Genomic DNA, 286743 nt, shown 5'->3' with positions numbered 1-286743 from the left:
GCTCAAGGGAAGAACCTGCTCAGATTAGCCGTTGGTTATTGTTTTGTTATCTGTCTACCCTGAATCCACTTTGTGTCGGATGAGGCCATCATCACCAAATGCATCCATAAACACCACCACTGATACTTATCATTTGAGCAGAGTTACAGGAAATAAAGACCAGACTGGCGGGGAGAACACCTCCGCAGGCAGGCACACCTGAAGCAAAGTTCTGGGCTCCAGTTCCTACTTAAACCTACCGCTAGCTGATTAAAGTTGCTTCCCTTGACTCAGACCCTGACTGCTGGCCCCAGGCAGGAGGAAAAAGCTGGGGGTTTGGGGCACCCTTGCTTCGTGTTGCTGTTCTGTGCGCAGCTGCCCTCCAGCCGCCGCTTAGCCGAAGAACAAGTCTCTGAATGAAACGCAAGTTCTAGACTATGCTGGTGGGGTCTAGGTCCGGGTCGGGGTTCGGGCGAGCGGGCCGTGGGGCAGCGGAGTTCCCGCAGCGGCCCTAGTCCTGGCCCCAGCATGGAGCAAGAGCTCCACCGTGCGCAGAGGCCGGAGCGCAGGACACCGGCCAGGTGCAGCTCCCGGCTGGCACGTTTATGCCTTTTTGACCTTTTCTTCTTCTTTTTTTCCCCCCAACTTTATTATTATTATTATTATCATTATCATTATTATTATTAATTTTACTATTAATAAATAAAAAAGCAAACCAAGAAAAACACACTGTTTCAAAAGGCATCTTCTCACTCAACTCCCAAGGAAGGATATCTTTATTATTGCAGAGCTAGAGAACCCACTGCTTGATATTGCCAGAATTACAGCCTGCTGCACTGCATTTGTCAGAGCCTGCAGTAATTCTGCGTGGGCTTGGTTATTTACTTTTGCCCCATGTTTGAACGCTGAGGAGGAACACAGGCTCTCACTAATGACCCTTTTCTGTTTCTCCTGAAAGGACAAGGTCACAGATTTGTCATTGTTTTGGTTTGAGGGCTGCAATAATTCAACAGCTGGAGTTTGCCTCTTGCCAAAGCATTCCAAACACAATAAACCACAAAGCCATATTTTGTGCTCACTCAAATATGCTTACTCAGTGTCCAATCCCATCCTTTTGATAGATGTCCATGCTCGGTGTCAAGCATGGCCAGGTCAACGCTCACCCAGGGCAGCCTCAGAGCATTGCAGGAGTGTGTTTCACATCCACAAAGCTTAGCCAGGAGCTGGGGCAAATGCTCGAGCTGAAGCCCAAGCAGTCATGCATGTGCGATGCTGGGGTATTGCTCCCACTGATAGCTGTGATGGGGCAGCATCTGAGGCCGCTGCTCCTGCTGGGATGGGGACAGCTCCAGGCATACCCCAGGGATGATGTGTGTGGGCTAAGGGCTGGCAAACCTCACGTCCCAGACTGGTGAGTTCGAACACAGGGCCATGCACATATGAAGGAGGACCTCCGGGGCTGAACTGTTCTCCACTCCCTGTGGTTCCTGTCTGGCTTTGCTGTCCTGTAAAAGGCAAATCTGCCCCAGCTGGTACATCAATCCTAGGTCAAGCTATGAGGTTATTTCTTCCTATTCTCTGGCCCATCGGTGTCCTTACTGCAGTTGTTTGCAGGGAGAGGAGCACACTGAGTTCCTCAGTGACCTTCACAGGTATTTGTGTCTGTGGATGCCCTTCCCCAGTGAGGTCTGGTGGTCAGACACGCCTGCAGCCCCTGGCAAGGCAGAGGTGGGTGTCAGGCCAAATCCCTAACAAAAATCCCATCATGAAGCCTCCCGTTTTCCTCTCCCCAGAGATGTCTCTGGCTCATTTATGCCAAACCATTCCAGGAAAGTGCTAAATCCTGCGGGTCTGAGCTCAAGGAGGGGAAGTCCAGGTCTTTTGATGCCACCTTGTGGAAACCTCGTTATCCTACCATCGCCCGTGTCTGAGGACAAGGCTGCGTGCAGCAGGCTGGAGTGTTGATGGCAGGGGAATATTTTGGGATGAGGCTGGGTGCAGCTGACCTCATTTAGGCTCAGGCATGCACAGAAAAGCTGCTCTGGAGGCAAGAGGCTCACCCCAGCAGAGCAGCCAAGTGAGGGAGCACAGGATGGCCCACTGGCAGTTGGCATTAGTTATGTTGTCATCACAGCAGTAGTGAGAGGTGACATGAGGCTCCTGAGCCTTGTGTCAGATCAAATGATACACTCAGGAAAATCCAGATCAGCTGTCGCGCATGTAAGTGCATGCTTTGGCTTGTGCTCCTTGTACTCCTCGATCCTCCTGTGGCAAGTGGCATGGCAAGAAAAGCAGCTGCTCTGAAAAGGATGGAATGACCTGGAGTGAGCCTTGAACAAGCCTTAGGCACACAAATCCAGAACTGCAGTGAAAACCTTTGTAAGCTCAGGAGCCAGACAGCGAGGTCCAAATCCCTGCCCACGCTGCTTGGAAAAGAAAGTCCCCCATGTTCTCACTGCTGCCATGCCTGCTCTGGCCTGGGCTGAGCAGCAGCCTGCTGGCCAAACCCTATCCCACGGAGAAGGGTAACCGGGTAATTCACTGTGGAATCGTGTCACCAGGAGTGTCCGTGGCATTTTAATATCTGAACAGCATCAAGGTTCTCATTAAATGCAAGCACAGGTGCTTTCAATCCATAAAATCCAGCCCTCACAAAAAGAGGAGGAGCTGCGTGTACCCCCATCCATTGCAGCCCTGAGAGTTTCAAATACATTCTTTCCAGAAAAGCGTCCTTGCCAGCAGGCTACAAACTGTAGGATGTGGATTTACTGGGGGGTACGAGGGGAACATCTCCCCTGCTGTTCAATCTGGACAACAGCAAAGCTGAGAATTTTCCTCTGCTGCAGTTTGCCAGGTTCCTGCTTTACTGTCTCCAGTACGCAAAGAATTTGGCTAACCTGCCAGATAAGTCAATGCCTGAGTGGCGCTTCTCCGAAAGGCAGGCAGATCTTTTCCCAGCCATCACACAGCATCAGACATCCCCCACATCACAAAATTTGCACAACCCATGCCTTAAATCCTTCTGAATATCTTGATTTAATATTGCCTGATGACATGCCACTCAGTATTTCAGCTCATATCAGTATCTTCTGATAGCAAGTACAAGCATCTTATGTAATTTTTAATTTGTAAAGTATGGGCAATGAAAACTATCTTTAAAGTCTGAAAATAAATAGGAAGGCGATGTATTTTTGTGTGTTTTTCTGTATTTAACTTCATCTTCCCCTTATGTGGACATGGTCTGGTTTACAGTTTAGAAACCACAATAACTTTAAGAACAGCAAAGGCTGTAAATTAAATTACCGTAAATCAAATACAGTCAGTAGGACCTGGCTGATTTATGCCCAAGTTATATTTCGGGATATTGGCTCTTCCAAGGTGCTCTCTCAAACTCATATTGCCACCTGGGGTACTTTGGAGGAGTAAAACCCACACAGGAGGTCAGAAGCAAAATAGTGCTTGTTTTCCAGACGCAGACCTGGAAACCCAGCAGCATGATTGCTGCTTTGGGAGGGGAGTCCCAGGGGTGCTACTCTACCATTTGCATGGTTGAAAAAGGGATTTATTGAGAGGATGAGGAAAAATCTGCTAAATTCTGTCCTGTACCATGAACCTGCAACATGTTGGGTAACAACAAGTGTGAAATCCCACAGAAAGAAGACTTTACCAATGCCAAGCCAAAAGCTGTGAAAATATGACCCTCTGAAAAGTTAGGCTAGGGTTTCTTTTTCAGCAGTGCTCAGTCTGTAGCTTGGTATAAATGTTATCACTTGAACATCCCTTGTTTGTGCCATTTGAATAGGTATGACATACTTTCATGTTTTCCTTTCCTTTGAAAACCTTCAGGATTGAGACATAAATTGTATTTTCACATGAAATTCAGCTCCTCTGCTCAAGAGACCACATAGATGGGCAGTAATATAATATTCCTTCCCAGGTCTGACAGAAATGGATTCGTAAATTTAAACATCTGGCTCTACTGCAAAGTAGGTCAGAGCTCATCTGTCACAGAAGGATTCATCAGAGATAGGGGGAATTGTATTTTCTCCCTCCTGTCTCATTTGTGTAGCAGCAAAATAAGAGCAGCCATTCCCTCCATCAGTGCTGGGAGGTGGCGGCTGTTCTCCAAGGAGAGAGATTGCAGTGGAATTAAAGTGCGACTGGTCCCTTTCCTGTGTGTCCTGTACAGCTCTCTTTTAGGTGACACTCCTCAGATTGGTCTGTGATGCCACACCAGTCCAACCTGCTGCCTAAATATTAGCACAGGCCAACAGGAAGAAAAGAACATGGCATAGTCTGCATATCAACTGGTGCTGTGGCTGCTTCTGGGTGTTCTCAAATAGGTTGCAGGCAAAGATATCACCCCATCAGGTATGACCATGGCCTACTCTGTGCTGACCAGCTCTGGGACTCCTCTGTCTTTAACTTGAGCATCATTCCAGTCTGGGAAAAAAGGCTTTAAAATAAATTTTATAACTACAGAGAATGACAAGGGAACAGTTTCTTGAATCAGCATCTACTGGGAAGTCTCTCTGGCAGCCTACTCTGGAGGGCAAAGCCCCCAGATCTGGGTGTAAGCTCCGCAGCTCCTCAGTGTGGTCCCTGGCATCTGGTCAGCACTGCAGCATCAGCCCATTACCTCGAGCCCCATCAGCATGTGCCCTTCCTCACGCTGTCAGCAGAGTCTCCCTCACTCCCAGGTTCAGCCCTTGGCACCAGCGTGGGGTCTCCTGCCCAGAAAGCTGCAGAGGAATGTTTTGGGCTGTGTCATGGGATGTCTCAGCCCAACTGCATTGCCCACCTCAGTCAGCTTCCAGCTGCTGGTCCTGCCCTCACATTTGTACCCATGCCCCATGCTGGGAACAGGCCCCAGCAACCCTTCAGGCACGTCCCAGCCTAAGGGAATACCCAAAGCACATACTCCAGCCCGTAGACAGCACAGCAGGGCCGCTGTTGTCTCCCAGGCCTGCCAAAACCCCCAGCAATTAAGATCTTTTCCCTGCAGTCAGCAAAGGACTCTGTGGTTCTCAGCGCCGGCAGCCGGGAGCTGACTCAGGGGTAGGTGAGTGCATCAGGCTGAGCCCTTCGAGGCAGGGGTCTGCTTATGAAACAGCAGTGACCGTGACGCTGGCAGCTGCTTCCCTCTGGAAACAGCCTGGCCGGGGAGGGCTAACCTCTGTCTCCTTCTGGGAAAGCTGGTGTCATCCCCGCACGCAAGGACGCTCCCAGGATAAGGCTCATCCAGCTTTGCATCCCTGTGCTGGAGCTGGTGTTGAGCACAGCAGGGTGGCAGGGAGGGTGGCGCTGGTTTGGACTCAGAGCAGAGCCTGGGACAGCAGTTTGGCTCTGATTTACTGTGGAGTTGCAGAAAATTGGCAGCAATCAGTTCAGGTCTCAGCTTTCTAACGAGAGTTATTCAGGTAAAACCAGGACAATGGGTTGTGAATGATCCTGGGGCCTGAGTAAACAGCTACTGATGGAAGAAGAAATGGGGGAATGTTGAAAGGTGCAGGGAAAGCTTCAGCCGTGAGATTGAATGGGCCGATAAGGAGTAATAAATCCCCCCCTTTCTCTTTACAATTAAGAGGGGTCAAAAGGAAAGTAGGGAGTGGAGCCTGTATTTAAACACCCATCCATCCCACAAAAGGGATGGGCTACCAGGCCTGCTTCCAGCTCCTCTTAGATATTTCAGTTGTGTTTTTTGGAGGAGGCTGGCACTGCCGCTGTGCTCCCTGCCAAACCAGAGCCCTGCTGTGCCTGCAGGAAGAAACAGTCCCTGTCCCATCCCTTCCTCAGCCTCTGCAAACACGGCTGGCACAGGGCTCCGGGAATTGCTGTCTTCAGTTTATTTCCAATTGGCGAAACAGCTTGGGAGGAGAAGGGCTGGCTCTGTGGAGCAGTGGAAATCTCACCCTCAGCCCTGCCCTGGCTTGCTCTCCCTAGTGCAGGAAAGAGCAGGCAGGACGTGAAACGGCCGTGAGGCATCTGCAGGCATGTGTGGGTCTCAGGGATGGAAAACAGCTATGGAGGGGGCTGAAGTGGAGGGGTATGGAGACAGGGAAGGCTGCTGTCTCCTCCTGCAACAGTGCCAGCTCTCCTGGAAAGCTTTCTTTAACAGAATTTCACATGAGCAGTAAAAAGCAACAGAGGGGACCCGGCATCCTCGCTATGGCCAGGACCACAGCTGCTACTGGGTCTGTGGGTGCACAGAGGCACCAGGGCACAGGCGGGCACCAGCTCCAGGAGCATAGTGGTACTTGGGGACAGACCTCACCTCAGCTTGTACATCAGCTCATGGACCACCCAGGACACTGTTAGCTTTCTACAGAAAAGTCAAATTCATTTCAGCCTTAGAGAGGTTCAGCCCTTTTCAGAGTGGGGTGAGCTGTGTCCATGGAGCTGAAGTGTGGGGATGCCCTTCTGGGGGCTGTACCCCACAGGAAAGGGCTGGAAATCAGAGGAGGAAGAGACAAGCCCCAAAACCATAAGAAGATACCTGAGATACACCCCTGTGCCCATATGGCCATACATTTTCAGCCGTCAGCTGCTATGAATGATGGTAATCAATGCTTTCCTACTCAGGTATAGGGGCAGGCAAGGCACCCCCTGATATACATGTATGGAGATGCTTGTACAAGGGAGGAAAAAGGGGTGGCAGAAAAACTGGTGAATCAGACAAACGAGCCTTTTTTGCCATGAGGAAGGACAGGGAATGATGCCTGCGACACTGCAGATGTCCCACACTGTAAGTTATTTCCTGGGGGAGGCTGCTCTCCATTTCTGAATACAAATGACCCAAATTTCTCCACAGTAAGACGTGAATGAAATTTTCCCCATGATTTTCCAACACTCACTTTCATCCCAAGCAGTGATCAAGCTACAAAATATCAGCCCTGCCTGTGGAATAAAAAATCTGGAAAAAACACACATGCAAAACACTAGTTTTATTGCCAAGTTTTCAAGCAGGAAGGACATGACTTGGTGCCTACAAAGTGAAACATGCACATTTCTTCTGCTGAATCAAATTCAGACTAGGTTGGGAGCCCCAGTCCTTGTGGTCAGATCCATTGAGGAGCACCCTGCCCTCAGAAGCCCTCGGATGGGGATCCCCATCCATGTGCATGGTCCAAGAGCAGCTGCCATCTGCTTGAGGATGTGACCTGGTGTTGGGTCCAATTCCAGGAGCTGATGTCTGAAGCACCCGCACAGCAGCTCTCGTGAAGCCTTGCAGACAGCTGGACCTTGGCCTCAAACTGACAAAAATTTAGTTTGTTTTGGTTCTTTTCAGCAAACTGAAGTTGTTTTTCATCTTCCACCCCCCCTGAAACCTAAAGGATCCTGACAGTTTAGGCTGTTGCGTCAGTTGACTTTTTAATCCAAAAATAATAAGATTTTTTATGCAAAATCCTCAGCCTGCTCTGTTTTAACTCTCCCTGGAGCCCTGTAACTCTGTGTGTGCAGGGATGCCTTTGTATCCTTTGGCACACTTTTGCATATGGAAAGAAGAAAGAGCTTTTTCCCTACCTGAATGCTCTCTCCCGCTATTTAACCTCTTTGAAGTTGAGCAATTAAAAAAAAACATATCCAGGCACAGAAATCCCAACCAGCCTTTTTAAAGTCCTAAATGCCAATTTCTCTGGATCCTTACTGGATATGTGGAAGGCTGTTCCAGACTATTGAGTTGCTCTCAGGAATGAGTGTTTCTTCACATAAATACCTATGGACCACAGAACAGGTCTGTCCCATCTGCAGAGTATGAGCCTCTCCTTGCCTGGGGCTCCCTGGCTCCTGATGCAGACACAGGGTTGCACTATGCCTGTGGCCTTATGGCTCTTGGCACCTCACCAGTGAAAAGGCTCTGTAGGATGGGAAGATGAACACAGATGAACGCCAAAGGAATAAAATAAATAAAAATCTGTGCCCTTGCACTGGAATAAATAATTTAACAAGGGAAGCTGGGACAGTTCTTGCAGCTAATGCAGGCACGTGCCTGTGCTTACCTGAAATTCAGCAGCTGTGGTGGGGGATGTGAGATGTGTACGGGTACAAGAAAATGCCCAGAGACACCACAGCTCTTTAATGTGTGATATCACAGCGCCTTTTTTCATGCTGCCTCATTTTTCCTCCCAGTTAGACACAAAAGGGAGCAAAAGCTAGGGGTGGGGAGGAGGATTATTGTAGCCCTGGTGGCAGCAGGTGAGAGCAAAGCCTCATCCACTACTCCGCCCAAATGCATTCTTAAGCAGGGCAATGCTAGACCTCAGTCACATATGTACTCTTAGACTGTAGGCCCATGAAGCACCCTAATGGCCCTGTCCATCTGCTCCATGGGTATGTGTCTTAGCTGGGGCCCCAGAAAAGCTGGAGAAACATTTCTGGATGAGTGTGTAGAAGAAGATGCAGAGAGACATTCAGGCACAACATATGTGGGAGGGTGATGAGCATGGAAGGAACAGATCTAGACTTGGGTGTATTTATCCTAAAAAGCATCAAAAAGAAAACTTAAGTTTTAGTAGGCTGAGGTACTGAATGGCCATGCCTGATTTGCAAGATGCCACAAAGCACAGCTACCCTGGCAACCAGGTCAGGTGGAGACATGGGAAAAGCAGCTCCCAAGGCTGCTAGAGATCCTTCACATGACCTTGAGTACATCTTGTTTGTCCCTTTTAGTTCCTCAGAGGTGGGCTAACTCCTTTTCCCTGGCCTTCTTTACCCTTCTACTAGCTCTTCTATTAAAGGAGCTGACGCATTCATATAGCAGCTATGCTCTTAAATAGGGCACTAATAGCGAACACTCTGCTCATCCCTGGCAAGCAGTTAAGATGTCCAGGTGAGAAAGAGAGCAGGCAGGAAGGCATGCTAGAGCACCCAGGCCTTCTCCTCTCCTGGACAAGCTCAGTTTCTTCAGGTGATGGTCCAGCAGCTGGTCCCAGCCCAGCTACATGAGAGTGCCTGCCTAGTCCAAACACAGACCTCTGCCCAGCTACAACCAGGAGGCACCTTGGGAAAGTATAAAAACAAACAGTGAGAATAAACATCCGGATGAGGGCTGAGGAGGGAAACCAAAACACTGAGAGAAGCCAGGAATAATAAGAACCAAAAACAAATAGAAAAGAGCTAACGGGAGCAGCAGATCTAAAAATAAAATGAAAGAACAACAGCAGGGTGGAGGGACTGAGATATTTCAGGGGACTGGCAAAGCGTGTAGGGCTTTCAGGGCTCAGTTTTACAGCCGTGGGGCTCAGCTCTGCGGCAGAAGCAGCCTCTCACTGCCTTCCAGATGTTGGGGAAGATGGAGAGAGTAGGCTTGGACTCCCAGGAGCTGTCTGGATAGCAGCAACGACAGCAGCCTGCTGCCCACCCCTGCCACATCTCCCCTTAGCGGCAAGCATTTTTGCTATGGAGGAGCAGGATGCAGATGTCCCAGGAGCAGATGCCCCATCCAAACCTTTCTCAGGTCCCATGAGAGGTTGCTCATTCCTCCAATCCACCAGTGAGCTGGCCCATAGGGCTTGACAAGGCTGGGACTATGTCTGCCCAACCCAAGTCCTGGGTGAAGAACACATGTCTCCTGTACACCCCAAATTAGTGGTGTCCTAGCTAGATCTGAACCCTGGTTATCCTGGGAACTGCCCCAGGATGGCTCTGCAATGCAGAGCTGTTAACTTGCTCTAACATCTATATCCACAGATGAAACCACTGAAAATCAAACCCCTGAAACATTCTTTGTTGCTTCAGATTCCCTCAAGCACTTCAGCTCCTCAGGCCTGGATCATACGAAATCAACAGGAGAAAACGAATAATTTCTTTCCCTCTGCCCAAGGAATTAACTTGGCTTGCAGCAGGAAGGTTGTACTGGATGGACTCTGCACCTGGCTGGCAATGTGGGGTGCACAAACCCTCTGTAGGGAGGCCCTTTTGGAGATGGGCCATTCAGAGATGAGTTTAAAACTTCACCTGGAAAACCACAGCAGAGCTGCTACCTGCCTCCACTTTCTCCAAGCTGACCATAGGGCTCCTGTGCATAAGCACCTTCGCTCCAAGGAGGACTCAGACCTCTTTAGGACAGAGTCCCTGCATGGGACATCGAGACATTTGTTTTTTCTTTGGGGTTTCCCCATCTTTCGTCTGTTGTTCAGACTGGGAAGCTGTCCCCATCACCTTTCTCTGTCACCTATGCTCCCCTCACCCTGGCACTGGTGATACAGCATTTCCATTGTGGGGCTCAAGGAGATGCAGGGAGTCTGGGAGCATGCTGGAATAAAAGAATACACTTGGGCCATCTCTTGTCCTTTGACTCAAAGCAATTCACCTCTCCTGAAAACAAGATGAACTGTGTTGTGGTGCTTCTACCACCAGGCCCACCACGCCAGACCTCCCCTCTCATGGAAGCCGTCCAGCCTCACCAGGGCTGTAAGTCCATGGCCACCTAATTAAAACCAATGGTGAATTGTAAAGGTGGGGAAAAATAAAACAATAAAACCAAACAAAACCAGTCTGGACGGAGAGCCAAGGAGGCCACGTGCCAGGAAAACGAACCACTTGCCGGTTTGGCACAGAGTGAATGCTTGGCCTGTTGAGATGACATGCTGGTGTGGGGCGTGCTGAAGAGGCACTTACCATTTCAGGGGGAAAACAGAGGTAGGGAAGGGGCCAGGGATGAGGACCAGACAGAGCCTGAATGATGATTGAATCCCAAACACACATTTAAGCATGAAGATGGGTGTGGGGGAGGATCAAGACACGTCCCTGCCAGGGACTTGGCTGGTATTTGTCAGCACAGTGTCATATATGACAATACTGCAGCTGCTACAGACAGGCTTCCACCAAAACCAGAGCTGGAGATATACAGAGCAAGGGACAGTGCTCACCAAGCCCATTGAAAGCACAGAGCAACAGGAAAGGGCTGGGGAGCACACTGTGAAAGGGCACGGTATATGATGCACCACACTTTGGAGTCAGAGGTTCAAAAGATGGTGAAGGTCCCAAACCCCTTTGGCCTGTGCAGGAGTGAGACACCCAAATCAACCCTGGGTGCTAAAACAGGGGTACAGGGCAGCCAGATGCACAGGTACTCCCCATGTACACTGCACCCTGGCAGGGCAGCAGCCCATGGGCCCTCACAGAGAAGGTAGGGGGGCTGTGCATGACTTTCCCCACTTCCCACCTCTGGCAGTGCATGCTAGCAGAAGGCACAGGCTGTTTTCCCGGATCTGGTCTCTCCTTGGCTCTTTTCCCTGGCTCCCCAGGGCACAGCACAGCAGACAGCAACATGCCCACCTCTCCATGGGCTGGTTTCTTATGACCCAGCGTAAGGAGCCTGTGAAAGGAGCAGCTGTGGCCAAGTTTCCCCTTGTTTTTACTTTCCTGGTTTCGTTTTGTTTGGGTCCAAGTGGTGGGTTTTGAATCCAGTCTTTCCCTTCTGAGGCTCTCTCCACCACTAGTCCCAGCAGTGCTGTAAGAAAATGTTAAGTCACAGGCAGCCAGCACCTCCCTGGCTCTGAAAGCTGCACCCGACAGGATCCTGGCTGGACCTTGGGATGGACTTGCAGAAGACTAGTGGAAATGCACCGCTACTTTGAGTCTCTGCTGGGTTGTTCAATGTGTGAGTCTGAGCTTTCAGCATGGGCTTTTTCCTCCCAGAAGTCCCCCTTTTCTGCCCGCGCACTTCTGGATGTGTGGCCACACCAAGGCTGGACCCGCTGAGCTTTTCCAACAGTTTTCTCATAAAAAAAAAACATCAAGTTCCTCCACTGGCCCCTGTGCACCCCAACCCTGTCATACACTGACATAGCTGCACCCTCCACCCTGCAACCTGCTCAGGATCAGGCTCTTTGCAGCTCTCATTCCCAAAAGTGCTGCAGCCCTCATTCCCAAAAGCATGTCCGTGAGACACTAATGCACTTCAGACACTAGCCTTCACAGGCAGAAGACTGAAAGGCAAACACAAGCTCCCTGCTCTCTCCCCACTGCAGCCAGATTTGCCGGGGCTGCATCCCGTCCCTTCCTCTCCTCTGGGCATTGCCTGCCCAGCTGCACAGCATCCCCGCAAGCTGACAGGATGAGTGACGGCTAAACAGAGCTTTTCCATGGAAACATTTGTTCAGCAAAGAATTGCAGATTTTCATGGTGAGTATCTGGTTTCCTCCAAACCTTTTTGTTATTGTTTCTGAAAGCTGCCCGGCCGGTCTGGATCTGACTTTCAGGAGCATTTTTACCCCTAACACTTTTCAGCAGCTTGGTTCTCCCCGCTCCTTTTTCTTTTCTTTATTTTTTTATTTTTTTTTTCCCTCTCCCACTTCTTTAGGTTTCCGTCCTTTCTTAAAAAAACACAAATGGAGGTGATGGTGTCTCTTTTGGGCTTATCTACAGGGCACAAACTCTCCTCCCTGAGAGATTAATGGTAATGATGGGTGACCCAGGAAGGAATACTTGGCTTTTTGTGCTGATAAAAGCTCGAATGGGGGAGGTGGGACTAGGCAATCTCCTCTGGGCTACGCCTTCTAAAGGACACACAGAAGGAAGCAAGAGACTGTCTGGAAGGGGTAAGAGAAGACGCTTGCAGAGTGCTTGTGTCCACACGGAGTGATGTGAGAGTGCGAGGACGTCGCCCAGCCCTATGGGCCTATCTCACTCCATCCCTTTGACCCGAAGCTGCCTTTCTCCCTCTGGCTTCTTCGTGTTTCTCCAAGCAATTCTGCTCTGACCCTTAGGCAGACACGGGTTGCTCCCAGGAGTGTCCCCGGCAACTGCTCAGGAGCCAGCGGGGTCCCCAGCACAAGGCGGAGGTGACAGCAGGTGGCACTGCAGCCCCAGAAACGAGCCGAGAACTGCTGCCCAGCAAGGACGCCCTCCCACCCACATCCACCCTCCCACCCACATCTACATCCACACTCCCACTCATATCCACTTCCACACACACTCCCACGCCCAGTCCAGGGCTCAGGAAAAGCAGACCCCTCCACTGTGGGGTTCATCCCCTGCTATGGGACCCCTCCAGCTCCCATGATTTCATGCACTATGAAGAAGAAAAACTTGGGATATTATTCCTAACCCATGCCAGAGCAGGGTGTCTGGGGGAAATCCTGTGCTTAGTGAGGGTTTGATGCAGGGATAAATCCTGGAGCAGAGAAGCCCCCTCCTCACTCTGGGGGCAGGTATGACTTACTGCTTGCTATTTGGGGTAAAAGAGGCTAAACATGCCTGTTGGTTGTGAAAAGGGAAAGCAGGAAGAGGCAAGCATTCCAAGGTAGCCCAGACAAAGTGCAACCACCAGCTGCTGCATACTGGGGGGAGTTAGGGAAGAACCTCAGTTGCTGTGAAACTGTGAATGTGAACACAGAATTAAAAAACAAAACTAAACGTACACCAACATCCTTCCATGAACTATACTGATTTATGCCAGTAAATTCATACCAATCCCTCCGGTTGTGCTAAGAATATAACCAGGGATGTGCCATAGCCTCTATTCCCATCCTATAACCACTCTGAGTTCAGGCTTTATTTTTAGCCCAGCTTCCTCGGGGCTCAGTCTGATCTGATCTCTCTGGAGAGATTTATTCCTGCTAAATGCCACCCCTCCTGTTAGAAACTCCCATTCTCCCAGTGCTGCTGAAGGGGTTGACCTTGTTGAGCAAATTTGAAAGATAATCTGGTGAAATTTGGAGCAAAACTGAAGGCCGAATAAAAGAGCATCCCAGGATGAGGTAGACAAGTGGCACTCAGACATCAGAGTAGCTGGTTGGTGGCCCAGAGGATGTCAGAATTGTTGCAGGAGGAAGGAAAAGATGGCAATTTTCTTTCTTCCTTTGATTTGGCTGGTAGAGTGTTGCCAAGCTCTTTGTGACTTGCTTTCAAGCAGCTTGCTGTGAGTGTTCAGTGTTGGTTAGCCGTGTTTGGTCCCATGATGTTGTTTCTGGCCAGCTGTTGGTTGAGCTCATGTCTTGTAATTAGTGGGTGGGCTTGAGGAGACCACTGCGGCTTCTGATATCCCAGGGAAAGGGAGAAAATAAGCAGGATTAAGGCATTTTAGAAAATTACAGGCATTTTCATTTCATGTAAGCTTTGCCAGGAACACCAAGCCCTGGAGAAGGATGGCTACAGCAGGATGCATTGCCCATGAGCAGGACTAAAGGACTTTGTTTCTCATCATAGTCACCCAAATAACTCTCTGTGTGTGCCTCTGTGTGTGTGCACAAATACAGCGTTGTCTGCCCAGCGGTCCACAGGCCAGCGGTGGCTGTGGGAACATGGTACCTCTGCAAGATGAAAGGGATATATTCCATCTGCAAATACAGTTTTACACAGATTTCTTTTTCACAACAGGATTGCTGTAACTGGAGGACTTGGGGGATGCAGAGGGATGTTAAAACAGGGGAGCACTGGCTCTTGCTCATTTTTAACGAGGTTGATCTGTTGAGGTGACAACACTGTGTGTCCAGACCAGCCCACCCGGGCTGTCAGACCCCACCTGAGCTAATCCCCTTCTTGCTCACATGGTTTTTCCTGCAGAAGAAAGAGACTGAAAACCAACCACAAAATCCCCAGGAAAAGGCCAATTTTGAAGCTGCAACAACTGAGGAAGAGCCGTAGGAGAATACACAGTATTTTTCACTAGTGTCTCTATTTGTCCCTGGTTTAAGGGTCTGTCAGGGGGTTGAGACCCTAGCTCCCCAGCCTGTCCCATCCAATACCCCAGGGGACATTTCCACTATACACATTCAACTCAGCAGCACCTAAAACTGATGAACAGTCAGTACTTGGCACTAAATGCGCAAAATAAATGCTGTTTCAGGTGGGCATCCATGCTCCTGCTGCTGTTGCTGGGTGCCAGATCTGACCACCCCGTTCCCATCTCAGAGGAAGAAGATTCTACCTCCAGCATCACCAAGCAATCCCTTGCTGCTATGTTTCCAAAATAACAAGTTTTTTCTGCACAGGATTTGATGACAAGTTTTGTCTTGAGAGAAGGACCGATCTGACATTCAGAGCAGAAAGGATCTATCAGCCAGGCACTAATGCACATGCCCCAAAATATGCCTTTTTGACTTACAATAGACACAAAATAACAATGTCTACTTTATAACTGCAAACACATATCTAATCCTGACTTATCAGGCAAGTTGTTCTACACAATGGCTTTATCAAGTGCATTTATCTCTCTATATACATGTATATGTACATGATATGTTTATGTATTCTGTCTCCCATTCAGAGTAGGTATTAATCATACGCTGTTCCACCCAAACAATACTAGAAGTGGCCTATGTCTCTCTGGTGATGACTGCTTCCACCATCACCCATGTGACTCTTGTTTGCAGGCTTGTTGCACCAGAGCTGCCAACTGCAAGCCCCTGGGCCCTAAAAGGATTTTTTGCTAAAAAAGAGCCAGCTTTGGGCAAAAGCCCATTGGTTTTCTACAGGGCTTCAGGCAGCAATCATCACCCCATGGGGACATCGCACCCTGAAGACAGTGCCCTTCGCAGACACCCCTGCTGTGCTGCATGCATCCAGCACAGGAGCAGTGCGCTCCTTCAAACCAACCAAGGACTTCTCTCTCTCTGCCTTCTTCTTATTTAGCAAAATAACCCTGCGATTATTTTTCCACATGAAAGTGTCTGCTGTTCAGGTGGACAATCTGACTCCAGCTGAGCCGCCTGGAATCCCTGTGGTTTTGATTTTCAGTGGAGAACAATCTTATCAGCCCAGATTGTACACAGAGATAGGGAGCCTTCGGGTAGGGTTGCATAAGCACAGATTGCCTCAGCTGGGATGGGGAAGGCTCTGCTCACTGTATTTATTTGTTTTCCCCACCATGGGTTTCAGGTTCTCCTGGTGACCACCATTTCAGCTCTCTTTCCCCACTCATTGTTTGAGCAGCCGAGCCTTCCTCATGGATCACTGGGCAGGAGGTTCAATTTAAATCTGGCCTCAGCCCTTGGCTACTTGCATATTGCCTTGAGAGGTTTCTTGCATATAGGGGATTTTCCCCCCTCCCATTATGGTTATTCTCTGGGCAAGGATGGGATGGCGCCCAATTTGGGATGGATGTGATTCCCCCCTCCCTTGGCACACCCATTTTGGCCTCTTCCTCTCCTGTCAGCTCCTCTTTCAAATCTGCCAACTGCGTGGGCACCTTGTCTCCAATTGCAAAGTCAGGATATATGGTTTCCACAGAGGCCATCAGCAAATAGCGACTACGTAACCCTGGCAGAAGAGGAGGAAGAGGACAAAGAGGCATTCTGAGCAAAGCCAAGCACCAGAACATCACCCAGAGGAGCACCGAGGGGTGCAGACTCAGAGACTTGGGCATCTGAGAACAGCACATGCTGCAGCAGGTGTTGGCATGGGGGTCCCATGCTTCTCTCCCAGGACAATCCCCTCACATGCCACCCAAGGGCACAGAGTGGCAGGGACTGAATGCACCCATGAGACCTCCATGCTGATGCTCTGAGATGTCACTGGAACCTGGCAGGAAAAGCCACCATACAAGTCAGAGTGTGTCTTTTGGAAAATGTTTTATGTTTGGAGTTAACCCTGCAGTGGCATGGGAGCTACCTCGTGCATGTTGAACTCCTTTTGCTGTGGGAAAATCTTGGTCTTGGTCCAGTTCACAGTTTTTGCTCTTTCTGTCTCTTTTCCTCCTGGTGTTGAGAATTTTAAGAAATCTCCCTTGTACTGATGCCTTCAGATCATGTAACATCATCTATTTTCTTTCTCTAGGACAGATTATTAAATTTAACACATCCATAAACCAGAAGTGACCACTGTGATGAGCTGGTTGGACATCCCGTGTGCCATTAGCCCAGATCAAGACTACTAAACATCTTCCAGAAAGTCATCACAATGTGGGGCATTGATTCTCCTCTCTCTAAAACGTACACTCCCCTTTTAGGCTTGAATTAGGCTATGAGTGGGTGCAGGATACTGGGGTGACCAGCTGCTGACCATCCTCACCATGAATATCATGCCTGGTGTCATGGGCTTTGGCCACACCACCATCCCCACCAGCCCAGTACCAAGGTCCCACAGGCTGGTGGCAGTTGAGCAGGCCAGGTTCTGCCTGGAGGTGTGGAGCTCAGAGGTGGGGTCTTGAGTGAGCAGCCTACAGCTCCCCATCACCATGCCCTTGCTTTGCCTTTGCCCTCCTGGCAGTTGTTGAACCTCATCCAAGTTGCCCTTCAGACCTGGAGGCCTCAGAGGCAGGTCCTGCACACAAAGGTAATAGATGGAGCTGCTACAGCCCAAGGTGGCAATAGCTTCTTGACCAACATGTTGCACTGGGTATGTCTGTCCATTTCAGTAGGCACTGTGTCACCTGGGGACAGCATACTTCCAGCATCCCCGCATGCTTTGCCTGTGATTTTCCTGCCAAGAAACAATACAGCCTCCCTGCCAAGCACCTCCTGAGCCTTCGGGGATATTCCTCCTGATGCTGCCTCAAGCTTCAGCATCTCCGCCTCCCACAGGGGCAGCAGCAATGTGTGTCCCAGCAATATAAAACCACCATGTGCTTTTCTTCCCCATCACCCAGCAGACTCCAGGCACCATGGGGAGCAGGGCATCCGTGTTTCAGCTCCACTGCAAAGGGCATGTGGCGCAAACCACCAATGGTCCTGTGTGCCAAAGGTTGGAAGCCACCATACCAGTGGCAGAAGTGTCCCCTGCAGCTGAGCACTGCTGAGCCCACACACCATTCCTGGCTCCTGCTCACTTCACTTCTGCTCCAGCACAGGAGTGACACAGGCAAAGCCCTGCTGAGGCAGGCAGAAGGCAGCCTCTGGCTACAGAGAACCGAGCAACCCATGGCCAAGTGGTTGGGCAAGTTCTGTGGTTTCTTCATGCAGGCACCTCTGCCCAGCCCCAGAGGGCTCCCAGCTGGTGCTCACTCCCTCTTGCACACTTTGTCTCCCTGCTTCCGAGCCGGCTATGGGAGATTAGGCATATGAAGGTCTTGATTCCCTAAATACGTCTCTGATTTGTTTTAGCCTGACGCAGCCTTTCTCTTGGATGAAACACACACCAAGGCTATGCCCATCCACAGCCTTGGTGCTGCCACAGAATCCCTCCCATGCCCACACAGATGGCAGTACGGGTAGCTGTGACACCCAACCCCCCATACAAGGGCAGCAGGAGTGGCAGAGGGAGAGGCATCCCTTGGGACTCAGGAGAAGCATCCTGATGGCTTGCAGATGTGATTTCATTTTTCAGTTGTTTCTAATTTGCTTGGGTAGTTGGGTTGGTTTTTTTTTTAATTCTAGAAAAGAGACAATTTCTTCAGGGAGTGTTAGCCACAAGCTTCATCTGGCATTGTGTTTTAGTCAATTGGTTTTGTCTTGTATTATTAGGAATATTGTATTACATAATGATAAGCTGCATTGACTTATTATGGGGACTATAAAGGGAGGCAGCCCTGGGCACGTGGAGCACCAGCCACCAATGCAGAGCAGCCACCCCTCCTGCTTCATCATCTGCCTTTACTCTGACCTTCAGCAGGCCTGTCATCTTCCTGGGTCTCAGTTTCCCCTCATGTAAAACACTTCAGATATTAGCCGAAAAGCTTTTCCATCCTTAAATCAGAAAAAAAAAAAAAAAAAAGAAAAGATGAGTTTTTCCCTTTTCTTCCATCCTAAGAAACAGATGTGAGGATCTTCTACACCTTTTCTATCACTGCTGAAAGCCACCAGAGTCTGAGCAGGTTTGAGACTGTAGCAAAGCAACCCTGATCCTAGAACTAGGCTATGGAAGAGAAGCTTCCCTGCCCATAGAGAGGCAGGGATAGGAAGCTGCTGCTCTGCCCATGGAGGCATTTTTCAAAAGCACTGGACAAGTGAAAACAGGAAAATGTAATTGAACCAAATCTGTCTCTTTAACCTGATTATTGGGATTGAGATTATATACTTGAGAAAAAGTTCAGCCTCTGCTTAAAATCTGGAGAGGTGGGAGCAAATGCTAGAAACCATGAGTGACAAATCCAGCTGAAAAGAAAGACAGGGTGGCAGGGGATGGGGTTCAGTTTGGTGCCCTCTTTCCAGACAGCTTCTGACTGCTGTTGGGGTAAAAGGTGATAATCTCTGGGGAGCCTGGTAATTTGCTCTCTCCATCTGAAAATTAAAGCAAATTTCCATAATTAGAATTGTGTCCAGGTCCAGTTGGGAAAGGTGACGGTGTCTTAGGTTGCTTTGTACACTTGAGAAGAACCAAAGCTCCTGTAGACCCAGTCTCTGACATATCTGCTCTTCCCACAGAGCAGCCGGTGCCCCCAGAAAACCTGGAGCTTCGGCCCCAGCAGGAATAGCAAAATCCACCTTTGAAGATGGATGGATGCAGCCAGGCTGGCCAAGTACTGCTTTGGCTGTACCTTTATTGCTCCTGCTGCTGCTAATGGCATGCACGCGTGTCGGGCAGGTTAAAGCACCTCCCTCTGAAGGTGGCGTAGGCAAGCACCCGGCCTCCGGCAGCATCACCCTACAGTGGGTACTTCCTCGGATGCAAAACCACCAACAAAGAAGCGTACTGGCTGGGCAGACAGGGAAGTTTTCCATCTGTGCCTGTGTAGTGTCTGTGATCTGCTCTCCAGAGAAAAGTAGGAGTAACCAGGAAGCTCAGAGGTGAAGAGTTATCTCAGGCATATGCTGTTTTCTTTACAGATCTGCAGAGTCCGAAGCACTTCAGTAACAGTTAAACAATTGTTAAATAGCACTTTATCTTCAAGTTGGATAACAGCACAAGCAGCTGCTGGCTGCCTAGTGACAGGCAGCTCGATAAAACCATCCACCCAGGAGGGAGTCTGGAAGCCTTGGCCCAGTCCTGCCTGTATCTCACACCCTGCCTCATTCCAGCTGCTGACATTTTCAAACCTGTGTGCTCAAAATGAAGCCCCAGTGTCTGGCTGAGCAGGCCCGAATTGCAAAGACGCAGAGCACAAAGGTCCCCTAACCACATCGCAGCTCCAGGCTCCTGCCATTGCAGCTGGGGATGCACAGGCTTTAGGGAGCCAGGCCTGGAAATGCTGTGTTTAAATCCATCGGCTGAGCAAGCATCAGCTCCTCACTGCAGGCCTCTGTGGAGGATTTGCAAGCACGTGGTCCAGGATGGTGGGGGCTGAAATCAGGATCATTCTTGCCCCTCTGCGGGGCTGGGGAGGCAGCAGGGAAGGGGAGCTGGGCAGGGGCTGAGTAGGCATGCGGACCATGCATGGCATGACGCTGGCTCAGCGTGACCAGGGAAATAAAATGGGGTGTGGGGGGGAAGAGGGCCTGGCTTTCTCTCTGGGTGTTTGGTTTTATACACTGCATTTCCTGGTTGGGGAATCTAAGCATAACCCCCACTCCAGGCTGCCCCCAGCATGGAGGGAGGCTGAGAGAAGCATGCTGCCCCTCTGCCTCCGCAGGAGGAAGAGGCTCTTATGGTAGAGGTGACCTTTCTAAATCCCTGCTTTGGACAGACATTTCCAATAAGTGCTGAAGAAAAGCCTGCCAGTTCCAGCTTTCTCAGCCTGCTCTCCATTTTCCTTCCATCCTCTCCAGGCTGAATTTAATCTGAGAAGGTTCCTTTGAGCTTTTGTGTGTTGCTGGGGGAGATGTGGGCGCACAAGGGATCGCATTACAACTTTCATTTCCTGAAATGTTTGAGGGAACATCCAGGGTTTTATCCACACATCAGGCAAAGTTGAGAGCTCGGATTTCAGGTCTTGTCACTCAGCTGTCACCAAACAAATGAGCCTCTCAGAACTGGAGATGGAGAGAGCTACCTGCTATTCATGACCCCAAAAGCAGGTGATCACTCATGGGAAAAGCAGGTAGAATTAATCATTCCGCTGTTCTCCATTTCCTCCACTTTTTTTGCTGACCTGGACACAGTGTGAAATCTGTCCTGGGGGGTGAACAGGAGCGGGGGGGGGGGGGGGGGAGATTAACTCCTTCCTGCCAGTGGAAATACAAAGCAGAGCTGGGTGAGAAACAGCCCCTGGCTGCCTCCCCAGGCTGGCTTTGCTGTGAAAAGCTTGCTGCGAGGTCAAGCCTAATAGAGGAGAGCTCAGCAACCTGCGCCTGGCTCAGCTCCAGGGCCTCCCTGCTCCCACCTGCCTGCCCCGGCCCTTTCCCCTGCAGGAGGGTCATTTCGAGGGGGTGGCCCTCGGCACACTCCATTCCTCCTTGCCACCATCCGCCTGTTGGCAACCTCATCCTTCTCCCTGTGAAGTAAATAGAGGGTCGGGGTATGGAAAGGGCTGTACTGAGCGGTCCTGCTCTGCAGCCGTCGGGCCTGGCAGCAGTCCCGACCCGCAGTTCTGTGATGAGTACGGGGAGGGTTTGGGCAAGGGCAGCTTCCCACTCCAAAAGTCAGCCCTGCCGTTGCCTGGGCGCAGAAAGCGCGTCTGTGCTCTTTGCTTTGGAAATAACCCTGATTTGCAAGTCCCTGCTTGGCTTCCTCGCTGCTCAGGGCTGGAACCCCGGGCAGTATTTATCCCTCCTCTTCACCGAGTGACTTGGGGAAACAAATAAAAACCAAAACAAACCCAAAAAACTCAGAACAAACAAACAAAAAAAATTCAAAAAAACCCACACCAAAAAACAGAGCTAAAGCTTATCCATCCTCAGGACCCAGGGCCAGCAGCTGCTCCCCTTAAAAACCTTCCCTCTGTTCCCTGGGTAGGTGCCCCTTTATGTCCTAGGGGCTGGGAGCGGCTGCGCGGCTTCGTGGCAGATCACGGAGGGGCTGGTTGAGGCCCCCACTAAAGGCGACGAGGGTCCTCGCAGGGCCAGGTCCACGGACCGTGCCGTCCCTGGGGTCCCTGCAGGGCGTGCAGCGGAGTCTGCCCCAGGCGGCCTCCAGGTCTGGGTTGCCGGGGTTGGTGTGGGCTCCGTGCTCCTACTCCAGAACGTCGGGATTTGTCCCGGCTCCACCCGCGGTCGCTAATGGACACAGACACGCAGATGGGCATCCACCAGCGTGGCTTGTGCGCCCAAGCGCGGGACTTGCGCCCTCCGCCCTGATCCCACAGAGCCACGTTGGATCCTGCCCAGAAGGGCTGGGGGTCCCCCACCGTCCCAGCCGTGCCCCCCCCCCCCCGAAAGGATCGTGGGCGCAGTAAACCCTGCAGGAGCTGGGCAACCCGATGGGGCAGCCGGGGCCAGGCCGGAGGGGGCAGCCGGAGCCGAGGAGGGGGGTGGAGGAAACGGATCCGCAGCCCCGTCCAGGAGCCGGGGAGCGGGATCCGCGGAGGGCCTTGGAGCGTGTCCGTGCGCCCGGGCCTGAGCGGGAGGGACGCGGAGCACTCCGGCCTGGCAGGACCCTCCTGCAGAGGGTGACATTTCTCCATGGCCCAAGACCCCGAGAACAAACACGGGAACGACTTAAATAAACACGCACTTAATGATGCAAAACGCTAACAGGGGGGGACCGGCACCAGCTGCCCGGCCGCACCGAGGCCCCGATGGGGCGGGCGACGGGAAGGAGCAGCTCCCTCCCGGCCGTGCAACCCCCAGCAAGCGGCTCTGCGGGTGCCCCATCCCCCCTCGGTTAGGAAGGCACCGGTTGCCCCCTCAGCCCAGAAGCGCCGGCCGAAGTGGAGGGTAAGGGTAGGCAGAGGGACAGGGGCTCGCCCCGCAAAGAAAAGCGCAGCCTGGGTGTTCTGCCATCAGCGTTGTTTAATTTAAACTGTTTAGGTACAATAGAAAATAAACCTGAAAGCACATGCGATTTTTGGTAACAAATACTCGTCATCCGCGGGCTCTCTGCAAGCCAGAGGGGAAAGCAGAGAACGGGGCCGGGGGGAGCGGGCAACGGGGACCTGCTGGGGCGGCCCGAGAAGCACCCGTCAGGGGGGAAGCAGCCGCCAGTTCTTCTTATTATTAATACCCTAATTTTAGCCACATCGATGCATTTCACCACGGATTAGAAGGAAGCCGGGGGTGACGGGAGCTCGCTCGCTGCCTGCCTCGCCCGGCCGCGTTAAGACATAGGCACTTGGTAAAACTCTAATACTGCAGCTTTTGTCTTTTTTTTTTTTTTAATTTAAACTACATAGAAATCTTTCCGGTAAGGCTAAATATGAAAAATGTAAACGTAACTCCCCTCCATCCTTCCGCCACAACGCCGGGCTCAGAGCAAGAGTCGCTCCCTCTGTCCCCGGCCCAGCTCAGCACCCGCCTCGCAGGGACACGCAGCGGGGATGCGGCGGCCGCCCTGGCCCCTCCGCCCCCGCGGGGCTGGGATTTGTTTGGGTGGAATCGGATCCAGCTGGGGTTGGGTTTGTTTTTTCCTCTTCCCCCCCCCCCTCTTTTTTTGTAATTCCCGTTGGGACCAGCTGGGCTGAACTCGAAGGGCTGAGGGTTTCAGCCGCTCCCTCCGTTGGCTACACGGAAAAAAAAAAATAAAAAAAAAAAATCATGGTGATGATAGTGGGAGACACTGGGAGGGAACCGGACCAGGAGCCGACGTGGGGTTGTGTGAAAAGAGCCGAGAGTCCCGTCAAGAAGCAGCGGGTGAGCTGTAAACCCGGGTGCTGTCCTCTATGTACAACCCAGAACCTCTGTCCCCGAGCGGAACCGCCACTCCCGACCCTCTGCCAGCCCGCCGCGGGCCTTTAGGATCCCAGATCCACCAGGCTGGACGTGAGGGGTCCCAGCAGCGAGTCCTGGAGCTGGTGGCCTTGGAGGCTGTGAGGGGTCTGGGATGCGGCCAAGCCGCCCAGGGAGTAGCCGGAGCTCCTGGCGTGGCTGAGGTTCCCCTGCAAGAGCAGGACCGAGTTCTGATCCGGGCTTTGGGGAGGAGAAAACTCTTCCTCGGAGCTGGACATGAGGGGTTTGCTCCCATCCAGAGGCGAGAGTTGGTTCGGCTTGTTGGTGGCCGCGTTGTTGTTTTCCGTGTTCTCCCTGCAGAAAGGAAAAAAAAAAAAAAAACCACAAATGGGACGTTATGGCAGGCGAGGGGCGCCGGGTATGGGCTCTGGGCTCATGCCCCCAGAAAATCCTTTGCGTTCTATTTCATCGTGACAGCAGATGCCTCTCTCCGGAAAGAAAACAAAAATGTAAAAGAGCCTAATATAAAGGACCACCTCAATTTCTTTTTACCCTCCTAGAAATAGGTGTGCACCGCACAGCTCGGTAATTTGAGTGAGGAGGAAAAGTTGCCCGGAGGGGGGGGCGGAATTCTTTCTCTTTTTAACTCAAAATGAAAGCGCGGCCCGGGGACGAGCAGGGTGAGGGATTTTTTTCTACGAGGCTCGGCGTGGAGGTTGCTGGAGGAGACAAAAAGCGGGGCGCTGCCCTCCGTGGTTGTCAGCTTCGCCGGGCCGAGCCGCCGCTTCACAAGGAGGCCACCCCGGGCGGCGCCGCCGGGGGTGCCAGGGGTGGTCTCGATACGGAGAGGCGACTCGGGCCGGCCAGTGTGTACCCATCCCGGTCACCCTCCGGTTCCTTTCCTCTCCATCCTGGGACTTCTTTCTCCTCCTCCGGGCTTCGGAGTTACCGTGCCCGATTCCCAGCAATACCCGACCGCTTCCTCGGAGGCTCCGGGACTGCATCATTCCCGGTTTACTCCGGGCGGCAGGCAAGCAAACAAAGACGGCGGAGCGGCCTGGAGAGGCCGGTGAGGGACTTGCTGCTCCGGGCAGGTGGGAAACTCGGTCCGGTGGATCTCGGGTGGAAAATCCACTTGGGTTTCCGCGAAAGGGCAAAACGCAGGGCGCTTGGGGGGGGGCGGGTGTAGAAATGGATTTGGGGGAGTGAATTATTTTCGTTCGGGGGAGCGGGGAGAAAAGGGGGGGAGGAAGGGGATGCGGGGGGTGGGGGTGACACGTACCTTTCCTTTGCCTCCGCCGCTCGGTCCCGCTGCCTCCGGTTCTTGAACCAGTTGCTGACCTGGGTGGTGGTGAGACCGGTGGCTTCTGCCAACTCCCGCTTCTCCCGGGGGGACGGGTAGGGGTTGTGGGCGTACCATTCCCGCAGCACGCCCCGGGATTTCTCCTTGAAGCAGTAGCTGGTTTCCTCGCCGTCCCAGATGGTGCGGGGCAAAGGGAATTTTCGGCGGACGCGGTATTTGCCGACGGCGCCCAAGGGTCTGCCCCGCAATTTCTCGGCTTCCACGTAGTGAGCCTTCAGCCAGAGCTGCTGGAGCTTGGGGTGGTTGTGTGGCGAGAACTGGTGGCTCTCCAGGATCTTGTAGAGCTCGCGGAAGTTGCCGCGGTGAAAGGCCACCACCGCCTTGGCCTTCAGGACGCTCTCGTTCTTGTGCAGGTGGTCGCAGGCCGGCAGCGACCAGAGGAACCGGCCCAGTCTCTCCAGGTTCCCCCCTTGCTGCAGCACCTCGCAGACGCAGGCGACCTGCTCCTGCGTGAAGCCAAAGGACGGCAGCATCGACATGGCCGGTCACGGCGGCGGCAAGAGAAGGAGGAGGTGGCTGCAGGCACCCCGCGGGAGCTCGGCTGCGGAGGGGCGGGGGGAAGCCGCCCGCCGGACCCGGTCCCTGTCCTGGTCGCGGCCCCAGAGCTGGGAGGCAAGGCGACAGCCCGGTCTGGCGGGCGAGCGGGGATGCTCGTCGCGGCGCCGGGGGGACTTTGTCCCGGCTCCGCCGCAGCCGCGCTTAAAGCGCCCGAGCCCCCGCGCCGCGCTGATTGGGCGCCCGCGGCTCGGCCCCCGCCGTGGCGGGCCTGGCCCGACCCGGCCCGGCCCAGCCCAGCCCGGCCCCCCCCCCAAGCCTAGCCCGACCCGGCCCGGCGGGCAGAGCCTCGGCACGGGCGGGCGGGGCCTGGCGACGGGAACCCGGCCCCGGCAGCCGCGGCTGCGCGGGTGCGGCCCCGGCCCCGGCCCTGTAGGCGGAGCGGGGGGAGTCCGGCTGCCCGCGCCCCCGGGCGCACCTCGGGGAAGCCGCTGCCGGCGGATTTTGCGCTTCTTTCCCCAACTTTTCTTTATCCACCCCCCACCCCCCCACCCCCAACTCCTGCTCTCCCCAGCCCGCTCCCGTCCCCTTCCAAGCCGTCCCGTATTTGATTACCCTAATGCTGGGTTGAATAAATGATGCTTTAGTAAGAAGCTGGGTGATGCGCGGGGCCCCTGCGCCCCCTCCGCCGCCCGGGCGGCCCTTCTGGCTCCGCTCGGCCCTGGGGGAACTCGGGGGGGGCCCGCGGAGTCTCCCCTCCCGGAAGCATCCCAGTGCTGCACGGGCCGGCGGCGCTTTAATTAGCCTAATCCTCATTTGCACACCTCGCTCAAAAGCAATTATATAAAAAAAATTAGAAAACAATTAGGCTCCCTAAACAAAGATAATCCATTGTCAGTAGCAGGGATGGGCTGGGAATTGAGGACAATGAGGGTAGATAAGAGCAGGGGAGCGGTGCGAAGGGGGTGTCTTTATGGCTGGATTTATCTTTGATTAGATAAGACGAAACCCGTATTTCAAGCAAGCTCCAGAACGTTTTTGATTCGAGAACGAGTTTGCTGCGGGAGCTCTAATAACCATCTCGGGGCTCTTTAAAACCTGTTTGTCTTCGCTAAAGACATGCGGATTTATTTGACTTTAAATGCTAAATCTTAAGTACAGCCTATCCGTGGCAGAGGCGGAGAAGGGCTCTTGCTGCCCTCTCCCTGCCCGCAGCCTCTGCCAGCGGTACGATACGGGAAAGGCCGGTCGCGATATTTTTCTAAATCCGGATTATTGTGGTTTTTTTTTCGCACGTACTTCGTGGAGCGGGACTGTTTAAAATAAGCCTCTGCCACCCAGTCTGTCCAGTGACTTTACTATGCTCGCTGGAGTCAGGGCGCTTCTATATCCCATATCCGTGTGTCTGGTAATTTTCCCTTACCGTTTTATTTTAGTACTTATGATGTTGCAGATGAAGTCTTAAAGAGCTGCAATGTCCTCCCAGAAGGAATGTCTGCTTGGAACAGATCCTTATTGACAAGGCAGCTGTGTGGGGACCGGAACGGAGCCTTAAACCCGGCTCTAGAATCAACTAATACCCTAAAGTCTGGAGCAAGTGCGCAGAATTATAACGCCTGGGCTCGCAGCCCCCGTCCTGGAGGAGCAGCGCCCTACTCAGTCAGAGAGATGGGCTCCCCAGTCGTCCTTTTTGTTCGCATTAATTTGTAATTTTTATATCATTTATTTCTAATAAGGCGCTCAGCGAAAAGCACGGACCTGAGCGTTTATACTGTCAGGACGATGAGGAGAGAAATACAGATCGGGGCTGTGGAAGCTCCTTGTCATTTACTGAGAGCTGGTTTCTCTTGCTCTCACATTTCCACTCTTTATTTTTTACTTCCCCCCCCTCCCCACCCCCAAAAGGCCGACCAAACCAAACACCGCTCTTGGACTAAGCAAATTATCCCGGTGCGTCCAGCAGTGGAGCGGACAGGAATGGGCGAGGGCTGAGCTTCCCCGCGATTTCTGAGTGAGACTTTATTTTTCCGTATCACCAAAAATTGACACAAGGAGCGGACAGACTCGCCGGGATCTACCTGGGAGTCACACACAGCAGGCGGGACCCGGTCAGCATCAATGTTAATTATTGCGGAGGGGTTGGTTTTCATCAAGAAAAGATAAATTTGAAACCTTTCACTAAAAAGCACGGAAAGAGGTACATGAATTCCCAAAGCACCCATCCCATTTAGCCATTGAAAATCACCCAGAAAGAAAATAGTTTCGAGCCACTCCGAAGACAGAAATAAAAAGAAATAATAAATAAGCGAATGCAAATACAGAAATAACAGCAACACCCCATCGGCGCGGAGCCGCCGCGGCCCCTCGCTCGTTGTTTTCGAGGAAGGGAGGGAATAAGGAGCAGTTTGACGGGATCACCACCGTCCCCCGACACCGGTGTCTTTGCACCGCCGACTCGTTTCCCCCGAAGGAGCTGGGGCCTGGCACCTACGTGTCCGCGGAGAGGAGGCGGCTGGCCACGGGGCCCCCCTCCCGTTGCCTCGCTTTCAGGGGCACCCATCGGCTCGGTTTGTGCGGGAAATTTCATTTATTCGCTTATTTATTCGATGCAGTGTTACAGAGCGCGGAGCGGGGATGAGGACGGGTCCCGTGCAGCGCTCAGCGAGTTTTCCTTGATTTAGCCAGAAATGTAAAACAAAGCAGAAAAAATAACCCGAACACGACTCCCATACCCCCCCCCTCCCCCCCCCCACCACCTCAGGCCTTAGAAATAAAGCTCTTCCCCAACCAAAATTTTTTTTTTTTTTCTCTAAGTGTGAGGGTCTGGAGGAAACAAACAGCGCAACAAAATCAAATCAGAGACATTTTTATTTTCCGGAGCCCCGTCTCACGGGGATGATAACGGGGGCTGGAGCCGGCGGGGCAGTAACACAACGCTGTCGCTTTCCGAACCTTTCGAAGGCGAAATCCAAAACCGGCCCATTAAGTCAATGAGGTTTGTGTTGTAGAGGGCTCCTTTCCCATCCACTTGCTGTTCTGAAAAATAGATCGCATTTCGTTATCTGGAGTGAGGATCTGCAACGTGATACCGGATCCGCGCCGCCTTCCCCACCGAATGCGCGGGGGAGACAGCCAGCGCCCCGGCTTCTCCCGAACAATAAAGGATTTGTGTTTTCTTTCTCTCCTTCTGCTCTCCCCCCCCCCCCCCCCCCCTTTATTATTCTATTTTTTAATGAGGAAGGACAAACCCCTCTCCATATGCACCACTCTTCTCTCACAGGAGCCTTTGGCCCTACGCGCCTGCAAACCGGTGTGCGACCTTTAATGACTCGAGAGTAAATTGCCCTCCAGGCACCTGTAAAAACAAACCCAAGGTGGGGACGGGGACAACGGGACCGTGTCCTTGCCCCGGCCCCCAGTGCCTGCGCCCCGGGTACTCGATTCCTAGGGTCCCACCCCGAGAGGGCCAGACCGGGCCGGGGCTGCAGAAGGAAAGACCGGCCGGGCCGGGCCGAGCCCAGATGGGCCGGAGGACAGTCGGGGAAGTTTAAGGCCTTCCCGGCGTGGTCCCGGGGAGGGCGATCCCCAGGGCACAAAGGGCTCTTTCTTTGCGCACTTACCGGGACATTTTTCAGAGGATTAGAGGTGATTACGCTTTGGTTTGGGGGTTTTGTTTTTATTTTTATTTTCTCTCCGAGATAAGTCTTTCTGTCCCTGTGTCGTCGTCGTCCCCCGTCCCCCCCCTTATTTCCTCCTGCTTATGCCGTGGGACACCCCTCCCCGTCTTCCCCCTTTTCCTGCTCCCCAGTGTACCCTCTGGATGCTGATTCTTTTAAGCTATGAAGAATTTCCTTTTGGGAGGTGAAACCCTCCAGCTCCTCCTGTTCAGAGGAAAGTGCTAGTGATGGTAATACAGGGTGACACTAAATAAACAGTTAGAGCAGAGCTGGAAAGATGGAGTTAATTATCCAGTGAGCTACATTTAAACCGAGACCAGGAGGGGCTGATTTGTTTTGGCGCAGGGAACTGGGAAGGAGACGAGCCACCGAGGTCTCCTTGCTTCTCCTTAGAGGCTCCTTAATTTGTCCTTGCAGTCGCCAGCCCAGGGACCAGCTGCCCATGGCCCGGTGGCAGAGCCCGGCAGTGGGCCGAGGTCCCGACGGCCTCCCGCCCGGTGCCCGCCACCCGGGAGGGGGCCGGTGCGAGCCGTGCATTGGAGCGGGCGAGCTCAAGGGGTCTGGAGGGAGGGGTTTCCCCACGTTTGTTTGCTTTTTCTTCCCCAGAAGTTAGATAAATTACCGTCTCTGCGGCTCTCCAGTGCCTGTGCTCCTCAGGTAAGTCTGCATATGAGCAGCAGCCCCGCGATGTGCTTTTGTGTTTAAATTTTTCCCTCCTTTCTTCCTTTTCTCCTTTTCTTTTCTTTTCTTTTTTTTTTTTTTCCCAAGAAGTCTGATATTAATAATCCCCGTATGCCCCTCTTTCCGGGTCATTACGGTACTGCTGGTCTCTAATCAATCCTAATGCGATGGCAATTGGAGTCTCTGATGAATGCATCTCAGGTTTCTTGTAATGGCTCTACCACATTTTCCTGGACCTCCTTCTTTAACCTGAGATGCCAGGGGGACGTCTCCGTTCTCAGCTGCTGATTACTTCAAGATGTTTGGGCTGGTGTGGGGAGAGAGGGAGCGAGGGAGGCAGTCTGCCCCTGAATAATCTGGAACTGAATTGGATGAGCCGTTTCCTAAATCAAAGGACAACGGCAGGGTTTAACTCCTTTTCTGCACGGAAGCCCTCCGGCTTGCCTTCCAGCCGGCACCGACTACACTGCATCTCCCCCGTGGGTTCCTGTCCGTGTCCGTGACACTACCCGCGGGTACCCACACATCTCCGGGGTGCGCAGCTCCCTCCGTCAGCTGCGGACCCCCCATACAAAGGGGGACCCCCCATCTCCATCCTCTCACACATCCCAAGAATCCCCGTGCTGCCTGTCGGCTCCGCACCCCGCACACAGGGAGCTTTGCCCCACGCCGTGGGTGGGAGCTCCAAGCCTGAGATGGGGGAGGAAGCCTTCCGCGGGCGCGCAGGGACCGGCGCAGCAACGCGTTATTACCAAAGCTATTCGCATTTTCGCGGCATTGTTTTCCTCCCATTTCTCAGCATAATGGCATTTGCCGTAACCCGAGACAATGATAATTGCAATTTCTGCCCGTTTTTATTTTATTTTCTATTTTTTTTTTAATAAGCTAATGCAGCTCAAGCTGGGCGCTGGCTGCAGCGGCATCGATCGCAGCCTCCCCGGAGCACCGGAGGGAGGTTCCACCGAGGCGCGGCTCCTCCGTGGGGGAAAAACACTCCCCGGGTGCCCCTCTGCGGCGGAATATGCTCCAGTGCAACAGCTTCGGCTGCGCTCCTATAAAACGGGGGTGTGCTGGAAGGGGGGTTAAGTGTTTAAACGAATGATTCAGTTTCTCCGCGCTTGGATGCAATGTAAAAATTAAATCCCAGCAGAAAAGCAGTGAGAGTTGAAAACGGCCCCGTCTGCCGCCGTCTCCGGCCCTGTGTGGGGCGGTAGGAGCGCGGCCGCGGGTGGATGTCCGTGCAGCGCGGGTGGGTTCTCGCTGTTCCAACCCAGCGGCGCCGCACGGCCACGGGTGAGCCACTCGCTAAAGCGAAACAAACTGCGGACGTTGCCTGCCCTCCGCGCCCGCGGCGGCACCGCGCACCCACGCGTGGACAAACTCGTGGAAGCCTGCGCGGTGATTTTAGGGGCAGAAGGGGGGAGCCGGGGGCACGGCAGCCCCCTCTGCACCCACGGGGTGCGCGCACGGCGACACCCGCCCGTCCCACCCGCGGCAGGGACACCCCCTGTCCTCACACGGGCTTTCCCCGCGTGGCCGGGGCTGGAAGCCGGGTGCACAGGAGCGGCGTTTTCCTTAGGTGATGCTGGGGCAGGAGGGCTCAGACACTGGGAAAACCGGGAAAACAAACCCCAAAAAACCCAAACCCAACCAAACCAAACCCCCCCCCCCCAAACCCCACAAAAAAAACCCAACACCAAAAACAGAACAAAACAAAAAAAAAAGGAAAAAAAAAGGGGGAGGGGGGAAGAGAGAAAAAGGGTGCGCACAAGGTGTTGCAGTGATTTTCTTGCTAAAAGCTGGAAAAAAAGTTAAATTGAGGAGGGGGTTGCGAAAGCTTTTTTTGGAAGGGGGTTGCCAGGCTTCCCCCTCAGCTCCTGGCACTGTCCAGGCCAGGAAGGGCCCCCCACAGTCGAAGGGGGTAGTCTGGGGCAGCCTCCAGGGGGACAGAGGGAACCCCATCACACACACACACACCCCCCCAAACCTAGGCCTCACCACCTTGTCCCTGCAGCTGCAGTGTGATTCAGGGTGCAAAGCCGCCCCTTTTGGGTACAGCTCTGTGCCATCTTCCAGACCAAATCCATGTCCCATACCCAGGTGATGAACAAGGCACTGCCTGGTGGGGTGGCAGCGGGGCGCAGGGCAGAATTTACATACAGGGCTCAATTTGCCTCTGTGCTTTGCATTTGGGCACTGAATGAATATTTTCATTGCCGGGAGAGCTGCCGGCTTTGATTGGGCAAAGGGAAGAGGCACTGTCAACCCCTTGCGTGGGAGCAAGTGTGATTTTGGGAGGGCGGCTGGGCCCTGTGGCTGGGCAGCCTCTGGGGATAAGGGGTCAGGGGATGAGGGTTGGGGGCCCATCCTGCACCCGCCGTCTTGGTGGGTTTCTGAGCGAGCTGCGGGAAAGGGACCTTTCACCCCTCATTAGTGATGCCATTAGTGGGTTGGCAGAGCAGAGCTGAGGTCATGTTACATATGGCACACAGTCTGTTCAGCGCCGGCAACGCCAGCTTTGAAATTTTAGAGAGGGGAAAGGTCACCTTGCGTAAGCCGAGGTCTGGGGGTCCTCCGCTCTGTCTGCGCCCTGGGTGGGTCTCCATATGCCTCCGTCGTCGCCAGCCTCGCTCAGTCTGGCCTTGAGAGGTGCTCAGCCTATCTTCTGCCTCCTGAGTTTGCAGGGAATCATCTAAATGAAGGAATACTTCACGCTGCCTTTCCTTTCCCCTTACAGAAAGTCTTCCCCAGCACTGTTGGGTTATTTTTTTTTCCTCTTTTTCCCAGCCTAAACCCCTCTCTAACGACTGATAATTTTTTCAAACAATATATAACACAGCTTTCTAGGAGAAAATGAGTTGTCTCTGTTTATCAGCAGATCTGCCCAGACGGGTAAGTTTACCCTTCTCAGACCTGGATATATGATTTCATAGACCTTCAAAAGCGTAGTGCTTCCATGGTGATTAAAACTTCTCACTCCTGAAAATTGCTGAGCTATTTCAGGTTTCATGCCACTGGATCTTAGAAAAGCACATTTGTACAGTTGTATTTCTTTCTTCTGAACAGTCAAAAAAAAAGAACAAACCCAGTATATTTTGTGTTTGGAAATGCACAACATGTTACGTTAAATTAGTTCCTGGTGCAATTCACTACTCTGAATTTCAGTAGGATCCTGCTGGGGCTTCATCGGGAATGGTTCCAGAGGTGGTGACTGTGGGGAAGAACTCAGCATTTTCCCACTTATGACAGCTGACTGTGTAAGTTGTGCCCCCTCTCAGCCCTGCTGCAGAACCCTATTTTGCAAGCTTTATGTTTTAAATACACAGGGCCTGATACTTAAGCTCTTAAAGCAACTTGGACGGGGGTTTCTGGCATGCAGCTGTTGCAGAAGGATCTTCAAAAGGACATTTGCTTCTACGTAGGTCATAACTAAAAAGGCTCTAAATGAAATAGATGCTTATCTTGAGAATCCGGAGAAGCTGGAGCTGAACCAAAACACGGTGCAGATCCAGGATACACCTTTCCGCCTGCTGCAGTAGGGTATCTGAACAACCACATTAAAGGGAGCTCGTTCTGATTTCCTACTAACAGGGCTCCTTGCATGGATGTTAATTTTTAAATAGGAATAGTCTTTGGCTGCTTGAAAGAGAGGGCTTGGGAGCAGAGGTATGAGACAGCTTATTTTCAGAAATGGAGATGCTGAGATCTGCCTATGGCTTTTGACACAAACAATGTTTTTTTTTCTAGCATGGGGCTAAACTGCAGTCTTAGTTATTGAGTGCAAATCTGTTGATTTAAATGGAGTTCATTGCAAGTGGGAGTGGGATTTAGCCATAATTTTCTGCTGCTGTCTGATCACTGTAGTCTGAAGAAAGCAACATATGTATAATGGTAGCTGAGATGCAGGAGGGGTGGAAGCTTTCTACCAATGAGAACCACATTAAATAATTAATTCCCAATTGCCTTTCTACATTAGTGCTTTCAGCTAAAAAAAGCTGATCGGCTTTGTAAAGCCCCAGGCAATGAAACATTTGGTGCATTGTCAGTCAGAAAGTGGAGGTAATAGATACCCAGGGTGGCTGAAAAGTATTACTCTCCATCCTGTCATTTACATATTCCAGCTGTGAAGCCTCATTCCTCATCCCCTCTTTTGCCTTATTTTAGTTTGACAGGACATCTCTTCTGAGGTGGCTGCTGAGGAAGCCAAAAGTGTATTTATTTTACCAAAATGAGAGGAACTTAATGTTTGAGTCAAAAATGGAGTACATCTCTTTCATCAGCAGACCAAACCTGATGGGTTAATAAGCAAAAGGCTGAATTTCTCCCTCCTTTCCCATTTTCCCCCTTACCCCATCTGCTGGTCCCCCAAGCTCAGCCTGTCATCTCAGGTCAGGTTGGGATCTTCAGGACTCGTATATCATTCACAATAAAGATCTTGCCGTGAGAAATGAGTTAACAAGCCTTTTGATGTGCAAGTCATCAGAGACTGCTCTGCTCACCTTCTGAGATAAATATACGTGTGCATGTGTGTATAAAGCTGAAGAAGAAAAGGAAGCGTTGGAATAAATTGCCTGGGGAGGTAGGAGATTCTCTGTTAAAAACAGGTCTAGACAAACATCTGTCAGAAAATACTGCCATCTATTTGATCTTGTCTTCCAGCTGGGGAAAAGACTGAATGGTCTTTTGGTGGTGCAAAGTCCTTTCCAGCCCTGAGAGACCATAAATATATACATAAATAAACGTGCATGTGTGTAGGTGATTGTCTATCTGTGTATGTGTATATATATGAATATTCGCACATTTTTGGTGACAAGCTCTTGGCCTCCATTATAATTTGTGGCAGTGAATCTTGTAGGCTAATTGCGCATAGGTTTGCTGTCTCTCGGTTTCATTAAATTTGAGTTTCAGAGTTCCATTTAATGTCCTTTGTGCCTCAAATGTATCAGATCACAATGTCTCATCTACCAGCTGTATTTTTCTCCCCTCCCCTTTCCTTCAGCTCTTTTAATTCCAAGTGAAGTTCCTTCAGTTTTATGAGCTTTTTCATGATTCCATTTACCCCCACAGCACATCTGTGAACCCACTTGGGGATACACTTCTTGAGGTAAGGTTGTGAGAGTAGAAGCTTATCTTTATTATTAGACAAAATAGATGGGTGCCTGGAGAAGCTGTTTGGATGACCAATAAGACAGCATGAAAGATTTGTTTAGGGTTTTTTTAATCACTATTTTTGCATATGATCACTTCCCTAAGCACCCCTGTGCTTTAAAGACAACATGGTCACATTTGATGGTGGCACCTCTATAACTTCGCTCCAAGCATGCAAACCTCAGCAGGACCCCTGGTTCTGCAGCCTGCATTTGAGGAGTGTGCTGGCAGCTTGCTTATGTTTATGCACGGAGGACAGGCAGTTACCAAGGGACTTGTGGTCCTTTACACAGGAGCCAATATCAAATATTTCTATTAAAGTTCATTTGAAAGCAAGTTTTATCCCTGTGACACATAGGGGCTACCCTAAAGACAGGGTCCTGGGTGACTCAGCATTGGAGATCATAGAACCATAGAATCATAGAATAGTTAGGGTTGGAATGGACCTTAAGATCATCTAGTTCCAACCCTCCTGCCATGGGCAGGGACACCTCACACTAAACCATGACACCTAAGGCTTCGTCCAACCTGGATAGAGGAGAAGCTGTTCCATGTTAGAAAGCTTATATGCCAGGTAAGGGAGAAAGGGTTTTGCAGGGCTGGTAAAGAGGAAACTGTGTAGTAATTCCTCTGTTGTTAGCCCCAGAGCACACTTGTGCCATGCAACGCTGTGATTCCCTGTGACACTGACACCTCCCAGAAGCTGCATCCCTGAACCATGTAGAGTGGAAGCACAAGGTGCAGCAATGAGTTGCAGGGATCAACATCAAACTTCGTAGCACAAAATGAACCCTGAATTTCTGAAGCCAAATGCTGGGATGAGCCAGACTGCAAGCTCTCTGTGGTCTATGCTTTTAGTCCTCCTTACCAGTAGGTGACTTCTCTTGCCAGTCCATCTTGTCCTTCCAAAAGAACTCTGTCCCCCATAGAAAAAGCATGAGTACAAAGTATAGCAACTGCATGCACTAGCAGAAATCACCAGCTACTGCAGCATATATCAGTACAGAAGACTGTACTCTGTGATGACCATGGAGGGGACACCCCACTACTTCTGCCAAGACCAAAACAAGGCAGCAGCTTCCAGGCTGGGGGCAGACAGGGGCAGTAATCCCTGACACTGCATGAGCACAAGCCGACAGAGCTCATGAGTTTGTCCTTGGGCAAGGTTTGAAGAGCAGCTGTGAGTTAAGCTCACCTTTTGGATGTACCCTCCTGGCAGATGTTGAGTTGTGCTCTTCTGCATGTTCATTCAAAGAATGCAAGCAGCAGGGAGAAGAAGATGACTTATGAGCTCCTTGGGCAGCATGGTGTACAAAACCAGCGGGGCTATTCCACATTGTACTACATCTCAGCTCATAGTGGGATGCAAAACAGGTTTTAACATCGGGAAAAGCAACTCTTTTCAGCCCAGCCTCTGGCAGAACTTGGTTGGGCAGCTGAGTAAAGGCAAAGGTGAGAGAGGGGATTGAGACTGTCCTCTGTGAACACATCCAAGAGGAAAGGGCTATTTAGGGGGAAGGACAAAACAGGCACAGGACAGACAAGCACAGGCTGGTTGTGAGCACACACAAGCTGGATGTCAGAGTAAGGTCTCCAGTCATCCATATGTGGCACTCTGCAGCAAAGGGTGATAGAAATTGCACTGCTTTTACAAAGGACCCCGGTATACATATGAAAGGGCTGAGACAGGGTATTCCCCTGCTATAACCCTAGTATTAAAGCATCACTTTTCATAAGGTTTGCCTGCACAGGGTCAGGCAAACATGACACCAAATGCGGAACTTCCTGGCCAGCAGGTCCTTATTTGCTGTTCCAGAAGTGGCACATTTTCATGCACCGGAGGCATCAGCCATGTCAGATAGTCATTTCAGGGGAAAGCTGGTGGAGGAAGGGGGAGTTGTCTTCCCCACATTTTGTTTTCTGCATTCCTTTTGCTGGCAAACCATTACCATTGTGGCTGAGGTGGTTTGTCTGATGCTTCTTGGGTTTGTACTGCAGCCAACGCTTCTGATTCTGTCTGGCCACATACTGTATTTGGCTGGTTGTCTCTCTTTAAAAATTCCTTTTTTGTTTCATTTCTTTTTCTTTGTGGCATTTTAATATCTCACAACAAACACCTCTACAAAGAGATTAAAGGTCTAAAACTGAACGGCTATTTCATAGACAAGCTTTAATGCAGGTAACAAATAAGAACCCCTTGTAAAAGAGAATTGGGGGAGAATATCTTGAGTGTGGGTAACACTTTTAAAACATTTCTTCCACAATACAAACGATTCCTGAGCAAGAGTACATGCAAAACAGCAGGAATTATTTAGATAATTAAAGATTTAAAACAATTTAAGGAAAAGCTAGGAGAAAGTGAAGCTGTATCGACCTCAAATGGTTTCTACAGTGATGAAAGAAAGTTCATATACATTTGGATGGGGAGTGGATGCAGTTCAATTATGGGAAGGAAAGAGAGGAGCCACAAATCCTTTATGCTATTTATTTGTTCAGCCCGCTGGTAGAAAAAACATTGGAAATGTAGTTGGGGCTGTCTGGAACTGGCTCTGCACTGCAGACCTGGCCTCTTTATTGAGCTTAGTGAAAGCACTCCAGAGCCTTGCTTGGCCCTGGGAGGAGCTGGATGTTCAGCTTTGCACAGCCAACAGACTTGTGTAAGAAGCAGTGATCCCTTGGCAGGGAGATCAGGAGTAGGTTTGTCTTATTGTGGACTTTAGTAAATACAGTTTATCTCCAACCCCTTCCTTCTGGTGACTCAGGTAGATCTTTTCCCTCCCTCTCCTTACAGGATTTTTTTTTGGGGGGCACAGTTCCCAAGTTCTCCTATTCTCTTTTGAAACTTTCCAGCTGGTAAGTCTGGGGAGCTTCTCACCCTAACCCTAACCCTAACCCTAACCCTTTTCCTCCTGCATCCATCCTTTCCTGCCTGGCTTAGAGAGGGGGATACCTTAGCAGGTGCCGGAAGCCTGCAAGGGCAGGTCGGGAGTGACTGCAGCTCAAAGCCCTTCCCAAGGGCTGGTTTTGGCAAGTGCCAGCTTGGCCCAAGGGCACAAGAACTCTTTGCCCCAAGGGAAGAGCATAGTCCTAGCTGCATGAAGACAGCTCTCCATGGAGAGCTGTCTCCTGTGCTGCAGGATGGGCTGAGGCTGTGGTTATGCCGAAAGTTGCTCAGTTACAAGGTCTCAGGAAAGCAGGGAAATGAAAGGCAGGGGGATAGGAGCACGCATTTGGAGTAGCTAATAAATGCACAGATTGATTAGGAAGTCAGAGGCAGGCATTTGAGCCCTGGTCTCCTCTCCTCTCCTTTTTGTGGTGCTGACCCCTCTTGCCATGACTGTGATGTAGGAAGCCACTGGAGTCCACTATAGGAAAAGTAAATATTGTTGTTTCAAATAAGAAAATGGTTTTATTCTATAGCAGAACCGAGGATGTTTTCTCTTTGAGAGGCCACACTGAGCTCAGAGAGGGAGATTGTAGCCCACACAGCTGCCAATGAAGCTGCTCTTTCTGATAGCCGCAAGTCCTGCTGCCAGGCACATCACCTTAAACCCACAGGGGATGTGTGTGGGGCTGGTGCAAACATGTCTGTTGGCTTCAGAGACTGCCCATCACCTCCTTCCTGCAAGCAGGTCCTTTGCTAGGGTTTGGCCTCAGTTTTGGGCAAGGTGTCCAGGGCAGGATAAAGTCACATTGATGGGAGCTATGCAGGACACATTGCAACTAGGAGCAGGCATAGGAGCCAGTGATGCTGGGGAAAGGAAGGGTACAGCCTCTGCTCTTTCCTACTGAAGCTGTGTGACCCTTCTTTGTATAATTGCTCTATCTCTGATGGCACCATGGTGATTTACAGCACTAATGCTTTGATCCAGAACATGTTGGACCATGGGACATGGATTAAAATGTGAGAGATGACTGTAAAGCACAAGTTTCCGTTCATGGTCAGCTATTTTGTGAAGACATGAGTGCAACCAGGTGTGAAGATCTTTCAGGAGGTCTGAACAGATTTGTTAGAAAGTGAATGTGAGCACAGCAGAATAAGTGCTATTAATAGGATTTACACAGATTAGTGAAATAATCTGTGCATTTCAGATTGGATTTCATATTATGGAAAAGAAAATTAAGCCACATGCCATGCAGACCTTTCAGGCAGTGATTTGTGAGTGTCGTCTATTTGCCAGCAGAAGTGACTGCTCAGACAAGTTATGGCAGCTCCATTAGTGAGTCAGTGACACCCACTGTGAACCCAGGCAGGGATAGTGTCTTGTGGGGTGCAGAGCTGTGCTGGCTGATTCAGGAGACAACAGAGGGAGCAGCATCACAGTCATTGCTTATGCAATGGCTCTTAAAATGCACTACTGGGTGGAAAACTGTCCAGGCTTGGCTGTATCACCACTGGTGCAAAGTGGTCCTCCCAGATCAGCTAAAATGAATAGGGAAGAGAGATGTGAAGAAGAAAGGCTCAAAACTAATGCTTCTTCTCTAGACATGGCCTGGAGAGGAGCAGAACTCAGTAAATGTTATTGAAGTGGGAAAGAAAAGGCCTCTTTAAAAGGGAAAGGGCAGAGTGTTATTGCTGTGCCCTGCTCGTGCTCCTCCTGGTGCCCTTGTACAGGAGGTGGGAGGTAGGCAGGAACAGAGAGGTAAGAGGCATTAGCACAGCTTATGGAAGGACCAAGCACCCAGGCTAATTTTGAGATGTCATCTGTCTAAGGGGTAAGTTTAATAGTAGCGATTTATTATGTATGTTACATATATATCACATGTCACACATTTAATACATTATATTAAATATATTATATATTATATGCAATTTATATATATTATATATAGTGTGGGTATGTGTGTGTGTATATATATATACACACACATAAAATACCTGCTCTATCAGTAGGGCCTAGCCTCAGTATTTCAGCTGTGCCATCCCACCTAGATGAATCTCAGCATGGATGAGAATTTCAGTACCTCTCACCACAGGGAAGGAAGTGCTGTTACTCCCATTGTATTGATGGGGAGATGGAAATCCAGGACTTCTGGTTCCCAGTGGTTCATATCTGCTAATCTTGGAAGTTATTGTTCAAGTTGCCTCTGAGTCAGGCTTGAAAAATAAAGGATAACCAACCTTTCTCCTTGTGCTCCCTCTTACTTTGTAAAAATACAATCTTTTGGAACATTTCAAACCCCATTATAGAATCATAGAATGGTTAGAGTTTGAAGGGACCTTAAGGATCATGTAGTTCCAAACTCCTGCCATAGGCAGAGACACCTTCCACTAGACCATGTTCCCTGTCCAACCTGGCCTTGAACACTGCTAGGGATGGGGCAGCCACAGCTTCTCTGGGCAACCTGTGCCGGTGCCCACCGCCCTCACAGGGAAGAGCTTCTTCCTAGTATAGGATCTAAACCTACCCTCTGTCAGTTTAAAGCGATTTCCCCTTGTCCTATCCCTACATGCCCTTGTTAAAAGCCTCTCTCCAGACATCTTGTTGGTCCCCTTTAGATATCGAAAGGCTGTTCAAAGGTCTCCCTTGAGCCTTCTCCAGGCTAAACAAGCCCAACTCTCTCAGCCTGTCTTCATAGGCGGGGTGTTCCAGTGGAAAAATACCATTACCCTTTCAAATTACTGTTTTAGGCCAAAGCTTTAAAAGTCATAATGAGCTGAGCAGCCCAGATTTTTCTTCTTGCAGCATCTTGTTATGTTGTGCAAATAAAAATCTCAAAGTTGATTTGGTTTGCCTTGGAGAACAAGCACTTGGGAATTTTCTCGGATCAGGGTTGAAGTTGGCAGCTAATGGCACATGAAGGAGGTTTCTCTCCCTATTAGCCTGCCTCCTTTCCCGCAGCCCTTGAGGTTCATCTTGTCTTTGCCATCGGTGATAACTCAGGCAACAACCATTTGTTACAACAGGAGCCATTTGCTTATGATAATTATGGCTACACTGAAATGCAGGTTTGCAGGCAGATGGGTATTTGCGTGTGGTGTTGAGCTGGGGCTTTGAGTAACCTGGCATGGGACTGCATGTGCTGCCAGTCTCAGTGGCAGCTGCCAGGCACAGTGTGCTCTGGAAATCCTGCCTGAGTTATACAGGGATGAATTTGCTTGAATTCCTTAAAAACAAAACTGGTCTTACAAGGGCTGATTTTAATAAATGCATTTGTATGCTATTTTGGGGGGTTTGTTTCGAAGCCAGTGAAATGTTCCCTTAAGTTATACAGAGGTTTCTTAAAAAAATAGCTACTACCTTTACTAATTAGACTCCAATAACCTAGTAAATTAACCCAGAAGGGATTTACACACATAACACCCCTACGCAGGGAACAACATTAGCTTCTTGAAGGCTATTGCAGCCTTTCTTCTCCTCTTGCCCTTCTCCTCCTCTTGCCTATAAATGTAATAATGTTCCAGTTTAATTTTAAGTTTATGGAAATTTGGATCCAAAGGCAGCTTTGACAGATATCCTCCTGAATTTTTAGACTGTTTATTAATTTTATTTATGAACTGCTACCTTTTTGATACTTTGGTTTATTCTCTTGAAGTGTCTTGTTGCACACAGTGCTGTCAGACCCAAAGGTTCAGAGACCGTGAGACAACACCAGCTTTGAGATAAAATGCTTATATTCCATTAGATAAAGATGGTATACCCATATTTATACGTATTCTGGTTTGCAGACCTTCAGCACCTCCATATTAATTTCTGTTTTTCAAATACAGGAACTTAAGAATGAAGTTGAGCAGGAAGCTGTGGCTATACCCCCCATCCCTCACCTACTTCCCCTCTCTCACCAACTACCAAGTATCGCAAAGCTCATAAATTGTGAAAGCTGGCAAATCAGAACATTACTTGAATTTAAGACTGAGACTTGGGGCCACGAGATTTTAATCTTGCATTACCTGGAATATATCATTACTGACTGACTTGCTGGGATTTGGTTTCTACCAGCTATAAAGTGGGATTCTCAAATTATGTCATGACAGCCTAGTTGCCTTTGATAATATGATATGCCATTTGGAAAGGGGAGAACCATTAGATGTGACACAACTTGGCATCCATCAGCCTTTTGATGCTGTTCCATGCCCTGATGAACTGAGGAAATGTGATCTGGGCAAAGCCCCAGTAGGATGGGTGGGAAATTGTTCCGAAACAGTGATTATCTTGTGGTTCCAGCTCAAAATACCATGATATCTTCATCAAGGGCTTCTACTCAGCATGACAGTACTTTTTATTGCTGGACAGTATTTTCAGGAATAGCTCGGATGTTGGAAGAAGGTGTGCTTCTGAAATGCAGAAAATACACCAAGATAAGGAAAACTAGAAGACAAGCTGGTGATTCTGCCTGAGTTTTACAGGGTGGAGACTTGGGTCCTGAAACACAGGCTGTCCTGTCTGTAATGGAAGTAGAGCTTGCAAGGCAGGAGCACTTCTTTCGCTGGACTTGGCTTCGGTAAAACCTAAGCAGGAGTGCTGTTTAGTTTTGGGTGGCTCTAGTATAGCCTTCCAGGCTTTGAGTCTCTGTTAGCAGCTGCTTATTTCACAGGGATATTAATTTATTATGGCTTTTAAAAAGACACTAAGATTTGAGAACAGTTAAGAAATTAACAAAAATAGGCTCTACACTGTACTTTAATCTGAGGGGTTAGTCCTCCACCCCATCATCAAATGACTTCCTTGCTCTTTGTGAGCATTGTTCACCTGAAGAAATCTTGCTTTTGTAACCCGAATTATAAAGACTCAGATTTTTGAAGGGGTCAGAAGGGGTTTACTGAGACTGCAGCTCTGATGCTGTGTGTAGGGAGTGCCAAATGTCCGCCTGGCACCTCTGTACCATGCCAGTAAATTGTCAGTGTTTCCCTGGCTGAGCCTGGGGAGGGCTGTCTGGCACGGCCCGATCTTTGTCCTGAGACCAGGCATCCTGCAGCACTGCTGGCTGGTGCAAGGCAGCCATGCCCAGTATGGGCACTGGGTCCCGTGCTGCAGGAAGCACTTCCAGGCAAGCTGGTCTCTTCTTGATAAAGCGGTACCTGGCAATAGGTTGCTGTCAGCACCCGCTTCCAGGTACTGTTGGTTTTGGAAGTCCTGTGTTCCACCTTGCAGGGGTGCAGAAACAGCACAAACAATGTTTAGAAGCTCTTGGGAGAACGTTATTCCATTTCTGGGCAAAAGAAGGAGAAGGGCTATTGCAGCCTTCAGGAAGCGAATATCATTCCCTACATAGGGGTGTTACGTGTGTAAATCCCTCCACATGCAGATAATATCACACCCTTAGAGTGTGCAGCTTTCTTACTGATACTGCTCAAGCAGGTTTCTCCTCTAAGTGTGGCACTGATAGGGCAGTTAACCCCTGCTGCCCTTCTGCCACAAGCTCTGAGCAAGGGCACACCATGCTCTTGCACTTCAGCAGCAGGCCAGGAATCTGCACCTGTCTGGGGGTCTTCACCGTCGGCCTGGTTCACTCGCTGAGTTTTGGGACCTGGTTCTATTTAGGCTACGTGGAGACATAGCAGCCTTCCAGTATCTGAAGGGGGCCTATAAGAATGCTGGAGAGGGACTCTTCATCGGGGACTGTAGAGATAGGATAATGGGTTCAAACTTAAACAGGAGAAGTTCAGGTTAGATATAAGGAAGAAGTTTTTTACTGTGAGGGTGGTGATGCACTGGAACAGGCTGCCCAAGGAAGTTGTGAATGCTCCATCCCTGGCAGCATTCAAGGCCAGGCAGGATGGAGTCTTGGGTGACATGGCCTACTGTGTGGTGTCCCTGCCCGTGGGAGGGAGGTTGGAACTAGATGATCTTAAGGTCCTTTCCAACCCTAACTATTCTGTGATTCTATATGTTGCCTGCAAGAGGAAGCAGAGGTTGTCTCTTCTGCAGCTCTATAGTGAGCCTTGAAAGAAAGAATTTTTTTTTTTTTCAACCTTAATCTGGTCAGTGCTTGCTTCCACCTGCATGCATACAGCACGCCAGACAATGCTTTTTAACACAGCCTATATATTTGTGTGGCATTGCAGATGTGCTCGGGCTGGTAATAGAAAGTGTTGCCTTTCAGAACTGCCTTCTGATAAATCTACATGCCCTCATTTGCTCAGGCAGCAGTATATAGCAAAATCCCCAGCATCTTCCTAGGACATGGGTAGGCTCTTAGTTTGTCATTTGTTCTTGATTTGTTATTTTAAGACACCACTGGCTTAGGACATGCCAAGAGTATATGCACAGCTCAGGCTCTGGACTAACCCATCCTCACTTCCTGTGAATGTATCTCTGTCAGCTCCTTGTACTTTGTGGGAGGTGGATTGAACCTTTCTTGAATTGCCTTGATCTGGAAGTGTGTGGCTTTAGAGGCCTTCAGGGTCCATGTGGGCATCACCCTCATGGGGTGATTCAGGCAGGAATGGTTTCTTTGAAGCCTGAGTGTTTGCTGGCTCAGTGTTCCTGGTCCAGGGCCAGTCTAGTTATTGACAGGGGTTAGCTAGACGCTTAAGTGGCTATTGGTCCGCATCAGGTGGCTGTAGACCTAGTAAATAACTGAAAGAAGCAAACTCGGCTTTGGCATAAGCAACAAGTCCTCCTGCTGCTGCCAGAGGGCATTGCATCCGAGCCGGATTTGGCTCCTGGTGAGGCGGAGTGAGCGAGTGGGCAAAGCAACAGGGGGAGTCAGAGACCTGGCTTTGTCCTCTGCCTCTGCCACCACTGCCAGCACCCCCCTTCCGGGCAAACCACCTCTTCTCCCTGCGCTCTTCTCCCCTCCCAGCTCGGGTTCCTTTTATTTCTGTGTACTGTAAGCTCCTCAGGGGATGGCCTGCATTTTACAGCTGCAAGCAGTATAAGGGATACCACTAACACTGAAATAATTGGCTGTCAGCTTGCAGAGTAGAAAAGAAAATGGTGCGGTGTAACATTCTGGAGTCCTTTTGGGTAATAAAAGATCTATTGCAAAGCACTTTGGCTGCAACAACAAAGCTTATTGATTAGCCCGAAGTATTCCAAATTGGGTCTTTCTGCCCGAGAAGTAGCAGGATGAAGAATTAAAGTACTTACACAAGAGAATATTATACATGAGTTATTGAGTAACTATCAGCTCTGCTCAAGAGCTGCTCAGTTCCTCTGGACTGCTTGCAACTTCTGAACATTTTATCTTTTTCCTTCAGCATTTGCAGGCGTGTGCCAGCTCTGTAGCATATAAACTAGGTGCTATTTTTATTGAATCTGGCTTTAATGTAGATTTTTCACACGTGTGTTGGCTTTTTATTGTTGGTCTCATTCCTGAACTTTCTGGCACTTCTAAGTGCAAAGTCAGTTATGCACACATTGTTTGGCAGATGAACTCCTATTTCTGGGAATCATTTTCCTTCTAAAATGTACTTTTACATTAAAAATGTGATCTGTATCCATAACCGAGATATAATGGCCTAAGACTCCAGCCGAAAGATTTCTGCAGCCAGAGATCACCACAACAGGGGATGTAGCCCTGCAAGAAGACCTCTGCTTTCCAAGCTGTGAGTATTTCTGTTAAGATCGTGTTTTACTGACTCAACCTCTGCCTCTTGGAGCTGAAAAATTCCCTTCTGATCTGGCACTGGGAAAATCCAGCCAGAAACAGACAATAAAAACTTCAGTCTCCCAACACTGTCTCCCTTCCCAGCTCATCTCCCTGCTAGATCAGTCTCACTGAGCCTCTCTACTACCAGCTTTATCCCAGCTACTGCTGTGGCAGCCCCTGCTCCTCTCTCCAGTATCCCCAGACCCTGTGTGGAAGGCAGGGGGGTGGCGAGCTGGCTGACCACTCTTCCAAAGATGCTGTTCCCTTTTTCGCCATCTGCACACAAGCCATCAGAGAAGAAGTAACCGTGGCTGTGTGTGGTTTTCTCGCCCAGGGTGACCTGGAACACATCTGCAAAGCTCTCCAAAGTAGCAGGAATGTGCTCCGTTAGGACATGATTCATCCTGCATACCGCATGGGTGGCTGCTCAGGGAGAATTTTGACATTTGCATACACTGAGACTTTCCACTTCTCGGTTGCCCTCAAACCCCTGCACTTTGTCTGGTGGAGCACACAGGGCTGCACAGGAACCCCCATCCTGGAGGGGATCTCTTCCAGCTGGAGCTGACCCAGCAGGGGCAGTTCTCCCCCTGGCTGCATCATGGGGCAGAAATGAGAGAAGCAGCTGCTTATAGACAGATTGAAGGATGGCTTTAGATCTTCAGCCCCTGCTCCAAGCAAAGCCAGGACAGAGCTGCCATTCAGAGGTTGACTGGGAATTTGGTATCTGCAGGGCAAGAAAATATCAGTCCTACTGCTGGGGCAAAACCAAAGCGTTGCAAAGGGAAGCGCTATGAACAGGACTGAGTCATGAGTGCTGCTTCTGGGAAGGAAAAGGAGTTGGGCAACGAGGCAACTGTCTCTCTCTACCCTAGGGCTGCTCCTGCTTAACTGGATTTACCTTGGCAGCTGCAGAGTGCGAGCTGGGTCAACCCCAGGCAAGAGGTGAGCGATGTTCCCAGGGCTGGGGGCTGCTTCCTGCACTTTGCCACCCAGACTGCTGTCAGCAGTGCTGCATGGAGGCACTGGAATGTGGCTGCGTTAAGTGGGAAAGATGGAGGAATGGTGAATAATGGTATGGAAAGGTAATGTGATTAAAAATATAATTGGCATATACAACTGGATCTGACTATTTTAAAAAATTGATCTCAGAGACCTGATCTTGCTTATAACCTAAATACAATTTAAGGGGTGAAAGGGTGGCATGTGCAGGCTGTTAAGTATCTCTACTGTAAATGTACAGCACATATGTACAGGTTCATGTGCTTGAACTTATTGTTACTCATTTTGGCACCAAAACAGTAACTAGGCAATCCTAGTACTTGGAGCACAGATCTGAAGTAATGTAGTAATGTGTTTAAATCCTTTAATATTGAGGGAACATAAAACTTCAGGCTGTTCTCAAAAGGCTCTCAAAACCAAGTCTGATACCAAATGCAATGTTTTAAAGAAATTTTTCAAACAACACAAATCCAGGAGATAGGAATTTATCTACCCCAGAAGAAACCCTGATATAGAAAGTATCCCAATGCCATGGAAGCCATGAGTAAATATTGACTCGTCCTAACTAGCAGGTGGAAACATATTTCAATAGTATCTATCTAATTATGGTATAAATTTGGTTTAGGACACAGATTTAACAGCTAGGTTTGATACAAAATATAAGATTCTTGTTTTTTAATTTAGTATTTTAGAAGCAAAGTTAGGCTTTGCCAAAAGCCACTCAACAGAAAATCTCATTCCAGCTTAAGTAGGCTTTTGACCAACTTCCTGGTGAGCAGATATTTCTAGTGGCCTTCACATTCACGATGAGTTGTTAACAACCACCTCTACCTCAGACTGATTTTCTAATACCCAATTCAAAACCCCCACATTGTAGGCAAACAGAAATATTTACACAAGGTGTGTATAAATATAAAGTTTATTCAGTATAGTGTTTAGAAAAATAAGTTCACATCATCTCAGAATACAAATAAAACACTTAATTGTCCAGGCACAAACCCCTATTACAGTACAACAAACATACATACTTTAGATCTCTTTGGTTGGGTAATTAAGCACAGATATGTTTGATGACACACTCTGGGGTGGCATCACCTAAAAGCAGTAAAGTCTTCTGATTATTCCCTCCTCTAATGCGTACATTCCGCTTAAATTTTGTATTTGTTGTAAGGCACAATAAACCCATATCACAAAAATAACTGGTTAGTTCTGGACAAACAGTACATGCAGCAGAAGAACAAACATCCTCTGAATGTGAATCCTGAAAGTCAGAAGATTCACCCTTCCTTGAGTTCAGAAATTTAAGAAGCTACTTTTAAACTATATGAAACATACAAGTAAGGTATAAAATATCCTTCAAGACAATAACTGCTAGGAGATACAGGAAGACTTAGGTCTCCTTGCTTGCAAAATGCCATTACCTTTGCTTCTAGAGTTATAAAATTACTATTCTTTATGAGATGCTTCTCGATCACAAGCACTCATGCCCTGAAGTCCTGCACACATATTTCATATGAAAATGGAGGGATGCACCTTGCTGATTGTTCATCTGCCCTTGCTAAGATGCACAGGCACTGGTTCCTGTGCACACTGGCCAAATTCTGCCCTGCTTTATTTAACTTAAAACAGTTATTGAGGTGAATTTGCAGGATCTGAAGTTAAGAATTTGTCCATTATTGTCATTAATCTGGGACTGACACTAATAACAATAAAGATGGTTCCAGCCTTATTTTTGGGTGAAGTAGCTTTCTGAATGCATCTTCCTGAATCCACAGGTAGAGTAAAGCAGTAAATGAAAGAGGTATATTGCTTTGATAGACCACGATCATTCAGTTATAACCGAGTGTCAGCTCTGTGCACTGGTTCATACTGCCACCATATACTGGGTCAAATCAATCCCTGATCCAACCCCAGTGAAATGAACGGACCATATTCTCAGCTGGTGTGAAAGAACATTAAAGTCAAAGGAACTGTGCTAGTATAGCGAGCTGAGCACTTAGCCAATAGCTGTCTGTGATTTATGTGGCTGAAATGTCCTTTTAGGTAAGACCACAGGAATAACGCTGCAAATAGTCCAGAAAGAGCGCCTAATTTATTTCTGGCTCCCTGCAAAACTCTGGGTGAAACAAAGGCAGCTTTAATTAGTAGTAAAGAGCAAAGGGTTTTCTAACACCATGTTTTGTAGCATTTGCTTAAACTTTCAGCATTTTTTTCAAAGCTGAATCTGGGACCAGAGAAGTAGTAGAAATTGGCAATGTTTCCTGTAAGATTTCCAGTGGACTTACAAATTGCAAACATATATAAAGCTGAAATGATTCTTTATTCTCGTTTGTAACAGAGAGGGAGGGAGTTAAGGGAAGAGAAGGAACACATATGCCAGATAGACATACCTTCCATTTAAACAACAGAATGTGTTAATAAGGACTGTCTGCGGAGCTTGGACACTCACTGCCATTTATGTGTGTGGGTGATGAGCATCCATACCCCCTAAACACCACGTAAAATCCTCAGTTTGGGGATCAGTGGAGCAATGCCTTATTTACAGCAGCCAAAGATCCAGCCCCAGATGCTTTTAGAGGCTTTGTGTACTGTCTATTTGGAGCAGTTAGCCTGCTTGCTTGAGGGCCACATAATAAAAACTGACCCTTATTTTACAGTAGGAGTAAAACTACTATTTAAATATCTATTTTAAAAACACTGTACCGTGCAATGAGTCTTTATAGTGTGCATATGTACCTGCAGAAAACATGAGGTTATAACTACCTTAATCTGGAGGGAATGACACTTATTTTCATTGGGAGAAAGAAAAAGTAAAACTTAATAATAAGTTACTTGGTATCTGGAAGACTAGAATAGAATAATCTTACTTTGCCTCAAACCACAGCTTTTATGTACATCCTCCACTCCCACTGAAGAGTGGGAAGTCTCCTATTAGAAGTACCAAACACTCCAAAATGTGCATCACTGTAACAACATACACAGTTTTCAAGTCAACTGTGCTGCAAAGCCATGGAATTCAGAGACTCAGTAACACAACAAATGCAAAGGAGGAAAAAAAAAAAATAAAAGTAACAGGTACTGGCAGAACACCACAGTCGTTTCAGTTATGTGACCAGATCACATTAACAACTGATTGCTCTGAAATACTCTCTAGCTTGCCTCCAAATATAGTCTGAGCTTCACAGACCAAACATTAAGCCAGAAACAAGCCCTTCAGAGCCATGCATATGCTCTCCATTAACATGACAATGATACATGGTCCTTCCAATTTTCCAAACAGTTGTACAAATTCACGCAAAGCAGCTACTGTTATTGTCATCATCATCACCTTAGTTTTATGTGTGCAGAAGAGGTGGGAAGCAGATTGCTCATGCTGGAACCCAGCAAACAGATAAACAAGCAGAGCAGAGAGGAGAACTCTGGCCTATCTGGGTCCCTGCTCACGTGGAGATCCCCTGAATGTCAAGGGAAGTAGTGCCAGGGGAAAATACAGCTCCACGTTCTGCTTGTGATAATCTCCACTTTAAAGCACTTGCCTTAAACACTCTTTTTGCTTGGGAGCAGGTGGGGACAGCCAACTGCTAATGGGCTGTTTCTGTTTGCAGAGCATCAGTGACTCAGTACAGCTGCACAGTGCACCCCTTGAACACTTGCTATTCCCTTTCCCTGTACTTTTCCCTGCAGCCCTTGGTTCTGGCTTGCAGCATGGACTCCAGTGCTTACCAACAGAGCTCAGACTCAAGGTTCCACAGAATACCTTGCACGCTGCATTCAATATAGTGCAAAACAATAGTGAGGATACCTATGCCATGCTCATGGTGCACAGAAAAAAAACATTCCTCGAAGGCTTTCCACAGAACCAGTTAACAACCAAGACAGAAACAGACTGGGATGTGCTACCTATTCTTTTTCCTTGCAGTTTTTTTTTTTTGTCCTTTACAGTGATCTTGTTTTGTCCTGAGCCTGATTCAGAACCCACAGAAGCTTATGAAAACATTTTCCATTGCCTTCCAAAAACTTCAGGCCCCTGACAAAGATGAATACATGCTTTAGTTACCGTATATATTCACATTAGAATAAAAATTAATAAAACAAACCCACAAAGATTAACAGCATGTCATTTTCATACATCTGCATTCTTATTATTATTTTAAAGCTTAAGGATTGCTTTTCCATGCTACAAAAACTCCTCTGGAGGAAAGGTAAGATCTGTTCGACCTGCCCACAGCCTGCCTGCTTCTGTGTCCCCAGCGAAGCACAAAGATGTGAAAGGAGAGGAGACCCATCACCAGCCAAGCTGAGACCACGGCTGCTCCCACGAGCCCTTTGAGCAGCTGCAGTTCCCACCATCAACCCCCACGCTGCTTCTTCTGGAAGATTACATGAATGCTCACTTGAGTGCACTCCTGGATGGAGGCCTCCTTGCCTGAAGAGCAGCTGAAGCCCTCCCACATGGGCTTTTTTGGCCAATGGGTCCATGTAGACATGGGGTTCCCTTCCCTGGCCTACCCATCCAATGTTTCCTGCTCAGCTGCCTGAGGCTGGAGCCAAAACCTCTCCCTTGGCAGGATGGCTCTGCCCACGGTGCCTCTCTGGACTCCTCCTGCCCTGTTGACGTGGTGCAGAAGGACCTATCTTTGGCTCTCTGCACTGCTAGCAAATGTCACCCACGATGACTGAAAGACTTAAAACTCTTCTTACTCATGCAAGCAGGGGCACTGAAGTCAGCGGGTCTACTTGCAGAAGTAAGGCATCATGATTTGGCCCTGAGGACGGATATTTGCAAGTCAGTGTTTTTATTCCTCCTGCCACTGTGCTTTAGTAACAAAGATAAGGCCACTAGGAAGAAAGGCACATGGAATTCTGTAAAAAATACACAAAAAAGTTCAACTAATTTGCAAATGACTAACAAAACAAACAAAAAACCCCTGAACACAAAGACAGAGGGGATAGAGACAGGGGCCTCCTGGGTTTGTGAGACTGGGAGTTCATTTTCTAGTGTCAGTGTGATTAACATTTTACTTTTACAGTCTATTGCTTGAAAAACTACAAAAAGTAAAACCTTGTCAGAAATAACTATGCTTACTTCCTGCTCAAACAATAAAAATAAATTAAACAGCCAGAAAACATTTACCTTTTCAATGCATTGTGTCTAAATTGAAAGGGAACATAAACCATAAATAAAATCCACTGTACTAATTTTAAAAAAAGTCTCCTTTATAAGAACTGAAACAATATTTACATTCATACTGGAAAGAAGGCTTCTGAGTTGCATAATTAGAGTTTCAAATGCTGTTTTTTCTGGTGCACTGACGAAACTCTAGCTGTAGCACTTACAAACCTGTAAATGTTTGATGCAAGATTTTTGGTTTGAACGCAAGTCTGCTAGGAAAAAGCAAACACACCAGTAACAATATTATTGATGATTTTGTTTCACTTCTTAACCTCAAACAACATAAATGCCGGTAAGGTATCGTCTTAGAGTTCCTTAGAAATTTCTCAATGCCCATGAACTAGAAGTAAACAGCAAAAATGACTGCATTATTTCTACCTTTTTGGAGCGAGATTTGTGTTTTCTATCTAATGTCAGGAGTGTATACTTACTGTTGAGAGTATGTTGTACTATGGAGAGTTTAGTTAAATTATCACGGTAGTATCTTGTAGTCAAACCTGTACCCATTCATTCAGTACTTTCTCTGGCATTTTCTTTCTCCATTAATCTGCTTAAAAGAGAACACTGCATGCAAACCAAGTGCAGCAACCTAATTCCATCACTGGAGATTCCTCTGTACATTGATGCAGATCACTTAAGTGTTCCTCTGTTTTCTTTAAATGAAAAAAACCCAACCACCAAACAACAACAACAACAACAAAAAAAAAAAACAACAAAAAAGAACCCCACCTGGTGTTCGTTAGGGCCTCAACAGGAGACTTATCCATTAAAGACAGAAAGCAGGGGAAAAATGTTACAAGTCTTGCATATCTTCATCCATCTGAACTGTCTGCAGTTTGGCAAGTTCTTTTTTGTCCGTTTCCAGTTCTTCACAAACTGTGTCAACGATGTTACTCATAACATATTTGGATTTTGAATCCAGCATCATTAAATTGCCAGTTGACTTACTCTCAGCATTAGGTAAGAAATTCTCTTTGACATCAGGTACGGCTTGCAGAACTAACCTGTGCTCTCTGACAAAATCTTGATGTGCAGAGGGGTGGCTGACACGGTCTCCACTTGTAGAAACTATTTCTCCAATCGTGGGCTGTGCTGTAGAAATGGACAACAAATCTTGACTGGTAATGAGGGAACAGTTCTGAAGGGTTGCATAGTTAGTGTTGCTGATAGATATCACTGTAGAGGTATTGGTCACGGGTGATGACATGGACTGGCTCTCCGAGATACCAGAGTTCAGTTCTGCAGCATTTAAAAGAGTAGGTGGTGTGAGGGAAAAATTATGTGAAGGTGTTACATTCACTAATGAGGAGGCCAGGGACTGGAGTCCCCCGCTGGATATATTTTCAGAAGACATGTTTACATTTAGTTGCGTGCTCTGACTGACTGGCATCAACTGAGAAAACACAAGGCTTCTTTCCAGTCCTTCTTGCTTGACAGAGCCTACTGCCTGGCCTGAATTGGGAACTGTATAAACGACTGCGCTTGGAGTGAGGGGACTGAAGAAAACTTTTCCTTGCTGCACTGTTGAAGATTCAGTCGTAAAAGTTCCCCCATCAGATGTGCTGGGACTTACTGAAACATTACCTAGAAGAAGGGAAGCAAAAGAAAGGAAAACACAGATTATAGTTTGCAGACAGTTGTGAAGACATTTTGTTAAGACATTCTGGTCTTTTTTTATGCTTGCAGGACATACATACGCTATTATACCATGCAGCACAGAATCGTGTTTTTTGTAAAAGGTGAGAGAAAATCTGGTACAAATAAATAAAAACTGTTAATAGAAACTGATTCTAGAAAGAAATTAAAAAAAAAAAAAAGAGAAAGGGTTCTGGTATATTAGCTATCTTTCAGGCTCTCATTAAGGGGCAAACAGTCCTCAGCCATGTGACTAAAATGAACGTGCTTTGGCCTTCACTAGTTGCCACCACTCAATTTCTATCTAAAAATAGAAGCATGAAAGGCTATTAAAGATAGTTCAGTGACAGACTACAGCTTGTGTGTGGGAACTTGAGGCACATCATGTGAAATCCACTATTGCTGGGCAGAACCTACCTGAGCCAACCTGTAGGGAAAACAACAAAACCCAGTGACTTCTATCCAGCTAACGAGGCAGTCCATCAAGCACTTGGAGGTATTGCCTTTCATCTCACTTTACCACTTATTTCTAAAAGCCTAACCCTACCACATCCATCACACTGTGTAAAAATCACAGAGCAACTGCCTACCCTTTTTGAAAGCCACAGCACTGCCTGTGTGATGCTCTAGCTAGCCAAAGCAAGAAGAGGTGGCCAGAGATGACCCGAAGTTGGTTTTACTGGACATGCCACCTAAGTTGCCATTATAATAATTCCAAAAAATAAGATACACTGGCTCTTGGCACTGGGTCGCAGTTCAAACATCTCCCCCTCACAAAAGCAGTTTAATCATAATTTTAAGAAGCTACAGTTGAAGACACCTGAAGTTTTTAGAACAGTACTGAAGATAAATTTCTTCCCTGGGAAATATTTTAGCTCCCTATTAATTTATGGTAATCAATGATGACATTTTGGAAGATATGACTTGTGTAAACCAGAGTAGAAGTGAGGCAATTTGAAGTTATCTGGTGATACCATTTATTGTACACTTAAAATACCCTGCAGCACGCTGCAGTTGGACTAAAAGCCAGCTATCTGTCCATCTCATATTAAGAAAACCAAAAAGAAATCAAAGCAGCAAATATGGGTCTTGACTCTTCTCTGCACTAGACTAGATGCATGGTGGATCATTCTCCAGTGGGTATTGGTTATTTTTAACAGTGGGGAAAATATTCAGAGAGGCTCTTACTATGAATCTTATAACTTTCAAACACAATAGCTCCCCAGTATTTAAGGGGCAGAACTTACTTTCTCACCTTTGCTGGCTGTCAGTTTATGCCTTGGAGCATGTGGATTAAATGGGTTTTCAGACTAAATGTCTTCTTTTTTCCATCTTGGTTAACTATGTACCAGTAACTTCCAGTGACCATGTGTGTCACATTGTAGGATCTAATAATTGTGCATCCATTTAAAATGTGTTTGTATACCTTTAGTGTTCCTTCCCATATCACAGCAAGAATCACTGGCTCTCTATACACATTTAATTCAAATAAGCTAATGTGAGCACAGTTTCATTTTCATTACAGTACTCACAGCTCCTGAAAGTAGAGAGATTCATAGAAGTTTAATCATTTTCATAACCAAAGATATTGTGGCTAATGAGTAATAAAGCTGTTTGGTTGTGCTTTATAACCTGCTTCAAAACAAGGATCCGAGAACAAGGCTTGTGCTCCCTGGGATTCTTCCTGGCTGGCTACAAGTTTCAGTCTATGATATGTTAAGACAAACTCTAAAGCAAACTTGGGGAGGAGCCTGCACACTTGGCACATGAACCTGCGATGACTTATTTCCCTTGGACTGAATGCAGTTCTATCCAAATACCCTCACATTTCGTATCTAAGAGCTATTGCTTATTTCTATTGTTTCCCTGCAGTTTAATCTTTCTTAATTAGAGGACAGAAAATGTACCAACATAACTGTTTGGTCATATTGTGTCTACAGTCATTGAAAATTTGCTTTTATGAAATACTTTGGTTAAAAGAAAAAACAAAAAAACACAACAAAAACAAAACAACAAACCAAACCAAAAAGCCAAAACAACCACCAGAAGAACAATGATGGTAACAATTTCCAGCTGCTGCAATTTTCATTCTTGTGAGCCTTCTCATTAAAAGAAATCAGTGGCAAATGGGAAATATTTTGAATTACTGAAATGTGTAAAATTTACAGATATTTGTGAAGACCAGTATCACAGACTTCTGAGAACAGCACGAGATGAAAGGGGTGTAAATTACCAGATCTCCTTCTCTGCTCTTCCAAGAGGAGCTCAGCCTCATGTCACAGTCTGCTCTGAGCATAACCCACTATAAAGGAAGCCAAAAGGTATCTTTTGATGTACTGTGTGTAGCCATGGTTGAGATTCAATCCTAGTACCTTGGAGGAAGTGTACCACAGCTTCTAAAATGCTAAGTGTGCCTGATTCCAACTTGTTCTCATACCTTTTACTGTAAGAGACAAAACTTTTACCTTGTGAAGCTGCCACAGAAACAGGAGGCAGCTGCAGAGAAGAAAAACCAATGCTTCCGTTCAGCAGCTGGCCATTTGTTCCTGAATTGGGGATCTGGACAATGCCATACTGGTTTATTTGGACAGGAGCAGTAAAAGTAACAACAGAGCCTCCATCTTCTGAAGCAGCAGTTTGTACGCTTTCCCTTTTCACCTCTGAGCTTGGTATCAATCCTGGGAATGAGACTGGGATGTTGCTGGGGCTGAAGGTGGCTGCTGTGGCATTGGGGACTGAAGCTTGAAGGAGTTTGAAGTCCTTAACATCCTCTGATGAAGATGACAGTATATCAGTAATGGATACCCCGTTGCTCACGACACTTGATGTGGTTTTTGGCGAATTTAAGGTAACAGTCTGTGAAGCCCCCACGCTGAGTCCGTTGAGAATGACACCATTGGGTCCCTGAAGAAAAGAGCTACCATTGAGAAAGACAGGAGAGGTACTGGCAGGCACGAGGTTTCCATTCAACAAGACACCAGATGAGCTCAAGGCTATTTTAGTGTTTCCAAGCTGCTGCATGTAGACGGGCTCCATGTGGCCAGGAAGGCTGAGGCTGGTAACGCCATCAGATGAGCTGGAGAGTGGATGGGGAGATAAATCCTCCTGCCCCTTACTGGATTCATCTTCTGTGCTAGGGTTGCCATCTGACTCACTATGGGAAAAGATGGAGAGATGACATTGCATTACCACGGCGTGCCAGCAAGCTCTGCAGCAAGGAGGACTCCTTGCTTTGATACAGTTTGTGAGAGTTTTCCCAAAGAGGTTTTTTTTTGTTTTGTTTTGCCTTTGCAAGGCACTTTCAAATGAGTTTCAAGTCAAGGGGAAGGTTTCTTAGGAAAGGGCAAACCAAACTTTCGCTTAAGAGAAACTTTACAGCCTGGGTTAAATCTAACCCTAAATCTCTCCCTCCCTCCCTCCCCCCATCCGATCCGGGCAACCGAAGGGGGCTGCCTCGGGCCTCCCTCCACCGGCCCCGCGTGCCCACACGTGTGAGAAGGGCCGCAGCCATTTGGTAAATCCCCGGGAGGTGAGAGAAAGCAGGCCGGGAAGCGCCGCCCGACCCCCAGACCCCGCCACCCCAGACCGGCCGCCTCGAGCTGAGCAGGGGGCTGGTGGGCGGCCTTTACGCCGTGCCCCGCGGGCCGCCCCGGCCCCGCCAAGCCCCTCCGCCCGGAGCTGCGCCGGGTTGATGTTTTCTGACTGGCCCTCCCTCCACTGCATTTTTCGGTCGCTCCCTCCCCCTCGGGGCTCGGCCTTTGAAGTGTCCCGCGGAGAGGGGGCCGCGGCGGCACAATCGCGCCCTTGGTTGAGAAATGCCTTGGGGCCCTGCGCCGCTTTTCCCCCTCCTTTCCTCCCTTCTCCCTTCCTCCCCCCTCCCTTCCCGTCCCTACCCCGGGAGGAAGGAGGGGGGCGGGAGCGGGGAGGTCACCTCCACCTGCCTGCCTCCCGGCGCCGAGCCCCCGCCGCGGCCCCTCCGGCAGCGGGGAGGGACACACGGGGGGGAGCGCGGATCCCTGGGCGCGGGCGGAGCGGGGCCGGGTAGGGGAGGCTCTCCCGCCCCACGAGGAGCGAACGGCTGCGGGGCTGGAGAGAGAGGCCTGCGGCGAGCCGAGCTCGGCAGAGCCACAGCTGAGGCCCGGCGCGCCCGGCCCCGCTCCCCCGCTGAAACCCGAGCCCGGCCCGCTCCCGAGTCAGGTTTCAAAACAGAGCGAGCGGCGGGACCCCGCGCGTCCTGCGCCCGCGTCAATGATTAACTCTGTCAGGCGCGACAATTAAATAAAAACAAGGAGTGGGGGGACACAAACACTCCCCCCTTCAGTCCCTTCCCCGGAGCCAGAGCGCGCCGCCGGTGTCCGCGGGCTCCCGGGCCGGGGGGAAGGAATGAGCAGCGGGGCCATGAAGAGGGCGGCGGGGCCGGGAAGTTTCCCCGCGCTGTCTCGGCGCGGCTCGCGTGCCTGCGTGCCCGGGCCGGGTGGGTGTGTGGGAGCGAGGGAGCGGGGAGGAGGAAGGAGGGGAGGACGAGGCGCACTGAAGGTAAGCGCCATGTTTGCAAGGGAAGAAAGAGCCGGGAGAGGGAAGGCAGGCGGGAGAGGGGGCGGGGAGGAAAGTTTGCCCTCACCTTTTGGACTGGGTCTCGGAAGGGTTGCGGTCCCGCTGCCTGCGGTTCTTGAACCAGTTGCTGACCTGGGTGAGGGACAGCCCAGTGATCTTGGCCAGGTTGCGCTTCTCGGCCGGCGAGGGGTACCGGTTCTGCTTGTAGAGCTCCTTCAGCGCGTTGCGGGACTTCTCCTTGAAGCAGTAGACGGTCTCCTCGCCGTCCCAAATCGTCCTAGGCAGAGGGTATTTCCTCCGCAGCCTGTACTTGTCCACCGCCCCCAGGGGTCTGCCCCGGGCTCGCTCCGCCTCGGTGTAGCGAGCCTTGTACCAGAGCTCCTGAAGGAGCGGGTGGTTGGAGGAGTCGAAGTTGTGGCTCTCCAGGATGCTGTAGAGCTCGGCGTAGATGCCCTGGTGGAAAGCCACCAGCGCCCGGGCTTTCATTAGGCTCTCGTTGCCACGTAGCAGATCGCTCGGGGGCAAAGACCATAAGAACCTGGCCAGGCGGTCCAGGTTCCCACCTTGCTGCAGTGCTTCACAGACGCAGGCGACGTGGTCCGGGGAGAAAGCCAGGGGGGTCTGCGAGGAGGAGGAAGAAGAAGAAGAAGAAGAGGGAGAGGAGGCAGCGTGGTGATTCCTGGCCAGGAGTTCCGTATGGAGCAGTACCTGGTCTGCGGTTCCCTCCTCCGCGGCGGCGGCTGAGCCCGTGTGCTCCATAGGGAACGGGGCCGCGGCGGGAGGGGGCGGCGGCGGCGGTGCCGAGTTGAGGGCTCCAGCCGCGGCCCCATCGGGGGACACCTTGCTGGCTTCAGAGAGGATTTCCATCACATTTTCCTGCTTGATCTCCACCGCGCTCGTGATCTCGTCCGTGGGGGAGGCAGAAGACATACTTCGGTTTGGTTTTTTTTCTTTCTCTTTTTTTTTTTTTCTTCCCCCCGTCCCCTTCTCCCCCCTTCCTATCTCTCTGTAAAGTCCACTCCTCCTCCTGCTCTCGGCCGGCTCTAGCCGATCAGGTTTCCTCCCGGCCACGCAGTAACCATTAAAGATAGCTGCTATAGCAAAGTAGTATAAACAGGCTCCTCTCCGCAGCTCCCCCCAACGTGACTCCCAGCCCCGCTGCAATACTATATGGCACCGCAGCCTGCTGGCCCGGCCGCGCCCGCCCATTGGCTGCGCCGCGCCGGGGGGGCGGGGGTTCTCGCGTCTCCAGGGCAACCGTCAATCAAACGGCCCCGCTCCGCTCCTCTGCCCCCTCCCCACCTCCACCTGGAGAGCGGAGTCCCGCTGCAGGGACGCCCCGCGGGCGAAGGGAGGCGGGCGGTGGCCATAGGTCCCCTCACCTGAGCCGCCCAGCCTCGTGTGTGGAGAGTCCAAACTCGCAGGGGCAAGGCGGTGGTTACCCGGGGTGAGGGACGGCACCTCGGCCTCCTGTTGATTATTCATTATGGGGGAGGGCCCCCCCCCCGGTTACAGCCGGAGCTCTCGGGACAGAACAGACCGCTCCTCCTCCCCAACGCCAGGCAGGTGCTGCCCGGTGCAGCTCGTACCTGCTTGGCCCAGCCACCCCGGGCCGCCGGCTGGCTCTGCCTGGCGGTGGTCGTGGCCGGGAGGGGTGCGGAGCGGGGCGGGGCGGGCCGAGCACCACGGCAGGCGGAACGAGCGGGGCGGCGGGCTGTGCCGGCGGGCCCCTTTGGCAGAGGCACGGCGCGGCGGAAGGCGGAAGGCCCGGATGGAGGCAGCGGGAGGGGAGCCGGGGGGGAGGCAGAGGGAGGTGGCTGCAGCCATGGCCATGGATATGGATGACCTGGGCTGCCCGCGGTGCAAGACCACCAAGTACCGCAACCCCTCCTTGAAGCTAATGGTGAACGTCTGCGGACACACGCTGTGAGTGGGGCCGCCGTCCAGTCCTGGGGGGACCGGAGGGAAACGGCCGTGGTGAGGGAAGAGGGGAAAGGCTTCCCGGCCTGGGCACGGGGGTGGTGCCGGGCGGCGGGACCTGGGGGAGCGGCCACTCCCCGGGCCGGTCTGGGGGTGGCGGTGACCCCAGCCCAACGGGGCGATTGTGCGGCGGCCCGGGCCCCCGGTTGCTTCTCCATGGGGGAGCGCCGTGGCCAGCGGCTGGTCTTCGGGCCGGGGGCCGGATCGCGATGTGGGTGGGTCTAAAGCGTTGTTTTCGGCTGCATCTCTAGTGAAATGCCAGGGAGGAGGGCAACACATACTACTCGGCTCCTGTCCCGAAGGCGTGTGGGGTTCGGCCTATGAAATGGGAAACGTAGAGAAAAATATTTTTCTCATCAACGTAAAAATTTCTTGTTTGTATCTAATACAGTGTTTGGGTAATTAAGGAGGAAGAAAAAATAAGGTTTTTGTTTGTTCGTTTTTCTGGCATGTGAATTCTCCTGATGAGTTATGCTTTGTCTGAAGGTTTGATGCTGGTTTAAATGTTTGGAAAATCCCCCTGTAAACCTGTGCTGATGGTGCTGTTTACTCATTCGGTTTGTTTTTGTTTTTGTTTTTTGTTTTTTTTTTTTTCAATGAGAGTCATAACTTTCATTTCTCTTTCCCCCAAAATGAACACTTAGATAATTCCCACCACAGGCTGTAGCTGATGTAAGTCACAAATAGTTTGAACTCTCACTTTCACATCTGGACATTTTTCTTAGTTGGTGTGGAAGTTTTAAAGGATCTACTCTTGTTTCTAGATACGTGCAGTAGAAGACTCCTACTGCAGTAGCTGTTTATATTTTTAAACTGCACATGAATTACACACAAAAGATGCACCCTGAAAACTTTATTGAAGTTGACATAAGTGTTGCAAGTGAACTGGATTGCAGCAAAGGATTTATGCAGTTTTCTTAGAAAAAAGCATTAGTTTTCATTTGGTCATGTTCTCTACAGCCACACAAGCGCTTCTGCTTCCATGAGTGAAGATGTGTGGGAGAGTCCGGATGGTTTCTTGGTAGTGGTGGTGTAGGAGAGGGCAGCGTCAGGAGAGCTCCTTTGGTGACAGTGATGCTGGCTGCATGGAAGAGCAGCTTCAGCTGGAGTTCAGAAGCTTTTAGACAAGGCTGTGCAGCTTTAAAATGATGCCTTTATCTTGTATTCCAGTGAAGATCAAAGGGGTAGTGGTCTTGATGATCTTCTGCTTTCAAGCTCCTCTAGAGCCACTTCCAGCAGAGGACAGCATGTGTTAGTTTGCTCTCCTGCTTTGGTTCTAAGTGTTTGTTTGTTTTTTTTTTTTTTCATAGCTGAGCTTTACTTGAGAAAATTAGTCATGTTTTGTGCTGTACTGGGTCCAACTGCTGACACAATATTTGGGGTTGATATCTTTGTCTTGGTTTCCTTGTGTCTTCTCAGCTGCACGAAGACTGTCTCTTCTTGCCCCAGCTCTTGTTGTTTTAACTCCTGTGTTTGGCAAGTGTTTTATCCAACACCAAATTGAGTCTGGATCTATGTAGCCCTGGGTTGAGGCAGCTAGTGTCTCTGCAGGGTGCTTGCTGGGAAACAGCTACCAGATTGACAGGCCCACCCAGATTGACCTTACCTGGACACAGCAAGGTCTTCTTAGTCCCTCCTTTACCTTCCCAGCAAAGGGTGTCTGTGCAGCTGAGCATCACTGCTTTATGGCAGACGTGTATGGGTAAAGCTGAAGTCACTGTGTAAGTAGGATCACTGAATTTCTTTGGTTTTGTTGTGAATTCCATCTTGATGCAGTTCTAGTGGGTCACTTTTACTCTGTAATATCCTTGCAATACCTCCTTTAAGGTTGTGTTTTTATTATTGCTTCCGTATGATTTTACAGGCCCTTCATGCTGGAAGTAATTTATTTGTAGTGGTCAGTAAATTCTCGTAATAAATAATCTGGAAGGTGGAAGCTCAGATGAGGCACCTGTGAATGAAGTATGAGGGGAAAAGTGGAGGTAATTGACATTTGTTCTTTCATAAATTCACTGTGTTTCAGGTGTAAGGAAGGAATATTTAACTAGTTCTCAAAACAAAAGAGCTAACATAAGTTTCTGATGGAGATTTACCCTTCCTAGGCAACCTATTTGAGTAATTTGCTGTTCTTGCCATTAAAAATCCTAATTTCTAATCTAAATTTATTTTCCTAATTTAAGCATTTAGGAATTCTAACGTGTTTTATACACCTTGTAAACTCTTTATTACATGTTTTCTGCAGGAATGTGTCACATGTTTTGGGGGCTTTCTCTTTGGTGTTTTCAACACTTAAGAAATCCTGTTCTTTCAGTCTCTTGAGTGATTTTTATTTCTTTCTTTTTTTTTACATTTGTGGGCTGTTCTCATTGGTTTTCTTGAGTTTTTTCCACTTGGTTTGCGTTTTTCTGGAGCACTGGAACTGGACAGAGTGCTCTGAATCATGAGTACAAGAGGCAGAATCAAAATTATTTAATATGCTTTTCATATGATATCTGCATTTCATACGTCTCAATAGGACAATGAGTCTTTAAGGATTTTTTGATTTTTTTTTTTTCCTGTGTGATATGCGACTTATGTTTAGCATAAACACCGGATTCTTTAGCACTTTGCTGCTCAGTATATTTCTGGGCAGAACAGTGTTTATGTTTGTCTTCACTGTGCTGTTACACGGCTGATTATTCTTACTGTTCTGCTCTGTCAAGCTACATACTGCTTCAGGTGACTTTTGCACTTGCTTCAAATCACTTTGGATTCTAAGTCCTTCCATCCAAGCGGTTGTAACTGTTCCAGATTATTCTCTGCTAACTGAAGAAAAAGACTTATCTGTGCTGATATTTTCCAATGGATAATTTGTGGACAAGATGTTTTCCGAGAGATTTTTGAAGTTATTGCTTGTGGCTATAAGAAATCAAACTGAGGAAGAGCAAAATACGGAGTTGCTTGCAGTAAATGGCCTCCCCTTTCCCCGCACCCCTCCCCCAAGTTACTTTTTATAATAGTGGGGAATTCTAAAAGGTTATAGCCATGTGGATGGCCGTGCTACCTATTTTCTCTCTTGACTGAAAAAAGAGCTAAGTTTTCTCAAGGTTTGGGTTTCTACTCATCTCTCAGTACTTCAGTATGTACTGTATTCGTTTAGATTACATGACTATCAATTTAAGACTGTCAAGAGTCCAGTTAAACCAAAACTATATTGCCTCTAGTTGCCCTTTTGCTACTTACATGGTTACTGCATCATTGGAAGAAATTATATTCTTTTGATATGATTTATGTGTGGGATCTTATCTGCTTCGTTATCTGAAATATGCAGGAGATAAGTTGTTTGTCTGGTTATTTGTTTCAGCATCTTCCCAGGGACTGATGGTATCCCTGACTGGTCTGTGTTTCACTGTGTATTTGGTTCCTTTCTTCTGTGCAGGTGCTTTTGCCCTTCTTCACGCTGTTGGAACTTAATGCAGAGAGGAGAAATGATCTTTGATAACTGCCTTAGTCAGTTTTCAAAGGGTAAATATTATGTCTATCAGATTTGAAAAACTTGAAGTACTCTCTCTTTACTGTAACACCTGAATATAGTCCATCAGTTTATGGAAGCTTCTTGTCTGCAGAAGCATATTGCCTTTATCATGCTTTCTGTTTAAAGCTTGCTGATAAACATGTATGGGAAATTTCAGAGCCTTGACTTTGTTGTCTTGGGAGTTCTTGCTCCTTTTGCTGTCATGTGAGTTACATTAGCCAGTTAATCCGTTTTAGTGAATGAAGATCAATGCAGAAAATGCCACAAGTGCTTTGGCATCATCTATTTAGGGATTTTCCTTCCCACTGAACAGTGAGTTAATGCACTCCTACTTTAACTGCTCTTTCACTGCAGATGTTGTGAAGGAATATTTTCATGTTACCTTTGATATTGCCTGCCAGTAGTTTCATTACTGGTGCTTTGACCTTTCTTATTTTGTGAACTGTGCTGTATGCTTAGTAAAGGGACTTTCAGTGATTTGATTTGCACTTGTGCAAAATCTCTTGAATTTCAAAATCATTAAGGAGCCTATACTTAGCTATGATGATTTGTCAGTAAGCTTCACATCTTTCGCTGGGGTTTCAGATAGCTTGTGGTTTACCGTTAATTTTCTTTATTTTGTGGTTCTCTGTTTTGCCCATCTGAGGAATTGTGAGAGTTACCTTTTTATGCCTTTTGTCAGCCAAGTTGTTTCCACTTTCATGTTCTTAGCCAGTTCCCCTTTGGTTAGAATTAAACTAGAAGAGCCTTCCTTTTATTGTGTTTTTTTTTCTCTTATTTTTTTTTCTTTTTCTTTCCTTCTCATCTCCTACATAAACAAAGTTAATTTCAAAGCATTTGAGAACTTGTTGGGCAACGTATGTCCTGTTTGTTCCTTCTTTTTTGCCGGGTGTCTGCAGTGAAGGTTCCTCTTGCTACAAAGTCCTATGCTTTGGAGGTTTGGAAGTTAATTCTTCTTTTCTTCTGCACTTTAATTGAAGTCTCTCTCATCTGGGGTATGTCCTGTGTGTTACAGAGAGCCTGTGCTGGCCTCATCTTGCTGTGACCTCAGTCCTGCCAACACATTCATTCTGGAGCTCAGCACCACATATGCAGATAGCACTTCTCCTACCTTGTCCTTTGCGTATCTTCCTGTGTCAGTGTGCTTGACCCTAGGTTAGAAGAGCTCGCAGTGGCTTTCTCCTAATGCTGCATGTTTGCCATGTTCAGTTCCTCTGTGGTCAATGGGGCTCTGGAATGTGTTCATGTCCGCTTGTGGAGGAGCAGGGGTCAGTGCACTGATAAGCACAGCAGTGCTGCAGTGAAGATAAGCGGTAGGCAGATAAGTGTGAGGGGATGAAATTGGATGTTGGGTCTCAGTTGTAAACATCCTTCAGGTTGGGCTTCCATTGCAGTGTGTTCTGAGAGAACCATGCCAAGCCTTACAATTACGGGATTTTTTTTTTTTTTTTTAATTCTTTTTTCCCCAGGGCTTTCTTCTTAGTATTTTGTTTTCCTTGGTTGTTGCTTCCTGACCGGTATCTCCAAAAGCGTAATACCATGTGTTTTTGGCATTGGATTAATGTTGAATAAGCCTTTTCCACTATAAATCTTCTCTGTCAGTGGAAGGGAGGATGATAAATTAGCAGTTCAAAGTTGTTCTAGGATGGGACTTAGTTTGGAAATGTTCAGTTCAAAAATAACGAATGCCTTTTTAAGTTTATTTTCTCAAGTATAACTGAGGTTCAAGGCATCGGATACTTGGCTTTAAAGATGCTTTTGTGCAGGGGAAAGTGTGTCTAATCATGGAGCAATGCCTGATAAAAGTTCTGCAGAACATTAGTTTCTAAGGTGCGCTGATGGCTTTGCCTTCTTTTAAAAGTTCACTCTCAGGAATTATATTCAGAAGTCCTTGTACATGCATGACGGTTTTTGATTATTCATACAATTCCTAATGTCTTTTCTGAGCATACGGATGCTGGATGCGTGCTTGCCAATGAAGTTGTAATCCACCTGGCTTCATTTGAGACCGTGAATTATCTCTTACTCTGCCTGCTTGGGTTTCATGGCCTGTGTTGAGTTTTAGGAAGCAGGTTAAGCATATCCCACTGATTTACTTACATAAAGAGGAAAGGAAATGCATCCATTGAAAACTGCATTAAAAGAATGTTAAGGTTGTTACTGCAAACAGGATTGGATAAAGAAATTTACTGTTGGTTGTAAACTTAGACCATATGGTCTCCACCAATCAGACACAGAAGTCTGAGGTGAAAAAGGTAGTTAACTGGGGTTGCTGGTTCAGCTTTGTTGTCCCCCTGCCTGCTGTGGGGAGGAGAAAGGAAATGGGTACATAAAGCTTTTTCTTAGGAGCCAGTCCTGCTGCTCCAGCTACCTGTAGAGAGAGGAAACATGAATGTCTGCAGACCAGCAAAAGAAAATAAACTCTTTCCTCACTAGTGTCATGCTAGCTGTTGTGTTGCCTCTGGAAAGTGTCTTTCCCAGGCTTGATATTTCTGGGAGACACAACATGGGTACCAGAGCAGCCTCCCCAAAAAACTGACAGGCTTGTCACACTGCCAGTGTAATTTGTTCGTGTGCTGCTGCAGTCTTAGATTGTAGTTAATGAACTTGCTCTATAACTATCTTGTTTGATGTCTTTTTCCTGTCCGCAAGAGACTTATGGAAAGGTGTCAAGGCTCCTCATTAAGATGTCATTTGCGCCTTCCTTTTCCCAGAGGGAGATGTGTTTGTTTCTTGCCTAATTTGTTAATAAGGCTTCAAAATGAAGACAACATAAAAATGCTTACTATCTCTAGGCCCAGCTTTGTGTTGCTCAGGGGAGGCATCAGTTCACTGAGTTGTGTTGTGGGGATTCTGTAATCTGCCTTGCACCCTGTTATATATATTCCAAGGATTCATTAGGGGGTAATTGACTCCTCTGAGAAATCTTAATTGTGGTGCTAACCGCTGCTAAAATGAAGGAATGGAGGTTTCATTATTTGCTTATTTATTTTAGTGTTAGGTGCGTTTGGAGTTTTGCGGCTGTCAAGTTCCCCAGGAGCTGGAAGTAGGCACATCCCCGGTGGATATGGGGGAGTGGGGACTCATGCCAGTGCATGGAGCTGGAGTTGGAAAAAAGTTTGGAATCTTGTTTAATCTCCTTCCAAGTGAAAGGATCACTTGGCTTCCTACTGCATTCTTCTCTGCAGTGTGGTTCAAGAAAATGCCTTTCTTCTGAGATGGGGGGAAGCCCTGGAGATTGTGGAAAGTAAAATAAAACTGTGTTTTAGCAAAGTAAGTTTGAGTGAAGTATTCCAACTAGAGGTAGGCAGTGAGGATCTGTCAGACCTGTAACTTTTAACTTGAGCATGTGGGAATTAGGTGCTTAAATATGTATTTGAAATTTATCTGGCAAGCTTTTTTCTTAAGAAAATATCTTAAACGGAAGATATACAAGGACAGTGATAGTGTATTTAAGGCTGTCATTTACAATGTAAAGATTGGCTGTGATGTATATGATTTTTAATCATATTTTGTTAATACAAAAGTGGGGTGTGGGCTCATGAGTACAAACAGTATGAGTAGTGAACCACAGAAATGTGGATGCAGGAGTTGTGAACAGGCACAAGGGAAAGAGCTGCCAGGCCCTGGTATTAAGTGGACTCATGCAGGAGCTAACTCATGGTACTTACTGGACTCATGCAGTTTGCTAACCTGGCAGAAAATGAGAAGCTTTTTTTTGTAAGTTAATGTGATGGTGTTTGTACAGGACTAGCGAGTTGAAGTGGCTTGTGAATAGTTAAGCACCAGAGATGGTGCAAGGTAATCTGTAGGAGCATGCATCCACAAGTAAGGTAAGGGTTGAAGGAAGACACGATGTTAATTTGGCTTGCACCATTTTGTGAAGCTGCATGCTTAAAAAGCTGGCTTCTCTGTGAGAGCAAGTGCTCTATTTTGTCTTTTGGCTTGGTTTTTTGCTGCTTTTGCAATATCACATCTCAGATTCCTAGGTGGTAGATCCTTACTTGCATGAAAAGTATAAGTAATCTTGGTAGACTAAAGCAGATTTGGATTACATACAGCTAGGAACTTTGTGTGGTAGTAAATGTTGCTACTTTGCTTTGGCAAGATAAGTAATGAAAAATAGGTAACTAATTCCAAGTGATTTACATCTCTGAGAGAATTCTCTTTGTTTCTTCTCTGTGAGTTGGGAGACACATCCGGGAAGTTTTTTACTCTTTTGTCAGATGTACCAGTTAGGTTAACTGGTGCTTGTGATGAAGCAAAATTACTTTTTGAAAAGTGGAATAATGTATTCCTTCAGAAAGAAAACTTTTCCCTGACTTCTTGGGGAATAAAAATCTAGGGCATCTTTCTTTGTCTTCTTGTTATTTTGTTCTTTGTCTGTTTTTATTAATTTGGATTAGATGCTCTTAGGGCTCTGTTCCATCCCATTACTCTTCCAGAGTCTCTCCAAGTTAGTCGTGGGAGGTGATTAAACTATTGCTGAAATACCCAAGAGGTTATTTCCTCTGCCATCCAGTTTTGACAGTGAATATTTACTTTAAAATTTGGCTCTGAATCATGATCTTAATGCTTCTGATGAAGTGGTGTTAATGCCTCAGTTATTATTATTCTTTTGTTTTAAAACTGACGTGTTTAGAAAATCTTCTTCTCTTTTCTCAAGATATCAGTTGTCATGTCTGCTTAGTAATACTTCTTGTCTGCTCAGCAAAGCTTGCAGAGTTCAACTCTTCATTCCTGACAAGTACTTTTTGGAACTTGAAGTTGTGGTTCTGCTCTGAGATGTAACCTTGGCAAAAGGAAAGCTATTGTTTATACCCTGGGATCTCCAGTCAGTCAATTGAAAAGTAAATTCTTTTTCTTTGATTCTGAAAATTCAGTCTGGCTAAATGTGCAGCCTGGGATCCTGAAAATAGCTATGGGGTTTGGGTGCCCAGCTTGAGGAGTCTGGAAACATGCCCGACCCTTTTTGTTGGGTAAATGCTTACCAAAGTAAGGTTGAATATGGTAGAAGTCCAGCATGGGAATGGTCCAACATAGGTGTGGTAAATCTCTATGCCTAAAATAAGTGGTTCTCAAAAAGAACGCAAACATGATAACCTTTTAAACAATTTGGTACTAGGTGGGTTTTTCTTTCTTCTTATAATTGCATCTACTGCGTTAACAATTCAAGCCAATATTGAATTCCTTTGTGAGGAAGAAGGATGTTTGTCTTGCTTCTGTGTTGTGGCTGCATTAGCTGCCAAATGTTAGTAAGTGATATGCTGAGGTTTAATATTTATGAAATTAGGTAAATTTATTCTAGTCATTTAAAAAAGGCCATCTCAGTAATTGTAAATTCACAGCAGAGCAGATCTGCAAGTGCCCTGTTAGAATACTCAGAAGTTCTGTTTATGTGTATGCTCTTTGGGGCACTGGTTGCTTTTTCCTCAGGATGTCTGAAGGTGAAGTTTGGAGAAAAGCTAGGTCAGCATTTTGGAAACTGAACTGTGTACTCCAGTGTTCAGATCTGGTTAGGAAATTAAGAAATAAAAAAAACTTCTTCCCTGATAGGGACATGCTATGGGACAGGCAGTGTACTGAGCTTGATTGGTGGATGCTTAAGTTTTATGTTGCTGGTTCCCTCTGCTTTTGTCTCATGCATGACAAAATTAGACTTTAAATGTTGTCGCTAAAAATACTGTAAAACTATGTTCTAAGTTCTTCTTCCTTTGGATATAACACATATGAGGGAGAGAATGTATTAGGAATTGCAGATTTTTTCATGTGGAACGCAGGTAAGTTGAGAAGTGAGAACAGGATGCCTCTGCCACAGGTGAACAATGAGCAAGTCATCTGGTCTGATCTGGATTTTTGGCTCCAAATTGGAAAACACATAGAGAATGATTTTTGCTGTTCCCACAGCCCTGCCACAGTGATGAGCATTACGGTTAAATTATGTCTATGTATGTGCAGAATTCTGGACTTACTGTGGGCCCAGCAACTTCCTAAACATTATAAAGGAAGGTAAGTGGTTCTGCTGAGAGTTAGGAAATAGTGTGATGAGGCACAGTGGGGAGAAGGTTCTCTCTCTCTCCCCTCCCCCCCCCCCCCTTTTTTTTTTTAATGAAGCAATGTTGAGGTAGAAGTTCCCCAGCCCTAAGAATGTTCTGCTCCCTAGTTTTTATTAATTCTGAGCAATGTGGCCAGGTTGTCAGTCTCACTGCCAGGGTGGCAAAGAAAGACTGCTGTTCCTAGACAGCAAAAGGCAAGGGAGTGGTTCAGCTAATGTTGACGCCTTTAGGCTGCTGAGCCAGAATGGGAAGTGTTAGGTCGAATTGGGCAGGAAAGTTTGGCACTGGGGTTACCGGTATCACAAGAGTTGCTGGCAGAGCTGGGGTGAATAAGGCAGACCTCTGGTGCCAGGCAAGTACAGGCAGACAGATGTTAAACACCTTTGTCATCCTTACGTGCAATGGGTTGTGTTTTCTGTAAAGAAAAAAGGTATTTTCGTGGGAATTAGAAGCTGCACAGTCTGCAGGTGTAACTAATGACTAGGTAATCTTCAGTGTGAGTATATGAATAGCCTTGTGTAAATAGAAGAGTTCAGAGTCTTCTGGGATTAGCTTTCTGCAGGTTTGAAAAGACTGAAAAATAGTCCTTACACACACTGGACAGCATCAGGAACTGTTGGTGGCAGTTGTATAGTTGATAAGCCTGTGACTGATGTGCTGTGAACTGGAGATGGGAAGCTATCTTTAAATCCCCAAGATCCCTTTGTTCCAGGAAAAAAACAGAAAAGTTACCTTTCATTTTGAATATGGCTGTATTCTGTAAAGTGAGAGAGGGAGGTTAACAGGACTGAGGGCAATGCCAAAATGATGTGATGTTGCTGTGAATGTCATCAGCTGAGCAGGCCTGGAGGAATTTAGGAGCTGAAGAGATACAATATAGTCTTGGAGCTTAGTCTAGAATTGCTGTATTTGAACCTTTTTGTTTTCAGACTTTTAACTGGCCTAAATTTTTGCTAAACAGATCCTTGATTTCTATTCTATCTGCCTGGTTTTGGGGAAAGGTAATACAGGACAGAACAGCAGATTGGCTGTCTCTACATGGGCAGTATCTGGATGTATGAGCAGAACAGTCCCTTGGAGATTTTTTCCTAGGGATGAGCTTAGGGAACTCGAATTGCATGGGTCTGGGTGGGAACCTTTGTTGCCAGTTTGACAGATCTTGGAAAGGAGCCTTCTCTTTTGGAAGGAGTGTGTGACTGGGAAACATCTTGTGGCTCTTGGGAAACTCTAAAATGCTGTGGTGCAGTTGAAAAAGGAGGTTGACTCCTGGTCTTATTATGTGGCAATAAGTGAAGCAGCAAAGATCATGAGGGGGACTTGCCTAGAGAAAGGGGTATGGGGGTATGACTACATGAGGAATAGTGATGACTGGGCTGGAGAAGGATTTAGGACTGACAAAAAACTGGAGCTAAGGAACCATAGAGGAAGATGTGAGGTTCTAGGAGGATGAATGCCTGGGGAGCCGATGGCTGTGGGAAAATTGGAGGTAAGGATAGTGCGCATCTCTATGTGTGTGTGTGTGTGCTTGCATGTGTAGTGAAGGGGGTGTACGTGTCTAAATGGAAATCAGCTGAGCAGGGAGTCTGTGCCTGGATCCAAAAGTCTTGCTCAGGGAAGAAGGAGGGATGCAGAAGGGGTTGGCACTCCGATATCTTCCCTTTCCTCACTGGGCTGGAGCAGCATCCAGGATATTTGAGGCACTTTACAGAGCCCTGGGGTGCAGTTGGCCAAGCTCCTGAAGCGAAGCATTTCACAAGGGCTCCTCCTGCACCCATCGGATTTCCCTGCAGGAGCACAGGGTATGCGCAACCACTCCTGCATTCCCCAGGAGCTGTGCTTTGAGCAGAGGAAATCCTATACAGCACTAATGCTCTAAAATAACTCAAATCACTAAAATCACTAAATCACTCTCAAATCAGCAATGTGAAATTTGGACATCCGTCAGGGTGGCTTAATTTCCTTGTCTGATAATGTGGGGATAATACTACCTCATGATGTTTTGAGAAGGTCAGTTAGTTAATGCTGACTATGCATGCCAAAGACAGCGGGGGGGGGGGGGGGAGTAAACATGTTGAAGCAGGGTTTGAACAGGGAACAGGGCAGAATAAACAACATGTGAGGATAATCTGGCATTGTCTGCATGTTTGTTAGCTGAGTGCTGCCTATGCAAGAACTACATCTTGGTTCCTGGCAGGACATGCGCATTAATTGTAAGGAAAATGTGTAATGCCCAGTCAATATGTTGTGCAGGCATGTTAGAGGAATAGTGTGATATTAAGACCTCTACCCCACTGCCTGACTTAGTTTACATAAGGTAATAGCTCTTGAGGGGAGTGGGTAGGGAGTAACAGCTGGATTGCATAAGCCTTTTTTCCAAAGGAAACTGAGCTAACTTAATGTGAATACATAATAACTTTATATTGTAGTGCATGACCACAAGAGGGATCAGGCCACTTGAATTTTCACTTTTACGTTTTTGAGTCTGCATTCCTTCATGTAGCTTGGTTATGGGTGTTTTACATAGAGAGATTTTAATTGTCTGATCTGATGATTATAATACTAGAAATCTAGTTGAATAGTGGGCTTGTGCCTAGTTTGTTTTTTGTCCCAGGTCTTTTTCTTGTTTTCAGTCTGCAGTAAAAATAAGGCTGTGTTACTGCATGTCTTAGGTAGTTTTACATTTCTACTTGCAGAAGAAGTTATGTCTTGCTTTTGCTAGCTAAGACTTAATTTCCAATACACTTATGTTTTTTACTTGAGTTTTTAAAAAACATGACTGTGCCACTGAGTTCAGAACCCTCACAGAGTCTGTATTTTATATGAGCTTGATCATTCAAACCTGATTTATAGGTTTCTACCAGTTCCGCTCTTCTTGAACAGTAGTTGTGTAATTGGCAGATGTATACAAGACAAATGCTGGTCTGGAAGTAAATCATGATCTTAAGGTCCTTTCCAACCCATTCTATGATTCATTGAATATAACGGACCACAGTCACTTTCTCTTACACCTGATTGGTCCAACATTTTATTTTAAAATCCATAAAGTTTTTAGGGATAGGAGAAAGATGCGAAGTTGCCTGAAGGAGAATTACCTCAACTTACTTCATTCTACTCTGTGTCCTTCCCTCACAAATATAGAAGCAGCTATATCATTGAAAATTTAATGAAGCTTTCATCAGTATAATGCTGTACCTCTACATTCCCTGAAATGTATTCATATTTAATGAGCTTCTAGTTCTAATTTCAGGTAACAGGAACAACTGAATATAACCATAAATCTGACTTGTTTGTGAACAACATGTCCCATGTCATTTACAATTTGTAGTCATTGATGACCAGTGTGGTAAAGTATGGGGAGAGTTGTACATCTGAGCATCAAGCAGCTGCTATTTAAGCTGGCTTTTGACTGTATTTGGTAGTTTGCTAAAAATGTTTTGTCCTGGACCTTTATTTTTTGCCCATAAAAATCAGCTTCAGAAAACAGCAGTAATGACTTTAAAGCAATGAGGTTGGTGTGCAAGGGTCATAATTGAGGGTTTAGTGTTCTTGTTGGTGTTTGTTTTGTTTGTGTATTTTTTTTTTTTTTTTTTTTTTAATTCTTAGCAAGCCTAAGGTTAGTTCGTTAGTTAAAAGGTATAATAGCGGGAAAATACTTTGAATGCGTGAGAGAGCTGGTAATACTGAACAAAACATAGAACTGTGTATAATTGATTACAGAAGATGGAAATAGCCTAGGGATAACTGTGAAAATATCCTACTGTATTGTGGACAGTTTCAAAGTGAAGTTTTCTGCAAAGCATTGAATGATGTTGCACTGCTAGTCTTGGTTGGAAGGATCATCAAGACTTGTTTTGCTCTTGCTTACTGAGAGTGAATCATAATGCTGAAAAGATGGTATTCTTTACCAAATTTTATGCAATAACAACACCTATGAGTACATAATTACGTTTTCAATTAGAATAAGAAAACATTAACACTGAAATGTTGTTCTGATCATGTGAAAATACTTTATTGTACTATCTACATTATTTAATTTATGGTCCTTTTATCATTTCTCATAATCATAACTGACATTTATCCATTAATATTTAATTGGTGTTTTGGAGTTTAATTGCAGAAAAGGGCCATATATAATGTGGTGCTGTTGAATATAGGAACATAAAATTTAATAACCAGAAACATTCTCTGCAATTCATAGTATTGCCTTTGTGATAATACAAAAGGCAGTGTAGAGAATGGTATTCACTCCACCCCTTTCTTGGCATGCAATTTTCTATATCATCTGTTAAGAAGTCTTTGAGAAAGAAATAATACGGTACCAAGAGAAAGCTGTGCTTGCATGGCATGTTTTAGTATCCTGACTGCTTTTGACTGATCTTATTTTCTTGCATTAATTTCCTCAGAGTTTTTCACTAGCAGGGCTAATCAGGATGTTTTCCCACATGTTTGTTTAATCCAACTTTTAATGCACATTTTAGCAGCCTCACAAATGGAGTGCTGAGTGTATTGCATGAGTATTCTTACCCTTCCAGGTATGTGTAGCAGTCCCAGAATTTTATTCAATCTTTAACAAGACTTAACACTTGACCTTCATGGTCTCCTCCAAGAGCAGATCAAGAGGAGTTGTTGGACTGGCAACTTTCTGGAGCCGGTGTCCTGGGTGCTGCTAATGCACAGTCCTCCAAGTGCCACCAGCACAGGCTTGTGGGGGGGGGGGGTGTCTCTGAGGGGTGTCCTGCACAGTCAATGTGGTGGTAGACATGGAGTTTGTGGTAACGTAGTCACTTTTCATATTTGGCTTGGACTTTATACAAGAGAAGCTGAAGGTGGTTGAGATGAGGGAGAGGTGTGGGGTTTTGTTTTTTTTTTTCTGCTGCTTTAAATAGTACCAGTTCAAAGGTCTTAAATGGCTATCCCTCATAGTCTCTGAGTGACATGAGATCTTTTACTTGCCAGTCTTAATCATTGACCTCTTTTGGCTAGGTCAGCTTTTGAGTAGGGATTGTAATAAATGTACCAGTCCAACTTCTTTTTGCAATGGTAGAGTTTTTTGTTTTTTTTTTTTTTGTGCAAGTTTGGGGGGACTGCTTTAATAAAACAGCCATTTATTTTCCTTTCCTAACTTCTGCAGACTTTTTTTTTCAGATTTTTCTTAAAGATAATTTGAGTATTTTACCTAGAATCTCTTGAGGTATGTATAAATTGCGCATGAAAGCTACGTTCCGAGCATTGTTTCCAAGTTCAGTACCCAGAAGTTAGAAAACGCTAAAAGAAAGATTCCTTGTTCAGTCTTAGCTTGGTTCCTCTGTATATGTGGTAGCATACTATTATTGATGTAGAATGCTGTTTTTTTGTCTTACAGGATCTGTTTTGCACCATAGTCAGATATTTTAATCACTTATTTTAAAATCAAGTTATTTTCTGGCCATATCGAGTATATGTAGTGATCTTTTTCTTTTTGTATAGTACTTTGTGTTTCTGAATATAAAATCTTTTATGCCTTTGTATTTCTCCTGTGATGTAAAAACATTTCTACCTCCATCTTACTGATGAGAAAAATAATTAGGATTTTACAGGGATCTCTAAATTTTCAAGGGTGTTATAAGGGGGGTGTTAGAGCTTCTTTCACATCTGTCCCTCATCTTCAAACACACAACCTGCTTCCACAGCAAACAAAAATAGCTTTTTGAGAGCCTCATAAGGAAAAATGTTAAACTTAGACCGTGCCAATCCTATGAATAGTTGCTGGGTGTTCCAGAAAAGGGTATTTGTGTTAGTTAATGTAGTCATATTTCAGCTTTGCTCTGCAGTATAGTTTTGGAGTTGTTTTAGAAGTTTTATTTTGTATTAGAACATTGAACTCATAGATGACTGGTGAATTGTGCAACCTAGTGTTTGGTCAGGTAATACACTAGATCATCTCGGTGCTACTGAGCAAGAATGAAATGCAAGTTTTGGTCCTGGGGTAAAGGAAACTGGGTATGAAAAGAAACAGAATTTCAAAAGGAGTGGGTTTATTAGGGGCATGTTGTGTGGTTGTGTGGGGCTTTTTGTGTGTTTTTTTTTTTTTCCCTTTGCGTTTCTTACCCCCTTGATTAATTTTTCTGTTATTTTATCACAGGCATATCAGCACATCTGAGGGGCAGCAAGCAGGTACAGGGACAAGATGGGGATGCACAGCAGCAAGGCCTGTTTTGCCACCAGAGAAAACCTGTTGTGCACCTGCCCCTCTGTATGTGTCTTGTGTGGGTCCTTTGTGTGTTTGCTGAGACACTTTGGCAGCCGTGTGCCTTCATATATGTACATTTTGATTATGCATTTTAAAGCTTAATTCTGAACAGAAGACTTAGACTTTACCAAGCATCTGTGATACTACCCTTTCAGTGGTGGTGTTACTGCTTGCACTCAAACTGTTACAGCTCTTCCTGCGTTCTGCGTGTAGTACATCATGAGCTTTGCTATTGGCCTTCTTAGTGTAAGGTATTGTTATGCTTTGTACATGAAGACGTCAGACTCACTGGTCATGTCTTATGTATAAAGGGGTTGGGAAGAAAAGATAAGCAGTGGTCTTGTTAGAAATGTAATGACTGGCTGCATGTTTGTGTTGGCTACCACTTGAGTCTCTGTGGTCACTTCAGCTAATTGAGGTCCAGATGTTCCCTCTATCACTTCCTTGTGTTCCTACCCTCTTTTTAGGTACTACATGGTGAACCAGTTCACAGAGGTGATCCATTTTAGAGTTTTAGACTGGTTGTCAGCTGAATTACTCCTTGTACTGCTCCTGGGCGCATGTGGTGTTATACAGGTACTAGGACTTGAATATGGGGTGGGGAACTGTGACAGCAGAGATTTAAAAGTAGGATAAACTACTGTAGGACTAGACTCTACCTTGTAGTTGCAGCAGCCATATATGATACCAGTAAAAAAGAAACCAAAACCAAACAAACCCACCAAGAAAGAAAAAAAATCTCTGCATTAGGTACTTGTATGTGTTGATAGCTTTGGTGCTGTGCCAGGAGAGCACTGTCTTGGTAGCATTCCTGCAGCATGAAGTTGCCACGTAGGTGTGTGGCAGCCATGCAAAGAAACCTTTGATCTCTGGTGATCCCATGCAGTTTCCCTAAGACATACTGTGGGAGTTAAGGTGTTTATTTTAGTTGACAGCCTGAGCAAGCTGAGGCTCTGTTTTTCTTTTGCACATGCTGCATGGGTTCTGTGGATTTGAGTAACTGCAAGGAACTGTCTCCTTGTGTTATGTAAAGTTTATATGCCTGAAAATAAAAGGATCACTTGCGGTTTACTGGAGATGTTGCAATCTGAAAAGAGCTGTGCTGGGGAGAATACAACTTTCTCCTTGAAGTAGGGAATGTTTTCAGACCTCTTCTCATTCGGATATTTTCATAGTCCTTTCAAAACTTGGGCTTGTGGTCTTCTAGCATTGTCACAAGCGGGAATGAAGGCTGGTACAAGGTATAGCTCAGGAGAACAGTCACTGCACAGTATGGTACTTGGTAAGAGTGTTTTTCATTTTGCTTGTTTTTCTTCTCTATGTCAGTTAAAGTGAAGATAATACAAAGCAAAATCTGGTCATGGGAATGGCAATGAAGCAGGTTTAAAATTTAATGCATCACAACTCATTATCAAGTTGCTTTTTTCTCCTTTTTTTGAGCAGTGTTTACATTGATAATAGGCAGAGGACCTTTCATGAGTCCCAATTCATAGTTCTGTGCAAGGAAAAGTGCTTGAATTAGCTATAGTCTTAAAAGCAAATAAATTTGAACAAGGGAGGTGAAGATATAATGGGAACAAGAAAAGCACAATTTCCTCTTGACTTAGTTCATACAGAGTGCTTGCTCAGTTTTATGCATTATTTTTTCAGTGGAGCTGCAGGATGGGATGGGGAGTAATACTGATGTTAAAGCTTTGTGGAGCATGGGTTTAAGTGTTCGTTGTTCCTTGGCTTGGGAAGCCATCCCAGAACTTTGGTCTGCAGTGTGTGCAGGTGGAGAGCAGGACAAGGAAAAGTCATGCTCACATTAGCTCCTGAAAGTACTTTGTGTCCCCAGAGTGCGAAGTTTGGGGTCTTTTCAAAGGGTAACAGATGCTGTGCAGGTGACTCAGCCTTTTGTGCTGAGGGCCAGGTGTTTGACTTATTTTCAAGCTGGCATGCTAGGGCAGGCTGGCATTCATCACGTTCGTAAACACTTCTCAAAGTTGAGGAAGGCTTTTGTCTTGTAACCGGTTTTCTTTAATGCTCTGGGAGTGACTGGCTTGACACATTTTCCCCAGGTGGTATCAACAGCCTATGAAATACAGAGGAAGCATTTCTACTATGTGACCTTTACAGCAGGGAGATCTTCAGGAAGGACAGCCAAGAGTGAGTGTCTCTGTATTTTTGGCACTTTGCCCAAATGTGTTCACTTTTGACTCCAGGGAATTAAAGGCTCCATGTCTTGCACCAGTTCTTTAGGCAGTGCAGTTCCTGTCTGCGTTAACTACTGTGTGTGAATTTGATGGTTGACAAGTCATTCTGCAGAACAGCAGGAAGGTTTTTTTCCAGTGGTGGAAAGATTGTCACTGGTGTTGCTGAGTGGAACAGAGCAGGGCTGAGTCTGTTGTGCTGAGTTTTATGTCAAGTTTAGGCTCTTGCTTTTCTGAAAGAATGCTCAAGTTTCCCTTCATTACTCCTTTATAGTCTTTGTTTTTGAACAAAGATTCAAGAGTATTTGCCTGCAGGAAAGAACAGGTGAAAAGTAGTTCTGATTAGTTTTCCCACAATATTTGATGTAAATACAGCCTCGCTGTGGGGCTGCTTACAGAGCATAATGTTGGGCAGTCCTAGATATACACACTTTGGTGCTAGGGAAGGCAGAAACTCCAGTTATGGGAATTATCCAGTGCATGTAATAAGTGCAGGTTTCTCAGGTGTCTGGATCTGTCTTTTGATTTTATTTTCTTTTGTGTAGTGATTTTTTGTTTGCTTTCAGTAGGCCGTTGTCTTGAGGGGCCTGGTCTTGCAGACAGTAATGAACAGTTTTTGTTCACTGGTGATACCTGGAGGACTGTTCAAATAAGTGCATGGAGCTGAATCCAAGACCTCCTTGAAGCCCACCAAAAACTGAGGCTTCCCTCCTTCCTTGAGACCTGTGTTCCCAGAGGGCCATGAAGCTGGTTTGCCTCTCCAATAGTAGCTGCCTGAAGGATAAGGGTAGATATTTTTTCACAGTATAAAATGACCTGAACATTTTCCATTTTCACATTTTGATGTTGTGTCTAAGAATAGCTAAGCGACAGTTTCCAGCTTATACATACATTTTTTAACTTACCTGTGATGAAGTATTGAGCTTTTACATGCCTTTTAAATGGCTATGTTGGGGGTGGGAAAAGTGACTTGTATATTGTCAAAACCAAAGAACTTATTTTGGCATGGCCATGTAATAGAGCATTTAGCTTCACTTGAATCTGGTTTTGCTAAAAGCTGCAGAGCAGAAATCCCATGGGTTTGATTTTCACTGTCAGCTGCTTTCTGTGTAGGTGGGAGCATGATGCAGGTGATGGTGACAGTTTGAACCGCATGACTTTGTGCCCAGAGTGACAATTGCTGCCTAGCTAATAGAACCAAAACATACTATTATTTTACTAGTGCATTCCCATCTTTATGCGATTAAACCACATTATATTTAAGCTGCCTCTGCTATGCACATGCCCACAGTTTTAACACTTTATCATTTAAAGCTGATGAGAATTTAACTGGGACACTTAATTCCATGTATATGGTCTGGGTAGCAGTTGAGTGTGATTGTATCTGTGTGGTTGGGAGCAGCTGCCCTGAGAAGTGAGTGTGTGAGTAAGTATTGTCAAGGTCTCCAGCAACAGATAAGGGGGAATGACCAGCAAAGAAACACACCTTTGTGTGGGAGAGTCCTTCTTCCATGGGAGCACTTTCAGATAAAAGGTGAAAATTTATCATCTTGGTATTCAGTTGCATTAAAATTACATAAGGGTTGGTCAGCAAGGAAGTTTCTTCAGTGTTTAATAATGCTGAAGTGTTTAGTAATGCTGATATCTGCAGTTCTTAAAGAAAACCCAGTTGCCTTGGTTCCATTGTGTGAAAGTTTTGCAGCCAAGTATTTGGCAGTTCTGGAAACTATAATATAAATTGCTATTAAAGGTGATATTTTGGGGTGAAGTATTTTTTTGAGTAAGCATATACATCTTTAAACCCTCTGAGTCATGTATTCTATTTTTTAATACAGAACAGTTTTGAAGATTCAGCATGCCATTATGGTGGTGATACGGCACAAAGCACAAGGTGAGACGTAGAGGCCTCCTGAAAGGAGGGAAAAGAAGGGAGAATCTTATGTACTTCCCTAGGATCACTAAAACGACACACATTTATTTATAATGACCTTGTCGACCCTTGTTGGCAAGGTAAATGAGGTAGGGTGATGCTTCCAGTTTTGGGGCTGGCTTCTGCTCTGCACTGGGTTGACTGAGGAAAGGTGCTATGGTAGGACAGCAGGTAATCGTTATGCTTCACCAGTACAGACAGAGGCATGTTTCTTTTTATGCTGGGTTCAGTCGTCTTGGGAATGTGGCCTCATCTTTGTGATTTTTCACAACTGACTGTAGCATGTTTTTAACTGAGGAATTTTGTTAGACTGGTTAACATTGTACATTGTATTCCAGTCGTGCTGCAGTGAGTGTCACCAAACTTGTTTTACAGGGTTTCCAGGGAAAACACCCAGTGTGGTGTTTTCTGCCCTTGGTATGCTGATAGGCTTTAAAAGCAAAAGGCTGCAGCTGCTTTTCAAATAGTTCTGCTGAGCAATGGCACCATCAGTCATGAAGTACAGCCTGTGCTGGTAACTGAATTATTTTCAGGGTTTAATTATTGGGTGCATGATAGCTACAGTAGCCAGGGTGCAGTCTTCAATATGTACAAATAATCTTTTGATCCCTTTTTGAGTAGTAAGCTTGGCTTATGTCCTTTGTGGAAGTAGGTGAGATGAGCACTTCTCTGTAGCATCATAATGTTTGTTGGAGAAAATGGTGAACAGTAGAACATTTTATATTTCCATCCAAAATGTTGCATATGGGTTTAGGGGGTTGAAGCAATTGGGATTTCCCTTAAGATAAAAGTTGCAAAGTTAAGGAAGTGGCTTAAGGTCATGGGAATCTGCAAGCTTTAGAGAACTTACTAAAATTGTATTGTAAATAACAGGCACATGGATTTAAATGAACTACCCTGCTAATCAGAGGTATTGGTTATGGTTGAAGGACTAGTTTTATCCATAAAGGGGGAAACAAACCCTTACATGGGAAAAGTTGTCTGTGTAAGCATTTTACAGAGCAGTCATGGCCCTCAGTAGACAAGTAGCTACCTACCCAGATGTGTGCCACCGCACTCAGCTTGTGCTTTCAAATGTGAAAAATTAAGATTTCGCACAACTGTTCTGAAAACTAGTCCCTAAACACTGGTGGAAGGACCCTTGTTTGCCTAGGTTATCCCTGTTGGATACCAAGGATGATTTGTGTATTAAGCTTGTGGGAGTAAACCAAATTATTCATAATAATACATAATGCCATAAAATGGTGAGAGTAGATAATTCACAGCATTGGATCTTCTTAGAGATTAATTTTTGAGTAGAAGAATTTTATATTTTGTGCATATACAGTTTGCTTTGTCTTAGAATCTTAAAGTGGTCAGTATTAAGTGGATACCTCCAAAGTATAAGCAATTGGAAGGGTTATTGCTTTCTGAAAAACGGATCCTTTGCATTTTGGGTTTCTTTACTTGGTCTCCCAATCTCTGGTCATTATGGAACCTGCTAGTAGCTGTTGCTTTCTTGAAGGGTCTGCAGAATCAAAAATTCATGTGTAAAATAGATATATTGATTTTTTTTTCTGTTGTTTTTAGTGAGTGGTGGATGAAGAAATCCTTTTCACTATTGTGTATGAGCTGCTTATTTGAATGAGGCTAGGAGCATATAGAAAGCATAAAGTTCTATTCAAAGGCTTTCAATCTTCTTAGAATTTTGTGCTCAAGGGTATACTCTCCTGATTTGTGTTGACTACTTTAGTGGCACTAGATAGTATCAAGTGCTTACTGTGTGTGATTTATACAGATAAGGAAAATACTATTCACTGTTTTGTAGACCAGGAACAATGTTCTTTGCACATGGCTTTAATACAGCTGTTACGAGCATAAATAAATGCTGCTTTTGAATAACGCTTACAGATCCCATGTAATTGTGGAGCTGTGTGGTGCTTATGGGAGAACCTGCAGCATTATTGAATGCTGCTCAGCTGATGTTTGGATAAAACTGATAAGCTCAAATATTGTCTGGAACTGATCATCTGACTCTTGGGGCAGATTTCCATTTCCTTACTTGTTTTCAATGTCTCTTTATTTAATCAGGGTAGTTCCACTGATGGGCCATGGTGCCTATTATAAGCATAAGGTTGTAGCTATGGATAATGGTATTTTTTTAAAAGACTTTATTTATTTATTTATTTAATATTTCAGTTAACATTATGCAGAAATAAGAATGGACAAAAGTATTATTTAAAATGAGTAAGTTAGACCAGTCCTACAGAGGGTGGCAAGTGGGGTTTATGCTGGAACAGGCACTGAGAAATACTTCCAAGCTATTTCTGCACACAAATAATGAGCCACATGCAAATGCCAAACAAATCCATGCTCCGAGTTTGGTGTTTATGCATGGGAGGAACTCCACATAACAAAGAACAGATTTGTGGATGTTTATCTGACTTCAAATGGTTTGACAACGATATGATTGTGATCAGTTTATGGATGTTAGGAAGACAGCTGTGTGTCATCCTGTCCCTATCCTCTGCAGTCTCTTGTCCTGGTGTCCTCATTCACTGCTGAGTAAATACACTGGGGTGTTCTGTTTTATGTGGTCTGTTGCATAGCTGGTATTGATATAAATACAAACAAGAATATAATGTATTTTACTAAATACAGTAATCTTTTCTACTTTTGTCTTTTTGATCCATTAATCCTTGATGATTAATACATGCCGTCTTGCTTCTTGCTCCCACATTATGCAGCTGATTCTCCTCCTTTTCTCTCCTATTATCAAATATTGAAAGAACGAATATGCATCACAAACTTTCATCATGATAAAGTTGCTTGAAATATGCTGCAACTTAGAACAATTTGTGTTACGTTTTTGGTATGGTGAGTTATGTATTTGTTTACTTAGTCCTGTTTGATAACTTGTTAGCTCCTCCTAACTTCACTGAAGTAGGCCTGGGTTTTTATCCCCTGCAATCTGTAGGAAATGGCTTAGATGCCAGCGTAGCTAATGAATGTCTGACACATCCTCCTTATTTTTGTTTAAAACCTTCCTCTAAAAGTAGGTACATTGAATGTGACCTTAAAATTTAACTTCAGAAAGTTTTTGTGGTGTTCACCAACTGATTTAATGTACGAAAATAGCAATTGCCATTTATTTTTAAGCTTGAGGAAATAGCTTTTTTTTTTAATAGTGAAATTTACAATGCAAAAATATGTTCCCTACCACGCTCTAAGTAGGTCAGGATCTCTACCACCCTTTGAAAGGAAATTGCAACCTGACCTGCTCAATGGCCAGTGTGGAATGGCAGAGGAGGTTTGGTGTGGTTTTTCTCTTTTTTGAATAAATCAAAATGTATTTGTTTTTGAGATCGTTCCACTGGCCACATGTTGTAGGGTATTTCAAGACATCTCTGAAATATTTATCATGCTGTGTCCCACTACAAATGTAATCTTAAGGTCTCCACTGTTTATGAAGCACAGTCTATATTTTATCTCCTGCTGAGAAAAGATGTGATAATGGTTGTTTAGGGATTATGTGAAAATGAAGTGAGGAATGACCCTTAAAAACTGGTAGGAAGTAGGAGATTCCCAAATGAGACTAGGGAGGTGGAGAAGCTGTTTAAATTGCTACTGTTGGGATTTTTTAATGAATATCTCCTTTGCACTTACACATGTGAAAATTAAGATTGGCGAGATAAAGAAGCTTTTCAATAAAATGCAGTAAAAGTCTGTTGGGTTACAGAAACTAAAACTAAAGCTGTAACTCTAATGACTTGCCTTTGTTAGTGCTGCAGTTTAAGAAAGTGCAGCCACAGAGTGTAATAAAGGTCATTAGGGGCTCTGGGAAGTGATGTGATGCAAACCAGCTTTAGGAACAAGGCTAGCGCAGACGCTCCTAAATAAGCAATCCTTTGCAAGGGGAGAGATGCCTTATTTCATTTGGGTTCATTCTTTACATCTCCTTGAAGTTCTTAAATTTAAAAACCAAGCAGGTTTGTCAAAACCTTAGTGCTGGGTTGCAGAGCTCTCTGTGGCTTGTGGCACATTCAGGGAGAAATGTTCTGCAGATTTCTCTGGACAGTGTAACACGTGGCTCCGTAGAAATGCAGGGAATGACCCTGGGGGTCCCTTGCACCTCTGTTTTTGTGTGTGATTACACTGAAGTGAACTTATTTAGCAAGCCCTGAGTGGTTTGTTAGATTATATATACATACATATATATAATTTTTGTGTATACAATTTTTGTCATATGTATCTTGTGTGTGAAAGATAAGAGATTTTTCAAAAATAGAAATGCACAAACCTGTCACTCTTTCAAGCAGGTTTTTTTTTTGTGGATTTTTTTTAATTAATTTATTTTTTTTAATGCTAATGTTTCTTTTTAGCAGATATTTACCCAGGCTTATTTCTTTAAGGATTAAGTCTGTATTTTGATGAAAGAGGGCAATAAAATATTACTGTGGGTTTTTTTTTTTTTATTTCTTCTGATGAGATTTTCTGCAACTTAATGTTAAGAATGATTTAGATTCTGCTCTGTCAGGTATTTAAGGACTACATAGAGATCATTCTTCTCTGACATCCAGCTATTCAAATTGTAATAGTAAAGGCAACAGAGATTTATCAAGTCATTCTAAATGATGCTTTAGGCAGGAAATAAATTGAAATTCTAGTAGGGAATTGAGATACGATGTAAAATTACCTACACTAGTCTAGGAAACTGGCCTGCTCTCAACAACAAAAATACTACCGACTCCTTAGTATTCAAAGGCTACTGGTGCTTTTGGTCTGTCCCGCTGAAAAGGCAACAGTCTTAAGAAGCAGTTTGTTCCCTAAGGCTGTATTGGACTAGTGAAGAGCCAGGAACTGTGATTTGTTGAGTCATGACCACCACCTTTTGCTGCACAAAAGATCATACTGGTGACCTAAGGCATGGTGTAATACAAGGTATACAGAAGTACTCATCAGCTAATATGTACTTGCTACCAGAAGATTTTTTTTTTTTCCATGCTACTAGAATATATATCCATATTAAATTATGTCTACTGTCAGAAATAAGACAAGCTGAGAATGCTTGCTCTCTCTAGTTCTGAAAAATACGTGTTATCCTGTCTGCTATCCCACCTGTTCTCGTATTGCTTGTAACTGTGCTTTGATTCATCTTTCTAGATGTGTTTATCAAGCAGCTTTTAGGGTACCCTGAAATAACAATGGACACTAAGGCTTGTGTTCTCTCTTCTGTTACTTTTGGATAAAGCTAAAATAGCTGGCTATGCTATAAAAGCTTTGGAGGAGGGAAGAGGAGGACAAATTTTAATAAACAGTACTGGGTGCTGTTGAATTCAGACTTGGGAACAGCTTTTTATGCCCTCCCATCCAGTGGCTATCCCTCATAATTTAGTTCTGGGGTCTTATTCAGGCTGAAAGGACCTTTCTGGGGTGCCGTGTCCATGCTGGGCATCTTCACAGGTGGATTTACTGTGGTTATTTCCAGTGACACTGGTGAGGAGCCTTCTTTGAGGAGAAGTATTTCTCTTAGAGTTGAGTTGTCTGGCCTCACGTGTTTTTACACAGTTGGTAAGGAGTGTGCTGAATGCTGGGGGGGGGGATCTTCTATTGCCAGAGTTTTTGATGATGTGATCTTACAGCAGGTGAAGCTGTTCACAGATTGCCTGAAGTGATGCCTTCCTCTTCCCTTGCTTTGCAGCCGGGCTGTGCTGGTGCTCATGTCACACATTTGCAGTTAGGGTGTTTCCCTTTGTCAAAGCGATCTCAGTGTCAATACATGGGTGGAAGCTCCTGAATGGGAGTATTTTTGGTGGGATGCCCTAACCTGTCTGAAGTCTGCAGGAAGTTCAGGTGCTCAGGTTGTTGGGACCTGAAGTTCACTTGAGGGTTCTCCTTTGATTCCGCTTTGAGAGCAGATCAGCAAAGTGGTGTAGGTCTGTAGTGGTTTTTACAAAAGTGCCTGCCTGTGCTGCTGGGCAATAAACTGTATTGACTGGTACTAAACATAGTCCTTGTTCCCTGTTCTTTTCATGCTTTAGCTTTCCAAATGGTTGAGTTCTAAATATGTCTGGTTTTTAGGACTTTCATGATAGTGGTGTGATGTGCTTGCTTTGCCTGAGATTTTATATATGACAACATCCCACTTCAGCTTTCTCAATCTGGTTGCTCATTCCTGCCTTCACTTTGCCTGTTTCTATGTGCTGGTACAGGTATTTGTGAACTATACTCTCTCCATTTGGTGAACCAAATGGGAGAGTTCATCTTGCTGAAAAAAACCTCAGCAAATAACCATGTGGCTGCACAAATGTTTTTCTGGCCTGTGGGAGAAGACAGCAGGAGAACAACAGTGTAGGGCGGTATGAAGGCAGATGATTGATAGCAGCTTCTTTGGTACTGGTGCTTGCTTAATATGTAGAAACACAGTTTTGATGTTCCAAGGCTCCATATATAAACTCAAAAGTTGTCAGGACTTCTGTGGCTCATCAAAATGGGAGTTGGTCAAACCATTGAGTTTGGTCTTTGATTTCTGACAAATTACATAAAAAGAAACAGTTGATTTTACTGTATCATAACAACATTTGTGCAGGAGCTCCCACATAGCAGTTTGCCAGATTGATTTTTCAGTCTTTTCAAACCAAGAAAGTTTAGTGGTAGAGGACAGTTCTTTGTTGCATGTTGCTTTTTGAGCACTGACAGTATTTTCAGAGCTATTCGGAACATGGACAATGCAGTTACTGCTCCAACGGGCTGTTTCTTTTCAGTTGTTTTTAATTGTGTATATACACACCCACACTGTCCCTCTGTATTTGAATAGCTTAAGGAAACTGGACTGTGTACTTTTTATACTTTGAGTGAAATACAAGCCCCTGCTCTTGGCAGAAATCTGGCTTGGTTCCTCCTAAAAGCTGGGAGAGATGAGCCAACGTATAAACGTCATTCAACAGGTATGCTTGCAAGAGATCGGTAAAGGTTTTCATTTTGAGAGAGTGTTTTAAACGCTTGCATGTTTCCCCTTGAGAGTCCAAATCACTGCTGTTTTTATGGAAAACCTCGGTCATATACCTTGTTCTCTTACAGATGTGTACTTTTTGAGGTCAGACATGAAATATGGGAGTGTCTTGATGACAAGCCGTCAGTATTGTGATCAGGATATCCCATCATGCCACCTTTTAATTCCCCAACCTTCCCCCCCCCTTTTACTGTATAGCTGCATTTCCTTGTCGTGCTTCCCCATGCTGTTGTTGCGCTCTAAAATGCATTGAAAGTACAGAACAGAAGATTTTACTTGTTTCGGATCAAGTAAAAAATTTGTTGGGACTGTTTGGGTCCCCAAAGCGTTTATTTTCAGTTGTCTGTGTTTTAGTTTCTTTCCAGCATGATTTCTGGTGTATGCAGGTGTTTCATAAGACTGATGAAGTGAATGCTCAAAATATTTGAGCTAGCAAGACCTGTCGGCTCTGGGGGCAGTTCAACCCACACTGTGGTATAGGACTTTCTCAGGAGTCCTACATAGATATGGATATGAAAGGGGAAGGGAGCAACATGTCTTGTATGAACTTTGGTTAAACTTGTTAACAGTAAGTGTGTTTGTCTTGTGAGACAATGAGCAATGTTGAGCTGGATCATGTCTAAAAAATCACAGTTTCTGCATTTGGGGCAGACATGGAAAGTTTCGAAATGTGTTGTAAGTTTGGGTGTGCTGTGGGCAGCTGCTAATCCTGGTAGCAACACGATTTGATGTTTGTTGAGAACCCTGAAAGCTTGCAAAGGTTCTTATTCAAAGAAACTAAAGCATAATAAAAAGGTTATTGACATAGTTGAATTATTATTTAGTGCATATGTTTGCCCAGTAGACTGTAATGGATTTGAAGAGGTTGTTCTAGTACATTGGGTGAATTCCTGGCCGATTTTATGCCTACTCGTTGTGAAAGCACTTATTTCTCAAGGCCACACAGCTGCTATTGAAGTGTCAAGAAGTGGCCTGTCAAGTATTGGCCTGTTGTTTGACCAAGTTGACATAATTGTGCTGTAAGACATGTTTTTTTTATGATTGTGTGCTTAATTGGCTAGGCAGTAGTATTTCATAAAGAATCACTTTAATTTAAATACCTATGGAAATATTTTCTCTATAATACTATCCAGACTTAATACCATAAAAGGTTCTTTACTTCTTTTTTCTAGGAAAAAAGGTAAAGGCTCATCTGTGCTGGATAAATGTGAGTTAAGTTTCAGCTTGCTGCAAACTCTCTTGTCAGGTCCAAGCCACTTGAAATGGTTTAGTAGTGGAGATGTTGAAACACAATGGGTGGTGGAAATGTTTCTGTTTATTAGTAATTGACTCAGTATGGCCTTTTTTTGTTTAAAATGTCAGTCATTCAAAGCTGTAGTTCAACCAGTACCTGGTCTGCTTTTTTTTTTTCTGGTGAGTACAGTTGAGATGAACTGTTCTGTGTACTGTAGTATGTATATGGGTGGAAAATAGGGTTAATTGTGACTGAGTGTCTATGAAATTTTTGAGATGTCTGGGCTCATTTAACTTACTCCTTTCTGCAATATGGAGCAGAACTCGTCTGATAGAACAGAAAGAAAAGTGTGTGCATGCATCCTTTTTTCCAAAAGACATTGAAAAAAAGGCATGTGATGCTGAGAACTGACACGATACTGAGTACTGGCAGATACCGAAGTCTTTTTTGTTGTTGTTGTTTCGCTTGTTGCTTAAAGGTGCGGTTAAAATCAGCTTTCTGGAGTCTCAATACTAAATTACATGTTAGCAAAGTAGTCTCTGAGATTTTGTCTTGCAGTGTATGTCGCAGTGGACTGAACAGAGGGGAGCCACAGACAACTGGAGATAGCTTATAAATAGTGTTTAAACCCCCAAAATTCTCATCTGTTGATTGAGTTGTGATTTCTGCCCGAAACCCAAGATGTGTCTTACTGACATAACAATCTGTAATCTCTACATGGCGCGTGGGCTGCTTGTGAGAAATTTACTAGTTAAAGACTGACCTAGCGTTTTTTTTTTTTTTGCCAAATAAGATTTTGAAGTTGTCTCCTTACAAAGTGTGAACAGCAAAATCACCATTGCTAGAAGTTCAAAGAATCTGAACAGAGGAAGAGGGAAAGAGTAGCTGGTGTCTTCTCCCAGCTCCCTCTTGTATTTGGCAGGCAGTGACAAGATGGCCCAAAACCCATAGGCAGCTGCTTCTGCAAGTACTTGAATAAAGATTTCTGAATTTCTGAGGTTTGAAAAGGAAAAAGGCATATTTTTGTTCCTAACTCTCTTCTCATCTGGGAGCTACTGAACTCTTAAACTCCTTTAATCCAAGGCTCTTGGAAGCATTTGGTGTCATCGCAGCCACACTTATTTCTCTTTCCTCAGCTTTTGATCCTTAACCTGTAACATGGGGAAAATTACTTTTGCTCAGTGGCTTTGGTTTTTGGATCACTGATATCATCGCAGTTACAGACTCTAGGAAGTACCTGCCTATTAGGCCATGCCTATTACTTCATCAGCCTAGAAAATAAACCTGCAATGGCCAACTGCATATAGTAGACGAACCCTTGGCTATGTAGCAGAAACCACTGTGGGTTATGAGGACTTGCTAAATGAACTGAAGGTTGCGAAATAAACAGGTTTGACAGCTGCTTGCTCCAAATTGGGCTGTTCTTGTCTCAGTTCAAGAATCTCTGTACAAGAACACAAAGTTGTCTAGCCCAAGCTAAGCAAAAAGCCTTTGTTTCTAGAAGCATCTTTGATTTAAAAATCTAGATTTCTTTCTGTAAGCTCTCTCACGTGTGTTTTTCTATTGGTTCTTAATGTTCCCTTGTCATAAATCAAGAGTCATTCAATTTCTGCAAGCAAATTTCTTTCTGATATTAGAATGGAGGAACAAGTGAAAACACATCTTTTTTTTGTGCTGATTCTTTCCTTTCCATTTGTTCGTGGTTCAGGTCTTGGCTATATGGTGAAGGCTGCATTATTGGTTTTTAATCTAAACTGATTTTTCTGTAGAGAGGATCATTTGTTTTATGTTTTACTCTAAATAACACTAATCTTGGCTATGGAAGCTAAAGAGAGGCTTGGAGATTCTAAATATTTGATATCGTTTAATACTTACATCTACTAAAAATAGCCTTTGTAAAGAAAGGTAGTAGCTCATTCTGTAATGTACCTAGTCAACAGCAAAGCCATAAAGATTTTTTTTTTCTGAAATAATTAATGGTTGTGTATTGGAAGTCCTGCAAATTTCTGTTACGCTCAGCAAAATCTAAAATTTTAAAAGAAAGAATATCTTTTACTCCTGCTTGTGAAAATAACTCTTTCTTCCGTTTTGTTTGCTCTCTTGCCAGCCAAGCTAGAAAAGTAAGCAGTGCTAACGTAGGCCCCCTCAGGAAGCTCTTGGGAGAACTAGCTACACAGGATTTGGAGAAGGCTGAGGTTCTGAATGACTTCTTTACCTCGGTCTTCACTGGCAAAGGCTCTGACCAAACCACCCAAGTCTTGGAAGGCAGATGCAGGGACTGTGAGAATGAAGACTTTGTGGGCCCCCTGTAGGAGCGGATCTGGTTCGAGACCATCTTAAAAATCTGAACGTGCACAAGTCCATGGGTCCTGATGAAATCCATCTGCAGGACCTAAAGGAGCTGGCAAATGAAGTTGCGAAGCCACTGTCCATCATATTTGATAAATCATGGCAGTCAGGTGAAGTTCCTGACTACTGGAAAAAGGGAACTATAACCCCCATTTTCAAGAAGGGGAAAATGGATGACCCGGGGAATTACAGACCAGTCAGTCTCACCTCTGTGCCTGGCAAAATCCTGGAGCAGATTCTCCTGGAAGGCATGCTAAGGCACATGAAAATCAACAAGGTGCTTGGAGACAGCCAGCATGGCTTCACTAAGGGGAAATCCTGCCTGACCAATTTGGTGGCCTTCTATGATGGGGCTACAGAACTGATGGACAGGGGTAGAGCAGTTGATGTCATCTACCTGGACTTGTGCAAAGCGTTCGACACTGTCCCACATGACATCCTTGTCTCTAAATTGGAGAGACATCAATTTGATGGATGGACCACTCGGTGGATAAAGAACTGGCTGGATGGCTGCACACAAAGAGTTGTGGTCAATGGCTCAATGTCCAACTGGAGACCAGTAACGAGTGGCGTCCCTCAGGGATCGGTGTTGGGACCGGTCTTGTTTAACATCTTTGTCACTGACATGGACAGTGGGATTGAGTGCGCCCTCAGCAAGTTTGCCGATGACACCAAGCTGTGTGGTTTGTTTGATACGCTGGAGGGAAGGAATGCCATCCAGAGGGACCTTGACACGTTTGTGAGGTGGGCTGCTGTCAGCCTCATGAAGTTTAACCATGCCAAGTGCAAAGTCCTACACCTGGGTGGGAGCAATCCCAGGCACAGCTACAGGTTGGGCAGAGAAGAGATTCAGAGCAGCCCTTCAGAGAAGGACTTGGGGGTGTTGGTCAATGAGAAAATGAACATGAGCCAGCTTCAGTGTGCGCTTGCAGCCCAGAAAGCCAACCATATCCTGGGCTGCATCCAAAGGAGCGTGACCAGCAGGTCGAAGGAGGTGATCCTGGCCCTCTACTCTGCTCTCGTGAGACCTCACCTGGAGTATTGTGTGCAGTTCTGGTGTCCTCAACATAAAAAGGACATGGAACTGTTGGAACAAGTCCAGAGGAGGGCCACGAGGATGATCAGGGGACTGGAGCACCTCCTGTATGAAGATAGGCTGAGAAAGTTGGGGCTGTTCAGCCTGGAGAAGAGAAGGCTGTGTGGAGACCTCATAGCAGCCTTCCGGTGTCTGAAGGGGGCGTATAGGCGTGCTGGGGAGGGACTCTTCATTGGAGACTGTAGTGAATAGGACAAGGGGTAATGGGTTAAAACTTAAACAGGGGAAGTTTAAATTGGTTATAAGAAGGAAATTCCTTCCTATTAGGGTGGTGAAGCACTGGAACAGGCTGCCCAAGGAAGTTGTGAATTCTCCATCCCTGGCAGTGTTCAAGACCAGGTTGCATGAGGCCTTGGGTGAGATGGTTTAGTGTGAGGTGTCCCTGCCCATGGCAGGGGGGTTGGAACTAGATGATCTTTAAGGTCCTTTCCAACCCTAACTATTCTATGATTCTGTGATTCTGTGCTAATGTTTTGGGCCATTTTAAACCAGTCAGTGTTCAGGAGGCTTGATTCCTTATCTGAAATCACACCTCTACAACGTCTATGTGCCCATGTGTAGGGAATGCAGGGCACGTATCTTGTACCCTTTGAAGACACTATCCAAAACAAACACTCAGTTCCAGTAAGTGTAATTTAGTTGTTAAATATCTAACAGTTTTCTGGAGAGGAACCTCTGCTTGTTTTCTGCAGTGTACCAAAAACATTTTTAGTCCGATCCTTATCCTGAAGTCCTTGAACACTGACAAGAGGACACGTAGTGCTATTTGTGCACTACAAACCATCTAGATGCTTTCAAAAATGTGGTGTCATTTTAGACTGCTTAGAGACCGAGCCATTTGTTTTAATATTTCATGGGGATGAAAGAGAAGAACAAGAGAGCTTAAACCAGTGTCCATGGAAATGAAAATGAGCATGCTCATGTTTATTATCCTGATGTGCTAGACCAGGAGACTTTATTGTTCCTTGAGGTGTTGTGATTGCTTTTGTTGGTGATGTTGCTTATAGTCTTCCCCTGCTGGCCATGCATATGTAACTCCCTGAGCATTTTCTATTAATAGCTGCATCCAGATGACTCTGCTCCTTCCTCCTCAGGGGAGGACTCATCACACTTCTCCCCTGTTCCAATATAGGTCTCTCATGGGGTCACAACTCCTGCCAGCAAACCTGCTCCAGTGCAGGCTTCCCACAGGGTCCCAGCCTTCTTTGGGCGTCCCTCTGCTCCTGCATGGGGTCTTCTCCATGCTGCAGGTGGAGATCTGCTCCACCATGGACCTCCATGGTGGACACGAGGAGGTGGGGGGATATACTGCCTCACCATGGGCTGTGGGGAAACCTCTGCTCCAGTGGCTGGAGTGCTTCCTCCCCTTCTTCACTGATCTTGATGTCTGCTGGACTGTTTCTCTCGTTTATTCCTGTTACTCTTGCCTGGCTGCTGTGGCTCTCTTGTAGTAACTTTTCCCCCTTCTTAAATACATTATCCCAGAAACACTATAATTGTCACTAGTAGGCTCAGCCTGGGCCAGTGGTCGGTCTGTCTTGGAGCTTGTTGGCACTGACTCCATCTGACATGGGGAAGACTTCTGGCAGCTGCTAACAAAAGCCACCCATGTAGCCACCCTGCTCCCAAAACCTTTCCGTGCAAACCCAATACATCAGGGTAAAAACTTAAATCCAAAAGATAATGAAAGATTTTAGTGAATGTGTGAAACATAACGCAGATCACAGAGGCCGTACAACCTCAGTGTGAAGAGGAGAATTGACAGTATTGTACCCTGAGTGCTTGCTTAGACTTCATGTAACGCTGTATACTCAGTATTGAATAATAGTGAACAATATATGTGCCTGTTTTTTAAGTATGAACATTTGTCATCATTGGTTTCTATGTGCAGCATATATGCATATGCATTTAATATATATATGCATATAAACATTGCTGATTTACGGCTTCCAATTTAAGAAAACATCATGTTTGCAAGGGAATTAAGCAGGTGGTTTGGTGCAGTGCTTATCTGGGGAAAGCTGTATGTGATGTATTGTCCAGTAAAAGTTGCACTGAATGATGTCCTGCTTCCATAGTCACTGTCCTTACACTAAGGCGAATGAGAAGGGTTAGACTTGCAAAAAAATGGAAGAATCCCCTGAATTGATGGGGTTTATGCATGATGTGGGAGCTGTCAGCAGTAGTGTTGGGGTGTCCCCCACTGCTGCCTGGGATGTCTTGGCTGTTGCATGGGTTGGATGTCTTTGGGTAAGTCATCTAAATTGCTTAAAAAAGGGGGGGAGGAAGTTATTCTGTACTTTTAAATTTTACAGTGTGAGGTGTTTTTTGGTTTGGTTTTTTTTAGTCATATTTTGAAATCTTTATTTCAAGACATGAAACAATTTATTAAACCCATCTTTATTGAAATCTGCCTTCCTAGTGTTTGCATCTGCTCTGACTTCAGTGGTCTGTAGCACTTGTTTCAGAAGGATTCAGGAGATGTGTTTTTTCCTTTCTCAAGAATTGGGTGGAAGTGTGTGGCCAAACGCATTTGCCGTCACTGGGAAAGCAGCTGCAGTTTGTTGAGGTGAGGATGACAGACTTGCTAAGAAGTAAGCTTGGGATCTGTGTGTGTTAAATCTATCTGGAGATACAGAGGAGGCAGGATTTGGAGAAAGTCCAGGTCTGCCCTTGATTTGTCCCATATAACCCTTTGAATTCAGAAGGAATTACCAACGAATAAATATGAGGGTGGGTGTGAATGAGTGAGAATGGGATCACCAGACACACGGTTCCCATTGTGAGGAGTTAACTCATCTTTTTTCTTTTTTTTTTTTTTGCTTTTATTCATGGAAAGCTGTTTTCCAGCCTTAGAAACACTGGCTCCAATTTGGGAAGACACTGAAGCACTTGTACAAAGTGCTAAGTGCTCTTCCAAGGAGGGGTTTTTCTTTCCATGGTCAAGTGTTGTGTAAACTTGAAATGTCTCTGATATAGGGGAGGGGAGCAGGGAAGTGGTTTCATAACGTCTGCACATGGAGACCCTGTATTGTTGGTCCTTAGGCAACACAATGATAAAAAAAATCCCCAAACAACCAAAAACCCCAATACAGACACCTGCACTAGGATCTACCTGCCAAGTTCTGTAGGTTTGCACTCCCTTTTTTTTCCCTCCCTGTGCTTTGGCTGCTGTGTTCAGAGAGACACATAAACAGCACAAGCTGCCAAAATGGAGACCATGAAACTGTCCTTATGTGCTGCTGTTGCATGCACAGACGTGTTAGGGGAGGAAGGAGAAAACCCTTTCCCTGCCTTGCCTTCTCTCTTGTATTTAGTGCTGCTTCTCCCATAACAGTGAGCTAAATGATTTGCATAAAGCTTGTATCTTGAGCTGTTGTTCAGTAACTTCTGAATTTCAGGCCTAGTGTGCTAAAAGGTTTGAGCTTTTCTTTCCTAGATAAATCGCATTTAAATGTTCTTAGTTTTCTAACTAAAGGAATTCTGGAGCAGAAAAACATCAAAATAACTTCAAGGTTTGCTCTTTAGCGTTGGCAGCTGCTGTGCGTTTTGAAACTGTAGTTCTACTTGTATTAACAAAAAAAAAGCTCTTTTATTTTTTAATTGTAAGATACAATTGTGTTTTGCACTTTCTAATCTTGAAAACAGAAGCTGGGTAAAACTGGTTGATCCTAGCCAGCTCTGCCTCCGTAAGTACTGGAACCAGTTTAGTTGGAGGTAGGTCAGCAGAGTGAAAGTTTTGGTTAACATCCTTTGCAACCATATCAGTATTGTTTCTCTGAACTTGTTTAGCTTTTGTGCTGGGTTGGTGGACGTATCGTATAGCTCAGCCCTTAATGTACAACTACTTTGGCTTCAATATAGCAAAGCTATAAATAGGGAGTCTCTTGCCTCCCCTGCAGTCGGAAATGACTGCAGCAGGTGTTGTCCTCTGCTAGAAATTTACACTTTGTTAGTACCTAAGTACTTTCTTTTCAAAAAGTGAACTTTCTTGTTTTGTGTTCTTCCTTTATTAAATGCCAGTTTGGCTGGTCAGCATACATCTTGTTAAAATCTGAAATCTTCATTAAGAGAAAAGAAACAAAAGCAGAAAGGTATTTTTGGTTTATTTCTGTGCAGCCTTTGTGTAAAGTATACTTTATGTGTAATTTTAAAAAGTGGTAACAGAAGGCACAGGAGAGCTGCATAATGCTCGTCGCTGGTTAAAATGGTATTTGAATTCTTCTAGCTGTGTTAAGCTGGAGTTTATCTTAGGTTTGTTACAGCAGTTCCTGTGTGGTGCTACTGGTAGATTCTTGACAGGCTGTGGCAATACTTGTATTGCTGCTTTTGCTAAATAGTACCTTGCACTGTGAATGTCATAAAAACAATAAATGGGGCTTTTTGTGCAGCAAGGTAGTACGCGGAGTAAATAAGGATATTGTGATCTGGTCCACGTGAAATGAATCTGATGGTGTCACTATACAAGCTTGCCCTTGACACAAACCCCATCATTGTGTTTGGATTAATTTTTGGTCTCAGCAAAGAGGCAGAGTTGTTTGGGGCAAGGAGAATAAATGCATTTGCACTGCTGAGATTGTTTTCTTTCAGCCAGTTTGGAGCTCCCTTGCCTCCTTGCCACTGTTGGGTGCTGGAGAAATAGTGAAATCAAGGAGAGAAGCACTGGCACTAATCCTTATAGTGTGTATGTAAACAACACGTAAAGGGAACGATCCTGTGTTTTGGTTACTGTTTAACATGCATCTGCCTTTATACCCCTTCCTTTCTCCCGCAGATGTGAGAGCTGTGTGGAACTGCTGTTTGTGAGAGGGGCTGGGAATTGCCATGAGTGTGATACCCTTCTGCGAAAAAGTAACTTCAGGGTACAGCTCTTTGAGGATCCTGCTATTGACAAGGAAGTGGAAATTAGGAAGAAAGTGCTGAAAATGTGAGTATCACCAGTTAAAAGAACAGAAGGCGGATGTATTGCATGAATCACCATTTAAAAAAATTAACTTACTTCTAGAAGAAAAGATGAGATAATTTATTTTTTGAAGTGACGACCCATGAAACTGAATCCATTTAATTAATATAGAGGAATTTCAGAGAATCTGATTTTATGCAACAACTGAATTCTCAGTGTAGCCTTGAGGGATTCCTGTGTAGCATTAGAGAATGTTGGGTGTTTCTGTGTGGCCTTCTTTGGTGAAGACTTGCCTCCTAAATGGAGGTGATTAGATATTGCTTTCCCCTTGAGGAGATGAACATGGGAGTGGGGCAAGAAATAGGCCCTTGATTGGTTTAATTCCTGGGAATATGTTCTCAGAGTTGATGGCCAGTTCCCTTCAAAACAAAATTGACAAGAGAAGCTATGTTCACATTGTTTTCTACTTCACACAGCAACTGCTAGTAATGAAATGCTTCCTTAGGAGCCTTGTGTTACTACTCTGTCATGCAGATTTGAGAGCTCTTGGAGTTGAGACAAATGAGGTGAAAAATTGCATCTCATGTTCTGTGGCTAAAAAATGATGTTTTATAAGTAAAATAAGTAAGCCAGTTGATGTTTTGGTGGAAGAGGGTCTGCAGCCTAACAAACCTGGGGAGACTTGTGTCTGCAAAAATGTACGTACAGATAAATTGTAAGCTTGGCAGCATTTATCTAAGGCTTAGCACAATACTTAATGAATTGTAAGATGCAGGAAACTAAAGACCAGTCAGTCTCACCTCTGTGCCTGGCAAGATCATGGAGCAGATTCTCCTGGAAGCCATGCTAGGGCACATGAAAAACAATGAGGTGGCTGGTGACAGCCTGACCAAGGTTGCCGATGACACCAAGCTATGTGGTATGGTTGATACGCTGAAGGGAAGGAATGCCATCCAGAGGGACCTTGGCAAGCTTGAGAGGTGGGCCGATGCCAACCTTATGCAGTTTAACCAAGCCAAGTGCAAGGTCCTACGCCTGAGTCAGGTCAATCCCAAGTGCACCTGCAGGTTGAGTGGAGAAGAGACTCAAAGCAGCCCTGCAGAGAAGGACTTGGGGGTGTTGGTCGATGAGAAAATGAGCATGAGCTGGCTTCAGCGTGCGCTCGCAGCCCAGAAAGCCAACCGTATCCTGGGCTGCATCCAAAGGAGCGTGACCAGCAGGTCGAAGGAGGTGATCCTGGCCCTCTACTCTGCTCTCGTGAGACCTCACCTGGAGTATTGTGTGCAGTTCTGGTGTCCTCAACATCAGAAGGACATGGAACTGTTGGAACAAGTCCAGAGGAGGGCCACGAGGATGATCAGGGGACTGGAGCACCTCCTGTATGAAGATAGGCTGAGAAAGTTGGGGCTGTTCAGCCTGGAGAAGAGAAGGCTGCGTGGAGACCTCATAGCAGCCTTCCAGTATCTGAAGGGGGCCTGCAGGGATGCTGAAGAAGACTCTTCATTAGGGACTATAGTGATAGGAGAAGGGGTAGTGGGTTTAAACTTAAACAGGGGAAGTTCAGGTTAGATATAAGGAATTTCGTTCCTGTTAGGGTGGTGAGGCACTGGCACAGGTTACCCAGAGAAGCTGTCGCTGCCCCATCCTTGGCAGTGTTCAAGACCAGGTTGGATGGGGCTTTGAGCAGCCTGGTCCAGTGGAAGGTGTCCCTGCCCATGGCAGGGGGGAGTGGAACTGGATGATCTTTAAGGTCCTTTCCAACCCAAACCATTCTATGATTCTGCAATTCTGTATGATACTGCCAAGATGTGGGGAAATTTTGTCGTTGACTACCAACATGGTGATGGGAAAAGTAGTAATAGTTTTCGTGTTTGATAAAGTCTACTGAAGTTAAAAGTCAAGCTGGGATGAAGTCAACTTAGTTGACTAATTATGAAATATAGTTAGAACAGAAAGTATTATAAAATGCTTGGTTCACTTGGATTTGACAGATTACTTTTTAGTAGGCAGAAAAAATGTCCCCAGTTTGGAATTTGGGCAGAGTACTCGGGTTTAGATTTTTATACTCCTGGTGTAATGTGTCTTGCTCCACAGACCAGGCAGAATCTCAGCTTTATGTTTTCTTGGGAAGAAAGCCCAAAGTCTTGACTTTGAGAGGCTGTTCACATTCTAGCCAGTTGTCCCTTCATCTTACTAATTTTTCCATCTATCAAATATTGGATAAATGAGTTCTGGAATGTTCTATTGATACACAATGAGTGTGTTGCATTTTCAGTTTGCTGCTGACATGCTTTCTGTTGTTGGTGCAAAGCCAAGCTCCTTTTTCTAATACTTATAGAAAAGCTTTTCTTGTGGGTGTTACTGTTGCCTCTGGCATTCTTAACAGGTTTCTTGTGTTAAAGGGCTGACTTGGAACTAGGGTATTCTAGTCCCTGTTCTTCTGTTTACATGTAACCCTGGAAAAGGAGTTGTCAATTAGGAGGCAACAATAGCACCTGTTTATGCCAGGCTGGGTCCTTTCCTTTGAAAGAAATGCTTCTGTCTCCTCTTAAGGATTCTATTTGTTGGTCAGTTGTGGGAGCAGCAAAGCACATTGTTGATAAAAATAGGCCAATACTTAATAGGCTTGCATGAAGAGCCTTACTGAATTGAAATCACATTTTTGTGTGTTTCTATAAATAACTTGTTTCTCTTCTCTCAAAGATACAATAAAAGAGAGGATGACTTTCCCAGTCTAAGTGAATATAATGATTTCCTAGAAGAAATAGAAGAAATTGGTAAGTCTTAATGCTTGCATTTTTGATGTGCTGTGCTCATGAGACCATAGCTTTTTACCTTCTGACTCAGCTACCTATGAGAATGTCCAAGTTGAATTTCTGTAATAGGATTTATCATAGTATCAGATGTTTATCTAATTACCTTTTTCTGTACATTTTTAATCATATTTTCTGAACTGTAGGACATTAAGTAAAATATTTTAATCTGCCAGGGAAAAAAAAACATGTTTTGAAGAGGAATCGGTGCTTTATATCTGGAAAGGAAAGGCTTGCAGGGCACTGTCTGTGCTGTGCTGGGAAAGATTAAACAGAGAAGAGGAATTGAAATTTTCATTATATGCCTCCATTAGCTTTATCTACCATGACAGAAGCCATATGGTGTCTTTCATCGTTTTTGCTTCTGCAAGTACAGTAGTTGAAGCTGCTTTGAAGCTGATGACCTTACATACCACTGTGGTAGCATTTTATGTTGCTATGCAGAAAGAGAAGGTTTAGGAACAGACATTGATTTCTTTCTCTTTGGATTAGTTGAAGCAGAACTTTGCCCTCTGGGGAAAGGACTATGTTATCAACAGAGTTTATTTTCTTCTTAGTTCGGGTGATGTGATCTATGGTGGAGTGATGGATTTTGCTTAGAAAAACAAGGATGTGTTCAAAGGAGTGACTCCTAAATGGTTTGTTTCTTGTTTTTATGAGCTTCTGAGGCTTCTCCTTTTTTGTGTCCTGGAGGAAGAAGAGGTGGCTTAGAACATGCAGAAGGAGCAGTGAATGTAGTTTGAAGGAAAATGTGGAGATGCCACTCCCTTTCAGTTTCTCAGAGGAGCCCTTGCTCCTCTTTGCACTGTGTTGTTTTGTAGAAATGTATCCAATACACTTACTCCTGTGAGTAATATGTTGTTTTTGTTGGCCTCGGAAAGATGAGGCTGGAGAGCTAAATTGTGTGGCTGGGAAGCACCAGGCGCACTCTTATGGCTCCAACTATCTGGAGGAGATGATGTGGGTGTAGTTCTGTTTGCATATTTTTTTGGATGGTGTGGGGTAAGGAGGAAATGAGTAGAAAGAATGGATGCATCTTAGCCAGAATATCCTGGAAGAATCTCTGTGCTCATAAAAAGGAAAACTGCTTCTTATTTATGTAGTATTAAGTACAGGTTTCCCACTTACTGCTGTTGCAGGGGTTTTTAGCATCTGCAACAAGGGAGTTGAAGTTTTACTTGAAATTACCTTAACCGCATCTATTTGTGCAAAATATTACTGTTCTCCAGCTCTTGGGATTAGGTTGTTAAATTTCAAATGGTTCAAGAGCCAGCATTGGTAAGTTGATTTAGAAGCAGCAGAAATCATGGCTGGTCTTTGTAACCTTGTGACGAAAAGTGAATTTGTCAATAATTGTGCTGGCCCTGCAAATGCACAGTGAAGCAGCTCAGCAGATAAGATTTAGGTATTGGAGTTAGTTGCCTGAAAGGGATGCCTAAAATACTAAGAGGAGCGTTAAGTCTGACTGCCTCCTAGTTTCCTCATGTAGCAGCCGGGGTAATGAGAGGAAAGAAGGGGTGCAGTCAGGAGGCTCTTAATTTCCACTGTCAAAGGGGTCATTTATGCTGTACTAACTTCAGGCAGATGCGGAAGCTGGAGGACAGGTGAGATTCAAGAACACTACCTAGGGTAAGAATTCAAGCCTTGTTCTCCTTTCCTTGGTCACAAACCTTGTTGCACACATCGTGTTCTCCCCAAGCCCTTCCCTGCTTGTGCGCATGGACAGAGGTCTCCACTTGACAGTTGTAACACTATTACTGTGTTATTAGAGTTCTTCCAGTGGCTTTGCTGTGCATGTTGCATATGGTATGACTGAACGATGTGTTAAAGTTGCCTTTGCATTGTTACTTCACATTTTACTGCTGAGAGTAGTTATTTATGTTTTTTGAATATATGAATTCCCTGTTTGCATGTGAAAAATTAGGCTGGAAGATGGGAAAGAAAGGGTATAGTCATGCAGTGCAAAGTTTTGTCTTGTGGGACCAATGTACAGCAGGTTGGCTGGTGGCAGTTGTTGAAGCTACCAGGTAAGGAAGCTGGGGAGCCAGAGAGCTGCACTTCCCCTTTCTCCCCTTTCCCCAGACTTTCAGCTTTTCTGTAGGAGGGGTGAGGTGCAGCTTTACCTTGTTTTCTCTTTACTGGCAAGCTTCGTTTAGTAAGTTGTTATGGGGGTTTATATGAAGTAGTTGCTTGGCAGAGACAAAATGTAAACTCCTGTATAAGTACACATGATCCTAGCACAGTTCTGATAGTTCTACCAAATGTTACAGGTAGGTCAGATCCAGCATTTGCAGTAATTGCACTGTCTTACTCCATTGATGTGATATATGACCTCACTTGAAACACATTTTCCCCCTTCATATCAGGCATGTTATACCTACAGACTTTTTCTAATTAAAGAAAAGAGTTGGGTGGTAGAGCGGAAGTGTGTGTGTGTGTGTGTGTGTGAAGGTCAAGCAAACATTAGGGTAGTCACCTCTTAAGATTTCTATTATAAAAAACACATTTTTGAAGTGGTTTAGAATGTAGCCACTAAATAATGCTTTGGGCTAAAATGTGTTATACAAGGCTTTAAATAGAAACCACATTTTAAAGCAGGTTTTCCCCAGAAACTAAAATCAGTTGGACAATTTGAGAACATTGTAAACACAGTTTGTTGTCATTAACATTAGGAAGAAAAATAAAATGAAAGGGTTAAAACCTGCCTTTGGGAAAGGTGTAAGTCGGGTTTATGCCCATATGATGAGAGGGGTAAGATTAAACCTTAGAGTGTTGTTACAAGTTATAATCTCTGGACATAATGTAACTTCTGTTCACTCTTTCTACAAGGAAAGAGTTTCTTTCACTCTCTATTTCTTCCCCAAAGTATCTTCATAGCCAGTTTTTCAAAACCTTTCCGTGTAAGCTCTCCAGAGCAGAACTCACCTCTGAGCATGTGTGTAGACACTGCCTGGCACCATTCTCCTGATACCTGAATGAGGCCTCTAGGCATTACCGCAAAACAATTGTTAGTGGTAATTATTGGTTTTTAAAAACATTCAGTGCATTTGACTTGGAAGGAGGCTGCTGTATTTGTGCCCTTTGGATTCCTGTATCTCATTACTCCTCTACGACTATGCAATACCAGCTGCCTAGTGACTTGTCTTGCTTGGAACATTTATCTCACAAGCGATCCTTGGGTAGGAATAATTTCGGTATCTATAATCACTTGTGGGTTTTGTTTATTGTTTTGTGATTTTGTTTATTTCCTCTGTGTGTGCACATGAGGGTGGTATTGCTGGTCCTGACAATGAGAATAACCCAGCTTGGAAGGTGAGCGACCTGATCAGAGGTAGATTTCAGTCGTCTCACCTGTACAATGATTTTGGTATCACACTGCTCCAGTCAAAATGATCTTTCTTAGACTAGTGTGGCTGAGTGATCTCATTTATTACTATGCTAAGGTATTTTTCTGGAATATTACCCAATAAAAGAAAACTGAGGATAAACAAAAGTAATTATTAATGCCTAACTAGATTTTTCTGGCTTAGCTATGGGTTTTCTTTTGTTTCTGATAATTATTTTGTTATAATCGCAGAAATGTTAGTTGGAAAGGACCTGTTAGAATCTATTTCCTCTTTTCTCCTCCTCACCCCTCTCCTACTTCTCTTAAAAGTGCAGGGACCATGCATCCAAGTCACCAACCAAAGGTGCCACAATAGCTCGGGGATTCCCAGGCAGGCTGAGGGTGAGAGCTGGCGATTTATGGTGATCATAATTAAGGAGCTGTTTGTAGTAAGGTGGGAGGAATATCATTTATAATAAACTGATACTACTAATTTTCAACTTTTCAGCTGGCTTATACCAGCAATGCTGATCAAATAGATCTGCATTGTAGCAGAGTAATCATCTGCTATCTTGCCAGAGAGGGTATGTTCCGACTCTTTGAATAATAATGTTACCATGTAAAAAATATTTGTTGTCTCTTAAGGACCTAGGAGAAGTCTCAGAAAATTTGCAGTGTCTCAGACTAAACTAGGGAGATTTTGGTGGACTGAAAGTCCTGCAGTGGAGTGACATTCATTTGTAGTGCTCTGGCTCCAGACAAATTACTGTGCGTGCCATATAATTAATATTTTTGTCTGATTTTCTTTTTTCTAACTAGATTTTTTTCCATTTGTTGTAGAATTGCATAATGAATGTTGCTGTTTTAAAAAAGCACTGAAAGCCTCCCTGTAGAGGCTGAATTTTAGTAGCAGTGAATTTTACCTAAAAAGAATGAAATGTTTCAGAAAAACACAATAGTCTTCCTGTTACACTTCAACAGCTATCTCAAGGCAAGTCATTTTATAGACCAACCAATGTGAGATGGATAAGTAGATAAATAATTGTTACATACAAACCAGCTTCTGTTTCTTTTCCCTGAAGGGTTTTAGGCCACTTCCATCCGCTTATGCTATATTTCAACATGGACAGAGTAAGTCTGGCTTCTCTTTGAAACCTTTTCAAACTAGCCATCTGCTTTGCCAGTCATATTTAGATCTATACCAATATTTTGTCAGGATAGGTGTAGCATATGAGTTAGGGGTTTTTAACTCTTTATGGTTCTTCTAGTTTCAGAATTTGTTTTGTTGTGTTTTTTATTTTTAATATAATTCCTCCAAATGTTCCCTTTTTAAATTTCTGGCAGAACTGGCAGGTGCACCCCCCCTGACAAAAGCCTTGGCAAAGATGTGAGAAAAGCCTGTGAAGACTTTCTGCCACAGCTGCACAACAAAAGCCCATAAAAGTTTCCCACCACAGGCATTTTTATTGTAGGATGGAAGATGCTATTTTCAGTTATTAAAGGACAGCTGTTGATACTGATGCTGATACAGCGGTTTAAGGTCTTACTTAACAGTGTTGCAACAAAACGTGGCTCTTCAGTATTTGAAGTCTGAAATGTGGATGACTTGGTGTTGAGGAACAGATGCTGATGACCAAAGTAACGTTCCTCTTCAACGACCATGAATCAATATTCAGTGGGAGAAATTTACTCTGGCCTTTGAGGGTGCTGGAGGTATGAATCTTTCTAATTGCTGGTCTCCTACGGTATCCTCAAGTGACAGAGTAGAGTAAGATGAGTAGAGCAGAATCAGCATGGTATAAGCAGATGCAACTGTTCAGAGGGTTTTACCTGTAGTTTGGTTCCAGCCACAGGATGAAAACAGAAGGGGAAATAAAACTGTCTTTCACCTTGCTGCTAGTAGAGCAGTGGGCGTTTAAGGTGGCTACTGAAGATTTCTCAAACATTGATGCAAAAATGTATCTCTTACGTGGAAATGTTACTTCATATCAAGTAGCAAAATAAACCCGCTTCTGTAAGTAGCTCTAAATAAAGGCGGGATTGGCAGCACATGTTTAAAACTTTCCTGCTTTCCCTACTATGTCTTTTAAATCTTACCGCTTTTGTTTTGCAAACCTAAGTTTTGACTAGTTGAACCTATTAAAGGTAACTGAGAAGAAGAAAAACCTTGAATGTTTCAAGTAGCAATAGTTGCAAAACCTGGATAGATCCAGCTTACTGCTGGATTATTTAAAAAAAATATACTGAAGATGTTCCGGACCCTGAAGAGGCATTTGGCATCTCCTCATGCTGCTCCCCTTGCACCTGAAGGTGGCATCTGGGCATCCTGCTAGCACAGCATTTCGCAGATGCTATTTCTTTCTTGTGTCGTCACTGAAGAGTTTAGAGAGCTGGTGTGTGGATTTAAGGAAGTGCTGACATTCCCATGCAGCTGCTGTCATTGCAGAGCGCTGGTCTGATTGTATGCCAGCATCTTCACATGACAATTCTTCTGTGCCATAATGCCTAAATATTAAGCTGCTTGTCATCTAGTAACTGTAAGATGGAAATTTGGAGGTCAGTTTGGAAAATAATATGCCTTTTGGGGGGGGGGGGGGAACCCAACCAAAATCAAAACAAAAAAAACCACCAAACCCTCCCAAACAAACAAACAACAAAAACCCCTAAAGCATTTGAAATGGATAAGTAGTTTCCAGAAACCAAGGAGTTGAACTTTGAATGGCTTGTTTGGGTTACTGCAGTGCCCAGAGATTCCACTTGAGATGAGATCGAGACTGTGCGCATAGGTGCTGCATATGCCTACAGTACAGAGATACAGCAGTTGATGTGTAGGAATAAGGAAGCTTTATATCTCTACTCCTGATTCTTATTGGTGGGAGACCTCCAGTAGAGAGGGCCAGTTATCTGCCCCAGAACAGTTGCGAAGCTGGAAATTGAACTCTGGCACCCTTTCAAATTCTTAAACGGCAAAACCAGTCTCCATCTCAAATCTTCCTCCTGAAGTGCTGAAGTGAGGGTGATGTGGTGGAGGAGTTCAGCTGGTTTAGGAGCCAGGCTCAATTAAAATACAGCTTTTGGGGTTGATTTTTTTTTTTTTTTTTTTTTTTTCTTTTTTGCTTAAGGTTAGGAATTTCTTCAGCTGTGTCTTGCCTTGCCCTTTTAGTTCAGTTCAAGGAAGGACTGAGTACATTTGGTAAGAGTGAGACAACATGGTGGTTCAGTACTCCTGAAAAGAGAGTATTCCTATTCCCATCTGTACGCTTTTAGTACTTCCCTTGTACCACCTCTGGCACTTGCCTGACCCATTTGTTGAGCCAGTTCAGGTTACTGGAGGGTGTCTGTTGACACTGCAAAGCATCCAGGGTGTCCTGGAGTCAGACCAGGTGAAAGAGTGAGGCTTATGCCTGGGAAGAGGGACATAAGAGCAGGGCTGCCCCTTTTGAACAGTACAGCTGGATTTGAGAACTGAGCTGCATCCCACAACTTCAGCAAAATGTCCCTATCCTGTTTTCTCTGCCCACCTCCATTTGCTCCCTGCTTTGATTTCTTGCTGTTCTCTTTGCTGTTGTTAACTGATTTACTAGGCTATTCATGGTTTAATTTACCTAGAACCCTTCTAAAAGTTCATTTTTGCTGAGTGGAGAGGATGAAGGAAGTGATGTAATCTTTACCAAACTGAGATATGTGCTGTCCTGATGTGTAACCACAGACTTCATGCTTCCTTCCATTTCTTTCTGGCAGCCATATTTATACAAATGATTTGGCAGTAGTGCATGTGCCCAGGGTTCATTTGGGCCTAGTTGCCTGAAAACCTAGGAGGAAGGAACTGAACCATAATCTCGCAAATCCCATGCTAGTTTTCACTAGAACCTCTTTCTCTTCCTCAGGGTTTGACTTAACGATGCCATATTGATTGCACTTTCTTGCAAAAGGGTATTTATCAATGGCTGGGCAAATCTCTCTGCTGCTCTTGTAGATTTACTGTAGCCATGTGACAAATCCTCTTCAAGGCCTTGAGTGCTGTATGTTTGCAGTCTTGACAGCTTTAAGGTCATGGGCATGAGCCCAGCATCCACTCTGAATGGTGATCACCAGCAACTTCCCAGTGATAATGGCTTTCAGTTGGAATTCACTTGACCCACAATTGAACCAGTGACCTAGGGGTGAAGGCTCAGGCATTGTATCAAATTACTAATCATCCAAACCGTCTACATCTTTCAAGCTGTTGATGATAGAAACTGTTCAATTTCTTGAGTTATCTTCTGTGCAATGTGTAGATAATTGGGAATGTTGTGCTAAACTGTGGAGCTTGCTGGCTGACCCTGCTTGCTCATAATTTTACGTGAGATACAGTCTATCAGTATGAAGGGATATCAAAAGAATGTCATTTTACCTATGCATCTGGATGCATCTGCAGATTCTGCATAATAAAAGTAATTCTAAGTTATTGAGTAATATGAAATTTTTTTGTGTATCTGAGAATTTGAACGGTCTCTAGTCTTTGTACATTAGATAATCTTATGAAATAGAGTGACTTAATTTCTAACCTTGTCTTAATATGTGTATGTTTAGTCTAATTTTACATGATTACTGTTCTTAGTTGTAATGCTACTTGGAAAGGTTAATGTTTTACAGATACTATGAACAATAATATTATTCATGTGTATCATTATCAGTATCACAAAATAGGATGTAAGACTCAAATTGTCATCTACAGATGTATAAACCTAAAGGAGCTTGGCTAACTGAGGTTGCGTTTAGCAGGTTATGTCTTTATTTGCAGGGCATATTTAAATAAATTCTGTTGTTGCAATGTTTGTACCTGGTACTAGAAGGGATAGAGAACATAAGAGTACTATTTCTTTGTCATGGTCATGCATGCTGACCTAATGCTTTTGCTTTCTGTCTTTCTAATATTTATGTAGTATATAACTTGACCAACAATGTGGATTTGGAGAACACCAAAAGGAAAATGGAACTGTACCAGAAGGATAACAAAGAAGTCATTCAGAAAAATAAGATAAAACTGGTTAGTTAACTTCTCCTCTGCCCTACAACTTTTATTCATTAGTTACAGAATTAAAGGATTTTCGAAGTGAAGTACTTTCTGTAATGTCTCAAAAACAAGTCAAAGCTGAAGGCGCTGTGCAGATTTCACTTTGTATTTAAAAACTGTAATATGCTGATGTTCTGTGCTACTGATATTTAGTGCTGTGTAAAGAGACTACATTGATAGTTGAAATGTAGTCACGCTTTATTTTGTGAAGGGCTTGAAAAGAAGGGCAGGGAGTAAAATCTGCATGTAATACATCAGCACGGCATGAGTGCTGGCAGTGTCATTGGACAATATCCAGGAGAGACAAAGTTCGTTCCTGTACCAGGACAATCAGTCCTTTCTCATCTGAAGGAAAAAAGGAATCCAGATGCAGACATTATGACGCTCCCAGGAGAGAACTGTAAAATTGAGGGAAAGCACGGATCTGGTTTATGCAAAATTTAAAATGAAGGATGTTGAAACAAACATTAAAAGTTTTGTTCAAGAGCTGATAACAATAACATCAAGAGAATTATATATATGATCTGTATGCAAAACATACAGTTCTTTGAAGATCCGTTCGTTAAAATACAGTTTAGGTACCATTTTGTTCTTTAACAATAAACTTGTGTTTCTATAAGAAAATTTAATCTGTTAAATATTTTTTCAGTGTAAAAACACACATTGTTATCAGTTCTTGAAGGAAAATGTCTGCCCAGAGTGTGACATAACAAGGTTTTATGTTTGTATTACAGTTGCACTCAGGACTTGCTTTCAAATCAGTAGGGGAGAAATCCTCAATTCCCTGAAGTCTGTGGCAAAACTAGTGGTTTCTTTAGCGCTAGGATTTCACAGGAGGAGATTGGAATCTGAAAAATGTTTGTTTGAACCTCTTCCTTTTAAAGGCAAGGAAATTTCCCTTGGGGTCCATCTCTGATCTGTTATCCTGTCTCTGACACTGTGCAATATCCTATGCTTCAGAGCTTGAAGAGACCTGCCAAATCTTTGGCTACATGTCTTACTTTACAATGTAGGTGCAACCTCTTAGGGTCACAGTGAGAATAGTGTGCTTTGCCTACAGCCCACTTTCTGTTCACTTACGTGACTTGCAGACAGCCTGTGCGCTAGCTGTGTGATCATATCAAGCAGCACAGTAATACTCTACCCACCCAAGCCCTCTGGGTCTTCTGTTTTCTGTCCTTTGGGGTCTCTCTGTGGCTACAGGCTGTCTGGTGGAAGCTGGGCAAGCCTGTGTGAATGCAGACTTACTGGAGATCCGGGGACATTTCTTTTTTATTTCTTTTTCAACATTTGAAACATTCAACATTTCTTTTTCAACAATTGAAACTTAATAATAGACTTGATACAGTTGGCTATTACAAAAACTGCATGATCTTGGCCATAAATTTACCCCTCTCCCAAGAGCTGCTCTTTTTGGCAAGTTTTGGGATGTCTTTACTCCATAAATGGTAAAAGGTGTCCTAATTTCTTGCCTGAACTTCTTATAGCAAGTCACTGTCCATTCATTCTTGGACTCACATAAATTTTCCTGTCCACTGTAATAGCTTGCTTCTGAGGAATATAAATACTCTTTGTTCATGTTGGTGTTTTTGTTACCCTTTGCCTGTTTTAGTTTGAATTTGTGTTTGGCAAGTGGAAGGGACCAGAACTGAAAGCAGTATTGTAGCTAAGATCTTAACAGCCTCTTGCAAAAGAACAGCTTTCCCATCTTTACTGGAAATATGTTGACATGATCCCAAGACTCGTAGCACTCTTACAGGAGGTTAAAAATCAGTAGTGGTCAAGTAGTGCATCAGGGTTTTTCCTCATTGGTTTTGAACTGATGAATTAATGTCTCCAAAAATCTATGGCCTTGTAAATTATTTTGATCTTACTTCTGCTACTTCTTTCCCCATGAGTATGTCATTGTTTCTTAAAAATCAAAATATGAAGTTACTGAACCAGCCACCTCAGGATTTAAGTGACTGCTTGTTCTTCTGTCAGCTCTGTAGCCAGTTCCTAATACCCTTGCTACTTGTGTACTAACTCGTCTGTTAGATCTGTAGATTTAATGCAGAACCATGTGGAGAAAAATTTTAAACAGATAGGTTTGGATGAAAAAGTGAAGAACTTGTGGAGGAGGGGTTCTTGTTATAAATTGATTTTTATATATGATTGTTGTGGTTTAACCCCACTTGATAAATAAGTACCATGCAGCCACATGCTCACCCACTTCTTCCCCTCTCCTGGGGTTGGATGGGGAGGCAAATCAAAAGAATGTAAACCCCATAGATTGAAATAAGAAGAGTTTAATAACTAAAATAAAGTATAATATACTACTACTAATAATGATAAGGAAAATAACAAGGGGAGAGAATATAAAACTAAAAGGAGAAAGGAAAAAAACCCCAATCCAGCAGTGGTGCACAATATGATTACCGCCAGCCTGACCCGAGTAGTGATCTGCCGTCCTGGGTGACTCCCCCCAGTTTATATACTGGGCATGCCGTGCTGTGGTATGGAATACCCCTTTGACTGGTTTGCGTGGGGTGTCCTTTCTCTACTCCTTCCTTGCTTCTTGTGCTTCTCCTCACTGGCAGGGCATAAGAGACTGAAAAGTCCTTGATCATCAGGGTAAGCATCACTTAGCAACAGCTAAAACATTGGTGTGTTATCAGCACTGTTTGCATACTAAAGCCAAAACACAGCACTGCACCAGCTACTAGGAAGAAAATTAACTCTGTCCCAGCCAAAACCAGGACAATTATAAATTCTGCTTATCTACATGTATAGAGTCTTGCGCTCTGAGTGGACTACAGTTTTCCCAAATGTGCCTTCTTCCTTCAATATCTGCTGTTCTCCAGTCATGAGACATATGCTTGTTACTTCCTGCTTTGTCACTAGATGTTTAATTGCACTTGCTGCTTTGTTCAGTCTTGAAATAGTTTTGTCTGAACTCTGTGATGAGTGTTTTTCTTGACTGTCCTTTCTTGAATGTGGTGAAACATTATTATGTTTTCTATTTACTTCTTGCACTTGTCATCTTGAGTTTACTTCAGGCTTCGCCATGTTGGTCTTTTTCCTTAGATGTTGGGACTGTGTCTAGGTTATCTTCAATGTTGACACAACCATCACTGCCCATTGAACTTCTCTCCATTCTGTTTTACTGTTTTGTTTGGTCTTTCTTTCCAGAAGGAATTTGATCTGACATGCGATAGTTCTTCCTTTCCTGTAGTCTGATCTGATTTAGGTTTCTACATCAGTTTACTTATTTCTGACTATAACTTTTTTTGGTCTGGTTCTTCAGACTATGTCTTTGAGCACTTTCCTACCAGCTTTCTTCTGTTTCAGTGCAAATTCCAGGCAGTCTTTAGATGTAAATGTGGAAGAGGCTTGGAATGTCTTCAAGACCCTAAGCTCTTCAATTCTGTTGACTGAACTAACTAAATCCTGTAATTCTCAGAAATAACCTCAGTCAGCAACTTGGGGATTTTCTTGTTTGCTTGTTTCCTTTCATTAAATGCAAAGAGAATCCAGTTTCAGGTGGTCACTTGTTGGTGACCAGCTCTTTTCCAGCGTCACTTCTATAGTTAGTTATAGTTATAAAATGAAAGCACCTTTTGCTGGCTTGGTGGCAGGTGGTGAGGTCTGACAGCTCTTGCATCCAGGAGTAACTGGGCCTCACTGGGACCCATTGGCTTGATCTGCCTGGTGAAAGGGTGCTTTTCAGCATATTCTGGCCTCTATCAGTTAACTATACTTTATGTTACAATTTTGTAAGAACAGGTGTTACCAAGCTCTTGGCTGAAATGATGTTTTGCTGAAATGGCTCCTATCAATAAATCATCTTTTTAAGTTGTATGCAGGTTTAATTATCTCTGCATTTTTACTGAATCTCCTTTTGCTTTAGTATTTTTTTTGTGGGGAAGATTTGGACAATGTTGACTGTATATTTTGTCCTATACCTCTTACAACCAAACTGACATTCTTTTGATTTCCTCTTCCATATAAATGGTTTAATCCTTTCATTTTCCTATCTCGGAACCCCCTTCTTTTTTTCTTTCTTTTCCTTCACTGGGATTTTCAAATACAGATTATTAAGAAGGTTAAATAAAGCTTCTCAAGAAATAAATCCTGAAGCAAAAACTAGTCACTTTGTCCTAGTAATCTCTTATTTTTCATCTTGTGTCACATGACTATAATCCAGATGATAGGAAAAATTCCTTGTTTTCTGGGAATGTGACATTTTTAAAGTTTGCGCTTAAATATGTTATAGCTTTTAAGCTTTTCTGTTAATATTCACAGCTTTGTAATTGCTCATTTTCCTCCTACACTGCTGATAAGCACACAGTGTTGTTTGCACAGAAGGTGCATCTGGTGGGAGGGATGGCAATCAGGTATTGTGGGGTTACATTTTCAGTCACCCAACTTGCATCACATGAGAAGTAGGATGTGTGGAAGCAGAGAGGGGTTCGTTCTAGAGTGAATGTATCACAAAGGCCCGTTGTCATCCTCTGATATATAAAGAACCAAGACACAGATGATTACATCTAACTGCAGAGAGCAGCAAGGGTAACTTTGCGTTGGACGGTAAGAGGAGGTGGAAGTATTATCCACAATCATCTAATTTATATTTCAGACGCGGGAGCAGGAAGAGTTGGAAGAAGCGTTAGAGGCAGAGCGACAGGAAAGTGAGCGAAGGCGACTGCTCATACAGAAAGAAGAACAAATACAGCAGATCCTGAAAAGGAAGAATAAGCAGGCACTCTTGGATGATCTGGTGAGTAACAAAACCAGAGGCTTTGAATGCTCAGTAGCAGAGCAAATAGCAATTACATTGACATTAATCTCCACTATGGTTAAGTCTGCGGCATTAACACACCTGCTTCTTTGTTTCCCTGTCTTGCATGTTTTGTGCTACTGTTCTCTCACTTATTATTCATTTCAATATTGCAAACAATTCTGGTTTTGTTAAGCTAAGGACTAGAGGAAGCGTGCTTCTGGGATTCATAGACTTAATTGGGCTCATTGTCCAGAATGTCTAGTTCTGGTTAGAAATTAATTCTAGGAGAACTTCTTGGCTGTTTCAATGCAAAATTTATCCTAGATAATATTCTAGCAAAGAAAAATGAAGACTTTCTTTTGGTATTTGAAGAAGGCTATTTTCCTGCTTCTACATGTTTTGATTTTTGTGGGTGGTGTCTTTTTTCTGGGGGGGGGGGGTGTGTTCTTTTTCCAAGTGAGTTCCACTGAAACCTCTTTTTCTGTTGCTAATTCACTTGTGAAGGTGTATTTCAGAAACAGCTTTCATGTGTCCAGCCACTCTAGCAGTTTGTATATTAGTTGACATTTGACTGCATATCAGAAGAAAAGCTGGTATAGAAGTCTAGATTTCTATTTAATCCATTGATAATATGAAAGTCATAGACTTTGACTGTGATCAAGGATGACTTGCATTAGCATAGCTGATATGGTGACTACTCCAAGTTGAACCTGATAGCTGAGGTGTGAGGTTCTGTCACGTCTGAGGCCATGGAACTGCCTGCTTCGTTTGCTTTCAGCTGATGACAATTGCATCTGCTTTGGCGCATGGCTGGTCATGCAGTTTGTGAGGGCGCTAAGGGAGATACTAAGTTGGTACATGTGTGCAGCTATGTCAATGTGAATTTTTCGTATTTCAGTTTATCTCACATTTATATAGTGTTAATTCCTGTTTTGTGTTCTCAGTTCATATTCAAGATACAGATGCTTTTCTATTTTCCCTGGAAAAGTAGAGTTCATCTTTGAACCAGTGCAGGAGGTGCTGACATGAAGAGAGAGCATCAATCTGCAATTTAGGTGTTTCAGGGCCTCCTGAAGAGCTGCCTTTTTCTAAACCAAGAGTCCTGGCAACCTGTCATTGGTTTTGCTGAAAGGAGCTGGTGTTTATTTATTTATTTTTTTTTTGGTAGACAAAAGCAGGGATGAGCAGAAAGATTCTTTGAAGATCCTTCGAGTCTGTAACTTTGCATCCAACAGTCTCTTTTCACTTTAAAGCTGAACATGCTTATAGTCCATGCTATTACAAATAATTTGAGTAGTGGATCAATGAATAAAAACTCCACTATGAGCTTGAATTCAGTAGCTCAGAATGGGGGTTTTGAACTGGTTTTTGACTTATTTCAATCCTGTTCTCAAATACATTCCTAACTTACTACTGGAGACCAGTGGTGGTGTTGGTTTTTTTTTCTTTTGTTATTTACTTTACACAGCAGTTGGTTTTACTGGAAACCTACTTCTCCAGATGGCTTGTGGAAAGAATGGTTATAAGTAATCCCTAAAACGTAACCAAAATAGGTTGTTTGGTAGTTTTAACTGTGATTGCACATGTATTGCTATCAAAGCATGGCTTAATATTCACAAAAAAGCAGAAAGGTGATTTTTAAAGGCTGAGGAAGGAAGCCAGGTATTTTTCAGTTGTTTCTGTTTATCAAGGGGCACTGTCAACTTAAATTTGACCTGAGACTTGTTTTGTAGTATTAAAGGTTCATAAAGCCAACACTGAAGTGTTTGTATAATGACTTACAAAGTTTCAGGAAAAACAGCATTTGTTAGACAAATAAACATTTCTTATGGTCTCTGAATCACTCTAATGCTGTGCTGCAAATCTGAAGCTAATCATAAGTAAAACTTTATTGAGAAATGCAGCTAAACCCAAGCATAAGTAGTAGCAGTGTAAAGAATTACAGTTAAAAAGAGTAAAAAATCTTGTATCTATGGTCAGTACCGTGCTAAACCAGCAAGGATTAGGTTCTTTTGATTTGATGAGGTGAGTAGCTCTGGAGAGGACACCTTCAGCACCGGAGCATGGGGAAATTGCAGCGTCCAGCAGTCTTGATTCTGAATGGTCAGAGCCACCAAGGGAGCCCCAAGCCCTTGTCAGGAGCTGGCAGCACTGCTGACTGAGCAGTAGACTCATAGCTGGCAGTGCCAGGAGTGGTGACCACCACCCCTAAGCAGACAAAACACTGTCCTGGGAGCATGGTGAACAGAGCAGGCAGTCAGGGCATGGCACAGCAGTTTGCATGGCTAGAGTGAGCAGGAAGGGCCCGGTAGCCTGTCAGGCTTCAAAGGTGAACTCAGCCAGCAGTCATTGAGACGGTGCTCTAGGATGGCATCGTCTCGGCAGAACGCAAAGAAAACAAAGTCCTCTGTGCTGGCCAGAAAGGACGTGGTGACCCAAACAGAGGTCCCTCAAAACTTCTGAAGATAGGGACCAGGTTAGAAAAGCTAAGGCCCAGTTGGAATTAAACTTGGCTAGGGATATTAAGGATAACAGGAAGGGTTTCTACAGGTACATAGCAAATAAAAAACAGACTAGGGAGAATGTAGGCCCCCTCAGGAAGCTATCGGGAGAACTGGGTACCCTGTATTTGGAGAAGGCAGAGGTTCTTAAAGACTTCTTTGCGTCAGTCTTCACTGGCAAATGCTCTGACTGCACCACCCAAGGCAGACACAGGGACTGTGAGAATGAAGACCTTGGGCCCACTGCAGGAGAGGATCTGGTTCAAGACCATCTTAAAAATCTGAACGTGCACAAGTCCATGGGACCTGATGAAATCCGTCTGCGGGTCCTGAAGGAGCTGGCAAATGAAATTGCGAAGCCGCTGTCCATCATATTTGAGAAATCATGGCAGTCAGGTGAAGTTCCCGACGACTGGAAAAAGGGAAATATAACCCCCATTTTCAAGAAGGGGAAAATGGATGACCCAGGGAATTACAGACCAGTCAGTCTCACCCCTGTGCCTGGCAAAATCCTGGAGCAGATTCTCCTGGAAGGCATGCTAAGGCACATGAAAAACAACATGGTGCTTGGTGACAGCCAGCATGGCTTCACTAAGGGGAAATCCTGCCTGACCAATTTGGTGGCCTTCTATGATGGGGCTACAGAACTGATGGACAGGGGTAGGGCAGTTGATGTCATCTACCTGGACTTGTGCAAAGCGTTCGACACTGTCCCACACGACATCCTTGTCTCTAAATTGGAGAGACATCAATTTGATGGATGGACCACTCGGTGGATAAAGAACTGGCTGGATGGCTGCACACAAAGAGTTGTGGTCAATGGCTCAATGTCCAACTGGAGACCAGTAACAAGTGGTGTCCCTCAGGGATCGGTGTTGGGACCGGTCTTGTTCAACATCTTTGTCGCTGACATGGACAGTGGGATTGAGTGTGCCCTCAGCAAGTTTGCCGATGACACCAAGCTGTGTGGTTTGTTTGATACCCTGGAGGGAAGGAATGCCATCCAGAGGGACCTTGACACGCTTGTGAGGTGGGCTGATGCCAACCTCATGAAGTTTAACCATGCCAAGTGCAAAGTCCTACACCTGGGTGGGAGCAATCCCAGGCACAGCTACAGGTTGGGCAGAGAAGAGATTCAGAGCAGCCCTGCGGAGAAGGACTTGGGGGTGTTGGTCGATGAGAAAATGAACATGAGCCAGCTTCAGTGTGCGCTTGCAGCCCAGAAAGCCAACCGTATCCTGGGCTGCATCCAAAGGAGCGTGACCAGCAGGTCGAAGGAGGTGATTCTGCCCCTCTACTCTGCTCTCATGAGACCTCACCTGGAGTATTGTGTGCAGTTCTGGTGTCCTCAACATCAAAAGGACATGGAACTGTTGGAACAATTCCAGAGAAGGGCCACGAGAATGATCAGGGGACTGGAGCACCTCCCGTATGAAGACAAGCTGAGAAAGTTGGGGCTGTTCAGCCTGGAGAAGAGAAGGCTGTGTGGAGACCTCATAGCAGCCTTCCGGTGTCTGAAGGGGGCGTATAGGCGTGCTGGGGAGGCACTGTTCATTAGAGACTGTAGTGACAGGACAAGTGGTAACGGGTTAGAACTTAAACAGGGGAAGTTTAGATTGGATATAAGGAAGAAATTCTTTCCTGTTAGGGTGGTGAGGCACTGGAATGGGTTGCCCAAGGAAGTTTGAATGCTCCTTCCCTGGCGGTTTTCAAGGCCAGGTTGGACAGAACCTTCGGTGTCATGATTCATTGTGAGGTGTCCCTGCCCATGCCAGGGAGCTTGTAACTAGGTGATCTTAAGGTTGTTTCCATCCGTAACTATTCTGTGATTCCATCCAGGTGTCTGTAGTGAGGGCCAGAGCCTGTCAGTGGTGTTGGATGGTAGCTGTGCAAGGTGTGACCACGTTGGTGATTTGCTCTGCATGGTGGTATAGCTACAGGAAGAGGTGAAATGGCTGAGGAGCATAAGGGATTCTGAGGGGGAGATTGGTGGAGCTGTACTCTACCATCCCTGAGAGAAGCAACCCAGCCACCCAAAACGAAAGAAATTAAGGATCCCTTACGTTTGCAGTTGGAAGCATTTACTCCTCAGAGTAGATGGCGTATTACCCTCCAGCTTATGTCACCTTCCCAAGTACCCCCCTATAAGATTCGAGACCCTGCTACTTTCCTGAGAGTTGAGAAAGTGAGGAAGATGATGAAGTAGATAAGTGATCATGCAGGCTAGAAGAGTCACCACATCATATCACAACCAACTCTAGTAGGAAAAAAAGAAGAGTGGTTGCGTTTGGTGACTCCATCCTAAGGGGAGAAGAGGGCCTGATAAATGGACCTGACCAGACTCACAGAGGAATCTCCTGTCTCCCTGGGTAGGGTAAAGGTCTTCACCAGAAGATTCTCGCATCTTGCTAGAAATGAGCCAGGGTAGAATGTCAGTGTTGGAGGCCAGATCCACATGGCAACTTAAGTGCATCTGTGACAATGCCTGCAGCAACAAACAGGAGGAGCTGGAAGCCGTGGTGCAGCAGGGAATTCATGACATAATTGCCATCACAGAAATGTGGTGGAATGATTCGTATGATTGGAATACTGCAGTGGATGGTTTCAGGCTCTTCAGAAGGGATAGGCAAGGAAAAACAGGTGGTGGGGTTGCACTGTTTATCAGGGAGTGCATTGACTACCTTGACCTCGGTGTTGTGAGTGAGAAGGCTGAATGTGTTTTCCAAGAAGAGAATTTCACTTTCAGTCATTAAATCCTAATGAGTGAGGAGATTTACAGTTTCTCATATGTGTTATTTATAGTATTATCGTATTGTGTAAAGGTCTTAGTATTTTATAAAAGTGTCTGACAATATCATCCTGTCTTCAAAAATCTTAAAATTTAGATAGTCCAGAGGCAGGGAAAAGGACACAGAAACATTTGGTATTTAAAATGCTGTGCAGCAGGCTCTGGTTCTTAACCAGCCTGTGGAGAGCAGTGGCTTGTGCAGAAAGGATGGACCTTGGGCCAAGGCTTCATGAGCCTGTCCTCAGTGGGGAGCAGGGAGGGGGAGGCCAGTGTCACTTGCTGGAGACCTGAGCAAGGCATTGCTGATGGCTTGGGCTCTGCAGGCTACTGGAAGAGCAATCAGGTGCTTTGCCTAGGCTGTTAGTTGGTTTGTCTCCTAGTAATAAATTAGGCAGATATTATACTACCTTCACTGTAAGTGACTTCTTTTACAATAAACCCTCTCACTTTAGAAGCAAATCTTGTTGTAATTTAGACTTGTAGTCTCGAATGCAATTTTACATATTATTGGGAGAGTTGTGTATGTATTTTGTTTTGGGTGGTTGTGTGTTTTTTAACCTTCCACTTGGTTAATCAGGGCTGAGCAAAATATTAAAGCACTTCCTTTATTTACTGTATAAACTCTCTCACCTGTGTACAGAGGATTATGGATCTGCTCTTAGATATCTTCTGTGTTGTGGGACTTGCACTCTCCTCTTCAAGAGCCCTTACTTCCCAGGCACGACCAAAATGGCGTTGATGCTCATGGCAAACAGTCAGGTTTTTCTTGGGCTGGGGTATATCTTGGAGTCAAGTGATAAGTAAGGTGCTTTAAAGATATAAAGTGTCTACTTTTAGCAGAACCTCAGAAGTTTTGAGAGAAATCTTTCAGATTTTTTTTTGCATATAACTAGCTTTGTTCATACTGTTAGTTTATTTTCCCGTATAAAGAATTGCTAGTTTGGATAAATTCTTAAAGGATTGGACCTTTCATGTGTGTTAATAGTTAACAGAAGGGTTATCTGCGTATTTGAAAGGACAAACAATGACGTATGTGGTGGCGTGTTGGCATGGTGCAGGTTTCCCACAGTTGTGTAATCTGTTTACTGGTCATTGTGTGAACTCTTTAGTTGGTAGAAAATTTCCTTTAGTTATTGTACTGGAAGTGCAGTGAACATTTAAGGAATATGAGAGGGCAGAATGAACCAGAGAAGGCTTCACACTTCACTTCTCTCCCAGGATATTAAAACTGATGATTAAAAGAATCCAGCATCCTTAAACTCTGGTGACAGCTAGCAGCACATGCTTCTGCATGGTGATTAGACATGTACAACACTTTGAGGCTGAAGACTGTAAACTAGTGCATTTGTGGTCCAAATTTTCTCTAGTTATAAGAAAATTAGATATCTCATTACTACAGTTTAAGCTTTTAACCTCTTCCTTCTTCATCTCCCAGTTAATCACAGAAATGTGAGTAGGATCCTGTGCCATATTGTTGTATTTGTGACTCTGGACCATATCTTGTCATATGAGATTTTTTTGCTTTTAGCACTTGCAATTTAGCCATAAGACAAAGGGAATGTCACAAAAATTTGAGAGGAAAAGAGGGCTGGAGAGTTATGTGAAAAGTCAGTGTGCAACATGACCATTTTCCATGATCACTTAAGATTTCTGTAGGCTACTGTCAACACCAAGGCATCCTGCAGCATTAAAAACTTCCATCTTCTTACCCTGAAATGAGTAAATGACAATCACAGCCCAGTTTATTAAAGCTTGTTTTATTTTATGAGAAACAAATATTGTTGATAGTTTAATATTAGCTTGGTTCCATGAAATAGAAGTCTATGTGACATTTGAGGCCTTAGGAATAAAGTACTGCTCTAGAGCAGTCCAGGAAGAATCCATCTGAACTTCTTCCCTTTTCTCAACTCTAGGGTGATTCTAGCTAGCAAGTCTCAGGCCTTTCAGGGTGTGTGTGTATAATTGCATGAATTCATTAGAAAATTATTTGGCAGGTAGTCTTCTGATTCTCTCAAGAGCGCAGTTGCATGCATATATGTATGTTCATAATCTGTTCTGAGAGCTTAAGTAGTTCACTTGCTTAACTATTCATTTTACTACTTTATATATATATATATATATATATATATGTAAAAATTGGCTGGCTTCCCTAAAAATAAGTTGGTGAAGGAGAAATAAATATGCTGTTGCTTGCACTTTACAATAGTGCCATTGTGCAAAGCAGAGCAAGGATCGTTTCCAAACGGCCTCAGGTGAAATCTAGTGGGAAACAATTTCAAACTGGTCTGAGTTCATTGGTGTAAAGAATGTGTCTTAGATAAACATCTGATCCGAGTTATAATACTTGGTATTATTCCTTCTCTGATTAAGTTCTAATTTTTTAAATTTTATTTTAATAAATATACTTACATTGGCCAGTTGAAATAAGGAGCCTGTTATATTGTCTTTAATGTGGATTCTATAAAAATGGTTGTTTGCAGGTTACACTTTATTTATGGGGTTTCTGCAGCTTTTTCTTATTACTGAAAATGATTGTTTTCTGTAAACTGTTACTCATAGAGAGGATACTTTGCATTATGCTGCTCTGCTGGTGATGGCCTTTCAGGCACAGCTTTCAGTTTTGAAAAATATGCAGTGTTAATTAAGAGTTTTGGGGTTTAGCATTCAAAATTTGTTCCTCATGTTTACAGGAGAAGTCCAATCTTCCTGCTTCATTGCTTTTAGCTCAGCATAAGGACAGATCTACTCAGCTAGAAATGCAAGTGGAAAAACCCAACCAGGTCAGACCAGTCACGTTTTCCACTGGGATCAAAATGGTAAGTCTTGCTTGTTTGTGTGTTTATTTATTTTTAAATGCTTTTCAAAAGACTGAGGATTTCCTTATATGAAATTTAGAGGTTCCTTAAACCTAAGTTGCATATTATATGAAAGACTCTTCTCTTTCAATTAAGTATGTAATTATGAATTAATTGAAAAATTTAATCATTCTGCTATTTAGAATATATGAAATCTTTTCATTGCATAGTTACCAAAAAGCAAGCTTTATCTCTATCCCTGCAAGCTAAAATTTTGGAAGTTCCAGGACAGGCTGCACTTTATTGAGATTTACTTTAAGCACTGGAATAATCTGTGTGATGAGACAAGCAACTTAAAAAATAATGCCAAATGGTTAAGGATGCTGTTTTCATTGTTATTAGATTCCAGGAATCGACAAGTATTTGTTAGTCCTGTGGTGGCAGCTAAAGATTTGTCAGCATTCCTGTTCTTTATCATGACATGGTACAAGTACACTTCAGCCTGGCTGTGGAAATGTAAAGTTTGGGGGTAATGGGGGATGTGAGTGTGAATTACTGGTCTCTTTTGCACTTCACTGGTTTGCTGTTTTGTTTTAAATCTCTGCGGTTTTTTTAGACTTTGTATTCTAGAATTGTAGTGGTAAATGATGTCTTGAAAATAACCAACAATATTCACCTTCCTCAACAAACCAAAAAGTCAGCAAAGCAAAAGCCCTTGCATCAAATTAGCCTTCCATCAGTTAATCAATTTATTTTGTCACAGATGTCTGTGCTGGGTTCATTATCCCCAAAAGAGTTCACAATGTAAAAGTGCTTGCAGCTTTCCCCCCATTCCCTCCTCTACCCCCCCCAGTAGTTCCAGGTTTTGCAAAGTTGTACAGATTATTTTCTTGTTTTCCTGTAGTAAAAAACTGTATCTTCGTCCTTTTGCTTTTAAAATGTGAGAGTCTGGGGGATTTTCTGTTCATGTAGAAAAGCTAGTGGGCAGAAAGGTTTGTTGTTCTGTTTAAAACAATTCTAACTGAATGCCTGTACTTTTTCTTGCTGTTTAAATATATTGTCAGAATTTCTTAAAGCTGTTGGCCTTTCTTCTGGGAAGAAGAAGATTAGCATATACTATATGATGAGGATAATAGAAGTACTTTCTAATGCATCTGCAAATGGATGTTAAATGCAGTATGCGTTAACAGTAATTTCAGATCTGTAGCCCTAAATAAACTTCATCCAGGAATGGTGAAAGACTTGGATAAGGAGATTTCTAGATCATGACATTTAATTTTTAAAGTTTGGAATAATAGGGGATATTCCAGGTAACTGATTGTTACTTTATCAGCGTTCAGAAAGTGTGAGTAGATGCCTAATTTAATTTAAGTCCCAGACTAACAAAAAAACCCCCACCCTGACTGACCTCAGTCCTAGATTAAAAAAAGAACTAATAATAAAAAAGAGTAAGTACAGTTAACAATAAAGTTAAGTATAGGTATGTTTGATGTTAGTTATTACTGTTGATGGAAAATGGATTACATCAAGCAGACTTTACACTGATAAAATCACAGGTTTTGAGAAAGATGACCATTTCCATATTTTCTTCATAGAGTGCTTGATTTAGTTATTACATGACATTGTTTTTTAGAATTACATAGAAATTATGTTACACAATAATAACAATATTGAGATTCTACAAAATAAATTAAGTGGCTAACTTGTAATTTCTGAAGTAGTTGTTTGTTGCCACAGCATGGGAATATTTCTGTGGGTGTTCTGCTAGGATGCAGTTCAGTGTTTTGAAGCAGATGTGGAATTTCTGTGGATGACACATAAGTTGGCAGTTTACAGGGCTGCTCTGACAAGTTGGCCTCATTTGAATGAAATGTGTTTTAATATGACTAAATGCAAATTATAAATAGAAGAGTAAATAACAGGCTCTGTGAAGAGGATTTGGAAGTTTAGCTAAGCAACTTAACCAGTTCTGTCCTTAGCCACAGCATGTGAATGTGGGGGCCTTGGGTATGTGAATAGTGCAGCAATAAAATAGGACTTTTCCTTTTGGATGCAGTATTGGGAAGACTGATGGACTAGAGAGTTCTGCTGACTGTATTTTTGAATACAAAAATCAGAATGCAAAGAGGAGCTACAAAAATCCGTTCAAAGGCAGAAAGATATGCTTTGTACTGTGTTCGCCCTCTTGTTTAAGCGAAAGTTAAGATCATAGAATCATAGAATGAGTCATATCATACTGTAAATTGAGTCAATCAATTTCCGTAAATACCTCCTTAACACAGAACATACCAAATCAATTGTAATTACAGTGCAACAGTAACTGTAGCAAGAAATCAGTAACCTTAATTGAACACGTAGGATCAAGGATACTGAAGGAACAAATAAGACCTAAAGTTCACAATATTCCACTGGTTAATTAGCTGCGCTGTCCAAATTGACTGTGGAATTCAGTGAAATGTCTGATATTTTCAGGTTTAGGACTGGGATGTTCCTTGGAACGTTACTGTAGTCAAATGCAAATTGCTTGACTCAGAAGAGTTTGTTTTGTAAAAAGCACTACTGCTTCCTGTATGTGATTTGCTGTGGTTGATGATCCCTGGCAGTGTATTCCAGTGACAGTATAAAGTGAGTTCCCACCTGGGCACGTTATGACACGCTTATTTTCTGGCTCAAGTGTTTTTCTAAAATCTTGAGATGCTCAGTCCATTTCTTTTGCATAGGTGTACACTTGAAATGTGTAGAGCTGTTGCTGCACTGCCCTTCAAGGAAACAACTCTCTATAGTTGCTTTAGCTTCGTTCCTGTCTAAGCCATGGGGAGTACCAAAAACTTCTTTAAAAATACAGTTCTAATTAATGCTCAGTTTGGCTTGAGTTCTGCAAATTAACTATAGTTCCTGTGAAAAGTCTGCTTTGTGCTCACTGTTAACAGTTTTGACAGCACGTGTTTAATGAATCACTCTGTATGTTCTTCCTCTGTACCTCTGTACTTTTATTTTTTCCTAATAGTTTGGCCACTGACCTTTTCTGAGAAGTATTTTCCTTAATTTTGTTTCAAAAGAAGGGAATCCAGATAGAGCCAGCTGAGATGCTGGCTAACCCAAAGCTTGTGTTTACACAAAGGCTATAAAAATATGCCAGTTGTGTCAATCCATGGGGTTTTTTTCTCAGCCTGAACATGAGTGTTTTTCTTGGGATGGTTTTGGTCAAAGATGTTCTTCAGCCTGACTGATAATCAGACATGCTTCTCAGTTTCTGAGCTGAGGCATGCCCATTCTAGTCTCCTGGGGAATGCTCAAGGAAGTTTGCTCATTTAAGGTGTCATAATAGCGTTGTGCAGTTCCTATGCTTGCACGGTGAGGAGGCAGTGTCTTTCACTTGTAAGCTAAGCAAGAGCATCCCCTATAGCACAAGACAGACAATTAGCTCATGGGAATAGGGTGTCCTTCACTTTTCCCTTTAGTTTGGGTTTTTTTGTTTGTTCATTTTTCCTTTCAAGTGGAAGCTGTTTTTCCTTCACAGTTTGCTTTATTAACTTGTGAATTCTATTTCAGTAAGTTGTAACTTTTGTGCATGAAGTGTGCCTTCCTAATCAATTTGATTTGCCTCTGTAAGTGGTGGGAGAAAGTGTTTCAGAGTTTTCTGTTTATTGTGCTCATCTTAATGAGAACTATGCTTTGAGCATATCTGAATGTTTAAAACAATTACGAAAGCTAATCTCAAATCAGTGTAAAGCTACAAAGGAAACTGCAGCAATAGTTGCTGCAGTTGTGCGAACAGTTGTTGCAGTAGTGCTAAAAATACTATTTTCTGTCAATGCTTGTACCTTAGATTTTAGTAGCTTTCAAAAAGAGCAAACCTTGTTGGAGATGCATGATATTTCTAGTATTTCTAGGGCTTATCAGGGTGTACAAACCAAATCTAAGGTCTGGCAATAGAACTCTTCTGGTTCTTGGTGAATGGAGTGACCATTTCAGATTGTGAGGCAGCTTTAATGTGAAGGTAATTTTAATGTCTAAAAGAGGTGCTCATATACATTGCAAACGAATGGCAGTTTGCAAATGTAACAGTAATTAATTTCATTACAGTAATTTAGGATTTTTAATGTTTCTGGTATTTACAGGACTGTTGGAGCCTTTTGCTGCTTGTAGATCTTCACATCACCAGTGCGGTTAAGAAAAACTTACAAGTGTTGATGTATTTAACTTTAATTCATTGAACTGGGAACATGCAAACCTTTGAGACTGTGGCCCAGCTATTTACATGTTTTTTACAAACATGAATGCCTTAGCTGGGCTCAGCTGCATGCTCTCTTCAGCATGTTTCAAGCTGCATGCCCTGTCCCTTTCCTGTTCCTTCCAGTTTTATGTTTCTTGCTCCTTCCCCCAGCCTCCCAGGAGTCTTAGCCTCTAGTGATGGTATTCTTGAAGTAATTTCATGTAGTTAAAAACTTAATTATGTCTAATTGGATTGCCTGAATATGCGGGAAAACAACATAGGTGTCCTCTGGCTGCCACCACTTGGGAGAGCTTGCCTTTCACATTTTTACCCAAATACCTCTAAACTAATATAATGCATCACTGACTGCTCAATTTCTGTCACATTTTCTGTTTCCTTAATTAAGAGTAGTGGGAGTATTAATAGAAATACTAGTGCTTTGTGTTGTACGTGCTTCATCATTACCAAGATGGTTGCCACCGCTCTGAATTTGCAGTTTAAATAGATGTGTCAGGGAGGGAGGGGAACCAGATGCCTGGAGGTGATGTACTTGCCCAGGATTAGACAGTAGAGCAGCAGCGGAAGGAGGAATAGGATCCAGCCCTACTAAATTCCTAACCTTGTGTCTCTTCCGCTGAGACGGGCTCCATCTCCTGTCAACAGGACCCCTGAATGGCAGCAAATTAAGAGTGAAATATCTGCTTCAGCTTCTACTTCCCTGTCCAGATCACAGCAGTGGTGTTTACATTTAACTTTTTGTGTGTCTGAATATTACCAGGGTTTTATTCCAGTTATTGTAGTTTTCAGGCTATTAGTGAGTGAATGCTGGGGAGCAATGTGCAGTCTGAAGCAGTTGAAGCTTGCAGGAGGGAGCAGTCGAATCAATATTTCAGAGGAATGGATCTGTGTCAGACACAGGATGTCTGCGACACCTCAGGAATGCACACTGCCACTAAGCTGAGCATAACAAGTGGTAGGGAATAGATTTCATGCAGTGTTACACTTGCAGTGTTATTCTAATGGGAAATAATATTCTTATGTTATGTGGAGCTATTTCTTTTAAAACACTGACCTCATCAGCTCAGGTCAAATTAACTATTCTTCATTACTGCCTTTTCCTGCAATATTGCTTGCTGTGCAAACAACTGCTCAGCGGCTGCTCCTGTTCTTCAGTCTGTTTCTTTTATAGCTTGTGGGGCAATTACCCAAAATCCTGTTCCAAATGCAAAATAGTCTGTCAAAATAAGTTTTTAATCAGTTATACTCCTTCAGAGTTGCTTAGACATATGCCAGGTACCCTGAGGTAAGTGAAGTGCGTATCACACTGTGGTTTAGCCTGTAACTATTCTGCAGCTCCCGAGAGTGCTTTGCCACCCTTTCTGCATGTCAAGGAACTGTTTCAGCCTTGCAGCCTTGCTTTGCCAGTTCTTACTGCACTTGTCATCAGTAACAATATCTTGTTTTTTAACAATAAGAGTTCCATTGACCTGCTGAGAAGGACACCTGTTTCTGAAAAAAAAAACAGGGAAAAGAAATGGTGGCTGCTGGATCTCCAGCACCTTTGACAATAAATGTATATGGAATTCACATATATGAATTGAGGGACACCAAAAGTGCTGAATGGTAGCATTTGCATTAGGGCTAACATGCTGGATTTAAACTATGATCCAGAGTCCTGTAATCCACATAGAGTTTACTTAAATCTCATAGGATTATATATACAATATTCTTGCAACTTCCGAGTAGCATGGTGGAGAATGATTAGCAGTAGTAAATATATTTGTCATACTAAATCTCTGGCCAACTATTTAAATAAAGATGTTTTGTTAAGAGTCAAGCACATACATGCATAACTGTGCTTAAAGTTTTTGAACTCTGGTTTTTAAATGTATGCCAGCCAAACTTTATTTGAGTGATCTATCACCAGAACGCTTCCTGTGCACTCCAGCCCACAGACTGAAGTCCCAAACATTTAATTGGGTTCTGGCCTTAGTCAGTAATTACTGTTATATCACAGTGCATAAACATGAAGCACATTATGTTGACTTAATGATTTTTTTTTTTTTCTAATGTAGGTAAGAAATATTTGTTGGGTTTTTTTTTTTTTGGGGGGGGGGAGTTTCTGGGGGTGGAAGGCCAAGTAAATTTTACAGTATTTGTTATTTCCTCTTCCCTCATTTACACAGTGCTGACCTTGGAAAAGGAGACTGGATTTTGCAAATGCAGTTCTATGTCTCCCTGTATCTCTTTGAAGGATTTCTGTTTGGAATGCGTGAGGAAAGATGCCATACTCGAAATTAAGTCGTTTAGTGGACAGACATAATCAGAACTGCTCGACCCAATTCTGTTTTACGGTTGGGCTCTTTCATACTGCTCCGTTAGAATAAATACTTGTTAATTTGCTCTAAGGCTCCTTTACGTAGCTAAAGCAGCAGATGTTTATATACACATATGAGTATAAATACAAATTAGGCCCATAAGTTTGCACAGCTGTAATGACTGGAATTCAGTAAATGAATTAGTGCCAACACTGTTAATTGTATGGGAGTGAACAGCAAGACCAGTGTATTTGCCAGTGAAGTGGCTATAGCAATGGAGCAGATCTACACTTCAGCTGTTGCTTTTTGGAATGGAGCTGGGCATTTGGGGTTTTATGTTTCTTTTCTTTTTTTTTCTTTTTTTTTTAATCTCCTGTTTGATTTATGAAGTTGCTCAAGAGCTTGCCTGAGTCTTTACCATCAAATTTCGGAAGCATATCTGTGTGTCATGCAGTGTGTTGTTTTGGTCCCCTGAAAAGATGCTGCTTAGGATGAGGCTTACAGGGAGGACGCTGCTGGCTGCGCTCAGCCAGGCTGTTGTCTGCTCCCCATCTGCATGGGAGCAGGCACTGGGACGGGAGCTGGGTTTTAGGTCCTAATGTAGGATGCACAAATTCAATCCTAAAAAACAGCCAGACTTGCCACTAGTTATGATAGCACAAAGACATGTTGTAAAGTGATCTAGGGAAAATGCCATTTAGGTCAGCCTGAGATCTTCCTGTTTCTGAGTCTTCTAGATCTGAATGTGCTGTTGCTTGAGTAGGTGTTACTGTGAGCAATAAGGAGAGATCTGACTGAAAGAAAGAAGGTGGCTGAGAGTCCAAAAAAACAGCTGGCAGGGAAATAAAGAATAATAAAAAATTTCTCAATCACTGTTTGTTTTGGAAAGATCATGCTTTAAGCACATGGAAATACTTTACACATTTGAGAAGTGCTGACTTCCTACATGCCTTGTGAAGAAACAGCAAATCATTCATATAATGTAAACACATTTATAGATTGTTCCAGTGTAACTTTTTTCAGTGCTGCTGTTCTTTTTAACAAGATACAATTTGGTGCATATATGCTCTTTTGATGCTGTACCTTGGCTGAGAGTTGCAAACACTATAAATATTAGCGTTTGTGCTAAATGAGGAGCACAAAGTTATTGAACCACATTTTTAATTCAAAAAGTTATTAAATAGTGTTGCTTGATGCACTGCTTAAAAGTAAACATACCAGAAAGTAACGCTGGGGTGAAACAGAAATAAATAGCTTGTCTATAAGTGTGAGTATAAGCAGTCTCATTATGTCTTGATAGAGATGATAAAAAAATTAAGAGCAGACAAAGTTTCTCTGTAAGGGTGGAAATTTAAGTCAGGGAAAAAAAAATTAATGAAATGAGAACAGTCTTGGTGCCAAGATTGCAGTAGGTATTTGTGGAATTGTATAATCATAGTGCTAGCAGGGTTCTTGAGAGGCCGTGGGGTTCTTTCCCCTGCTGCGAAGCAGAGTTAGGAGTACTACATGACAGGTACCTGTCAAAATCTCCTGGGCAGCCTCTGGGAGCACTTATTTCCCTTGCTTTTACATTTTAGGGGAAACTTAGTAACTGTACATTTCCTTGACAGGAAAGGTAAAGTCATTTGATGTTAAGTTTAATTTTCTCAATGTCTAGGTAGGTGCCGAAAGCAGCTTGTTCTCTGCCTCTTTGTAGGAACTTTTTATGTACTTGAAGATGACAGTGGAAAAAGGACTTCACAGAACTAAATATTTTAGAATTTAGATCTTAAAAAATAGTTCAGATGCCTTTATTGCTACTTAACAATAAAAACATCAATTTCTTCTGCAAATGGTTGATAGACTGTCTCCACTGTACAGGCTAGATGTGAAATGGCATTCATCATCTGGAATGAGGACTCTTTAGAGAAGAAAATTCTTTTAAAGAGAGCAGTAAGAACATTTAAAGAATTGTAGTAAAAGCAGTGAAGTATTTGAAGCCATTTAGGCAAGCTAAAGTAGTAATTTTCTGTATGTGCATAGAATAATGTATTTCTGTCATCATCTTTTCTAAGCACTTCTTTGCAGTTGTGAGAACATTGCATTTTTCTTCTAATCCTTTCTTCTGTTGCTGCTGATCAAAGTAGTTTTGTGTCATTCCTTCATCTTCTCTCTGATTTACCTGGGGAAGAGCTGGAGACCTGGAATGTCAGAGCTGGGCTGATGGCTTCACAGATTCCTCTGAGTCAGTGGTCACTTGGGTTTTTGTCCATCTGTCTGATTTTGAGAGACTTGCTTATGAGGCACATTTGTGCAGACTTACCTCACAGACTAGTTTTATTCCTGGTTATTCCATTTCTCAATGAACTGGAGTCCATTTTCTGATGTTGTAGAGTATATTGACCTTGCAGCATAGCTAGAAGATCAGTCATATGCCTGTATCTTCTTTCTCACCTGTTCTCAGTGCCTCCTGCAGACAAATTTTGAGTAAGCACAGCCTGCAGCTGGCTTTTCTGAAACTTGCCAGACTTAAAGAGTCATGCAAAGGGAGCCAAGAGCGGGACAAGAGGAATGGCAATAGTGGAAGGTAATCCCTGAAAGAAACGTGGCAGGGATGTTGTTATAAAGTCAGTAGCAGCAGCAGTGGTGTCATGGTGGAGCACGGGTTAAGAACTTGGGATGGGAAAGCACAAAGCAGCAGTGAGATGGATGGAGGAGGAGGTGGGAACTTGGATGTGAGGTGCTGTGGAGAGGATGTGAGGGCACATCCTGATGGGGGAGACTTGGGGCAGTTTGGCAGAAAGGCAGGAGTGGGATCAGAGTTTCTAGGAAGAAGGGCAGAGGGCTCCGGCGTGAGATTGGGAAATAGGGGACCTCTGGGACAGAAGCATTTGGGGGATTGGGGTTTTTTGTACTCATCTGTTTGGATTGGTTCCTGTGTAAGAAGTCTGGTCTGTGAGGACAGCAGGGAATGGTGCGTACACACTTGGGTGATTTCAAATCTGACCCCTCCACAACTTAAGAGGGGTTCTGGCTGTAGGCAGGGATGTACATGTAAGACTTGTATTTTCGACATCATCCTCTTGTTTTTTTTTTGTGTTAATCTGTGTTACAGTTTGCACCAGCCTCACTAATATGTTAATTCTCTACAAGGGAAAGCACTCAGTGTGTTGACTGAGGCCGTGCTCTGTGTGTGCATGTGCCACCTTTCTGCACCTTAACTTGTGCCTAAGTGAACACAGTAGATAAATGAATGTTTGCTACAGGGTCTCAGAGGAGTTAGCTTTTTAGCTTTAAAACAGCACATTTGTGAAGTAAAAATACATTGACTCTAGTTTTTAACATTCGGTATTTATCCAAGATGCACTTATATTGCTCTAGGGTACTTGCAGCAAAAGATAGTTGGATCAGAGAGACAATGGTCTGTACCAAGGAGTCTTCAGAAGTAATTTTCCTCTAGAATGTTTGTTCAGGTGCAGAGGGTAGGAGAAAGGGATATTGGTTTAGGCAGTTGGCGTTGGACATCAGAAGGTGAACTTCCCTATACGTACCTAGTGTGGACTCAGCATGTCAGGCAAGGTGTCGCTGGAAAGGAATATTGACAGCACTGGCTACTAATGAAAGATGAATGATGCTCATGAAGAAATGCCTTGGTCTCTAAAAATTTGGCTTATCTTTATTCATCTTTATTTTGTAAGAAGAAAAATGTGGATAATATAGTATATCAGAGAATTAGCTATTTTAATTTATTGTTCTGCTTTGCCTGAACATAGCTGCTATGCAGGTAACTCGTATTTTGGGGAAATACAAGGTACAGGTGTAATTTCCGACATGTGTTACAGTTCAGCAGAATGTGTGGCAGAGCTGTAAAACACTCTGCCTCTTGCAAAGTGGATAATAGCATGTTAATAGGTTGTAATTTATGTGCCCTCTTTTTATATAATATAAAATACGGGAAGATTATTGTGACTGTGAAGAAACCTGACTCACTTAGACAGATGTGTGTAGTGGTATGGGCAGGAAGTGGAAGGACAGAGAGCACATGTGGAACAATCTGTCTAAATTAGCTGGATGGTGACCAGGAAACTGGAACTTGCAGCATTTGCAGTGGTTAGTAGAAAATGAAGTGATGGCTTTGTGTAAGAATAATGATTCTTGTATTATTCTGGGACAGTGAGGTAGATGCTGCAGGAGACAGATGTGATGTTTGAAGGAGATGCATGTAGAATTGGATGACAGTAGAAAGGTAAGTAGGTTGGAGGGAGGAACAATTTAAAACTGAGGGCTGTGCACAGGAGGGGGAAGCAGCATATATTTTTAGGTCTGAGGTCCATTCTGTTTCATCTCTTGAAAGAGAGGCAGAAACACTGCTGTCTTCTCCAAAGCACAGAAAGAGAATCACAGGAACATGATCCTCTGCAAGACTGTCAGAGGCAGTGCCCAAGTCAACAAGAGTTGCTGGTCCATGCCATGTAGGCCTGCTGACAGATCTATAAGCCATCAATGTAGGCATCTGATCTTCGCCATCGTTAGGCAGCCTTTGGCACTGGGGCTTAGAGCTGCCTGTGTTTCTGTAACTGCAGGCACATATGCATGGCTAACATAAGAAAACCAAGCCACATAGATTCAAGGCTTTATATAAAGATGGCTAGCTTGTAATGTTTCCCTGTGATAGGCCCTTGGAATTCAGACAACCAGTGTTTGAGTAATCAGTATTTGAAGAATTTTCAGCCTTTCCCCCCAGGTGGCACTTTCTGTAAGAGTGTTATGGTAGTGGCACTGGGAATGCAGCGTTTTCCCCTCTTTCATTTGGAGTGGGATTTGAGCCAGATCACGAACACAGGTCCAGAAAAGGGTTAAACTAGGGAGTTTTATTGTTGGACTTTCCACCAGCCATGCATAAACTCTGATATGGATAGAGTTGGAGGGCTTCCGTGTTGTCTGCTTGATAGAGGAGATCTTGGTATAGATCTTTGACATCCAGATCCCGGTGCTCAAGGTCTGTTGGCACTATCTTGGCTGTGCCTGCACACTGGTTGTTCTAGTGAAACATGATTAGGGTTTTCATTTATTGCAAGGGGAGAAGAAGAGGGCTTGACTTGAGAGATGATAGGATGTAGAAGGGACTACAGTGGGAACTTTAAGTTTCCTTAATCTCCACCAAGTCAGTTTTCATTTATTCACCTTAATCTGCCTCTTCATGGGATGATGTCTTGAACTTGAATTCCTATTTTAATTTATGTAGGATCTGAAGCCTAGATGGGATTAGAGCAAGAATTCATCTCAAATAGGGCAATTCTGAAATCTGTTTGGAATAAGAAGTAAAAAAAAAAAAAAATTAAAAATAAAAGATGCATATGCTAAAGCCTAATGCAGTATCAGCTTAGTTTCATTGGTAGCATTGTGTACAGCATCTGCTTTATGCTAATTTTTAATGTGTTTTGTGTCAGGTTAGTTTAGTTTGAAATACAAAATCAGACAGATGTTCCACTTTTAAAATAACAGAAATATTCTTGAAGAGTGCTGTACCTATTTAACTGTTGGTTGCTTTTAAACTCTCTGTAACTCACTTAGGCTGTAGCTGAGTTGCCAGGTATAACTTTGGCACTAAATCTGTTTATCACCTAATTGAAAAAACTTGGATTTCTTTTTAAAGAACCCTGAATAAAATATTGTTGGTATCTGGGTTATTTTGTCATGAAGAACAAAGGAAAAAACACTGCTGCATATTCTGTTTGGGGAAACCTCTGTCTGCAGCTCTGGAGCTGTGGAAGTGCAGTGTGGACCTGGCAAAGATGGGAGTAGAAGAGTGTGTTTTCTTACATCTTTTGTATGGGGAAGCTTTTGCTATTTTGCATTCTGTTGTCTTTGTTTTTGCTGACAGAAAAGGAGGAGCAGGAAAGCTAAGGAATGGCTAGCTGAGACTTTTAGGAAGGGGAGAGAGAACTCATACCTGACACCGCCTGTGGGTGACAGGGATAGACACACACAGCAGTTCTTTATTTGTGCAATCAGAGGTATGTGTGTGTGCATTGTCAATTGTCCGTGACAGCTGGTATTGCAGGGAGAGAGCTTTTTAGGGGAATTCAGAGATTTAGATCAGGGAACATTTGCTTCAATCAAAATGCTTCATTTCCAGTTAATACCAAGTGACTGTCAGATAAAGCTAGTTCACACATGATTTTGGGACTGGATTATCAATGCAGCTTTGGAGGGTTATTTGTTTTGGGTTTCCCAGTTTCTCCAGCAGGGCATATTTTGCTGAAGGATCAATTAGAAAACCCAAAGGAATGTGGTTAATGTGAATGACAGGGTTACTACTCTGACCACTTTGGCAGAATCAGTTGAATTTTTTAGAACTGCCCCTTTCACAATTCTTTTATGCTTTTATATTTTTTTGATTCAGTTAATTTTGATTATTTTTTTTTTTAGTACTTGCATAAGGACATGCAAAGTATTAAGCTAAGACCATGGGAAATGACTTTGTAAATACTTTCTTATTGTTCTGAAATCTAATTAAAACCCTGCAAAATTCATCATTCATCATTTTACCATAGGAGCGTATTTCTTATGAAGACAGTCTAATATCCTGCAGCAACTTCATGGCATTACAAGAATAATTAATGGACCCTTTTAGGGCAGTGTGTGTTGCTACAATGTGGAATAATACTTCAGTGTTGTAAGTGAATGGTGTGCTAGGAAACACTAATCCCTTGTGTATAGTAACAGGAAGTATAAATATTACTTATTAATAATAATATAAAACACCTTAGCACACATGCTTTTTTTCTGGGCATTTCTACCTTTTTGTAAACAGTGAATTTTAATTACAGAAAATTGGTGAGAAGCAAGAACAATTTGTGTAATTAAGAAGATCTGTTTATTTAAAAGGCTTCAGAAGTTCTAAGAGATGGAACTTAGGGGCATGAGAGGGATGAATGTTGTGCAATAATGCCCCTTCATTCCCCTTTCATAATAAATCTCTGCAGAGTATTCATTTAAAGGGCTGAATGCCAAAAAGAACAGGTTCGACTTGTCTGTGAGGATTTACACCACAGTAAAATGCACAACTGCTTTTGTAGAGGTCATTGTGAAGGTCACGGAGCCAGCATGCAGCCCTGAATGGGAGCAGCCTGTAACAATGGTGTGAGAGGTTGGACTGGGTGAAATCAGTATTTAAAACCTCATATGAAATGTAGCAATAAGCTGGAATCATTAAAACACATGATTTCAAAGCACGTATGTTGTTTTGCAAGAAATGTATGGTCCCTTTTCCAGAAGTTTGATCGCATACCCTCTGCTGAATGTCCCTCCTGGGTCAAAATGCAAGAGTGTGCTCGATTCTTGACCATTAACATTGACATAACTTAGCATGTCTAATATAAACACCTTCAAACCATTAACGTTCACCTCTTAATTACCTGTAATTTGGCACACCTATTTTTACAAGTGAGATCTGAGTTTGACCACAGGGTCACTATGTCTTTAAATAAAAGATGATCATTTCAAATGGCAACCAGCCATCAGTGGGGTTTAGTGCAGAGATTAATTAGTAAACTTTGGAATGCGCTACAACAAATGCAGCTGATTGGCAATAGCATGTGGAGCAGCAACTGGTGGAAAGCTAGTGCTGCTGAGCAGCAGAGGTATTTCCAAAAAGTCTTAAGAGTTGCTGTGATGTACTGTGCTTTAAATGGCACTGTGCTGATTGCATCAAACCTTCAGTTTTCTATTTGTGCAGTTTAGTAAGCACACAGATTAAAGAAGTCGGATGTGCATCTGGAAAGCAAGCAAGCTGTCTTTTATCGTTTTGATGTGATTAGGTGCACCCCATCAATAAACAGTGATGGTGCCCTTGAACATGAGTTTACAGAGAATTGTGGTTTGTCTGCAGTGCGGTGTGCAATTTTTTTAACTAGGAGGGCAAGTATCAATGGTGCTGTAGAATGCTGGGGTAGAAGCTATTTGAAAAAGATGTTGCAGTAAATATGATTTGATTCAATAGCTGTTGCAGTAAGCCATTTCTTGTAATTGTAGCCTACTTTTAAAAATTATGTAAATTACTAAGCATGTGTGCTTGCATGACTTATAATTGCTTGCTGACTTACATTTAAGGTTTTAAATACATTAATTAGAGAAATTTGGAAGCATCCGATGTAAATTAGCTTTCTAAGGTTGCTTGATCTATTTGATATGAGTAATGGATCCCATTACGTATCGTCCCTAGTGGGACTATTTTCTCAATTTGTGTAGGCCATGGGACTGGGTCCCAGATAATAAAATTAAGATGATTTATATAATAACTAACTGCTCTTGAGAGCTGACTTGGAAGCCCTATATACTTTTAAAAATCTCCTTTAATATTATTGTGTTAGTCTCTTGATGCCCACCTTCAATTAGAGGTATGGTCAAGCATCCATTTAAATTAGTAAAAAAAAACCCTCACACCAATGTCAGTGGGTCTTTGCTTAAAAAATAGCCCATACAACTTGACTAGCGTGGTAAAGTTCATTTTACTATATGTATCCTGAGTTGTGAGCTGCTTGACTTCTGAGCTGTTGGAACGGTCTACAGAAGGATGAGGAACAGAGACCATAGTTGTTGAGGTGCTGGTTGTTTCTCTGGAGGCCTGTTTCTGCAAGCCTCTGCTTCCTAGACGGTTGCGTTTATTGCCATAGGTAATTGCAGCGAAGCGGAGGGGCTCAGTTTACACTGTCAGGTTTAGGCTTGCTCTGGCTTTGTTGGACTGGACTTGCAGGCCACGCTCCAGACAAAATAATTGGTGACTGCTCCTCTGACTTTGTGAGGCTCTTTCTATGCTTAAAGCTGTGTAGTTTACTAAGGTGAATCAGTGTTGCTGAATCTGGGTCTAAGCCCCCAATAAATATGATAAAATTTTCTGATAGCAAATAGATTTGTTAGCCTGAGGTGCCTTAAAATGAATCCTGTGTGGAGCTATACACAGGATTGGGGCATTACAGGGTCTTGCAAAACATTCAAACCGTCAGCACTTGGGAAAGAAAAGACAAAAACCTATTATTAATCGTATGTACTTTAGAGTTTCTGATTTGCTCCTCTTGATTAGAGTGATAAAGTATCAGTTACTCCTGTATCTGTAGTGACATAGCTTGTGACACTGAGTTTGTGTTTCGTGTGATGAAATGGAACAGTGATGCAGATGCGCAGTAGCTCAGTGTTGCTGGATGGATGGCTTCCAGGTAGATGGAGACTTGGGCTAACTGGCTTAGAAGGCAGTTCTCTGTGGTCACTCAAAAATCAGCACTTGCTGGTGAGTCTAGAAGTGTGTGTGTGCACGCTGAGTCAGTCTTGTATATAGCTGTATGATTGTACCACAGATTAGACTCGAAAGGCTTGGCAAATCCTATTTGTGTGGGAAGCTTAAGTGCATAAAACTTGCCTAATTTACTTTATTTACATCAATATAATCCTGCTTAAGGCCTTTTGGAAAGCACATCTGAGTGAACAGTGTTCTAAGTTAACAGTGTCTTTCGTGTTCACAATAAAAGCTAGTTTCATTTGAAAAGAGTGTGCTTATGGTTACCTTCTACAAACTTTTGATATATTAAAAGTGGAAAAACTCAGTTCTCCTGCCTGCACACATCGTCTTTCTCAAAATCTGTGCTTAAAAGATTTAATATCTTCAGGTTTACTTTATGATCAGCAGTTCTTTGAACTTGTAAGCAAGAAAGTGTGGATAACTTCAAATATCTATTTGAAGTCTGATTCTAAGGAATGCTTATGTTGTTTTTGACCTTATAATGTGAAGTTTGATTTCCGTCTCAAAATATAAGTATTCTAGCAGAAATGTAAATACAGTCTGAATTTTTTTTTAGGTAACTTTTAAATATGTTCTATCTTAACGACAGGGACTTTATTCCAGAGATCCTGGATATTCAAACCATGGAAATATACTTCTGTTCATAAGGGCCTAGATTCAGCAGCTGATGTCTAAATTGGCCAAGCTCATTTGCATGTACTTTTGTTCAGGAGATACTGATCTATGCTGCTTTAGACTCAAATATAACGTTTTTTTGGTAATTGTGAAGCTTCATTGAATAGAGAAGGGCTAAGGGTGGAAGCTGAGTGAAATGATTTAGAGTTTTATATAAGCACATAAAGCTGCAAGTTGTCTTGTGTTTGGTTTTGGAAAGCACTTACTAACTGCTTTGACATCTCGCTTTTGTTCTTGCACATCTGCTTTAGATTGTTTGCCATAAAAGTGTAAGAATTAATCTTACCCTCGTTTTTGTTATTGCTACCAGAAACCAAATTATTTTTATTACTACTTGTATAGGGATTTGGACCCTGAACTGTTTTCAGAGTTGAGGAGCAAATGAGTTTGTATTAAATTTTTTCCCCTCCCTCACATTCACTCCAAGCTTACAGGTAAAGTTAATTAAATTAGAGTTTTTAAGTGCACAAAGATGTTAGGCATGGCTTGTTAAACTCTGTAGTAAGTGCTACTTTGCTTTATTTGGTCCAATATTGAAAATTTTAAGGAAATTCAGATGATCAGCTCATGTTAGTTTGTTTCTCAGTTCAGCAGCTGCCCTGAGCCAGGGTAAGATATTTGCATCATCTATGGAGCGCTGGAGCTTAGTAAATATTTTACTATATGGAAAAAATATATGAAAGTCAAAGAAATGAAAAGCTTGCTGCGTGTTTATTCCTTTGATTAACAAATGTTCTTAATACTTGTTCTTGGGGCTTCCTTTTTTTCCTGTTTATTTCCCAAGAAACAGTAAGTAGCGGTGGCATGTGATGTCAGTATAAGCACACTGCATTTGAGTGATTTCTTTCTCTGTGTTGTGTATTATTAAATTTCAGGGAATTCTGCTGATGTGGGTTCATCCAGTTCTTATGTCAGAGCATGTAGGAATCTTCCTTTCTACAATGGAAGTCTTGTTTTTAAGGCAAAACTGTCTTGTTATAAGCCTATAGCAGGAAATATTTAGGCAGCCTCCAAGTTGCTCGAAATCTGATGTTTGTGATGCAGTTGCTTTCACAGCAGCCTCCTCTTTCAGAATCTGTGGCGACACTTGGATTTTTTTTTGGGTTGAACACAAGTGTTTTAGCAAAAAAGTTCACAAAGGAGCCAGTGAACAAGATAAAACAGATGAGGCATCTCTTTATTTTATAAATAAATAGGATTTTTCTGAGACTAAGTGAAATTACCGTGTGATTGTATCACTGTTTTGCTGCCGGGTGCTATTTGTTGAAGTGAGGTTGTAGATTTTTCATGGCAGGAACTGTTCCTTTTTCTTTGTACTAAGGATGTCTTAGATGTTTCTGGTTATTGTACTTCAAGGAGTTAAAAAGCCGTAGCTACTGAAACCAGTGTAATGCAATATATTAGTTGGGTACGTGGAAGGACTTTTTGCAATCTGCTTGGGGTCCGCCAGGGCTTGCAAATAGGTTTCTGATCCCATGAAGTTCTGTGAATCCTGTCCAAAGTACTGCTGAATTTGAGGTGCCATTTGAAGTGTACACAACTTTAAAAGCTTTCATGTGCCTGTGGTTCAAATTTAAGCTTCATTTTGATATAGCCACTTAAAACATAGGTGGAAACTTGCATGGAAAGAAACTAAACCTCTCTGGAAGGACAAAAGAGTATGTTTTGTGCAGATTAAAAATGCAGTTGCTTCTGCCCCAGGGAACTTTTTGTTTAGTTTGACAAAATTAATGTGCATTTTCAGAGCAGTGCCATGAACCATGTGTTAGGTTTGCAGTGTGTCTCTTCCTGCTCTGAGAATAAATGACTAATGTGTACTTGTGCGCTCTTCATGCAAATCGGTGGAAAGAAGGCTATAAATAAACTACTTTCCACTTTTAACAGAAAGTACTGATTTCTAAAAATGTTGCTAATAGGTTTCAGTGTTCATTTAAAATTTGTAGTAAATGTAGTCCACAAGTATGGGCAAGTATGTGAAGATGCATCTCATACTACTAATGTCTGATGGCACTTTCTTAATTTTCTTTAGACTTCAGTTTTTTTAAATGCCTCCTTTTTATTTTTTTCCTGTTTCTAATTATTTACTCTGCTGTTCTCTCTACCTGTTTTTCCTATTCCATGATTTTGCTTTCATCTGCCTTTATTGTCCTTTCTCTCCATATTTTATTCCTGTTTTTGTCCATGTTGCTGTAAAAACTAACATGTTTGCTTTTGCCAGACGGTTATCAACTGCTAGTAGTGTCTCCTTAAAATCTAGCTATTCATGGAATCTCACTTTATTTCTTTTTGTTATCAGCCAAACGTGAGCCATGTTGAATGGGATGTTCTCTTTCCTTATCAATATTTATCTGGGTCGAGGCTGTATGCTCAGTAAAGCAGGGAGTATGACTTTCACATGCACACCCACCCCCCCCCACACACACATACACACAGCTTCTCATCTTCTGTAGACTGAGGTTAGCTTTCCATTTGGTTTTGTTGTTTTAGCAGTCTTTCTTTTTAAAACATCCATCAGACTCTGCATTCCTTAAAAACTAAGTTGTATAGCTGTGACTGTTTCCATGTGGGGAAGCTGATTTTGAGAATCCCAGGAAAGCACAGACAGTGGAGTACAGCGATGTAGAGATCTTTGTGAGCTTCTTCTAATGAAGCAGATAATTTTTCCAGGTTCCACTGTTTTTTCAGGAAATCCTAAATTATTTTCTTGCATAATGGAGGGATCTTACCAGCATAATACTCACCTTTTCTGCAACAAAAGGAACAGGAGCAGATTCAGCTGTACCAAGACTTAAACAATTGCTGCTGGTGGGCAAGCAATGTGCAGCTATTGCTGTGCTCTGACCTCCGCTGCTGTGTCTATTCCTCTCCTAATGTTATGTATCGTGACAAAGTAGCATTTGTCAAATGTTTTCTATGTCACAATAGAAAAATTAGGCCCGTAATGTGGGTATTTAAAACAATATTATTTTAGAGCCTGTAATCCTGTAATTACCCTGGCTACTGCGGAGCGTGGGCTTTGTTGACAGCTAAATCAAAATGATGGAGGCTCCAGAAGTCTGATGGTAAAGATGGAACAAAAGTTTGCTTAATTCTGCTTAACACTGTATTGCTAACATAGCGCATTGGGAATTAGCACTAGGTTTGTGTTCCATAGTGCTATGTAACTGAACAGAACATTGAGTTGAAGTCACCTGCTGTGAAATGTTCTCTCTGAAAAATGGGAAGAACCTGTGGTTGTACCCTGCGAAGGCCAATATCAAGCCCTGTGGAGAGCCCCAGTAGGAGAAGGAAAGCGAGAGCTGATAGTGAGGTTTGCAAATGCAGTTGGCACTCCTGGGGTGTCTGAATACCACACAGCAGCCAGTTCATGGCATGGCTCTTCAGTATAGCTGAAAGTGACCAAACAGATAATGCATGCAGGGTAGAAGTCTTGGCAACCAGAGCAAAAGGTGCAGAAGCAGTTGAATTTTGGCAGGCAGCACAATGGATCACATAAAAGCTGTAAGTGCTTAGGAGCTGAAACTGACTTGGTAGCACAATTGAGAAATGAGTGTGAAAAACCAGGAGGAGTGACCTGTGGGTTTGTTAGTTATGTGAAGATGCTGTTCTGTTTTATTTCTTGGTTTCCAAAAATGATGCTGTCTTGTGTACTGGGCTGTCCTTTGAACAGTGCTGGAAATTTTGAGGAAGGCTTGGCAGTTCCTGCCAGAACTATGGAGTCTCCACTAAAAACAAGCAAGTGACTCGTTGCAGCAAACATGCAGGCTATCCCCTGAATCCTAACTGGGCTTCAGCAGCCAGTGCTGGAGAGGACAGTACAAAATAGGCGCTGTGATGCATTGATGTGAAGGGCACTGGGCTTTTCTGTGAAGAGAGTAGTCACTAAATCCTGGTACTGGCACTGACCCAGAAAAATTGTATTTCAGCATGGTTAGATGGACATGGGCTTTCTTCTGAGAGATTAGAGAAATGGGGCTTTTTGGTAGGAGCTTAAAGATAAGTCTTGTCAGGTAATTACTTCTGTCAGAAAGTGGTAAAGGAAAAGTTTAGAAGCAAGTAGAACTCATGGTGTGATTTAACCCATTTTGCTCCATGGTTAATTTCCCTGGTACCAGTTTGTGTGTAACAAATCCCACATATGTGATCGTCTTTGTTAATAGCTTCTTGAGTGATGTTGATCTCTTGCTTTATTTCTGCCATTCCTAAAGAAAGCACATTTTAAAAATATGTTTTGGCATTCAGAAATCAGATTAAGTTACTGTGGAGGGGAAAGAAAAAGTCTAAATACAGTCAGATTGTTACTTGGCATCTGAAATCATCTCCCCCAGAGAGAAGGCAGTAGGGTGGCCATCTTGTATCTCTTGTCCTGCTGTGTATGGTCAGATTCTGTTTTTGAGAACAACAGGAAAACTTACTTTGATTTTGTTGGTTTCTGTTAGATGATTTGTTCTCTTTCTGTTTCACTACTGGGATATCCCTATAGCACTTTGCATAATTGAGTAAAGAAATTAGATTTATTCTTGGTTTTCAAGAGCAGAAGAAAAAGCAGTTGGTTTCAGATGTTTGTCTTTGGAAAAGCCTCACTGGCATAGGAATTTTAGGCTAAGGAATGGAATTATGCATTTTAGTTTGACATTCTTCATGTTTATTTAAAAAAGCTGTGGAAGACAGGCAGGGTAGAGGTTAAAATAATATTAACTGAGCCCTCCAAATCTATCAGTTTCGTTCTCCTTTTCCTGAGTATTACTGTAGTCAAAGTAAGTAGTTAATCAGAATCAGAAAGCCATATTAGCATTGCTGACATGGATTTGCCAGTGAATTGGGAGGGTGGAAACTGGAGGAAAAAAATCTATGCAAAACAGCCCAGCTTTTGGCTCAGAACACATTGCTAAGATATTTGCATTAATATTGTTCTGTAAGAAATTCTCTTAACACATGATCTTTCTAAAACCTGTGTTCAGTTGTGAGCTTAACAGTAAAATGGTTTCCTAAGACTGCTTATACTGAAAAATTCAAAGAACTCATAATACTGTTTTAACATTCACTTGAAAGCATTTGGATAATTACGCACTTAGATGATGGCATATCAAAAAGTGTTTTAGCAGTGTCATGCCCTGGCATCCCACAGTGCTCGGCTTCTTTTTGACTAGCCGTGTGCTCCTTAGATCAGGCAGTGTAAGAGTTAAATAACAAAAGCATTGCTGCAAACTGGCTTAAAAAGACATAGCACATAAATATTACTATTTCTGTTATCTGACTTGTGCTGTGGTCTGGTAGTATGGTGATAGCAGACCTGAGCAAGTTCCTAAGCAGAGAGAAATTAAAAAAGCAGAAAGTTTGGCTACATCATCTAGTCCAGCTGCTTCTAGTACAGAAATATGCTTTGTCTGGACAAGTTTTACTGACCCCAGTCTCTGGCTTCTGTCTCTTGCCTGGGGATGTTTTTGTGGCATAGCTGTTCCTCCTCTTTCCCCCACTAGTGCATTTTTGGTGTCAGTCTCCTTTCTCCTCCACCTTGGCACTTGAGAGATTTCTGAGAAGTCTGTCAGTTGTTATTTCTTTTTGCTGCTGAAGGAAGGAGGTGAAGGAAGGCAGTGTCATTTTGGAAACGGGGAAACGGAGAGACAACAGGAGGGGAAGAAGTGTGAACGCTGCACCTTGCCCTGCTATTTCTGGACTCTGTGTGCTAAAATAACCTCTTTCTGTTAGCAGGCAAATACTGATATACCTGCATTTGCCAAGAGTTCTTCCCCCAAATCCGTGTGTGGAAACTGCTCAGATACACTGTAATTTTGATGCTCTAATAGCTGCAACTTTTCCTAAAAGGACATACTTTTTTTTTAAAATTAACTCCTTGTCACTGCAAGGGCAGCTCTTTGTATATAATCCATGGCTTTTTTTTTTTGTTCAGTGCCATGCTATATCACAGTCTGAAACAAAAATTATGTACTACTTTTATTTCTTATTATTTCAACTGAGAGGCATCTCAAACAGTATATCTAGGATAGTGTAAAATAAGCCAGTCAATTTTATTTCTAATGCAAAGCCTTTAAAGGGTGTGTATGTTAAATAATCCTCTATTTCTCTCATCTAAAACCATGCAGTACATGAATGGAAAGTCAGTTGCTCACAAATCCATTGCTGTGCAGTCTTTTACATAAACAAAGTCATAAGGATAAGCAAATGCCTTCCTTCTAATTAGCAGTGTGTTTTGTGGTTCCATACATTCCAAAACGTAACAGACAGCTACGCTGCTTAAAATAATCCAAGAGAAAAAAATCCTATGCCACGAAGATAGGGGTGGGAAGGACAGGAGGCAGGAAAATCTGTTGTCTGTGTTCTTGGAGGCCTTTTCTGTCTCCATTTGGATAATGTCAGCTTCTTTTACACAAACGTTACAACATCCAAGGGGAATTAAAAGTACTTACCCATGACCACAAAGTCAGATCTTAGGTTTGTCAGGAGAAAGCAATGCAAAAGCAGGATCTTGGACCCACTGCTTTCATTATGGTTTTAACATGCTGATAAATGCTTCCTAATGTTGGGAAGAGGTAGGGCTGGCTGTCTAGGTGGAATACTGGAAATTTTAACATCTTGTCTCATAGATGTGAGATTTTTTTTGATCTGTAAAAGTGCTGTCTTAAGTCCTAAGTAACAGAACTGTCTCCTGTGATGCCTCTAAAGCTACACAACTTCCCTTTTATACCAGTCTTTTATGAAATGGGCTAGGGACCACTCAGGACAGAGACAAAACCAATGAGTTAAGCTTTTAACTGAGATAATATTGGTCAAATTGAGCCTTTTAACTTCAACATTTTTTTTATAAATGCACCTTAGCCTCACATTAGTGGAAGTAGGGAAAGCAACACTTTTCACGGTTAAGTTTTCATAGGTTTCCATCCCAGCCTTTTTGCACCAGTCTGTGCCATAGCCAGTGTTGTGACCACACTGTAATTGTGCAGGGCTGACCAAGTTGGAAGCTGGAGATCTTAGAAGCCCATGTAGCCATGCCTCTGCACTGGCATTGCAAGGAGTCAGCAGCACAGATATATCCTGTTCACATCCAAAACAACTACAGAGCTGATGGGCTTGCAGGGCTTGACCAACTTCAGCCCCTTTCAGTAGGAGTGTATGTTGTAACTTATGCTTTCATCTAACCCTTTCCTGAATCAAGGCAGAATAAAATCTGGGTTATAGGAAAAAACCTCTACCTCTAAAAGCCAGACAGCTGTAGGGCAGGAACAACAGCTGATCATGTTCAGATTTCCCCCTCAACTCCATTGTTAAGTGGAATGTAATCCACAGTGCCAAAGCCCATCAGCTGAAGTTGTGATTTTGCGAAACAAAACCAAATGAGACGTGTCATACAGCTGCACTATCTCCTTGAGGTGCAGATCTGCTGGCTGGTCACAAACCAGTGCAGTCATTTTGCCATGCAAAAGTATGTACTCCTAATGCATGCACCTTGTCCCAGGGTACAGGTGAGAAAAATACAAAAGCCAGTGCTGATCTTGATGACCCAGATAATGTGCCGCTATTTAATGGTGAAGATATTTAACTATTGGAATAATTTACCTAGTAATTGTGCTGTGGACCCTTATGGTCTGAAATCTTCAAGTTGGATGCCTTTCAAAAGAAGGTGCTTTGGCTGAACAGTCCTTGGGCTTTTTACATGCACATGGAAATGTCCTGGCCTGTGCTGGACATGAGGTCAGACCAGCTCAAGGGTGGACAGTTCCTCTATTCTGCTTCTCTTCAGATGATCTGCTCTCCAGGCCACCAGCCACCATACTGTACCTCACAGATAGGTCCCAGCATGGCTCAGTGACTTTTTCTGAAGCAAGCATTGGTCACCACCATACAGTTGGGAACCCCCAAAAAGCAGAAGACAAATGAAATGTTTTCAACCTGTCCTCCCAGGAGTTCCCAGAAATGGGCATCTGTAGCGGGATAAACGGAGGTGTGGAAAGAAGGTTGTGACGAGCCCAGTCCATTTGTCAGGAGCCTTCCTGTGTCTCTTGGCCAGCATTGGCAGAAGTTGCTCTTGTTAAAAAAGTGTTAGGAATGCAGCAGTGGCAACTCTGCTAACAGCGAGCAGCTGTTCTGGTGATGCCCTCCAGAGACGTGGCTCCTGCAATCTGAGCTGCTCCCTTTTTCCACACACAAGTAATTTCCCAAAATATTTATCATGGTTTTGAACTTTGCCTGAAACTGAATTTTCATTTCTATGGCTGGAACAAAATTGCTCTGGATTTGGAAAGGCTGAGGCTTTTTTCACCAGATGGGGGTGTGCACATGTAAGATGTTGGTATGTCCTTCCCTTCAGTTTGGCTGGAGAGAAATATACAGTTAAAAACTTAAATCTGAAAGTTTTAGTTATACATTAATGTCTTACAGTAGGTGTAACATACCCACAGGTATGTAGTTACAAGTTATAATATTTTCAAGAACTTGAATAGATTGTAAATTGACAACTTCTTGCAATATAAAAAGACCCTGCAGTTGTATCTTAAACATCATAAAGTGGGATTAAGGATGAATTTTTAACCTTCCTTTCTGTACCTTTTTTTTGTTATTTTTTTAAAATGTGTGGTTGCCTGGTTTTAATGGTGCAGCAATAGTTTGTGGCACAGAAATAACAGCATGCTAACCATGAAAGGTGAAGTGACTCATGGCTGACTTGAGAATTCTCTTCACCACATCTCACCTTCACCCTAACGGTGTTAGCAGCAGCCCCTCTGGGCTCCCAGGCAGTGCAGAAACAGGCTAGAACTGTCTGTTCTTATCACACGCAGCGAGCTATTTCAATGGAAAACCTAAACTGCTGATATTTCTGTAGATATCAGCATAGATCCATAACGGTGTTTCTCAAGGACTTGTGTCTTCAATTTTCTTGGCTATTTTCTGCAACTGTCTAAACAAAAATATCTATGCTTCAAATTCAGAAAGGTCACTGTCCCCAACCACAAATTTAATTATCAGCTTTCCCCTTCTACTAACTCTTTTTTTGTCCTCTTTAGTTAATTTTAACCCAGTGTCCCACATTAGGAGCCTTTAGTTTCCACTTGAGGGAGTAGATGCTTACATGAGTGGCCCCAGGGAAGTGAAGCTCAGTAAGTGATCACTAGTGGGAAGCCAGGGTTATACATGGTATTATACCGTGGAAAGCTTCCAATCTCTTGTTGCAGACAAAATGTCTACAAAACCAATACTACTACTTTCCTAAATTCCTGCATTTTGCAGATGTGAAGCTCAATTTCTACAGGGGAAGCCAGGCTGTTCTGGGGGAACTCCCAGTGCTGTCTTTTTGCTGCTGCTGCTAATTTTCATGAGCACCATAGAATACAGTAGAAAATTGAAACTGTGTGAAAGATCAACAAATCAATGTAGAATGTCATGCAGCAACATCTGTTAACTTTGGCTCTATCTCATATCCTCCTGACCCCTCCTTTCCAGCCACAAGTCTCCTGTTTTGTGAGAGCTCAGAGTGATAGGGACTTGGGGAAGGGGGGGAATGTCTAGCTGTTTCTCAGTGGTCTGAAGGGCTTGCAAAAGTACCATCTGGAATGAAAGTTTCATGCTTGTGTGTTTCTATATTTTTAGTTATGAAACAAATGGGAATTTGCTGAATGAATTAATTGTATTGTGCTATGAAAGTCTATCTTGAGAATTGTTATATAGGGGAGCTTACAAAGGCTGCAGGGAGAAATGAAAGCAGCCTCCCATTCTAATTAGGGCTTTCAGGAAATCATTGATTACAGAATAAAATAGGGTTGCTCAGAGACATTTGTTTGATATTACTTCTGGTAAACAAAATTTTTTCTAATAATTTTACTGGTGACACTGGAAGCAGCTGCAATCTCTAGTGGTAAGCTTGCCTTCAATAAAACTCCCCCCTTTCCTCCTACCTTGTCCGTATAGTTACAGCTAATGAAACATTACTTCCAAACTATAGATCTCAGTGAAAAAATTAAATGGTGAAGAAATGGGCAATACAATAGACAGTATGTTTTAATGGGATGGTCTTCGCCTGGACCAGGTTAATGATATAAGCTTGTTCCTTGCATTGTATTTAAAAATAGTCAAAACAAAACCTTGACCTGATATGTAGAAGTTTTTTACCTTTTTTCTTGTTTTTTGTTTTTTGTTTTAAACAGGGGCAGACTATTTCACTAGCTCCTATTCCAAAAGTAGAGGAAGTTCTGTATACGTATCAGCCTCTGCAAGTGGAGACGTATGGACCGCAAGTTCCGGAGCTTGAAATGCTGGGAAGGCTGGGGTGAGTAACACAGCAAGTTTTAATTCCAGTTTCATGGTATGATAGCTGGGACTGTTACCATCTTCAGCTTTCCAACACATAGGGGTCTTTCTTTTTTTTTTCTTTCCTTTTTTGTAAGGATCTTAACAAAATATTAGACTTCCTGCCCAACCAACATTTTGTTTGGGTGGATAAGCTGAAATTTTTGGTCCTCTAGCCTTTATAGATCTATTAAGAGCTGGACTGGATTGCATTAGTGTTTTTAAGGTTGTCCTTGGCAGTCATAGTGAAGTAGCTGTTCATTTTCAGTTGCACGGTATTAAAAAATAAATAAATAAAAATCCAGGGCTTAATATAGCCAGCTGTAAGCCAGTAAAAATATTAAAGTTGGGCTGTTTGCCCTGGAAAAGGGTAGATTTACTTGTCAACTGCTGTCTACAGTCAAACTGCATTTGTGAGAAATGAAGCACAGAGCTTAACTTTGTCAAAAGATATAATGCAGGGGCTGGTCGAGCAGCTTGGCGGCATTGCGCTGTGCAGCCATGTTTGGAAAGGAGTTTGGGAGCCCTCTGTGCCTGGGTGGTGGAGGCTGGGAAATCCAGAAGTGATTCATCTGCTCTCTAGAGACATGTTGGTAGCTGGAATGCCACCTGAAAAAGCATAGCTACTGGGACAGTGAGTGTCACACAACTCATCATAGCCTAACTTTGAAGGTCAACAACACTTAGAGTGCCTGGAAGACTATGTGGCAGAATGAGTGTGCAGAATTGCAGGGCAAGAAAGAGCTTAAAAAATAACAGTTTATGTTTGACTGTTCAATATGAGAGAATTGAAGCCGCAAAGTACTGAGCAAAGTTGAAACAATTTAGTATGCAGTTTCAGAGACCACTGAAATCCAAACAGGAATCACTGGCACAGGGGAGATTGTATCTCATCCAGAAAATTATAGAGGTATATAGACTTTTTAAAAGTAAATAAGTAACCTACTGCCTCAGAAAATTCAAGGCTGTCTGGAACTGAGGTTGTCCCCATTTTTGCTGTGTCCTCGTGATGCCTGTAACTTTTATCTCATATCAAGCTTCTGAGACCAAATATTAATTAGCAGTTTAACCTTGGGCAGAGCCAGATTCAGCCTTCACCACCTGTCTGGATGGAGCACAGCTGTGAGGGACCTCCAGTGTGAGGGAGTTTGGAGCTCTCTTGGCCCTAAGCCTCATCACAAATGAAAGTGGGCAGGGGGAGATGACTTGTGCAGGGAAGACTTGTGCCCCCATAGGCGAGTGCTAGTGTCCAGATAGCAGGAATCCTGTATGTTCCATGGCCATCGCATCTAGTTGCCTGTGACACTGGTTCAAAGGCAGCCCAGCACCTTGCAATACAAAATCCTTTTAATTGTAGAGTCCATATGCGAGCATATTTGAAGCAGCATTTGCAAGCAGTGCTCATAGCCTTTTCTTAGAGATGCTTTTGAGTGTGTCATTTCACCCCTCTGAGTACAAACAGAGGCTCTGTAGTTGCTGGAGGAGTTGGGAGTGGTTTTGGTAGCAAGGGGAGGTGGGTTGGTGGTACACACCAGAATAGTTCCTCTGAGGCTGTTTGCAGTGGGTTCCCAGCCTGTACAACTCTAACCCTGTTCCGTGGGGTGTCTGAATACCTTGAACCATGCAAGGCGCTTCATTTACATATTTGTATTTCTGTGTTTATATGAACTCGTGCATTTCCTGTTGATGATGAATGCTTAACTAATGTGCCTCAGTCCCTGCTTTGGTTTTTTTCAGGCAGCTGCATACAGCTGCCTGGGTGAGGCAGAAGAGCTGGGCACATCGTTATCCTCTCCTGCTAGAGATTTTTAGTTTCCTTGTCATTTGCACTCATACAAAGACGGGTTAAATCTTTTCATGTTCTCGTTAATAGTTTGCAGTCTGGTTAATTACTGCTGCTAAATAGCTCACTCAAATGTGCAGGCTATTATCATTAAGTTTCTGGAGCTGTAATTATTGCAGAGATGCTGCTGAACTGGAAGCTTTGAATTCGCTTCTGGTAGCAGAATTTAATGTTTTTTGTATTTTTTTTTCTTAAGATACTGTTTAAGCACTCAATAGAGCGGGCTTTTTGAATATTCACATCTTAACCTCTTACCTTCTTCAAGACTCACTCCAGATTTCAGCATCACTGCTGCTTTTCTTTCATAGAATCATAGAGTGGTTTGGGTTGGAAGGTCCCTTAAAGATTATGTGGTTCCAACCCCCGTGCTGGGACACTGTCTTCTAAGCAAGGTTGCTCAAAACCCCATTGAGCCAGTAAACGGTTGTAATGAAGGAGACATCTGGCAAGAAGATTTCTAGCAAAGAGCAAGATAAATGGTGAATCCATAAGGGATCATTTTAAAGCTTTGTTAGGGATCTCTTATAATTTAATTTAAAAATTGCTTTTTAAGATGACTTATATTATTTGCTCATTTGGCTTTACAAATAACTTGTGTGCAGTCCGGTAAGCTTGATTCAGCATCCTCGTACTGCTGAAACTGTTTTCAGTTTCTCTTGGGGCTGTAAATTTTGTTTTTTTTTCTGTGTACAGAAACATTTAACATCCTTATGATGCATTTTTTGCCAGTGTGTTGGGAGTCTGAGAATGGTGAAGAAATAGATTTATTTCCCCCTCAACACAAATGATTGGTGTAATGTGTAGGGGCTTGTGTCCTTCAACACCCCCAACACTCCCCGTTTTTTAATGGAGGAAGATTTTCTAGGAGTAATGAAATATAGGCAATAATCATAGAATCGTTAGGGTTGGAAAGGACCTTATGATCATCTAGTTCCAACATGGCTTTCTGGGAGCAACATGTATTACAGTAACTTGTAGACCATATTTAACCTTAATGGCAGTAGGAGTGAAGCATTATTGGAGCCATCCTCTAATAGAGATTGCCTTGATTACGCATCTGTGTGTTTACTGCAGGGAAGTCTTGGCACCTGGTGAATACACCCTGAATGTGCCAGGTTGGTGATGGTCTGATCTGGATGATAAAGATCACTTTGGGTGTTCAGGCCGTGAGGACCAACTCATGCCTATCTCAGATGTCAAATGGAAATACAGCTTGGAGAAGAAGGGAAGACATGTATGAGGGCATCTCCCAAACCTATGGTGCTGTCCTTGGAGAAAAGTGTCTCAGATCACTGTAATGTGCCTGTCCTGGAGGCGGGCTCTACAGCTGCCTGTCAGTCCGTGATGAGTAATAGTCCTGGGTCTGTGTGTCTTAGTTGGTACTCTGAATTACTGAGGTGTTCAGTGATGTGCTTTGGGAAACTGTTGGTTTCCAGTTTGAGTGGAAGGCAACCTGCTGATAGGAGTCGTGTTTAGAGAGCCCTGTTATCAAAGGCCCTACTAGCACTTCTGCTGTGACTGGAAACAGATTGGTGTACTTCGACTAAAGTTGGGAATGTCATTGTTTGGGTCAAATTGGTCCAGATCTGTTGAACTGCCAAAGTCATTGTAGGGTTGTGTGACCTACCATGGCTTTCAGGGAGTGGAGGTGTGTGGCTGAGAGAGGGAGCAGAAGCGCCTGGATGCTGAGGCACTCATGCCATTAGTTTACTTTGAAGTTTCCTTAGATGAGAAAAAAAAAGCCATTCTTTGCCCTCTTTCCCCTTCTCTCCCCATGTTTTAGCTGAGCACACTGAATTTGTGTGGTTGGAGGTCTGGATTTTTCTTACTGCAAAACAAAAGAGATGAAAAAATATAACAAACTTTGACATGCCAAGTAGTGAAAGAGCAGAACAGGATGGGGATGGAAATTAGTTTGTTGTTTTAAAAATGTATGTTTGTTTTGTAGTTTTGATTAAGAAAACCAAAACAAAAACCCAAAACAAAACGCAAAACCAAAACACAAAAACCCAAGGATCAAAATGATGGTTGGTTGAGGTTGAGAATGTAAAGACATTCTCAGCATTAATTGTAAGTATGCATGGCAAGCCACACAGCGTTCTCACACGAAGTATTTTACAGCTGTGGAAGAGCCATAGGCAAGCTACTTAAAACCTGACTATAAATCGAAAATCTGCTGATGTGATTAACATTTTGGGTAAAGATGCGTGAACTTTGTCTCAAAGTTTAGAAATAGTTGTAATCTAAGTGAATTGTACTCTTAACACAGTCCTAGTCTCACAAAATAGGGCCAGTTTACAAGTAAGATAAGAATTTCTGTTTGCTCTCCACTTAAAAATTCTCTGCCTTTACAGAGAGCTTTTGTACAGACCTTGAAACCAAGTCAAGCCTGGGCTGCTTAAAATAAAACTGTTTGCCTACTTAACTTTCTCTGGAGAGCTACATCCTGAATATATACATGTGAATGTAAATATCAGGTTTACTCCAAGTATCTGTACTTTTCTTCAGGGAAAAATGTGACTTCCCTTTCATCTATCAACTTGTTTTCATGTACAATCACATTGTTAGCAGTGCTGCAGTTAATTGGCGTTTTGCTTAAATATGATGCAAAAAATAGTGGTGAACACTAATCTAATGAAGATAGGTAATATACTTTGATAATTTAAAAGCTAAAATGACATTTAGCTTAGATTTAAAAGTTAAGGACAAGTACTGAAGCAAAATCAGAGTAGCGTGGAAGTCTGTACATACAACGAATGTCTTTTAGCCCACTGTGATTAATAAACAACTGGATTGTTTCATTACTTTTTTTCCTGGTGTAGGACAGCTCAGTCATTTTAAATTCTAAATTAAGATGAGGTTGGATTTCATATCTGTTGGAGCTTTGTAAGCATTTAATTTTTAACCTTCATTTCAAGTGGAAAATTTCTGCATATTTCTTTGTTGTACAGTGTTGTAGAGTAATTTGAAACACATGTAGAGTTCTGGCACTTACTCTAGAAATGATTCGTGTAACTTCTTTGCTGTCAATCATAATGATTTTTTTCCTTAAGTAAGTCAATAGTAAGGATGCTCTCCAAACTCTTCTTATGCCGTAGCTCATTTGGTCTTTGGCCAGACTAGTTTTTGCTAAACCCCTGTCAGTGTCTGTGTTGGGTTCAAGACAATGAAATAACTGAAAATCGATTTTGAAGGGGTGACAGGACCACTGGGCCTTAAAAGTTGTAGCAGGTGATTTGTCACTGAGGTATGCAGATATTTCTTGAATCTTGGAAAAGGAGAAAAGCCACAACTGAAGGGCTTACTTGATCTGCTTTGGACCATAGATTTTGAACACTGAATTCATTCTGCTCCTTTGAATAGAATACAGTTTTTCAGTAAGCTCAGTACTCAGAGTCAAAAGATTGAGTAAAAGCAAGGAAAGCTTGTCTTGCTTTGGAGGGCAGGAGAGGGTTGCACTCCTTCTTGCAGGAATTCTCTTGGCTACCAAGGCATATGGTCTGAATTTCCCAGTGTCTCCTGTTGCTGGGCCAGATGCAATCCTCAGTAGAAGGATTTCTGTCAGCCGCAATGCATTTTGAATCTGGCACCTAATGGATGAGAATTGGTAGGGAAGAAATGATTATGGCTTTACAGACAGCTACATTTGCATACAGCCTTTTACAGTGAAGTATTTTTTCTTCATTTCATCATGAATAATTGAATAAAAAGTACTGTATGGGTACAATTTTTTAATAGTATGGCCAAGTGAGCAATCTGTTTCAAAAGAAGATGGAAGGAAACAGAACTGTGTGTAAACCATCTTAATTTGGTTTTATTCTGGCTGTCTCTCATTTTGCAGGCACTCCCTAAACCTCCATAGCTTCAAACTTCTCATACCTCTTGCATGGTGCCTATAAAGACTGCCTAAAGGAACTCTTTTGTATTGCTTTAGCATACTGTAGAAATCCTACAGGTTTTGTTGTAGGATTTTGGAAGGACGCAAGTTCAATATAGAGGAGGTTGATTAGCACCAATTTTTCCAGCCAAATGGAAATCAAGGAAAGGAGTGCAGCTTTTAGTAAGTCTGAAATTTTACTGTTTAAGAAATCGGCTTTCTGGCAAAAATGTCTCTGACCATTTCGAACAACACCCTGTAGTATATGGTGTTTTGCATGGAGCTCTTCTGTCAAGGTCATTAGCAATTGAATATATTAAAGTGGACTGCTTATGAAACAGAGTTTTGCTTCCTGCCCGCCCACCTGTGGGTATAGTGTGGGTTCTGTAACTGTAAAAGGTCTCAGGAGGGTTATAAAAGCAGAGAATATGGAAAATATATAAAGAAACAAAGAAGGAAGCCTGCATACACGATGTAGTTTCTTATATGTAAAGTTGGCTATAGTTGTATATGTATCACTAAATTAACCTCAAAAGCTGTCCATGACAGCAGAATGTCCGTAGTAATTGTTTTTGTTGGCGTTTGGCTTCAGAATTAACTCATCGATCTAACATGAGTCTCTGTACTTGAAATACTGGTCTGTTAATGTTGTTTTACTTTTTCATGCGATCATGGAAAAAATATGTTTCTGCTCGAAGCAGTTGTCAAACAAGCTTCTTTCATCGACAATCAGACACAGGGCAGCTGAGTAAGGCTGTTTAGTCTAGAATAAATACTCGAGAGATTACAAGGTCGCTGTAGGAAATGTAATTATACCATTTATTCCAGAATAGTCTTTTTGTAGTGTGGGCTTGCAGAATACTAAATCATGCATTTATTAAAATGCATATAATCTAAAGGAAAAAAAAATGGCAAGACTTTAACATAAGAAATGGAGAATTGTCTGGCAAACTGTACCACAGGATTAACCAGTAAATACTGGTTTTTTTTTAAACTGAGAATAGGTAGGAAGCAAACCCTGAATTGTCTCTGCAGGTGTAGAAGCAATGCTATGAAGTAGGCAGCTAAACTAGCATCAGGCAAAGCTGTCTGCTGATGGATTATAATGTGGCAGGAGGCATTCAGCAGTTGTGTGGGCCAAATGTGCTATATTCTGTACTCTTTGCATTTTGCCAAATCAAAGCCTTATTACTACCAGCCTACTTGAAAATATCTGATTGTCTGTGATAGTTGTTACCTGTTACTGAAAGCCTTGCTTTGTTTTCATCCTTCCCTTCATCCTCTGCATTGATATTGCTATTGATGTATCATCCTCCAGTGACTTTGTGCATCCACAGACTACTCCTTTGGTTGTCCTCCATCAGCTTAAAAAACATATTTTTGTAGAACTCAAATTTTACATCTTCTGTTGCTTCTGTAAAGTTACATGGTTTGAGATGAGTAGCTTTTGTGCTCAGTATTTTCTTTTTCTTTACTTTTTTCCCTCCTTGCTTCTCCTGCACTCCATCATATTGCCCCGTGAGTCCCTCTGAATCCTCAGCCAGATGTAGTATTGGGAATTGTGTAGTTGCCACAAGAAAAACAATATGTTTTGCATGTGCAGGAGGGATATTCTCTGCTTATCTCTCACTTCAGCAACAGGAGGGCCTCAGTTTCCTCTGGCAAAGCTCATCTGGGGGCTTTTGGAACAGAGCCCCCAGATGCTTTCTTTAAGCCCAGACTACAGAGAGAGGAACATCTTCACAAGGAGTGAAGTCTGTCATGTAGAATAAGGGAGCACATTGAAGACCACAGCTGAGAGGAGGATATCCTCTTAATTAACATCTGAGCATCACTCCTGTTGTACTTGGCCATAAAGAATGGCAGAGATATGTCATGACAAGGAGCTGCTCGGGCAGTTGAGGCAAGCACTCATGGCTTTCCAAAGGGTCCTCTAATATGCCTTCTACGGCATTGTAAAAATCCATTGTAATAAAACTGCAAGAAGGAAGGCTGAAAAGAGGAAGAGGCTTCCTAGACCCTTCAACATTATTGTTTCAAGAAGGGGGAGTTATTTGTAACATTTAGACTCAATGGGATGGCCAGCAAAATAGATGAAAATAAAGCCAGAAATGATGCATCTTCTTGACTTTGACACTGATAACCATAGTTGTGAAGCAGCCTTCCAAATGAAAATTGTTTGGTTGGGTATCAAATGGCTGAATTACAAGTTTCCTGAAATGGCGGAGAGAGGCATGAGAGTGTCTTGCTTGAAGCTTTGTGCAGCTTTTTGAGCTGTTGCTTGTGATTCTTTAACCCCCTTCAGATAGCTTTGTTGCAGCTTTCTTCTCGATGAGTAGCATTTCTCACAGTGATCAGGAGTCTTATTGGTGCCCAGAGAAGCTGCATGGGGTGAGACATGTCATAGATGTTCTACCTTCCCAAGAAAAAGCTTCAGCTGGAGCTTGTGATCACCCACAAGACCAAGCTGTAAGAAATGAGACTGCATCGTTTCTGGTGTAATGGCACAACTTAGAAAGGAGAGGAAAACTGAAGCTCTTTGGGTCTTTGAAATTGAAAGATGTCCAAGAACAGGTAAAAGGTTATTGTCTTGTGTGTCTTTGTAGTTAGAGGCTCATGTGTGTTGGGTCAAGAGGGCAAAAGAGGAACCCAAGCCTTTCACAAATAAACAAATGCCCCAAAAGCATAGCTGTTCTTAGCTTTGTGTGTTCTGGACCCCTTTTATTCATCATGAACACTAATGACATGAGGTGCTTTTAATTCAGAGTCTCTTAAACACCGGTTATTTGCAGGATGGGTGTATGTTCAATGAATTCTTTAAATACTAGTCATTGTAATCGTCTACTGCTTTCATTTCAAATAAACCTTTGTATCAAATGATTGAGATGTTACCTGGTTGCTTGACACCTGCAGTTAGGTTGCTGGGAATGCTGAAGCTGGCTTGTGGTGCTGTCTGTGCAGTGCTTTGCCTCAGCTAGTACACCCCACAGCAAGGCCAGTAAACCTGTCCATTTACACACATGGAGCCTGCGGCAGCACCCACTTGAGCTAAGAAAGAGAGGACTGACGCCTGAACAGGCAGCAGTCTTGTGAAGATTGGTGGCACTAAACAGATGGCTACAGAAGCCGTTATTAATTCAGCATGGTCTTAAAAATGCTCTTTTTTTTTTTTTTCCTCCCTTGGGTTAGGGACATAATCCATGTTTCTTATCATGCTCTACAGCTTTGAATTGTTTTAATTTTAGTGGGGCTGCCTACAGGGGTTGAAGAACGTACCTGCAGTCAAGTTGGCTGGCTGGAAATTACGTACATGCATTTAGGAGCTGGTTTTCATGGCTTTGTTTTTAATGCCTTGCTTAATAGTTAGTTGAAAACTGTTCTAGATAAACAGCACACATAGAGCCAGACTTCCAGAAGGAATTGAGTTGCTTGCTTCTCTCTCTTGCAAACGTATGCATTCAAGTTAGGCCACATTTGTAATAACAAAATAGGGGTTTGAACATAATCGGACTTCACAGATGAACTATTGCTGAGGCCTAAAGGTAACGCCACCATATTTTTGTTTCTTTACCTAACTGGTATTAAATGTAAAAACATAAATCCTTTTCAGTGGGAGAGGAGAAGGGGAGATGGTTTTCATTTGGCATAATTTCCTGTGAGACGTAGTTCTAAACAAGGCCCATATTTACACAAGACAATACAGTTTTACATGTACTGGTATATCCAGCACACTTTAAAATTATTTAGCCAGCCCCGGGTATTAAATACCTTCACAATAAATGTGTTTAATAAAAGTAGATGAAGTTTGAAATAATTTTTGAAGAATTTTACAGTAGAAACACCAGTTAAATCAACCCCATTGCAGTAATAAATGTCACAAAAACAATTAATTATACTTGCTTGCCACTGCAAAATCAATTGTGTAACTGTTCTTCTAAAACTGACTTTTACATTACTAAATCCTAAACACTACACTTCTGTAACTTGTCAAAATCAGGTTTTGGTTAATAGATATTTTCAGTGATGTAATGGGAACTTCTGGCATGGAGTCAGAATATAATGGACTGTGATTAATGTTTTAATAAGCACTTTTCTTCTACTTATGATGCAGCAGTGAAATGGTTTCCTGCTTAGATTGATAGAACAGCAGGTGTGCGTACATACTTTTTTTCTTTCAGTAAGAGTAAGTTTTCCAATTCTTCTGCTTGAAAACATTTAATGTTTTTCCTTGAGTCAAGTGCTGCTGATTGGGGGCTTTCAGTTTGTTTGTTTTAAATCCAGCTATTGCCGGTATTTGTCATGGTGATGTGGAGGGTGCCATGGAAACGGTTTCAGTACTTAGAGTAATTGCTTTGCAAAAGGGGAAGCTCATTAGTTTAAAAAATAGTTTTGATATATTGATATTTTCTTCAGTGAAAGGATTTGTTTTAAAATAGTGTTAGAGTAATTCAAAAGTGTGTGAGTACCAAGTATAGCGTTGAAAATATTAACAGGTTAGATTTATTATTTAAGTTGATGTAATACACTTGCTACATGCTTGGTTACTTTTGAACTAGAAGTGATTGTGTTTTTCTGTATTTGAAATATTTCTACTTAAAATAAAAATTCTATTTTAGTAACTGTTTTTTAAGGACCCATTAATCCAGATTTGGTGCAGGGATAGGTTTTTTGCTTAGAGTTCCAGACTTATGTTGTCTTGATGTATTGGTGAGGTGGTATTTCTTCTAAGATGCTGCTTAAGGTGAACATATTCTCCATACTCTTAACATTCTACTAATTTCAGGGGGTGGTTGTGCACTTGATCTCCACTGTTCCTCAGCAGACGAATATATATAAAAAGAATACATATATGCGCAACACAGAGCATGACAACTGCCTTCTGTTTAGAACAAAGTAGTCTCTCTTCTTTCCTTTTCCACTGTCCTTGTAGGCTGGATAGTAGCAAGGAATATACCTGCAATGGGGAGAGAGGAGAAGAGGGTGAACCCCATAGAAAGAGGACATCCAGTGTCTTAGGCATTGCTGGCATTACTCCACCAGACAAGACTTTAGGCACCTCTGCTCTCTCATTTCAAAAAGTCAGGCAAACCTTTCTGGAAAGATAGAAAAGGTGCTGTGGTCCTGTCTCCAATGCAGGTGCTCTTCTCTTTTCTCTGTTGACGTTAATTGAGATTCAAGGTAACAGGTAGTTTCTCCATCTGTTTGTTCTTTCCCCTAAACCCGGGAATCTTGGTAACTCCTCTGTTCCCAGAAGTATCAACACATGCCTTAATTTTTCCATCAACTTTGGAAAAAATGCAGATATCATTGGACTTTTGTTTTTAATATTTATTGAGAGTTTGCCAAACAGCCTCTATATCTTGGTTTTATGCCAGCTCTCTGTACTGGGGGAGCATCTGCCTTGCATAGAGAAGGTTAGTCATGTATTTCCTTTATTTGCTACTGCTGCGTGTATCTATTTCTCCCTTAAAAAGATGCAGAAGGTGAGTTCTGGCTGCTATCTTTATTTCCTGACTCTGTTCCAGAATTCATGAGGAAATGCTCATGAGTAAAGCCAAAAAAATCTACACCTCTTTTCCCCTTCCTGTCATTAGAAGGTTCCCTCTCTCCTCCTCCAATTTTCATATTTAGGCCCTGATGGATTGGGCAGATTTCTTGCTCTGTGGTCATTGATTCTGTTAATTGTCAGAAAGCATTCCAGAAACGAGAGAGAAAAGGAGATCTGCACTCTGAGGCCATCTCAAACTTGGAAGCATAAAACCTCTGCTGTTCCAGACATTCTTCAGCACACAGTTTATTTTGGAGCTAAAGGTCCCACAGATACATAGTCTGCAAACAATCTAAAATATGGAAGGAAAATTGTGCCTTTTTTCTTCCCTCCCCCCCCCCCCCCTTATTCCATGGTGTAGGTGCACCCTACTTTTTTTTTTTCCTCACCAGAAGAGAAGCAAATACTGTTTGGAAGGTGTGAGTACAGTAGGGAAATTTGCTTTCAAAAGTCTGCTGTGAATGAGTAGTCCTGTGCCTTGAGCAGTCCAGGCCACAGGATCCTTTTTCTTGATCTTTTGGCTTTTATCTAAGAGCAGACAGTAAAATTACTGGTTTTGTGAAACTTCTCTCTCGTTCTCACTCACCCAGAAGTAATCTACAGACTTTTTAGATCTGCTGTATTTGCTCTGTTTATCCAGCCCTTAAATGTGCTTGCAAAAGCATGGGCTGCAGAAGAACATAAAAACCTGGTGTCAGCCAATTCTACAAATAGGTGAGTACTCAGTAGTGTCCTAACAGCTGGTACTGACCCTGGCCATGACAGCAATGTTCATTCAGTGCAACAACTGCCCTCCTTGCCATTTTTCATGAATTGTCGCAGCCAGACTCCTACTCTGCCTTCTCCTAGGAGCCACAGGAAGCTCACATATTCCCTGACTTGGTTTTGGATCTAGGGTCAAGCTGCTGTTCTGAAAAATTCCTATTGTTTGGGTGCTGAGGGCGGCAGCTTTAAAAATAAATGAAAGTCCATGCAGGTCCCCTTCTGGCCCTGCAGGGGGAATTTATAGCGGCTTTGGTGGGACCAAGTTTAGATCTATAGAAGTGCCTTTGTTCCTACCCTTGGGCAGTAAGTGTGGATGCTACTTTCTTTTGCAGCACAGTGGGTGAGCTGTGTGTGCTCACAGGCACTTTCATATAATAGTGGAGTGTGCTTAACATGGCTCAGGGATGTTTGCAAATGGAGCAAAGGAATGCAGCTACCTATATGACAGAGAGCTGTGGCAGTGAAGCAGTGTGCTAGTGCTGCAGGCTGTTCATCAAGCCCAGTTAGTAGGTATTTGGCTTTGCTGGGAGCTGTTGGCTGCTAGTTGACTTTCCTGTATTTCAGAACAGAAGTACTGAAAAAAATGGCTCTATCTGCTTAGATCAACTGCCCATATGTGCTGTGGTAGCAGGTTTTATGGGCTGTCTGCCCTGGGAATTTAAGATCTGAAAATCAGTGTCTTTTCTTTTCATGCTTTTTTTTATCCCCTTAGAAAAATACTTGGTGAATGGATTTCAATGCTTGTGTATGGGTCCAATTTGCTCCTTCCTCATGCATGTGCACAAATCTTGTTTCCATGGGAATAGCAGCACAGTAGTGGAGTTTCATGTAAGTGTCAGCATTTGCCCAGGAGTGAATGGTAAGTGCAGCAGGGGTTCTAGTCTTGACCTCCAGAGAAGTCTGGAGGGTATTTGCTACTTACACCAGGGAGGGCCACATAAGATGGAATGGCTGGGTGGGGGTGATAATACAGGCTGCTGGCATTTTCAAATAACAGTGCATCCTCTCTTTTGGGCTGCTCTGAAGGATAATTATTTGTAACAAATCCCAGAGGTTTTGTTGACTCATGACTTATATTTTGGTTTTATTCAGCATTTTTTTGCCCTTTCTGAGGGCTCCAGCAGCTGAAACAGCATTGTCTTGCCGCACGGCAGTTTCAGCTGAGCCTCGTGTTTGAAGTGGCAACACTGCTAAATAATTGTGACTTGTTTTTAGAACAGCATGTCAGCTGCCAGTTTCCTTAAGAAAGCAAAAACAATATGAAAAGCCAGGAACACAAATAAAGGAGAGGCTTTAAAATCCTTCTCATGTAAAAGAAAAAAACTCAAAAAAACCAAACCCAAAACAAAACCAAAAAAACACCTCAACAAAAAAGGCTCAGAAGATGTGCTGAATTTAGCAAAATATCTTGAAGTAATGAGAAAGTGACATCTAAATAAGTATGTGTGCTCCTTGATTTCCTTTCACCTTCTTTCCTCTCCCTTTTCTCCAGCCCACACATAAACTCATTGATTACATTTTCTCTTAATGAGCTGTTTACAGAAATTTTGCCTTTTCCTCAGGTTTATGTGTTCTCAGAATAGCTGCCACATGGTGAGGGTAGTGCAAGGAGGAATGAGAGCTCCCAGAAACTCCCTACTTCCTTGCACAGTGCTGAAGAAATTGCTGTGAAACCACAAATTCTTCCAAGAAGAGGGTAGGATTTAGAGCAGCAAAAATAACTGCTCTGAGAGCACACTGGGCACTCAGAAGAGCTGAAATTTCTGCTGGAATGATGTTACTGATATATATGTTTCTGTGTGCATATGTGTATATGCATATATCATTATATATAATTTTACATTTACAGTGTAATAATTCCTTGTTGCTATTGCTGTGATATTAAGTGTTTCTGTAGGCAGTGACAGTGCATTGATTGTTTTAGTAACTACAGCTGCAGATAGGTGTTTTGCCCCAGAAGAGAGAAGCTAATGCTCAGAGAGCTTATTGAAGGAAAACAGGTTGAGTACTGAATAGACAAAGGTAACATTTTCTAGAGCAGCTGATTGAATGAAGAATCTATTGTGCTAGTTTTACTGAACTGCAGGCTGTGAATTGGTTAAAAACACTAGCTCAGAACAATCAGACTAGAGAAGGAAAGGTGTTGGAAGCACAGTGTTAGTGTGAAAGGACGTATTGGCGAAAGGAGCAGTGTGTGCTGTTTGTTAAGGTGCTTGCAGAACTGCAGAGGAGAAGCTCGACCACCCAGAGAGATGGATCAGATCTGATCCTGTCCCAGATTCCTCTATAGTCTTCGTTAAATCAAGTAGGCTAAAATCCTCAAAGGCAGTTATGCACCAGAATACCTTCCTTGGTAGTTCGGCATCCCTCCATATGTAAATCCTTCCTTTTTTGTTTTTGTTTTTCTTCCCCATTTTGCTACTTGTATTACTTTGTGTATGTATCCACCTCCTTAGCTACAGAAGTAACCAGAGTTCAGGTTCTGTAAGTTGGCCACTGTTACCTCTGTGGTGTTTCCAGTATTTATTACTTTGGGTAGTGCTGTGACTTGCGTGTTCTTTGCTCCTAGCTGCATGACGTTTGCTATTGAACTGTCTCTAGTTGGAAGAAGTCTGTATTAGTAAATGCTGTAGATTAGTCTGAATAATTTATCTGTTTTCCCAGCCCCCTCAGATTTTTTTGACAGCTGTACCTTTTACAAGGAGTGACTTTTATATTTTCTTTCAAATCATAGATGAAAGTTGTTGAGAATCACTGGGATAAAACAAGACCCCTGCAGGGAAAATACCTTGTCAGATAATGAATCCCCACTTAAACTTATTTCTTGAGATCTGTGTAAATTGCACTTAAATATTTTTTTCTTGCTCTAGCACCTATGAAACTAATTTGAATGTGGTACTTACAGAATCAAAGAATCATAGAACACTTAGGGTTGGAAAGGACCTTAAGATCATCGAGTTCCAACCCTCCTGCCATGGGTAGGGACACCTCACACTAAACCATGACATCCAAGGCTCTGTCCAGCCTGGCCTTGAACACCGCCAGGGATGGAGCATTCACAGCCTCCCTGGGCAACCCATTCCAGTGCCTCACCACCCTTACAGTAAAGAACTTCTTCCTTATATCCAATCTAAACTTACCATGTTTAAGTCTGAAATCGTTATCCCTTGTCCTATCACTACAGTCCCTAATGAAGAGTCCCTCTCCAGCATCCCTATAGGCCCCCTTCAGATACTGGAAGGCTGCTCTGAAGTCTCCACGCAGCCTTCTCTTCTCCAGGCTGAACAGCCCCAACTTCCTCAGCCTGTCTTCATACAGGAGGTGCTCCAGTCCCCTGATCATCCTCGTGGCCCTCCTCTGGACTTGTTCCAACAGTTCCATGTCCTTTTGATGTTGAGGACACCAGAACTGCACACAATACTCCAGGTGAGGTCTCACAAGAGCAGAGTAGAGGGGCAGAATCACCTCCTTCGACCTGCTGGTCACGCTCCTTTTGATGCAGCCCAGGATACGGTTGGCTTTCTGGGCTGCAAGCGCACACTGAAGCTGGCTCATGTTCATTTTCTCATCAACCAATACCCCCAAGTCCTTCTCCGCAGGGCTGCTCTGAATCTCTTCTCTGCCCAACCTGTAGCTGTGCTTGGGATTGCTCCAACTGAGAATTTGTTGTGTACAAAGGTTCCATCAGCTGGGGCTATGGAAGAGCAGAAACTTAAAAAAAATTTAAACAGGGGAAGTTTAGATTGGATATAAGGAAGAAATTCTTTACTGTTAGGGTGGTGAGGCACTGGAATGGGTTGCCCAGGGAAGTTGTGAATGCTCCATCCCTGGCAGTGTTCAGGGCCAGGTTGGACAGAGCTTTGGGTGACATGGTATGAGGTGTCCCTGCCCATGGCAGGGGGGTTGGAACTAGATGATCTTAAGGTCCTTTCCAACCCTAACTGTTCTATGATTCTTTGATTCTATGAGGGGCATCACATTAGCCCATAGTAGATTTATGCGCCAAAATATTGTTGAAGTCTTTGAAAACCTCTGTAGCACTTGTGTGGCCGATAATACGATACTTCCATATAGCTACTTTAAAGTCATCTTACTAGAGTGCTTGCCCTGATGATGAGAGATCAATATGGTCCTTTGCTCTCTTCCCTTAAATCACATCAGCAGCCTGTCACGTGTGATGTACTGCGGTTGACCAGCTCAATAGAAATTATTAGCTTTATTTTGGTGGTAAAGAAATTTCACTTGACCAAACCCTCTTTCTCAACAGAATGTCAGAGTGCCTTTGTGTAGAATATAGCTTTTTACTTCAGTACAGGTCCATGCCCAAATAAAAGTGACCTGTTTTCCTCTGTAATAAGCTCTTCCAAGCTGCTCATGAGCTTAAAACCTGAGAAGTATAGGTCCAGAGAGACGCCGACATTGTTTCCTTATTACGCATCTAGTGAGTGCTCCCCATTCCTGGCTGCCATCTGGGACAGCTGGAGTACTGGTTCAGTTGCTTTTAACGGTCGATTACAAGGAAATGCATTTCAATAGAGAATTTTTTTAAACACCTGCATTATCTACCATGCTGCTGTGTATTCATTTAGCATTCATTTTAACTGAAGAACTGCATTAAGTACATCATATGTGTTATCTTTCTCTCCTCTGCTGCCTTTAATTTGGAGGTTTATACATTGAGGTACAACAAACATTATATAGGGGCTAATGGGAAATGAGTTTGGACTTGAGTTATAGTGGCCATAAAACATGACGAGATCTGGCCCTTGGTTTAATGATACCAAAGAGTGTCATGACATGTAATCCAGTGACATCACATTGTACAGTGATGCATAAAGCCCTAGTGTGTTATGTAGTCTTAAGAAAAAAGGGTGGTTATAACATTCATTGCATGTTTGTGCACAAACATGCATGTGCCTGTTTCTGTATGTTAAAGCAGTGGCCCACACTGTTTCTTAAATTTCTCATTGTAACAAGGAGTTTTTATATATTAATGATATGAGAAATTAAGCATTTTAAGAGCACAAAGCAGGAAAATTATCTTTAATTTTGTACAGATGTTTATGATGATTGAAGACTAAAGGAGTTTCATAATGAAAGAGGAAATTGCATGAAAGAAGTTAAACTCCTGTACAAATATCCAGTGTACTTTAATATTCTAGGGGAGTGTATCATGTACTAATGTAATAATCACTCACCTTCTGTGTTGCAGCTTTCTGACTTGCCATAACCATGGAACTTCCCTTTAAAGCACAGTGATTTCTTTAAAACTTGTTTGATCTGTTCAGTAAGTGTAGAAGCTTGTGTCAGACATGAAGATGGCAGATTCGGCTCTGACAGATGATACAGACACAGTGAAGTTAATTGACCTCAAGATTGACTTAAAGATAGGCTGAGAAAGTTGATGCTGTTCAGCCTGGAGAAGAGAAGGCTGCGTGGAGACCTCAGAGCAGCCTTCCAGTGTCTGAAGGGGGCCTATAGGGATGCTGGGGAGGGACTCCTCATTAGGGACTGTAGTGATAGGACAAGGGGTAACGATTTCAGACTTAAACATGGGAAGTTTAGATTGGATATAAGGAAGAAGTTCTTTACTGTAAGGGTGGTGAGGCACTGGAATGGGTTGCTCAGGGAGGTTGTGAATGTTCCATCCCTGGCAGTGTTCAGGCCAGGCTGGACAGAGCCTTGGGTGTCATGGTTTAGTGTGAGGTGTCCCTACCCATGGCAGGAGGGTTGGAACTAGATGATCTTAAGGCCCTTTCCTTCCCTAACTATTCTGTGATTCTATGACTTCACCAGGGGAGAAGATTGTTCCTTCGAGTTATGCCAAATGCTAGACAACTTTCCAGGGGTGGGGAGGGAGACATGCCTTGCCTAAAGGACAGTATTTACAGTGCTTTTCTAGGATGTGCTTTCTGTGCTTTAATTTTACTTTTTTCTTGTTTAAACTTTCAAGGATAAAGTAATTAAATCAAACTAGATCAATTGCGTCTTTGTTGTGGGATTCTCAGACCTCGTAAATCCATTGCCCTTCTGTGTTCCTCTTGGATTTTCTGCCTTGTTTTGTGAAGATGGAGACTTTCAGTGATCTCTATGAAGCAATGAAGTCCTGGGCTTTTAATTTTTCTGCCAGTTTTCGCTGTTCTGCTTCTTCTACTTCATATCAATATAATTTAAACCCTGTCAAACTCAACAGGTTTCTGTCACATTCTAAGTTTTTAGTATTTGAAAGGCAAAGGAGAGGACTGGGCTTTTTACTTGATTCGTTAATCCCTGGTCAGGACTATAGGCTGTCTCATATGAAGCTGTGCAGTTTTGTGTTCCAGCATCACATTATTCTGTTACAGAAATTTCCTGTCAGTAGAAAAGGAGCCAGCAAGGCTGTCATGGTGTAGGGGTTATTGTTTTGAGGAATACAACTCCCATTTTCTCCACTCTGCCGCCCTCCCCTCAGTTTTTGGTTTCAGTTAGTGTTTTTTTTCCGCTGCATGAGAAGTCTTTTTTGCCAAGAAATGAAATATTATAAATAATAAAAAGGGGTGGATATAGGCAACTTTTTATCCCCTATCACATTCCTCTGACATTGTGATGTATGACAGAGCACAGTGGTGGGCAGTGCGTGCACATGCATGTTAGTACATGCACACTTTTGTACAAACAGCATGCCCAACAGCGTATCCATGCTACAGTTACAAGGGTCTATGTCTCTTTGATATATTAAAGTTCATCCATAGTTAGACTGGGTAACCAGACCACATTCCCTCTCCCTGATAAGTTCTACACGTAGTCACATGTTGCAGCAGAACAAAGGTAAACCTGTCACAAGAGAGAGTTTTTGCCAGTGAAGAAGACTTGCCTGGCTGGTAAATGTTAGGTTTTTGTCCACTGGATGGGCTTCTTTCTCACTGGATGAGCCCTTTGAGTCACTGATTAAGGTTGCAAGGCGCTCAGCGGTTTTTAGGGAAGAAAAAAAAGAACAAAAGAAAAACCTGTCTTCTTTTTTTTTCTCAGTAAAGGTAGAATCTGTTTCCAGTGTCCTTTTATTTTGTAGCACAACTCTACCATATATAGTTGGCCTTTTTGTGTCTTACTGTTTAGTAACTCCTCTGGCTTTTTCAAGAGTATGTCGGTAAATCTGACACTTTATATTTTATGTGGTTGGAGTTTTTTTGTATTTATTGCTGTGTTTTGCTTTACAAAAGTGCCTGCAAATGTACAACACAAGTCCGTTGTACTAGGCAGTGTACAGTGATTTAGAGGTGTGTGGAAGAACAGTCCATGCCCCAAGCTGCTTAGAAGTGGAGGATGCCATCTTTAAAAGAAAAAAAATAAACAACCCCCCAGAACAATAACAAACTAATATAAAATAAACAACAACAACAAACCAGCTCCTTTTTATTTCAGCTGCACTTGACTCTCTTCCTACTAAATGCGGCAACGCTATAAAAACTTGTCATACTTATGGCTTCTCCCTGTCAGTATTAACTTTTCCAGATCTTTCAGTGGCAAAGAACTCCATTCCGTTTGTGGATTCCAACTTTTTACTCATCCTTGCATCTGGTTTTGTTGCCTTAAAACCCAGATATTTTCAGATTGACACAATATTGATCACAGTTCTGTTTGGTTAAGTTTGAGGTTAGTTTTACATGAGTCAGTGATGAAATTTCATGTGACTCTTTTGGAAATCAGGCATTCATTATCTTTAAAATAATTTTTTGAAAAACTTTATTCAGCCATTAAGTGTACTCGTACTAAAACAAGCCCTTAGTGTGCATAATTTAGATTTGGAATCGTGGTATGTTTGTTTTTTCACATTTCTTGGAATGTGCTTTCAGTTCAGTTAAACAACATTCTTTTAGGGCATCATTTTAAAACTAATTTTTGTAATTCTGGCAGCAAATGCTGTAACACTAATTATGTCATAAGCATTCAATGTTTTTCCATCATGAGCTGGCTATAATCCCAGTTCTGGAATACAGCTTTCTTGTTGCTCTTATTTCTTCAAGCAAAGGTGCAATTTTGTTCACAGAAATGATTTCTTAACTAACATAAATGGGGGACTTTATTACATACTAAAGCAGTTTGAAAAGTATGTATTTTCTTTTGAAGTCATAAACGACTTTTGAACTTTTCTTAAAGGAAATTAACTCTTAAGAATGAGTTAAAGTAGCAGATACTGTTCAGAAACAGACTCGATTCTTGTACATGTAAATATTGTGCTCATTTAACCATCTTAATAAAAAAAATGGGAATTAGTTAAACCAATACAAACTAGTGGCATTAACATACCTGTTTATGTTGTGGATTTCAAAGCAAAACAGAACCCAGTACTACACCCCAGGGGTCAGTACTGGGACCAGTGTTGCTTAGCATCTTCATTACCTGGGCTGAAGGGAAAGAGTGCACCCTCAGCAAGTTTGCAGGTGGTACGAAGTTCAGCAGAGCAGCATGTGCGTCAGATGGTTATGCTGCCCTTCAAAGGGACCTTGACAGGCAGGAGAAATGGTCAGACAGCAATCTCGTGAAGTTCAGCAAAGAGAAATGCAGAGTCCTGCACCTGGGGAGGAATAATAACCCCATGCGCCAGCACAAGCTGGGGACTGACCAGCTGGAAAGCAGATTTGCGTGGATGGCCTTGGAGCATGCCAAGCTGACCATGAGCCAGCAATGTGTCCTTGCAGGAAAGAAGGCCAGTGGCCTCCATGCTGCATTAGGTAGAGTGTTCACCAAGGAAGGTGATCCTTCCCCTCTGCTCAGCACTGGCGAGAGACACATCTGGAGTGCTGGATCCTGTCCTGGCCTCCTCAGTGCAAGAGAAATGGATACACTGGTGAGAGTAAGGACATGGGGTATCTGTGAGGTGAGATTGAGGGAGCTGGAACTGTTTAATCTGAAGAAGGGAAGGCTCAGAAGGATCTTGTCAGTGTGTGAAAATACCTCATGGAGGGCAGGGAGTAAAGGGGACACAGCCCAGAACTAGATGATCTTAAGGTCCTTTCCAACGCTAACTATTCTATGATTCTATAATTCTACGATGAGTAATACAGCTGTGAGTCAACCTGAGACATCAAAGAGGTGACCTAGTTATAAATTGGCTTTGTGTTCCTGTATCACCCTGTCAATTATATAACTTCACTACTGAGTTTAAACTTTCCAGGAAGAAACAAGTACTGAAATAAAAAATTACCTCTGCTTATAAAATAGGAGCAAGCGGTCATAGTGTTGTGCTGGTCCCATTGGAGTGCTCAGGCTCCTGTGTGCTCCTTTTTCTGCTTCTGGAGTAGGATGGCTGGGGTGGAGGGAGCAGTGGTCTGACCCAGGACAGCTTTCCTTATGTTAAATGCCTTTCTCTAGTTCTTACATGAAGTAGGACAGTGAACTTGGATAATGCCAACCAGATAATAATGCACTTGTCTGTAACAAAGCAAATGGCAGTCCTTTGTAACAAAGCAAGAGTGGGTTTTGTGCCTTTGATCTCTCTGAAGTGCTCTGATGTGGTGACATCATCTTGAGGAGGCACTAACAGGTCTTTCATTGAATTTTACGTTCAACCAGATGCAAAAGGAAGGAGGAAAAAAAAATGGATTTTTTTAATAATGTGTCCTTATTGTGATAATTCATTTCAGTCAACAATTAGCTTATTTTTCAATCTTGCTGGACAGGACTTGGTATTTGAATGGGATATTGGTGAATGACTTTAGTTTTCACTGAAAATTAGTATGTCTGTCACCTTTTCACTATGGGGCTAGTTTTGCTTTCCAGATCAGTAAGACTGCCAGCTCCCCTTCCAAATCTGATTTTCTTTATCAGTGTATTTGTATGTGTCTTGATAATCCTTCCAGTTACTGCTTTAGAAGATGGGGGAAGAGGAAGAATATCTGTTCCCTGAAGGTTGCTGTAAACCAGTCATTGCTTGTGTGATACTTGATGAATGAAATATTTCCATACACCATAAAACTTTATCTCAGAGTAAGTCTTGAGATGTTAAAATAATGGTAAATATTCTGTAGACTAACTCTTGCAAGGGCTAAATAGCCTGGCCTTGATCCAGGAAGGCACTTAACAATGTGCTTAACTTTAAGCGCATTGAATATTCTTACTGGCATGAGTGAAGAAATCAATGAGACTGCTCACATGCTTAAAATAAGACATGTGCTTAAGTATCTTTCTGGACCTCAGCCAGAGCGTTCAGCCTGTGAGATGGGCTGTATTCTAATTGTGGGCAAAAGCCAGTAGTGTTTCATTTTGCTTGTCTTGTGTGTTTCTGAAGAATTCATTGATATTGTCTATGTTTATTTTAATTGGTCTCCATTTCCCATCTAAGCCCTACCAACTCCAAAGCTCTGGGAGTAAAATAGATGTGCAGCTTAGGGTTGTCAAACAGCTTGTCAGGGATAGTACTTAGACTGTATATATTGCTATAGAGCAGGAACTGAACTTCAGAAAAGCTGGGAAAAGATGAGGTGAAACATGATTGTTTTCTTTGGTAGCCAAGGTTTTAATATAGAGAGAAAATGAAAAGGAGAGAGGAGAAAGGCTGGTGACACATCACACCTTTTCAGTTAACATAGTTGCTTCTTAGGAAACATTAAAGAATGCAGACAGATGCATTAATAATCTGCTGGCAGTGGTTGTAGCCTTGGCAAGTAGACTTTTCCTACCTACTATTGATTATTCTGACTCTCAGCAATTTGCAAAGGGTGGCTTGATCCCTCACCTTCAGAATGGGCAGTGAGATGACTTGTCATGGCCAAAATGATTTTTAGTTTCTAACCAATCTGTCCTGTTTCTTCAACAGCATCTTTTACTGCTTAGATGACAATTTCCACTGCTGATAACTGTGAATGATAAAATGTACTATATCTAAACACAAAGGTTCTCCATGTCTAGAGGTGCAGAATAACCCACCACAATGCTACTGAGCATTTCGTTGGCACCAACCACACTTGTGGAGCCCAGCCCTCAAGTGCTGTAAATCTGGGACGTTACTGGTTGGCAAGTGTAAAAGCAGTGGAGCCACAGTGATCTAGAAAACTTTTGCTGTCAACTCTAACTTACTTGGCTAAGGAAATAGCTTATTCTCCTCCCAGCCCTTTTGTCAACATCTAGACATTGCTTGTCTTCTACTTTTCCTCTCTCTGTTTACAGCTTCCTCCTTACATCTGACGTTGCTGTTTGCTTTCTTTTCCATCCAGGTTGTTAGAGCCCACTCAGCAAATTCTTTTTTGTATACTGCCTTTGAGTTGTGATTGCTAGTATTTCTTCATTTGCCTCTTTTTTACTGGAAATTAAAATTTTTTCTACCCTTTGTATACTTGATTTAGGCTAGATGAAAGAGAAACTTAGGTTAGTTGGAAAGAGGGTAGCCACAGTAAATGAAAGTCAAGCATAAACACTTCTTAAAGGATTAAATATGTAAATGTAGGATAAACCAATTGGCACCAAGAAATTTTATATGTCATTACAAAAGTATCTCTTGAAAGTGCATCTCCATGAAGGAGCAGCTGCCATTTTTAGGAGACCTCTTCCACAAGTCTTGAGCAGTTTTGAATGAGTTTGCTTGAGGGCTGTTGGTTTTCTTTCAGCTGCAGAAGTGTGCTTGTTACAGCACTCCAAGATAGGTTTCAAGTATCTTTCAAGGTAACTAGCAGTGTATGTTTTTATTGTGTACTTGCCCTAATGACCATTTATTTCTTTAAACTGTGAATGCCTCTCTTACTTGAATAAAAGCTTAATGGAATCACCTGTCATATACAGAATTGCGCATGAATTGAATAAGAGGTGATTTAAGGCTCAAGTTTAGAAGGTGTTCTCAGATTCAGGGATAGCCAGTGATCTTTTAAAACAGTGAAATGATGTGCACTAAAGGTGTCAGAGCCAGAATTAGAACTGGAAGAGCAGATAGAAAATGGATTTTATAGCTGTTTTGCTGTCAACTGTTTTCCCCTTAGCTTTTCTAAAATCACCTATCAAAGCTGAAGTCTAGGTCAATGAGTGTGTTTGCCAGGTGTCTTCAATGTGACAGAGCCTTCTGCCACCTAGTGTTAATGTGAGTTCTCTCCTCAGCAGGATATCACCAGATAATTTATTAAATGTAAGTATTTATTAATAATCCCCCAATCACTCATCACTCTCTGTAAATGTTTGAAAATGCATTTTCTGCATCAGAGGGTTTGAGAAGCAGTTCAGTTAGTACATATAACTTCTTTGCATACACTTATTGAGGATGCAGTTTGCAAGGTGGGTTGTTATAACTCTGTTAGCACTTTTCTCCTTTAGGTGAAACCAAAAGATTATTCTGCCGAACTCAGCACACTTCTGTTTTCATACCTGTGCTCCTGCTGGTTCAGGAAACTGTATTAGACTGAAAGCAGCAGAGAATAAAAATTAATTCAACAGAAATTATATAAAATAGTGATTCTATTTAGACACTTAACTCACTGTCTTTTTAGAAGAGTAAAATGAAAATCTCCCGTCATCACTGCTTTTTCCCCTCTAGAAATTCCATCAGGGCACAATAGAGAAGGACAATAACATCCATATAATTGCACCCAGATTTCACAATAGAAATGTCAAACTGTTAAAATAGAAAAATAGGCTTGATGATACTTTGTATTTAAGCCAAATAATAATAGCTCCTACCATATGTTGACAGATAGAAGGAAACTGCTTAGAACTGAAGGAGTGGGGTTTTTTTCCTTCTTTCTGTGATACAAATATTTTCAAGGGAACAGAGCAACTGTTTCCCTTCTCCCCTCCACCCATGTGAGCTGTCTTTGACTGCTCTGTGATACAGAGTGGGGCTAATTAGTTCCTTTTCAGGTTGTTGTCTGAGAGCTCAGTCAAAGGGCAGTGCGTGATTTGGGCAGATGATCCTAATTCTTAGCCCAGCTGTGGTTTTGAGGAGAAGCTCTTGCTCCTAGCTCCTGCTCTCCTCACTTTCTCCCTGGCACCTCTTCCAGGTTTTCCTGAGGAGCAAATGCCAGCATGGCTGGGAGCTGTAAACTTGATCCTTAACATCAGACTGAAATGCTGACCTGATCAGCAGCAACCAGAAACTGAAGCAGCAGAGGGTCTAATGCATTAGTCAGCTGCGATACCAGGCAGGCTGATTTTTTCACCTTCTTTTGACCTGAAGAGTCTCATCTTTAAATAGCATCATTCAAACTGCAGTCTTTTTGCTTTCAACAATTACGCTTTTCAGATACTGCCTAAAGAAAATAACTTTGGGTTCTTATTATCTTAGGTGAATAACTATGAGCACAGAGCTCTGTGCTCATAGTTATTCATTAGAGAAAATTATTAGGTTTGGTGGCTTACTTATCTGATCAGTATCAGAGGTTAAAAACCCTCTAGAAATTCTTGCACATCTTGTGCTGTTTTGTTTGAGTCATATTAAGCTGGAATTACTGTGCAACATGAATTCATTGCTACTCTATCAGAACAGAGGATGCTGTGTCACAGTGAAAGCAGGGTAGACCAGCTGACCTGGGGAGACAGTATTTCATTTTTCTTCATTCATATGATGTTTTTTTTCCTATCAGAAGCAATTTGGGGTAAAGCCTGTGTCTGTGGCAAATGCCTTCCTGCTGTTGTTCTGCTGCGCCTAGTCCTTTATGCTAGTGGGGTAGAAGGCGATGTTTCTTCCCCCTTAGGTCCAGCCTGAGTTCTCACTGAGGTCAGTGCCCCACAGTGGCATTTCAGAGCCATGCACCAGAGCAAGTAGTTGGAGGAGGCAAACTGGGGGAAGGTGTAGGGCCAGGACAGGCTGTTGACTTCTATTAGTCTGCGACCTGACTGTGACTGTGCCTGACACCCAAGTCCCCAGGGGCTCTGTCCTCTCTTGCTGGAAATAAAACACAGTCCTTCAATGTGAAAAACCCTCTGAAAGTGTGCTGGCCAGTCCATTTTCTAGCCTTGGGCCCCAAGTCAAGGTCCTTACCAGAGCTTCTGGGGCAAAAAGATCTCCTCTCTGCTCACAGCAGTCTGTGCTGCACTCTGCAGTTGTGGTACAGTCATGACCATCTTTGTGATCTCTTGCCACAAATGTACTGAAAAAAAGGGGTAAAAAAAGTCTCTGTGCATCTCCATCCTATTCCTGTAGGTGTTCCTGATTGAGTGCTCTGTTCAGAAATGGCTTCATTTGCTTCACAGCTGTGTAATTTACATGGAAGCTGGTCCAGAAGGAATCTCTTTCATGTAGCTCACTCAAAGCCCCAGTTCATCAATATGGATTGTTTGCCGTGCACTGGGGATTTATGGTATGCAGTGGGGTGTGCGGAAGTCAGAGACAGAGTCAATGAGTGAGGAACAGTAGGAAATTTTTATGTTAAAAGAAGAATTTTTGTGTCCAAAAGAACTATCTTTCAGAATAAAAGTTGTGTTCTCTTTTTGCCTACAGAGGAGATGCTGTATTCATAGAATCAAACCCAGGGAAATGTTCCCTTAGCCGTGAGGAAAGACACAGTAATGTCTTTAAGACTGAAGTTTGCTTATTCTTATAAGGAAAAAAAGAAAGATAAGCCTATGAGAACAATCCTGACTCAGGTAGTAAGTTACAAAACAATGGCAAACTTCCTCAGAATAACAATTTAAACATATCCATGTTCTTCTGCTGACCTCTGTCCTAAATGTAGTGTGTGGAGTTGGAGGCAGTAGGAAAGATGAAGAATTTGAAGATAGAGCCATGCCAAAACATTTCCACAACATGTTAAAAAGAGAGCTACTTTGCCATTAGAAATGATGGCTTAATAGTCTTTTTAGCCATTGAAAAGGAAGAGATAGGGGACCATAGCTGAGAAAAGGCTATGATGTTCAATGACATTCTTCTCGGGGTCAAGTACAAGTGGAGCCTGATTTAGTCATAGGCTAAATGTAGCTGCAGTTCTGCAGTCCTCCAAAGTGTAATCTATACTAGTCCTGCAGAGCGAGTGCTTTGCTGGATTCCAGCTAGGACTGCAGTGTCCTTGTTACGCAGCGAGGCCACTCAAAGGTGTTAAAATGCTTACTTGCAGTTGTTGGAGTGGTTTCTGCGATGGCGGATTGATTTACTGTATCTGGAAGTTCAGACCTGGAAACGTGAGCGAGGGAAGATGCCTTTGCCACGGTGGCGAGGCTGGGTGTTGAGAGGACAGGCAGCTGGTGGGTGACCTCAGGAAGATGACAAATGGGGGACCAGGTGCCTCGCTCATCCAAGAGCACTCCCATCCCCTCTGCTCCCAGAGGCGCGAGTTACGGAAGTTGCTCATGCTGAAGGAAGGCTTCCTGTGAGTGAGGCTTCTAGAAATAGACATTAACCTTTTGTTACCAGCTGAATGCACAGGGATTTGAATTCAAGCAGCTATTTGGGAAAGCGTTTAGGCAGAAATCCTTTCAGTTTGAGGGAAAGAAAAAATAATCAAATGGTAATGGTTGAACATACTGTGGAGATGGTGTCTGGAACGCCGGCAAAAGTGTGTGGTGCTGAAATGTGTGGTGAGCAACAAGAAGCAAACAGTTTATGCAGCATAATCAGTGATGGTTCTTGAGAGACATGTATGAAGCCATTAAAACAACTAAATATATTACTGGGAGGAAAGTGGGATGTGAAGAACTTCCCCGATAAGAAAGAAAAGTCAGGATAGAACTTGTATAAAATATCCTTTACAGAGCTGAAACATGTGAACAAAAAGAATTGCGTAGCCTTTAGTTTTTCTTTGCTTGCAAAGGATTAATGTGTTTGCAGGTTCTGCTTTCCATTTCCCATTTTTATTTTGAAACAGTTACCTGCTAAAACGAGAACTTTCAGATATTCGTTGTCTTGAGTCTGCCCTGTAACAGCACAGAGATCTATAAAGGAGGTTGACTTAAACAATCTGAGAATATGCCTCCTTTCTCTGAATTGGGGATTATGGTATACTCTAGGAGCTTCAGGGTTTTATTTTATTTTTTTTTTAAAGTAAAAAGTCCAAATCAGATTGATTTCTGTCATTGCTTTAACTTTTGAAAGTGCTGGTTAAATGTAGTATTTGTTATCAAAGGAAATACACAGACACACAGTGTGAATTCTGGGCTCGCAGGAGGTGCAAAATGTGTTTATCAAACATGCATTGGATTTACATGTGAGTTCTTGAACGTAAACGTGTAGCTTGTGTAACTCAGTGGAAAGAGGAGGTTTATTTAACTTGTTAACTTTGTTAATGTATTGTTTACAGGTGAAATTTGATTTGTAGGTCCTCTGAAGATGGGTGTAGGTCAGCTCACAGCATTTTGGGAGTTTATGACTCATTTCAAAGTGCTCTAAGTCTGTAGTCTTTACCTCTGTACTCTACAGTGCTTTAAATCAATAGCCTAAGTCCGTAGTACTTTGAGTCTATAGTCATTCCCTATGTGAAATAACTGAATTAGGGCTACTGCCTTCTTGGGTAGGACCCTGCAGTGACACTGGAGTTGTCTAAAAATTGTTGTTACAGCAGTGCCTGCAGAAACCTGCATGCACAGCATGTGTGTGGCGTCCAGGACTGTCAGTCGGTGGCTGAGAAAATGCGTTATTAGGTCAGAGTAATACAAAGCTTGCTTTATTCTCTAAAAGCTTTCTCATCATTTACACTTTAAAACATCCCCTTTTAAAATTGTTATATCAGACAGCTTCTGTGGGGCAGAAGGCATTTCCCCTTGTTCTTTGATCTTAATTTCTCCATGCTTTTTCATCTTACCTGTAGGCAACAGCATTGGCTTCTCAGTTACTCTAAAGGCAAATGTTTATTTATGTGTTAAATAAACACAAGTGCCTGATTCTGGTCTCATATCTGTTTAAAGCCTAGAGCAGCAGTTGAATTGCTAGTTCAGTGCTAGGAAGATGCTGGAGAATGAGGTACTCTCTAAAACTTTTCTTCCTTTAAGCTGTTTTTACCAATAGAAGAGTTGGGGGTTTTTATGACACATTGACTACTGAAGATGTATTTTGAGAAGCTGTCTAGAAAATTTCCCTCCATTCCACCCCCCATTCTCTTAGTTTTTCAGTGGAAATCTTGGGTCTCTGGAGTCTGGATTTTATCACAAAAAGAGGAAGTCTTCAGGGAAAACAGTATGGTAAAATACGATTTTGTTCTCTTCCCCCTACGAAGGGTGACTGGTTTGACTTTGTGTCCTTGCATTGAAAGATTTTCCTGTTGCAGGCTTTGCAGTTGTACTTGCCAATGTCATAGGTAATTTGTAACAGTATCTCTGGTATGGATAATGGAATATATCTTACAGTTTAAGTATGTGTTTCTCCATTTGAAGAGGAAACAGTTTATGTGAAACATCAAATAAAAGTTACTTAATTCTTATGTTAAATACTCCAGAGATTCTTTTATTGGTCATGCAGTAGCTGAATGGTAAGAGTGGAAGCGCTGAGCCTGAATTGCTGCTGGGTCGCTGTTGCAGCAGGGCATGTGTGGCTTTGAGCTGCCATCGTCTGAGATGCTTGCCCTTTGGTGTAAGGGAGGAGTGGGGGGAAAATAGGGAGGAATAAGCTGTCACTGATCTCTACCTTTGGAGTCAGAACTGGCTTTATCAGCAACAGCTATATATTGCTTTTCTAGGCTTTTTTTTCCCTCCTCCCATTTCCAGTAGCAGAACTCTGTGCTGTTCCACTGTAGCTGAGGTGTGCTGTGGCAGCCCTTACTTTAAAGAACTTTGTGTCAGCACACATCCTTGACATGTATTCCCACCCAGAGACACTCAGACAGCATTTGAAACAAACTGCTAATTAGAAAAAGCAGATGGAGGAGGCTAAAAAGAATCACATTCTTTCATGGATTTGGTGGGTTGGGGGTTTCTTGGCTTTCCTCCTGGGAAAAGCTGTTTCTGTTAGAACAGAGTTATTTTCTTGGAAGGCGCAAAACTAAGAAATAAAAGTTCTGGGAGCTATGAACTCAGTCTCCCAAGTAAGAAGTTTTTTTTTCTTAAGTATTCATTGTAACAAATAGAGACCCACTAGAGTCAGTAGGCATTTGGTTTTTGAAGAACTTATTGCAAGGTGAAGACTTACTGGAAAGTTGGTTGAAGTTTCCCTATGAAGGGAAATACTCAAATGTCAACTAAGTACAGGTATGTTTATTTCCAAGCATTTGGAAAAAAATGTCTTGGACATTTGGCTGGAGAGGGTGCTGGGACATCTAGTCTAGGTCATGCTTGCCTAGAAAGGTAGAACCAGATGATCCTCGAGGTCCTTTCCAACTATGGTTTTATGATTTAAGTAAGGCCCTGGAAATGTCAAAGATGAAGTCAGTTGGAACCAGGGGGCTGGCTCATAATGCCAACTGTGCTTTCAGCAGTCCACTCTAACAGCTGCAGCCCCTGAATAAGAGCCTCTGAAGGGTGGCTTTACAAGCACGCCGTAAGCTTCTTCACCTGATCACGTGCTGGTCTGAATGAGAGGAACTCCAGGCACAGCTCTGTGAATCGGGATGAATAGGTGACTGTTCTGTGGCAGCTTCTTGGTGTGTGGGTATGTGAAATGGGCTGAGCAAGCCTATGGCATGGAAGAGCTGGAGTCTGGGGCCCATCTGACATCTTGGTGGGCAGTTTCTGCTCACTAAACCCTCAGAAAACTAGTGTAGCTCAACAGTATTAGTACTAATAAAAAGGCTGGCTTTACTAAGCTGAATCTGAACTGGTGGGTCTGCTGTCTGCAAGTAGGATTGCTCAGGCATCAATGGTGGTGGTTATGGTAGCTCTCTTTTGTAGGCTTTTTCAATAGCCAAAACTCCATTGTGGTATTTAGGGTGACATTGTCTTGCACCCCTGCACTATGGGCTGTATTTGGTCTTCTCCTGCTGCAAGACTAATGGCTGACATAATCTGGTTATATTCTTTTTTCTGTCTGCCTTGGGATCTGTCTTATTTGGAGTTCATGGTGCTTAGTGGTTTCTTGATACTGATTCACACTGATTGCTGCAGTTGTATATGCAGAGGCATGATAGCCAGAGGCATGAAAAGAAACAAGTAGTATGCCCCGCTTGGCTGGTGCAGTGGGAACTTCCCTGTTTGCTGGTGCCTGCAGCAAACCCCACACCACAGTTATTTGTTGTGCTTTTTTTTACTTCCTGGGCACATTCAAATGAAAGTAATTAAAACTGTTCTGCTGTATTTATCAACCAAATGATGTCTTGGTTCCTCAAGGCAGCCATGGAGAGGAACAGGCAACCTATTCCTTTCCAGGGAAAAGTCTTCCCCATTCAACTAGTAAATAGATTTATTTTTTTTTCCCCCACTTAAAGCTTGTGGTGGTGGAGGGCAGAGGAGAAGAGTGGCTGATGGTAGGTGTATTGCTGCTGTCAGGACTGGAAGTGTGACCTGGGGCATTGAGCTGGGCTCCTGAGGGGCCCTTGTGGAGTTCATGGTTGTGTTAAAAGTTTCAGTATATGTTGGAACAGGCTGTGCTGGCTGGTGGTCAGCAGGAACTTCTGACACCAGTAATAGCTGGTTGGTTTGTTAAGATCTAAATTCAAAGAGCGCCTCCTGAAATAGACGAAAGACTGCTATTTGCCTCCTGAAGACCTGGGATCAGGCTTGTAGCTAGTCTGTGGAAGGATGAATTGCTATTCTGGACTTCTTTTAGTATCAGTTTTGTATTGTGCAGGTTACAGTCTGCAAGGTTTAAGTAACACATTTGAGTTCCCAAATGAACTTCCCAGGGCTATGTAATGACGAACAGCAACGAACTCAGCTCATTCTATAAACAAATTCTGCTTTGGCTGCATGGACCGACTATGTGGTAGAACTGGTTCAAACAAATCACAGTTGAGTGGAGGAGCTCAGTTTCTTACCTGCTCAGGGGTTAGATTAACCCAGGCCATGCATTCTTCAAGAGAAAACAGCCACAGAAAAGTTTATTATGTGCTTCTCTCATCTGATAAGACCCAGTCTCTGCAGTGATACTGTGAATAATACATTGATAGTTCATCTTAGAGACTTGGTAAATCTAATGAAAACAGTTCTCTCTAGGAAGGTTCAGGAATGCAGTGTGTGCTACTGCGTTACTAATGCTTTACACAATTTTCCGGGCTGGAGTATTTTCCTGCTTTCATGCAACCACTATTTATTATTTATATTGATGAATCTGGAAGATTTCCCAGATCTAATGTCTGCCCTATTACCTTGGATAATGCAGATAATCAGATGAGCAGTAAATCTATTCTGTGGAATAGAGTTACATGATCTTTTTTTCTTCTGTCAAACAGTTTTTGAATGATTTTTCTGTTCTTCACCCCAATAAAATACCTAATAAATCAAAAAAAGTACAATCTGCCTGCCAAATACGCAGTACTCCACATGTACCTCTAGTGATGCATCTGCAGGAACACCAGTGGAGTGTATTTATCTTGGATAGATGGTGAAGGTGGTATGAAACAATCCCAAGTACTGGTAGTTACAGTTGGGTGGGTGAAGTACTATGTGTGTGTGTGTGCGGGGGGGTGTTTGGCTTGTTGGTTGGATGTTTTGGTGTGTGGTGGTTTTGGTTTGGGTTTCGGTTTTGATTTTCTTTTAGCCTGGTTTGATTGTGCTGTTTCTCCATCTTCTCTGTTTCTGAGGTCTTTCCTGAGCAACTTTGAAACAAGACTGCCCTGTGGAGCAGTGAGGGCACATTTGCCAGTGGTCTCAGATGTTACCGTCTGACAAGCTGTGGTTGGGTTCTTTGCGCCTCAGAAACAGCCATGCGAAGGGGTGCTGAGGCTGCCTGGGCAGTGGGTGGAAGGGCATAGGGGATCAAGCTGCTGTGTAGGTCTGAGACGGTCCCCGTCACTCCTGATGAAGTGATGGTGACACAGCCTTCGGAAAAGAGAAAACATGACGGAAACCTACTCCAGGAGTGACCAGCTTGATTGCGAGTCTCTGCACCAAGTGTGAATTACACCTCTTCCCTTGAAAGCAGGAGGCTTTTTAAAAATCATCCCCCCATTCCCTGCATGGTGATGAGAAACCAGAGGTCAGGAGTGAGCCCCCTGAAGGCTCATGAAGAACAAAATACGATGTGTTTTAATTGATGTGAAAGGTTAATGGGAAAAATCAACATCCAACGGCTGCAGCTAAGGAAAGGAAACTTGTTTGGGCAGAGCCCGAAGTGGAGTGCAGGCATTACAGTGAGAAGTGTGAAACCATGGGGCAGAGAACACACGGCCCTTTAGCCTTGCTCAGAAATAATGGTGCAGGCTTTTTTTAACTTCAGTCTCCCTGCAGTAAAAACAAGTTACACTAAAAAACTCTGCACCAGAAAAAGCAAACCTCTCTTTCCTGGTTTCTGCTTATAAGATTTACAGATACTTAAAATAAACCTATGAAAAACAGACCTAGAGTGCTGGAATTTGCTAACTAGTGAGAGCAATTACCTCCAGGTCCCAAGACCTAACGGAGCTTGACTTTTTGGAAATAAAACTTGGCAGGCGCTTCTTCCTGCTGCTGTTGTAAAGGTGTACATGAAAAGATGTGTTGACCTCTGCCAGAAACCCCAGGAATCCAGTTCAGAGAGATTCTCCTGTGAAGGGCACAGCCGGATTCAGGCTGCACAGATGGTGATTGGTGGGGAAAAGCCGGCAAAACATTCACTTCTCATTGTGTGGCTTCTCTTTGCAATTGCCTGGTGTACCACAGTAATTAAACAGTCAAGAGCAGTAAGTTCAGATACTTAACAAGAAAATAAAGACCTCACTTGACAGCCAGCAGCTTGTCAGGCTTGTTCCACAGGAGGAAGGGTAATTAACACAGGTTGCCATAGTAAAAGTTGATAGGAGTCTTTTTATCAATGATTTTGTATTGCTTCAGAGATCACATACCAATTAACCGTAAGTGCTGTAATAGCTGTAAATCAGGTTGTGTTATGAAACTAATGCCCCAATTTCAGGTGGCCTAAAAAAAAGGAAACAATAGACTCTCTCTCTCTCCTTCCAGTGCTGTATAAGTAACAAATGATAAGAAAAGTAATGAAAAACACAGCCGACCTTTGTTAATGGAGAAACGTAAAGTAATCCCCTGTTTTCTCTGGACTGCTCCACGCAGGAGTGGAAAATTGAAGTTTCTGCAATGAAAAAAACCATGACAGATGTGAAATCTGAGAGGGAATTGATTTTTGTAATACTCTCTGGCTTGGAGGGTGGAGATAGTTTCAAACCAGTGTTTTGAAGGAAATTATTTGTTGTTGTCAGTATTCCTTCATCATTGCTGGCTGGGGGAAGGAGCTCTTGTTTTATACAGCAGTTCTAAAAGGCCTTTGGGAAGGATGAGATTTTCCTCCTAAAATATTAAGGGACAAGTAATAAAAATGTTAAAAAAAGAAGTCAAAATCCGTTAAGTGCGTTCTCCCCCCAAACCAGAGCTCTCTGTAGACCAGCTTCCCCTGTAGATGAAGAGAAAGGACCGGCTTTGCTGCTGTGTTTGTCAGTTCCCTGTGGACGAAACACTGTGAAGTGGGTTTGTGCCCCAGGGTCTCTGCTGTGCTGATGGGAGCCCATGTCCAACAGTGAGGATCGGGCTCTGTCCCACGTTGGTACCAAGTAGCAGAGGTCACCTCAGCCCAGCCGCAGGAGGCAAATTCAGTCTCTCAGCTTCAGTATCACCAGCAATCACTCAGAAATCTTGCTCATGTCTGTGCATTGTGGTTATTAGGTGCAAGAAACACAGTTTTAAAACTGTAATTAATCATTTCTAAGTAATCTCTTTTTCTACACATTTATGGCTTCAATGGGTATGACTGTTTATTATGTCTTACCTATAAAATCTGACCTGTTTTATATACTCTTTATGGAAACAGTGTACAGTCATAAATTAAAAGATGCAACTGTTTTGGATATTTTACCGGTGGTCCTGTATTTTCCTGCCAGAAGTGCAGCTGGTTTAGGTTTCTCAGGATAACATTATAAAAGGCTGTATGCATTTTGCAAGTTTATGCTTGAATTGCTAAGCCAGAGATGGAGTGACTCAACCTTCCCAGGAGCAACATGTACCAAGCAATGAATCAAAACAGCTAGCTGAAGCTCAGAGGCTCACATGGCCACTCTGAAAAGCAGTTCTCATTTATGGTATTTTATCTGGCGTTTGGAATTTGGGACGGTCATTGTGCTGATTGTGCTGGGCCTGTGGCTGTCTTTGTATTTGAAATGGTTTTGGTGCAAAACTAGCCAAGAACCTTGTCTTATATCTGTCTTACGTGGGATGCAAGGACTTCTGTGGTTAAAGCACTGAATGAAACCATCCACATACTCCTGAGCAGACACCTTTAGTGGGAGCTCTTGGGTATGAGCCCTCAGAAGGGGCTGAGGGGAGCTAAGAGCTTGCAGCAGGGCTAGCACAGGCAGAATGTTTTAACATCAGCCTGGCTGGTTTGGTGTAAAATTTGGTGGCAAAGATGATAGAATCACAGACTGGTTTGGGTTGGAAAGGACCTTAAGATCGTCCAGTTCCAACCCCCCTGCTATGGGCAGGGCCACCTTCCACTAGACCAGGTTGCTCAAAGCCCCATTCAACCCGGCCTTGAACGCTGCCAGGGATGGAGCATCCACAGCTTTTCTGGGCAACGTGTGCCACTGCCTCACCAGCCTCACAGGGAAGAACTTCTTCCTAATGTTTAATCTAAATCTCCCCTCTTTCTGTTTAAAATCCTTTCCCCTTGTCCTACTGCTACATGCCCCTTAGATGATGATGATGAAATCATGGTGCAGTTCAGCAGCTGCTTCAGCCAAAATGACAGCCTTCCACATACCTAATTACCTGGTGTCAGTGGACTTAATGCAGATACAGATAGATGTGATAGCAGAAAGTTTAGCCCTGTCATTATCAGAGCAATCGGCATGGTTGGCTCTTGGGAGGGCGTAGTGCTAACTGGACAGAGCTGAAACTGACTCCTGTGGGAGTGCAGGAAAGCTTGTGTCATCATCAGCTTATAAGAAAGAAATGCAGCCCTGCCCCCAGAACAAGTACCAAAATGCAACCCAGTGAGTGTTCTTAACTCTGTGCAGCCTGTTGCCAGAGCCAGTTTTTTTCAGTGTGTTTGCTGGGCAGCTTGTCTGAAGGTCCATCGGCATTGCCATCATTTCAACTGGTAAAGCTGTATACTGATCCCTTCATAGGCGGCTAGCAGTGGGCAGCTCCATGTCCTTGCTTTCTCCCAAAAAGCATCTTTGACCTGACTGTGCTGAGAACCACACAGGTGTCTGATGTGTTTATTTCTGGTCTGAAATGCTGCTTCTCTTTGTTTCAGGTATCTCGCCCACGTGCGAGCCGCTTCTCCCCAGGATGTCGCTGGGGGCTACACTTCCTCTCTTGCTTGCAGCCGAGCCTTACAGGATGCCTTCAGTGGTCTATTCTGGCACCCCAATTAGCCGGCATGCTTCAGCCTCTGATCAAGGGACACCAAACGGAGCAAGGAGTAAAACTGCTGCCATGTGCACAATGGCTACACTGCAGTCCCTATTCTGTGTAAAACCAGCTGTGTGTAAGTGTTAGAGGAAATAACAGCATTTGTAAAATGTCAATGCATTTTTGTATAGAGGGAAACTTGTTAGTCATGAAGCACATGCAGTCATGGAGCTGACAGAGGCTGAAGCATTAAGCCATGTCTAATGGAAGATGTGAATAACTCAGCTGTGTATGCTTGAGGTTTAAAGAAATACACTTGGAATTTTTTTTTTTAAAGCCAGACTTCAATAAAAAAAGTTTGTGGCTTTACTCTTATTGCAGGGTTTTATCTGCACAGGCATTTAAATGCCATTTTGATTATAACATTTAGTGTCAGTATTCAAGCCTACATTTTCTTCCCATAAAACTAGTTTCTCCAGTTTAGACAAGTGGGGTTTTCCTCCTGCCAGCTGGATGAGATGAGAAACCTTGGAGCTGTGCTGACACAACTCTTGTACAGGATCCTTACCCATGTCCCTTGGTTCTTACCTTTGTCTGGAAAACAGATCTTTAGCTGGAAGTCCTTCAAGTGAGTTTCTCTACAAGAAATCTAAGAAGCCTTGATACAAGGCTAAGTCATTAGCGTTGTCAAAATTGGGGTTATTTTTTTTTTCCCTGATAAGCTCCATTTGATTGTATGTTCAGAGATTCTTTGAGCAGGAACCTCCCTTTGTCATCTGGCTTTTGGGACGACCCTTGTCACTCCATCTGCTGTTTTTACATGTTCCTTCCCCTCTCCTTATAGCAGAATGTAGACTAATTGCAGCAGAGATGGTCTTCCTGTGGCAGGACTGGTCTTTGCCATGGGTGTGTGTATAAACTGCAGGAGACTGGAAACCGCTCAGGATAGTGTGTGCCTCAAGAGTAAATAAAGCCTGGCCCACGTTTTATGGGTCATCTGTTAATAGCTGTTTAATGCTGCTCTGAGGAGTGCATTGAATGAGTGAATTTTTTCTGTGTTGTAATAAAGAGAAGAATAAGCTCTATTCCAGACTCAGTGCTTTCTTTGCTAAGGGAGGTGGAGGGAGGTGCCAAAATTTCACAGAATCATTAGGGTTGGACTGGACCTCTGGAGATCATCTGGTCCAAACCCCATGCCAAGGCAGAGCCACCTAAAGCAGGTTACAAAGGAACATGTCCAGGTGGGTTCTGAATGTCTCCAGAGAGGGAGACTCTACAACATCCCTGGGCAGCCTGTTCTGCTCTGCCACCTTCAATGTAAAGAAATTCTTCCTCTTGCTGAAATGAAACTAAGTTTATGGCCAGTGCTCCTTGTCCTGTCACTGGGCACCACTCAAGAGCCTGGCACCATCCTCCTGGCAACTCTCTTTGAGATATTTATATCCGTTAATGAAATCCCCTCTCAGTCTGCTCTAGACTAACCAGGCCCAGCTCCCGCAGTCTCTCCTCATAAGAGAGATGCCCCAGACCCCTGACCATCCTTGTGGCCCTTCACTGGACCCTCTTTAGTAGCTCCTTGTCTGTCTTGTACTGAGGAGCCCAGAACTGGACATGGTACTGCAGATGTGGCTTCACCAGGGTCAAGTAGAGGGGGAGGATCATCTCCCTTGACCTGGCCACATTCCTCCCCATGCTCCCCAGGATACTATTGTCCCTCCTGGCTGCAAGGGCACGCTGCTGGCTCACGGTCAACTTACCTACCAGCACTCCCAGGTCCTTCTCAGATGAACTGCTCTCTCATAGGTGAGCCCCAGCCTGTACTGGTACTTCGGGTTCTTCCTCTCCAGGTGCAGTACCCTGCACTTGCTCTTGCTGAACCTCATTAGGTTTCTCTCCACCCAGTTCTCCAGCCTGTCAAGGTCCTACTGAATGGCAGCACAACCCTCGGGTGTACCAGCCAGTCGCCTAGCTTCATGTCACCAGCAGACTTGATTTCTTCTACATGCTTGGTGATGACTTTGAGAAGCCCTTCTTGTTGTCCTTAATGTTCTCTGCCAGACTCAATTCGTAGTGGGCCTTGGCCTTCCTTGTTGCATCCCTGTATACTCTGACAGTGTTCCTAGGCTCACTTGGCTTGTCTCTTTTTCCAGCCCCCACATACTTCTTTCTTACGCGTTTAAGATTTACTAACCCATTTTGTTGATTAAAGCCAGGTTTCTGTTAGCGCAGGAGTGCCAGGAAGTCCTAAATTTGGACTGTGAAGCAATGCGCAAAAAGGGACCTGCAGTTTCCAGCAGTATGGACAGTCCCCTTAGTGTGGATCACAGGGTGGCTACATTGTTCCAGCGTGGTGAGGGCCTTGTTGCTACAGCAGGGTTCATGGAGGGCGCTGAAGAACAAGAGCAGCTTTTGAATGTTTACGAGAAACCTGCAGGGCAGGGGTAGGAAATCACACAGCAGTGTCAGAAAATGTAGCAGACAGCAACCACAGCACACATTGCTTTTCAAGGAGCAGTGGCTGGTGGGGAGAGGGTACAACGTGCCTGTCATTGACAACAGGATGACAAACAGATCGAAGCTGTTGAGATACTATTTTAAAGGGCAGCAGAGGAATGCTGGGGCTGGAGCAGCAGGCCAGGGAAGGGACCTATACAGCAGCTTTCAAGATAGTAGGAGTGAGTCATGATTTTTGACCCCTGGTTTGATAAATGCAGTCCAGGGACAACAGACCTCCAAAGGCCTGCTCAGAAGCCCTGGCTGCGGAGCCAAGGGAAAGGCAGTAATGCAAAATCCTTGGGCCTCACCAGTTGTTTGGGTGAGAAGCAGGACACCAGGCTGCAGGCTCCAGTGAAAGAGCCATAACAGCAGGACTAAGGTGATGGACATTTGCTCACTGAGTTGCTATGCGTGAGTTGGGACTGAAGAAAAATGTCTGAAACTGAGAGGCTGAACCAAGGCCTCTGTCCAAATAAACTGTTTGTGGTTGACATTGCCCAACAATAGTCCGGATGTGTAAGTGAAGGCCATCAAAGGCAGAGGCTTTTCAAATCCCTGCAGAATACAAGCAGCCAGTCAGCAAGATCACCCAGGGACTGCAGCAGAGGAGCAGTTGGAGGCAGGGGAACGCTGGGAGGCAGCAGGGGCAGGGAAGCCACAGGAGGATGCGGCTCAAGGCAAGAGACCACTGAACCAGGTACTGGGTCTTGCACTTCAACACCTGCGGATGTGCCAACAATTTTAGAGTCTTTCCTTCTTTAATGGTGGGCAAATGCTAAGTTAAGAGCCAACTGACTACTTCCAATCCCTAAGTACATCTCAGTGTTAAAAAGCATTTCTTACTCAGAAGCCTAAGAACAAGTACCTGTGGCCATTTGGGCCTTCTTGTATCTTGGGTCAGGTTTTTGAAAGGTGATGTCACTTACACAGGAGCTGTTAGTGCATCTGCAAGCACTAATCCCATATTCTTAGACACAAGACCCGTTTGTCAGAGAGAATCCAACCAAGCGTTATACAAGTCCCAACAAAATACAAAAATCTGTTTTCACCACAAGCCCCAGATTATCAAAGTGACATAGCAGAAAACTCTCATGGCCTGTGCCACTGATCTACCATGGGGCATGAAACAACAGAGAGCAGAAAAAATACCAAAACACCTTTATTACATAAAAGCAAAGTTTTAGTTTTTTGTAGTAAGAACAGTTTCAATCTGCTCACCGATCCCACAGTGAAAACCAAGAAAAGGTAACTGCAGGAAGGGAGCCTGACAGAGGGAAGTTGCAACATGCATTCTGCACCTTGGCACCAGAGATGGGCAACATAGGAAGTATGCTTCAAATAACTCAAGGAGTAAACCGGAGGTAATCTCAGTGTACCTCTTAAACTACTGAGGCAGTTACCGTAACTCTAGTCTTCAGCTCAGAAATTTGTCTTCAGAAAACTCATTGCTGGTGCACAGACGTTTGGAGGCTTTTTTTTCTGGAAAAACATTAAAAGAAGTCAATTATTTAAAGTACGCTAAACAGACTGAACTAAACCAAACCACAAACCATGTAACACTTCAGGGATTTAAGAAGAAGAGATGAAAATTAAAACTGGGATTACCTGTTAGTCATGAACAAAAACTGTTACAGCAGTAATGGGGATTTTTACTAAATACTTCCAAAAAACCTGTATTGAGGTACATTTTGACCTACATCTCAGTGCTACCCAACAAGAGTGTAAAAATAAGTTTCACGGCATCAAAGTTTCATCAAAACCTTCTTTCCTCCAGTTCACGTAACTGCAGGCTGAAAAGTCTCCCCTCTCCCTCCTCCTCACCTAGTGGAAAGCCCAAGATCACTGAAACCAATGAGTTTCTGCAAGTGCTTCAAGAAACGACTGATTATATGAAAAAATAAAACTCATATACACCATTAAAGATCTCTAGTTTCTCAATTAAAGATATCTGTTTCCCAGTTAAATTGTACAGAAGCTGATTCTGCTGATGCAGTGACTCCAGACCTAAACTGAGTCAGCACAAGCATAAGGGAGAAGGTCAGGACTGGGACCCATCTCTTGGAAGCACGCCATTCCACCCTGGGTGAAAATGAAGCTCCAGTTCTGAAGTATTCAGCTCTCAGAAATGTGTGCTTGGCATTAGACACCCTATCCTCCCCTAGAATGTGATCTAAGGCACAAAACTCTGGTTTATGGCCTGTGGGATGATCCTATCCAGTCCACCATTTTTTCTGTGGAGGCTCATGCTGGGATCAGAAGAGCAGATCGCTGTCACCGAGCACGCGTGAAGCCCTGCAGCTGCTGCACATGTGCAGGCTCCAGCCGGCAGCCTCCACACTCCACAACCAAATACAAAATCCTTGTCATATGGCTGGAGTGGCCCACAGGGCTGACAAGGTGGGACCAGCCTGAGACAGCACAAGGTGTAGCCTGAAATCCATGTGCCACGTAGGTTTGTTCCTTACCTTCGTCAGGGCAGGGCCTCTTGCACAGCACATCCGCTGGGATCTGGAAGCTAATGCACAGCATCTCCTTGTTGGGTGCAACATTTCTAACCAGGTAAGTTGAACAGCGCCCATCCAAGGAGGTTCCTAGAGAAGCTTCAGCTCGCTGTTGGATGTCTTTGGCTGGGTTCTCGTGTTTGGAGAAACCATAGCAGTGCACCGTGGGAAGACCAGCAGTGCCACATGGTTCTCTGACCAGGAGATGCCGGAAAGCATCCAGAAATTCAATAGCCAAAGCTGGCAAATTCATAACTATGTGAAAAGAGGTTTTTTGTTCTTCTTTCTGAAGTGGGAGCTCTTTACTTAGTTCTTCTCTTACTGGCCCCAGCAGGAAGTCCCGGCCATCCATATTGAATGCTTTAATTTTGTCATCTACTTTGTTCAGTTTGCAGTTGTGCAGGAGCCAGTTGTAGGATTCAGGATTGAGATCATTTGCAAATACATGGCACTTTTTCTTTGCTGCTGGAATAGCAAAAGGTCCAATCCCAGCAAAGACATCAAAAAGGACATCATTGGGCTTCAAAAGCTCAACGATACGACTGTGTTCGGTGGAGAGACGTGGGTTCCAGTAGACTTTAGAGAAGTCCAATTCATACGCAATATTATTTTCTTTGACCTGAAAGTCCAAGACATTTGCTTAAGCCTCTGTGTTCAAATTGCAGGCATATTTAAGTACTATCAGTTGTTAAGACAGCTAAAAATTAAGGTGCTTTATCAAAATGTAATTGACATTTGTCCCACTAATAGTAAACATGAGACTTGTATAAACAGATCTACTCAACAGAAATAGCAATAAGGAATGTTCCGACTGGCAATCCAGATGGCTGGCTTATGGATGTCTCAATCACCAGGTGGAAATAAAACAGCAACTTAAATTTACCATTTAAAAAGATAATAATCTGAGGCTTTTTTTTGTGGCTGGCTGACAGCTCCTTTATTGAAAGCAGACCTTGGGAATATGCCTTGAGCTCTCCTCAGTGGAGTCCACATAGTAAATAAGCATCTGAGAATGATGCAGCACACAAATGGCAACAGTCACCCAAATTCAAAGTCCCTGGGAGCCACCCTGCAGTTTGAAAAAATACCGTATTTTATCTCTCAAGGTGACAGCATCTAAAAACTGATACAAACCCAAACTTTGGGATGAGCACTAACTTAAGAACAGACCTAAAAAGAAAATGTATTCAGATGAGAATGGGATGCAAGATAATACTTTGCACCACCACACTTGAATTGTGTGACTGTGAATTGAAGTATCTTTGTATCCAAATCACTGCTTCTTTTGCTTTGCCAGCAAGAAACATACTGAAACATCTGCACTGCTCAGTGTGCAGCTCAGTGGTGTGCTAGATGTGTGCTCAATGAGCTAATACCCTCTGCATAGTGTTTGACTGTCACTTCTGCCTTGACGATTCAAATGCCTTCTCTGTGCATGTACAGGATGTTCTACCAAGCTAGACATCTTTTTCATTTAGTAATCTAATATTTTCTCTTCTAAAAGCACAGAACTGCTAACAGGAAAAATATTTTTTGGTCGAACCAGTGGCCAAGTTTACAGCTAAAGCCAAGAAACCCTGCATGGCAGTTACGTAGTTCTTCACACCTGAAAAATGTCAAAACACAGGAGAAATGAGGTTTGTCTTGCTGCTGACTGGAAAGGGAAAAGGCACAGGCAAAATCTTGCCTACATTACAAAGCCACTGAGATTTAGAAACACACTCTTACATTCAATACCAGCCCCTGCACAAGGCTTGGTGAAATGAAGAAACAGCAATTTCTTAGATCAAATCCATAAAATATGCTGGCTTTAGAGTGAGCAACACCCCCTACTACAAAGTTTGTAATTAGCATGTCTGCAAGAAACCTGCTACTGTCACATATCAGTAAAATATCATGACATGCTGTTCTAGATCATTAAAACCTAGGCTGTGAACTTCAAAGAATACGTATCTTCATGATCTTTATGGTTGTGAGTTTACCCTTGTCAGACCAGGACAAGTGAATGCAGAAGTAACTGCCAACTCTTACACTCTAAAACAGGTGACAGGAAGGGCACCATGTAAAGGATCAGTTTTAACAGCATCTCTTCAGCACATATGTCCAGTAGATGTCTTTCGGGTTTAGCACATTAAATTTAAAATAAGAGGAGAAAATCAACTGTACCTTGGTTACCAGGTTGCTCTCTCCAGCAAGCACTTCCATTTGAAAATTTCTGTATGTGCTGTCAATAATACTGGTTTTATTTACTACACAGGTGATGCCTGGGTTCTTGTCAATTATAACTTGGCCTGAGAGAGGGCAAAAGATATTCCGGTTAAGGGACCAAAATCTTTTAATGCTCTACAAGAAATACAAACACTGCAGTTTACAATTAATTGAAGTATTAGAACAACCTTCCTCTGATGATTCAGTGTTGCAGATGCGACACCTTTCTAAGGCATGTACTTTACCCTGATCCACTACTCCATGTAATCTCAGTGAAGTGAGACTACAGTTACTGCAAGAGAAGAGACTACACCTGTGCACAGCTACAGCACTGGCAAAGGCTATTTAAAGTCAAAATACAATGCAACAAAAAGCCCTCAAAAGTATTATTTGTACAGGTAAATAACTTATCAGTAGAATAATTGTTAAATGTCTTTTTAACAATATATTAAATATATGAATTACTTTTTTGAGTTCTTTTACCTACCAATCAAATGTCTGTATGGAAGCTGATGGTCTCTAAGATTCAAATGAGCTATGTGACCAACACGGCTAAACCCAGAGGTGACTTCTTGACCTTCAGGAAGGACTGCTCTTAGTATCTCCTCTGACTTGAAATTCTCATAAGTCAGCTCCAAGTTATACTTGGACACCTCAGGATGAACATTAAGCTGGTTTAATACCTCTTGCTCTGATTCTCCCAATGAGAATTCTGGTATTTTATGAGGATCCAGAATGAGAAATCTACTGTTCTCATCTCCTGGATCCTCAATCACTCGCTTTAGACCAGGACGCTGGAGTACCACGTGTTTTAGGGACTTCAACAAAGTATATACAATTTCTGTCTTGACTTTCAGAACTGGAACAACAATTGTCCTTTTAAAAGCTTCTCTGTCGAGTTGTGTCATCCCACGCACTCCAGGATGTGGTGAATACAGTCTGAGGTCAGCTTTATCCTCCACAGTGTCAGGCATTGTAAAAAATCTATTTTTTCTAACTACTACGAAGAGCCCAGGTATTATGCCAGAATATCGAGCCAGCAGTGTCCAAACTGCTGGAAATGATGTATTTGCTGCAGCTGTCCTAAAATCATTAGTTTTCAGTAGTCTGGCAGAGTATCCCAAACTCCATAAAGTCCTAGAAGAGAAATCATTCATTTTATAGACATTATGTAATCATTCCATTAAAAAGGCTGCAAATCAAATGGATTTGCTGTTCTCTTATACTAGAATTTCCATCTGTACCAAACAATCCACAGTAGTTTAGTAAAGCTCTTTATTATGAATTATATACCACAAATTTCTGTCCTCCTGCAAATGTACTTTTAGACTTCAACATTAACTTTAAGCAGTGACATAATCCCCTTCTGCCAAAAAACAATGACCTCCCTTTGTTCTAATAAATGTGATATTAAGCTCAGTAAGCCAAATGGAAAAACTTCTACTGTCTTATTCCTACTTTTGGATCCCTTCTGTCTCTGATAAGATTTATTACCAAGCAGTGATTGCTAGAAAACAGTTATTAGCAACAGTGGTCATAATCACTCTTCAGCAATTTCTGCCTCCAGGTTAAGGGGTTACACACTCCACAGTGTCTTTGCTCCACAAAATGCACATCAGAAAGACCACTAATTAAATGCCGAATTCTCCTAATGGTACAGAGGAGCATTAGTAATGTCTGTTCAAGTAACTGAACTCCTCTGTACAGTTAATAGGATGGGGACTTGAAATGTAGCTTTACGCTTCTTTTTAAATAGCTCCTACACTAAACATGGCCCAAAGGGGCCCGACTTTTCTGACTCAGTGTCAGTACTCCTAGATGGGAACTGATGATTTAGGTGCTGTGAGAGGCTGATGCTTTTCCTCACTTCTTGGGAAGTTTGTTCTAAGATTGGTGGTTGACAAGAGAAATGCAAACTAGCTCCAACAGGAAACTGGTTCTCTTGCCTGCCTCAGACATCTACACCCCGATGTACAAGGCACTGCCCTCCTTCAGGGGAACAAGCCATATGGTCTCTTCTTCAAAAAAGGAGCTGAGCACCAGCCCTAGCAAAGCTGACCCTACTCCCATCCTCCCTCCCCTGCAAATCCCAGCTCCTTGCTGGGACTCCCTACATCTCCCAGCTCATTTCCCTAAGCCAAGTTTTTGACAACACACATCTTCTTTTCCTGTTGACAAAAAATAAACATTACATTCTTCATGTCTGCTACAGAGGAGAAATCCTTCATCCAAGGGCCTGAGCATCCCAATGTTTTCCTCAGACATTCCCCTTCTCCATAGCTGGAAACTGCTGGCCTAGTTCTCACGGGCTTCTCGGTATTAGTAATACCCAATATAGAAGTGTGGCTGGGTGTCACTGCACCCACACCCTCGGAAGACGACTTCCCAGACTAATTATGGAAAGGCCTACCTGTCCCTCCTAACCGAGGTCCCCGTTTGCCCCATTCTGCCCCCAGAATAACCTGAGGTAAATCAGGGAGGAGAGAGCTGCTGAAGGGCTGCTGCCTGCTGCCTGCTGCCTGCTACCCGCTGCCCGCTCCCCCCGGCCTCTACGAGGAACGCCGACCACCACATACAGAGACCCGCGAGCCGCTGAGGCCCCACCCGGTGAAGAGACCCTCGCCGGGGCGGAGCCTCCCCGGGGTCAGCGCCCCTCCCTGACGGGAGCCCCACTGACAGCCACCGCCTCAGGCCCGCAGCGCCCGGGCCGCCCGCTGCTGGCGGAGCTGCGCAGCCCCTTCCGGAAGCCGTGAGGCCGGGGCCGCCGAGGGGACCCCCTGCACCGGGGCCCCCTGCTCAGAGGCCTCCCCGTTGCCGAAGCTACCGCCCCTCAGCGTCCCCTGCCCTCACCTCATGCCGAGCCCAGCCGCGCGCACGACCTCACGTCATCGCCGCCGCCGTGACGCCACGTGGCCGCGCCGAGGGAGAAGGCGGGGCCGGCTCTTCGGCTCCGCCCCCTCCGCCGCGGCCCCTCCCCTCGGGGGCGCTCCCCTCAGAGGCGAGGCGGCGGGGCTCGGGGTGCTATGGCGCTGCGGCCGCGGGGGGCCGGGCAGCTTTGGGCCGAGCGGGGCTGGTATCTGTCCGCCCGCGAGCAGCCAGAGGATGAGGAGGCGGACGAGGACGGGGAGTCTGCCCCGCTGCTGCCGCCGGGCAGCGTGCATGTGAGGGGGTGGCTGGCGCTGCGGTGGGGAGCTCTCATGGAGCTGCGGCCGCGGAACTGCCCGGGCCCTCTCCGTCGGGGGGGGGGCGGTGGGTACCGGCTCGGCTCTGCTTTCCCCGAGCCGCGGGGTCCCGCTCTCCGCGGCTTGCCGCCTGCCCCGGCCGTGCTTGGCTTGGAAGAGACGATAGGGTAGCGCGGCCGGGCGGGGTCCCGCGGGCTCAAAGGTCGGGCGGATCGGTGTAGGGTGGACGGGGCTGTGCGGGCCGGCTCCCGGGGGTGATACCCGGCGAGCGCTGCGGGGAGGGCTGGCCAGCACCGGGCCCGTGAAGCGGAACACCTGGGCCTGCTTCTGACCCGTCTGACTGCTGAGCGCTTGGGAGTGCTGTCTTTTGCTATGCTCCTTGCTTCTGTAGGAACAGCCTGCTTTTAAGTATAAACCGCCCTGCTCTCTTTTTGAGCACTAGTGTCGCCGTCCTCAGCATGTGGACTTCTTGAGAGCCTTATGGGACAGCATATGTTATTGTATGTGCACGAGGGTTTGTGTGGTCTTAAAATGAGAAAAGGTACTTTAGGTATTTCTGATTTAGGTTAGGGAAGGGAAAGTTCACTGTTTCCCCCTCCCTTACATTCTTCCTACAAAAGGCCAAAACACCTCATGCACTAATTGTCCTTTGTTCTGCACTTTCCACAGGATTCTCAAAGTCATGGTTCTTCCTTTGCTTTCTCAGTATTTAATTTAATGAATGCTATCATAGGAAGTGGGATACTTGGCTTATCCTATGCTATGGCCAACATGGGGATCGTGGGGTTTAGGTAAGTGTTCAGTTTGTACATATACTTATTTTTAAACTCAGCTTGTATTTTTAAATGGAACAAAACTTGATTGCTAAGACTCCTGTGCAAAAACTGGGGAAGAAGTAAATACCTTGTGCTTTTCGGCATTGTTGAATAAGATCTTTCCTCTTTCTTTGGTTTAGTCATTCAAATCTGGCCTAATTTAAGTACTGCCCAGACAGTGCATTAAATTGCCACATGGTGGCAATTTCTTGGCCATTACTGTTAATAGATGGATATTTGCGTTCCAAGCTGCCATCTCTTTTAGTTCTAGAAATGGGCCTTCAGGAGTAGGGTAGCTGCATATCTGGAAACTGTGAATCTGCTTGTCTTATTGATTGCACTTCTGCTTGCTGTACATATTAACCTATGGATAACAGAGCCAAAGTGACCAGAATTGTCACTTTTACCATTTTCTAAGCATTAGATCCACTTCACTGGGAGGTAAATCTTTGTCTGTGTATGTTTAAGCACATTCTTAATGTTCTTTTTATAATTGATTTGTCAGGCTTTCACCTTCTATAGTGTGTGACATGCTTTGGTGAACAATACAAGAAGCAACTTGGCAACTGTTGGGAAGGTCAGAGACCATATGAACCATAGTCAGCAGATACAAGCCATAAAATGAGGAAATCCTGTCTTGTGGTAGCTTACTTCTTGCAGAAATAGCTTTCTGGAAGTACATTGTTTTATAAAAGTGCTTTAATTGTGACTATTTTGTGGTTTTCAGTATCTTGCTGCTGATTGTTGCCGGCCTTGCTTCTTACTCTGTATTTCTTCTGCTCAGTATGTGCACTCAGACTGGTAAGTGAACAGGATTTATCTCTGAAATACTTCCTCCCCTATATCACAATGATATGACCCAGTATAATCACTGTCGTTAACAGCATGTTACCAGATAGCAGAGTCTGAGTCACTGAAGTTGAAATATTTAATGTTTTCAACAATTACTGTTTGCCATTTAAAAATATGATTTTGAAAATTCTAATGAAAAGTCAGTGCCAGACTGACTGGTTTCTAGGTTCTCAATTTTTATTTATTTTTCAAAATGCCTCTCTCATCTTTCCAAAAAGATAGATCCTGCATTTCTGTGGCAAAATTATTTTGGTGCTGATGAACTGTGCTACTTCAGTGTATTGCTTTCAGTGAAGGCTTAAGAGCAATAAAATAGCAGTCTTCCATTCTTCTATTTGTAGTATATATATTATTTATGGTTTGAAATGGATACCTTTTGAGTTTTGTAATGATACTGGATTATCATAATTCTCCTGGCACTTTACAAATGCATGTTTTTACAGGATTTTTTGATACCAGATGAGAAGTCACATTGCAGTCCTTAGTAATTACACTGCTTTATATTCGAAAAGCGTATTCAAACAGCAGATTCTAGTATCTACAGTCTAATCTGATAATTTGTTTTAATTCTTCTTTTAATTGAAACAAGCCTAGTTCCTTGGGTTCTTGTACACAATCTTTTTGTGTTATAACAGGAAGTCTCCATCTCTTTCAGTCACCTGGTTATTGTTTCCCATTCATCTGTTTTCCTTTTTTCAAAGGTGGTATGAGAAAGCTTCCGTTTCTTTCCTTACTGGCTTTGTTTTCTGTAGATAGCTTTGGTCTCTCAGATGATTGCTTCCTGATTCTTAGATCTGCTGCTCCTGTCTTCATCTGTTGAGAGATCTTCATACATTCTTTAAAAATATTCTTCAGAGGTAGGGTTACTTTTATGGTTGATATTTTTGGCTGCTTGATGATTTGGGATTAAGTCTTTGGTAATTTTTGTTCTCTTAGAGCTCTGCTTATTGGAAAGGAATTGAAACCTAAAACAGGTAGCTAGAAAGATCCATAAGAAGCAGAAAAAGGGGGAAGTTAAGATAAATTTTTATGTTCTTTGTTCACTGAGGCCTCACTTTGAGGCTGAGAAGTTCTGTATTATATGGGCATGAAGTGGTAGTATGTTGTTTGTTAAAATAAAGCCATCCTTGAAAATGAACTATTAGTGAGAGGGGGGAAATTAAGGATTTAAACATTTCAAACTAGGAAAACTTTTGGTGTGGTGAACTTGGAGACCTAATACACAGGAATGGTTTAACTCCTCCGTCGTTGTCCAAAGGCAGCGGTCCACCTCAAAAAAAGCATTTTTTAAATGCACACAACTGAAAGCAAGGAATACCACTGAAAGGATAGGATGAAGTATTTCTCTTGAAAGAAACTAGGACTTTACAGTTAGTAATTAGTTATCAGCTAATGTTGTCAGGTAGAACACCAGAACTATGTCTAGATAAGTTTCCTGGATTTACGGCCTTCAGTGTTCTGAGGGGTTTTTTGGTTTGGGTTTGTTTTTTTTTTTAGCTTTTAAAATAAGATTTCTCTCAGATTATATTTTCAATAATTCCTGTAAATCATTGAAATAATTGAATGTTAGATAGCATGTCATGTTTTTCCTTGGAATGTTGTCTTTAAAAAGCAAGATTTTTAATTGTGCCTTGACAAGTGTGCCTTTAATTGTGCCTTGACAAAGCAAAATCTAAGTGTTTGCTTCCAAAGTACATAATTCAGCATTTTTCTTTATAAAACCTACATGCATTTGTGAACAATGTTACCGTATTAAGTTTAAACCATGGCAACAAATTGAAAAGATTTTTTTTTTTTTTTAATATTAAAAAAATGAGCTAGACAAATTTAAAGGATCAGGAAGAAAAATCCTTAGAAGGGTTTGTAAACTAGAAGTAGAATTGTAGAAGTAATTCTAGGAGAGAGCTGACCTATAAAATACCTTCTGAAAATGAATCTCTAATACTGAATTTTAACCAGGGAGGAGGACTTATTAAGCACAGGCATTTTGGTTGTCGTTTTAAAAGTAAGCGTCTTCAATTTTTAAATTATGTTGGTTTGGACTCTGACAAAATCACATGATCTGCATAGGCCATAATGCTTAGCAAGAAAAATATTGCCAACTGTCAAGTGTTTGATTTTTAATTAGTTTAGTACATGTTTTCTCCTGGTGTTAATTCAGTATGACCTACGGTGTTTTGGGGTTTGGGCTGTCGAAGGCTAAGCTTACTCTGTAAATTAGAGGAATTGGGAATTGAAGTGGGATGTACTTTTAAGTTTCATCATGGCTTTTATGTTTCATTTTGAGTTAGTCATGAATATTGCTGGTCCCTTACTTGCCAGTTTCACTTTGCATTTAAATGGATAATTTCCCTTTAACGTTAGTAATGTAACAGAAATCAAGCCAATCAGGCAGAACTCGTTCATAGCAATTGTGCTTAATATTTTGTTCCATATATCCTTGAAATTACAGCAGTAATGTGATTAAGCATTAGTGCTTCCCAGTGTTCACAGGACTAAACTGATTACCGAAACAGAATTACTATAGAAAATACTTTAAGGTTTCATATTGCTGTTTGGATTTGTGTGGAAAAAATTGTTCTGTTTTTTCCTTGTCATACTTGGGTGCCGTGTATTTGATCCATGTGATCCAAAAACCAAAACCAACTCTCTACTCAGTACATTCAACATTTTACTTATGTGTATTTTTATGCCATTGGAGATAGCATTCTAAAATGCCTTTTTTGTTCTTTTTTTTTTCTTGTGAACAACAATTTTATAAATGGAAATCTAAGAAAAACACAGGGTGACATCTAGTAAGATGTACTTGTTTAATTACATCTTGTATTAGTGTAACAACAGAGAAGAGATTAGATCAGGTTTATGCTGAGAGCTGACTCTGGCTCATTTAATTTTGTCATTACATTTATTTTGTTAAAGCGTACTGGTGTAAGTAGTAGACTAGAATGTGAAACATTGCCCATGAGAAAATCATATGAGAGAATTAATGAACGTTTTCTGTTGGCTTTGTTTGGTTTTCTTTGTTTTTGTTTTTAATTCTGGAGCATTGCTCCGATTGTGTGAAATAAAAACGCCTAAACTTGGGCAGTAGGCAGTGTGAGCCTCCAGTCCTGTCATCTGATCTCTGCGAACTGCCCGTCTACTGTGTGTTGTCCCATTTACTTCAATGGGACTTCACTCAGGTGTGAAGGTCTGTCCCCAGCAGCTCAGATTGCAGGGCAGGGCCCTATATTAGGATGTGATGGGAGTAGAAGCAGTACTGAACCAAAGAAGAGAAAGCAAGTGTTGCGGCAATAAAATTATGTGGGTTTGAAATTAATTCTACCCTTTGAGGCATTTACAGCTGTGGACTGTTTTATTATATACTGAGAAAGTAAGTGGTGTTTCTCAGAATACTTTCATCTTTTTGATATCGCTTGAGTTTCTCATAACAAAATACAGATCAACAATGAAAAACTTTAATATGACTTCCTTCTTTCTGAGGAGGGATTGGTTTGAGTTACCAGCAATATTAGAAGTGAGCTTCAGCTAAAACTCGACAAAAGCATAGGGGAAACCACAGGCTATTTTAATGTGATTATGTCAGTCAGGTGCAGTTAAGGGCAGGATTTTTGGTTTTGCTTTGGTGTGTTTTGTTTTTACTAATATATTTCAACTGAGGAAGGTGCTTACTTTCAGCCCTCTTGAAAATAATACTGCCAAGTTTTTGAAACTGGCAAGATGGTGATTGATGTTTATTATAGTAAAAAGAAGAAAACTGATCCTCTGTCATCTTCATTGAAAAAAGAAAGTGTAACAAAATATGGGAATATCTTGTATCCAGTGGTGCTAAAGTGGGCTAAATTCAGAATTCTTCACCTATAGTAAGTATCACTTGCAAACGTTTCTGGGAGGAGGCAGTTTGCCATGTCTTACTATTTTTAAAATTCAGTGAAGTTTCTGAAGAGTCTCTGAATGAGCATATAGCTGTATTTTACAGGTGTATATAAAAGCTATTTTGTAAATAAAAAAACACCATAAAATACTCCTTTAATTCTGTCCTGGATTATATTCATTTAGAAAGGGAAAAAAAAGCAAAGCTGGAGCTCTCAAGTGATTTTAAAGTTAGAAGTATTTTTAGCTTTTTTTCATTTGCTAACAGCTGTCACTTCTTATGAAGACCTTGGCCTGTTTGCATTTGGATCACCTGGAAAGGTGAGTGTTTATTTTTCAGCTTTGTATTTTTCTTTTCTGCTTCATGTAAAGAACAGTTGTCTATCAGAAGCATAGTAGAGAGAGCTAAATGAAATGAGTAATATGTTTGCTGACATCCTAGTATACTGAAAAATCTGTTGCATAGCTTTTTGCTATGTTTCAATTAGCGTGTCTGGTCTGTGAAAGCCCAAACTTTAGTTAATTGTAAAATAGGCATTCCTTAAATGCAAGATTTTGTGCCACTTCCTTGTCAGTGTGTTCATTTTTCAGTTGCATATACAAACGCATGCTCACTGGGATTGTTGTCAGCTTGGCTCAGCAATCCATTTCAGGTTTGTTACAGTCCCATCATACCTCTCCTGTAAACTGTTAAGAGACAGGTAAGTGTCTAGCGTTTAACAGGGATCTAAGATAAGTGTTTGCCTTTTGTGTAGTTTCCACAATAGGAACAAATAAGAGTATGTTTAATGCATGTTAATTTTTTTGTTTGTGTTTAAAAACTCTTCAGATGAATGTTTCTTACTTGTTTTCACATGATTAAGAAAAACCCACCAGGAAACTGACTATTTTTGGTATGATGTGAGCTGTGCCTTTTTAGTACTGCGTACTGAGCCTGATTTTCCTAACAGCATTGTCTGGTGATAATGGGTGCAGAGGAAATGCTGTTTATGAATGCTGCACATTTAATATTACTTCTGTGCTCTGTGTTTCAGTTATAGGATATAAATGCAAATTTGACCACACAGATGTATGATTTTAATGGTTTACTAAAACAATATAATTTTGTAAAAGTAGTTCTGCTTAACAGGCTACCATTTATTTTCTTCTGGTTTAGTGTTACTGAGAATTAAATGTGAGCTCTTAAGGTTTGTAAGGCTTCTGTAAGCATTAATAAACTGATATGAGTGTAGTCTGTGAGGATTGGTATTTATCGATCAAAATTAAGATGTGATCATGTGAATTGCAAGACCTGATAAAGCTTGATATTAGCAAGCTGTGAAATAAAATTATTTTTCTTATAGGAGCCGATCTGTACACACTAGCTACAAGCCATTAGATGTAGAAGTCATAGAAATGTAGATCTTAAAGAGATATTAAAATGTGCTTTAGTTTGCCTTTGCTCTGAAGCAGGGTTAAACACACATAAACCATTCTGGCAAATGTTTGTCTAATCTGTTGTTCAAAAGCTTAAATGAAGGTGACTTCACAGCTTCACTGTGTAGTCAACATCAGTTTGGTTTTCTTACTCTCCCTAATACATTTTTTCATAATTTTGAGTTGAAATAATTTGTGCTAAAAATCATCCAGTCTTATTTTCAGTGTGCATGGAAAGCACAGGAATATTTCTAGGTTGGGAAGCTGTTGTTTTGATAAAATAATTAACCAAAGTCTACCAAACCTTCCTGCTGAACTGATGTTTTCTGGAACGCTTATCTTTCTCTATTGAAGTATCTATGATATTTGTAGATCTTTCTTAAACCTCGCCTGTGAAACAGAACACAGTATGGTGTCTGAGGACTGTATTTTAGATAAGAACATGGCTGCTAGGTACTGCATCCCAAAGCAAGATTTGCTGTTTCTGTGTGTGCCTCAAGCTACTGGCTGTGTTATCTCAGACTATTTTCTGTTTTCAGGGTAATAAGTCATAAATCATATATTTATGAGATGCACTTTCTGAATGTATTGTTTTTCATGGATCTTGTTGATTCTTACACTTCTTTCTAGTTTACCACAACCATTCTGAATTCTCATCCTGTCCCTAAAAGCTCCTTGTCTCAGTCAGGCGCAGGTGGCTTTATTTTTTTCCTTTCTTCTTTAAAGAAGTACTTACTCTTCCCTCACATGGGTTATTTCCTAGTGATACAGACAGACCACTGCAGGACCTTATTTAAACTGAAATCTACTGATCTTGAAGTACAGTAGTTATTCAACCTTAAGGTGATTTCCTGTCAAACATATTTTTCGGAGATTTGTGAGATTGGTTGTTTTCTGCTATCGGCAGTTTGCTCATTCTCCCTTTCCAAAAGCATGAAGTATTTGTTTCCATCTATGGCAAATTCCAAGATGTCATACTATATTTTTTTTATTTTTTTTTACCCCTTAACCTGATGACTTTTGAACTGACTTTGGATTAATTTAAAATCCGATATTATTTTCTAGCTGATTAATTAAAAAAAAAAGGCAATTCAAAAGCATTCGAAAAGTAATTCAAAAGTACAAATTTGCTTTTCTTCTCTTAACTGCGGCTTAATTTTTTCCAAGTTGACTTAGTAGTACCACTTATGTAGGAAGGTCCTGCTACATCAAGAGCAGCAGTAGGTAAAAACTCTGCTAGATGATTGTACTATTGTAGAACTGAACTGAAGAGAAATGCTGGGAAAACTTTAGACACTTTTACGGGTTGTTATTTTCAGTTGGAAGTTAATTCTTTGGATTCATACAAATATTTTAATAGCTTTTGATCATTTCTACTTCAGTATCATAGAACTATAGAATAGTTAGGGTTGGAAAGGACCTTAAGATCATCTGGTTCCAACCCCATGCCATGGGCAGGGATATCAGTCCAGTATGAATAATCACAAATGCAAAACGGAAGTCTACATAGTTTACAAGTTTAAAAATAACAACATTTGTGATAGTTAAAAATGTTCAGATTTTTGGAGTGAGGAAGTACCTTGTACAAATCTCTGCTGGCTGATATTCTTTTCAGAGGTGAATGATCATTTTCATTTGCACTCACCTAATGTCAATGAGAATGGAATTACATGTTTTCAGTGATGTAAAAACCTCATCTTCTGCAGAACAGGCTTCATGCTATAACTTCTTTTTTGTCACTTCAGAATGAAAATGCAGTCTTTTGGGGGAGACTTTCTGCTTTCATATTCATTTTGGTTTGCGTTAGCTTCCATGTGTTAAACTCTTCACTACAGAAAAGATGCCCTTCCTTTCAGTACTAGTTATCGCTCTTACATATGGTCTGTTTAAGATAATACATATGTGGTTTATGACTGCCATAGGCATATGATTTTAGTTATCCTTACCCTTTCTAAAGAAATCAATTTTTTTTTATAGGTCCTTGTTGCAACTACAATAATTATCCAGAATATTGGAGGTAAGAAACTTCATATGCTCAATATGAACCAAGTATAATCTCTGCAGTCTACAAAGCTCCACAAACACCAAAGGCAGTAATTAGATGGAAGTGTTCTTAAGAGGCTGATTAAAATAATAGAAAACTTAAAGAAAAGGTTTATGTGATCACATTAAGCGGAAGTGCTGTAGTCGTGGGGTAGATGGGGGAACTTCTGAGGCTGGATTGTATGCCTGATACTGTGTCACAGGATGTGGAACACATCCATTATAGCTGGCACTGCTAGCTGGAATTGACTGAGGAAGCACAATCTCCTGTCTGCTGTTCCATACATTTGCATCTGGTAGTTATTCTTTATCGTATCATGTGTTTTCTTTTTTGCTGTTAGAAATTACCTATTCATTTTAGTGATTGTGTAACAACTGAGTAGTTAGCCATGAAGCTTCGTATGTTCTTTATTAATGGTAGCTTTTTATTTTGTTAGTTCAGTACCGTGAGGTTTTGGGGAATGGTTTAGTTTGCTGACTTCCATCATGTGAGCTGATAATCTATGTTGTCATATGCTGGGCTGTCCAGTCACATTAGTGGTAATATTATTTTGTCTTCCTTGGTGCATGGCATAATAAAATAACACTAGCTGTCTTTGTATTGAAAAATCACCTAAGCGTTTAAACTCTTACTCAAGTATGTTTACATCCTTAACAGTTAGTAGTGCCCTTAGAAATGTCTGAAAGTAGACGCTGTTTAACAGAACAATTTCAATTTCTATTTGGGCATCATTGTTTTGGATACTTTCTTTCGGATGAGGGAATTATGTGAAAGCTCCTCCTCTGCCCCCTGTCCCCAAGAAGATGCACATGTCCACGTCCACTGACAGAAGGAAACAGCATTCCAGTGCTGTTGTCATTTCCTTTAGGATTATCTGCCAAGTCCAGACAATTAGTGACTGCTGAGTTTTGTAACTGTGTACAGACCTACAACTAGACTAGATATCTGCTTTTGTTAAAATTGGAATCTTTTCTTATACTAAAAGCTCCAGTAATAAGAGCTGTCTAATTGAAATGGCTTTAAAAAACCAAACATTAGTTTCAGGCAGGAGTGAACATACTAATTCCAAGATGAAGGATTATTTACTCATACAGGATTTGGAGGATGTTCTGTAGCAACGAACAGACTTTTTAATTTCCATCTCTATTTCAGTGAATAAATGAACAGTACTGGAAGAGGAGAAATACACAGTACAGGTTCTGAACCCTCTGAGATTGTGTACAAGACTCTGTGGTCAAAGGAAATACAACTCTCCTTTCTTCTTCTTAGCAGTTCATGGCCTTCTCTGTGTCATTTTCAATAAATTTCAGCTCTTTTACTGTAGAGCCCTGAAATGGTGCACGCAGGATACTATCAGACTGCTTCATCTTCTGCAGTGGCCTTCTCTGCCAACAGGTTGGGCCTGGTTTGCCAACTAGTGGTTTTCCTTTTAACTAGTTAAAATGTAGGGTTTTGAAAGTTGAAACTCTTCTGTCAAATATTTTTAGTGACCTTGTTTTGGTGGAAGCTTTCAAAATTTTGGTTTGGTTCTGGTTCCAGGGGCAAAATATTTTCCATTGAGATGGTTCATGCATCCAGTATGTTCACTTGCAAAAATCAGTTGGTTCTCAAATGCACTGAGAAGAGAAAGCTGATTATCCTTCTCTCATGTGATGCTAGTAGTGCCTAAACATGCCCTAGTCTGTGAGGAGCAGTGATCTATGGAAATATGGATTGCAGGTTGAGCCTCCTTGGCACCTTCTCCCGTACAGAAGATTTATTGTTGCTGTCATTGCAAGGAGCTGTCATAGCTTCTGTATAGTATTTAGATTTCTGTTTGGGAACAGAGCTCCCTGGCTGTGTTATTTCTGTCCTTAACAACTGCCTTTGGCAGAGTCCTGTGATGCCACAGTCCAACTCAGCAGAGCAGCAGTGTCAGGAATTGTCTTTGAGGATAACTGTACTGCAGAATTCTGTACCTCTCACAGAGCCTCAACTTTTGAAGAAATGCATAGAAAGAAAGGGTTTTGGTTTTTTTTCTTTTTTTTTTTCTTGTCTTCTGCAAATTTTAAATAGGAGCTGTGGAACTGTGGAGCATAGGTTATTCTGAATGGAAGCCATGCTGGAATTAAGTGTTAAATATGGGTTCTGCCCTTAGTGCACTTTGGGTGTTCTGTTCTTTTTGGTTTCTATCCATTTGAAGGAACCAGCAGCACTGTGCTGGTCAGGCAGACATCCAGCCTCTGTCAGTGTCTTTGATTTCAGAGTAAGGCTAAAAATAAAATTGTTTTCTGTTAGCTCTTCCATCATCAGACCTGGGTACATTGCATCATACGGTATCTTATTTCAGAAGTGATTGGGGAGCATGAGATAATGAATGATGGTTTGTGGTTAAAATAAGCAACTTTACTAGAGTAATTGTCACTATCTGCATCTAGTCTGAGCTTTTATACAGTTTGGACTGATCCCCTCTAAAAATAATTTAAGTGCGGAAGCTATTTACATTCATTTGTGGTGGAGAGAGTGTTTTAGTAATCATTTTAATATAGTTACACATTCTAATTTGTCATCTTTGGCTTTTTAAAAAGAAAGCTTGAAGTGCAAGTTTGAATTTGACATCCTAATTGCATACAATTACAGATTTGTGTAGATAGGGGAGTTGATTTTTCTGCTACCAGGATACCCAAAGGGAAAAAAAAAAATAAAGTTTGTACAGCTACAGGAAAGGACCTGTTGGTCAAATTTTGAGTTTAAAAGCTTAAAAAAAGATTATTTCACATACATTGCTTGGAATTTTAACTTGTATCTCTAACATGAGTACTCAATTTTCCTGCAGATTTTTAACTGTCTCTTGGAACACTTTGTGTTATGTCAATCCAAGTATCACAAACGGAGTACCAAGGATTAACTAAGGGTGCATCAGGATAATGCATTAATTTAGCAATATCCAAATGTAAATTAAGGTAATCTTAAATGTGACTGAAAGACTTCATGGAATATATACAAATTCTTAGCTTAGAGTGATTAAACTTCGAGACTATTTGGCTAGCTTTCTTCATATGAATAGGTACTTGTTCTTGCAATATAGATATTTGTTAATAAAGCAAAACCAAAAGGTTGAATAGGATGACCAGTGCAACTTGGTTTTATATTGTTCTATTTGTCAGTGGTTTGGCCCAGTTCAGCAGACCTTTAATCTAAATAACTAGTGATCAGTTATATGTGAACTGCCTTGTTCTTGAAAGAGCTATTTGATGTGTCTGTGAGGTTGCAGAGTGGATGCTAGAAAGGAAACTTATCAAATGGCATGCTACCAGGCTATTGTGTTCATCCATTCCTCGCAGCCCTTTCCTTTCACCCCTTGTTTTTAAGTGGAGTGATATTCAAAATGTCCATTTCTTGCCTGTTGTGCAGACAAGATCTCAAATGCTTTAAGAGAGAGCGTTCTTGGGGAAGCTCTATGCCTGGAGGTGCAGAAGGAGCAAGGGAAGCTGCTATCAAAAACTTGAGTTACACAGCTCTGTAGGCTCTGCTGGCAGTTTGTCATCCTTCCCAGGGTGACTGGAGTTGGAAGGAGTCCCTGCTATTGTTTTAATAGTGTTATGCTTCTAGGAAGTGATGGATGAGGCACAGTGGGCAAAGCCATGGTCGGTATCACACAGCCCTTCCCCTCTCTTGCCATGGAAGTTCTGTGTGCTTCCTAGATGCTTTCCAAAGAGGAAAGATAGGCATTTCCTTTCCAAAAAGGAAGATAGGCATTTCTCCTTCTGGAATTGTCCTTGCTGTGGATGTGACTGAAAAGGAAAGTCCACAGCTGTGTGTATGAAGGAAAATCAGTAGGAATCTCAAAGCACATGTAACAATGTTAGAGAAGGAATTAGGCTGGTGGAAAAATGGAGACAAGCACAATAAAGTATTGCACAAGCGCAACTATTAGCCTGTTGCCAACACTAACAAATCTTCAGCATTGAGGTCTAGCAGGAAGTATGTGGAGAGTTTTACAGCATTCTTCTCTGAGCTGTGGGCTGGTATCAGGGGAAGGTCACCGTTGTAGGGAGGTATGGCCGTGCCCAGAAAGTCTGGTAGCTGTAACACATACAAATGTAAATTGGAACTGCTGAGAACATGAGTTTAATTATTTAAAATTTATTAGCAGTGGGGTTAAGTGCAACAGTAGAGCCTGCAATGCCACTATGTAGCATAGGTGGTCTGTGTGAGGACTTTTTGCAACAGGCTTTATTTTTCCTCAGTTTCTTTCAGTGGTCTGGGATGTGCAGGGAGCGCTTGTGCTGCGGCTCAGTGCGAGTAACTTGCCTGCCTTGGCTTGCACCCTGGACATCATTTCGGTCACTCCTTGGAACTGAGCTTTCCAGACACCTACCTTAATTTTATAAAGAAATACTCACTTTCTAGTATAAATACAGTTTAATTAAGTGCAATTTCTGTAACTGGTACTCACAGATTTAGTTTCAATATTCTGTAATTAACATGTCCTGAAAAGTGTGTGTTTTTCTTCTTCATAAGAAGAAGTAATGAGGAAAAAAGATTGTTCCATATCCCTGGTGTTTTATTCTCGGGTCTGCCTGAATGCTGTGGGCAGCAAACTGAAGTTACGGGATTAGTGCTGATGGGAGATGCAGTTCTTTGGCTGGATTTTATGGCCTGTTAATGCAGTCAGCGTGACAGCCAACACACGGAAACCCTGCTATAATTGTAATCCATGCTAGATATGTATTTACATTTGGATAGCGCTTATGTTTTCAAGCTTCTTGAAGCAAATGGAGAGGTGTAGTCACGGGAAGAAGCCTGTGTGTACGCGAGGCCCGTCTGTGGGGATGGCGAGGCCCGGCCCCGCTCCCGCACCACCATCTGCTGGCCTCGGCCGGCCGCGCACCCCGGGGCCGCCCCGCAGAGCCGCCGGCAGCCAGGCGCCTCGGGGACCGTCGTCCGCCCCCAGCCTTCCGCGCACCCCCCTGGGCTTTCCGCGAGGTAAACTACCGAGTATTTAACTTGCAGATCTGGTTGGGAGTACATGTGTGCTTTCTGTGGGTGAGTGCACAGAAATGCTGTGCATGGACTAAAAAAGGCATTGTTTTGTGAAGTTAAGTGGGTGTTTTGGTTTTGCAAGTTATTGTGGTGGTGGTTTGTTGTTTTGGTGTGTTGTTGTTTTGGGGTTTTTTTGGAGGGGGTTTGCTTGTTCGTTGTTTTTTGTTTTGGTGTTGTTTTGTTTGTTTATTTTGGCAGTTTTTTACCTACAGTTCATCCCTTCTGAAATACAGCTTCAAAAGGAATTACAAAATTTGTCTCAAATTTAAATGGAGCACCTATTTTTTTTGAGATTGGAATGGGTGGGAAGAACGTTTTTTTTTTGTAATCAGAGTACAATACTCTACAAACTTTCAAGGTAAATGCATGGTGCAAATCATGAAAGAATAAAATACAGCTTGTTACATGCCGAGACCTGCGTCGTTAATAGCTGAAGAAATTACTGAGCTTCCTTTAAGTATGGGAAATCTAATTCCGTTTTGAAACAAACTCGAGTGTTTGTTTTCACAGTGAAGTTTGCTTTTGACCTGAAAGCCTAATTATCCTCGCTGATTCAAAATGAGGATTTCCAGTGCAGAGCTGCCTTAATTAAGGGCAGGTTTGTCAGCTCCTGTACTAATTTAACAACTGATGACCCGTGCTCTTGTGTTTTTGTATTACAGTAAATGGTGGTTGGAAGGTTTGGTAATGTAAGGAATATTAAGCTTGATTTACATAAATTAATAGCCAAACACAACTACCCCCCCCCCCCAAAAAAATAAAATCAAAACACACACAAAAAAAAAACCAACCAAAAAGCAGCCAAACAAAAACCAAACAACAAACCAACCCAAACAACAAAAATCCCAACCTGCAGCTATTTTTCAGAATGGAATGTATGATGGTCTGTGTAGAAAACCTTTCAGTTTTATTAGCATAACTCTACAAATAAACTGTGCAAATACAATTGAACTAACGAAGTTTTACCAAAATAAATCTGCTGCCCACATGTTCCCCATGGAATAAGAAGGATTTTTTTTTGTTGTTGTTGTTGTAAGTTTGCCATAGGTGAATTCTGCAATATTTCAGATAAAAGCTGAAGTTAGAAGGATAGGAAGCAGGGGAGCAGAAAATCAGCAGGATGAGTGTCCATAATGTGAAGACTAGCAAAGAAGTTGACAACCTGTTTCTGTTCTCAAAACTTCTCGATATGAGCAAGCATTGCATCTCCTTTTGCACACTCCATTCTACATCTGTATTTAAAAACAAATAATCCAGAGATGTTTTTTTTCCTTAACCTTCCACAAAGAGGAAACACTAAAGCCAATACATTAAGTAATTGGGAGACTTCTTGCAATGCATGCCTCATATTTTTGATTTTTAAAATGAAAACAAAGGAGCATACTCTTAAGGCCATATGGTGTGAAGGCTGAAATAGTTTATGGTTTTCAGCAGCATCCATGCATCATCCCTGGTGTTTCCACAATTCAAATTACTTAAGAGGGGCTCACTGCTATACCGAAGTACTTCGTATCTTGCTATTCCATTCTACTACTTTGACAGGAAGAATGGGAGCTTGCTGAAAATCCTCTCATTTCACTTTCTTTCTTAAAATCCTCTGCTTTTCTTTGTAAGTTTGTCACTTTGTTTGGATTCAATTTTAAACAAACTTCATACCAGCAAAGGGAGACATGAGCCTAGAGAGGTTTATCACATGCAGTTGCTAAGGAAGATCCAGCTTGGTTGGGCTGGAGTGTGCAGTAACTGGTAGTGTTTATTCTGCTATTTCTGTCTCTCAGCCTCTAATCTTTTCAGTATTTTGGGAGAAATTGGGATCTTACTGACTGAACTGTTTAAAGAATGAGAGTTACAAGCATTTTCATTTATCTTTATTATCTCTGGGCATTTGTGAGGAATCTCTGCTTTACTTGGTATTCCTCCAGATGAGGTTTAAGATTGCTCTGTCTACTTTTCCCAACTCTCAGATTGGCATCCCTCTATTTTGAAGCAGCAGCTGAAGGGCCAGTTTGGCTGTAGTGATACACTCTGTTTTTCTCCAGCTCCCTATTTTCTCCTTTGTGAAGTTTGGAGGGTAGCTTGGTTCCATTTTTGCACAGGGGTTAATAACTTAAGATATCTTTATACCGCTCTAATATGCTCAGCTGCAGAGGTAGGTTAGAAAAACTAACCAGAAGAGTTAAATTCAATCCCTTCAATGAAATGATTTGAAGGGATTTATCACCAGTCATTTTCTAAGGAAGCAGTATGGGGTATTTTTTTTACACATAAGTTTAATGTACATGTTTCTCCAGCATAATTGCTGTGGACTTAAGTAATTGATTTCTTTTGGGATAGGATAATGAGGAAAAGTTATGATGCGTGTTCTGGTGACCAAAAAGCCACTTGGTGTGTTTGATTTTAATACTAGGCCACTCCAGAAGAGGTAGTTTTTGAACAATTTTAAAAATACAACCTTGGCTTCCCTTTTCTGCAGCAACTTATGGTTCTTTGGTTGGTTTGTTTTTCAGGTAGGGGCATGTATTTTCAGTGTTAAACAATATTGTAGCACAATAAGGATATTCTGAATAATGTATGCATGGTTTGTGTATTTATAGAGAGTCATATCTTGTGGTGGCACTACAGGTTATAATAATGAAAGTGTAAAACAAGTGTTTTATATTTTAACAAACATAATTATTTTTTTTCTGTCAAAGAGCTTAATACCAATTTTTTAGAACATGGAAAAGTGATGTGTACTTTAAGTATGTAATTTCTTGCTGCTTTCTAGACAGTGGTAAGCCTATTGAATAATGAATTGGTAATTTTTATGTCTGCTGAATACTGTTTATGGCATTTCTGTGTCACGGCCTGTTGAGTTCAGACCTGCTTAGTTCTCCATCAGGTAGCTCTTAGTGCATGCTGAGAATTATTTTTAAATAACATTATATATGCAAAGTAAGGACCTAAAAATTAGAAGTGACTATCTGAAGGTTGCTTGCATTGTCATAGGTCAGTACTTGCTGCATCTGCATATTGCTAAAGCCTCAAACTTCATTATTTACACCATTTGTTCTGCAGGAAACCTGTCTCATTCAGTGCTAAAGGTAGATACCTCATGTTGCAAAGAGGTGACGTGAAGAAAACATAACATTCTTTTTTAATTTAGAGGATGAGAATGTATTGGAAGAGCAGTAAGTTCTGCTCCCTTGTACTGGGTGCATGCACAGAGTTCACAGGGGTGAGCTCTGAAGGGAATGTTGCTTCTGACACTAATTTGTTTTGAAGGTTTGACTTCTGAAGGGGAGTGTAGGTTTATTGTAATTTTTGTATGTGATAAAAGGTGCCTCAGAAGTTAGCCATTGAAACACTGAAGTTATTTTCAGAATGACAGAGGAAGTCAATATTTCAAAGTGGAATAAATCAAAGCACAAGGTTTGTGTTCTACTTGTGTCACAGTTTAGCCTTGTGACTCTGTAATCTCTTCCTTCCGTTACACATTAAGTCTGCCAAGGATAGCTGATGTTTAGTTTTTGCTATATGACTTGGCATGGCTTTGGTCATGGTGGGCATGGGGAAGTTCAGTAAAATTTCTTATTTGGAGCAAAGAATACGTGACTTTTCTTTTTGTCTGTCACTCTTTATTCCTACTTGAGATAATTTTTTCAAGTTGCTATGCCCTTTTTGAAGATATTTTGCTGCTTTGGTTTCAGCTTTAAAAAAAACCAAAGTTCTTTCCTCACTTTGTAGTCTGTTTGAGTTATACAGTGGTTAGTGTCTCTTCTTTCATGCTGAGTAAAGCTACAAGGGGCTGCTGCTTCTGAGGAGAATTACAGCTGTGTTTGTAAGTGAAGGAAAAAGCAGGATTTGACTTTTTAAACTGTATCCCAGTCAGGTTTATGTGTGAGGTTAATGTCTTGTCTAAGCATTGGGGTATTTATTCATCTTCTAGAACAAACAAGAGACTATAAGATGGGGGGGGGGGAACCCCAGCAACCCATACTATGTGAGATTGTTTCCCATATGCCCAAAGAAAGTTGCATACAAATGTTTAGCATGTGCAAGTTTCTTGCTGCATGATTGGCTCCCTTCTTAAGAGAGGAATTCAGTGAAATTGGACTCCTCTTTTAAAAACAAAGAGTAAGCACACAACAAAGGATAAGTGATCAAATGATTAGCCAGAGGCTAATAGGAATGCAAGGGAAGAGTGACAGATTGCATATTAGGAAGAAATCTGAGCTGTAAATTAATTTGAAGCTTTCTGCAGCTGAGGCTGCAAAAGACACAATTTTGAAATCTTTCTGAAGGACATAAAGAAATGAAAATTGTGACTTGCTTGTGTGTAAAGTATTGTATAATACAAGAAAGAAGGCAAATGGGTACATAAAGTTGCATTATAGTTTAAAGGAATTTTTCTTCTCTTCCTTGCCCCACTGAATTTTTAAAAAATCTGTGTTTGCTTAGGACGAAATATGCATCTGCCTGTAGCTTAGCGTGAGAAATTGTGTTAACTTACTTACAAATTCTGGTGATTGAGAAATATGCATGCGGTAAGGTTCTCTGTGGTTAAATCTACATCCTGTTGTATGCAAATAGGAGAGTAAAGTCAGGCCAGAAGATAAATACCTCACCAAACACAATTGACAGCTACATGTCAACAGGGAAATACACTTGAATACTGGAAAAAAACAGCTTTTAATTAGGAAGAAGTGAATATTCCCTTATTTAGTGACCTACCAAATGGTTTTATTTAACCTTGTGGTAGGTAGATGTCACTTTGTATTAATAGAATTCACTTTTTTTTAATAGAGATCACATTACCTTTCTTCAGAATTTAACATTAACTGCTGTAGTGCAGCAGTGCATGGGTACACATGGGATTTTTAAGGTTCAAAATATCCCTTTAAAGAAAAAAAACCTCACGAACTTATTCAGAAATCAGTTTATGGAAGTTTGTCGATTCAGCTTTTTAGAATGTATGTTTTAAAGCAGTGATAAATACGCTGCTGTGAAATTCTAAAGAACTAGTACATGCAGAACAGTAAAATTTGTATACAACAGATGGTTTTTTGACAAGCTTTAAATGTAAGTAAACATTCGTTGGCATGTTACTAAAGTTACTTGCTGCTGAAGGATGGAATTAGCTTCATCTAGGTTCTGATACTTACGAGGCTGTTCTGAAGTTTGATTTTTCTGAGTAATTCTCTGCTGTTTTTTGGTTCATATGAACACTTGCTGCTTATGTAAAAGAAAAATGACACAACAGTATGTAACGGTATCAGGTTAGTATAAGTTGTAATTTAAAAACCCTTTCATTTGTGCATTTGTGTCTTCTATACATTAAAGGAGAAAAGTGATACAGTGAAGTAGCCTTTGGATTTATGTGTATACATCTTTGCTTTCTTCAGAATAGAATTATGAACAGTTTCAAGTTGACACTCCTAGGAGCGTAACTAAAAATTTCTCTTCTGATTTGCAGTTCCTGTATAGTTTTGCAGTTGATGTTGTTGTTGTTGGTATCATCTTGATGGGGAGTTTATTATGAGGAGTGGAGATCTGTCACTGATAATCCTCTTGCCAAGCCATGCAGTATATAAAAAAAAAAAACCAAACTCTCTCTCAAGTCCTATTCTTTACCTTTCTGTCATGTATTCATTTAGTACAGCAGCAATCAAACAACAATAGAAACTGACTCTTTAAAAAACCCGTATTGTACTGATAGAAATAAATCTTATTATATAATCTTGTCATTAATGATGTCTTAAAAAGAGTAAAGAGGAAGAAATGCTGCAGCCGAGTAGGCTGTGTCTCTAGCTGGTAGGTCTGTATTCCCAGGTAAAAGGTCAGGCCTATATTTTATATTGTTCTACCTTTCAGTCTTTTGGACTATGTTTTCCTTGTTTCAAGTCTCACATTGTGACAATATCTTTGGAGGCATCAGCTAACATGAATACAGTACTTGGTGATTTGCAGCTATTTTTAAAGGAAGCATATGAGAAAATAAATTGATTCTGGTGCCATGGTGTCTAATATAACTGAGATGTTCCAGTCATAACTGTGGTTAAGTCATGCTAGTTGTTACAACCAGAGATAGTGGTATCCCTCTACTAAATCTGTTTTGCTTCTGTTTGCAGCTATGTCGTCTTACCTTTTAATTGTCAAATCTGAACTTCCTGGTGCTGTTGCGGGATTCTTAAGTGAAGATGAGAGTGGGTAAGGAAAAATGTTTCATACGTGTTCTGTGTTTGTCTTGAAGAAACAAGTGGCTCAGTACTTCTGAAGGAGATGGGTACTGATGCTTCCCTCTGATCTCACATGCTGAAAAAAAAAGTTATTTACTACAGAAGTTCTTGGAATATGAAATGTATTTGGCACGTGTAAGCCTTGTGCAGCACAAACACATAGAGCGTGATTCTTCCCTTATGATTTCCCATCAGATGACCTTAAAGGCTGGAAAAACTTCCATCTACAGGAATCTCTCTTCTGTAAAAATTTAAAAGGGGAAGCAGAAGGGGACAGATGGGAGAGGAGAAACATTTAAACTGCTGTCATGTTATCACTTCGCATATTTCAAAACCACAGTACAAAAACCATCAGACATTTAAATTTCAGTATTTTGCTGTCTTGCTCCAGTAATTGGACTTGTCTTGGGAAAAATGCCAGTTTTCCAGACTTGATTTATAATTCCCTAACTTGGCTTCCAGTAAAGAAAGCTGTATGTAAGGAGCATGTCCCTCGGATTTCTATCGGAACTGTCACAAAAAATAATCTGTGCTGAGACAAATATTGCAGCTTCAGCACTGAGATATCTTGTTCAAGTTGTCCCAATGCTGCTGTCATTCAGAACAGTGTATATCTTAGATTGTGTTACGGCCATTTTCCCAAACTGCTGTTTTCAGATGTTTTGAGCTCAAAACTTTCTCTGGATTGACATATGGTGAAATTGTCTTAAGGCTGTGTGATGCTTATATTATTCCTGAATGTTGTGGGTGAATTTTCAGTTTGAAATTAGGTTTTTAGAAGATACTTTAATTCATTTTGTATCTTGCCATTTAAAAGTTTTCCATTTTGTAACAACCATTTTGAGAAAAGAGACGTGGTAATCTTGCTTTCTGTCCTCCTGGCCCTGGCAATAATAGATTTTTAGTAAGAGACCTCTTTTTTTTCTTTAACTATTACGTTTTATATGTTATTTTTTTTACGTTTATATGTTATTTTGCATCAGCTAATGTATCTCTTGCAGGTGTGGTAGGCATAAGTTTTTTTTATTTGGGGGCTATTGCCTTATCCTTCAAGATCATGCTTTTAACTCCACTCTTCATACACAGTGGTATTGAGCCTGCTACTGTATCTGCTGCGTGTGCATTCCGGTCTGTCTGTCCCCAGATTTAGCACATAATGTCACTTACTACTGATTTTAATTTTATGTCAGCGCTGTTTATGCAAGGTGACGCTTTGTTTATCAAGGTCCTAGCACAGATCTCTGGATGCAAACACTGTTGAACACGCAGAGAGGTTATAGTGATATAACTAGATATTGCAAATCACCTGAATTGTTGTAATAATGCTCAGTGTGCTCTCAGCACTGCTACCACCTATACTTCTTCCTTAGTTGAAATTGCAGTTTGAGATGGGAATGAAGTTCTAAAATACTTTGCGCTTAGAAAGAGCTGAAATTGTCCACAAGAATAGTAACCACAGCTCAAGTGATAAACTGAATGGCAGCTGGGTCTTGTCCTGTTTCTGCCTCTGTTATTGGGAGTTCTTCCACTGAGATATTTTATTTGGCGCAATTTGAATTCTCTGTTCTTTGCCCAAATGATTGTTCCGAACACAGTCCATGGTCAAGGAGTGTGCCAGGTACGTGCATGCTGCTTACCTTCTCTGTATGCCCACACCTGTGTTTCATATCTTTTGCTAGATTAATTGCCATGGTAGATCATAATCTTTTGTTTCTGTGTATTTCTTCACAGATTTTAAGAGTCGTTTTTTACTGACCATTTTTTAAATTGCAGGAAACGGTTCATCAAAAATAGGTAATCAAATATTAAACCTAACTAACAACTTATTTATGGAAAGGGCATAAATGATGACTAGCTTAATCAAACTTGAACTGAACACCAGCTGAACCAGATGTTGTTGGGCAACTATTCTTTGTTAAGTCATTATAATATCTGATACTCTTTAATTTGGGTGCAAAGCTTATGTTTAACTGTAGTTAGAATGTATCAGAAGTGTCAGTTAGCCTATCTGTGAAAATACTTTATATTCATAAATCCTCCCAAGCCATACATTTGGGAAAGCCATTTAAAGAATGTTTTGCACAGTGAATTATTTTTATAGATGAAGGTTAACAGGTGTGCATGTGTTTGAAAGGCTCTGAGCCAGTGTGTAATGCATCTTTATTAAAAAACAAAAGCATACAGCATGAGCACTTGTTAATTGCAAGATATTTGTCTGTCTGCATAACAAGAATTCCACATAGTATTGATGACATGAATGTAGTTTCAAATGAGGATTGTGTTAAAAAGTTGTAATTTGTGAGCCCTCTGTTAACATTTAATGACCCTGTCAGGAGGATATGATTGATGCAATTAAGTTGTCTTGCTTGTGTGTTATATAATTGATATGGACTGAGAGTATGATCCTAATTTAGAACATATGAACCTCTTGTCCTGTTGCATTCAGGAATGAAATTAAAGCAATTTATAAATGCCTGCTTTTAGTTAAAATATGGGGGAGGTGGAGGAACATCTGCATGCCACAGCAGTTTCTGTAGAGTCAAGGATTTATATTCCATATTTCATATTTGGAACACTTATCACGTAAGATTATATTTGCAGATCAAACTGATTTTAAAGGCAGTGTCAAAACATTCTCTTTTGGAAAATAAGTATATTTCTACCACAGTATTTTGAGGGGAAAATGGACACATTTATTGCTAACTAGTAAATGGTCCACTATTCAGATTTTATGAGATCTTTTAAATAAAAGAATTGGTATTCCAAAAGTAAGAAGTTTACGTAATTGTTTTCTCCTTCCCATCACCTCATTGCAGTCTTCCTCCCCCACCACCCCCCTCACCCCAAAAAATGTTTTTTCATTTACCATGAGGTAACCAAAATAAATTTCCCTCTGTCCTGCTGAGCTTGTGAGCTACAATGGCAACTGTGGATCTCCTGCATATTTGGAATCAGGAGACTTAAACCAGAGGTCTCACACGTACATCTAGTGGAACATTCATTATACTTTTGCCTATTGCTATGTTACTATTCCTTCTAATCTGAAAATCCACCATACAGAAAGAAAAAGTTTAAAAATACATGTATGCTAAATGTGTAAAAATGTGAAGAATACTATAGCAGGGAGCTGAACTCAGAAAGCTGCTTTCTCACTGTAGCACTAGCAGACCTGGGCTAGTAGTATATTTTTTATGTATTTTTAAGAATGATGTATTTTGAGTGATTTTTAATGCAGACTTCTAGGTTACTTTGATTTTGATGTGGTGAAGATGCCCTCAAACTTGAAATTTCTCTGTTTATGTAGTGTTTTTTTTTAAACAAAAATTGACAGAAGTGGTTGTCCATGATGTATGCCACTATGTAATATATGTATATTGTGATTTTTTTTTTTTTTTTTTTTAAACAGGTGTTATGCTACTTTCTTTATGATAACTTGAGGTGCTGCCTGTTTATTAGGTGCTAACCATATCCTGGACTAAATAAACTTGAAGGTCAAAGGCCAAGGTGTTTATAGGTAGTAAAGTTGGAGACTGATGTGCAAGATGTTTATCAGGACAGGATATGGTAATTGCCAGTTAGGATGTTTCTGTTTTCTTAACCCATCTGTACTTTCCTCAATTTGCAGATGAGATTTTGATACTTTGAAGTAAAATATATTTGAATAGGGTTTTTTTAAATGTATTAACTTCATACACCTCTACCGTGCTTTTTTTTCACATGTATAGTTTTATAGCATTATTATAGCAGATTTCAATATCATAATTTCCATCCCCTTTAATTCTTGTGTGGATGCATGTAAGAAATAAGTGATCACTTTGTGCAAAGTTAAAGTCCTTTTCATTGCTGTTTGTTTTTATATCTCCTCTGGACAGCAAATATTTCAAATTAACTGAAAGTTGACTGACTTGTTTTCTTCTATTACTTGAATGTGGTGATGGTAGGGGTAACAAAAGGTGGGCAGAAGAGAAAGTTGGTAGGTTTAGAAAACATAAGCGAATTTCCAAACAAGTAGTTTGAGTAGCTTAGCTTTCTGTCTCACACTGCTTGCAAATGGTCAGGAGCTAAGATCATGTAGGAGTAATAAACTGTAAGGGAAGTTCAACTGTAAGTAGGAATTGATGTTGCTCTTTGTTACAGTTGTGTAAATATGCAACTTGGTGTAATCCAGTTCGACATACGTGTAGCTTACTCTACAAATTTCTAGTATAAATAGTAACGGAGTATGAAATGCCCTTGCTCTTGGATTGTTGCTTTGAATAAAGGCAGGGATTTGCATGTTGTGCTGCTGAGAAATAGCTTTGCACAGATGAGACTCCTGATCTGTGCAGACTCTTGCTTATGGAACATTGCCTTCAGTGCTGGTTTGTAACGAGGAAGCAGAGCGCCATCCTGTAATCTGGGAGCTCTGTTTTATATCACAATATAGAGACCAGGAATATAGATTCATGTAAATAGCATGTGAGACTGGAAATTATTTATTTTTCTTGTCCTCGTGGCTATTTTGTTTAAGATCACACTGTTAAAGTAGAACATATTTTTTTAGGACTCTTGAGCTTTGTATCAGTCATAAGTAGATTTTTCCAACAGGTCTTGGTACCTTGATGGCAGACTGCTGTTACTGATTACTTCAGTCTGCGTTGTTTTTCCTCTTGCGCTTCTTCCTAAAATTGGTGAGTAATTAAAGGAGAGAATGGAATATTATTCTACTTTAGTAGCAATTACAATTGAAGAATTTAAAACCTTAATGGGTTGGTTATTTATTTTAACTGGCAGGGGGATGGTGATGGTGGGGATTACTTAAGTTGTTGCAGTGTGTTCTGCCTTCCAGCCCTGCCTAGTTAACCTATTACTTGGGTTGCAGTAGTATTTTGTCTGCAATACTAAAATAAAATCTTTACAGCAGAACATTAAAGAGCTGCATTTACTTACAGCATGCCATTAGTGGTAAGCCAGTTCTAATTCTGCCCTACAAAACTACATAAATGATCTGTGACAGGCAGTTGGAATGTTGTTATTCTGAGTCCTAAGCCCCAGATACCAAGCACTGTAATAGAAAACATGCCTAAAAAACATGCCTAAAATGTAAAGCTTAGCTGTACATTAGGATCACTTTCCTTATAAATTCTCTTTTATTTTTACTGTTATTTTACAGGCTTTCTTGGCTACACAAGTAGTTTATCATTTTTCTTTACGGTGTACTTTGCTCTTGTGGTAAGTTAGATAAGCTGTGCGCAGATTTACTTTTTTTTTCTTATTGTTTGAATATTTTCATTAGCCTGTTTTGAAATTAATTCTCCCCCCCCCCCCCCCCCCGTAACTTTTTATATGAAACTTAGAGTTTTCTGGAAGTCAGCGTGTGCTTGCTTACGTTTGTTTTGCTGAGGCATGGAAATGGAGGCGAACTTTGATGCATGTGAAAAGGTTTAAAATAATTATATTTTGAACTGGTAAATGTAACAATATTTCTGTTTTGCTGACGGTGCAGTGGAGGGAGCTGGCACGTATACTTTTGTTTCCCTACTAGTAGTGGAATGGAATTCTGTTTTCTTAGCTTCTAACTATTACTTACTGCAACTAGTGCAGAAGAAAATTTAATATACTCCAAATAAATTAGATTTGCATGTATAATAGAGTGACAGAGTTCAAAAAAAGGCAAAGAAAACTAGAACTTCATTAAGGTGGTTTACAAGATTCATTAATACATCAATGACCTTATTCTTCTTCTGCACTGAAAGGAAAAGTTCTTTTCTCTGAGCCATATGGGGTTTTTTTGACCCTGATGTTCACTCTCTCAAGGCCTGTGTGAGGTAGATGTTTCCAGATACCAAAAGTGAGACCTGCTAGGCAGATCTAAGAAGGAAAATGTGCCTTTAAGTTGTACTATTTTTCTTTTCACAGGGGAAAAAAAGTGTATTAATGCACATGTGTAATATGTGGTACAACCAAGCAACTCACACTCTGTCATCTAGGTATAGAAATAAGATTCTTACTTAGGAGCCTGAAAAAATGTTCACCCTCTTCCCTGTCATTCTGGCTTGCATTGGTTTGCATTTAGTACCTGTTTTGCAAAAGCATAAACAGAGTTGAAGGCAAGTTGAACAAACATGCCATCCAGGAGACCAAGGCAATCCATTAGGAACTAAACCATGTGATAAAACCAAACTTCAAAGCTGTCAAAACATCTCCCTAGGGTATCCCTGGAGAATTGCAGTGTTTGTAGGACCTTGGGAAGTATTCTTCCTAAGCTGGACATTGAGGAGCAGCCACAGCCTCCCTGGAGCTAATGGAAATTCATTTATAATATTTATAAATTGCCTTAACTTTTGACCTCTCTCCTAAAATTTATCTTTAAAAAAAAAAGGAAAAAAAAATCAGGAAAAGGCACTAACTATAATGCTGAAGTAGGCCTTCGGCTGAAGCTAGTTGGAAGAGTTTTGAAATAAGTTCAGCCCCTGGATTTCAATGCGAATGAGTATGCATCTGTGAAGGAAGCTGTTGTAATGGATGGACACATTTGAAAACAATTTTGGGGCTCCAAAAAGGCCTCTGTGTAAGGATGACTTGTGTGCAGGCCTATTAAGGTGGGATGATTTAAGATAGTGTTTAGCTTTGATTCTCTAGCAAAAAAAGTAGGTAGGAAGTGCTAATGGAGGAGTACACAGACTACTGGATTTCTTATGTAGTGATTGCATCTGTATGTCTATTCTGTTGTCAAATGACAAAGAAACAGCTTCAGTAAATCTAACTGAAATCAAAATATTTAAAAGCCATTATGGATATTTAAAGAAAACTAATACTGTTCACAGCATATTCTCTGACTTCTCTAGGCACTGGAACTCAAAGGCATTAACTGTGGTTTAGTTTTCATATCTAATTGCTTTGAAGTGGATGATATGTGCTGTTGAAATGGTGTTTTAGTTTGCACGATGTTAATTTCGGTATGGAAGATATGTTTTAATTTGTTCCAGAAGGAAACGGTCATACAGAAGTCATACAATTGTATTTTGCATGTACAATAAATCTGTGCATTTTCAAGTGCATACCATCTGTTCAGCTTTTTGTAAGCAAGCCACAGTTTTAATAGAGCCTGTGGAAATGATAGGCACAATAGTCAGTCTCAGTCAATGTAGTGAGTGCACAGAGCAAAAGGTGTAGAGGCATTTGTTCTCTGTACTCTGCTGTGGTTCTTTGACAGGTCACGGATCTCCTCTCTGTTGCTTCAGTATTTTTAGTTTTAAAGTTAATATACTGGCTGTAGTCCTCACAGACTAGAAAAAGGTGAAAACACAGATGAGCTCATCTGGGAGAAAACAAATACATGTAACTGTTATTTCAAAGCCAGATTCTGTGAGGTCTGAGCATTTTTGTTTCTGATTGTTGAATACTTCCCTGACTTGAATGCTAAGTGAAAGGAAACTAAATGTAATTATTAAAAGATTTCCCTTTTTTTTTTTGTGGAGGCAGTCCTATTGGTAGCTTGTTCAACAAAGGTATAAATGATTCCTGATGAATTTTTTCTCAAACTTATTTATGTTCCTAGAGCAAAATATGATGCTTATTGGAAACCTGCCATGTGTAATGAACAATGTTAAGCACAGAGAGCCCCTCTTTTCTGAGTGCTGTCAGTACTGCTGGTATAAAGGGATTCCTGTTTTCCCCTTGCAGAGTAGAAAAAAGCAGTATCACTGAGAATATTAGAACATTTTTGGCCTATAACTTATTAGTGTTTTGTGATGTTTTTGGTGTGGCTTTCTATTTTCACTAGAATCTTTCTTTAGGTCTTAGTGTTTTTCACTTAAACCTCAATGTTTGTTATGCTGAAAAGAATGTTTATATGAAATGGGCCTAAAGTTCCAGAGGAAGGTTGTGCTGCCTGCATGACTGCTCAGCTAGCTGAGCTGTGCTGCCAACTTAAAAATCTCTTCCTGTTGTGGGGTGGGGGGACCTCATTAGACTACAGCTGGAAACCCAAACAGATTTGAAAAATTAAGGAGGTGGGTGAATATAATTACAGATTTTAAATGCACCTGGTGCATTTTATTTTGTCTCATTTATTTCCATTTCAATCTGTTCTTAATCTGTACCAATTTTATTTTAGAAAAATGTTTCTTTGATTTTTAGGTTTGGCTTCTCTTGTCCTTCCTCTGCAACATTTATATAGAATTTTGCTCTTCAGCTTGCAGGAAGCCCTGTCCCCACCACTGCCAGGACATTTTACTTTCCCTGAAGTTTGCCTTTCAGCTTCATGCCTGTTTTCATTGCTCAGGAAGCCTGTTCTATCCTTAGGCAGAGTTTTCCCACAAAGCCTTCTGCTTTGGGAGCCTTCAAAGCCTCTCCTTTATTTCCCATGTCTGGGTGCCTTTAAAAATACAGAGATCTCCTTGAAATAATATTTTGCCTTTTTGTTCAGCCTCATGAATGTCTTCAGCTAGCCAACAAGCGCGGGCTTCCTGGGGAGCGGGCTTCCTGGGGAGATAGCACAGCCATGCATCTGTGGTTGTAGTACTGCAGCAGCAGCCTGGCTTTGTGTCTTGGTTCATAGCTGCTCAGTGTATAATGTGCAAGGGACATGAGCAGGGGTGATCCATGGGACAGTGTCATGCATATGTAGGATACAGGACAAGTTATGCTTTAAAGTCCCTTTATGCTTTAATCCCTTTTTTCTCCCATGCTTGCTCTTTAGTTGAACTTCTTGATGTAATACCACCATGTTCTTATTTCTTCTGACACCCTTCCTCAGATGAGGTTGCAGTTCTTGTAGCATAGAGGGAGACAGTTTAGCTGGTCAGTAAAGAAGGTAAAACAGTTCTCCTGGTATAAAGCAGTGCCAGTTTAGTGTCAGAATCATGGTTGGAGGATTTCCATTGAGAATCCTACAAGGATTGCAGCCTGCTGTTGGGCAAGCTACTGCCTAGTTCCATACCTTAAATTGCGTGACTAAAAACAACTCACAACAACTCAAGGCATGTTACTGCCAGAGTGGACTCAGTGTGCTGTGTACCTGTAGTTTCCTTTCCCTGTATTTTGACCAGAGGCAGCATTTGTTTGCTTCTCGTGGCACTGATGACAGCAAGGCACATCTAATACTTATCCTCTGGGAAACACCACTTGGCTGAAAGCAAAAAGTAGTTCTCTGAGCCAGGAGAAGCACTCTCTTCCGTGTTATTCTTCCTGTGAATCTGAGTCTTTAATTAAGTTTTTAATTATTTGCTCTAGGCTTCAAAAGAATTATCTAAAGCCAGGCAGCTACAATAGGAAATTAATTAGGGTGAGGCGAGCAATGCGACTATCATTTTAAACTAGGCATCCAAAAAAATTTCTTATTTTAATTTCCCTTTGATTTTCAGCCCTGTTACTTAGCAGTCCCTAAACCAGCAGGGTGTAGCTAAAGCCCCCATGACATTCTGGGACAATAATTGCATTTATTGTTTTTTCCTTTGCTTTCTAGTCCAAACCATATGTTTCTGCCTTTTAAGATTAGCCCTAGGCTCTGCTCTATCTCTGTTAAGGGCTTGTCTGCTTAGAGAAAGTGCCTGGAATAGCTAACACAACAGCTATTCTGTATGGGAGGCAGTTAGCATGGAACACAGAGGGTGAATGTGGAGCACCAGTTGTATTTCAGTTAATGTCAGAGCTCATTTCAGTGCACCACCTCCAGATAGGCACGCCATAAGGCTGCCAGCTGTGTGCAGTGAGCAGCTGTATGGAATGGCACTAAGTTTTTCTGTCAAATTTCCTTCTTGTGGCCTACCTGTCTGCCAGTCAAGCCTGTTCATTTACTATGGGTGTAGCTTCCTCTTTATATACCAACAGTTTGATGTTTTAACTACATATATGTAAATTTAAACTGATTTTTAGGGTATCATTCATACATTAATATGCTGTCTTTGCAGATTATGGTTAAAAAATGGTCAATCCCTTGTCCTCTGCCTTTAAGTAGTGCTGTAGAGACCTTACAGGTAAAGTGCATGCTGTTTTGAAGTTCTTCTAATTTTATTAGCAACTAATACTTTTTTTGATTAACACTTTCACAATTACTTGTAATTTAAATTCCTTCTTCTCTTAATCACCACAGAAACTAAAAAGTTTCGTATCTGTGGTTTGGGCTTATTCTTTCATTATACCTTTTTTTTGTATGTATGTCTTACAGGTTTCAAATTCTACTGGGGATTGTAAAGCAAAGCTCTTTCATCTTTCAAAAGAGGTAATCTCTATTAACAATATGCAAACTTAAAGGGGGGTGGTGGTTTTCATAGAATTGGGTTTTAAACTCTGTACAGGATAAGCTATTCTTCTGTAAAACTAGTTATAGGGTGCTGAAATATTTCCTATACCTCCTGCCAAGTGTTATCCAGTCTTGCTCTTTTTTATATGAAGGCTGGCTGTCCAACTTAGCATTTATGAAAACATTTTACAAAGTATAAAGTATAACAGATGCAGCAGTGGTCAGCCTCATGATGCAGTCAGATCAAGCCAACTTAATATGCCCTCAGCTGGGAGTCAGTGGTGCTTGGCTGTATGCACACTTTTAGTTCCTAGCGATGTAGAACAGGTTTCCTGAAACTGCCTGGACCTAACCTTAGTTTTTTCTTACATGAAGCAAATTATTCAGACCTAATGCAATCTTGTGCATTTCACTGGATGCCAGCTTTGGTATTTGTTGATTAACGTGGCAGTTAAATCATATCATCACCCATCAAGGCTTGCAGGAGAGGAAGTATCATGTAGAACCCTAGTCTCTGTGGGATGAAGAGGAAGGGAAAAAGGTAAGAATGAATCTGGCATATGCCTGTAGTGTAGTGGAATTTAGGAAGGGCACAGTTGTACTTCTCTGAAAAAAAAACACAACAACCCAGCCCCACCCTCCCAAAAAAAACCTGGGGGAATCTGGGGCAGTGCAAACACAAGAGAAATGTTTTCTGTAGATCAAAGAAGAAATTTTACTTTGACCAGAAACATCTACCATGAGATTCCGGCGTTTCGTGCTTTGAAGAATCTTGGGACTCATCTCTACTTCTTTAATTTTAACTTTTATCAATAGGAAGTGGCATATTTTTACCATTATGGGCCTGATCATGCCAGCATGAAAGTGTTTGTTACAGTTCAGCTTACTCCACTTGTCATTTGAAGTAAGCTATAGTAGATGATTCATCTCTTTTATTGTGAGGTTTTGGAATAATTTACCACTAACTGTGCAGTTGCAACTTTATGTAACTATTTTAAAATTTCAGATGCCAAGCATGTTACATTTTCTGAATGCTGTATGCAAATTTTTGTTAAGGAGTAATAAGAAAAAAGTGAAGTCAGAATGAAGGAATCAGTTATTTGACAGGTAGCTATGGGTATTAGAATTTAGGAAACTTCTTAGAAAATTCCATGAATGATTCACTGACTCTGGGGCATATCCTACTCTTTATGTAAGTACTTGGCCTCAGTACAGCTAAAAAAGAATCTTTCAGTTGTCATATAAAGCATGACTTCTGCTCATGAAGCAGTAAGCTGTCACCACCACTTGAAAAGCTAGTTATTGAGAAGGTCCGTTTTTTGTGGAATAATTCAGATGCCATTCTGTGTGGTGGAGATTTATCTAAAGCATCAACGTGGAGAGATTTCCACTGACTTCAAGCACTTGAACCAAAATCTGAATTCATCCAGATATTTTTCCAACCATTTGTAATAACAAACAATCTACAAGATATTTTTCTTCTATTTTAGAGTGCTTATGCAATACCAACTATGGCCTTCTCTTTTCTCTGCCATACGTCAATCTTACCCATCTATTGTGAGCTCCAGAGGTAATGTATGAAAACACATACAATATTAAAATATGATAGTATTTCTGTAATATTTTCCCTAAATCTTGAATAAATTTTATTTTCAAGTCAGTGCCTCAAAAAATGCAAATTAAGTAGCTTTCATGTATTTGGGAAATGTACAGTTTTAGCCTGTACTGGCTTTTCCTCTCTTACAGGAGAGAAAAGTAGCAAATATGATTCCATCATCAATGTCAGTACATTGTCCTGGCCTGAACAATCAGGAGAAAAAAGGTCATTTGCTAAGGTACTTATTAGTTAATTTTTATTGCTGTAGCTGAATCTGCATTTGGTCACATCTGATTCAGTGGGGGCTTTTTGACCCAGATTCTGTTCCTGGCTCATCATCCTGTATAAATCAAAATTTTGATTTAAAAAATACTCTGGAATGTCTGAATTCCCTGCAAGATGGGGATGATATTTGTTGTCTCCTTTGAGACTGCTGTGAAAAGTGCCCTTTAATGATCAAATTAAAAATATTTTTAAAACCCCTGACAGCACAGACCTCAGCAAATCCTCAGTTGCTATAATTTAAGCCAATGCTCTCTTACGAAAGGCAAGCTTCTATGGAAGTTGCATTGTGTTTAATAGTCCATGGTACAGATTCAGCAGCACTAATTTTCTGGTTTTTGTGTGTGTGTTTTAGTCCATCCAAAAGTAGAATGCAGAATGTAACTGTCGCAGGAATTGGTCTGAGTTTCCTAATTTACTTTATGTCTGCTCTGTTTGGGTACCTGACATTTTATGGTAAGTATATTCTTCAAGTGTTCTTTAGAATGAAAGCTAATAATAATGACAAAGGCATTCTGACTGGTGTACTTTAGGCTTTTTTGTCCACTGGTATACTTGAAAGCTCTGAAATCTTCTTTTGAAGGCTTAAGAATTTGCCTGACACTGGAAAATATTACAGTCTCATTGACTTCTCAATGAGTAATGTAGCTAAACTTTGCAGGGTTTATGTCCTAAAATGCTATACAGAAAGATAGCCATCCCTAAACTGCAGCTGATGGTTCATATTCTCTAATACTATGTAATTAAACTGCTGATTGCCACTATGATGGCTTGGCTTGGCGAGTGAAGATTTGGGAAGTGCTTTAACCACGCTTACCACAAGCACCATGACCAAGGGCATGTGGGGTATCCAAATCTGGTTGAAAAAAAGGCTGCTTAGGCAATCGGGAAGTGTCTAACCACGACTGTCAACTCCTGAGCTAACTCGAGCTACCCATGCGCTGGTCTGCCCACATGCAACACTGGATCTGCAGCTTCCCATGCACCTTGTCACCTATGGTTTAGGCCCTCGCCCGTCCATACAGACAAGTGACAGTGAGCCCTTCCAGCCTGCGCAGTGGATTTTTTAGGTGAGCCGCAGCTTGCGCAGAACTTACACCTGAGGTTTAACTGCCACGGCCTAGCGAGCTAGGATGGTGACAGCAAAGTGCTCAGGTCGTAGGTTTTGTAAGAGTGTCCTTCTCTTTGATGGAAGACTGTACAAGGCTAGACAAGCTCCATCAGCCTGGGTTTTAAGATAGGAGTTTTCCTTCTCCAATGAGGAAGGCCTGTCTTCGCTAACGAAGATTCGGAAAGACCTTTACCCATGCATTCTGAACAAGACTGTCATCTCCTGGGTCAGTCACAAGCGACCAATGACACAATACCACAACAAGCATCTATACTGTTGGACTTACAATGTTGTCATTTATATTCTGAGAATGGATTTATTGTGATCTGTGAGAAATTCTGAGAGCTGTTAATAGTCTGCTCATCCAACAAGGTTGAAAGGTCTGTTCTAAGGCTGTACCTTCTAGGACATTTATAACTTAATTAACCTTGTGATATCCCAGCACATTTGTTGTCTCTGAGGCTGTTGCCTTTCATGAGAGGAATTTGACCCACAGCAAGCCAGCCCTAATGTTAGGTAGGTGTGAAAGTTTGCAGCAGTTTTTCCTTGCCTGGTACAGCTTGGGTACAAAGCATGTATTGCTTTTCTGTTTCATGTTTGTATTTTTACAACTCAGCTGGAGCTAACGGTAGCTATTGCACTAGAAGTCTGCTGGAAGTGGGGGGAAAAATATCCCATGAGTCATCTAATTTAGGAAAGCTTTATTTTAAAGGAGTGCACAAAGTGACTTCTTCATGATATCTTTCTTCATGTGTAACATAAAGACAAACTGGAGAAGTCCAGGAAAAAAAAAAAAAACAACTTGAAACCTTTAATCGCATATAGGCCACTATTAGTGTTTCCTGTCTATCTCCATGTGGTTTGTAGGAAAACACAATTTTGAGTGACACTCTGAGAGATAGAGCAGTCAGTGCAGGATGGCCACCTGGCTCCACATGATGGCTCAACAAGGAGTTTAAGAAAGAAAAAAAGAGGGGGAAAAATTAAAACTGTTATTGTCCTAGAAACCATTAGAGTTCCTGTTACCTTTGCTCTGTCTTTAGGACAAGGCCCTGACTTGTCCTTTAGTCTGTTTCACTGGGATTTTTCTGTTTTTCTGCAAGCCTTATTTCTTTCAGTAACACTTAGACTTGAGGGACAAACAGTGGATATCTGAGAGAGTGTTTTTTTTTTTTGTTGTTGTTATGTCATCTCCCCCCTCCCCTCTTGGCAAGCTTCTCCTTTTTTTTTTTTTTTTCTTTACTTTCTGGTTGTCTTGCTTAATTAACTTCTTTAAATAGAGAGAATCTGTTCCCTGTTCCTAAAACACCAGTCTGAGAAAATTAAAACATTTTCTTTAAAATTGAAAACAAAAGGAGAGTTCCCTCTTTGAAAACAGACATGCTTCATCTTTCTGTGGTTCAGAGGTTTGTTCTATTTTCTGTGAATTTAAAGCATTGTGCGGTGACTGGACACTGGAAGCTGTGGTCCATTCTGAATTCCAAAAAGCATAAAAGTCAGCGTATGCCACAAAATCCCCCCAAAAGTCAGGGCAGTACTCGCAGAGCTTTCAGAGCTCTGGTTTTGCTGTTAACTTAAAATTTTCACCTTAAAGTGGCAAACTCAAAGGTAAAGATTATTTAGGTTTTGTTTGGTGGGATTTTTTGTGGGTGGTGGGGGGGTGTTGTGCTTTTTGGGTTGGTTGTTGTTGTTTTTTTTTAACTGAGAAATATCTGTCACAAATGTAACTGATGCTAGTTATTATTCTGTGTCATCCAACAATACATTGCTAACTATGGCCAGTAAAAGCACTTACACTAGCATAGTTTTGAACATTCCCTTCTTCCTTTAAATTAGAATTGCAGCTTTTCTTTCAAATCATGAAATTCTACTTTGTACATCACGTAGTTTTTCAGGGGGAGGGAGGGTGGGGAGGAAGGAAATGCAACTTAGCAAAATTAATTTGCTTCTGGCTTTTTAGTTCAACCCAAAGAATCTAGTGTTGAATGTTTCAGACACATTGAACAATCATAGGATCAACTAGGTTGGAGAAGACCTTTAAGATAATCAAGTCCAATTATTACTACAGGACTGCTGAGACCACTGCTAAAGCATGTCACTGAGAGCCTCAGCTGCACAGTTTTTGAAGACTTGAACACAGTTTTTGACCACAAGTTTTACTGTATCCTTGGACTGATGTCACCACATGTTTCTTTTGGATGCTTTCTCCTTCATATTTGTATCTTGTAGCTTTGGCTTCAGCAGAGGCTCTCCAGCAACTTGCCTCCTGAAGTTTTTTCAGTTTCCTGGAGGCTGCATGTCCTCATGTGCCAGTAATGCCAAAGCATGTGTAACTACTCCACGTTAGTCACAAGCAAATTGATCAGTTTGAATGGAAGCTTAATATGCATTGTTAATTATTTTAGTTCTCAAATTATTAACAAAGTATTTTTTTGTTCTTGGTTTCAGACAAAGTGGACTCTGAATTGCTACAGGGTTACAGCAAGTACCTGCCTCATGATACTGTTATCATGACTGTTAAAGTAGCCATCCTGTTTGCTGTGCTTTTGACAGTCCCTCTAATCCATTTCCCAGTAAGTACTCCTCAACATTTTGAAGCTGGCAGTAAGCAATGGTAATGCTAATGCTTTACAGACTGCAATATTTCAGTCACATCTAGTCTTGTGTATCTTATTCACTTGTCAGGTGATTGATCAAAGACCACATATTTGCATATGTTCCATGAAAGCTCAAAAATAACAACTAACCACTAAGCTAATTTGTGCTCTTGAGACAGATTCCAGATTAAAACTAGGCCACAGCTTTGTTTTTAATTTAGAGAATCCAGAGCTTCTAAAGTTTATTTGGTTTGATTTTTTTGGTTTTGTTTTTTTGTTTTTTTCCTTACCCGTTCTTAAATTGAGTTTTGCTGACTTGGTTTTTCCTTTCTACATACACGCACCCACACACAAACACACTTGTACTTGAAAACTCAATTGTAAATTAGAAACACGTATTGACCTGTTTTACAAAAAAAAACTACTTTAGATCATCAGTACCATGATTGAACTGAAAATTCATTGTTAGGACCAAAAAAATGTTTGCAAGCAAACTATATATCTGGAAGTAGATTACAGAAGCTGGCAACATGCTGATGTTTGCTACCAAGCATGCTTAAAGAGACAAAGTGTTATCTCCCAGACCTCTTTTAGTCCCTGCAAAAAAGGAGTAATTCCTTAAGACTAATGGCCATGTGATAAATACTGCTTTAATACTAAAGTAAACTCTGTGCTACAGAAAGGCAAAACATTTGACTGTTACTGAATTTTTTGTATTTTGATTTTTTTTAAATGTTTTTTCACATCTTGAATGATGTCATTCCCAAGTTTATGAAATTGAGATAAGATTAAATAAAGTGTATCTATGTATTTATCCATGCAATGTTTCTCTTCATATCATGTAGGCAAGAAAAGCTGTATTGATGGTATTTTTCTCTCATCTTCCTGTGTCGTGGATTTGCCATATCCTTGTCACTTTAACACTGAATACAATTGTTGTGTTGTTTGCGATGTACGTGCCAGACATTAAAAATGTATTTGGAGTAGTTGGTAAGTTGTTGTGGTTCTTGGGGTTTTTTTGTTTAACTTTTCTTCAGAAAATTCATTAAAATTATAAGTTAATGTACTTTAAGTTTTTACTTACAGCAAGATTACTTTCTGTTTCTTAAAGGTTCAACCACATCAACATGTTTGCTTTTTGTTTATCCTGGACTATTTTATCTGAAACTTAGCAGAGAGGACCTTTTATCACGACAGAAACTTGGGGTATGCTTTTTCTAATATGTGCTAATTATATTCAAGTGGCCTCATTTTCTATTCATCTCAATATGCTGTAGAGCACGTAATCCAAGGGGCAAAGTTCTTGCTCACAGATCTTGTGAATTGTAGTGAGAACATTTTGCTCTGTTCCTCGTGATAGCTCTATTCTTTCTGAAACTCCTCCTTCATAAGAGAATTTTGACTAGTAGTTTATCCATATGCTGGACTGCTGAGCTGAATACATGCTTTTCCCTATAGTTTTCAGATGTTGACTTTCAATCCAATTTCTCTTCAGTTTTTACGCATTACTCTGATGTTGTCTGGGCAGCTGGGACAAAGCCAAACTGCATTTAATTGAAATGGTGTTTATGCTTGGTTTTTATGTAAGCCTTCTCAGAAACATTTTCCCCACCCATCCCTTTCTTTTTTCCCCTCCCCCCGCCTTTTTTTTTTTTTTCTTCTCTTTATGGTTTCTCTTTTGGGGTAGTAGGTTAAACTCCAGCTGGAATTTGTGCAGCAGCCTGCTTTTTGCACTGGAACTGTCTTCATTTTAACCACTGCTCAGCAAAGCAACTTCATTACAGTGGCTAAAATGCTGACAAACTTTTTATGCATAAGTCCTTCAGCCATTCTTACAATTCACAGGGCTGCTTTTGTATTGACAAATTTAGGAGTCTGAAAAAGTGTCTAATAATGATGCTCTTGGACCATTTAAAGTCTTGACTAGTTTCAACAGTTTTGGGGCCTTGTTATAAATCGGCAAACAAACATCTCTTGAGCTGTAGTTTTATTATCATCTGGCTATTCAAAAATATAAAGAGTGCATTGTAACTTTAATTAAATTTTGAGTCAAATACAAATTCAGTTTCTTAATTTATTGGGTTGTATCTGCAGACAGGTAGTGTGAGCAGGCAAACTAACTGCTCTCAGAGTTCCCAATGAAACTATCCGAGAGCAGGCTTAGTTTAGTTTTTCCCTAAACAGATACCTTGTGTTTGAAGACTGAAAAATCTGGAACATTAAAGATTATTTTAAAAGACACTACTTAAATCTGTTCTTGCAGGATTTTTTTCATCATTAGTTCTGAGCCTTAGACATAATGTAAAAAACTAATTTTTGGTTTTCTTTCTTGACAGGCATGTGCATTGGTTGGTTTTGGCATTTGTGTTGGCCTTCTCAGTTTAGTTCTAATAATCTTCAATTGGACTGACCAGTAACAGACTGTTGTTGATGTCTGAACAGCTTCAGAAGGACAAGAACCAGAGACATGTCAAAACTACCAAGATGAATGCTAGATATCCTCAGGGAAACACTGACCAAAGCTATCTCTGGAAGAAATAATGCTGTTTTTCACTGCATTAGTGATGTTCCCTTAATCTTGAGTCACTCTCTTCACTTACTGGACGATTAGTCTTTGCCATTGTAAAATAATAGTTTTTAATTCTGAAATCATGACGGGTAAAAAGGTCTCTTGAATTTCTGCATTGCAAAAATGCTTCAGTGCACGTGGTGGACAAAGGCAGAATCTTGAACTAACTTCTGTTTCAAAGACAATGAGTTGGATAGATCTGCTATGTAGATACGCTACATCAGTCATGATGTGCATCTTGATGTGTGCATTTAGTATAATACACACATTATCCTAGACAGTGAAAGATTTCTATTGCTTGAATAATTCCAAAATTTCAGCCAGTTCATATTAAGAACTTCCTGATTCCAGATATTTACCCTAATTTATCCTAACATGGATCCAGAAACCAACTGCCTTAGCCCAGTTTAATGGGCGCATCATTATAGTATTTGTTCATTGTTTTTTGAAACACAGTTTTTATACTTCCACCTACTAGAATCATACTGAAGTAATTTTTAAAATAGAAGGTTTTGCCCATCTAGCATAACAGCTTTTAGTAGTATTGGGAAGTATTTCTATTTTGCTGTTAATAATAGACATTTTTCAACTAATATCTATTTTTGGATATTATTCAGTGCACCTCAGTATTTCTCCCAGTGAAAGACTTATTTTGTTTTTCTTATTCCTATTTTTACAAGTGTTTCGTATTTGAAATAGTGTTTCTATATTTTATGTACTGTTGTATGTCAGAAGGTTGGGGCTTGAAATGTGAAATTCTGCTCTGAAGACAAAGGAAATCTTATGTTTATGGAACCCTAATTTTACCTTGGATCTCTATAAACTTCAATGTACTCTTTTATATTTCTTTTCCTTGCATAAATGAAATGTGAATGCCGTTTTCAACACCCAGCCAGGTTCTGTTAAACATGGTATTGAGGACCCACCATGGAAGTTTCTCATATTAGTAGAAAAGTAGTAAAGCAGTAGCTGATAGCATGGTAAGGTTTTTAAAACTTGTTTCTATCAGGTGGGATCTGATAACTTTAAAATAGCCCAGTCTCAAGAGAGTTTATTTGCTAAGGAAGAAGCTAAGCCTCCACAGAAAGGCTGTGGGTAAAGTTAAGAAATCAGCCTTAAATAGTCAGATTGAGAGAGTGGGAAAGATCTTCAGTATTTCCAGATGCAATCATTCTTTCAATTTATCTTAGCACTTTCACATCTGAGAAGTAGAATAAGACACAAGTGAATCATAGTGAAGTAATACATCTATGCAGTATGCAAGCAGCTAGTAAATGACATTTAAATAAGTTTTTCTGCCCATAAGGTACAGAGTTAGCAAATTAGTTGACTATTGCCAGAAAGTTCTGCTGGGACAGTTCTGTTAATATGAATGTAATTGAATGTGCTTGATCCTCACTTGACTAATAGGGAGGAACAGCTAAATAGAGTTGGAATTGTCTCCTCTGTTCCTGAGGTGACAGACTAGGATTTCTTATGCCAACAGGTCACTCGGTTCTCTAGGGATTTATACTACTCCTCGGTTTTGATAGATAGCCTGAATGCACCCAGGTGGTGCAGCTTGGTACTGCTTCAGGAATCCTTTTTGCTTGGGCAATATCAGGGTTTTAATATAGAAATACACATTTTGACGTGTGGTGAGGCTAGGGAACTAACAGACATTTTGATAGGATCCCAAAGAAAAGGGTCCCAAAGAAGACTGCCATTACTTCTAGTAGATGTTCCATGACATAAGATGAACCATCTAATAGTTTGTCAGTACCAGAAACAGCATGTCCAATCTTGGCCAGAAGTTCACAACTGCTGTGGCACTGGCAGTGGCTTTTGACAAGTGTGGTCATGCTGGTTTTCTGTAAGTAAAACACAAGATGTGACATGTTACTTGCCAAAAAAATGAACCCCGAGTGAGCTCACTCAGGAGACGAGAAAAGTGAGAGGAGGGTGCTAGGACTGGGATTATCTTTTTTTTAGCAGCAGCAGCCACTAGGTAGCACAAAACATCATGCTTTGTCCAGCAGTTTTGCTTCAGCAGGTTGAAGCGTGTGTGTGTGCACATAAGGAGTGCCTCTAACTGGAGAGGTCTCTTGCCTCCTTTGATCAAGGGATTGAGCAGATCTTCTCATCATTGTGGAAGTATTAATGGTTGAGGCTTCCTCCCCATCTTGCCTTTTGCAGCTCTCCCAGGTTGTTTAACTCTTGATAACCAGATGTAGCTGCCTTACTGCCTGCACCTACCCTCTAATAGCTGTGTTTCACAGGTTTCGTTACACTTTAGGGATTTGGTCACTCAGTATCTCTTGGCAGTAGTGCAAAAAGCTGAATACATATACCTTATAAAACTGTACCTTGAGAAAGCGATGACAGCTGTACATCAGGAAGTGATTTTCTGTCTGACTGAACCAAAATATTTTAGGAAACCTGGAGACCCTACAATCATGTGAATGAACTGCAGGGTGTTCTGGGTTTTGTTCTGTTTTCTTTCCAGACACTAGAATTTAGGAGGAATATTTATTAGAAATTTCATGGAAGTTGTTTCTCATTTAGTATATGTTCTTGTAGCATACTGTTGAGTAAAAGTTGTAGGACACCACTGCAGTCACTTTATTTTACATTCCAGCCAGCAAGACTTCTGTGAAGGTACAGAATGTTGGCAAAGCTTTGTGAAGATTTTTCTCTTTCCTCCCCCTGAAAAAGGTGAATCTTGCTGTGCACTGTGATGCTCTGTTTGTACACTCTGATGCTGTGTTTGTACACAAGCAATTGGCTTTGTGTGCATTGTCTTAAGAAATGTGACAGAGAAAATATCTGAAATAGTGTTAATTTTACAGCTGATTCCTGTAATGCTATGGAAGTCACGGCATCATTGTTTTTAAACCCCCGAGTATTATCATAACTAACCCGGCTATTACCTAATTGTCCTAGTAGGTAGCCTTTAGAATGATGAATACCAGTGTGTGAAGTTAATACTTGGTGAGAATGGATGGAAGCAATTCACACCTCTGCTGGAGCTCCATTATTACATTTTGGCTGTGAATCGGGAAGGATAGCAGCACAGGGGTTACAGAATGTAACTGAAAAAGAGTTAGAAATACGGCTACTTTTAAGTTTCTGTGATACATAACTTAAAATACAGAGACAGGGAGAGAGCCAGAAAGAAAACAATTATTTCCAAACTTAGAAAAACGTATAAGTACTTTCCACAGTGAAAAAGCAGAGGAAGGACTTTGGGTTTATCCTTTGCATCCCCCACAGGAGATTGTTCTGTTTGTTGTGCCTGCATAAGGGTTTCACTACAGTTGTGCACTTGTGTGCACTTTTTTTGAGCAAAACAGACTTCCAGTCTGGAACTCTGCTCACTCAAGTGCTGATAAATAGATCTTTATTTATTCTTGTGTACAGGATTGGGTTTTTTCCTTCTGAATTTCCAGATTTATAATTTTCAGGGGTACTGCTTTGTTACCTATAGTTAGCATTTTCTGACTTTCTTTGCTGAAGACTTGACAGGAATGAAGGGGCCCACTGTTTTTCTGAATTCATTGGGAAAGGTTGCCTTTCCCCAGCTGACCAAGAACAACAATGATGGGAAATGAACTGGTTGCCTTTGGTTTGTTTTCTCTCTTTCTCCTATTTCATTCCTGGTCTATTGAAGGCTGGTCAAATTTCAGATGGACTGTGGTAAGCTGGGTGTGGAGAGTGGCTTTTGTAAACAGCATTGTAGGAACCAGTAATGCAAAACAAAAGCACTCTGCACCTCTTTGTTTTGTGGCAGATGCTCATGCTTTATTTCCATATTTCTAAGCAGTTTGTATCTTAATATATTACTTTTCATGACAATAAATATGTTTAAAATTCTCTTGTGTGTCCCTGTATAGTGAAAATTGAGACACTGTGAAACTGTCCCATCCTCTCTCTGTCCCTCCTTTCACCTTCCCCTTCAGGTTTTATTAACACCAGTTGATGACACTAGGCAGGAATGTGGTATTAGCTGAACAGTTCAAGTTATCACTTGGGAGTGCAGCCTGCGTGTGAGGGTGTGGGTCCACACTGCTCCATCCATGTCCCGCAGGCTCAGCTTGCACCTAGTGCCACCACAGCTCATGACTGAAGGCCAATGCTGGTCATGGGCCGACCTTTTCAGTGTGCCCAAGTTGACTATTTTTGTAAGAATTTGCTATTTGAAATATGGAGATAGCTTAACTTTTGGAACATGGGAGGACTCTGTTGATTTGGAGTTCTTAAATCATTTATGTTGTGTAATATACTTAAGGTGCTGTATTTCCAACCATAGCAATCTTAATGAGGATGAAACCATGATGATGCAGTGGGATCTGTCTGATTGAGCTGCTGAGACAAATGTTAAATCGTTGAGCAGCTCAGCTCACAAGTGCATTGTTTGCATGAGAGAGACTTTCAGCTGGAGACCAGTAACGAGTGGTGTCCCTCAGGGATCGGTGTTGGGACCGGTCTTGTTCAACATCTTTGTTGCTGACATGGACAGTGGGATTGAGTGCGCCCTCAGCAAGTTTGCCGATGACACCAAGCTGTGTGGTTCGGTTGATACGCTGGAGGGAAGGAATGCCATCCAGAGGGACCTTGACACGCTTGTGAGGTGGGCAGATGCCAACCTGATGAAGTTTAACCATGCCAAGTGCAAGGGCCTACACCTGGGTGGGAGCAACCCCAGGCACAGCTACAGGTTGGGCAGAGAAGAGATTCAGAGCAGCCCTGCGGAGAAGGACTTGGGGGTGTTGGTCGATGAGAAACTGAACATGAGCCGGCTTCAGTGTGCGCTTGCAGCCCAGAAAGCCAGCCGTATCCTGGGCTGCATCAAAAGGAGCGTGACCAGCAGGTCGAAGGAGGTGATCCTGCCCCTCTACTCTGCTCTCGTGAGACCTCACCTGGAGTATTGTGTGCAGTTCTGGTGTCCTCAACATGAAAAGGACATGGAACTGTTGGAACAAGTCCAGAGGAGGGCCACGAGGATGATCAGGGGACTGGAGCACCTCCTGTATGAAGACAGGCTGAGGAAGTTGGTGCTGTTCAGCCTGGAGAAGAGAAGGCTGCGTGGAGACTTCATAGCAGCCTTCCAGTATCTGAAGGGGGCCTATAGGGATGCTGGAGAGGGACTCTTCATTAGGGACTGTAGTGACAGGACAAGGGGTAACGGGTTCAAACTTAAACAGGGGAAGTTTAGGTTGGATATAAGGAGGAAATTCTTTCCTATTAGGGTGGTGAGGCACTGGAATGGGTTGCCCAGGGAGGTTGTGAATGCTCCATCCCTGGCAGTGTTCAAGACCAGGTTGGACAAGGCCTTGGCTGATATGGTTTAGTGTGAGGTGTCCCTGCCCATGGCAGGTGGGTTGGAACTCGATGATCTTAAGGTCCTATCCAACCCTAACTACTCTATGATTCTATGAATATGGGCTTCAACTTATTACTGTCTTTCTTGTGCTGCACAAAGTATCATTTTGGTATGGATCTGGGAGTCCATGCTCCTACAGCTTTAGTCTGTGGTGCCCACGTGGGAGCTGTCAGTCCATGCTTGCGTGTTTGGAGGCTCCATGGGCATCTCTTTTGGACAGGAGTGGAGCAGGGTTATAGACCTAGGCAGGTATTTTGCCTGACCCAGTGTGGCAAATCTCATATAAAATAAATTCCTAACATAAATTTTGAGGATTATTTGTGGCGAATATGGAACATTTTTGTTAGCATCAGCCAATGCACTTTCATCATTGCACCTGATATGTGAGTGGAGGCAGAAGTCTGGCTGTTCTGGATAGAAATATCATTGCTTGTTGGACCTCCTTTCCTGATTAAATCTCATTTAACACTTTACCTGAAATTGTTGGTTTACAGTTGACTTACATGTTGAAAGTGTTGCAGTTGCTCTGCGCACTGAGAAGCCTCTGGATATGTTTACTGCTACTTCCTTATGACTGCCAGTGGGAGAGATTTTCAGTATTACAAAAGTCCTGCCTGATTTCTGCAGTTCATGGAGGTGGTTTTGGAATTTGTGTTTCGGTAGTGATCATCCAACCACACTTCATCTGGAATTGGAATAATTAAATTAATGACTCTACATATGTAGAAATTGCATAACTCATGTCAAACCTGTGTGTTATACAAACAGATGTCCTCTTTTGAGTTCGACCTCCTCCAGATTTGCTATGGAACAGCCGGGGCATGATCCAAAACCCCTGGAAAATAAAGACCAGTACTTGTGTAACTCATGGGATTGTCATCTTTGCTTTGTGCATAACGTGCCTGCTCAGTGAAAGAAAAGGGCTGCTGACTCTGCAGCTGGCTCTGGACATGTGGCTGTCATGCTGCTAGCCCCAGCTTGGGCTGTAGCATGGCTTTGACAGTGAAGGGTGTCATTCCTAAAACTCACGCTTAGTTCGGTGGCAGTAGAATAGTTGTGCACTTACATGTTTTCCTTCATCGGTGTAGTTGTGTGACCCCTGCTCTGTTCTTGCTGAACCCAGCTTGAAATGGATGTGAGATACGGTCTGGGGAGCTGTTACAAATTGCTTCTTCCAGACCTGTCTGCTTTCAGTGCTTGATTTTACAATGAGGCCTGCACTCCAAAAAAGGACACAGAAAATAACTTGTCCATTGAGAACTGCACTTGCTGTCCTTTCAGGTATTGGTTTCATCGACAGCAACCCTGCCTGTCCTATGCTGTTCTGCTCCTCTCTATGAAACAAGAGGCAGCAGAAGAGATATGGGAGGCTGTGGCTGTGCAGCGTATGGCCTCGGGACGGTGCTGCTTTGAGGTGGGTGCCTGGCTGGCCTGGCTCATCAAGCAGGATGAAAAACTCCTGGAAACCCTTTGGGAAGGGCAGCCTCATGCAGCTAGGTGAGGGTCAGCAGGGAAAGCAGACGGCTTTGGTATGCAGAAGTAGCAAGGGGGGTAATGGCTGCCCTGGGAGGGCTCTGGAGCAGGGACTTGCTTTTTTTTGGGTCATAAATAGTGGTGCTTTCTAATAGACGTGAGTGTGGCTCCAAGCGCTTTGAAAGGTCTAGGGGAGTCCTGAATAGAAGAAAAAATGGAAAAAAAAAACCAACAACAAAACAAACCCCTCATTACTGTGCTGCTGGCTCAATTCCAGAGCTGTCTGAATGCTCACCCACATGGAAAGGAGTATCAGCAGATTTGCATTCACTTAAGAACGTTTGTCCTGACCAGAGCTGGCACCAAGCAGCACAAACCCCAAGTGCGATACAGAATTTGATCTTACGCTGCACCAGCTTCTCGTACCTGGTCTTGTTGCCGAGGGGGTCCTGCCCGTGCTTGGCATTTCCCTTGCCTCCAGCCTTGCTGCTTGCGTGGTGGTGGTTTCTACAGCAGCCAGGCAGCTCTCTGCACCTGGTTTAAATTTAAAGCTCATTTACACATGATGTCACACTTTTATTGTCAGCCCAGAGAAGGTCAAGACAGTTGGTTTTGGGAAGGTTTGCATTGTTGAGCCTTTACAGCGCTGCCATTAATGCCTTCACCATCTGACTTACATTTCAGTTCTCTGGCGTGGTGCAGTGGAGGCACTAGGTACATAGAATGAATGGGGGTGGTTGGCACAATGGCTGAGCAGCCTGGGCTGCAGAACTACTTTCCTGGAGACCAAGGGTGGAAGTTACTGCTCCACGTACCATGTAGCAAATCAAGGATCTGGCTAGAGGAGGGTTAATGAGCCCTAGAAGCTGAGGGTGTTGTTATGGGCTGTTGCCTTTGAGGAGCCTGATCTTGCTGCTCCATTGACTGGAGGGGGAGAGTGTTCCTGGGACCCTGGTCTCTCCACCCTCCCGGGTAACTCCATGTGATAATGGGATTTACACACAGGGATGGAGAAGAGATTTGGGATGTGGTTAAGACAGCACAGAACCCATAGGGCTCGAGTTGAGGGCCATGAAAATCTCAGGCTTTATTTTTACCTCCTCGAGGCCTGCTCTGCTGTTTCATTTTGTATGTCACGCCGGAGGCAGAGCTTTAGTGTAGCATTTCCCCATCTGGGTTCACAGCTCATGGCTGTGAATCTCCTGCAGGAAGGGTTTAAGTAGCCTTTGTGTTTTATGGTTCCTTACAGGTCTGGCACTGGGGATAGCTCGTGAGATGCGTGCTCAGATTTTTGCTTTGGGATTTTGATGAACAACTTCCATGCCTGTTAAAGAGAGAAATTATGCATGCTTTTAATTGTCTACAGCTCGCTTTTTTCTCCAAATACACAAATCGGTATTTGATCCTTCAGATCTAAGCTTTAAAGAGCCTGAGCAGTGAAATGGAGTCAGCTTCCTGTTGGTGGGTACCAGATGCAGAGTCTGTGTGAAGGGGGCTGCCTGTTAACCTGTGCATGTATGGCATTGAGGTAAACTTGTGAATTAACATTGACCTTCTGTTTTAATTGCCACTCATCGCATGGTCATGGGAGGGCTCCTCACCATGAGCTTTGGGCAGGGAGGCAGAGGAATTTCCATTACTGCTCACTGACTGGGTGCTGACCAAGTTCTTATAGAATCATAGAATAGTTTGGGTTGGAAAGGACCTTAAGATCATCGAGTTCCAACCCACCTGCCATGGGCAGGGACACCTCACACTAAACCATATCAGCCAAGGCCTTGTCCAACCTGGTCTTGAACACTGCCAGGGATGGAGAATTCACAACCTCCCTGGGCAACCCATTCCAGTGCCTCACCACCCTAATAGGAAAGAATTTCCTTCTTATATCCAACCTAAACTTCCCCTGTTTAAGTTTTAACCTGTTACCCCTTGTCCTATCACTACAGTCCCTAATGAAGAGTCCCTCTCCAGCATCCCTATAGGCCCCCTTCAGATACTGGAAGGCTGCTAGGAGGTCTCCACACAGCCTTCTCTTCTCCAGGCTGAACAGCACCAACTTCCTCAGCCTATCTTCATACAGGAGGTGCTCCAGTCCCCTGATCATCCTCGTGGCCCTTCTCTGGACTTGTTCCAACAGTTCCATGTCCTTTTCCTGTTGAGGACACCAGAACTGCACACAATACTCCAGGTGAGGTCTCACAAGAGCAGAGTAAAGGGGCAGGATCACCTCCTTTGACCTGCTGGTCACGCTCCTTTTGATGCAGCCCAGGATACGGTTGGCTTTCTGGGCTGCAAGCACACACTGAAGCCGGCTCATGTTCATTTTCTCATCGACCAGCACCCCCAAGTCCTTCTCTGCAGGGCTGCTCTGAATCTCTTCTCTGCCCAACCTGTAGCTGTGCCTGGGATTGCTCTGACCCAGTTTTTTAGAACACTGGTGCTTTTATTCCTCCTGGATGTGTGCTCTTCTCAGGAGCTATGCAGCACATCAAGGTCCAGCTTGCAGACTGTGACTTGCCAGGCACAATAGTAAGAAAAGGTGGAGTGAAGAGCTAAAAGCCCTTTCATTATATCAGTTGATAGTTACCCACAAACTCTGTCACAGGAAGGTAGCTGCTTAGGATTTGGTGGTCACTGAGACCAGTGAAGGGTAAAGGAGTCATTCCCATGGCACTCTGGGTTTGCTGGCTGTTACTGCAGCACATCTTTTCCCAAGGGTCAGAAAGGTTTTGAGGTGGGGATGAGCAAGAACAGCCTCAGCTGTTACACAAGCAATGATACAGTCAAGGGCAACCAGGCCTCTTGCACAACATGATCACCAGATGGGATTAGGGAGAAAGGTCTGTGTCTCAGGGGACAGCATTGCACAATTAGGTGTGCCCCATGAGGTCTGTCATGCTCCCTGGCAGGGAGCTGTGTGGATACAGTCATTTTTGATGCTCATCAGAGCCAGCTTCAGAATGCCTGTTGAAATGGTACGGTTTTCCTTTTGGTATTTGCTGGCACAGTTTCTGCTGCTGTTTACAGGTTGTTTCTTCTGGAACCATGTGAGCAATGGGAACATTCATCTGGTGCTTTTCCAAGGGGAGATTACTTGAATGATGGTTGAGAGACATTGTCTCGACCTGGCTGCCAAATGTTAGTTGAAGACGTCTGTCTTGACATTCCTTAATCTGACAGTTCAGTTTGGTGAGTCAGAAGCCAAGGAGTGACATTTCCCAGGGGATGCAAAGCCTCAGGCTGGGACGACATGGAAACCATGGACAGATTTCCCTCCTTCCCCAAATTTTGAAAGTCACTGTTTGAACTTCTTCCAGCCACTGAAGCTGTTCCACCAGGGCAGGGGCCTTGTGTTTGCCATGTCCTGTCTAAACAAGGCCTTTCCCTTTGAGTGGAGGTGTCACAGCACTTTCTCCAGCATGCTGCAGTGGGGGAAATATTTGGCTTGAGCATTTCCCCACTACCTGTTGCCTGCTCTGCAAGGGTGGAATACAAACACGAGGGCTTTAAAGGTCTCAGGAGAGACTGAGTGGAATTTCTTGCTTTGAATGAACATTAATGCTGAGAAATGGAGTCTTTTAAAATGCAATGCTAAGCACAGTGTTTCGCCAGGCATAAAGAAACTCCACGAACTTTTGGGTTTTGATAGCCCAGTGTTAGGCTCCAGCACCTGGGATCTGGGGGACTGTGGAACCAGTCTCTTGAATGGTGATTCTGAGGGTTCTGTGCATGTTTTAGCCCCAGCTTTGACATGCAGGATTTGCCTCTCCTGACTTCAGGGAGAGTTGGATTGGTCCTTTGAAGGTGTTTGCTTTAGGGATCTTCCTAGCACCTAAGGGTACCAGAGCAGCCTTGGCCATAACAATTAAATTGGGAGAGGCTTATAAAGTGTTTAATTTGCCTTCTATTTGTCCCTCCAGTCCCTACAGCTTGCTGTTAAGAGATTCAGAGCAGCCCTGTGGAGAAGGACTTGGGGGTGTTGGTCGATGAGAAAATGAACATGAACAGGTTTCAGTGTGCAATCACAGCCCAGAAAGCCAACCGTATCCTGGGCTGCATCAAAAGGAGCGTGACCAGCAGGTCGAAGGAGGTGATCCTGCCTCTTTCCTCTACTCTTGGGAGACCTCACCTGGAGTATTGTGTGCAGTTCTGGGGTCCTCAACATGAAAAGGACATGGAACTGTTGGAACAAGTCCAGAGGAGGCCACGAGGATGATCAGGGGACTGGAGCACCTCCCGTATGAAGACAGGCTGAGAAAGTTGGGGTTGTTCAGCCTGGAGAAGAGAAGGCTGCGTGGAGACCTCAGAGCAGCCTTCCAGTGTCTGATGGGTGCCTATAGGGATGCTGGAGAGGGACTCTTCATTAGGGACTGTAGTGACAGGAGAAGGGGTAATGGGTTCAAACTTAAACAGGGGAAGTTTAGATTGGATATAAGGAGGAAATTCTTTCCTGTTAGGGTGGTGAGGCACTGGAATGGGTTGCCCAGGGAGGTAGTGTTCAAGGCCAGGTTGGACAGAGCCTTGGGTGATATGGTTTAGTGTGAGGTGTCCCTGCCCATGGCAGGGGGGTTGGTATTAGATGATCTTAAGGTCCTTTCCAACCCTGACTATTCTATGACTGTATAAAACGAGCTCTTGGAAAGCTGAGGACTGATGTCCCTTTCTGTGCTGCAGAGGGAACACATTTGAGTGGAGTGGTCTAAAGAGCAGAATCTGAAGGATGTTGCCTGTAAAAACAGGTGAGGTTTTGTTGGTAATTTGGTGAATTTAAAAGCTCTTTGTCGTCCTGTGCCAGCTCAGGGGCTTTGAGTGATGATGAAGGGCATGACTGGGTGTCATGGGTGCCTGAGTGTCAGTCCCCTTTTCTGCTGTTGTTCTGCTGCTGCGAAAGTGTGAGAAGCGTAAATGCCAGAGGCTTTCAATGAAGCCTGAATCTTCAGGATCCAACCCCTCAAGAGGGACTCGTTTTGCTAGGGCTGGGGTCTGGCACATCCGGGCTGGTCCTGGAGTGGCTGCAGGACTGCTCTAGGTTGTTCCAGCTTCAGAGAAGCCAAGGCTACAGATCACCAAGGTAAAGGGATTCCCTGGTTGTGCTGTCCCCCTGGGTCAGGAGGAAGGTGGCCAAGAGTGGAGGGGAGGGGGGGGAGTAAGGGGACAGGAAGGATTTGTTGGGTTCCCTCTTGAAACTGCTGTTTTGGCAGCCCATAGCAGAGCGTACGTTCAAAAGCACATTGCACAATCCCTGCTGTGCAGGGGGTCTGCAGGGCCGGGCTGGGGACATCAGTCCTGCTGCTCTGTCATCTTCTGTGTCTGAGCTACCTGTGATGTTTGCCTGATCTGCTCTCACTGCCTGCGGTGGTCCTGTTGGAACCCCATCCTTTGCCTTCAAGGAAACCAGAGGAGAGCCCGAGGTCAAAGCCTGTCACTCAGCCCCTTCTGAGCTGGCTGGAAACATGCTCGCCTGTCCCAAGGGTCTAGAAGAGCCCCAGGGGATGGTTGAGCAGCTTGGAGATATTCCCAGCACCAGCGTGGCACCTCCCAGGCTGTTTTGCTGAAACACCTCCACCGGTGTTAACACCAGGATTATTTGACCATTGTCATGTTCCGGAGACCGGGCCCAGCTGCCCACTTCAGCCCCCTGTGACAGCACATTGTTGGGCACAGCAGCTGCAGGGGTTGGTGGCGCAATGCTTGTGTGTTCGCTGAGCATCACTGAGCTAAAATGCAGCGGGTGGCTGTGGCAGCTGCATCCCACCTGGCCTTGGTGTGGGGACATGCATGGGGCTCAGCACTGGGGTGGTGAGAGCATGAGAGAATAGGCCCATTGCCCAGTAGCCTCTGCAGGCTGCTTGCCCCCAGGCAAGAGGTCTTGGAGCAAAGTAAACCTTACTTCTAACTTTCCTTACCATGTAGTTAACATCAGGTGATGCCAATAGTGATAAGTAAAACCTAACTTCAACTAGGGCCACAGCAGCAAACATTTTGACACTTTGCACCCAGGCTGATCTGTTTAAAGACTCATCTTTTCTGGTTTAATGGGAACTGCAGAAATGTCCAGGTTGATGAAAGCAACAAGTGTTGTTATCAGGAGCTGCTGAGCAAACACACAGAGTTTAGTAGGGTAGCACAACACTTTTGCTTCTATTGTCTGTGAAAAAAGGCTGAAATGCAAGGAGTGGAGCCATTTGCTGAACCTGCATATCTATTTTTACTCCCTTGCTCCATAATGCTCCTAGAATAAATTTTTCAATGCACAGCAGAGTAGGGAAAAAATAGTGCTGATGGTATCTCTGCTATCCCCATTGTGCTGCAAGGAGAGGGCAGCTGCTTTGCTGACCTGTCACTTGCCTATACCCGCATTCCAGGTACAGGGGCCATTTGCTCGTTGGGGTTTGCTTGACAAAATGGCCACTGGGGTTTATATATAGATCCTGCCTGTCCTGCCACGTTGCCTTGAATTCTTGTAAGTTAAATGAAGTTGGAGGGGGTGGGAGAGGATCAGCTGTAAAACAGAGCCGCTAATCTGCGGTGCCTCCGGGAGAGCTGCCGGGATGTCCCATCGCCCCCGGGGCTTCGAGCATCTGCGGGCATCCTGCTGGGAGGGGGAAGCAGGTGGTGCTCGGCTGATCCACAGCGGCTGCGGCCACTGCCGGGGTGCCAGGGGCTTGAGTGATGAGGGAAGGTTGGGAGGAATATTTATAGCTTGTCTCAGCACCGGGGCTGGGGGATGACCGCCATCCCAGGGATGTGAAGGACACAAGTGTTCAGGGCAGCGTCCCAGAGACAGCGGGATGCAGGGACAGGGAGCACAAGTGTCCCGGTGATGAGGGCAAGGGGTTTGCAGCCCTCAGCTTTCCAGCGTGTGTTCTATTCATCGATGTGTTGTGAGCAGAGCAGGAAAAAACGCTTCGGGCTGGGGGCACTGCTCATGCCCAGCGATGCCCTCGTGGGCATCCCCAGCCCACACTGAAGCCTGCCCTTGGCTTGGGCTGGGTTTGCTGTGCCCTAGGCACCCCTGGAGCTCTGCTCCTGGCCTGGAACACAGTTCCAGTTTAGTGGCTGTCCTCTTGTTTATCTGCGCTGTTTCTGAGGATTGCACCTTTTCATTTGGATTGCGCCGCTTTGGTTGTGCTGAAAACCCCTCAGCAAGAGAAAGGTTTTTTTAAGGTAGAAAAACGTTGCCCTGGCCCCCAGCAGCATCACAGGGGGAAAAGCCCAAAGCAGCCCTGTGCCTGCAGCCAGGCCCACATCTGCCCCTGTGTGTCTGCTGTCTTCCCCTGCAGATTTTGGGAAGTGACCAACACTTAATTCAATGTTAGTTCTTGTGTCTCCCTTGTCTAAATAATGATTTTTTTTCTTTCTGAAAATGCTATGAACATTTAGCATGTTTTTTGCCTTTCTTTGAACAGAACAGATTATGTTTATCTCTTTCAGAATTCAAGTATCTGCTTCATACTTTCTTTAATGGCACCGATATGGATTTTTTTAAGTGATCCCGTACATGTGCCAGAATATGACTCCAGAGCCCCAGGCAGCAGAATTCTGCCATATTGCCAGTTTTGCTGCTTTGGTATGAATCAGCAATGCTTCACACTCAGGTACAGCGGTTTTAGGTTCTAAGGTTGTGGCAGCAGACAGAGTTTTGTCTTTGAAACGAAAAACTGGTTTACTTCTTATGATTGTAGAGCAAATTGGGGACACAAAGAACAGCCAAGGTGTGCTCAGCGCATCATTGTGAAAAGCCTCCTGGTGTGTTACACCAGCTCACAAGCAGGGCATGGGGCTGACTCGCAGGATTGGGTTTGGTGGTACCCTAAGCAGGTCCTTGAGCTTCTCTTACAGATGAGCCTTTGAATGATGAGGCGGCGAGGGCAAGAGAGGCGGATGGCCTCAGCCCACCATGTAGGGCAGGAAACTACATCAGATCCTTCAGTGAAGAGGGGAGTGAGCTTCTGGGCAGATCTAAGGATGTCCCTTCTGCTGCTTGCAAGGAGGGGTGTGTGTGTTCTATGACAGAGGAAAGATGCTGAGGCTGCTTCTCTGTGGTGATGCCATGGGACTTGGGATGGTGGGTTTTGGGTTTAGAGAATATGAACACCAGTTGACTTCCCACGCCCTTTGCAGCCATTGCCTGTGAGCGGTGGTGTTTCATTCCTCAAACTTAAGCTTTTTCTGCCACACATATATTATTTGACTCTCCAGTGATACATGCCTTGTCTACTTTGTGTTTTGGCCAGCTCCACTGGCATCTTTTCATTCCTCCCAGGGGTACTGGTGCCAGAGATCTTTCACTGACACACTTCCCCATCTGTCCCCATGCATGGATGCAGACCAGGCACCTGCAGGCTCCAAGATTCCTCTGATGTATGTGTGTCCTGGAGCTGCAGCTTTATTCCTCAGGGAAGTCTGACTTTGGTTTCAGCCCTGATGAATTCATCCCTTCCTCCTCCTCAAGCTGCCAAGCCCAATGCTGAGACTGGCCAGGCCTGACAGCCCTAGGCAGAAATATCTGAGCTGTCAAAATCCATACCAGACCATGAGTCATGTTGCCTCTGCCACTTTATACAGTGGGATTTGTTGATATCTATATGCACCAGAGGGTCACTTCAGTGTTCCCCTGCAGTGGAGACATAGTACCTGCTGAAAGGATCCCGCATCCTCTTGGGTCTGGCCATGGTCAGTGTTCGTCCTGGAAGAGGTTGCCACACTGTGCATATACCTTGCTTTTCTCCAACCTGCTGGTAGCCCAGCCTTCCAATAAGTGCTGACGTTAAAAATGTGAATAAAATATTTTGGGTCTTCTCTTCTCTTCTCTTCTCTTCTCTTCTCTTCTCTTCTCTTCTCTTCTCTTCTCTTCTCTTCTCTTCTCTTCTCTTCTCTCCTCTTCTCCTCTTCTCCTCTTCTCCTCTTCTCCTCTTCTCCTCTTCTTCTCCTCTTCTCCTCTTCTCCTCTTCTCCTCTCCTCTCCTCTCCTCTTCCAAGCCTCATAACTTGGTCAGCTCCTGCAGTGATTTCAGAGGTACTTGCCTGCACATTTTCTGTGTTGATCCAAGTCCATCCATAAAAGACCTCTACAAGACCTGCTTGCTGGTGAGAAGGGTTTTGTGCTGTTCTGCTCGCACCCTAGGACTTGAGGAAATGTTACCTCGATCTTCCTGAAAGGTTTGTATTTTTATAAAGAATTACATTTAAAAATTTCGAAACCAGAAGCAAAATTTCCCAAATATCCCACATAACTGAAATCCATGGGAGGTGATGAAAATTTATCTTGAACCAGTATACTATCAGTTAGATATTGCTGCTTCTGTGATGCTAAGAGTAGCTGGTACCACTGATGGGACAGTAGGACCAGGATGTCCTTGATATGTCTGCCTTGCTCAAAAGTCCTTGGATGTCTACACTGTGTCATAAATTATTTTGAGGGATTCCCAGTAAATTTCATAAAAAGGTTTCATTTTATTAAAGAACAACTAAGTAATAAGGTTTCATGAAGTGGCCTCAGGTAAAACCACTGTGCAGTTTGCCTGTCTAAGCCAATATATCTGCAAGAAACACTCAGGTCTGTATTATGCTTTCAGTAGTTTTGGGTTGTTTTTTTTCTATTATCCAATACTGTGAACCCAGGGGCAACAACTGCATAAATGTCTGTTCGCAGCATGAGTGAGTCTTGGTGGGAAACAGTTTTTCCAGGACGACTTTGAGGCATGTTTCAGCCTTTGGTGGTTGTGACTAAAGTTGTTCTCTGCCTATTCCGTCCTGATGTGGCTCATGCAGAGCACAGCACGTTTCATCTCAGTGTGCCCAATTCCACCTCTGAGACTGGCATGAGAGATTAGGCACCCAAACCCTTGGAAACCTGCACACCTACATCCCTTTGTGCATCCAGGATGGAGGGTGGCTGTATCTGTATATTCCTATAAATAACATGGGAATGAGAGTAAGTCTCTCACAGGATCCCTTTGAATGTGCTCTTAGACTGTGGCAGCCTTCAGAGCCCTGGAAGAGACTCCTCTTCAAAGCTGTCCTGTGTCAAGGATGGGGAACATACCTCACTGAGAACTGTTGCAAATGCTATGGAATACTACTAGTGATGTCTGTGATGTTTGGTGGGGTGGTTCTGCTGCAACTTTGTGAACCATTAGTTCTGTCTTAAAAATGCACATATATTCCCCTGTATCTTCTAGTTCAAACATCACTTTCCGAACTGTGCACCTAGAAAAAAAACTGGTTTGTGCTTTGGTGCTCTTGCTTTGTCCACTCATGAGCAGCAGCACATCCTATATATATACCGCTGGGGCAAGAAGGTAGAGGTTTGCTTTCATTCCAGGGCAGGTGCATTTACAATGTAACCTTGATGGGGGTGATAGCTCCCCTGAAATTGCAGTTTGCTAATAGGTGAACACCTGGTACATAGGTGATGTAGTGAAGCTGGTGCCTTGCAACTGGCTTGTTTAGCACAGCAAAAATATATTGGGTTCCTAAGATGTTGACCAATGGGTTTGGGAAACAGCTGATTGATTCACACAGCTGAGAAACAGGGACTGTAATATGTTTTGCCAGAGGAGACCAGTTTGACGGATGAGTTCATTTAAGGATTATGCTATAGATAGAGCTGTTGACAGAATGAATTTGTTTTTATTTTTCATCAGTAGGTATAGCACAAAGCAGAACTAATTGAAAGTAGTTTCCTTGTGGCATCTGGTTGTGTTTCTTGCTTTAAGTCTTTCACACACTGTAAAATTACACCAAAGGCTTTTCTTCACTTCAATTTGCTTTCCAAGTTTTCCATCACTGCTTTTCAAACGGGCTCTCAGTGTGTTGGACACATTAAGGAATTGCAGACTACACAATAAACAGAGCTGGGCTATCATTTCTGTTTATTGCACAAATGTTCTGGTGCACATCACAAATCCACACCTTGAGCGGACACACTGAGGTGTCCTCACCTTAGGGCTGTTGACAAAGCTGAAACATGAATGACCTTACAGATATTTTTGATGGCATTTTAAGCTGTGACCTGTGCTAAATATCATTCCTATGTGGACTGATCTCTTTCTGTGTAAGGCTCAAACCTGGAAGGTGATTATGTTTACCCAAGGAGTTGTTCTGAGGTTGAAGGAAGGTGTTGAGTTAAGTTCTGGAAATAGCTTTTCCAAGCAGCCAGAGAGAACAAATCCTGGTGGTTCTTCAGGGATTTGGCTCACTGCATTCATTGCTCTTCCAGTTGGACTGCTGTCACATGCCTGGCTCAGGTTGGGTGATTGCATTGGGGTCTCAGCTCCGCAAGTGCTTCCTTTGGCTGTTTGTGGCTGTTGTGGGGCTGCACCGAGATCTCTGAGCTGAGATCATGCAGGCTGTTGGGATAGAAAACTGAACTATGGTTCAAACCCATCCTACAGATTTGATCTGTGGGTTTTGCCTTGGGTTTTTTTCTTTCTTTTCCATTTGTGGTCAAATAAGAGTTTTTCAGAACTGACTCACGTAGGGTCAAAGAAAAGGAATGAAGCAAGCACAGTGGCGCCTGCCAAACTGACGGATTCGCAATCACAAGGGAGAAAATACCCCAGGTCTCTGTCACTGAGTCCAATACCTGAGAAGAAGAGTCCATGTGATTTCAGGATTATGTTGCAGGCTAAATTCTAGCCTTCACTTGGCCTCAGACCTGAACTTTAAGCACCAGCCAAAACATAATCCAAGTTTGAGCACAGGCTATGGGTCTATCTCATTTTCTGCTCGTCATATGTGCAGTCATTCAACAGAAGCTGAAATGTATTTTCCCTGCCAAGAGCCTCTGGTTTCCAAACAACTACATCAGCGCAGTGAGTGATGGAGTTTCCATCAACTGCTGTAGGCCAAATGCAGTCATCTGAATGCAGGTCTTGGCAGGTATAGAAAGCTGGGGTTGTCAGTGATTTTTATATGAAATTGTACTTAATTGCACTTTCTCATTCTGTGTGTTAGTTCTGTTAAAGCTCTTGGAATTGCAGATTAATGGGAGCTTTTTATCTCTTAGCTAGTGAGATTTTCTGTTCTTTAATTGACCTTTAAAATAATTTAGTCTGGGCTTGGATCTGGGTTAAATATAGCTGGTTATTTTCACTCTGAGTATGTAAGACATGAAAGAACCTAGGTATCCTTCGAATGTGTTTTGACAAGCGCCCTGTCTGTGTGCAGGTATGTATTTATAAACATTTGTGCTGTCTGTATTAAAATGACTCTTCCAAAATCAAGTACTTTCCCTGCTGTAGCAAAGTATTTGTACAAAATGTAATGTTTGGTTTAAAAAAAAAAAAAAAGGCAGTTCAAAAAAAAGAAGACGCTTGTTGGAAAGAAGCTAGCAAGGATGGGACATGGACTGAGCCCTCGGTAGTTATGAAGTGAACATGGAGCTGTTATTCACTTTAGCCCATAAAATCAGGACTACATGGTACCTAAAAAAATTGCTCAACAGCAAGGTTAGAAGAAGCAAAAGCCACTACTTTTCTAACAGGCTCCATGGCACTGTGGGACACTTCACTGTTGATGCTGTGGTGGCTAAAGCTTTCAAAGGATAGGATTAAACATACTTATGGAAACCAGCACAGACAGTGCCTGTTGACTGCAGAAGCTGCCATGGGTACAGCATCTGCCTTCTGAAGATCCTAAACCACTGTGGGCTAGAAGGTGACTGGGTGTGGGACAACTACTCCTCCCTTTCTGGTACTTGTTTCCAAAGCATTTATTACTGACCTCTGTCAGAGATGAGATGCTGAGCTCCTGTTCTTATTAAATATGATCATTCTTATCTCCCTAATTTATGTGACAAGACCATGAATTCAAAGGAGCTACTGCCTGCAAAACAGAAGCAAGATCCCAACAGCTTCTTGCTCCCAATCCCTTGCTGAAGGCTGATCTCAGTTCAAAAAAGAGCAACAAAACCAAACAAATAAACACAAACAACACCCCCCCAAAAAAAAAAGAAAAAAACACACAAAAAAAAAGAAAAGAGGGAGAAGAAATTCAAAGTATTTGACAGCAGTTTCCTCTGTGTTTTCCAGACACAAAGTCCCTCTCCTTTGACCTTCTTTTCCCTTCTCTGCCTGATGGCAGAGATACCCCATGTGACATGGGAACCCCTCAACCTCCCACATTCCAGACATGAGAAATATTTAGCTGATTTATTTTTTTCCTTTGCCTGTTACTTCAGCTTCCAGTTTTAGAGACCCCAGGCCAAACCAGTGTGAAGAGGAGTCATGAATACCAGTCTCCAGCAGTGCCAACTCTCAGAGGTTGGCACTCTCTGGGGTCAGAGCCTTCAGCATGGCTGAGGTATTTGCTTCAGTGATGCTCAGTGTCCTGCAGATTGCTCTGCTGGAAGGTTTGCTCAAGCAGATGCTTCTTCTGGCAGCACTGCATGAAAGTATCTTTGTGGCATTAAAATGCGGGTACTAGATGTTTTTACATCTTTGAAAGATGTTGCTGGGATAGCAGGGTACTATACAGTAAAACCTGAGATTAGCTAGGGAGAGTTTAGGCGCAGTCACGCTTGTACAGTCTTGTAGTTCATAGGAAAAGGGCCAGATTCCTGTAAGCAGATGAATCCTCTCCTGGTGCTCACCACTTCTGATGTTTTAAGAGCCACCAGGAAACCACTTGGGCAGCAGCATGTCGATACTCAGCTAGTGTATGTTTGCGTACTGTGTAACTGCATTTATTTGGAACTAATTCTTCCCTTATAGGCCTTACTCCCCAGAAAGAGAGAGAGAGAAAAAAAGCTGTTAAATCTAACCCATAAAATGAATAAATGTCAAGGGGAACCAAGTCCTATGTAGTAGAGGAATCTTCTGGTTCTGGAAGTGCCAATGGCTTTGAGTGATGGCAGAGCCAGGACTTAGGCATTTCTCACTCTTCTAAGAGCACAGGAGGCAATCTGGCTAACGCAGGAGACACCTTGTGAGCTGGCCCACTATCTCCTGGAGCAGAAATATGTTGGAAAGAACTTGAGCCTCTGAGCGGGGTCAGATTGAATGTAATTTCACATACCCACGTTTTTTTACCCTCCTTTTACCTCCCGGTTGTCAGTTCTCATCTTATGTTTGACACTGGAACAAGGCCCTGTCTCTGGTTGTTCAAAGCTGATGCCCGAAGCTGCAGCCTCTCTGAGGAGCTGGCTCTGGTTCATCATTATGCTGCTATTTACGTAGCCATTTACACCCAGATTCCTACTCAATTGCACTCTGCATATATCTCTGGTATAACTGAGTGTCTGGAGTACACCAGCATCATGTCTACTCTGCTTCCTACTGCCTCTGTTCTCCAAAATGAAAGACTTCATAATCAGTGCTCCAGGGGAGTTCTGCTGCTCTTATCTTTTCCCTTGACAACAGGGTGGGGCAATGCAAAAAGCCCAAGTCCAGAAAGTGTGGTTGCAGCAGTGAGAGTGAAGGTGGGTGTATCACATGCACTCTTTGAGAGGACAAGGGATGGAAGAAAAGGCAAAAATGACCCATTCTCTGATAGTAAAACATAACATCTGGTCCACTGACAGCCTGTGATCTGAGTCATCACATTTCCTTCTCCTATAACTGCTGCTGCCACTTTTCAGGGGGTGGAAAGTCCCTTTAGCTCAGACCTACCAGTGCCACTTGGCAGCTGTGGTGATTTACAGGAGAGAAGACTCATCGTCTTCAACTGCCAAGGCAGGATCTCCAACTTCATTGGAAATATTTTACTCCCTAAATGATTTAGTGCTCAAGCACAAGGTGCTCATTTTATCTCTCTTTTTTTAGCCCTTTGCCCATGACAGACTGGATCCCATGCACAATCTGTTTACACAGCTACAGTGTCAAACAAGACAGGTGAAAGCTGCTCCATTTTTCATGAGCCCTCCTGAGCGATCTGCTGGAAGACAACTGCATAGCCAATTGCTGTGTCCATTTTGCTGGCACCTCCAGCATTTTGTGCAATGTCTGAATCTCAGCAGGCACCTCACACCTGCTAATGGCTTTGCAAGTCAGCCAATCAATTGGTTATTTATGGCAGGCATGTCTCAAAACTGTCAGGTCAAGTTTTCCTACCCTGGCGTATTTTGTTCAGAGGAACATGTAAATCCTCTCCTGCCATTTGCCTTCTGAGTGTGAAGCCAGTGGGTTAAAGTTTCCAGTGATAGCAACAAACTGTATTATAAAGGGTTTTTCTCCTGACAGTTAGGGGCTTGGGCACTTTGTGAGTCATGGGTCAGTTCATACCGCAAGATTTATAGGCATTAAGTTCTCTTTCTAGTGTCTTTTAACTCCAGGGTTTGAAGTCATACCCAAGGAAATTGAGACCTCTCCACTATTCCAGTGTTCTTCTATTTAGGGTGCTTTTCTGAAATGTCATGGTGACATCTTAATTAGGTGCTCTAAAATGAGATACAAGAAGGGGTGCGGAATTCCTGCACTTGCAAAGTTTCATCCTGCAGCTCTAAAATCTGTAAGCTCATGAATGGGAGAATGAAGCACTTCATGCAAGTGAACTCTGGCTTTCATTATAAAGCCTCTAAAGACTGTAATGCTCCAGTTACTTGCAGCTGTGTACATCTAGGTGCTACACCAATATGATTCAAAGTTAACCAGACTTCCCAATCTTGAAGACTTTTCAGTCTTGAAGACTTACTTAAACACTTAAACACGCTAACTACCTAAGAACAATTATTTAAAGCAGCACCTACTATGCACAATGGACACCTTAGTCAATCACAAAGCATGGGGTAAGACACTGTTTATAAGTGGATGAGACAGTATCACAGTCATCTTTCTGTTCAGCCTATACTGGTATCTTTTCAACATATGTGCATGTTTAGAAGTGAAAACAAAAAAAAAAGTCTTATAAAATCAAGTGAGGGAAATTAAAAAAAAAACCACCACATTTTCTAAAGCCATGAATATTGTGCTACATTTCAGTGATTTGAACAATAAATTGCTTACAAAAAGACACTAACTCTTGATGACATGAAGAGGAGGAGATCTTGTTTGCTCTCATGTCAGAAAATAAGCCTTTTCCTAGGATGTAAGCAATCTTGTAACTGATAACATACTGCAAACACACCTTCAGATTTCAACATTTCTAGAATTTGGAAAAGATAATCTTGCAGATCAAAGCTCTTCAAGTGGCTTTGCCCCCAACACTTAAAATTAAAACTAATTCAGCTGAAGACAACAAATACCTGTCTGCCAAAATTTAGACTGATCCACAAAATTCCATATAGATAAAACCAGGGGTGCCTTTCTCTGCCTGTGGCCAGCAGCCTGTGCAGAATAGTATGGGATTCATTGTCTTCCTTTCCCCAGAGCTCTCAAGAAGTGGTGGCTGGACCTGCTGAATAATGATGAGCCAGTTGTAAAGGTAAAGACTGACTTTTCCAGCCTTTCCCCACCCTCCAAGGTAGTGATTTATGGGCTTCATCCCCTAAGAAATCAGTTAAAATCTTGACATTGAGCCTTAAGCCCACACGGGATTATTTCAGTGACAAGAGCACATGAGAACAGGTCTAAGGTCCTCAGCCTTGCCCCAGGGAGGGTCACACTTGCCCTCTGCATGCAGCCTGCTTGGAAGAGACCATTAGTCCTGGGTTTTCTCTGGAGAAGAGGAGGAGGAATGACTTTCTGAAGAAAGCTTAAAAGGTACTGAAATCATGTGGTCTTCCAGTCACCACCTGATGAAGTTACATGGAGTTACGTTCACTTAAGTTCATGCTCTGGAAATCACAGAATCACAGAATAGTTAGGGTTGGAAAGGACCTTAAGATCATCTAGTTCCAACCCTCCTGCCATGGGCAGGGACACCTCACACTAAACCATGACACCCAAGGCTCTGTCCAACCTGGCCTTGAACACCACCAGGGATGGAGCATTCACAGCCTCCCTGGGCAACCCATTCCAGTGCCTCACCATCCTTATAGTAAAGAACTTGTTCCTTATATCCAATCTAAACTTCCCCTATGTAAGTTTTAACCCGTTACTCCTTCTCCTATCGCTTCAGTCCCTAACGAAGAGTCCCTGCCCAGCATCCTTATATAGTCCCCTTCAGATACTGGAAGGCTGCTATGAGGTCTCCACACAGCCTTCTCTTCCCCAGGCTGAACAGCCCCAACTTCCTCAGCCTATCTTCATAAGGGAGGTGCTCCAGTCCCCCAATCATCCTCGTGGCCCTCCTCTGGACTTGTTCCAACAGTTCCATGTCCTTTTTACATTGAGGACACCAACTCTTCAACCTGAAGAAAGGCCACTCTTCTCCAAACAAAGTAATTTACAGTGCTGCATCTGAACCTGTTACATTGGAGGTGCCCCACCAATCCTCTTCTCATTTGTCTTGTGAAACAGGGTCTTGTCATGTTTTAATTACACACAAAGTGGTGAGAGGATGGTCATGGAGAGCAAATTTGGCCAAATTACATCAGCCCAGTGCTATCTGCAAACCCACTCGCCTGCTGTGACAGCCGGTGAATGCAACACAGCATCAAGAGGAAAAGGGTGAGAGATTTTGCTAAGAACAAGCTCAAGACATTTCTAGGTTTTACAACAAGCACAGGTGGTTAGAAAGCGCTTACATTATCTCTGGGGCAGGGGTTGAAGCATCTTCTGTATGCCCATGCCTGTGTCTTACATGGCATGTGCATGGGGATGTGTAGTATTGCAGTGGTGGGGACTCAAAGATATGAGTCAACTTATCTGCTCCTGCATATAAACAAAGAACTTCTGATACAACTTCCCTCCTATCAGCTTCTGATAACAACTTCCTTCCTACCCTCTCTCCCAGGCTACAAGTGCTAACATATTGTGCAACAAAACCAGTTAGACTAGAAATTTAAAAGTGTTCAAGAAGTCCGAGGATGTGTACATTATGCCATTAAGAAGCAGAGACTTGCTAGGAATGGCCCCAGGACCTTAAGATCATCTAGTTCCAGCCCACCTGCCGTGGGCAGGGACACCTCACACTAAACCATGTCACCCAAGGCTCTGTCCAACCTGGCCTCGAAGACCACCAGGGATGGAGCATTCACAACCTCCCTGGGCAACCCATTCCAGTGCCTCATCACCCTAACAGTAAAGAATTTCTTCCTTATATCAAATCTAAGCTTCCCCTGTTTAAGTTTTAACCCATTACCCCTTGTCCTATCACTACAGTCCCTCTCCAGCATCCCTATAGGCCCCCTTCAGATACTGGAAGGCTGCTATGAGGTCTCCACGCAGCCTTCTCTTCTCCAGGCTGAACAGCTCCAACTTTCTCAGCCTGTCTTCATACAGGAGGTGCTCCAGTCCCCTGATCATCCTCATGGCCCTCCTCTGGACTTGTTCCAACAGTTCCATGTCCTTTTTATGTTGAGGACACCAGAACTGCACACAATACTCCAGGTGAGGTCTCACGAGATCAGAGTAGAGGGGCAGGATCACCTCCTTCGACTTGCTGGTCAGGCTAAGTGGTAAAGGCCCATCTCCTTCATGACACTGAGAATGACTTCTGCTGACAAGAGGAATAAATTCCACTTAAGATGATTCAGTATTTGCAAGAGATTGTGGCATCTCTCTCTTTACAAATGGAGACCACTTAAGCTCTGCAGATTTTTAGGGCATGGGCATTGAGAGCACAAACAGAAACTAATGAGAAGAGATAAACACTGAAGTGTTAACCCTTGAGTGACCTCTGAAACAGCTGCACAGGGAATGTGTAGCTTGGAAATAAATGCCTTTTGTGGCACTTCTTTAGGCGATTTGATGGGTCTCTTCAAAGGTGAACAGGTCCTTGTTGGAGGGTGGCAATGCACAAGCACATGTGCACGTTTATAACTCATTGATGGAAGTCAATGCAGGCACCTGGAGAGGCTCTGGCTAACAGAGGTTCCTTGGCTGTGACGTGCTATCAGCTCCGTGGCTGCACGGGGAACAGCACTGTGTGTGTGGTGGAAGTTTTAAAAACCATTTTCATCAGCATGATTAAATACTTATTACATGAGTCAGCCATACGGGCTTCATTAAACCAGGGATCTCAGAGGAGCCTCCTCATCTGTTTATGAAAGCCATCTGGAATTACGGATGGTTCAAGAGAAGGAGGATGAATGCAGCTCAGTGTGACAGAAGCCCAGTTCCCCTCTCTGGAGCCTGCCTGCACCAACCCATGCTGCACTCCTCGCCCCGCACTCGGGAAAAGGGGCTTTTACTTTATTTTCTGCACATTTCTGGGCAAGAAACCAAGGCCTGACATGACTTAACAGTGAGACTTTAAATATACCCTGTTGGGATGTGACACAGGCACCTTTTTCTGGTGGCAGGATATAACACAGCTTTAAAAAAAAACCCATAGAGGCAAGCTTTTGCACTGGAGGCAAGTGTACCTTGAAAGGAAAGGCTTAATGAACTTTAACCAGCCTTCCAAGATCTTTATTAGTTGCCCCTTTATCAAATTAAATTCACACTGTGCTAGGAGGCTTAAGTACTGCAAGTTGATGTCATGTGCTAAGTGCCAAAGTAGGCTTTAATTGGCTGTTTAAATGAGAAAAGAGGTCCTGCTGCGCAGCACATGCACGTACCACGGAGCAAGGGGGGCGGGCGGGAAGGAGTCTGGCTCCAGCTCTGCCCCTGCTAAAACAGCAAACAAGGTACCAGATTTTTCTTGAACTAATGGAAAGGATTTGCTCTGTGTCAGCCATTAGACCAAATACCTGAAGGACAATTTGCGTGAAGGTCCCTAAGCTCTGTACCCAGGGTGATAGGTGAAGCAAAGCAGCTTGTCCATGGTTGCAAGCTGGTGTGCTCCAAGGTAAACTGGGATGAGATGCTCGTTTCAGAAATGTTGTCCCATGGAGTTATTCAGAGCCAGCTCTTCTTGAGCAGCTTTCCTGAGGAATGCCAGCCGGTCAGCCTGGCAGGGTTTTAGGAAGGAGTTTTTGTATTGGTATAGGTCTGTCTCATAGATTCTGAATTAGTCACAGATGTCAACAGGAGTAGCCAGCGCAGTAAAGGCCAGATGGAGATGAACTTCTCCTGCAGAAGAATTTTGATCTTAATACATTACAGGGGCAGCAGTGGTGACTGAGGTATTAAGATTGCAGACAGCTCTGACATTAAAAAGGGTAATCCTTTGCCTTCCCAATGGGAAGCTCCGGGCTCCCAGGAGAACCAGTTAGTCATACATGGAGAAATCCTGCTGGGATTGCTTGCATGGGATCATCCAAGATGACCACTCATGTGACTAACCCTTCTAACCCTTCAGAATAGGAATGAAGAATTAAGTGGCATTGGTGATTCTAATTCCTGCAGCCCAGATGCAACAAGGGGGAAAGTGGTGCTGGAGCTTTCTAAATTTGAACAGTTGTTTTCTGTTAACACATGGCCTTAAAAAATGAGATTTGAGAAGCTTGTTAGGGAGCTAGTGTTAACATCTAGTCCCAGTGCAACTGGGCCCATCTGGGCCACAAGCCTCCCTGCTTTCCCTGTGCAGCTGCATCCTCTCACCCTTCTCATCTTTCTCTCTTCTGAGTGCCCATACTAAGCTTTTGCTTGAGCTGCTATGGTGGAAAGCTCCAGTGCTTCCTGAAAACACTTTTCTTGCTCATCCCGACCCATGGTGCTGAGCAGCAATGGCAGTGAGCCTTCAGCTTGCTTTCCACAAGACCCAGGATTGGGGAGCCATAGATTTGGAGCCCCCTCTGCTGCCGTCCTGCTGCTCTCCTGAAGCGATATTGGTGATGCCTGGGGAACTTTGCAGCAGAGAACAGCAGAATCATGGACCACAAATCTCTTTCTTTTCCTCCTTTTTTTTTTTTTTTATGCATGTAAAAAGCATTTCTCTGCTGCTAAGAAGCCTTGAGGCAGATCTGTCATTCTCACTTCCTTCCCCTCTTCTTCCCACCCTTCAATTTCAGCCCTTCTCTGGTTTCCTCCCAGCTCTCTCGTATCTCCCTCCCCGAGTCTACGTTCTCCCTCTCTTTCCTGCAGGCAGGAGGAGAACCACTTACTTCCTGCATTAAGCCGGACACTTTGGGGAACTCCTGTCTCCTCTCTGCAACTTGCAGCTGATTTTATCTGCCCCCAGGGGACGGTTTTCATAAGGCAGCAGTCACTGTGGAGGTGCAGAGGCTTCCGGCGCTCACAGTAACCTGCGTTCCAGCATTAAAGATAATGGATACAATGGAAAATCAATGGAGAATACGTAACTTTATCCCATTCATAGCTTCATATTGCATTACACCATTGCCTTCAGATACATAAAAGTGATATACGGCTGAACTTGGCAGGAAAGAAAGAACACAGGAAACAAACATCTTGGGTAAGACTCACAGTCTAGGTATTACCTATATAGCGAATGGGCCTGAATATCTTTTTGTTTTCATGAAATTTTGCTTCATAATTATTTTCTAGTAATTTGCAAACATGTAAAAAATAAATCAAAGTTTTTTTTGCATATTACTGATTTTCCGTAAGAGAGGTAAGGAAGAAAATGACTGCTCAAGTCTCCAGCCTCAGCCAGATGCAAAATCTGTCAGGAATACTGCTTGTTCATATTATATCAATGGAGGAAATTACTGCTGCTAATATCTGCCCTTTGGTCAGAAGCATATTCTGCACCTTGGCTAATGCGCCTGTGTGATGCAGACACCTGCACTTTTTCGAGTTCATCTAATTACAGGGTAGATGAGTCAGGCTGCATTTCCTATGGGCTGTCTTCAAACATAGGAAGTTATTAGTACTGATTAGCTGAAAAAGTCCAGGTCTTCACCAGGACGTTTCCTGGCTAATATTAGACACACCTTCTGTACTTTAAGGTGTGATGGCTGATAAGAACCAGTAGTACAGCAGTTGAGGTTTTACTGCGGTGGGTGCAGCACTGGACAGACTGTCCCAAGAGGTTTTTTTTCTTACACCTTTGAATGAATTCAAGCAGACAGGCTGGAATGAAAATGGGAAAGTAAAGGCAGAGGGCACAGCCTGGGATGTGTGAGTCCCTTAGGAAATGATGAGGGATGAGCACGGCGTTGCCTCTGGCCTTGATGCTTGGCAGCAGAAGAGTTATTGGGAAATTTTCCCTTCAATAGAAAGAAATATCTTCTCAAAGGAGAGCTGGAAGTTCCTAGGAGATGTTCTAATGCTTAAGCTCCTTGTTTTGGAAGAAGATTAAAAGAAACTTAGCTATTTAATGAGAATTAAGCAGCCATAGCTAAGATCTAACAACAGGCACAACAGAGACCTACTGGGGGCATGTTCCCTGCACAACCCCCAGGACAATTAGAATTTGGAGACAGAGAGGAACCCATGTGGGACTGAGTAAGATGAGGCAGAAGGGTCTATTTTCAGGTCTTCCACCAATTAGCAAATACATACTGAGCTCTTTGCCACCTCCTCTTCCACCCTTTGCTTGTTTCCTTTGTGCAGGCTGCCAGGGCCAGGAGCTGTGGGTAAAGTCCCAGCTTCATGCTGGGGTTGTGGTGGGTAACCTAATCTACACTGCTTGTCACCACTCTGGGTGAAGAGATGGCCAAAGGGATACACTGTGGCACAGTGGATGGATGGACAGGACTGTGGTGGCAATGGTAAGCTCACCTTGTGCCTGCCTCTTGGAGTGATGTGGGGCTGCCCATCTGCCTGAGCAGAGCGACTGTGATTCAGCGAGACACTTGGCCTATCTCTAATGAGGCAGCAAAGGGGTGGAAATAATGAGGTGGCATGGCTGGCTCTACTGTTGACGATGGGGACTTCACTGGTGTCACGTGGAAAATTTTCAGATGATAAATCTGAAGGCAGAAAAGATGGGCAGTGCGATGCAGATCTATCCAAGTCATGCAAAGTTTAATACAGAACACAGTCAGACAATTCTTAAGATACAAGTGATTATACCTTAAAAAATAGATAGAATAATGAAATCCCAGCAACCAGATTTAGAAGCCAGAGAGACAGAGTTTAAATGTTTTAAACATTCATGAACCCAGTCTTGTATCACAGATGCCTTGATGTTTTATTTCTTGATTTATTTGACTTTTGCAAGGCACAGAAAAATTGTGTGTGATGGTTTTTCTTTTTCAGTTCCCACTACTGAGCCCACAGAGCTTAGCAAACATGGAGAACCTCACAGAAATCAAGAAGAAAAAGCTTCCTGGCTGGATTTTCCATTGCTTTCTCAGCTGTACTGTGGTGGCTCCTCTAATTTACTCTGCAACCAGAGGGGACAACTGTGCACAGCATGAGCATGCGAGATAGGAGACAGTTGCTGGCACATAGCACCACAGCTGCTCTGGAATCTAAGGAAAATTGATTTGAGGTGAAAGGACTGGGTTCTGCTCACACACTGAGTAAATAAGAAATGCCTTTCCTGGGGACCATGGCGTTGCATGAGCACAACCTGGTGAGAGAAGGAAAGCAGGCTAAAAAAACCTGCTTGCAAGGTCCCTCTGTTCTATATTCTTAGTCACACTTGCAGAGCACATCCTACCAACAGGAAATTATGCTGACTTTCTCCCTCACTTTCCTGGTTTAGATTTCAGCTCCTCCTGTGCAACACCAGCTGGTACAGATAAAGTTATTTTGCAGTATGAAGTGTGTCCTGTGTATGAAGATGCTTCTCCAAATAATTTAACTAATGTGTCTAACACTATCCCCTGTAAAAGGCATAAAGTACTGTCCCCATTTTACAGGTGTGAACATCAAGGCAATTTGGTCACAGTGTTGAAAGGAAATTATGTTAAACTGGCAGCACTGAATTCATGTAACTTATCTTACTTCTTGACTGTCGATCAGAGTTCATATGGTCATGTTCTATAAATATCTGCCAGCAATTATATGCGGGCTTCATATGAATGTAAAAATCCTACCCTTTCCTCAAACTTTGATTCAGTGGCTGAATGTATCCTCCTTGTATCTAGTGCTGCTGTATTTGGTCTAAAAATCCATAACTTGAGTCACATGCACAACCTTTAGAAATAAGATTGCCACAATCTGCTGTTGGATGGTGCTGCCCAGTGCTAACCTGCACTTTTCATGTCTCAGTTGCAGATGAGATGGAAAAACTGAGCTGCTTTGGCCAGAAGCCTATCCTGGATTTGGATTCTCCTTTTGCCTTCCCCCCATGAATGTGCAATTACTGTTCTGCTTTGCAGTACAGAAGAGCAAGATACTCTTTCTAATGGCTGGAACTGGGATGGATCTGATGTATAAAGTAAAATGGCATGCACAGAAGTAGGCAAGGGGGGGGGGGGGGTGTGCTGGAAATCAGTGAGAAGTTACTTCTAGGGAATCAGGAAAACAACAAAGGGTAGGATTTCTTCCTCAGTGAATTGGTTTTGCCCAGGAACATTTTAGTCCTAAGGCAAATCCAGAAACTGTTGTGAGTTTATGACATATGACCAGTATCTTGAAAGTTTACAGCCGATTGCAACAGACTGAGATGGCATTTAGGCAGCTGAAGCCACACTCACTAAGTTTTGCAAGGAAAAATATACTGCCTGGTGGAAATGTTATGCTGTTGTTGGGTGGCAGCTTGCATTATTATTAGAGATGGCGAGGATCTATGAGGCATTTGTACTTGAAATGAGAAATTTTAAGCAACTTGGAGCTTACGGGCTGGGCATTTCTTTGCTTGCTTTTGTATTGCTTGGGTTTTCTGTGTGTGCATATTTTAGCTAATGCAAAAATAGAGCCTCTTTTATTGCAACATTTCACAGAATTTTCCAGCTTAAATGAGCCAGTTTCAAAATCAAAAGGATAAACTCTGATGAAAAGTTGGCTTCTAAATGTGAAATTGTTCATTGTCTACATTCCATTGGCTTTTACAGGGGAAAAAGAAAAATTCTATAATGAAGGAAATTCACATTGTAAGGGGTGGTGGTGTAGCCATCCTCTAGCAAATGGTAAAAAAAAATGTGTCAAACTGAGGAGGGTGTCTTTTTCCACCACTTTTGCACTGTTCTGGTTGCCTTATTCTGCTTGCAAAATATAATCAAAGACACCCAGTGGGTATAATGGAAATGAAAAATATCTTTGATTTCCAAACCATGGCTCATCTTTGAGGGGCTGCCAGGTCTTGTGTTACTGGTGAGTGTGTAAATGTATGTGGTATGTTGCTCGTCTTCTGGATGCAGAACCATTGCACTCACTCTGCTGGCAGCCAGCTCCCACCTCCCAGCCCCGGCCCCCCAGGGTGGCTTTTCCTGTGATGCAGAGTCTATTCTGCCCCATGAACCCAGCACCGTAATCCTACTGGCACAGGATTCCTCCTAGAACAGGGACAGGGCTGGAGTGTCTTTTACCTCCGCATGTGACCTGCTCTTATCCTGTCCTATCTGCTGGAGACTGAGACGCTGGAGAATGCTGGCTATAGGGTAGAGATACCTATTGCTGGTCAGGTCTCTGTTCCCTGCCTCTCTCCCACAGCCTGAACCCAGTACTGTGGCCCTGGTCTCAGAGGGGAGGCACAGGAAAAAAGCTGTGCATTCATAAGTATATTGCTGATTTAGGACCACTGATTGCACAGTCTTGCATTAATAGAAGTAATAGGGCAAAGAGGACTTCAGCCCTTGGAGAGGTTGCCTGAGATGTTGTGGAGTGCTCTGGAAACAAGTGTGAGATGTCTAAGGTGCCATCGGCCCCAGAGGGTGCCACACAGATAGATCAGGAGTTAATCTGGAGGGAGAAGGTGTTTAGGACCCTTTTCCCAGATAGTCAAGGCCATGGCTATCACAGCAGATCCCACTTTTCCAAATAAGGTTGAGAGTTTTCCCAAAAATTCCGAAGGCAGATAATATCTCTGCAGGTTTGAACACTGGTTCTTCCCAACGTGAGCCAGGGTGACTCAGATTTTGTAAAATGGAAGCAGGAAATATATCTTCATTATAAAATGCTCATCTGTCTTTGCATTGATATTCCCCCCCCCCCCTTTTTTTTTTTTGATGGTATGTAATATGTTATCTGTGGCAGGAACAGGGATGCGTTTACAGGGTCATATGTTCCCTTGCAGGTTCTCAAAAAGAAAAGTGCAAAGTGGACAAGTTCAGATAAGCAGCATTTGGGTTTTGTCTCAAAGGAGTAAAAGACAGAAAAGATTTTTCAAACAAGGTGCTTCAATGGAAATACTGGCTCTAACCCAGAAAATCCTTGACTATATATGGACAGAGTCCAGGGGAACGTCTGTTCTCACATCTTGAATATTAAATTTCATCCTTTTACCTCCTTTCTGAGTTAAATAGTTTACATTTCACTAACGTTTCTGTTGTGTGTGCCTAACATAATAGTCGTCTACCCCCACCCCAAGCTCCATTGCTTTATCTGAAGAGATGACAAGATACAAACCAATCCATCTCTGCCTTCTGGGGATTGTGCCAGTCATTAGGGGCCTGCACGTAAATATGTGTAGAGTTGCTGCTGTGGATTTGCCTGGATTTTATATCTAGTCCCCTGGCATTTTCTGTGTAAAAGTACAATTTAATATGCCATCACTTCATCTGCTCAGACATTTTACACCATATAACAAAGCTTCATCACTGACTTCTTTCAGGTGATGTAGTTTTCTTCTTTCCAAAAAACCAGACTCAAACTTTGAACCAAAACTCAATCACCTCATCTCAGATTATGCTGCATTACAGGAGCTACCATTTCTTATGAAGCACTGTGGACCTTCTGGAGAAGTGAATGACAGCACACATTTAAACTCCTCTATCTATTTCCTACATTTTTGGCTTTAACTTTACATGGAAGGAAACGTGATGCTTGCTGGTCCTCTCCTCCTTTACTAATGTCAGATATATTTTTTCTATTATGCCCTTTCCCCATGCACAACTTAGCACAGAGTACTGGCTCCTGGAATGGAGAATGAGAGGCTGCCCTGTTGAGCACTTCTCAACACAGACTACATCTATCTCTTTCAACAATCTTCCTGCCATCAGGACTAACCATCAGAAGGTGAGTGAAGAGTATAGTTATTTAGTCTAAAAATAGATTGATGTAACCTGGGAAAGCCTAAAAATATAGTCTAAAAAAAAGACATGTATTTTCTTGTATTCTTCCAGTCATATAGGGCTTGATGATGCAGAAAATGATGATGCAGCAAATTAATTCCTGATTCTGCAATGGCTTTTTGGGGGCTGAAAAATTGCCTGACTAAAGTGATGGAAGGGTCATGGGGGACAGTGCAAGTCAGCTTTCTTGGTACGGGAGCTGGGCCAGCCAGAGAATTTGGCTAAAACAAGACATTTGTAGCACTTTCCCGTACCCATCAGTAACTAAGAAATGTGAATAAGGGAGGGTTCATTTTCTCAAATAATGCAAAATTGCACTGGGAGGGGAAGAATTCTCAAAGGTTTTCCAGTTAACTCATCATTACGGTCTAAAAGGCTGACAGGGAAGGATGAACACAGATGGGTTTGTAAGGATGAATCTGAGTAGCCCAGCGTTGCTGCTGCTGCAAGATGTACTGCCAGACTGGGGGAGGCAGGTGAATTATTCAGACTTTGTGCAAGTTCTTGGTATATGGTTTAGCATCAGGCACTAGTGCTAGAAAGAGTCAAAATATTGACATGGAGGGAAGGGAGATGCCCTGCTTGAAAGGGTGGAGAAGCAGAGGAAATGTGTGTTCCTGGCACAGCGAGGTCTTCCAGGATGAATTGGCAATGGATCTGTTTATAGATTCACAAGTGGGCTTTGACATTCAGCACCAGCAAGAGAAAAAAAGGCCATTCCAAGAGGCTGTGGGAATAGTTTACAGGACATGACTTGGTCTTTGCTTTTATTCATTGGAAGCAGCAGCAGCTTTTACAGAAGTGCTCAATATAAGCTTCTCCCCCTACATGGGCTAGAGAAGGAGGTGACATAAAGCTGAAGAGTCATCTCATGGTTTAGGACACGGCAATCAAAGAGCAGGAGAGGCAGTATGCTGGCAACTGAACATAACCATTGGGGGCACTCACAGGCAGTGAACACAGGCATGTGAAAACAGATAGAGAACAAGGGATCCAAACCTGAGCCTTTGACTGGTGTCAGAGATGGGGGAATCTGTCCAAAAAGGACTTAAGGATTATAGACTGAATCTCTGGGGTTTGAGCTCAAAGACTGATTAGCCAAGGTGGCAAAGGAATTACTGATCACTCTGAATTTCACTACGCCAGAGTGAGGAAAGGTGTTCACAACAATTTGGCATAAATTCCCTTTGTAACATTTGGTTCAGGGTTGGGAGGGCAGGTACATGCACCTTATTTGCAGTCCATGACTCCTTTTGCTTCCAGCGACAGAAACAATCCTAACAACTTCCTCCTGTGATGGGCTTCCAAGAGAGGAAAAGTGCAGCATGACTGAGACCTGCACAGAAGTTCAGGAAATCTGGGCTTTTGTGGAGCAGAACATTGTAAAAGGTGGAATGACTACAAACCGTGGCTATAGTAGATATATGTGTGTAGGGACAAAGAGCTGAAGACAAACGTGGAGTGCAAGTAAGTTCTCAGAATTGTCCTTGGACTGTCCCAGCACAGAGTGGTACCTCTAAATGGGGGAAACAACAGTTCAAGGCAATTTCTGAAAAGGAATAAGGGTTTACTTTCCAGATCCCACAGAAGCACAGGTGTTAAAACTGGTCCAGGTACTGGCAGAAGGTCGTTGCTCATTAAGCATCACTCTGCCACTTACTAGTAACAAAAGGAGAAGAGGCTTTATGCACTACTGAGAAAATGGATTAACTAAGCATAATTAAATCTGGAGTACAGCGCTGACCTTCATCGAGTTCTTAATATGAAATAAGGTGACAGCACCGGTTTCTGACTGAATGCTGAAAAGTTGAATTTTAAAAGATGGATACTGCTTGGATCAAGAGATGACGTTCAGAATGCCATAGTGGATTCATCTGGGCTTTCCTTATTATGGAAAAATAATGGTGGATACAAAAGCCAGGAAGAGAGAAGCCCTGCCATTAGCACAAGACAAGGCTTGAACTCATTTAAAGAGATGGCTTTAAGCTTGAAAATGCACTATCCACTAAAGAAGAGACTGCTGTGTCCTAAGTGTCTTTTGTCTAGTGTGTTGTATCTGGTTGATATTCTGATGCATGCTGAAGACCTTGAAGGGGAACTCATGAGCTGTTTATAAGTGGTCTGTGATAAGCTCCAGGCAGCTCATCTGAAACTAAAAGAAATGCGAGGAGCCCTGAAAAGAAATAATTTACCTTTCACACATTCTGGGGGAGAACATTAGGGGTGGAAAAGAGCTACTCAAGTTAAGGCAGAACCACAGCATGGAAACAACTAGGTATAAACTACCCAGGAATAAAATTACACTGGAAACTGGAAGGAGTTCTGTCCTGAATATGTTTTTATAGGAGAAGTGAGAAAGAGTTTATGAAAGAGACAGCAGATTCCAAAGAAAGAATAAATATTCCTCAGAGACTCTCTGAAAAGACAGATGGAACAAAAACAAGCAGGAAGATTAAAAATCCCCCAGGAGGTTTGTGTAAGAGATGGCTCAAACTGGGTTCACAGCATGAAAACATCATGACAAAAAATAGTGGCTCCTGATTAAGCTTGTGCCATTTGTAATCTGTCCACTGTCCTTTTCTCTGCTTTGTGTTGACTTGGGAAGAGGCACAAGAAGATGGGCAGAGCATGCTTTCCCCTGGAAAACAGACTCCCAAAGACTGTGATTTGTCTCAGCTTTGTGGTGGTGATGTAACTGCTGTCTTCCTTTCTCCAGTGAAACAGCTCCTTTATTTACCGGCAGCTGAAAAAAACACAGCAGAACATAGGGCAAATGGTTAAAAAATGAGTTGTGAGGCTAGAGGGATATCAAGACATTCCCCAGATATTTCTATTTCCTATAATAAAGGGGCTGATGCTATTTGATAGAGCAGAGTGGGCAAAAGCAGCAAGGGATAAAGCAAACATGAGGCACATCCTGAAAAGGAACAAAGAACAAAAGCTTTGGGGCAGCGTGATAGAGAGCACAAGGCCTATGGGGTGAGCAAAGAAACCACCTCCTGCTGTTTGATCCCACCGTGCCCTGTCGCATGGGGATCAGTTTGCATTTCCTAAAAATAAACATAAAGGCAGTGAAGTGGCATCTAACTGCAGCTCAGCACATGTATTCTCCTTGTGGAAACTCTTTGAAGCCATCCGGGTCGAGGGAGGTGACAGGACACCCATGTACATACACTAGCAGTTACAGGTCTTCACGTATTTATTCTTAAAAAAGATACATGCTGTGCAATTGTGTGTGACTGCACCAAAAGCAAAACCCATTTGCTTTAGCTCCTCTCCAGAGAGCTTTACCCCATCCCTGACAGTGGTTGAGGCCAGGCTGAATGGGGCTTTGAGCAACCTGCTCTAGTGGAAGGTGTCCCTGCCCATGGCAGGGGATTGCAACTGGGTGAGCTTTAAGGTCCCTTCCAACCCAAACCATTCTGTGATTCTATGATTCTATGAACTTAAAAATCCATTGCCTCTTGGATCTGGTGTAGCCCACTGTGTGCACAAGGTGACCCTTATACCACAAAAAGGGTGCTAAAATAATGGTTTCTTTTATGACAAGGCAGGTTCCCTTTTGTGAAGGGCGAACATGAATTTCAGATATTCCCAACAACCTGGAATTCCTTTCATTTCAGTACTCCTGTTTTCTTCTTTGAGCAGTTACTTCTTTTGATCCTTTCTGTAGCTCTTTGTTGTATTTCAGTTTTTGATACCAGAGGGCAAATCTTGTGGGAATAGTGAATTTTGAAATAGACTGAACACTTTTAATTTCTCCACTCTAAAATTCATGTCCTCAATCCATGCTGGGTTTAAGGGAATTTTCTTCAATCTGAATGAGTACTCCACAGAAAGTATTTCCCTACCTCCACCCAGAAGTTTGGCTCTGAGCATGTGAGCAAAGCCTTTAGTTCTTGATAAATCTGGGACTATATTGAGTGTTAACCACCATGTTCCCTGGGTGTGGAAAAGATTATAATTGCTTTTTGGGATAAACCCCAAGCATTGCACATGTAACAATAAAAAATGTGTGATAAAACACTAACTTGACCACAGACTTGTATCTGATTTTAGAAACCAATAGAGAATGTAGTGTAAACTAGTAACCTTATTTCATAATATATTCCTGTATGTTAAAGCACAGAATGCCAGGGTAGCTTTTCTATCTGTTTCCAGAAATGAGATTTTTCTGATAATCCAAGGGTCCAGCTCTCACTGGTAGGAGTTACTGCTTCACCTTAGAAACTTCTGTGACTCACAGGGTTCATAAGCCTCCAGAACTGCAATTAAAATAAGGAGCTGTTAAATAGCTGTAAACCTTAATGCAGTTGCTCCAGAGTGAGACTCCCACTGGCTGCCTTGCCAGCCTCAGGAAAGAATGCATGCTTTGTTTTGTTTTTTTCTCAAACGTGCACTGGGTTTAGCTGCTGGATACTCTTCCAACCTGCAAGAAAGTTCTTCACTTTAGAGTGATTTTAAAGCTGACGTGTAGCAAGCTACTGAAGTGAACAGAGCGAGACTTTTACATGGGCTCGAACTTTTTGCTCCTCTTCCAAAAACATTAGGGGAACAACCCTGAACTGCTAACTATGGATGGAAATGCAGAATCAGGATTTCTGTCAGCATCCCAGGCCTGCAGCTCAGACTGAACAGTGGCAGATGCAGGGCTCCCACTGCTGTTCCTAGGTCAGTGCCACAGGGCTCAGACCACCTGCACAGCACCAGCATGCAAATTATTCAAGGTAATTAGCAGAAGATCTCCACCTGCTGTCAGCTTCCCCTCATTCATAGAAAGTGTGAGGCTGTGGCAAGCATCCTCCTTGGATGTGGGGGCTTTTTGTTTTCTCTGGAGATGTACTGGAGGGTTTGTCTGTGCTTCAGCTGTTGCTGTATGTGAGATGGACAGAAGGCTTAGGAATACCACCAGCAACCACAAATGACGAATCTCAGGTAACGCCAAAGTGCAGATGTACTGAATAGACTGCTGTTTTCTACTACAGAACAACCCCTAATTTTGGTCTGTTCCCATGTGTGACACCATTCACACTCACAGGGCATGGATATGTTAAAATGGTGGTAGAGGGAACAAAGTACTATGCTGTATGAGGTCAGCAAAGGCTGGGCACTGCTGGCCCCATAACCCCAGTGAGGTGCAGGGAACTGTGGCAGAAACATGTTACAAGGGACAGTCCCTGCCTTCATGTGTTCAGGAGAGCCAGCTTCTTGGAGAGACCATGCTACACTGCTCTGCAGTGTTCTGCAAGAGCAGCAGAGTGACATGGCAGCAGGGTGCTCCCTTTTACCAGTCAGGCAAAGGGACTCTCCTGACTCCACTCTGGTAGGGGACTGGTGACAAACTAGGACTCAGACCTCCAAACTGGCTGTGCCAGAGAACTGTACTGATTCTTCTGTGCAGAGCTGAGCCACTGCTTCTGACCATGAGGTGTGTAAGCATGGGACAGCATGGGGCAGCGGTGGAGGAGGCTCTTGCAGGACAGGTCCTGCTGGTAGCTGCATAGGGTGGAGAAGCCTATGGGAAGGGGTATCAGCATGTCTGGATGTTAAATGATCCAAAGATGCTGAGTTCAGTGTTGTGGGAGACAGCAGCAGTGCAACTTGCTCAGATGCTCCCTCTGTCCCAAAGGTTTTATCAGTCCCTCTCTGCTGCAGGAGTAACTAGCTCAGAGTTGCATACTGTGTATACTGTAACCATAGTAATACTATATGACTAGGGTTGCATACAGTAAGCAATGCCTGACAGGGTGGCTAAGCTCCCATAAAATATGGGCCTTCTCACATGGCAGGTTGAAATCCTTTGCCTTTCTGTGTGGATGCTTGCTTCCCTTTGACCCCTCTCTCAAGCTCTGGCCTGGGGAGCTCTCACAGTCTCCTGGCTGTACCAGGGGACAAGTTTTAACCCTGATACGTGCACTGTGTGATAAGACCTGAAATAAAGGACATCCCCATGATCCAGCCTGGGGCATGTGGTCCCCCCATGAAACTTGGGCTGTCTCAGGTGGTGTTCATCCTGTGTCAGTCCACATGATGAGGATCGCCTCTTGTCATAAGACCTGCTATGGGCTGGGGTAAGTGTAGTGTGTCCTGGGCCTTATTATTTCAGAGGTGGTGAGCACAATGGGTCAACAGCCCTCATGGTGCACACTGGAGACTCCTGGGGAAGAGCTGCTTCCCTGAGCTTCATGATAAGATGGTGCACCCAGACAGCATCCTCTGACACAGTCTGTGTGGAAGTGCTTGCTCAGGCTGTCAGGGCTCTTCACACAGAGGAGTCAGGAACTGCTCTGGTGTATCATTGAGAAGTGGTTTGTGCATCAGGGTTTGGCAACATCAGATTTCCCAGTTTTTTCTGTCTTTCAGTCTTGTATCTAGCAACCACACCACGTCCTTTGGAAGGGAAGGCATGCCAAAGTAGTTTCCTGTGAGGAAGCAGAGCACCAGTGTTTTTCGGCAGTGGCTTACCGTATGATGCCTTTTCTTTTATGCAAGAAAAAGTAATGTTTAGAAACAAGCCCAAGCCACAGATTTCAGATCAGGGTACAGCTGGGAAGTGCTTGCCCTAGAACAGCAGCTGGACTGTACTCAGCTTTCTAAAGTAACCCTGCCCAAAATCCAGCCTCCAGATCCCACCCTTCAGGCTCATGCCTCTTTCTTTAGCAAAAGTGGACATAGAAGCTGAATCTCATTTTGTCTGAAATCTTCACAACATGTTCTATGTTCTACTTCTGCTTTCTTAATAATTCCTCGCTGCTACAAAATGGTCTTTTGACCTCTCTCCCTCTTAACCATTGGTTTTCCAAGCCTTGTTCTTCAGGGGTTAAGCAAAGGAGGCCTGAGAGAAACTGCTGCTAATTAACTGTGACAGCTGAAATCCTTGAAACTGCTATTGAACTTGGAACCTTGTGTGCTATTGTTCTTAGCTCCTCTGCTGGAGTCTTGCGTGATGGTGGTTTGGATGGAAACATTTTTGGGCAGGTCCTTGGAAAAACAATGGGAAAAAGCCCTTTTAAACAACCCTGTGAAAGCCAGCAATGGCAACACTGACCAGAATTTACAGACTTAATCCATGCATCTGGAACTGAAGGGGAACATGCCCCCCACATTGATGGCAAAAGTCCACCTGCCTGTCAGGGCTCAGGTAAGGCAGGACCAAACACTTTCCAGGACATAAGGACTAACTGATGGTGCGGTATACCTATCCAAGTGACAACTCATTGAAAATACAGTTTGGGTAAAACAGGTCTTTGTTTTCAGCCTACCAGTTGTGAAAGCATCACTTATTGCAAGGCATCTTGGGATACTTTTCCATCATTCTTTCTGGAATCCATAATGAGCACAACAGATCTGAAAGAAGGCTGCAGAGCTCAGTCTGAGCATTGAAGTCTTCTGTTGGATAGCTTTCTATAATTGCTCTGAAGATGGCACAGAGAGTGTGTACATTATCTGGTTTTCAGCCGCTGATAAGTAGTATTTGTGTAGGCTGTGTACCTTTGCTCCCTAACTCCATAGATTGGGGCAGACTATAAAAAATAAGTTGCCCTATTATTTCAGCTTTGCTAAGGTTTATGGCCTGTAATCCCTCGATAGACAATCTCTTTGTGTTTGTGGGATAATTTTGAGCAAAGAGGATTTTTGGATATGGCCCAATATTTTTCTTTTGGGCAATTATGGTTTTGTTCCCTTTCCAAGTAAGAATAACATATCCATGTGCATACTTGTGTGACCCACTCTTTTTTTTTAATTAAGATGATGACCAGATTCACACGAATCCAAGCAGAAATATGGGGCAAAGTCCACAAGCTGCCTTCTACCTTACATAGGATTATTTTCTGTTACTACAGAGTAGTATCTCAGGACCCAGCCAGGATCTACCTGTGAAGAGTGTTTCCTGCTGCTGCTGAAAGCAGCTCTGTTTGAACAACCTCAAAATGCTCTCATTGGGACCCACAAAGGCTGCTGCTCTCTAGAGAAATTATCCCCAGATACGCCTGGTTGCAGTACAGTTCTGTACTCTCTTCCTTACCAAGCAGCACAACCCTCTCCGGCATAAATGTGTGCCCAGGTATGGGACAGATAGAAATGACTTCCCTTTCTCAGCATTAGGTCTTGTGTTAGCCACTGCAACAGGAACAGCTCGGCTTCAGGGAGCTCTGGAGTCTCAATTGACTCTAGATGATCCATGTAATAAAGTAATAATAATAAAACCAATACAGGAATATGATCCTGTAAATCACTGAGCATTTCTTAAAGTAAACCGGATCACTTTTAAAGTTTTTAAGATTGATTTAACACTGTCTTTATGGCCAGTTTGTATGCTGTAATGGTATGGCCTAGTCTTCAGCTGATATAAATCCCAAAGGCTCCTATAAAACTGTTGTTTCATTTTTTATTTACAGTCACACTAGTGACACAGTCCCTGTGCTATTTTTATTCAGATAGAGAACTCTTGAAAGTTGTTATTAGAGCATATCACACTCAATTTTTTTGACCTAGGAAACATAAGAAAGCAGATCTTTGGAAGCCTCTTGAATTAGACTGATGCATTTTGATTTGTAGATAACTTCTGATTTGCAACTGTGATTGCTCTTGCAAAATTATCAGGCCCTTAAAGTTATTTCAGGATGTCTGAACAGCTGATTTTATTTGCTTGCTTTGTGATTAAAGCTAATGGGAGCAGACCACAAATTCATGCTCTGTTTCCATATAGCAGAGCAATTACAGGACAGGCTTTGAAAATTTATTTGCAATGTAGTTCCCTATCAGATTTTTACTAGGGAATATGCCCTCTTTTTGTGCATCTATTCTTACTTTTCATGTGTTTAGAGTGTTCATGGGGTTTGTTTATCCTTTAAAGCCTGGCAAGAGCAGTTGTCAAAATATCATTTCTGCTCTTAGAGACTAAGAAATAATGTATTGTCTTGCAGTTAGCTAATTTATTCTTAGCTTGATATCCATGTCATGTACTTGATATGGACATATTTGTAATTGGAAAATTCAAGTTTCCATGGGAAACTTAGCAAAAGTATTTCTGATGATACAGATAGGACAGTGTATAGCTCTGGTTGTGATTGTGTGTCTGTACATGAGAGGAGCAGCAGAGTGGGCAAGGGAGCAAATGGAAAAGTTATCCAGGAAGCTGAGCTGCAGCCAGAGGTGTGCTTAGAGCCCAACCCTGAGAAAATGACACAGAAAGGGGGAGAGAACACAGCTGAGCAGTTGTTTGCAATACGGCCAGATGTTGCCCCACATTACTTGATTCCTGCTTTGCTCAGAGGAACTAGATTGGGTTAATAAAGAGGATTTGAATTCATAAAGGGGTTTTGATTATGGAGTTTAGAAAGAATTAAGGTGAACTTCTCTTAATGGAAACAACTAGCTAGATCCCAAATATTATTGAACTGCAGGAAGATAGGGCTGCAAGGAACAGCTATAGGACTTTGGCAGTACAGAACAATAGTACAGTTTCTACGGCACACAATGACTTTATCTCTGTTCCCTTTTGTAAGGGCAGAATGGCTGAGGGAAAACAGTCACTTTCCTGTTAATACAGCTCCTGCTTGGCGCACCAGAAAGCACGAAACTGAATCAAGAGGCCAGCTGCCTGGAGTCATTAGCAATGTGGAGCCAGCATGCAGCTAAAACAGCATGCTGTGGAGCCTGGTGAGGTTCTATATAGCCCCTCATGCGACATGTGGCTGGCCAGGATCACCCAGGGCACATGTCCTGCCGTGAAACTGGTCAGTTGCATAGATGAGATGGGACTGGACTGGACATCAAGCTGTCCAAACCCATGGAAAAGGAGCATCAGCCTTTGGTCCATGGTTGTTGATAATGGCTAGAAATGCTCATTTTAGAAAATGAGGTAAGTGTAATGTTACTAGAAGGTGGAAAGCTTCCAAGCCTGATCCTGCCTCATGTTCCTGCTGCTCTTAGGCCTGAGACCAGACCTTAGTGGCAAGCTTTACCCTGCAGCAAATATTTACATGACCTTGTAGTCCCTCAAGGGAAAAAAAGGGTTTATGATGGAAATGATGATGGATTATTAAGTGCCATGGTGCTCATGAGTTGCGCAGCTATAACAACAACCCCCAAACTGGTAAATAGGAAAAAGACCTTCACTGTCCATATGGTGAGGCAGGCAATACAGCCCTACTTGTACGTAACACCAGAGACTTTCCAAATCCTACTCCAAATCTTTTAATACCTTCAGTCCTTAACAGTTCAAAATTACATCATCATTTCCTCCATTTCAGGCAGAGCTTTACCCCTTTTGCTTTGTAGCTGCAATGCAGTCTAATAGGGCTCATACTTCTTAAACTTAAATGGAAAAATGTATGTCAAGTCAAAACAAAGTACGGTTTCTAGATCTCCAAAGGGGGTATGGAGAGGGTGTCTTGTAAATCTGTATATGGTTAAAGGCAGCTGCAGATTGACATGGACATTTTGAGCTTGTCAGTCCTTTTTATGATGTATAGCTATTGGAGCAAGCCAGCAGTGGCAAGCTGAAGACAATGAATTCCCTCACTTCCTATTCTTACTGCTGAGGACCAGGAAAGAGATGTCTAATCAGCCTTGAATTTGTAAAGGCCCAAACCCCAGCACAAGCACTACTAGTTTTCAGCTTGGCCATTTATTCTAAAATCTTTCACTCTCTAGTTTCACTAGCAGCGGAGAAGTACAATGAATTCCTTTCTGGTAACCTGAGAATATCAGTTAATGAAAAAAACAAAAAATGCTCTGCAACTATATTGAATTTTCAGGGATTTTTTTCACTCCTGCCCCCAACTGGCTGATGTTAACATTTTTCTAATGTCCTTGAGATTGCAGCAAACAGTTTCCGGGGGGAAAAACCCCAACAAACTCAAACACCCCAAACAGCTTGAACCACATCCTCAGCTGGCATAAACTAATGCAGCTCTTCTTTATGTAGCAGCTGAGAAGCCAGGGTACTGCTGCTTTTATTTTCAGCTTTGCAACACAGTTACTGTAATAAAAGTAAGATATTGAGATGCGTTTTGCTCCAAGTGACATCATAAGTTAGTGGGGAGCAAGAAATGTGTTGGCAAAGTTGAATGGGGTGCTGTACACAAAAGTCCGTTTGTCACCAGAAGCCAGACTCCAGAATCCATGGAGATGCATCCAAGGACACAGTCTTACAGTTTGTCTCCAGTTTTTATGAACATCAGACTGATCTGTGTATTTAGAAATGGAGAAGGAAAAATAATGATGAAAACACATCTGTAGCATGGTGGCATTTCTGATTATTTAAAATGTTTCACTATAAAAGTTGAGTGATACAAGAATTATGTCATTGTCTGTGAAGACCTACCCATACCGGTATTTCTAAGCAAGCAGTTCCCCACTGATGTTAGAGACAAGTAATAGGTACACGAAGAAAGGAAAAAGATGTAGCTGATGGAAATGATCATGTTAGACCTCCAGGGTCAGCCCCACTCTTGTATTCAGATCTTAAAGTTTTGGCTTAGACACAAGCAGTTCATATGTTTTCAGTCTCCTGTGAACATTTGAGCAGCTGAAAATTAGGATAAAACGCGTGTTGTCTCTAATGAGCAGTGAATGTCATGGCTGAAAGCTGTCTCAGGACATCATCTTTCACCCCAGTGGAGAAATCTTCCATCTGGATAGATCTGACAAACTCCTGGCAACTTGGAGCCTTCACTGCAGTATAAAGAAGAGTACATCTGGCTTACACCCATCTTTAGGTTTCTGTGCTTTTGGGAAAGTCATAGTACCAGCTCACCCCCAACTGTACCCTCTGCAGAATAATTCCATATCAAAAGTATTTAACGGAGTAATTACTGGCTTTGGTCTTTATCCACATGGTATTAATTAATGGTTTCTTCCTTGACAACTCGTGACGAAACATACGCACCCACAAATGGGTTGTATAACACAAGGAGTTTGTGAATATGGAAGTTGCATAGATTGATCAACAGGAGAACCCGAGATGAGGTTGCAGCAGTAATCTCTCCTCTGATTTCATAATTAGGCCACTAAACCTGCTTTCAGAGAAGCACCTTCCTCTGTCTACCATTCCCAGTCCAGACTATGTTCCTTTGGTGATGCTGGTAATGTCTAACAGCATCTGGAAGGAGGAGGTAGCACCTAATCTGAGCATGAATGTAGATGTCCAGGGAACTTTGCTGGCGAGCACTAAAAATCTTAGACACTTGCAGGGTATGAAGTTTTTGAACAGGAGTTTGGGGATCTCAAGTTTGGATTTAGATGCAAATGCAAGATCTCTCAAAGGTCTTGGTAAATACTTGTATTTTATCTGGGAAAAGAGACACTTGGAGAACTGCAAGTCCAGGCCTTTAAGCCTACAACACCAAGTCTACAACTTCGGGTAGAGAGACCCCAAGTCACTAGGGACCTACTGATGTCAGTGAAGGCTAAAACAAAAGGCCCTATTAAAGTCAGAAGCACTCTTAAGTGCTCCAGAAGCCTTTTTGGAAAAGCTGACCCTGGATTTCGGTATTTGCTAACTGTAAGACCTCACAGTTTGCAGACTTTTCAGTTTGGCTGAAAATTCTCATGTGGAATTTGGAAGCAATATATTCAGAGGTGAATTTTAAAGACAAAACAAAGATAAAGAACCCGGAGCTCACTGTTTTGTGTAAACTGGGTAGGAACAGTTTTTTGGGCAGTCTTCCTGTATTTAACAAAGCTACAATACATACTTTAAGTGACTGTAGTATAAAAAAACTTTGCCTGGCTGCAGATACCAGGCTTGGCAGCAACTTGTTTCTTTGAAAAACTTTGAAAGTGAGTTTAGTGAGGAAGAAGGTGTTGCTAAAGGGAGCCAGAGAAGATGGGGATAGATGTTTTTGGAGCACAGATGTCCTTGTAGCACTTATCAAGATTTTCTGCTTTTAATTTATTCTTGCATTATTCACCTGGAAAATAAAAAATCCTTAAGTTCATGCACTTCACTGGAACATACTGGTCTCCAAGAGATGTATTAGCTATTTTCACATGGGAATGGTTACTACTTGGCATCTATTCTAAATTTAAAGTGCATTTGTTCAAATTCATGTGTGTTGTAGACTTCTCAAATTGCGGGATTTCCAGTCAGGGTGCATTTGGCCCAGTGTACTCTGCCTGGTTTTGGCTCTAATGCATTATGAGGTTGTTAGTTCCATATCCCCTGAGGGGTAATATTCTTCCTTGGGCACAAAGCCCACTCAGGTCTCTGTGTACCAATAAATAGACTATAAAGAATAAGTGCAAACCTTGCACAGGAACTCCACTGATCATGTCAATACCTTTTTGAGTTACCTTTTGAAAGAGCATGTTTAGTGATGGGCTTTGTATGCCCTGCCCTGTCATGAGAGCTTTGAGGATTTAGTTCTTCTACACAGCTACTCTTAATTTTGGGAAAAGGATTTTTTCATATACAATAAAATCCTGTCAACTCCTTCATCACATTGCCATGATAAAAGTGCCCATTCAGCCAGTGCAGTTACAACACCTGCACTGTTCTGCTGTCTGGGAAATGTAGTCTGTCTGCACCTCCAGTTTCCCCAGTGTTCAGCTCTTGTTGGGAATTCTCCAAAGTAAACTTCTTCCTTCCTCTTCCCAGGTGCCATACATTCCTTTTTACTGAGCTGCACAGAGATCCGTGCACTCTCAGTACGAACGGTGACACTTGATGGACAGACGGACAGAGGCGAGGAACTCAAAGACCACTTTGGCTAATGTGATGTGGATCCCATGTAGCCGATTCAAACATGAGTCTGAACATCACCGCAGAGGTCTTGCTCTTGCACAACACTACAGATGCCTGAAATACTGTCCTTGCCAAGAAGAAGAGGAGCATGAGATAGGGCACAAGACTTGACTGAGCTCAATCTGTAGGTTACAGCACAGTGAGTCTGAAATGACCCTCTATATTGAAACCCACAAAAATCTCCCTCAGTCATACAAGCCTGAAATGGCTCTGTGCATTGAACAGATGGGAAAGGAGAAGTAACAGATGAGAGCTTTGCTGTCATGTTTTGCTGCTGTTTGATGAGAAGTCTTTATCAGGAACAGAAACTGAACCTGCTGTGGCTGGGGCTCTAGGCTGGGATTTAAGAAGCATGTATGATGTTTCCAGGCATAGCTCTCCTACGGTCTTAAATAAATCGCTCATTTCATTTACAAAAAGCAGTTCTAGGCCTGTCTTTATCTGTCTTATCCTGGTAGACTAGAAGGCGCTTTGTCAAGGCCATGGTTTGGAAAGTGCAAAGCAAGTTTGGGCAAGGCCCATAGCTGCTCCTGCAATTCAAGGCAGGAAGAGCAGCAAAATTTAATGACATTTTCCCTCAGGAAGGAGTGGGGGAGAGCCTTTCTGGAGCCAAATAATGCCATACTCCGTATTATCTGCAAATATAGACTGAATTTCAAGGTAAATACAGTTTGTTTTGTTGTTATCTTTATTAAATGCAAAAATGTGATAACTTCTAAGAAGTATAAAATGTAAATTTAAATGACTTAAAATTCATAAGAAAACTGGTCTCCCACCTGGGAATAGCCTGTGCAGTTTTTAGTGTAAGAAACAGGCCATAAACTCTTCACAGGCAATATAATTAATCAAATATCAAAATTATGTTAAACCAGTACTGATGATAATTTCTAGGGATAAGTATAGTTATTCTGGCTCACAAATAAAAAACAAAAGTAGTTGAAAGTTAGAACATGGAGAAAACGGATGATTCTGAATCCTCCCTCTATTGTTAAACTGTACAAATCTATTGCTATTCTAATAAATAATCCCGGCACAGAGTATTTTCTTGCCAATATTTTCAGCAGCAGAAGCCAAGCCAGAAGGTTCTGAAACCAACATATTGGCATGGATGAGTTTTTTTTCCTCCTTTTTCTAATATACCATGGAATCTAGTTAAATATTTTTCCACTCCTTACTTCTCCCTGCGTCTTCTGGAGAAAATGTGAGTCCTATTTTCTCATAAAAATATCTTAGCATTTGACAGGTTGGGTGTCTTTGATCCTGAAATGTTTTTGAATGATTTTTCTCCCCCACTTTGACTTTGTAATATAACGCTCCATAAAAAGTATATGCATATATGCAACTTTAAAAGGGGCTCCTTATTTGAAATTAAACTTTTACACCAATTAACCTCCTCCCAGTGCACTATAAAGTGCAGTAAAAACAGTGCTCTTACAGAGACCCTTGCAATTCTCAGATTGATGCCTCCCTGGCTGTGGAACCCAGAACATCTGCTTTAAATTAGCTCTGATGGAAGGTCTACTTGTAAATGCATGACTTAATCAGCCTTACTAAAGTAAATGGCACATACTGTAGCGGAGGGTGCTTCAGAGTCAGACTCAAACCTGTCTTTCTTTTGAAGCAGAGAGGGGGGGGAGAAAAGGGGGGCGCAGAGGGGGCAAACTTTAAACCAAAGGCGATTTCTTTTTTTTTTTTCCTTTTATGAGCTGACATTAGCAGACGTGTGGCTGTACCATAGCCAGTCTAACTCCCAAGTAATGTGCAGCTGTACAGGGTAAGCCTTGCTCCTCTCCATGCTCAGATACCCATACTTTCAGACCCTGCTTAGGTGAAGACTGCAGTGTAGTCATGCAGGAGTGTTAGGTAGCCTTCTTGCTTGCCTGCAGGCTCTTGCCTGGCTCCCTGAGACTGCCCAGTTTGCCCTGGAAAAAAATGTAAGAGCAGCTCAGCAACAGACAACTTTGACTCTCTGCATTGCTCAGACCCTGCTAACCTTTCCTGAGAAAAAGAGCCACAGGCTTCCTGTTGGTTTTTAACAGTGAGGATTGTGAAGGGTGAAGAATTGCAGAAGGTCCTTATGAGGCTGAGTGACTGGGCAATAAAATGACAGACGAAATTCGGTGTATATAAACATAAAGTGATGCATGTGGGGAAAAGCAATCCTAGATTCATTATAAATGATGGGCTCTGAGCTATTACCACCAAGAAGTGAACCTTGAATCAAAACATCAGCTCAGGGCTCAGAAGCCACCAAAAAAAAAAAAAGCAAATCAAATGTTAGGAATGATTAGGAAAGGAATGGAAAGCAAAGCAAAAATCACTTCATCACTTTCTACAGCTATGGTTCACCCACACCTCAAATAATGTGTGTTGTTCTATCCCCTCATTTGAAGAAAAGGATATAGTAAGCTGGAAAAGGTTCAAAAAAGGGTGAAAAGGATGATCAAAGGTTTGGAATGACTTCCATATGAGAAATGATTGGATCTGGAAGAGATAGATTGGGAGTGGTGGTATGACAGAGGTCTACACCACCACAAATAGTAAGAAGAGGTTGATCAGAGATCAATAGCTCACTGTCTTTTCCAGTACAAGAACTAGTGGGCATGACATGCAGCTGGGAAGAGCCAGGTTAAAACCAACAGGAAGTGTTTCTTCACACAATGGTAACAGAGCTGTGGAAATCCCCACCAGAGGATGTTATGGATGCGAGAAATTTAGAGGTTTCAAGGGGAGAATGGATAAAAACTTAGAAGAGATTAATGGGTTGGGGAATCAGGAGGTAGGAACTAGAGAAAGCACTGCCAGGGGAAATGAAACCTGAAATACAAGAAAAAAAGATCTAGAGAGTAAGGGAACAGCAAAGGAAAAGGGCAAGCAAAATGAGAGAAGTCACTGGGGAGACAGAAGGACTGATTTTGGGAAGGGACTACCCAGACATACAAGCTGTGTAAGTAAGGTTGTAAAATATACCTGGAAGGTACAGGGACACAGGATGAAGATAACGTGAAGAAAAAGGAGAGAGCCACAAAGGTACACACAAGTGGGAATGAGGTCTGCTGTTTGTCTGCCAAGGAGAGTGAGCTGTATGCTGGGGTAGTAGAATGATACTGCTTTGGGAGAGTTCATTACTGCAAACTAGGTGTGCTGAAGCATTCCAGATCTCATACAAAGATGACGAGGAGGAACAATCTTATAGATTCAAAATGGGGTCCACAAAACTCAGGTACTACCCAAACTGGGACTGCTTGTGCAATTTTTATTCAGCCCTACTGCTCTTTACAGTCTAATTACTCAAGCATATCCTTTTTGCAAAATTAACCCACACATCTGTCTTTCACCTGCCCTTGCCTAGAGCAGCTTTCATCCCCTCTACATTTGAATAAGGCTGCTGTCTACTTCATGCTGGTTGAACACCAGTGGAGAGGCCACAGAAGAGACAAGGACCTGTTCTCAGTGCCCATGTCCTCATACCCAAATGACAAAGCAATAATTACAGAGACAGCCCTTCTGAGTCCCACAGGCATCCATATCTGCCCTGTGGGGAGGCCCCAGTCCAGTCTCAGCTGCTCTGGGAGCTATAAGGTAGTTGAACATGCCGAGTACAAAGGTTTTTTTGTGGTGTTTTTTTTTTTTAACAGATATATGAAAAGTGTTTTCTGAGCATGTGGAAACTGTGAATTTTCTAGAAACTTCTTGCCTGGGCTGTATGGGGACATTTTCATAAGCATGGCAAAAGTCCCCTTCCGACAACTCTCAAGTTACTCACTCAGCAGGTGGTAAGCAGCACAACAGCTATTCATAGAAACGGCACTAGAATAATTTTAACATAGATAAAACAGTAAGTTTCTCCCAACCCTATTTTTTTGAATGACACAACTCCTTTAAGTAAATAAATCATTTAAAAAAATCCCGAAGATTCAACCTGAGTCTTCTGGATTATATGAGAAATCCCAGTGCATGCAATTGCATTTTCATAAATTATAAGAAATCAAAATCAGGACATTGCAATGACAAACGCTGAGCGATTGTAATAATATGCAGCGTAATTGGTCCCACATGTACTGCAATTAACATCAACACCATTATGCCATACTTTTTTTCTTTCTTATTTTGGAACTACCTGTACTTAGGAAGAAAGGTTTTAAAATAACAAGCGTATACACTAAGAACACTGGGAAAGTAGAAAACATGGATGCTATGTTACCAAGCATCATGTATTTTACTTTACATGGATATCTTTATCCTCTACAGTGTGCTACAGGAATGCACATTAGGGCATGAGATTAGGTCCTGGTGGATTCATGGAACTTTAATATACATTTAAGTGCTCCCTTAAACTGGATTGAGGCTTTTCCAACCCAGCAATCATGTTCTAATACAAACCTCAACAGGCATGTTCATTTAACATTACCATTTGTATCCACACTCATTGAAGTGGGTAGATAAAGACTAAGATAATTCAGGGTCAGAGAGGACCATTAGATTATCTAGCCTAGTTTAGCAAGGAGTAATCCACTTACTAAGGGTAATGGTCTTTTGAGACCAGTAATTTGAGTTTGGCACAAAACTAAACTGGGTTTGACTGGAACATCTTTTCTAAAAAGGCACGGTGGCCTGATCTGAATGTGTAGAGACAGAGGGCCTCTCACTTTCCTTGGTGATGAATCCCTGGAACTATCTGTTCAATATTTCCTTCCAAGAGTCAAAACTTTCTTTCACCTATGGGTTTCTGGGGCATCACACCTTCTGGGGATAGACAGCCTTCAGTACTTGGCATTCTGATGGAGAGACTTATGTATTAAGTCACTTCTCAGTCTTCTGTTTGTTTGTTTTTGATGAATGAAGCAGTCCAAGCTGTTTAAGCATCTGCCATTTTCTCCAGCCTTTAATCAGCATTTTTAGTGCACAACTTAACATCCAAAACATCGAATGACTACTCCCACTCATGTGGCTTACTGTGTTATAGACCACTCTTCCCACCCCACATATGGATGCTTGTTCAAAAGTACTTCTGAATAGCCATACTACCTAAGGCTTAGATTTTACTTTTCTGAAAGGAAAACTCTGCAAACATTGCTAGTGCATGTTTGGCAAGCAGTTTTGTCTTCCTTTTCCTCTGCTGAGATGCTTGGGACTCTTTGTCTGAATTGCTCTACACTTTACAAGACAAAAATATGGTTTCTGGAAAAAGTCTCCTCTTCCTCTGCTGGTTTCACTCAAAACAGAATTAAACAAGAGTTAAATGGGAGCTTTCAAACACCAGCATTTCCTGGGGGCATGCTCTTTACCATCAATCCATCATTTCTTTACAGCTCATTTTTAGATACATTTGTTAGAAGTTATTCTCTGGCTACACCCTTCTTTATGTCATAAATCAGTCGCTTCTGGCCTGTCTGGACACTGCTCAGTACTCCCAGTGCCATTCCTGCCAGCCCTCACAAAGTACATCAGGCTGAGTCATACCTCAGCTAAAGGTCTGTAATTGCCTGATTTCATGTTATTTCTTTTCCATTAGAGAGCCAGCCTAGGGGTGACCACTTACATTTTTGAGGTAATGCATATTTAAATAATGCCTTATTGCTGTTATCTTTTCTTCCTCATCTACTTTTTTTTTTCCTGTTTTATTCATTACATGTGATTCTAAAATACATTTATTCAGCGATGGTCTTTTAGTGTTAGAAAATGGGAGACACATTGACTGGTAGTTGCTCATGTGAAGTTGTTTAAATAGTACTTTAAAAGACATTAAGCAGCATTTCACATCAAAACCCACTCAGACACATGTATTTGGAAAGATACTGACTAGACTTATATTTCCTGTATTAAAATACTTGTGTAAAAATGTGTTCTTTTAGGATTTATCAAACAAGCAAATGACCCTCTGGAGAGTTTCTGTTTCAGACATGAATACCTAAACAAAATCTTAGTGAATCATTTGAACTTGCTAGAATTTTCCATATGAAGACTATTATGAATGTATGAACATTATGGTGTGCACATATTTAATACATGCCTGAAATCTGTATAATTACAAACTTTAACTTACAACTAAAAATGCATACAAGAACACCAAGAAGATGTGGAGAGGATATCAGTTCCTTATTCACGTTTGGTTTTCTAAGTGCTGACAAAATGTTTAGCCCAACTTCGCTCCTCAGCTCAGCACCATACATTTAAGCTTTGTTATAATTTAATTATAATTTAAGCTTTTTTCCATTTCACATAATTGTTTTGCACATTCAGGGACAAGAAAACACTAGGGTGAGACTCAGGGGGCAGATCTTCGCAGATAATTTGACCCAGGACTTAGGTGTAGGTTGGAAGATGTCAAACTATTTTACGCAATTTAAAAGTCGTGTCTGATTCAGCCCTGAGATAGAGATGCAAAAAAGACAGGGAACTGAAGCAGACATGGGAAAATCAGGGTGGGAAGAAAGAGGACAATGTACAGATTTTGACTCAGACCAGGGATTCAGGTCCTGATCTTAAACCCAAGGGGGCTGACAGAAAGATTCCTATTGTTCTCAAAGGCTAATATTTCCTAATATTAGTTAAAAACGGTAGAGGCAATGAGACACTGAAATATCACAAGGGTGACAGCCACAGTGTCTGATACAGATTAGAAGGATTTTTGCTTAGCCCTGAATAAAGCTGTGAGACAGACATACAGATGATAAATGCATGTGTGTGTGTGTATGTATTCAGCAGGGGCTTTATGGAATTACTCTCTTGCTCTGAAGCTGAGGAGTTGCATGCTCCAGCCCCACAAGTGGCCAG

General features: G+C 43.0%; 5 protein-coding genes and 3 long non-coding RNA genes across 16 annotated transcripts; 4 read left to right on the top strand and 4 right to left on the bottom strand.

The window, feature by feature from the left end:
- Positions 1-22610: 22610 nt before the first annotated feature.
- Positions 22611-25544, bottom strand: SIX1 (SIX homeobox 1). Its single transcript, XM_062630771.1, has 2 exons — positions 24784-25544; positions 22611-23855 (listed from the first exon to the last, which is right to left on the bottom strand). The coding sequence occupies exons 1-2, from the start codon at positions 25341-25343 to the stop codon at positions 23567-23569; spliced, it is 849 nt and encodes a 282-aa protein (XP_062486755.1). The 5' UTR covers positions 25344-25544; the 3' UTR covers positions 22611-23566.
- Positions 25545-28209: 2665 nt separating this feature from the next.
- On the bottom strand, positions 28210-31281 carry LOC134169868 (uncharacterized). The gene is made up of 2 exons (XR_009967039.1): positions 29659-31281; positions 28210-28395 (listed from the first exon to the last, which is right to left on the bottom strand). It is a non-coding gene; the product is annotated as an uncharacterized LOC134169868 (long non-coding RNA).
- Positions 31282-47304: 16023 nt separating this feature from the next.
- On the bottom strand, positions 47305-59043 carry SIX4 (SIX homeobox 4). Its single transcript, XM_062630762.1, has 3 exons — positions 57833-59043; positions 55677-56365; positions 47305-53160 (listed from the first exon to the last, which is right to left on the bottom strand). The coding sequence occupies exons 1-3, from the start codon at positions 58972-58974 to the stop codon at positions 52370-52372; spliced, it is 2622 nt and encodes an 873-aa protein (XP_062486746.1). The 5' UTR covers positions 58975-59043; the 3' UTR covers positions 47305-52369.
- Positions 59044-59535: 492 nt separating this feature from the next.
- On the top strand, positions 59536-184494 carry MNAT1 (MNAT1 component of CDK activating kinase). 3 transcript variants are annotated; one of them, XR_009967038.1, is made up of 9 exons: positions 59536-59691; positions 96111-96263; positions 98943-99016; positions 107303-107406; positions 112052-112192; positions 120175-120300; positions 146923-147044; positions 152749-152967; positions 183312-184494. XR_009967038.1 is itself a non-coding variant. In XM_062630770.1 (8 exons), the coding sequence occupies exons 1-8, from the start codon at positions 59537-59539 to the stop codon at positions 179735-179737; spliced, it is 960 nt and encodes a 319-aa protein (XP_062486754.1). In that variant the 5' UTR covers position 59536; the 3' UTR covers positions 179738-179741. The 3 variants fall into 3 exon arrangements, 2 of the variants coding, with proteins under 2 accessions (XP_062486754.1, XP_062486753.1); XM_062630770.1 differs by lacking the exons at positions 152749-152967; positions 183312-184494 and adding an exon at positions 179653-179741; XM_062630769.1 differs by lacking the exon at positions 152749-152967 and having other exon boundaries at positions 59538-59691.
- Positions 180075-193600, bottom strand: TRMT5 (tRNA methyltransferase 5). 6 transcript variants are annotated; one of them, XR_009967034.1, is made up of 7 exons: positions 193025-193135; positions 191102-191751; positions 190573-190697; positions 188371-189025; positions 187282-187384; positions 181057-181348; positions 180075-180964 (listed from the first exon to the last, which is right to left on the bottom strand). XR_009967034.1 is itself a non-coding variant. In XM_062630765.1 (6 exons), exons 1-5 carry the CDS (start codon positions 193057-193059, stop codon positions 187320-187322), a joined length of 1530 nt encoding a protein of 509 aa, XP_062486749.1. In that variant the 5' UTR covers positions 193060-193135; the 3' UTR covers positions 180075-180964; positions 187306-187319. The 6 variants fall into 6 exon arrangements, 3 of the variants coding, with proteins under 3 accessions (XP_062486749.1, XP_062486750.1, XP_062486748.1); XR_009967035.1 differs by having other exon boundaries at positions 187306-187384; XR_009967036.1 differs by lacking the exon at positions 187282-187384.
- SLC38A6 (solute carrier family 38 member 6) lies at positions 193572-233261 on the top strand. Of its 2 annotated transcripts, none has more exons than XM_062630768.1 (16): positions 193572-193769; positions 194466-194587; positions 195339-195412; positions 199605-199657; positions 202730-202769; positions 213932-214010; positions 218627-218709; positions 219192-219250; positions 223933-223998; positions 224190-224243; positions 225755-225834; positions 226499-226599; positions 229703-229827; positions 230697-230841; positions 230963-231057; positions 232188-233261. In XM_062630768.1, exons 1-16 carry the CDS (start codon positions 193638-193640, stop codon positions 232266-232268), a joined length of 1389 nt encoding a protein of 462 aa, XP_062486752.1. In that variant the 5' UTR covers positions 193572-193637; the 3' UTR covers positions 232269-233261. The 2 variants fall into 2 exon arrangements, with proteins under 2 accessions (XP_062486752.1, XP_062486751.1); XM_062630767.1 differs by having other exon boundaries at positions 193572-193775.
- Positions 233262-252689: 19428 nt separating this feature from the next.
- LOC134169913 (uncharacterized) lies at positions 252690-263380 on the top strand. The gene is made up of 3 exons (XR_009967072.1): positions 252690-255619; positions 261643-261800; positions 263251-263380. It is a non-coding gene; the product is annotated as an uncharacterized LOC134169913 (long non-coding RNA).
- Positions 263381-271031: 7651 nt separating this feature from the next.
- On the top strand, positions 271032-274558 carry LOC134169912 (uncharacterized). The gene is made up of 3 exons (XR_009967071.1): positions 271032-271148; positions 272577-273354; positions 274058-274558. It is a non-coding gene; the product is annotated as an uncharacterized LOC134169912 (long non-coding RNA).
- The last annotated feature ends 12185 nt before the right edge of the window (positions 274559-286743 follow it).

The sequence above is a fragment of the Pezoporus occidentalis genome, unplaced genomic scaffold, assembly GCF_034315485.1.
Source record: "Pezoporus occidentalis ecotype Australia unplaced genomic scaffold, CSIRO_AGI_Poc_V1 ctg36, whole genome shotgun sequence".
In the NCBI taxonomy this organism is placed as follows: Eukaryota; Metazoa; Chordata; class Aves; order Psittaciformes; family Psittacidae; genus Pezoporus; species Pezoporus occidentalis.
The sequence above is the reverse complement of the archived record's forward strand: the minus strand, read 5'-3'. Positions and strand labels throughout refer to the sequence as shown.

What these genes read in the sequence shown, in the direction of transcription:
- TRMT5 (XM_062630765.1), bottom strand. Translation starts at nt 193,059, where the DNA reads ATGGGGCAAACGGGGACCTCGGTTAGGAGGGACAG. An exon ending in ACCTCGGTTAGGAGGGACAG is followed by an intron (nt 191,752 to 193,024) that starts GTAGGCCTTTCC and finishes TTTCTCTTCTAG; the next exon opens with GACTTTATGGAGTTTGGGAT. An exon ending in AGAGCAACCTGGTAACCAAG is followed by an intron (nt 189,026 to 190,572) that starts GTACAGTTGATT and finishes TTGGACTTTCAG; the next exon opens with GTCAAAGAAAATAATATTGC.
- SLC38A6 (XM_062630767.1), top strand. Translation starts at nt 193,638, where the DNA reads ATGGCGCTGCGGCCGCGGGGGGCCGGGCAGCTTTGGGCCGAGCGGGGC. An exon ending in TGCCGCCGGGCAGCGTGCAT is followed by an intron (nt 193,776 to 194,465) that starts GTGAGGGGGTGG and finishes CACTTTCCACAG; the next exon opens with GATTCTCAAAGTCATGGTTC. An exon ending in TGCGCTTCTTCCTAAAATTG is followed by an intron (nt 218,710 to 219,191) that starts GTGAGTAATTAA and finishes GTTATTTTACAG; the next exon opens with GCTTTCTTGGCTACACAAGT.
- SIX4 (XM_062630762.1), bottom strand. Translation starts at nt 58,974, where the DNA reads ATGGGCGGGCGCGGCCGGGCCAGCAGGCTGCGGTGCCATATAGTATTG. An exon ending in TCCGAGACCCAGTCCAAAAG is followed by an intron (nt 56,366 to 57,832) that starts GTGAGGGCAAAC and finishes CTTTTCCCATAG; the next exon opens with TGAGTCAGATGGCAACCCTA. An exon ending in TTCTGTGGCAGCTTCACAAG is followed by an intron (nt 53,161 to 55,676) that starts GTAAAAGTTTTG and finishes CCCTTCTTCTAG; the next exon opens with GTAATGTTTCAGTAAGTCCC.
- SIX1 (XM_062630771.1), bottom strand. Translation starts at nt 25,343, where the DNA reads ATGTCGATGCTGCCGTCCTTTGGCTTCACGCAGGAGCAGGTCGCCTGC. An exon ending in GCGGCGGAGGCAAAGGAAAG is followed by an intron (nt 23,856 to 24,783) that starts GTACGTGTCACC and finishes TCCTTTCTGCAG; the next exon opens with GGAGAACACGGAAAACAACA.
- MNAT1 (XM_062630770.1), top strand. Translation starts at nt 59,537, where the DNA reads ATGGAGGCAGCGGGAGGGGAGCCGGGGGGGAGGCAGAGGGAGGTGGCT. An exon ending in AGGAAGAAAGTGCTGAAAAT is followed by an intron (nt 96,264 to 98,942) that starts GTGAGTATCACC and finishes CTTCTCTCAAAG; the next exon opens with ATACAATAAAAGAGAGGATG. An exon ending in AGAAAAATAAGATAAAACTG is followed by an intron (nt 107,407 to 112,051) that starts GTTAGTTAACTT and finishes TTTATATTTCAG; the next exon opens with ACGCGGGAGCAGGAAGAGTT.